General features: G+C 47.5%; 4 protein-coding genes and 1 long non-coding RNA gene across 5 annotated transcripts; 3 read left to right on the forward strand and 2 right to left on the reverse strand.

Annotated features, from left to right (window-relative positions):
- The first annotated feature begins 243 nt into the window (after positions 1 to 243).
- On the forward strand, positions 244 to 75,046 carry LOC141152851 (B2 bradykinin receptor-like). Its single transcript, XM_073637500.1, has 2 exons — positions 244 to 385; positions 72,741 to 75,046. Exon 2 carries the CDS (start codon positions 72,748 to 72,750, stop codon positions 73,846 to 73,848), a length of 1,101 nt encoding a protein of 366 aa, XP_073493601.1. The 5' UTR covers positions 244 to 385; positions 72,741 to 72,747; the 3' UTR covers positions 73,849 to 75,046.
- Positions 75,047 to 95,889: 20,843 nt separating this feature from the next.
- Positions 95,890 to 139,933, reverse strand: ATG2B (autophagy related 2B). Its single transcript, XM_073638520.1, has 43 exons — positions 139,654 to 139,933; positions 139,001 to 139,270; positions 136,936 to 137,098; positions 136,703 to 136,852; positions 136,327 to 136,429; positions 136,023 to 136,185; positions 135,275 to 135,454; positions 134,859 to 134,955; positions 131,409 to 131,591; positions 131,157 to 131,311; positions 130,874 to 130,976; positions 129,028 to 129,289; positions 128,739 to 128,889; positions 125,357 to 125,449; positions 123,965 to 124,153; positions 123,475 to 123,748; positions 123,281 to 123,392; positions 122,529 to 122,724; positions 122,294 to 122,436; positions 121,831 to 121,988; positions 120,979 to 121,151; positions 120,641 to 120,791; positions 120,311 to 120,510; positions 113,648 to 113,728; positions 113,432 to 113,538; positions 113,140 to 113,232; positions 112,939 to 113,009; positions 112,336 to 112,403; positions 111,838 to 112,008; positions 111,607 to 111,748; positions 111,095 to 111,297; positions 110,458 to 110,687; positions 110,197 to 110,305; positions 109,619 to 109,813; positions 108,418 to 108,519; positions 104,071 to 104,149; positions 101,139 to 101,328; positions 100,989 to 101,058; positions 100,299 to 100,381; positions 99,549 to 99,670; positions 98,021 to 98,175; positions 97,778 to 97,927; positions 95,890 to 96,563 (listed from the first exon to the last, which is right to left on the reverse strand). The coding sequence occupies exons 2-43, from the start codon at positions 139,160 to 139,162 to the stop codon at positions 96,333 to 96,335; spliced, it is 6,213 nt and encodes a 2,070-aa protein (XP_073494621.1). The 5' UTR covers positions 139,163 to 139,270; positions 139,654 to 139,933; the 3' UTR covers positions 95,890 to 96,332.
- Positions 139,934 to 140,021: 88 nt separating this feature from the next.
- GSKIP (GSK3B interacting protein) lies at positions 140,022 to 151,245 on the forward strand. Its single transcript, XM_073638521.1, has 3 exons — positions 140,022 to 140,171; positions 143,541 to 143,801; positions 149,840 to 151,245. Exons 2-3 carry the CDS (start codon positions 143,544 to 143,546, stop codon positions 149,999 to 150,001), a joined length of 420 nt encoding a protein of 139 aa, XP_073494622.1. The 5' UTR covers positions 140,022 to 140,171; positions 143,541 to 143,543; the 3' UTR covers positions 150,002 to 151,245.
- Positions 151,246 to 153,103: 1,858 nt separating this feature from the next.
- On the forward strand, positions 153,104 to 178,859 carry AK7 (adenylate kinase 7). The gene is made up of 18 exons (XM_073638522.1): positions 153,104 to 153,352; positions 156,090 to 156,275; positions 157,204 to 157,312; positions 158,252 to 158,346; positions 158,429 to 158,539; positions 158,724 to 158,807; positions 158,931 to 159,019; positions 160,247 to 160,337; positions 162,515 to 162,592; positions 162,799 to 162,948; positions 163,372 to 163,500; positions 164,869 to 164,980; positions 173,730 to 173,858; positions 173,945 to 174,013; positions 174,579 to 174,776; positions 175,393 to 175,613; positions 176,123 to 176,281; positions 178,772 to 178,859. The coding sequence occupies exons 1-18, from the start codon at positions 153,266 to 153,268 to the stop codon at positions 178,808 to 178,810; spliced, it is 2,136 nt and encodes a 711-aa protein (XP_073494623.1). The 5' UTR covers positions 153,104 to 153,265; the 3' UTR covers positions 178,811 to 178,859.
- Positions 178,860 to 192,510: 13,651 nt separating this feature from the next.
- LOC141152853 (uncharacterized) lies at positions 192,511 to 216,760 on the reverse strand. The gene is made up of 4 exons (XR_012247169.1): positions 216,677 to 216,760; positions 192,957 to 193,009; positions 192,791 to 192,854; positions 192,511 to 192,618 (listed from the first exon to the last, which is right to left on the reverse strand). It is a non-coding gene; the product is annotated as an uncharacterized lncRNA (long non-coding RNA).
- Between the last annotated feature and the right edge of the window lie 71,598 nt (positions 216,761 to 288,358).

A 288,358-nucleotide genomic window follows, 5' to 3' on the forward strand; every position in this document is an offset into this window, starting at 1 on the left:
ACAAAGGCTTGAAAACCAGAGCTGGGGGGCTACTGCTACCTCTGCCCCCCTATAGCCGCGCTCCTGTAGGAGCAGAATATTAACAGGAGGAAACTCATACAATGAGCTCATAATGGAGAACACGTGTGTACGGTATAATGCTAGAATATGTAATATCCGCAGAGGTATATACTGTATATACTGTATCTGGGAGTCCAGCTGTGTGACCCCTCCTCTCTCTTCCAGGCAGGGGTGTGATGATAACAAGTTCTCCATGTATAATTTCGTGCTCACTTCTCTTCGCTGACACAAACTCTCCAAACCCACAGAGGATTCAACAGCAAACAGAAGACCCCTGTGTCCGGGAGAGAAGACACCGGGGACCTCCCTACACTGCTGTCACAAAGTAAGCCATTTATTATACTATTACGTACTATTTACTTTACTATTAGTAACATTTCTGTTAAACATTTGCATTATTTTTTTTTTCCCAAAGTAGAAACTGAGAAACTTGTTGTGAAATAACTGAGCTCGATGTCTTAACGTTTTGGGCAGAAATCCATAAAAATGTATTAGGTAAAAATGCATCTTTGGAGGATCGTTTTTGCATTTAGGCTTTTTTTATGTATTTTTATTTCACTTTTACACATTTTTAGATCATTTTTTATTTATTTATTTACTGCTTCAATTGTAAACACATGAAAACAAGTTCGATTATTTACCACTCAGAGATAGAATTTGTTTCTTTTTTTTTGTGTTTTACGTTTGATACTTCCATTAACTTAATAACCATAAGGACATAAGGATGTAATATAATATTTACTCTATGGGGTTTTCCTGGACGTGAACCTCTGACGGAAGGGCAATACGTGCCGCCGTCCCCTTGTATGGCGGCATAAATAGCAAGTCTATAGGACTCAATGGAAAAAAAAAAAGACATTATACACAATTTTACTTTGTCTTTGTATGGAATAGTCTGGTCTCATCGGTGGAAAAAAGGTCATATTGGTCCGTTGTATACTTGTGTGCCTAAAGGACATCCTTTGGCAGATGGTGGTTGCGTGGAGCACTGTTTGGCGAATTCCTGGTGCAAATGTTGAGAAGTTCTCAAACTTTTGCTTTAGTTTAATCCACTTTTTTAATTTTTATCACACTAGTCCCATGATACCTCAATAACAGAAAAACCAATGAAGTGTTTACCATTAAAATTATATCTTTATTAAATGATATATTTAAAAAAAAATATTGAATGAACCACAATAAAACATTAAAAAGGTGCCTCCAATAAGGCAAATAGGAAATTCGAAATTGATTAATTACCGTATATAACAATGTAGTTATTCAAATTTACACACAAAAACCTTTTTGGAGGAAGAAACCAGTTTGAACTTTCCTCTAGTATTAATCAAAAGTATAAATCGATTGAATCATGTACTTATCTCATAAATCAGATGATTTTTGCTTGAAAGAAGAAATATTATTGTATTCATGTGCATGTTTATATTAGCATACATATGACCCTAAACAATCAAAAGTCAAATATTCCTCCTAGATACATATCGTGCAACTGGCTTTAATGGAGCATTATAAATTCTGATAAAGCCAAAAGTTACCCACTAAATTGTCAACTTAGAAACCTGCCAACTGGCTTTAATAAAGTGATATAAATATTGGCAGTGCTAAAAGTTACCTACTGGAACATCAGTCAGGCACTGCCTAAATACGTACCGTGCAACTAGCTCCACTGCAGCACTATAAATGTTGACTATGTCAAGGATTACCTGTTAGATCATCCACCAGGCTTCCTGTAGAAGAAGAAAGGCGAAACGCGCGTCGGGGTGAGTGGAGTCAGTTCAGAGCGCTGTCCGGTGGATGACCTATTGATTGTTTAGGGTCACATGTTTGCTAATATAAACATGCACATGAATACAATAATATTTCTTTTTTCAAGCAATAATTATCTGACTATCTGATTTATGAGATAAGTACATGATTCAATCGATTTATAGTTTTGATTAATACTAGAGGAAAATTCAAATTGGTTTCTTCCTCCAAAAAGGTTTTTGTGCATAAATTTGGATAACCATATTGTTATATAATTAATCAATTTGGAATTTTCTCTGAGTAAGTCTCCCCTTTGTCTGAGTGGAGGCACCTTTTTAATGTTTTTAATGTGGTTCATTCAATGTATTTTTTTTAAATATATCAATTAATAAAGATATCATATTAATTGTAAACACTTCATTGGTTTTTCTGTGATTGAATTATCATGGGACTAGTGTCATAAAAATGGATCAGAAGTGTTGCGCTCTCGGGGTTTAGAGAGATGCTACTTGGGTAGTATGATTACCACTTTTTTAATGCAGTGAAAAGTTATAAAGTTTAACCTTGAGACATATGGGTTGCAAATGTGCCACGCAGCAACTATAATGCACATTGATGGCTTTAGCTAGGCGTCCATATGTAGAATTTAGAGCAATGTGACTGTTCTTAAAGGGCCTTACCACCAAAATGAATATATTATTTGATATCCTTTAGTAACAAACAGAGGATAAATTATATCTTACTCATGGATTCTGTTGAAAAACTACAACTCCAGGCATGCAGGGAGACTATTGCATAAACTTGTGATACTGATAATGACGGCTGCTCCAGGCAAAACATTCACCATTATCTTATATTCATTAAGAAATGGTGCATATATGTCTCCGCATCTTTATTTAGGCTTGTGAAGAACTATATATGTCATTGTTATTGTGGAATACCCTTTAAGAATTTGATAGAGAGCCATTTGGTTTCTGCAGTAAGCAAATACGTCACTGTATTCTGCTCCAACTGCATAATACATAGCAGGAGACACGGAAATGACTTTGACACTACCAGAAGCAGTGACTTGTACCATCTGCGGCCATTACTGGTGACTCCAGGACTCCTCTGAATGCTGAAATATTCAATAGCAGAAGCCGCAAGAAACCTCAACTCCCGAAAACATTATTAGCCTGTTATACTGTTGCCAGTTTATGATGCCCTGGAAAGTGATAAATCACTGCACAATAAAAAGTTTTGCAACTTTTTAATATCCCTTGTGTCACTATTATCCAGATCTCTACTTGCTGTCAGTGAATAAAAATTAGTTAATTTACACCTAAAAGCTAAAAAAAAAACCAACCAAATCCCTGACTAGACCTCATACATCTCACAGCGGAGGGTTTGTTTCTCTTATATCTAATCCTATAATCCTCTGTGTGGTGAACACTGCAGCACCATCTGTCTTCGTTTTGTTACAATGTATCAGTCTGGAATCCATAAAAGATATAATTGTAGGAAAAAAACTCAGCTGGAAAAAGTATTAGGAAAAATAATGTCCCCCTATTCACTCCCAGCAAACAGGGGGAAAACGGCAATGAATGAAAGCACCGAGATTGTCAGAAAGTTGCAGAACATTTCATTGTATCAAACTTTTATTTATTAAACATTGTAAAGTCCTTTATAATCTGACTAGATGGTGGCCCGATTCTAACGCATCGGGTATTCTAGAATATGTATGCGGCCGACCGGGCACAATCAGCAGAACGTTGTTTAAATTTGGCGCCAAAATCGCTGATTGGTCGCGGCCGGCAACCGCGACTAATCAGCAAAACGGTGTTTAAATTTGGCGGCAATATCGGTGATTGGTCACGGGTGGCGGCTGCGACCAATCAGCGAACTGTGTTAGTGAGGACCGGAGAGCTTGTTTAAATTTGGCGATAAAATTGACCAATCAGCAGAGCGTTGTTTAAATTTGGCGGCAATCTCGCTGATTGGTCTCGGCCGGCCAGTGGCCGGGACCAATGAGCAGAGCGGTGTTTAAATTTGGCGCCAAAATCGCTGATTGGTAGTGGTCGCAGGCGGCCGCGACCAATCAGCAGAGCGTTGTTTAAGTTTGGCGCCAATCTCGCTGATTGGTCGCGGCTGACGGCCGCGACCAATCAGCACAGCGGTGTTTACATTTGGCGCCAATCTCGCTGATTGGTCGCAGTCGGCTGGCGGCCGCGACCAATCAGCAGAGCGGTGTTTAAATTTAGCGCCAATCTCGCTGATTGGTCGCGGTCGGCCACCGCAACCAATCAGCAGAGCGGCGTTTAAATGTGCCGCCCATCTCGCTGATTGGTCGTGGCCGGCCACCGCGACCAATGAGCAGAGCGGTGTTTAAATTTGCAGCCTACATCGCTGATTGGTCGCGGCCGGCGACCGCGACCAATCAGCAGAGCGGCGTTTAAATTTACCGCCGATATCGCTGATTGGTCGCGGTGGCCGGCCGCGACCAATCAGCAGAGCGGCGTTTAAATTTGCCGGCCATCTCGCTGACGCGACCAATCAGCGTCGTATTAGTGTGGGCCCGGAAGCGGCGGTACTTGTGCGGCTCCGTATTAGCGAGGACCGGGGAGCGGCGCTGCCTGTGCGGCTCCTTCTGCTGCGAGAAGCCGGGAGATGAGCGGCTGCTCACAGCAGAAGCATCCCGACCGGCGGCACCGCTCCCCGGTCCTCCGTTCACACTTGCTGTCGGGAGATCAGCGGGCCAAGCCGCTGATCTTCCCACGTTAGCCGCATGGAGGTCGGGGTAGTTGTGCTGCTAGCGCCGCTCATCTCCCCGCTGCATCGCCGCTGACCTCCGTCCGCCAGATGAGCCGCTAACGGCCACCATCTTTTTTCAGAAATCCCGCGGCGCTGATTGGCCGCTGCCGGACCAATGAGCGACGCGGGATTTCTAGGACAGACAGAAAGACAGACAGACAGACGGGATAAGACGATTATATATATAGATATAAAGTAATCATGATTTATTGTAAGGATGTGCCATCACTTTATGATCAGTGGGGTGGGGGTCTGACCTTGTGGACCCTCATCAGACTTGGCTAACTGCAGCACCTCTCCATTCATATGGGTAAAGATGGTCAGATGGTTGGGCTGTTCCTTCATTCTCTGGAATGTGGGGGTCCTCGGGGTCAGACCCCACCGATCATAAAGTGATTTCATATCCAAGTAATATGTCATAATTTTATAAGATAAGAAAACCTCATTAACCCCTTCACATCCCCCGCCCCAGGGTGGTTTGCACGTTAATGACCAGGCCAATTTTTACAATTCTGACCACTGTCACTTTATGAGGTAATTACTCTGGAACGCTTCAACGGATCCCCCTGATTCTGAGATATAACTTGCGTTTATTTGTAAAAAAAAAAAAATTTTGCAAAAATTTTGAAAATTTCACAATTTTCAAACTTTCAACTTCCATGCTCTTAAATCAGAGAGATATGTCACACATAATAGTTAAGAAATAACATTTCCCACATATCTACTGTACATCAGCACAATTTTGGAACCAAATTTTTTTTTGTTAGGAATTTGTAAGGGTTAAAAGTTGACCACCGATTTCTCATTTTTCCAACAAAATTTACAAAACCATTTTTTAGGGACCACATCACATTTGAAGCGACTTTGAGGGGCCTTTATGACAGAAAATACCCAAAAGTGACACCATTCTAAAAACTGCACCCCTCAAGGAGAGCAAAATCACATTCAAGAAGTTTATTAACCCTTCAGGTGCTTCACAGGAATTTTTGGAATGTGCAAGAAAAAAATGAACATTTAAATTTTTTCACAAAAATGTTATTTTAGACCCCAATTTTTTTATTTTCGCAGGGGTAACAGGAAAAAATGGACCCCAAAATTTGTTGTGCAATTCCTCCTGAGCACACAGATACCCCATATGTGGATGAAAACCATTGCTTGGGTGCACGACAGGGTTCGGAAGGGAAGGAGCGCCATTTGACTTTTTGAATGTAAAATTTGCTTGAATAATTAACGGATGCCATTTTGTGTTTGGAGAGCCACTGATGTGCCTAACCAGTGGAAACCCCCCACAAGTGACACCATTTTGGAAACTAGACCCCTTAGGAAACTTATCTAGATGTGTGGTGAGCAACCTGAACCCCCAGGTGCTTCACAGAAGTTTATAACATTGAGCCGTAAAAATAAAATTTTTACATTTTTCCCACAAAAATGTTTTTCAGCCCCTAATTTTGCATTTTCATAAGGGTAACAGGAGAAATTGCACCATACCATTTGTTGTGCAATTTCTCCTGAGTAAGCAGATACCCCATATGTGTGGGAAAACCACTGTTTGGGCGCACGGCAAGGTTCGGAAGGGAAGGACCGCCATTTGACTTTTTGAATGTAAAATTTGCTTAAATAATTAGCGGATGCCATGTTGTGCTTGGAGAGCCCCTGATGTGCCTAAACAATGGAAACCCCCCAAAAGTGACACCATTTTGGAAACTAGACCCCTCACTTATAGTGAACATTTTGAACCCAGAGGTACGACACAGAATTTGATAACATTAGGTCATCATATTGAATAAGTTGTCATTAGTCTTGAGCACAAGTGCTCACTACATGAGTTTGCATTGCGTACTCGGGTATGCACCATGCATCGCGGGTGCTCAAGTGACATGCTCAAATTCCTACCCCGCATGTTTTACGGTTGTTAGAAACCCAAAAAAAACATACAGGGATCGCTCGTGCATGGCAGGCAATCCCAGCGAGGTTTTTTGGCCGCGAAGCATATGGGGCAGAGACTCGAGCATGTCACTCAAGCACCCGATGCAAACTCAAGTAGCGAGCACTTGTGCTCAACACTAGTCGCCATATCGTCATCATTTTTTTTCTTTACCTTCTAAAAAATCCCAACTCTAGCACAACCCTAACCCTAGCACAACCCTAACCCTAGCACAACCCTAACCCTAGAGTTTATTTTTTACGCCGTTCCTCGTGCGGTATAAGTGATTAGACGACTTTATTCTTCGGGTCAGTGCGATTACAGTGATACCAGATTCATAGCGGGTTTTTATGATTGACAGCTGTCACACACTTAAATACGGTTTGTTTGTTTTTTGCAAAGACTAGTTTTTGCATCGCCATATTTTGAGAGCTATAATTTTTCCATATTTCAGCTGACAGTCATGTGACAGCTTGTTTTTTGCGGGACAAGTTGACGTCTTTATTGGTGCCATTTTCAGGCACGTAACATTTTTTGATCGCTTTCTATTCTGATTTTTGGGAGGCAGAATAAACAAAAACCCACAATTCAGGAATTGTTTTTTTTTTACATTTTTTTATGCCGTTCTGCGTGTGGTAAAATTGATAAGGTAGCTTTATTCTCTTGGGTCAGTACGTTTACACTGGTACCACATTTATATCATTTTTCTATGTTTTGGCGCTTTTACACAATAAAAGCTATTTAATAGAAAAAAGAATATTTTTTGCATCGCTTTATTCTGAGAGCTATAACTTTTTTATTTTTCGGCTGATGGAGCTGTATGGCAGCTTGTTTTTTGCGGGACAAGATGACGTTTTCAGCGGTACCATTTTTATTTATATTCGGTTTTTTTATAGCGTTTTATTCCATTTTTTGTTTGGCGGTATGATGATAAAGCATCGATTTTTGATTCGTTTTTTATTTATAGTTTTTACCGTGTTCACTAAAGGGGTTAACTAGTGAGACATTTTTATAGGTCAGGTCGTTCCAGACGTGGCGATACCAAATATGTGTACTTTTATCGTTTTTTTTGTTTTTTTCATAATAATATTTATTGATGGGTACATTATATTTTTTTCGGGGGGGATTATTTTTTTTATTTTTTTTTTAAATATTTTTACAATTTTTTTTTTTTTTTTCATTTTCTAACACTTTTTTTTACTTTTATACTTTGTCCCACTATGGGACTTTCACTTTTTATTACTCTGATCGCCTGTATAGCATAGGGATGGAGCACCATCCCTGTGCTATACAGGCTGTCAGCGCTGCAGATGCAGAAGATACTTTGTTCGTGCACTGCGCATGATCAAAGTATCTTCTGGCTGTCTGGTGACCCGGATGTTGTCATAATGACATCCGGGTTACCATGGCAACCACGGGACCCGGCCTTAGACAGCTCGGGACGCCGGGGAAGAGGTGAGTACCGGCGCTTACCTTTGATCGCAGCATTCCGGGGGTTAATGTGCAGGGAGCGGTGCGGGACCGCTCCCAGCACATTGTCACAGCTGACACCTGGTACTATCAGTTGACACCCGGTGGCGCTCGCGCCCGCACAGCCTGTGTGGGGGCGTAATCGCCAGGGCGTATTAATACATATCTGGCTTTTAAAGCCCAGGGCGCAGGTACGTATTAGTACGCCGTGGGCTTTAAAGGGGTTAATCTCCAAGGTCACTCTAAGGTGACATACAGGATGCTGTTTGTGTGGGGTGGGGGGTCTCACATCAGAGCGGTGGTCCCTTGTACTGCCGATTACATGGTGGAAACAATGATGTCTCAGTGATTGTCTTCATCTAAAGAAATAGCGGTGGCGTAAGGATGGAGGGATCGAGACGCGTCATACAAGCTTCATATTGTGATTCAGCTTCCTCCAGCCCACCGAGCGTCAGTGCAGAGGAAGAGGATAAATGGGGGGATACTGGGGAATTACATTAAAACCTGTGTTTAAATATTTGTGTGATCTGATTTGTGTGTGATGCTTCAGCACTAAATAATCTAAGGTGGTGAAGTGAAAAAAATATAGGAATAAATAAATGCATGGGATCAAATAACTAAAGATTGGCATGTGCATATGACTCGCCCCCTGGGCCACGTGGGGAACCCGGAATCAGGCCTCTGGTGGGATGCTAGGGGTGGTAGTCTCAGTGTAGCGGTGACCTGGTCCGTGGCTCAGGGTGGTCAAACCAGTGGCAGGCTTATTAGTACGATAATTGTCCGACTACGCCACCCGTGGATTGCGGCCAGTGGGGACCGCCGCTGCAGGGCAGACCGCTGAGGCTGGTATTATGTGTGCAGCTTAGAATGGGATGACTCCCCACAGGAGGAGTATAGCCTCAGGGCAGTTAGTGTGGATGATGGTAGTGATGGTGCACGAACGTCCCAGCACTGGTAGTGCTGGTGCGGCAAAGAAGCACAGAGACGTGTAGTGCAGTTCAGGGTCTTTACTGGTGTTATAAAGCAGACCCTCCCGGGAGTACTGGTTAGCGGTAGAGGCCTGGTCAGTCTGTGAGCAAGCAGGATCTCCCCTGGCCAGGCGGAGTTGTAGGCCTCCCCGTCTATCTGCACTCTTTCCTGGCTACCTTGCTGTAAGCGGTTACAAGTAGCCCACGTCCCTGAGTATACCGTGTGGTGCTCACCCGTATGGCTGGTGACTTGGGGCCTTCTGTTAGCCTCTTCTCCTGGATGGCGGCGCTGGTCCCTTCCTTGTGACTGAGCCTCCGGGCTTCTATGGCCAGAGGACCTGGAATCCCCTGCCGGCTGGTTTCTGCTGCTGGGTGTATATCAGTCCCCACAGCCTCGGACTCCGGTGTCCGGTTGTAGTGTCCTCAGCCAGGGCGAGCTCTGCTCAGCTCCAGCCCCTGGTCTTCAGCTACTGTTCCTACAGAGCTCCTGATGTATCTTTCCCTCTCCAGGCTCTGACTCCCTAATCCCGCCCCAGACCCAGTTTATAAGGGCAGATTCCTCCCCTCCCAGGTCTGGGCGGGCAGTGTTGCATGCTTAGGGCTCCTGACCAGAGAAACCTCCTACTTGCTCTCAGACATAATATTTCTATTACTGTGGCAACCAGACCCCTGGGGTGCCACACATATGTATTCACCCATTTTGCTATGAAGCCTCTAAAAATTTCTGGTGCAAGCAATTCCCTTCATAAGTCCCATGCTTAGTGACAGGACGTCCCCCTGTGTGCAATCTAATGTCACATGTCTCAGTATATACACTTTACCTTTACTGAAAGGCCATAGAGACTGCAACAACATTAACTAGAGGCACCACTAACCAAACACCACCATGAAGACCAAGGAGATCTCCAAACACCACCATGAAGACCAAGGAGATCTCCAAACAACACCATGAAGACCAAGTAGATCTCCAAACACCACCATGAAGACCAAGGAGATCTCCAAACAAGTCAGGGACAAAGTTCTTGAGAAGTACAAGTCAGGGTTGGGTTATTAAAAAATATCCCAATCAGCCCGGGCAAGGAGGACATTAATCAGAGAGGCAGCACAGAGACAATAGGTAACCCTGAAGGAGCTGCAGAGTTCCCAACCAGAGACTGGAGTATCTGTCTATACGACCACAATAAGCCATACCCTCCATACAGGTGGCCTCTATAGAAGAGCGGGCAGAAAAAAGCCTTTACTTACACAGAAAAATTGTAAGGCTCATTTTGAGTTTGCCAAAAGACACGTGGGAGACTCCCTAAATGTATGGAGAAAGGTTCTTTGGTCAGATGAGACCAAAATGTAACTTTTTGGCCACCAAGGTAAACGCTATGTCTGACGCCAAACCAGCAAAGCTCATCACCCCAAGAACACCATCCCCATAGTGAAATATGGTGGTGGCAGCATCATGCTGTGGGGATTTGTTTTTCATCAGCAGGGACAGAGAAAATGGTCCGAGTCGAGGGGAAGATGAATGGTGCGAAAAACAGGGATATTCTTGAGGAAAACCTGTTTGTCTGTCAGTGATTTGAGACTGGGACAGAGGTTCACCATCTAACAAGATAATGACCCAAAGCATACGGCTAAAGCAACACTCAAGGGGTGTAAGGGGAAATGTGGAAATGTTTTGGAGTGGACGAGTCAAAGCTCAGACCTTAATCCAATGGAGAATCTGTGGTCAGACTTGAAGATTGCTGTTCACCAGAGGGAACCATCTAACTTGAAGGAGCTGGAGCCGTTTTGCCTTGAGGAATGGGCAAAAATACCAGTGGCAACATGTGGAAAGCTCATAGACTTATCCAAAGCGATTTGCAGCTGTAATAGCCACAAAAGGAGGCTCTACAAAGTACTGACTTTAGGGGGGTGAATAGTTTTGCATACTGAAGTTTTCAGTTATTTTGTCCTCTTTGTTGTTTGCTTCAAAATAAGAAGAAAACCAAATGTTCAGTTGTCGGCATGTTCTTTACATGAACTGATGTAAACCCTCAGAAAAATAGTGAAGTTCCAGATTGTGAAGTAGCAAAACATGAAAAATGGTAAAGGGGGTGGGGGGCGAATACTTTCTCAAGCCACTGTAGATAGATAGAAAGAAGATGGATACATATGTTAACAGGCATGCGGATACAGCAGCGCAGACAATAAGGAGACAGTGGTACTGAAGTTAACAACTATTTACTTGATTAACATAACTACAGGGCACAATATCAGCGGATAGAGCAAATAGTGAAAATGAAACAAGTTATGTTACTAAAAGAATACAGAAATACAGATGAACAGGATATCGACACAATGCTGTTTGCACACTATCATTCTATTATTAAAGAGGTTTTCCCACAAAGTACATTTTAATCAATTAATTTTCCTGCCTGTTTTTAAGCAATGTTTTACCTCATAGAAAGAATTATTGTTTACTACCCGCTAGGCCGCAAGTCCCAGGTTGGTGACTTACTTGGCCATCTTCATTCCCTTAAGCACGGCCCTGGTCCCCACTTTGTACCATGCGTCCCTCCGCTGCGGCCTAGAAGTCTCTCTCTCTGCTTTGACTCACTCGGCTCAACTCTCCCAGCTTTAGCCTCTCTCTCTGGTCTTCACTAAGGTCTGGCCTCTCTCTGGCTTTAACGTGGGTCTCGTCTCTTGATTCCTTTACTCAGATCTGGTCTCTCAACTCCTTTACTTGGATCTGGTCTCTCTCTAGTCTTCATACAGGTCTGATCTCTCTTGGGTCTTCACTTGGGTCTGGTCTCTTGATTCCTTTACTCGGATCTGGTCTCTCGGCTCCTTTACTCCGATCTGGTCTCTCTCGGCTCTTCACTCAGGTCTTGTCTCTTGACGCCTTTACTCGGATCTGGTCTCTTGACTCCTTTACTCGGATCTGGTCTCTAAACTTCTTTACTCAGATCTAGTCTCTCTCAGGTCTTCACTTAGGTCTCGTCTCTCGACTCCTTTACTCAGATCTAGTCTCTCTCGGGTCTTTACTTGGGTCTCGTCTCTCGACTCCTTTACTCGGATCTGGTCCCTTTACTCCTTTACTTGCATCTGGTCTCTCCCGGGCATTCACTCAGGTCTAATCTCTTGATTCCTTTACTCGGGTCTGGTCTCTCGACTCCTTTACTCGGATCTGGTCTCTCGACTCCTTTACCCGGATCTGGTCTCTCGACTCCTTTACCCGGATTTGGTCTCTCGACTCCTTTACATGGATTTGGTCTCTCGACTCCTTTACCCGGATTTGGTCTCTCGACTCCTTTACCCGGATCTGGTCCCTTTACTCCTTTACTCAGATCTGTTCTCTCGACTACTTTACTCGGATCTGTTCTCTCTCGACTCCTTTACCTGGATCTTGTCTCTCGACTCCTTTACTCGGATCTTGTCTCTCGACTCCTTTACTCGGATCTGGTCTCTCGACTCCTTTACTCGGATCTGGTCTCTCGACTCCTTTACTCGGATCTGGTCTCTCGACTCCTTTACCCGGATTTGGTCTCTCGACTCCTTTACATGGATTTGGTCTCTCGACTCCTTTAACCGGATTTGGTCTCTCGACTCCTTTACCCGGATCTGGTCCCTTTACTCCTTTACTCAGATCTGGTCTCTCGACTACTTTACTCGGATCTGTTCTCTCTCGACTCCTTTACCTGGATCTTGTCTCTCGACTCCTTTACTCGGATCTTGTCTCTCGACTCCTTTACTGGGATCTGGTCTCTCGACTCCTTTACTCTGATCTGGTCTCTCGACTCCTTTACTCTGATCTGGTCTCTCGACTCCTTTACTCTGATCTGGTCTCTCGACTCCTTTACTCTGATCTGGTCTCTCGACTTCTTTACTCGGATCTGGTCTCTCTCGGTCCTTCACTGAGGCCTTCACTCAGGTCTGATCTCTTGATTCCTTTACTTGGGTCTGGTCTCTCAACACCTTTTCCCGGATCTGGTCTCTTAACTCCTTTACACGGGTCTCGTCTCTTGACTCCTTTTCCTGGATCTGGTCGCTTAATTCCTTTACCCGGATCTGGTCTCTTAACTCCTTTACTCAGATCTGGTCTCTCGACTCCTTTGCCCGGATCTGGTCTCTTAACACCTTTACTCGGGTCTGGTCTCTCAACACCTTTTCCCGGATCTGGTCTCTTAACTCCTTTACACGGGTCTGGTCTCTCGACTCCTTTTCCCGGATCTGGTCTCTCGACTCCTTTACTCAGATCTGGTCTCTCGACTCCTTTACTCAGATCTGGTCTCTCGACTCCTTTGCCCGTATCTGGTCCTTTTACTCCTTTACTCGGATCTGGTCTCTCTCGGGCCTTCACTCAGGTCTAATCTCTTGATTCCTTTACTTGGGTCTGGTCTCTCGACTCCTTTACCCATATCTGGTCCCTTTACTACTTTACTTGTATCTGGTCTCTCAACTCCTTTACCTGGATCTGGTCTCTTGACTCCTTTACTCGGATCTGGTCTCTTGACTACTTTACTCGGATCTGTTCTCTCTCGACTCCTTTACCTGGATCTTGTCTCTCGACTCCTTTACTCGGATCTTGTCTCTCGACTCCTTTACTGGGATCTGGTCTCTCGACTCCTTTACTCGGATCTGGTCTCTCGACTCCTTTACTCTGATCTGGTCTCTCGACTTCTTTACTCGGATCTGGTCTCTCTCGGTCCTTCACTGAGGCCTTCACTCAGGTCTGATCTCTTGATTCCTTTACTTGGGTCTGGTCTCTCAACACCTTTTCCCGGATCTGGTCTCTTAACTCCTTTACTCGGGTCTCGTCTCTTGACTCCTTTTCCTGGATCTGGTCGCTTAATTCCTTTACCCGGATCTGGTCTCTTAACTCCTTTACTCAGATCTGGTCTCTCGACTCCTTTTCCCGGATCTGGTCTCTTAACTCCTTTACACGGGTCTGGTCTCTCGACTCCTTTTCCCGGATCTGGTCTCTCGACTCCTTTACTCAGATCTGGTCTCTCGACTCCTTTACTCAGATCTGGTCTCTCGACTCCTTTGCCCGTATTTGGTCCTTTTACTCCTTTACTCGGATCTGGTCTCTCTCAGGCCTTCATTCAGGTCTGATCTCTTGATTCCTTTACTCGGGTCTGGTCTCTCGACTCCTTTACCCATATCTGGTCCCTTTACTACTTTACTTGTATCTGGTCTCTCAACTCCTTTACCTGGATCTGGTCTCTTGACTCCTTTACTCGGATCTGGTCTCTCGACCCCTTTACTCGGATCTGGTCTCTCGACCCCTTTACTCGGATCTGGTCTCTCGACCCCTTTACTCAGATCTGGTCTCTCGACCCCTTTACTCAGATCTGGTCTCTCGACTCCTTTACCTGGATCTGGTCTCTCGACTCCTTTACCCGGATCTGGTCCCTTTACTCCTTTACTCGGATCTGGTCTCTCGGGCCTTCACTGAGGCCTTCACTTAGGTCTGATCTCTTGATTCCTTTACTCGGGTCTGGTCTCTCAACACCTTTTCCCGGATCTGGTCTCTTAACTCCTTTACTCGGGTCTCGTCTCTTGACTCCTTTTCCTGGATCTAGTCGCTTAATTCCTTTACTCAGGTCTGGTCTCTTGGCTCCTTTACCCGGATCTGGTCTCTTAACTCCTTTACTCAGATCTGGTCTCTCGACTCTTTTTCCCGGATCTGGTCTCTTAACTCCTTTACTCGGGTTTGGTCTCTCAACACCTTTTCCCGGATGTGGTCACTTAACTCCTTTACACGGGTCTGGTCTCTCGACTCCTTTTCCCGGATCTGGTCTCTCGACTCCTTTACTCAGATCTGGTCTCTCGACTCCTTTACTCAGATCTGGTCTTTCGACTTCTTTACTCAGATCTGGTCTCTCTACTCCTTTGCCAGTATCTGGTCCCTTTTCTCGGATGTGGTCTCTCTCGGGCCTTCACTCAGGTCTGATCTCTTGATTCCTTTACTCGGGTCTGGTCTCTCCACTCCTTTACCGATATCTGGTCCCTTTACTTCTTTACTTGGATCTAGTCTCTCAACTCCTTTACTCGGATCTGGTCTCTTGACTCCTTTACTCAGATCTGGATTCTTCATTCCTTTACTCGGATCGGGTCTCTCGTAATGGCAGCTATAAGCCAGCTCGCTGCACCTCACATCCATCCTTCTACAGGTTCAGGCACCAACTCCTCCCGTTCACTGTCCTCCTGGGTGTTTTACACTCACAAACTGCACAATAGCTATCATCTGACCTGGTGTCTCCTCCAAGGGACATAGATAAATAGGCGATAGATAAGAGATAGATATGGGATAGATACAGTAAATAAATAGCCCCCACAGGCCCCCCAACTATTGTAAATCTTTAACAGCAAAGGGTCTTCTCTTATGAGCCAAAGGGACCTTTTGGGCCCCCTAGACTGAAGGGCCCGGGTACGATTGCAACCCCTGCATCTATTATAGTTACGCCCCTGCTCCTCGGATCTGTCCAGTACAAAATATCTGACATTGGCTCCATTCACCAGATACAACACTTGTTGCGGGACAGCCCCCTGTGCAAGAACAATATGAGGACCATTTACAGTCCAACAGACCATCAAGGTGCTCAATTCCTCCTATTTTGGAAGTGGTAGTGGCCCCTGTGGTTGCACCAATGATTTGTCTATCTCTGTGCTTCCCTGGCACAATGAAGGATGATGGGAGCTGTAGTCACCATTGCCTTCGTGCTACGTTGTATCACCATGGATGTTGCTTTCTTGCTCCTCCGTGTGGACGTCGCATCTTTCATTACATGATCGGTATAATTAATGGATGCATTAATGCCCTTGATTGATCATATAATGTACCACGGAATAACAATTACCACTTAGTGACAGATCTACTGGTGATTTCCTCCATTACTGGGATTTTTGACATCTGCGTTCCATCCTTACCGCTGGGGAGGCAGCGGTGCATTAGCCGGGAAGGTGTAATGTTCCCGGGCGTCTTCTGGACCGGTTATTAGGAAGTGAGGGTCTTGTAATTAGGATCATTAAACACATAAGAGCTTGGAGAATTGGGGACTCGGGTCCTTGGAGTCGTCTCCTGAGATGTTGGTTGATGTCTTGGATCTCTAATGGGCCCCAGTTGTCTACCATAGAGATGAGCGTTGGAATAATGTTTTTTTGCAGATGCTGTCAACTGACCTTAACCACTTAAGGAAATTGGCAATTTTAGGTTTTTTCCTCCCCTTCTCCAATGAGACATAACATTTTTAATTTTCCCGTCTCTATAGCCATATGAGGGCTTGGTTTTTGAAGGACACAGTTCACTGTACCATGTCCTGTGAAACTGCTAAAAAAAATCCAAAATGTAGTAAAAATTATGACCTACTATCAAGTCCAGCCACACCAGGGGGTGTATTAGCCAGCCAGCAGCATATAAGTGGTTAAACAGCAGTAAGTGGAGGTAGCTCAGATCGCTGCTGGTAGAGGTAGGTCCCAACAGTGTAACATGGCGGTGATCCGCCCTGTGCGGAGCGAGCTCAGCTCCTGATCCGCTGCATGACTGATATATATATATATATATGTCATGGAGTGTGAAGAGCTGAAAGGATAATTCAACCCTAATGGCATGAGTTGGGCTAGCATAAACGCTTGTGGTGTCCCTTGTGGTCATTCATTTGGGGCAAAGATTTGGGTTTGCTGCCCTGTTTCTGCCTCCAGCAGCTGCACAGACCTTCTCTTTCAGGAGGATCCAGCAGGTTTGCACTTTACATGGACGGCCCATTGATTTTAATAGGCATTGTGCAATACTTCATTCCTCCTGTGGTGGCGCTGCAGGGAAGATAAACAATTGGGCACCAGTCCCCTGGCTATTCCACAGGATGTGAGGGATGAAGAACACTCTCCCAATATGTGGTTGGGGCGTTTACAGATTTACCAGTCATGGTCACAATTTTTGGGACCATAATAAGCCATCTAAGGTCACTAAATCTTATTTGTGCCAGTTATGGTAGTTATATTTGGGTCTCTAGTCGTATTTTTTTTATTATTTCTTTTTTTTAAAGGGAATCGGTCAGGTTTAATCTGCAGGCAGCATGTTATAGAGGAGGAAGAGCTGAGCGGATTGATATATAGTTTATGGGGAAAGATTCAGTATAACCCATATTTTATTCATGAAAATCTGATCTCATTCTGGAGTCCAGTGGGCGGTCTTATCAGTGATTCCTGTGATTGGCACCGCCCACTGGACTAGCAAGAATTAAAATGACTTTACTACAAGTTATCATGAATTTTTACCCATAAAACCATATATTTATCCGTTCGGCTCCTCCTGCTCTATAATCTGATCCTATGACAGGTTCCCTTTAAATAAAGTTGCCCTTGTCAGGTGGATGTGGGACTGGCCATGTATCACATTGACAAGGGGACAATCAAGTCTTCTTTAGTCCTTTTTACTACCTTGGGTAATAAATCATTGGTAGTACATGCAACCCTCCCATTCCCCACCCCAGTAGGTGACATTATGTGGCTTTAAGAGTTTTCTTTAGTTTGTATAAAAGACCTTTTAATGCAAAGACAAAGTATTTTAAGGGGCTCTCCACTTTGGACAATGCTTACTTGTTCGAAGGAAACCTTAATAAGTCCCCCTGTTTTGACCCCCACAATCAGCTGTGATCTGTTGGTAAACCTGGCACTAAGTGTTACGTTTCCCTACAGCGCCACCACAGGAGGAAGGGAGCATTGCACAATCCATATATTGCAGGACAGGTCGGATCCTCCAGAGCGAGAGACGCTCTTTGTAGCCAATCTCCATTCTGGCCAAGAAATAAGAATCTTGAACCTATTTACCCAGAATTCCCTAATATGGTGCATGAAACTGGATTTTCAACACTGGATAACCCCTTTAAGTATTTAGACGGTGCCTGAGGGTCAGTCAACTTAAAGGGGGCATGCATGCCTTATTTTTGCTTATTGATTGAAGAAGTGGATGAAGTTAATGGGGGCTTTACCCATAATGCACCCACATCCCGAGTTTTGGGACCATAAAAGGCAAATGTTATCAGTAGATATTGGGTGGATGGGACCCTAAGGGCATGTTGCCCCTTTTTTCTTGCTTTAATACAATAAATTAAAGTTTTAATTATGGAACTTCATGAGTTAATAGAGGAGGGTTTCTCACTTAGGACCATTGCCTACTAGTAAAGTAGGGTCTTACTCTGGAGGAACATTATATGGGCACTGTGTAATACTTCATTTTTCCTCTGGGGGAGCTGTTGGGAAAATTGAATACTTGCAGTTCGGTTTCCTTGCAGATCATTTTTGATCGCCTAAATAAAGTACACCCCATGATCAGCTTAGGTTTATGGGAGCCTTAAAAAATCAAAAATAAATTGTCCGTAGAGGAAATTGATGTAGCAGAGCTGAGTTTGTCACCACTGTTGCATTTGATCCCCTGCAGGTCTATGGATAATTCACATAATGCAGTGTGTGAGATGACCAGCCCGGCTCTGCTACATCCGGACTTTTTGGGTGGTTGCATCACTCTTTCCTCCCTGCTGTAAATAACATTACATGCGCTACGTAAATATTAGACTTTCCCTCTCTGCTCATCATCCGCTCAGTAAATACATCCGCCGTGTTTGAAATTTGGAAGTAAGGACATAAATTTTGCGATCTCCGAAGCCAAATCTCTCGATTTCCTCCCGTGCAACGAGCCGGCAGATTGTCCATTTTTATAGCCATTGGAAGAGATTTGGACGTGTTGTCGTCTCGTGTAAACATGTCGTGCGGAAATGTCCCATGTGCAATGTACAGGAGCGCCCGGCGGTGATGTCATCGCCTGACCGGGTCAGATTGTCCAGCCAAGACACCATTACAGGGCTGACTGAATCCAGAAACAGCGCCACACCTGTCTTCTGGTCAAGTCTGGTATTGCAGCTCTGCTCCATTAAAGTGAATAAGGGCTGAGCTGCAGTTCCCTACAACAACCTGAGGACAATGGTGGCAATGGCAGAAGTGGCTATGGGCAATAATGGCCAGAGATTATATTAGGCTTATACATTTCTGACTGTTCATCAATGTCTGCAAGATCCCAGGAAAATTCTCCTGAGTGCCCCGAGTTCTTAATTCTCCATCCTCCTTGTTCCTGCCGTCCTACTAACTCCTGGCTAAAAAAGAGAGACGATGGTGGAAAGCTGAAGGAACGAGAAGAAGGAAGGATCTGCAGAGTCTGCTCTGGGCTCTGTCTATGTTACAGAGTCTAACATAGGAGGGTCTGACTTGGGGTCCATACTAGTTTAAAGGGTCTGGTTTGAGGTCCTTACTAGTTTAAAGGGTCTGGTTTGAGGTCCATACTAGTTTAAAGGGTCTGGTTTGGGGTCTATATTAGTTTACAAGGTCTGGTTTGGGGTCAATACTAGTTTAAAGGGTCTGGTTTGGGGTCTATACTAGTTTAAAGGGTCTGGTTTGAGGTCCATACTAGTTTAAAGGGTCTGGTTTGAGGTCCATACTAGCTTAAAGGGTCTGGTTTGAGGTCCATACTAGTTTAAAGGGTCTGGTTTGAGGTCCATACTAGTTTAAAGGGTCTGGTTTGGGGTCTATATTAGTTTACCAGGTCTGGTTTGGGGTCAATACTAGTTTAAAGGGTCTGGTTTGGGGTCTATACTAGTTTAAAGGGCCTGGTTTGAGGTCCATACTAGTTTAAAGGGTCTGGTTTGAGGTATATACTAGTTTAAAGGGTCTGGTTTGGGGTCTATACTAGTTTAAAGGGTCTGGTTTGAGGTCCATACTAGCTTAAAGGGTCTGGTTTGAGGTCCATACTAGTTTAAAGGGTCTGGTTTGAGGTCTATATTAATTTACAGTGTCTGGTTTGGGGGTTTAAATGAGTTTAAAGGGTCTGGATTGGGCTATATTCTAATATAAAGGGTCTGATTTGGGGTCTATACTAGTTTAAAGGGTCTGGTTTGGGGTATATTCTAATATAAAGGGTCTGACTTGGGGTCTATACTAGTTTAAAGGGTCTGGTTTGGGGTATATTCTAATTTAAAAGGTCTGGTCTCGGATTCAGTGCTCGAGAGAGAGGATTGTGCAAAGCTGAAGAAATGAGAAGTTAGAATCTGCAAAGTCTGACGTGGGCTCTTGCTTTATTTTAGGGGTCTTATGTGGGGTCTGTACTAATTTAAAAAGTTTTGCCTGGAGTCTGTCTTTTGTTTTAGAGAATCTGGTCTGGGGTCTATATTAGTTTAAACTAGTATGGATCCCAGACCAGACCATTTATACCGGCATAGACCCCAAACTGAACCCCCTAAAGACAAAGCCCAGACCAGACTTTGATACGCAATTCTTCTCATCTCTCCCGTCTCTCGGGCACTACACAGGAGAGAGATGTACGGACCCAGGTTTGGGGTTTGTATTGATTTAGCAGATCTGGTCTGGGGGTCTGTATTTGTTTTGGGGATCTATATTTAGGTAGTCTGTGGTGTATAAAACGACTGTCGATATTTCGAGGATCTGGTCAGAGGTCCACTACGCAATCATCCGTTTTTGCAGATCAGTTAGATGCCTTAAAAATCATAAAGTTACTGAATATAAACATTTCTAAAGTGTCTGGAAAATAAATCTTTTTAACATTTTCCAGAAGTGGAGAATTCCTTTAAGACTTTCGAGGTATTGCAGAATATCTGTGAGCAAAACCAGAACTCGTGGAAGAAAGCACAAACCAGTAACATCCAGGATAGAAGAGCAGATAGTCAGGTAGATCTCTGACCCGGCGGATTCAGGCCATTTTCCCACCCGTTGCCCATGGTGGTGCACCCTTCCTGCCCACCCTCGGCTGACGGTGCTCATTAGGTGGCTGTGTTGCTCTTTGCACGTAGCAGTCGTCATTCATTCCTCTGCGTTACCCTCCAAATCAGATAATACTATGAAAACTAATCCAGGAAATGTTTCATGATGCCGCATGAATCAGATGACTATGAATCCGCTGCAGACGAGAATTATTGCTTTTTTTGGCAACTGCAAAGAGAAAAACTAAAAAAACAACACAGAAATAATTGTATTTACCCAGAAATTGTTGTTTTTTAAAAGGGCATCAGGATGTATGTGCAACAAGTGAAGATGTAGCAGAGCTGGAACCTCCGTTCAATAACATAGCGACTGATAACATACGGTGAAGATGCAATGTCTGCAATATTACTGCTCTTATCTGAGTGAATGGGCAGAGACTGGCTGTCATAATGTCTTCTACAAATAGACATGAGGGATCATTTCTCTGCTGTCCATATGTAGCAGATGCTCAGAAGCAGCAGCAGCAGTATGGAGGACATTATGTATCAATACTGAACAGTGTAGCTGTGAATCCAGCTCTGGGGTAAGATAAACATTTACTGGAAAGCAAAACCAAAAGAAATGAGCCGGAGCACAAGTTGCTAAACAAGCAATATCTAAGAGCGTGTTCACAAAATACAAAATCTAAGATAGAAACAAAATGAGCATGTACCCGGCTGTAAGTAACTAAGTAAAAGCTATAGTGCATACAAATAACATAGAGCACTTAGTAAACACTGTTTTGGATTACAAAAAAACGTAAAACCCATCCCACCAGCGACAAGGTGTACCCAATTGGGACGGTCCTAACCTCTAGTATTAAAACCTTTCAATATGTCAAAATTTACCTCAATGTGAATAAGGACCGAGCAGGACCACAGCCCAATTGTGGACATCCTGCAATGGTGCTGGTTGGATGTGTTTTACATTTTTTTTAAAATAAAAACAATGTTTACTGAGTATCCTATATTATTTATATGCACAATTGCTCTTTACTTACTTATAGCAGGGTGTATGTTCATTTTGTTCTATCTTAGGTTTTATTTACTAGAAAGCAGTAGCATGGAGGACATTACACTGCAGCCCTGAGCAGTGTAGCTGTGAATACAGCTCTTCGGTGAGATAAACATTTACTAGAAATCAGAAGCATGGAGGATATTGCACATCAATACTGAACAGTGTAACTGTGAATCCAGCTCTTGGGTAAAATAAACATTTACTACAAAGCAGTAGCATAGAGGACATTATACAGCAGCACTGGGTGGTGTAGCTGTGAATCCAGCTCTATGGTTAGATAAGCAGGAAGTAGCAGCATGGGGGACATTACACATCAGTACTAACCAGTGTGTCTGTGAATCTAACTCTGGGGTAAGAAAAACGTTTACTGGAAAGGAAAAGCATGGGGGACATTATGCAGCAGAACTGAGGAATGTAGCTCTGATTACATTTCTGGAGTGAGATAAACATTTCCTAGAAAGAAGCAGCATGGATGATAATATACAGCAGCACTGAGAAGTGTAGCTGTGAATCCAATTCTGTATTGAGATAAATATTTACTAGAAATGTTCAAGCATTACACACGAATACTAAACATTGTAGCTGTAAACCCAGCTCTGGGTTGAGATAAACAGGAAGTAGCAGCTTATAGGATATTACACATCAATACTGAGCTGTGTATATATTCATTTTCTACTAAGCATGAATTTTTATAATTGATAAAATTTATATCTTATTCTTAAAACTCCGACCAATCCTCCTGTTTATATATCAGTACTGAGGAGTGTAGCTGTGAATCCAGCTCTGGGGCAAGATAAACATTTACTAGAAAGTAGTAGCATGGAGGACATTATTCAGCAGAACTGAGCACTGTAGCTCTGATTCCATTTCTGGGGTGAGATAGACATTTACTAGAAACCAGCACATGGAGAACACTACAGAGCAGTGTAGATGTTAATCCAGCCATGGGGTGAGATAAAACACTTACTAGAAAGGAGCAATACAGTCTGTGCTTCTCTTTCACTCTACTTCTCACTCTGTTCTCCTCCCCATAGACCTCAATAGCCAGCTGTAATCTGCTCCCTCAGTGAGCATCTGGCCGAAACAGGTTTTATCAGTGGAGAAGTAGCTAATAAATCAAGAAAAGACTGATTTCTCTTGATAAGATATACTATAAAGATTCTTATATTCACTTGTAGTATTGATTGATGCCAAGTTTGTCGAATTGACAATGACCATTTAGTAAATGACGCCAAAGTATTCATCCAACCCTAGAGGCAAAGCTCCAAACAGGTATGTCTCTGTACAGTGAGATTGGAGGAAGGGGTTCCATGCAGTGATTGGCTGCCAGGAAGAGCTGAGAGACTGAAGGGGGAGGAGCCTCTGAGTGACCAACAAATCAGGTCCCTGAGCGCTAATATGGCCGACAGTAGTAGCTGCCCCCTGCTTCTCTTCCCGAAACTGAAGGCAGGTGCAGAGACGAGTGCTCATTTTTGGCTTTAAAACAAACAAACAGAAATAATCCTTCATTCTTTTACTTGTCGCGTGTAATCCCTTCGGGGAATAGTTAAGTGACTTAAAAACGTTAAAGACTCCAAAATGTTTAGCGGGGAACATCTTAGAATAGTCTGTTTATCTCAGTCTGTAAATCTGGTGCGGCAGAGGAATCAGTCCTCATATCTGTGTAATAATTAGTGACATTTATATGTCGGTCTTCTTCCCATCTAGACTTCATTTTCATTGAAGTTTTTGTTTATTTTTATTTCGTTTGTAAATTTTCTTAACTAGATATAAACAGATGACTAATGGCAGCAAATATTGCCGTACAAGGCGATGGTCACACTGCACATAAAACACTGGTGACGCTCCATCGCTTAACATCATGTCATTTTTAGGTTAAAAAATATGTGACGCCTAATAGTCAGTCAAGCATTGTCTTATTTCAGGTGACATCCGAAAAGGGTGTCAAGGCTGTACACGATGAATAACACTTTTTCTGGCCATTATATATCGTGTATCCTGTATTTATCATCAGCTTTCCCCTCTGCCGGCTCTCGTTCTACTTTTCAGTTGTCTCTGAGCTAGTGGAGATGAACTGCTCTGATGTCTCCCAAACACAGCACACCCAGACATGAGGGGCTCCTGCTCTCCTGTCATTATGTAACACACAGACATGAGGGGCTCCTGCTTTCCTGTCATTATGTAGCACACCCAGACATGATGGACTCCTGCTCTCCTGTCATTATGTAGCACACCCAGACATGAGGGACTCCTGCTCTCCTGTCATTATGTAGCACACCCAGACATGATGGACTCCTGCTCTCCTGTCATTATGTAGCACACCCAGACATGAGGGACTCCTGCTCTCCTGTCATTATGTAGCACACAGACATGAGGGACTCCTGCTCTCCTGTCATTATGTAGCACACAGACATGAGGGACTCCTGCTCTCCTGTCATTTTGTAGCACACACTGACATGAGGGACTCCTGCTCTCCTGTCATTATGTAGCACACAGAGATATGAGGGACTCCTGCTCTCCTGTCATTATGTAGCACACACAGACATGAGGGGCTCCTGCTCTCCTATCATTATGTAGCACACAGACATGAGGGACTCCTGCTCTCCTGTCTGCATGTAACACACAGACATGAGGGACTCCTGCTCTCCTGTCATTATGTAGCACACACAGACATGAGGGACTCCTGCTCTCCTGTCATTATGTAGCACACACAGACACGAGGGACTCCTGCTCTCCTGTCTGTATAGCACACACAGACATGAGGGACTCCTGCTCTCCTGTCATTATGTAGCACACAGACATGAGGGGCTCCTGCTCTCCTGTCATTATGTAGAACACAGACAAGAGGGGCTCCTGCTCTCCTGTCATTATGTAGCACACACAGACATGAGGGACTCCTGCTCTCCTGTCATTATGTAGCACACAGACATGAGGGACTCCTGCTCTCCTGTCATTATGTAGCACACACAGACATGAGGGACTCCTGCTCTCCTGTCATTATGTAGCACACACAGACATGAGGGACTCCTGCTCTCCTGTCATTATGTAGCACACACAGACATGAGGGGCTCCTGCTCTCCTGTCATTATGTAGAACACAGAAAAGAGGGGCTCCTGCTCTCCTGTCATTATGTAGAACACAGACAAGAGGGGCTCCTGCTCTCCTGTCATTATGTAGCACACACAGACATGAGGGACTCCTGCTCTCCTGTCATTATGTAGCACACAGACATGAGGGACTCCTGCTCTCCTGTCATTATGTAGCACACACAGACATGAGGGACTCCTGCTCTCCTGTCATTATGTAGCACACACAGACTTGAGGGACTCCTGCTCTCCTGTCATTATGTAGCACACACAGACATGAGGGACTCCTGCTCTCCTGTCATTATGTAGAACACAGAAAAGAGGGGCTCCTGCTCTCCTGTCATTATGTAGCACACACAGACATGATGGACTCCTGCTCTCCTGTCATTATGTAGCACACAGACATGAGGGACTCCTGCTCTCCTGTCATTACGTAGCGCACAGACATGAGGGGCTCCTGCTCTCCTGTCATTATGTAGCACACAGACACGAGGGGGGGCTCCTGCTCTCCTGTCATTATGTAGCACACAGACACGAGGGACTCCTGCTCTCCTGTCATTATGTAGCACACAGACACGAGGGACTCCTGCTCTCCTGTCATTATGTAGCACACAGACACGAGGTACTCCTGCTCTCCTGTCATTATGTAGCACACACAGACATGAGGGACTCCTGCTCTCCTGTCATTATGTAGCACACCCAGACATGAGGGACTCCTGCTCTCCTGTCATTATGTAGCACACAGACACGAGGGACTCCTGCTCTCCTCTCATTATGTAGCACACAGAGATGAGGGGCTCATGCTCTCCTGTCATTATGTAGCACACACAGACATGAGGGACTCCTGCTCTCCTGTCATTATGTAGCACACACAGACATGAGGGACTCCTGCTCTCCTGTCATTATGTAGCACACAGACAGGAGGGACTCCTGCTCTCCTGTCATTATGTAGCACACACAGACATGAGGGACTCCTGCTCTCCTGTCATTATGTAGCACACAGACACGAGGGACTCCTGCTCTCCTGTCATTATGTAGCACACACAGACATGAGGGACTCCTGCTCTCCTGTCATAATGTAGCACACAGACACGAGGGACTCCTGCTCTCCTGTCATTATGTAGCACACAGACACGAGGGACTCCTGCTCTCCTGTCATTATGTAGCACACAGACACGAGGGACTCCTGCTCTCCTGTCATTATGTAGCACACACAGACATGAGGGACTCCTGCTCTCCTGTCATTATGTAGCACACACAGACATGAGGGACTCCTGCTCTCCTGTCATTATGTAGCACACACAGACATGAGGGACTCCTGCTCTCCTGTCATTATGTAGCACACACGTACATGAGGGGTTCCTGCTCTCCTGTCTGCATGTAACACACAGACATGAGGGACTCCTGCTCTCCTGTCATTATGTAGCACACACAGACGTGAGGGACTCCAGCTCTCCTGTCTGCTTGTAACACACAGACATGAGGGACTCCTGCTCTTCTGTCATTATGCAGCACACACAGACGTGAGGGACTCCTGCTCTCCTGTCATTATGTAACACACAAAGAAATGAGGGACTCCTGCTCTCCTGTCATTATGTATCACACAGACGTGAGGCACTCCTGCTCTTCTGTCATTATGTAGCACACACAGACATGAGGGACTCCTGCTCTTCTGTCATTATGTAGCACACACAGACATGAGGGATTCCTGCTCTCCTGTCATTATGTAGCACACATACATGAGGGACTCCTGCTCTCCTGTCATTATGTAGCACACAGACATGAGGGACTCCTGCTCTCCTGTCATTATGTAGCACACAGACATGAGGGGGTCCTGCTCTCCTGTCATTATGTAGCACACACAGACATGAGGAACTCCTGCTCTCCTGTCATTATGTAGCACACACAGACATGAGGGACTCCTGCTCTCCTGTCATTATGTAGCACACAGACATGAGGGACTCCTGCTCTCCTGTCATTATGTAGCACACACAGACATGATGGACTCCTGATCTCCTGTCATTATGTAGCACACAGACATGAGGGACTCCTGCTCTCCTGTCATTATCTAGCACACAGACATGAAGGACTCCTGCTCTCCTGTCATTATGTAGCACACAGACATGAAGGACTCCTGCTCTCCTGTCATTATATAGCACACACAGACATGAGGGACTCCTGCTCTCCTGTCATTATGTAGCACACACAGACATGATAGACTCCTGCTCTCCTGTCATTATGTAGCACACAGACATGAGGGACTCCTGCTCTCCTGTCATTATGTAGCACACACAGATTTGATGGACTTCTGCTCTCCTGTCATTATGTAGCACACACAGACATGAGGGACTCCTGCTCTCCTGTCATTATGTAGCACACACAGACATGAGGGACTCCTGCTTTCCTGTCATTATGTAGCACACACAGATTTGATGGACTTCTGCTCTCCTGTCATTATGTAGCACACACAGACATGAGGGACTTCTGCTCTCCTGTCATTATGTAGCACACACAGACATGAGGGACTCCTGCTCTCCTGTCATTATGTAGCACACACAGACATGAGGGACTCCTGCTCTCCTGTCATTATGTAGCACACAGATTTGATGGACTTCTGCTCTCCTGTCATTATGTAGCACACACAGACATGAGGGGCTCCTGCTCTCCTGTCATTATGTAGCACACAGACATGAAGGACTCCTGCTCTCCTGTCATTATATAGCACACAGAGACATGAGGGACTCCTGCTCTCCTGTCATTATGTAGCACACACAGACATGATAGACTCCTGCTCTCCTGTCATTATGTAGCACACAGACATGATAGACTCCTGCTCTCCTGTCATTATGTAGCACACAGACATGAGGGACTCCTGCTCTCCTGTCATTATGTAGCACACACAGATTTGATGGACTTCTGCTCTCCTGTCATTATGTAGCACACACAGACATGAGGGGCTCCTGCTCTCCTGTCATTATGTAGCACACAGACATGTTGGACTCCTGCTCTCCTGTCATTATGTAGCACACAGACATGAGAGACTCCTGCTCTCCTGTCATTATGTAGCACCCACAGACACGGGGGACTCCTGCTCTCCTGTCATTATGTAGCACCCAGACACGAGGGACTCCTGCTCTCCTGTCCTTATGTAGCACACACAGACACGGGGGACTCCTGCTCTCCTGTCATTATGTAGCACACAGACACGAGGGACTCCTGCTCTCCTGTCTTTATGCAGCACACAGAGATGAGGGACTCCTGCTCTCCTGTCTTTATGCAGCACACAGAGATGAGGGACTCCTGCTCTCCTGTCATTATGTAGCACACAGACATGAGAGACTCCTGCTCTCCTGTCATTATGTAGCACCCACAGACACGGGGGACTCCTGCTCTCCTGTCATTATGTAGCACACAGACATGAGGGACTCCTGCTCTCCTGTCCTTATGTAGCACACACAGACATGAGGGACTCCTGCTCTCCTGTCTTTATGCAGCACACAGAGATGAGGGGCTCCTGCTCTCCTGTCATTATGTAGCACCCACAGACACGAGGGACTCCTGCTCTCCTGTCATTATATAGCACACACAGACATGAGGGACTCCTCCTCTCCTGTCATTATGTAGCACACAGACATGAGGGACTCCTGCTCTCCTGTCATTATGTAGCACACACAGATTTGATGGACTTCTGCTCTCCTGTCATTATGTAGCACACTTACACGAGGGACTCCTGCTCTCCTGTCATTATGTAGCACACACAGACATGAGGGACTCCTGCTCTCCTGTCATTATGTAGCACACAGACACGAGGAACTCCTGCTCTCCTGTCATTATGTAGCACACAGACATGATGGACTCCTGCTCTCCTGTCATTATGTAGCACACAGAGATGAGGTACTCCTGCTCTCCTGTCATTATGTAGCACACAGACATAAGAGACTCCTGCTCTCCTGTCATTATGTAGCACACAGACATGAGGGACTCCTGCTCTCCTGTCATTATGTAGCACCCACAGACACGGGGGACTCCTGCTCTCCTGTCATTATGTAGCACACACAGACATGAGGGACTCCTGCTCTCCTGTCCTTATGTAGCACACACAGACATGAGTGACTCCTGATCTCCTGTCATTATGTAGCACACAGACATGAGGGACTCCTGCTCTCCTGTCATTATGTAGCATACAGACATGAAGGACTCCTGCTCTCCTGTCATTATGTAGCACACAGACATGAAGGACTCCTGCTCTCCTGTCATTATGTAGCACACACAGACATGAGGGACTCCTGCTCTCCTGTCATTATGTAGCACACACAGACATGATGGACTCCTGCTCTCCTGTCAGTATGTAGCACACAGACATGAGTGACTCCTGATCTCCTGTCATTATGTAGCACACAGACATGAGGGACTCCTGCTCTCCTGTCATTATGTAGCACACAGACATGAAGGACTCCTGCTCTCCTGTCATTATGTAGCACACAGACATGAAGGACTCCTGCTCTCCTGTCATTATGTAGCACACACAGACATGAGGGACTCCTGCTCTCCTGTCATTATGTAGCACACACAGACATGATGGACTCCTGCTCTCCTGTCAGTATGTAGCACACAGACATGATGGACTCCTGCTCTCCTGTCATTATGTAGCACACAGACATGAGGGACTCCTGCTCTCCTGTCATTATGTAGCACACACAGATTTTATGGACTTCTGCTCTCCTGTCATTATGTAGCACACTTACACGAGGGACTCCTGCTCTCCTGTCATTATGTAGCACACTCAGACATGAGGGAGTCCTGCTCTCCTGTCATTATGTAGCACACACAGACATGAGGGACTCCTGCTCTCCTGTCATTATGTAGCACACAGACATGATGGACTCCTGCTCTCCTGTCATTATGTAGCACACAGACATGAGGGACTCCTGCTCTCCTGTCATTATGTAGCACACAGACATGATGGACTCCTGCTCTCCTGTCATTATGTAGCACACAGAGATGAGGTACTCCTGCTCTCCTGTCATTATGCAGCACCCACAGACACGGGGGACTCCTGCTCTCCTGTCATTATGTAGCACACAGACACTAGGGACTCCTGCTCTCCTGTCCTTATGTAGCACACACAGACACGAGGGACTCCTGCTCTCCTGTCTTTATGCAGCACACAGAGATGAGGGACTCCTGCTCTCCTGTCTTTATGCAGAACACAGAGATGAGGGACTCCTGCTCTCCTGTCATTATGTAGCACCCACAGACACGGGGGACTCCTGCTCTCCTGTCTTTATGCAGCACACAGGGATGAGGGGCTCCTGCTCTCCTGTCATTATGTAGCACACACAGACATGAGGTACTCCTGCTCTCCTGTCATTATGTAGCACACACAGACATGAGGGACTCCTGCTCTCCTGTCATTATGTAGCACACAGACATGAGGGGCTCCTGCTCTCCTGTCATTATGTAGCACACAGACATGAGGGACTCCTGCTCTCCTGTCATTATATAGCACACACAGACATGAGGGACTCCTGCTCTCCTGTCATTATGTAGCACACACAGACATGATGGACTCCTGCTCTCCTGTCATTATGTAGCACACAGACATGAGGGACTCCTGCTCTCCTGTCATTATGTAGCACACACAGATTTGATGGACTTCTGCTCTCCTGTCATTATGTAGCACACAGACATGAGGGACTCCTGCTCTCCTGTCATTATGTAGCACACACAGACATGAGGGACTCCTGCTCTCCTGTCATTATGTAGCACACAGACACGAGGAACTCCTGCTCTCCTGTCATTATGTAGCACACAGACATGATGGACTCCTGCTCTCCTGTCATTATGTAGCACACAGACATGAGGTACTCCTGCTCTCCTGTCATTATGTAGCACACAGACATGAGGGACTCCTGCTCTCCTGTCATTACGTAGCGCACAGACATGAGGGGCTCCTGCTCTCCTGTCATTATGTAGCACACAGACACGAGGGGGGGCTCCTGCTCTCCTGTCATTATGTAGCACACAGACACGAGGGACTCCTGCTCTCCTGTCATTATGTAGCACACAGACACGAGGGACTCCTGCTCTCCTGTCATTATGTAGCACACAGACACGAGGTACTCCTGCTCTCCTGTCATTATGTAGCACACACAGACATGAGGGACTCCTGCTCTCCTGTCATTATGTAGCACACCCAGACATGAGGGACTCCTGCTCTCCTGTCATTATGTAGCACACAGACATGAGGGACTCCTGCTCTCCTCTCATTATGTAGCACACAGAGATGAGGGGCTCATGCTCTCCTGTCATTATGTAGCACACACAGACATGAGGGACTCCTGCTCTCCTGTCATTATGTAGCACACACAGACATGAGGGACTCCTGCTCTCCTGTCATTATGTAGCACACAGACAGGAGGGACTCCTGCTCTCCTGTCATTATGTAGCACACACAGACATGAGGGACTCCTGCTCTCCTGTCATAATGTAGCACACACAGACATGAGGGACTCCTGCTCTCCTGTCATTATGTAGCACACAGACACGAGGGACTCCTGCTCTCCTGTCATTATGTAGCACACACAGACATGAGGGACTCCTGCTCTCCTGTCATAATGTAGCACACAGACACGAGGGACTCCTGCTCTCCTGTCATTATGTAGCACACAGACACGAGGGACTCCTGCTCTCCTGTCATTATGTAGCACACAGACACGAGGGACTCCTGCTCTCCTGTCATTATGTAGCACACACAGACATGAGGGACTCCTGCTCTCCTGTCATTATGTAGCACACACAGACATGAGGGACTCCTGCTCTCCTGTCATTATGTAGCACACACAGACATGAGGGACTCCTGCTCTCCTGTCATTATGTAGCACACACGTACATGAGGGGTTCCTGCTCTCCTGTCTGCATGTAACACACAGACATGAGGGACTCCTGCTCTCCTGTCATTATGTAGCACACACAGACGTGAGGGACTCCAGCTCTCCTGTCTGCTTGTAACACACAGACATGAGGGACTCCTGCTCTTCTGTCATTATGCAGCACACACAGACGTGAGGGACTCCTGCTCTCCTGTCATTATGTAACACACAAAGAAATGAGGGACTCCTGCTCTCCTGTCATTATGTATCACACAGACGTGAGGCACTCCTGCTCTTCTGTCATTATGTAGCACACACAGACATGAGGGACTCCTGCTCTTCTGTCATTATGTAGCACACACAGACATGAGGGATTCCTGCTCTCCTGTCATTATGTAGCACTCATACATGAGGGACTCCTGCTCTCCTGTCATTATGTAGCACACAGACATGAGGGACTCCTGCTCTCCTGTCATTATGTAGCACACAGACATGAGGGGGTCCTGCTCTCCTGTCATTATGTAGCACACACAGACATGAGGAACTCCTGCTCTCCTGTCATAATGTAGCACACACAGACATGAGGGACTCCTGCTCTCCTGTCATTATGTAGCACACAGACACGAGGGACTCCTGCTCTCCTGTCATTATGTAGCACACACAGACATGAGGGACTCCTGCTCTCCTGTCATAATGTAGCACACAGACACGAGGGACTCCTGCTCTCCTGTCATTATGTAGCACACAGACACGAGGGACTCCTGCTCTCCTGTCATTATGTAGCACACAGACACGAGGGACTCCTGCTCTCCTGTCATTATGTAGCACACACAGACATGAGGGACTCCTGCTCTCCTGTCATTATGTAGCACACACAGACATGAGGGACTCCTGCTCTCCTGTCATTATGTAGCACACACAGACATGAGGGACTCCTGCTCTCCTGTCATTATGTAGCACACACGTACATGAGGGGTTCCTGCTCTCCTGTCTGCATGTAACACACAGACATGAGGGACTCCTGCTCTCCTGTCATTATGTAGCACACACAGACGTGAGGGACTCCAGCTCTCCTGTCTGCTTGTAACACACAGACATGAGGGACTCCTGCTCTTCTGTCATTATGCAGCACACACAGACGTGAGGGACTCCTGCTCTCCTGTCATTATGTAACACACAAAGAAATGAGGGACTCCTGCTCTCCTGTCATTATGTAGTACACAGACGTGAGGCACTCCTGCTCTTCTGTCATTATGTAGCACACACAGACATGAGGGACTCCTGCTCTTCTGTCATTATGTAGCACACACAGACATGAGGGATTCCTGCTCTCCTGTCATTATGTAGCACTCATACATGAGGGACTCCTGCTCTCCTGTCATTATGTAGCACACAGACATGAGGGACTCCTGCTCTCCTGTCATTATGTAGCACACAGACATGAGGGGGTCCTGCTCTCCTGTCATTATGTAGCACACACAGACATGAGGAACTCCTGCTCTCCTGTCATTATGTAGCACACACAGACATGAGGGACTCCTGCTCTCCTGTCATTATGTAGCACACAGACATGAGGGACTCCTGCTCTCCTGTCATTATGTAGCACACACAGACATGATGGACTCCTGATCTCCTGTCATTATGTAGCACACAGACATGAGGGACTCCTGCTCTCCTGTCATTATCTAGCACACAGACATGAAGGACTCCTGCTCTCCTGTCATTATGTAGCACACAGACATGAAGGACTCCTGCTCTCCTGTCATTATATAGCACACACAGACATGAGGGACTCCTGCTCTCCTGTCATTATGTAGCACACAAAGACATGATAGACTCCTGCTCTCCTGTCATTATGTAGCACACAGACATGAGGGACTCCTGCTCTCCTGTCATTATGTAGCACACACAGATTTGATGGACTTCTGCTCTCCTGTCATTATGTAGCACACACAGACATGAGGGACTCCTGCTCTCCTGTCATTATGTAGCACACACAGACATGAGGGACTCCTGCTTTCCTGTCATTATGTAGCACACACAGATTTGATGGACTTCTGCTCTCCTGTCATTATGTAGCACACACAGACATGAGGGACTCCTGCTTTCCTGTCATTATGTAGCACACACAGACATGAGGGACTTCTGCTCTCCTGTCATTATGTAGCACACACAGACATGAGGGACTCCTGCTCTCCTGTCATTATGTAGCACACACAGACATGAGGGACTCCTGCTCTCCTGTCATTATGTAGCACACAGATTTGATGGACTTCTGCTCTCCTGTCATTATGTAGCACACACAGACATGAGGGGCTCCTGCTCTCCTGTCATTATGTAGCACACAGACATGAAGGACTCCTGCTCTCCTGTCATTATATAGCACACACAGACATGAGGGACTCCTGCTCTCCTGTCATTATGTAGCACACACAGACATGATAGACTCCTGCTCTCCTGTCATTATGTAGCACACAGACATGATAGACTCCTGCTCTCCTGTCATTATGTAGCACACAGACATGAGGGACTCCTGCTCTCCTGTCATTATGTAGCACACACAGATTTGATGGACTTCTGCTCTCCTGTCATTATGTAGCACACACAGACATGAGGGGCTCCTGCTCTCCTGTCATTATGTAGCACACAGACATGTTGGACTCCTGCTCTCCTGTCATTATGTAGCACACAGACATGAGAGACTCCTGCTCTCCTGTCATTATGTAGCACACACAGACATGAGGGACTCCTGCTCTCCTGTCATTATGTAGCACACACAGACATGAGGGACTTCTGCTCTCCTGTCATTATGTAGCACACACAGACATGAGGGACTCCTGCTCTCCTGTCATTATGTAGCACACACAGACATGAGGGACTCCTGCTCTCCTGTCATTATGTAGCACACAGATTTGATGGACTTCTGCTCTCCTGTCATTATGTAGCACACACAGACATGAGGGGCTCCTGCTCTCCTGTCATTATGTAGCACACAGACATGAAGGACTCCTGCTCTCCTGTCATTATATAGCACACACAGACATGAGGGACTCCTGCTCTCCTGTCATTATGTAGCACACACAGACATGATAGACTCCTGCTCTCCTGTCATTATGTAGCACACAGACATGATAGACCCCTGCTCTCCTGTCATTATGTAGCACACAGACATGAGGGACTCCTGCTCTCCTGTCATTATGTAGCACACACAGATTTGATGGACTTCTGCTCTCCTGTCATTATGTAGCACACACAGACATGAGGGACTCCTGCTCTCCTGTCATTATGTAGCACACAGACATGTTGGACTCCTGCTCTCCTGTCATTATGTAGCACACAGACATGAGAGACTCCTGCTCTCCTGTCATTATGTAGCACACAGACACGGGGGACTCCTGCTCTCCTGTCTTTATGCAGCACACAGAGATGAGGGACTCCTGCTCTCCTGTCTTTATGCAGCACACAGAGATGAGGGACTCCTGCTCTCCTGTCATTATGTAGCACACAGACATGAGAGACTCCTGCTCTCCTGTCATTATGTAGCACCCACAGACACGGGGGACTCCTGCTCTCCTGTCATTATGTAGCACACAGACATGAGGGACTCCTGCTCTCCTGTCCTTATGTAGCACACACAGACACGAGGGACTCCTGCTCTCCTGTCTTTATGCAGCACACAGAGATGAGGGGCTCCTGCTCTCCTGTCATTATGTAGCACCCACAGACACGAGGGACTCCTGCTCTCCTGTCATTATATAGCACACACAGACATGAGGGACTCCTCCTCTCCTGTCATTATGTAGCACACAGACATGAGGGACTCCTGCTCTCCTGTCATTATGTAGCACACACAGATTTGATGGACTTCTGCTCTCCTGTCATTATGTAGCACACTTACACGAGGGACTCCTGCTCTCCTGTCATTATGTAGCACACACAGACATGAGGGACTCCTGCTCTCCTGTCATTATGTAGCACACAGACACGAGGAACTCCTGCTCTCCTGTCATTATGTAGCACACAGACATGATGGACTCCTGCTCTCCTGTCATTATGTAGCACACAGAGATGAGGTACTCCTGCTCTCCTGTCATTATGTAGCACACAGACATAAGAGACTCCTGCTCTCCTGTCATTATGTAGCACACAGACATGAGGGACTCCTGCTCTCCTGTCATTATGTAGCACCCACAGACACGGGGGACTCCTGCTCTCCTGTCATTATGTAGCACACACAGACATGAGGGACTCCTGCTCTCCTGTCCTTATGTAGCACACACAGACATGAGTGACTCCTGATCTCCTGTCATTATGTAGCACACAGACATGAGGGACTCCTGCTCTCCTGTCATTATGTAGCATACAGACATGAAGGACTCCTGCTCTCCTGTCATTATGTAGCACACACAGACATGAGGGACTCCTGCTCTCCTGTCATTATGTAGCACACACAGACATGATGGACTCCTGCTCTCCTGTCAGTATGTAGCACACAGACATGAGTGACTCCTGATCTCCTGTCATTATGTAGCACACAGACATGAGGGACTCCTGCTCTCCTGTCATTATGTAGCACACAGACATGAAGGACTCCTGCTCTCCTGTCATTATGTAGCACACAGACATGAAGGACTCCTGCTCTCCTGTCATTATGTAGCACACACAGACATGAGGGACTCCTGCTCTCCTGTCATTATGTAGCACACACAGACATGAGGGACTTCTGCTCTCCTGTCATTATGTAGCACACACAGACATGAGGGACTCCTGCTCTCCTGTCATTATGTAGCACACACAGACATGAGGGACTCCTGCTCTCCTGTCATTATGTAGCACACAGATTTGATGGACTTCTGCTCTCCTGTCATTATGTAGCACACACAGACATGAGGGGCTCCTGCTCTCCTGTCATTATGTAGCACACAGACATGAAGGACTCCTGCTCTCCTGTCATTATATAGCACACACAGACATGAGGGACTCCTGCTCTCCTGTCATTATGTAGCACACACAGACATGAGGGACTCCTGCTCTCCTGTCATTATGTAGCACACAGACATGAGGGACTCCTGCTCTCCTGTCATTATGTAGCACACACAGATTTGATGGACTTCTGCTCTCCTGTCATTATGTAGCACACACACACATGAGGGACTCCTGCTCTCCTGTCATTATGTAGCACACAGACATGTTGGACTCCTGCTCTCCTGTCATTATGTAGCACACAGACATGAGAGACTCCTGCTCTCCTGTCATTATGTAGCACCCACAGACACGGGGGACTCCTGCTCTCCTGTCTTTATGCAGCACACAGAGATGAGGGACTCCTGCTCTCCTGTCTTTATGCAGCACACAGAGATGAGGGACTCCTGCTCTCCTGTCATTATGTAGCACACAGACATGAGAGACTCCTGCTCTCCTGTCATTATGTAGCACCCACAGACACGGGGGACTCCTGCTCTCCTGTCATTATGTAGCACACAGACATGAGGGACTCCTGCTCTCCTGTCCTTATGTAGCACACACAGACACGAGGGACTCCTGCTCTCCTGTCTTTATGCAGCACACAGAGATGAGGGGCTCCTGCTCTCCTGTCATTATGTAGCACCCACAGACACGAGGGACTCCTGCTCTCCTGTCATTATATAGCACACACAGACATGAGGGACTCCTCCTCTCCTGTCATTATGTAGCACACAGACATGAGGGACTCCTGCTCTCCTGTCATTATGTAGCACACACAGATTTGATGGACTTCTGCTCTCCTGTCATTATGTAGCACACTTACACGAGGGACTCCTGCTCTCCTGTCATTATGTAGCACACACAGACATGAGGGACTCCTGCTCTCCTGTCATTATGTAGCACACAGACACGAGGAACTCCTGCTCTCCTGTCATTATGTAGCACACAGACATGATGGACTCCTGCTCTCCTGTCATTATGTAGCACACAGAGATGAGGTACTCCTGCTCTCCTGTCATTATGTAGCACACAGACATAAGAGACTCCTGCTCTCCTGTCATTATGTAGCACACAGACATGAGGGACTCCTGCTCTCCTGTCATTATGTAGCACCCACAGACACGGGGGACTCCTGCTCTCCTGTCATTATGTAGCACACACAGACATGAGGGACTCCTGCTCTCCTGTCCTTATGTAGCACACACACACATGAGTGACTCCTGATCTCCTGTCATTATGTAGCACACAGACATGAGGGACTCCTGCTCTCCTGTCATTATGTAGCATACAGACATGAAGGACTCCTGCTCTCCTGTCATTATGTAGCACACACAGACATGAGGGACTCCTGCTCTCCTGTCATTATGTAGCACACACAGACATGATGGACTCCTGCTCTCCTGTCAGTATGTAGCACACAGACATGAGTGACTCCTGATCTCCTGTCATTATGTAGCACACAGACATGAGGGACTCCTGCTCTCCTGTCATTATGTAGCACACAGACATGAAGGACTCCTGCTCTCCTGTCATTATGTAGCACACAGACATGAAGGACTCCTGCTCTCCTGTCATTATGTAGCACACACAGACATGAGGGACTCCTGCTCTCCTGTCATTATGTAGCACACACAGACATGATGGACTCCTGCTCTCCTGTCAGTATGTAGCACACAGACATGATGGACTCCTGCTCTCCTGTCATTATGTAGCACACACAGACATGATGGACTCCTGCTCTCCTGTCATTATGTAGCACACAGACATGAGGGACTCCTGCTCTCCTGTCATTATGTAGCACACACAGATTTTATGGACTTCTGCTCTCCTGTCATTATGTAGCACACAGACACGAGGGACTCCTGTTCTCCTGTCATTATGTAGCACACAGACACGAGGGACTCCTGCTCTCCTGTCTTTATGCAGCACACAGAGATGAGGGACTCCTGCTCTCCTGTCTTTATGCAGCACACAGAGATGAGGGACTCCTGCTCTCCTGTCATTATGTAGCACCCACAGACACGGGGGACTCCTGCTCTCCTGTCTTTATGCAGCACACAGGGATGAGGGGCTCCTGCTCTCCTGTCATTATGTAGCACACACAGACATGAGGTACTCCTGCTCTCCTGTCATTATGTAGCACACACAGACATGAGGGACTCCTGCTCTCCTGTCATTATGTAGCACACAGACATGAGGGGCTCCTGCTCTCCTGTCATTATGTAGCACACAGACATGAGAGACTCCTGCTCTCCTGTCATTATATAGCACACACAGACATGAGGGACTCCTGCTCTCCTGTCATTATGTAGCACACACAGACATGATGGACTCCTGCTCTCCTGTCATTATGTAGCACACAGACATGAGGGACTCCTGCTCTCCTGTCATTATGTAGCATGCACAGATTTGATGGACTTCTGCTCTCCTGTCATTATGTAGCACACAGACATGAGGGACTCCTGCTCTCCTGTCATTATGTAGCACACACAGACATGAGGGACTCCTGCTCTCCTGTCATTATGTAGCACACAGACACGAGGAACTCCTGCTCTCCTGTCATTATGTAGCACACAGACATGATGGACTCCTGCTCTCCTGTCATTATGTAGCACACAGACATGAGGTACTCCTGCTCTCCTGTCATTATGTAGCACACAGACATGAGAGACTCCTGCTCTCCTGTCATTATGTAGCACCCACAGACACGGGGGACTCCTGCTCTCCTGTCATTATGTAGCACACAGACACGAGGGACTCCTGCTCTCCTGTCTTTATGCAGCACACAGAGATGAGGGACTCCTGCTCTCCTGTCATTATGTAGCACACAGATATGAGAGACTCCTGCTCTCCTGTCATTATGTAGCACCCACAGACACGGGGTACTCCTGCTCTCCTGTCATTATGTAGCACACAGACATGAGGGACTCCTGCTCTCCTGTCCTTATGTAGCACACACAGACACGAGGGACTCCTGCTCTCCTGTCATTATGCAGCACACAGAGATGAGGGACTCCTGCTCTCCTGTCATTATGCAGCACACAGAGATGAGGGACTCCTGCTCTCCTGTCATTATGTAGCACACACAGACATGAGGGACTCCTGCTCTGCTGTCATTATGTAGCACACAGACATGAGGGACTCCTGCTCTCCTGTCATTATGTAGCACACACAGACATGATGGACTCCTGCTCTCCTGTCATTATGTAGCACACACAGACATGATGGACTCCTGCTCTCCTGTCATTATGTAGCACACACAGACATGATGGACTCCTGCTCTCCTGTCATTATGTAGCACACACAGACATGAGGGACTCATGCTTTCCTGTCATTATGTAGCACACAGACATGAGGGACTCCTGCTTTCCTGTCATTATGTAGCACACAGACATGAGGGACTCCTGCTCTCCTGTCATTATGTAGCACACAGACATGAGGGACTCCTGCTCTTCTGTCATTATGTATCACACAGACATGATGGACTCCTGCTCTCCTGTCATTATGTAGCACACACAGACATGAGGGACTCCTGCTCTCCTGTCATTATGTAGCACACAGACATGAGGGACTCCTGCTCTCCTGTCATTATGTAGCACACAGAGACATGAGGGATTCCTGCTCTCCTGTCATTATGTAGCACACAAACATGAGGGACTCCTGCTCTCCTGTCATTATGTAGCACACAGACATGAGGGACTCCTGCTCTCCTGTCATTATGTAGCACACAAACATGAGGGACTCCTGCTCTCCTGTCATTATGTAGCACACAGACATGAGGGACTCCTGCTCTCCTGTCATTATGTAGCACACACTGACATGAGGGACTCCTCTCCTGTCAGTATGTAGCACACATAGACATGAGGGACTCCTGCTTTCCTGTCATTATGTAGCACACACAGACATGATAGACTCCTGCTCTCCTGTCATTATGTAGCACACATAGACATGAGGGACTCCTGCTTTCCTGTCATTATGTAGCACACACAGACATGATAGACTCCTGCTCTCCTGTCATTATGTAGCACACATAGACATGAGGGACTCCTGCTTTCCTGTCATTATGTAGCACACACAGACATGAGGGACTCCTGCTCTCCTGTCATTATGTAGCACACCCAGACATGAGGGACTCCTGCTCTCCTGTCATTATGTAGCACACACAGACATGAGGGGCTCCTGCTCTCCTGTCATTATGTAGCACACAGAGATGAGGGACTCCTGCTCTCCTGTCATTATGTAGCACACACAGACATGAGGGGCTCCTGCTCTCCTGTCATTATGTAGCACACAGACATGAGGGACTCCTGCTCTCCTGTCATTATGTAGCACACAGACATGAGGGGCTCCTGCTCTCCTGTCATTATGTAGCACACACAGACATGAGGGACTACTGCTCTCCTGTCATTATGTAGCACACACAGACATGAGGGACTCCTGCTCTCCTGTCATTATGTAGCACACACAGACTTGAGGGACTCCTGCTCTCCTGTCATTATGTAGCACACACAGATATGAGGGACTCCTGCTCTCCTGTCATTATGTAGCACACAGACATGAGGGACTCCTGCTCTCTTGTCATTATGTAGCACACACAGACTTGAGGGATTCCTGCTCTCCTGTCATTATGTAGCACACAGACATGAGGGACTCCTGCTCTCTTGTCATTATGTAGCACACACAGACATGAGGGGATCCTGCTCTCCTGTCATTATGTAGCACACAGACATGAGGGACTCCTGCTCTCCTGTCATTATGTAGCACACAGACATGAGGGACTCCTGCTCTCCTGACATTATGTAGCACACAGACATGAGGGGGTCCTGCTCTCTTGTCATTATGTAGCACACAGACATGAGGGGGTCCTGCTCTCCTGTCATTATGAAGCACACACAGACATGAGGGACTGATGCTCTCCTGTCATTATGTATCACCCAGACATGATGGACTCCTGCTCTCCTGTCATTATGTAGCACACAGACATGATGGACTCCTGCTCTCCTGTCATTATGTAGCACACAGACATGATGGACTCCTGCTCTCCTGTCATTATGTAGCACACAGAGATGAGGGACTCCTGCTCTCCTGTCATTATGTAGCACACACAGGCATGAGGGACTCCTGCTCTTCTGTCATTATGTAGCACACAGACATGAGGGACTCCTGCTCTCCTGTCATTATGTAGCACACAAACGTGAGGGACTCCTGCTCTCCTGTCATTATGTAGCACACAAACGTGAGGGACTCCTGCTGTCCTGTCATTATGTAGCACCCACAGACACGGGGGACTCCTGCTCTCCTGTCATTATGTAGCACACAGACATGAGGGGCTCCTGCTCTCCTGTCATTATGTAGCACACACAGACATGAGGGGCTCCTGCTCTCCTGTCATTATATAGCACCCACAGACACGAGGGACTCCTGCTCTCCTGTCATTATATAGCACACACAGACATGAGGGACTCCTGCTCTCCTGTCATTATGTAGCACACACAGACATGATGGACTCCTGCTCTCCTGTCATTATGTAGCACACAGACATGAGGGGCTCCTGCTCTCCTGTCATTATGTAGCACCCACAGACACGAGGGACTCCTGCTCTCCTGTCATTATATAGCACACACAGACATGAGGGACTCCTGCTCTCCTGTCATTATGTAGCACACACAGACATGAGGGACTCCTGCTCTCCTGTCATTATGTAGCACACACAGATTTGATGGACTTCTGCTCTCCTGTCATTATGTAGCACACTTACACGAGGGACTCCTGCTCTCCTGTCATTATGTAGCACACACAGACATGAGGGACTCCTGCTCTCCTGTCATTATGTAGCACACAAAGATGAGGTACTCCTGCTCTCCTGTCATTATGTAGCACACAGACATGAGAGACTCCTGCTCTCCTGTCATTATGTAGCACCCACAGACACGGGGGACTCCTGCTCTCCTGTCATTATGTAGCACACAGACACGAGGGACTCCTGCTCTCCTGTCCTTATGTAGCACACACAGACATGAGGGACTCCTGCTCTCCTGTCTTTATGCAGCACACAGAGATGAGGGACTCTTGCTCTCCTGTCATTATGTAGCACACAGACATGAGATACTCCTGCTCTCCTGTCATTATGTAGCACCCACATACACGGGGGACTCCTGCTTTCCTGTCATTATGTAGCACACAGACATGAGGGACTCCTGCTCTCCTGTCCTTATGTAGCACACACAGACACGAGGGACTCCTGCTCTCCTGTCATTATGCAGCACACAGAGATGAGGGACTCCTGCTCTCCTGTCATTATGTAGCACACACAGACATGAGGGACTCCTGCTCTCCTGTCATTATGCAGCACACAGAGATGAGGGACTCCTGCTCTCCTGTCATTATGTAGCACACACAGACATGAGGGACTCCTGCTCTGCTGTCATTATGTAGCACACAGAGATGATGGACTCCTGCTCTCCTGTCATTATGTAGCACACACAGACATGAGGGGGTCCTGCTCTCCTCTCATTATATAGCACACAGAGATGAGGGACTCCTGCTCTCCTGTCATTATGTAGCACACATAGACATGAGGGACTCCTGCTCTCCTCTCATTATATAGCACACAGAGATGAGGGACTCCTGCTCTCCTGTCATTATGTAGCACACCCAGACATGAGGGACTCCTGCTCTCCTGTCATTATGTAGCACACCCAGACATGATGGACTCCTGCTCTCCTGTCATTATGTAGCACACACAGACATGATGGACTCCTGCTCTCCTGTCATTATGTAGCACACACAGACATGATGGACTCCTGCTCTCCTGTCATTATGTAGCACACACAGACATGAGGGACTCATGCTCTCCTGTCATTATGTAGCACACAGACATGAGGGACTCCTGCTTTCCTGTCATTATGTAGCACACAGACATGAGGGACTCCTGCTCTCCTGTCATTATGTAGCACACAGACATGATGGACTCCTGCTCTCCTGTCATTATGTAGCACACAGACATGAGGGACTCCTGCTCTTCTGTCATTATGTATTGTAGCACCCTGAGTATTCGGCTGCTACAGGGGTATTGCACCTCGACCCAGAGGTGTGGTATTCCACTCCCGGGTAAGGATGGAGTGTGGAACTGAGCTTAGTAGGCTGCATGCACTACATACATCCCATTTCCGGGGGACAGAACAACGGTACTCCCACCAGTATATGTGCAGGTACGACAGCGTCTGTCCCTGGCTGGAGTGGGAGGGGGGTGGAACATCCCAGTAGTGTAGGGGCAGATAGGGGGAGTAGTCTGGGTAAAGCTAGGAGCTCATTGGGTGCTGGTCACCTGGGCTCACACATAGAGGGAGTATATAAGGTGGGCACCATCTTAGAATAGGGTCTTTTGTCAGAGAGCCTGAGGAGAAGCAGAGCAGAGGAGTTCAGCCAGGAGGGCTGACAGGGAGCTGTGGCTCCGGCTGGGCCCAGCTCCAGAGCCAAGCCTGCAGTGGAGAGAGGAGAGGAAGAAGGAAGGCCCAGAGACGCAGAAAAGAGGGAACCCTAAGATCCCAGAAGCAGACCAAAAAGGGTGAAGGGTTGGCAGAAAAGGGCACCGGATCCCAAGCTGGCAGAGGCAGAAGTAACCCTTAACCAGGAACCGGAGGTCGTGGTCAAGTTTTGCCACGACCCTCACCATATCCACCAGGAAGGCACACCACGAGTAGGGCCAGGGAAGCCAGAGAAGGTTCAACCACTAAGAGGCCCGAGGGAGCCGGACAAAGGTGGATCCCTGGTGGGGATGGCCAGGAGAAAGAGAGTGAGAGGGAAGCTCAGGACCACGCTCCGGAACTGCCTGGGGGTTAGCCGAGTCCCGCACCTGGTGGACGCAGCACGGCTCGGGTGGTCACTCAAGGCCAGAGTGACTAAAGCAACATCAGTGAGTAAAAACCCTGAAACTGCATCTCCTGACTCTGCCTCTCCTTCCTGCATCATCACAACCCCCATCATCCACACCTGCTGCCCTGAGGCCATACCCCTCCCGTTGGGGGTTATACCATCACTGCTGCACATATACCACCGGCCTCAGCGGACTGCTCTGCAGCGGCGGCTTCAAAGCCGCACTCAACGGGTGGCGTAGTCGATCAAATTAACATCTACTGCCATAGACTGCCACTTAGTTTGACACCCTGGGCACGGACCGGGTCACCGCCACAAGGACTACTACCCCCATACAGATCCGGCTCCGGGTATCCCCTGAACATGGCCCAGGGGGCGCGTCAACTTTTGGCGTAGTCGTCAGGATAACGTGCCCGCAACCACCGGGTACTGCGTGCCTGAAGAAAAGTTCGCATTTACCTCAAAAAGAAGTCTCCCGCCGGTTCCGGATGGTCCCCGCCATCGGACGCCATCTCGGATCGGTTCCCGCCATTTGCCCGTCATCTGCAGTCTTTTCCCGCCATCTGCAGTGTTTCCCGCCTCTGGGAAGCGGTTCCCGCCATCTGAGAAGATTTCCCGCCTTGGCAGAGCGGACGCCATTATGGGCGTGCCAGAGGGTGGCAAGAGGCCACCTCCCATCGTGGGCCAGGACCAAGAATGGCGCCAAAAACGGAGACCGCCCCCACCAGTAGAGACTGTGATGCTTGAGATGTCCATCAGCGTGGGGGGTCTGCCCCTGGAACTGACAATCACCAAGTTGCCCCAGGACCGCCCTCAATGGGGGCGGAGACAGAACAAAAGAGAGAAGATGGGAGCAGCTTGGAGGAGTCTGGAGGAGTCGTACCCGGAGATGGAGGGGGAGGCAGGCAGCACCGACCCAGCGGTCAGGAGCCTGTTGCAAGCGACAACCCCACAAGGCCTGGTGGAGATCCTGGCGCAGCTCCCCAGAGATCGGGAGCATGCACGGACCGCACTGGAGGGCTTGGCTCAAAGGATGGCCCGAGTGCAGCGAGACGTACTGGCCACATGGAGCAGAGAGATGGCCCTGCAGGCAGGAACCCGCCAACGGAGCACGCCACCCGAGACGAGGAGTCAGACCGCCTCTGAGGATGGCGCAGGAGGAATCAAGGCCGGAGACGACGCCGAGGAAGGAGCTAAAGAAACGGAGGCAGGTAAAGGGGACGTTACTACCCCGAGCCGAGAAGCCGTGAGCCTGCCCTAGCTCCCCGTCGCAGAGCCCGAAATTTCCCCTGCCGTGCCCGTCGTTGCACCGTCACCGCTCCCGACTAGGCCTCAAACAGAAGCCGCGGCCACGCCCCCTGTGACGTCACGCGAGTCAACCCTGAGCGCGGCCAAGCGGGAGACGCCACCGGCCTGGTCGCAAGGCCGAGTACCCCCGGGCGCCGCAGTACCAACAGCGCCCTCTACCTCTGCCGAGCCACCGGCCTGGTCGCTGGGCCAAGTAACCCCGGGCGCCGCCGTCTTCACGGTGCCCTTCACCTTCAGGGTGCCCCAGGCCTGGTCGCAAGGCCTGGTGAACCCGGGCGCCGCTACCACCACCGCGCCCTCAACGTCCACAGCGCCACACCTGGGTGAAGACCTATTTGCCCAGCACACTTGCCCGGATGGGCAGCCCCCTGTGTGGCCACCGGAGTACCACCATCCCCGACTCCGGAAAGAAAGACCCCTGGATGAGCCCCTGATCCCGGCTCCGGCGCCCGCCAAGATCACCCCACTCTCGTTGGAGGAAGCGCAGTTTGCGTGGGACCCCACAGGAGAAGACCTCATCGGGTTCACCCAAGAGACCCGGGCGGCCGCAGCTGAGCGTGCGGAGTGCTGCCGGCAGCAGCTAGAGGTCTTTGACAGAGAAAGGAGAGAGAGGCGGGTCCGTGAGCAGCGGCTGCAAATAAAAAGTGCAGAGCAGAAAAGCCGGACCCGAAGGAACCCCCGTGCAGCCCACGGTCCCCGTGCCACCGGGACTGTAATTAAATTCCAGTTGCAGCACGGTTGGGGCTTCATCAGAGACCATCACACCCCCGGCGACGTCTTCGTGACAAGAAGAGATGTCGAGTCCCACCTACCGGAGGGACACAGAGGTCGTGACCTTTACCTGGGTGATGAGGTCACCTTTACCCGGCACCAGTGTGCCAAAGGACCCTATGCCCTTCATGTACATCGCCTGACTGAGGAGGAGCTGCGGTGTGAGGAAGGTCAAGAGGACCCGGACGGGTCTGAAGCCTACCCTCAGGAAGGAGCAGGAGGGCATCGTCACCATTAAGAGGTGAACTGAAACTGTAAAATAGTTACCCGTAAGGGTATATGCCATGCTGCTAGTTTAAATATGTTCCTTCTTCCCACTGACCGAGGACTGAGAGCGGTCATTCTTTCCTTAATCCCACTGGTCGAGGACTGAGAGCGGCCATACCTCCCCTTGTATATAGTTGCGCTTTCTAAGGCGCCCCCTACCGGTTTTATAGGAAACTGTTGTTTTTTTTTCTACAAGAGACTGTTGCACTTTACCCGGTCACAAGTTGCACCGTGGCCGGAGGAACAAGAATGTTTATAATGAAAAGTTTTTATATGAAGAGTTTATTGCTGCTGATGATATATATAATGTTTGATATGTTTATGATGTTTTGAAAAAAAAAATTGTATGTTTTTGGAATGTTTATTCTTTTACAGCCCGAGGACGTGCTGTGATTTACCAGGGGGGAATGTAGCACCCTGAGGATTCGGCTGCTACAGGGGTATTGCACCTCGACCCAGAGGTGTGGTATTCCACTCCCGGGTAAGGATGGAGTGTGGAACTGAGCTTAGTAGGCTGCATGCACTACATACATCCCATTTCCGGGGGACAGAACAACGGTACTCCCACCAGTATATGTGCAGGTACGACAGCGTCTGTCCCTGGCTGGAGTGGGAGGGGGGTGGAACATCCCAGTAGTGTAGGGGCAGATAGGGGGAGTAGTCTGGGTAAAGCTAGGAGCTCATTGGGTGCTGGTCACCTGGGCTCACACATAGAGGGAGTATATAAGGTGGGCACCATCTTAGAATAGGGTCTTTTGTCAGAGAGCCTGAGGAGAAGCAGAGCAGAGGAGTTCAGCCAGGAGGGCTGACAGGGAGCTGTGGCTCCGGCTGGGCCCAGCTCCAGAGCCAAGCCTGCAGTGGAGAGAGGAGAGGAAGAAGGAAGGCCCAGAGACGCAGAAAAGAGGGAACCCTAAGATCCCAGAAGCAGACCAAAAAGGGTGAAGGGTTGGCAGAAAAGGGCACCGGATCCCAAGCTGGCAGAGGCAGAAGTAACCCTTAACCAGGAACCGGAGGTCGTGGTCAAGTTTTGCCACGACCCTCACCATATCCACCAGGAAGGCACACCACGAGTAGGGCCAGGGAAGCCAGAGAAGGTTCAACCACTAAGAGGCCCGAGGGAGCCGGACAAAGGTGGATCCCTGGTGGGGACGGCCAGGAGAAAGAGAGTGAGAGGGAAGCTCAGGACCACGCTCCGGAACTGCCTGGGGGTTAGCCGAGTCCCGCACCTGGTGGACGCAGCACGGCTCGGGTGGTCACTCAAGGCCAGAGTGACTAAAGCAACATCAGTGAGTAAAAACCCTGAAACTGCATCTCCTGACTCTGCCTCTCCTTCCTGCATCATCACAACCCCCATCATCCACACCTGCTGCCCTGAGGCCATACCCCTCCCGTTGGGGGTTATACCATCACTGCTGCACATATACCACCGGCCTCAGCGGACTGCTCTGCAGCGGCGGCTTCAAAGCCGCACTCAATGGGTGGCGTAGTCGATCTACTGCCATAGACTGCCACTTAGTTTGACACCCTGGGCACGGACCGGGTCACCGCCACAAGGACTACTACACCCATACAGATCCGGCTCCGGGTATCCCCTGAACATGGCCCAGGGGGCGCGTCATGTATCACACAGAGACATGAGGGACTCCTGCTCTCCTGTCATTATGTAGCACACATACATGAGGGACTCCTGCTCTCCTGTCATTATGTAGCACACAGACATGAGGGGCTCCTGTTCTCCTGTCATTATGTAGCACACACAGACACGAGGGACTCCTGCTCTCCTGTCATTATGTAGCACACAGACATGAGGGATTCCTGCTCTCCTGTCATTATGTAGCACACACAGACATGAGGGACTCCTGCTCTCCTGTCATTATGTAGCACACACAGACATGAGGGACTCCTGCTCTCCTGTCATTATGTAGCACACAGACACGAGGGACTCCTGCTCTCCTGTCATTATGTAGCACACAGACATGAGGGACTCCTGCTCTCCTGTCATTATGTAGCACACAGACACGAGGGACTCCTGCTCTCCTGTCATTATGTAGCACACACTGACACGAGGGACTCTTGCTCTCCTGTCATTATGTAGCACACAGACATGAGGGACTCCTGCTCTCCTGTCATTATGCAGCACACAGACATGAGGGACTCCTGCTCTCCTGTCATTATGTAGCACACACAGACATGAGGGACTCCTGCTCTACTGTCATTATGTAGCACACAGACATGAGGGACTCCTGCTTTCCTGTCATTATGTAGCACACAGACATGAGGGACTCCTGCTTTCCTGTCATTATGTAGCACACAGACATGAGGGGCTCCTGCTCTCCTGTCATTATGTAGCACACACAGACATGAGGGACTCCTGCTTTCCTGTCATTATGTAGCACACAGACAGGAGGGACTCCTGCTCTCCTGTCATTATGCAGCACACACAGACATGAGGGACTCCTGCTCTCCTGTCATTATGTAGCACACACAGACATGAGGGTCTCCTGCTCTCCTGTCATTATGCAGCACACACAGACATGAGGGACTCCTGCTCTCCTGTCATTATGTAGCACACACAGATATGAGGGGCTCCTGCTCTCCTGTCATTATGTAGCACACACAGACATGAGGGGCTCCTGCTCTCCTGTCATTATGTAGCACACAAACGTGAGGGACCCCTGCTCTCCTATCATTATGCAGCACACACAGACATGAGGGGCTCCTGCTCTCCTGTCATTATGTAGCACACACAGACATGAGGGACTCCTGCTCTCCTGTCATTATGTAGCACACAGACATGAGGGACTCCTGCTCTCCTGTCATTATGCAGCACACAGAGATGAGGGACTCCTGCTCTCCTGTCATTATGTAGCACACCCAGACATGAGGGACTCCTGTTCTCCTGTCATTATGTAGCACACAGACATGAGGGACTCCTGCTCTCCTGTAATTATGTAGCACAAACAGACATAAGGGGCTCCTGCTCTCCTGTCATTATGTAGCAGACACAGAGATGAAGGACTCCTGCTCTTCTGTCATTATGTAGCACACAGACATGAGGGACTCCTGCTCTCCTGTCATTATGTAGCACACACAGAGATGATGGACTCCTGCTCTCCTGTCATTATGTAGCACACACAGAGATGATGGACTCCTGCTCTCCTGTCATTATGTAGCACACACAGATATTAGCGACTCCTGCTTTCCTGTCATTATGTAGGACACACAGACATGAGGGACTCCTGCTCTACTGTCATTATGTAGCACACACAGACACGAGGGACTCCTGCTCTCCTGTCATTATGTAGCACACAGACATGAGGGACTCCTGCTCTCCTGTCATTATGTAGCACACTGACACGAGGGACTCCTGCTCTCCTGTCATTATGTAACACACCCAGACATGAGGGGCTCCTGCTCTCCTGTCAATATGTAGCACACACTGACATGAGGGACTCCTGCTCTCCTGTCATTATGTAGCACACAGACATGAAGGGCTCCTGCTCTCCTGTCATTATGTAGCACACATAGACATGAGGGACTCCTGCTTTCCTGTCATTATGTAGCACACAGACATGAAGGGCTCCTGCTCTCCTGTCATTATGTAGCACACACTGACATGAGGGACTCCTCCTCTCCTGTCATTATGTAGCACACAGAGATGAGGGACTCCTGCTCTCCTGTCATTATGTAGCACACACAGACACGAGGGACTCCTGCTCTCCTGTCATTATGTAACACACAGACACGAGGGACTCCTGCTCTCCTGTCATTATGTAGCACACTGACACGAGGGACTCCTGCTCTCCTGTCATTATGTAACACACCCAGACATGAGGGGCTCCTGCTCTCCTGTCATTATGTAACACACCCAGACATGAGGGACTCCTGCTCTCCTGTCATTATGTAGCACACAGACACGAGGGACTCCTGCTCTCCTCTCATTATGTAGCACACAGAGATGAGGGGCTCCTGCTCTCCTGTCATTATGTAGCACACACAGACATGAAGGACTCCTGCTCTCCTGTCATTATGTAACACACCCAGACATGAGGGACTCCTGCTCTCCTGTCATTATGTAGCACACAGACATGAAGGACTCCTGCTCTCCTGTCATTATGTAGCACACACAGACATGAGGGACTCCTGCTCTCCTGTCATTATGTAGCACACAGAGATGAGGGACTCCTGCTCTTCTGTCATTATGTATCAACCAGACATGATGGACTCCTGCTCTCCTGTCATTATGTAGCACACAGACATGAGGGACTCCTGCTCTCCTGTCATTATGTAGCACACACAGACAAGAGGGGCTCCTGCTCTCCTGTCATTATGTAGCACACAGACAAGAGGGGCTCCTGCTCTCCTGTCATTATGTAGCACACAGACATGAGGGACTCCTGCTCTCCTGTCATTATGTAGCACACCCAGACATGAGGGTCTCCTGCTCTCCTGTCATTATGTAGCACACAGACATGAGGGACTCCTGCTCTCCTCTCATTATGTAGCACACACAGACATGAAGGACTCCTGCTCTCCTGTCATTATGTAGCACACAGACATGAGGGACTCCTGCTCTCCTGTCATTATGTAGCACACAGACATGAGGGACTCCTGCTCTCCTATCATTATGTAGCACACACAGACATGAAGGACTCCTGCTCTCCTGTCATTATGTAGCACACACAGACATGAGGGACTCCTGCTCTCCTGTCATTATGTAGCACACAGACATGAGGGGCTCCTGCTCTCCTATCATTATGTAGCACACACAGACATGAGGGACTCCTGCTTTCCTGTCATTATGTAGCACACAGACATGAAGGACTCCTGCTCTCCTGTCATTATGTAGCACACAGACATGAGGGACTCCTGCTCTCCTGTCATTATGTAGCACACAGACATGAGGGACTCCTGCTCTTCTGTCATTATGTATCACCCAGACATGATGGACTCCTGCTCTCCTGTCATTATGTAGCACACAGACATGAGGGACTCCTGCTCTCCTGTCATTATGTAGCACAGACAGACAAGAGGGGCTCCTGCTCTCCTGTCATTATGTAGCACACAGACAAGAGGGGCTCCTGCTCTCCTGTCATTATGTAGCACACACTGACATGAGGGACTCCTGCTCTGCTGTCGTTATGTAGCACACAGACATGAGGGACTCTTGCTCTCCTGTCATTATGTAGCACACAGACATGAGGGACTCCTGCTCTTCTGTCATTATGTAGCACACAGAGATGAGGGACTCCTGCTCTCCTGTCATTATGTAGCACACACAGCCACGAGGGACTCCTGCTCTCCTGTCATTATGTAGCACACACAGACACGAGGGACTCTTGCTCTCCTGTCATTATGTATCGTACAGAGATAAGGGACTCCTGCTCTCCTGTCATTATGTAGCACACAGAGATAAGGGACTCCTGCTCTCCTGTCATTATGTAGCACACACAGACATGAGGGACTCCTGCTCTCCTGTCATTATGTAGCACACACAGACATGAGGGACTCCTGCTCTCCTGTCATTATGTAGCACACACAGACATGAGGGACTCCTGCTCTCCTGTCATTATGTAGCACACACAGACACAAGGGACTCCTGCTCTCCTGTCATTATGTAGCACACACAGACATGAGGGACTCCTGCTCTCCTGTCATTATGTAGCACACACAGACATGAGGGACTCCTGCTCTCCTGTCATTATGTAGCACACAGACATGAGGGGCTCCTGCTCTCCTGTCATTATGTAGCACACACTGACATGAGGGACTCCTGCTCTCCTGTCATTATGTAGCACACAGACATGAGGGGCTCCTGCTCTCCTGTCAGTGTGTAGCACACATAGACATGAGGGACTCCTGCTCTCCTGTCATTATGTAGCACACAGACATGAGGGACTCCTGCTCTCCTGTCATTATGTAGCACACACAGACATGAAGGACTCCTGCTCTCCTGTCATTATGTAGCACACAGACATGAGGGACTCCTGCTTTCCTGTCATTATGTAGCACACACTGACATGAGGGACTCGTCCTCTCCTGTCAGTATGTAGCACACAGACATGAGGGGCTCCTGCTCTCCTGTCATTATGTAGCACACAGACATGAGGGGGTTCTGCTCTTCTGTCATTATGTAGCACACACAGACATGAGGGACTCCTGCTCTCCTGTCATTATGTAGCACACAGACACGAGGGACTCCTGCTCTCCTGACAGTATGTAGCACACAGACATGAGGGACTCCTGCTCTCCTGTCATTATGTAGCACACACAGACACGAGGGACTCCTGCTCTCCTGTCATTATGTAGCATACAGACATGAGGGACTCCTGCTCTCCTGTCATTATGTAGCACACACAGACATGAGGGACTCCTGCTCTCCTGTCATTATGTAGCACACACAGACACGAGGGACTCCTGCTCTCCTGACAGTATGTAGCACACAGACATGAGGAACTCCTGCTCTCCTGTCATTATGTAGCACACACAGACACGAGGGACTCCTGCTCTCCTGTCATTATGTAGCACACAGACATGAGGGACTCCTGCTCTCCTGTCATTATGTAGCACACTGACACGAGGGACTCCTGCTCTCCTGTCATTATGTAGCACACAGACATGAGGGACTCCTGCTCTCCTATCATTATGTAGCACACACAGACATGAGGGACTCCTGCTCTCCTGTCATTATGTAGCACACACAGACATGATGGACTCCTGCTCTCCTGTCATTATGTAGCACACACTGACATGAGGGACTCCTGCTCTCCTTTCATTATGTAGCACACAGAGATGAGGGACTCCTGCTCTCCTGTCATTATGTAGCACACTGACACGGGGGACTCCTGCTCTCCTGTCATTATGTAGCACACAGACATGAGGGACTCCTGCTCTCCTGTCATTATGTAACACACACTGACATGAGGGACTCCTGCTCTCCTGTCATTATGTAGCACACACAGACATGATGGACTCCTGCTCTCCTGTCATTATGTAGCACACACTGACATGAGGGACTCCTGCTCTCCTTTCATTATGTAGCACACAGAGATGAGGGACTCCTGCTCTCCTGTCATTATGTAGCACACAGAGATAAGGGACACCTGCTCTCCTGTCATTATGTAGCACACACAGACATGAGGGACTCCTGCTCTCCTGTCATTATGTAGCACACACAGATACGAGGGACTCCTGCTCTCCTGTCATTATGTAGCACACACAGCCACGAGGGACTCCTGCTCTCCTGTCATTATGTAGCACACACAGATACGAGGGACTCCTGCTCTCCTGTCATTATGTAGCACACACAGACATGAGGGACTCCTGCTCTCCTGTCATTATGTAGCACACACAGACACAAGGGACTCCTGCTCTCCTGTCATTATGTAGCACACACAGACATGAGGGACTCCTGCTCTCCTGTCATTATGTAGCACACACAGACACGAGGGACTCCTGCTTTCCTGTCATTATGTAGCACACAGACATGAGGGACTGCTGCTCTCCTGTCATTATGTAGCACACAGAGATGATGGACTCCTGCTATCCTGTCATTATGTAGCACACAGAGATGAGGGACTCCTGCTCTCCTGTCATTATGTAGCACACCCAGACTTGAGGGACTCCTGCTCTCCTGTCATTATGTAGCACACACAGACATGATGGACTCCTGCTCTCCTGTCATTATGTAGTACACACAGACAAGAGGGGCTCCTGCTCTCCTGTCATTATGTAGCACACAGACAAGAGGGGCTCCTGCTCTCCTGTCATTATGTAGCACACAGACATGAGGGACTCCTGCTCTCCTGTCATTATGTAGCACACAGGCATGAAGGACTCCTGCTCTCCTCTCATTATGTAGCACACACAGACAAGAGGGGCTCCTGCTCTCCTGTCATTATGTAGCACACAGACAAGAGGGACTCCTGCTCTCCTGTCATTATGTAGCACACAGACATGATGGACTCCTGCTCTCCTGTCATTATGTAGCACACAGACATGAGGGACTCCTGCTCTCCTGTCATTATGTAGCACACAGACATGAGGGACTCCTGCTCTCCTGTCATTATGTAGCACACAGACATGAGGGACTCCTGCTCTCCTGTCATTATGTATCACACAGAGATGATGGACTCCTGCTCTCCTGTCATTATGTAGCACACAGACATGATGGACTCCTGCTCTCCTGTCATTATGTAGCACACAGACACGAGGGGCTCCTGCTCTCCTGTCATTATGTAGCACACAGACACGAGGGGCTCCTGCTCTCCTGTCATTATGTAGCACACACAGACATGAGGGACTCCTGCTCTCCTGTCATTATGTAGCACACAGACATGAAGGGCTCCTGCTCTCCTGTCATTATGTAGCACACACAGACATGAAGGACTCCTGCTCTCCTGTCATTATGTAGCACACAGACATGAAGGACTCCTGCTCTCCTGACATTATGTAGCACACACAGACATGAGGGGCTCCTGCTCTCCTGTCAGTGTGTAGCACACAGACATGAGGGACTCCTGCTTTCCTGTCATTATGTAGCACACAGACACGAGGGGCTTCTGCTCTCCTGTCATTATGTAGCACACACAGACATGAGGGACTCCTGCTCTCCTGTCATTATGTAGCACACACTGACATGAGGGACTCCTGCTTTTCTGTCATTATGTAGCACACAGACATGAAGGGCTCCTGCTTTCCTGTCATTATGTAGCACACACAGACATGAGGGGCTCCTGCTCTCCTGTCATTATGTAGCACACAGACATGAGGGGCTCCTGCTCTCCTATCATTATGTAGCACACACAGACATGAAGGACTCCTGCTCTCCTGTCATTATGTAGCACACAGACATGAGGGACTCCTGCTCTCCTGTCATTATGTAGCACACAGACATGAGGGACTCCTGCTCTTCTGTCATTATGTATCACCCAGACATGATGGACTCCTGCTCTCCTGTCATTATGTAGCACACAGACATGAGGGACTCCTGCTCTCCTGTCATTATGTAGCACACACAGACAAGAGGGGCTCCTGCTCTCCTGTCATTATGTAGCACACAGACAAGAGGGGCTCCTGCTCTCCTGTCATTATGTAGCACACAGACATGAGGGACTCCTGCTCTCCTGTCATTATGTAGCACACCCAGACATGAGGGACTCCTGCTCTCCTGTCATTATGTAGCACACACAGACATGAGGGACTCCTGCTCTCCTGTCATTATGTAGCACACAGACATGAGGGACTCCTGCTCTCCTGTCATTATGTAGCACACAGACATGATGGACTCCTGCTCTCCTGTCATTATGTAGCACACAGACATGATGGACTCCTGCTCTCCTGTCATTATGTAGCACACAGAGATGAGGGACTCCTGCTCTCCTGTCATTATGTAGCACACACAGACATGAGGGGGTCCTGCTCTCCTGTCATTATGTAGCACACACAGACATGAGGGACTCCTGCTCTCCTGTCATTATGTAGCACACAGACACGAGGGACTCCTGCTCTCCTGTCATTATGTAGCACACACAGACAAGAGGGGCTCCTGCTCTCCTGTCATTATGTAGCACACAGACATGAGGGACTCCTGCTCTCCTGTCATTATGTAGCACACACAGACATGAGGGACTCCTGCTCTCCTGTCATTATGTAGCACACAGACATGATGGACTCCTGCTCTCCTGTCATTATGTAGCACACACAGACACGAGGGACTCCTGCTCTCCTGTCGTTATGTAGCACACAGACACGAGGGACTCTTGCTCTCCTGTCATTATGTAGCACACAGACATGAGGGACTCCTGCTCTTCTGTCATTATGTAGCACACAGAGATGAGGGACTCCTGCTCTCCTGTCATTATGTAGCACACACAGCCACGAGGGACTCCTGCTCTCCTGTCATTATGTAGCACACACAGACACGAGGGACTCTTGCTCTCCTGTCATTATGTAGCGTACAGAGATAAGGGACTCCTGCTCTCCTGTCATTATGTAGCACACAGAGATAAGGGACTCCTGCTCTCCTGTCATTATGTAGCACACACAGACATGAGGGTCTCCTGCTCTCCTGTCATTATCTAGCACACCCAGACATGAGGGACTCCTGCTCTCCTGTCATTATGTAGCACACACAGACATGAGGGGCTCCTGCTCTCCTGTCATTATGTAGCACACACAGACACGAGGGACTCCTGCTCTCCTGTCGTTATGTAGCACACAGACATGAGGAACTCTTGCTCTCCTGTCATTATGTAGCACACAGAGATGAGGGACTGCTGCTCTCCTGTCATTATGTAGCACACACAGCCACGAGGGACTCCTGCTCTCCTGTCATTATGTAGCACACACAGACACGAGGGACTCTTGCTCTCCTGTCATTATGTAGCACACAGAGATGAGGGATTCCTGCTCTCCTGTCATTATGTAGCACACAGAGATAAGGGACTCCTGCTCTCCTGTCATTATGTAGCACACCCAGACATGAGGGACTCCTGCTCTCCTGTCATTATGTAGCACACACAGACATGAGGGACTCCTGCTCTCCTGTCATTATCTAGCACACCCAGACATGAGGGACTCCTGCTCTCCTGTCATTATGTAGCACACACAGATACGAGGGACTCCTGCTCTCCTGTCATTATGTAGCACACACAGACATGAGGGACTCCTGCTCTCCTGTCATTATGTAGCACACACAGACATGAGGGACTCCTGCTCTCCTGTCATTATGTAGCACACAGACACGAGGAACTCCTGTTCTCCTGTCATTATGTAGCACACACAGACATGAGGGACTCCTGCTCTCCTGTCATTATGTAGCACACAGACATGAGGGGCTCCTGCTCTCCTGTCAGTGTGTAGCACACATAGACATGAGGGACTCCTGCTTTCCTGTCATTATGTAGCACACACTGACATGAGGGACTCCTCCTCTCCTGTCAGTATGTAGCACACAGACATGAGGGGCTCCTGCTATCCTGTCATTATGTAGCACACAGACATGAGGGACTCCTGCTCTCCTGTCATTATGTAGCACACAGACATGAGGGACTCCTGCTTTCCTGTCATTATGTAGCACACACTGACATGAGGGACTCCTCCTCTCCTGTCAGTATGTAGCACACAGACATGAGGGGCTCCTGCTCTCCTGTCATTATGTAGCACACAGACAAGAGGGACTCCTGCTCACCTGTCATTATGTAGCACACACAGACACGAGGGACTCCTGCTCTCCTGTCATTATGTAGCACACAGACATGAGGGACTCCTGCTCTCCTGTCATTATGTAGCACACTGACACGAGGGACTCCTGCTCTCCCGTCATTATGTAACACACCCAGACATGAGGGGCTCCTGCTCTCCTGTCATTATGTAGCACACACTGACATGAGGGACGCCTGCTCTCCTGTCATTATGTAGCACACAGACATGAAGGGCTCCTGCTCTCCTGTCATTATGTAGCACACATAGACATGAGGGACTCCTGCTTTCCTGTCATTATGTAGCACACAGACATGAAGGGCTCCTGCTCTCCTGTCATTATGTAGCACACACTGACATGAGGGACTCCTCCTCTCCTGTCATTATGTAGCACACAGAGATGAGGGACTCCTGCTCTCCTGTCATTATGTAGCACACACAGACACGAGGGACTCCTGCTCTCCTGTCATTATGTAGCACACTGACACGAGGGACTCCTGCTCTCCTGTCATTATGTAGCACACTGACATGAGGGGCTCCTGCTCTCCTGTCATTATGTAACACACCCAGACATGAGGGACTCCTGCTCTCCTGTCATTATGTAGCACACAGACACGAGGGACTCCTGCTCTCCTCTCATTATGTAGCACACAGAGATGAGGGGCTCCTGCTCTCCTGTCATTATGTAGCACACACAGACATGAAGAACTCCTGCTCTCCTGTCATTATGTAACACACCCAGACATGAGGGACTCCTACTCTCCTGTCATTATGTAGCACACAGACATGAGGGACTCCTGCTCTCCTGTCATTATGTAGCACACAGACATGAAGGACTCCTGCTCTCCTGTCATTATGTAGCACACAGAGATGAGGGACTCCTGCTCTTCTGTCATTATGTATCACCCAGACATGATGGACTCCTGCTCTCCTGTCATTATGTAGCACACAGACATGAGGGACTCCTGCTCTCCTGTCATTATGTAGCACACAGAGATGAGGGACTCCTGCTCTTCTGTCATTATGTATCACCCAGACATGATGGACTCCTGCTCTCCTGTCATTATGTAGCACACAGACAAGAGGGGCTCCTGCTCTCCTGTCATTATGTAGCACACAGACAAGAGGGGCTCCTGCTCTCCTGTCATTATGTAGCACACAGACATGAGGGACTCCTGCTCTCCTGTCATTATGTAGCACACCCAGACATGAGGGTCTCCTGCTCTCCTGTCATTATGTAGCACACAGACATGAGGGACTCCTGCTCTCCTCTCATTATGTAGCACACAGACATGAAGGGCTCCTGCTTTCCTGTCATTATGTAGCACACACAGACATGAGGGGCTCCTGCTCTCCTGTCATTATGTAGCACACAGACATGAGGGGCTCCTGCTCTCCTATCATTATGTAGCACACACAGACATGAAGGACTCCTGCTCTCCTGTCATTATGTAGCACACAGACATGAGGGACTCCTGCTCTCCTGTCATTATGTAGCACACAGACATGAGGGACTCCTGCTCTTCTGTCATTATGTATCACCCAGACATGATGGACTCCTGCTCTCCTGTCATTATGTAGCACACACAGACAAGAGGGACTCCTGCTCTCCTGTCATTATGTAGCACACACAGACAAGAGGGGCTCCTGCTCTCCTGTCATGATGTAGCACACACAGACATGAGGGACTCCTGCTCTCCTGTCATTATGTAGCACACACAGACAAGAGGGGCTCCTGCTCTCCTGTCATTATGTAGCACACAGACAAGAGGGGCTCCTGCTCTCCTGTCATTATGTAGCACACACAGACAAGAGGGACTCCTGCTCTCCTGTCATTATGTAGCACACACAGACAAGAGGGGCTCCTGCTCTCCTGTCATTATGTAGCACACACAGACATGATGGACTCCTGCTCTCCTGTCATTATGTAGCACACACAGACAAGAGGGGCTCCTGCTCTCCTGTCATTATGTAGCACACACAGACATGAGGGACTCCTGCTCTCCTGTCATTATGTAGCACACACAGACAAGAGGGGCTCCTGCTCTCCTGTCATTATGTAGCACACAGACAAGAGGGGCTCCTGCTCTCCTGTCATTATGTAGCACACAGACATGAGGGACTCCTGCTCTCCTGTCATTATGTAGCACACCCAGACATGAGGGTCTCCTGCTCTCCTGTCATTATGTAGCACACACAGACATGAGGGACTCCTGCTCTCCTGTCATTATGTAGCACACAGACATGAGGGACTCCTGCTCTCCTGTCATTATGTATCACACAGAGATGATGGACTCCTGCTCTCCTGTCATTATGTAGCACACAAACATGATGGACTCCTGCTCTCCTGTCATTATGTAGCACACAGACATGATGGACTCCTGCTCTCCTGTCATTATGTAGCACACAGAGATGAGGGACTCCTGCTATCCTGTCATTATGTAGCACACAGACACGAGGGACTCCTGCTCTCCTGTCATTATGTAGCACACACAGACATGAGGGACTCCTGCTCTCCTGTCATTATGTAGCACACACAGACAAGAGGGGCTCCTGCTCTCCTGTCATTATGTAGCACACAGACATGAGGGACTCCTGCTCTCCTGTCATTATGTAGCACACACAGACATGAGGGACTCCTGCTCTCCTGTCATTATGTAGCACACAGACATGAGGGACTCCTGCTCTCCTGTCATTATGTAGCACACAGACATGAGGGACTCCTGCTCTCCTGTCATTATGTAGCACACACAGACATGAGGGGCTCCTGCTCTCCTGTCATTATGTAGCACACACAGACACGAGGGACTCCTGCTCTCCTGTCGTTATGTAGCACACAGACATGAGGGACTCTTGCTCTCCTGTTATTATGTAGCACACAGACATGAGGGACTCCTGCTCTTCTGTCATTATGTAGCACACAGAGATGAGGGACTCCTGCTCTCCTGTCATTATGTAGCACACACAGACACGAGGGACTCTTGCTCTCCTGTCATTATGTAGCGTACAGAGATAAGGGACTCCTGCTCTCCTGTCATTATGTAGCACACAGAGATAAGGGACTCCTGCTCTCCTGTCATTATGTAGCACACACAGACATGAGGGACTCCTGCTCTCCTGTCATTATCTAGCACACCCAGACATGAGGGACTCCTGCTGTCCTGTCATTATGTAGCACACACAGACATGAGGGGCTCCTGCTCTCCTGTCATTATGTAGCACACACAGACACGAGGGACTCCTGCTCTCCTGTCGTTATGTAGCACACAGACATGAGGAACTCTTGCTCTCCTGTCATTATGTAGCACACAGAGATGAGGGACTCCTGCTCTCCTGTCATTATGTAGCACACACAGCCACGAGGGACTCCTGCTCTCCTGTCATTATGTAGCACACACAGACACGAGGGACTCTTGCTCTCCTGTCATTATGTAGCACACAGAGATGAGGGACTCCTGCTCTCCTGTCATTATGTAGCACACACAGACACGAGGGACTCCTGCTCTCCTGTCGTTATGTAGCACACAGACATGAGGAACTCTTGCTCTCCTGTCATTATGTAGCACACAGAGATGAGGGACTCCTGCTCTCCTGTCATTATGTAGCACACACAGCCACGAGGGACTCCTGCTCTCCTGTCATTATGTAGCACACACAGACACGAGGTACTCCTGCTCTCCTGTCATTATGTAGCACACAGAGATAAGGGACTCCTGCTCTCCTGTCATTATGTAGCACACACAGACATGAGGGACTCCTGCTCTCCTGTCATTATCTAGCACACCCAGACATGAGGGACTCCTGCTCTCCTGTCATTATCTAGCACACGCAGACATGAGGGACTCCTGCTCTCCTGTCATTATGTAGCACACACAGACATGAGGGACTCCTGCTCTCCTGTCATTATCTAGCACACCCAGACATGAGAGACTCCTGCTCTCCTGTCATTATGTAGCACACACAGACATGAGGGACTCCTGCTCTCCTGTCATTGTGTAGCACACAGACATGAGGGACTCCTGCTCTCCTGTCATTATGTAGCACACAGACACGAGGAACTCCTGTTCTCCTGTCATTATGTAGCACACAGACATGAAGGACTCCTGCTCTCCTGTCATTATGTAGCACACACAGACATGAGGGGCTCCTGCTCTCCTGTCATTATGTAGCACACAGACACGAGGGACTCCTGCTCTCCTCTCATTATGTAGCACACAGAGATGAGGGACTCCTGCTCTCCTCTCATTATGTAGCACACACAGACATGAAGTACTCCTGCTCTCCTGTCATTATGTAACACACAGACATGAAGGACTCCTGCTCTCCTGTCATTATGTAGCACACACAGACATGAGGGGCTCCTGCTGTCCTGTCATTATGTAGCACACAGACATGAAGGACTCCTGCTCTCCTGTCATTATGTAGCACACACAGACATGAGGGATTCCTGCTCTCCTGTCATTATGTAGCACACACAGACATGAGGGGGTCCTGCTCTCCTGTCATTATGTAGCACACAGACATGAGGGACTCCTGCTCTCCTGTCATTATGTAGCACACAGACATGAAGGACTCCTGCTCTCCTGTCATTATGTAGCACACACAGACATGATGGACTCCTGCTCTCCTGTCATTATGTAGCACACAGACACTAGGGGCTCCTGCTCTCCTGTCATTATGTAGCACACAGAGATGAGGGACTCCTGCTCTCCTGTCATTATGTAGCACACACAGACACGAGGGACTCCTGCTCTCCTGTCATTATGTAGCTCACACTGACACGAGGGACTCCTGCTCTCCTGTCATTATGTAGCACACACAGATATGAGGGACTTCTGCTCTCCTGTCATTATGTAGCACACACAGACATGAGGGACTCCTGCTCTCCTGTCATTATGTAGCACACAGAGATGAGGGACTCCTGCTCTCCTGTCATTATGTAGCACACTGACACGAGGGACTCCTGCTCTCCTGTCATTATGTAGCACACACAGACATGAGGGACTCCTGCTCTCCTGTCATTATGTAGCACACAGACATGAGGGATTCCTGCTCTCCTGTCATTATGTAGCACACACAGACATGAGGGACTCCTGCTCTCCTGTCATTATGTAGCACACACAGAAATGAGGGACTCCTGCTCTCCTGTCATTATGTAGCACACAGACATGAAGGACTCCTGCTCTCCTGTCATTATGTAGCACACACAGACATGAGGGACTTCTGCTCTCCTGTCATTATGTAGCACACACAGACATGAGGGACTCCTGCTCTCCTGTCATTATGTAGCACACACAGACATGAAGGACTCCTGCTCTCCTGTCATTATGTAGCACACAGACATGAAGGACTCCTGCTCTCCTGTCATTATGTAGCACACACTGACATGAGGGACTCCTCCTCTCCTGTCAGTATGTAGCACACACAGACATGAGGGACTCCTGCTCTCCTGTCATTATGCAGCACACAGACATGATGGACTCCTGCTCTCCTGTCATTATGTAGCACACACAGACATGAGGGACTCCTGCTCTCCTGTCATTATGTAGCGCACAGACATGATGGACTCCTGCTCTCCTGTCATTATGTAGCACACAGAGATGAGGGACTCCTGCTCTCCTGTCATTATGTAGCACACAGACATGAGGGACTCCTGCTCTCCTGTCATTATGTAGCACACACTGACATGAGGGACTCCTCCTCTCCTGTCAGTATGTAGCACACATAGACATGAGGGGGTTCTGCTATCCTGTCATTATGTAGCACACAGACATGAGGGACTCCTGCTCTCCTGTCATTATGTAGCACACACAGACATGAGGGACTCCTGCTCTCCTGTCATTATGTAGCGCACACAGACATGAGGGACTCCTGCTCTCCTGTCATTATGTAGCACACCCAGAAATGAGGGACTCCTGCTCTCCTGTCATTATGTAGCACACAGAGATGAGGGACTCCTGCTCTCCTGTCATTATGTAGCACACACAGACATGAAGGACTCCTCCTCTCCTGTCATTATGTAGTATACACAGACACGAGGGACTCCTGCTCTCCTGTCATTATGTAGCACACAAACGTGAGGGACTCCTGCTCTCCTGTCATTATGTAGCACACACTGACATGAGGGACTCCTGCTCTCCTGTCATTATGTAGCACACACAGACATGAAGGACTCCTCCTCTCCTGTCATTATGTAGGACACACAGACACGAGGGACTCCTGCTCTCCTGTCATTATGTAGCACACACAGACATGAGGGACTCCTGCTCTCCTGTCATTATGTAGCGCACACAGACATGAGGGACTCCTGCTCTCCTGTCATTATGTAGTATACACAGACACGAGGGACTCCTGCTCTCCTGTCATTATGTAGCACACAAACGTGAGGGACTCCTGCTCTCCTGTCATTATGTAGCACACACTGACATGAAGGACTCCTGCTCTCCTGTCATTATGTAGCACACAGACATGAGGGACTCCTGCTCTCCTGTCATTATGTAGCACACAGACATGAAGGACTCCTGCTCTCCTGTCATTATGTAGCACACACTGACATGAGGGACTCCTGCTCTCCTGTCATTATGTAGCACACACAGACATGAAGGACTCCTCCTCTCCTGTCATTATGTAGCACACACAGACATGAAGGACTCCTGCTCTCCTGTCATTATGTAGCACACAGACATGAGGGACTCCTGCTCTCCTGTCATTATGTAGCACACAGACATGAAGGACTCCTGCTCTCCTGTCATTATGTAGCACACACTGACATGAGGGGCTCCTGCTCTCCTGTCATTATGTAGCACACACTGACATGAGGGACTCCTGCTCTCCTGTCATTATGTAGCACACACAGACATGAAGGACTCCTCCTCTCCTGTCATTATGTAGGACACACAGACACGAGGGACTCCTGCTCTCCTGTCATTATGTAGCACACAAACGTGAGGGACTCCTGCTCTCCTGTCATTATGTAGCACACACTGACATGAGGGACTCCTGCTCTCCTGTCATTATGTAGCACACACAGACATGAGGGACTCCTCCTCTCCTGTCATTATGTAGCACACACAGACATGAAGGACTCCTGCTCTCCTGTCATTATGTAGCACACAGACATGAGGGACTCCTGCTCTCCTGTCATTATGTAGGACACAGACACGAGGGACTCCTGCTCTCCTGTCATTATGTATCACACATAGACATGAGGGACTCCTGTTCTCCTTTCTCTATGTAGCACATATAGAAGCATAGAGGTCATTATACAGTAGTACTGAGCAGTGCCGCTGTTAATCCAGCACTGGTGTGAGATAGAATACTTACTTGAAGCAGCATCACCATCTCTCTCTCTATCTCTTTTCCATAGATTTCAATAGGCAGCTGTAATCTGATCCCTCAGTAAGATGGCAGTCCATCTTATTTTGACAAGGAATTTTAGTAGTTTTTAAATTGAATGATAGTTTCAGGGTATAAGGGGAAGAAATGGCTTATAACTGGAGAAGAAAAAGCTATGGTGCATTGTAGGGGGTTTCAGAGCGGTGGTCTCCCTCTGTTTAATTTAGGACGTAGGGTGTAATAGGGCACATGGAACAACCCCTTTAAGTGGAGCTGGTCAGATCCTGAATAGTGTCAGAACGTTGCTCCCTTTCTCCCACAGCTTAGAACCGGATTCCTTGATCCCAGCTGGTGTCTGGATATTCTCATTTCTACCCCGTATATTAACATCAATATTTTCACATTTTTTTGTAAAAATTTTTTTTTTTCCTGCCCCCACATTTCTCCGAAGATTATCTAACCTGACGAGTGTCTGACTCACTGGAAAAATATATCTTCAGAGCGTGTGTTAGCCGGCCGGGACTCCATTTTTATCTACAGTATTCCTGACTCACCGGACGCACTTTCACGCTGGCGATCCCCATCCAAAAACTTATTGCATAAGTTTCCGCAGACTGTGCACGGATAACACTTGTCTAACAGGGGGTGATGGGGACACAGATTGCACAACGTTCCCCCTCCCCCTTGGCGGTCTGAGTATTCACACTTGTAATTGACTGGCCTCAGGTGGCGCTGCGACTGGTTGCCGGTGCAGAATCTGCCGCGGTGCCCAATAATGGGTCATTTACACTTTCAGTACTTAATGTGACAGCCCTGTTCCTCCCAAAAAAAGAGGAGACCTTGTGGATCTCTGGAAGAGGAGGCTTTTTCTCCTGGGCTGAGTGGTGCCAGCAGGGGGCAGGTTTCTGTTCCTGATGCCCTAGGATGTGAGCACTAGTAGCGGGCATGCGTGTAAAAGAAGGGATACGGGGGCAGGCACCACTACGTATTCAATGGGATATATTTTAAGGTTCAGGGCATAAAAAAAATGGGTCTGCCTTAAAGGGGTCCTCCGACTCCTCTTTTTCGCACCAGGCGATGATCCTCTCCACACGTTGTGCCAATCTGCTGTCGATGCAACACAATCAGCGCCTCTCATCTCCTGATAGGGGGAAAAAAGCAGTCGGAGGACCCCATTGAGTAAGAAATTTAAGGAGCGATCCGTTTGCATCTGATTAAATCTGCATTCAGTCTTGGTTTCTGCAATTCACATTGCGGAAAATTTCAAAGCAGATTTTTTGGATGCGCCGCGGAGGGAATTAAAGTGCCGCGGATCTGCGGCACACTCGAAGTCTATTCTGGCCGTGGATTATTTAGTAATTAACTGTTTTCCAATACGTAAATCCGGCATTAACTCCAGTGTGCCGCCTCCCAGTGTTCCCAGTTCTCCCAGTCCTGGAAGAGTTTCTACATCAGTAGATGACATGTTGTGCGCACGGTTGTTCGCAGCGTTTCCCCCCTCTCTGCTGCCTGTAAATCCCAGGGGGGGGGGCGGTCAGGACCTCTCCTTATACACAGAGTACAGGAAAGTCTCTCCATCGCCCGTTTCCTGGTATTTCCTCTCCTGGCAGCAGAACACTCACCGTCCTACCTCTCTCCCTGTACGAGCCCTTAAACCGCCCCCCTCCTGCTCAGCACAAGACATCTTCCAATAACTCAGGAATTCGCTGCTTTTTTTGCTTCCTGTTTGGGCCGTTAGCTTTCTGTTCCGGTTTTGGTGTGTGGGGGCGTTTTATAGGGGACATAATATAAATGTAATATCTGAGCTCATCGGGTTTGTCTACAACTGAATCCAGGAAATTAGATTTTCGGGCTTTTCCAAATTTTCGCAAGTTAAATTAGTTTGTCATTAAAAAAAAAAAAAAAGTTTTTGAAACTTTCCAATATAATTTGTCATTCGATTTGTCATCACTTCTAAGATCTCTGCTTGCTGTTGGTATAAGTAAGCCTATTCGAATCTGTCCTGATTGATGTATAATGAAAAGTTCTGCAACTTTCTAATGTACATTGCCTTCCAATTTCTAACTGTTTTTTAAGATCTCTGCTTGCTTCAAACAACACCCTAACCCTTCCCAGCAGATATTTCTAAAAAAAAAAATGACAGCAAGCAGAGATCTTAAAATACTGAAGAATTGAGACACAAACTGCCAGGTAACAAATCCTTTAAAGTAGCGAGTGTCTTATATTTTCATGACACAATCAAAAACTAACCTACATTATGTTTCGATTTCTACCCATAAGTAAGATCTCTGCTTGCTGTTAACTTTTGCTTGCTTCCCAAAGACTGTAAATCCCCCCTGACCATGTCCATCTTATAGGGGCGCTCGGCCGTCTTTGAGTTCTTTTTGTATATCAGGATTTTTTTAATCTTCCTTTTCATTGACAGCAAGCAGAGATCTTGTAAATAAAACCCCGCACATTTATGTGATTCTTTCTCAGAACATTTTTATTGAACTATTTATGGGTCGATAGTTTTGAGTTTCAATCTCTGAGCATTTCAGGAACTCTGCTTGCTGTCACTGAAAGGGAACTTTATAGTGTCAGATGGAGGGAATATCTGCAAACATCTTATACTTCTGCCAGGAGAAGGTTTCCAGTCTATGATACATAATAATCTGTATTAAGTCTGTGAATTAATTGAATGAATTCCCCAATTCACTGACAGCGAGCAGAGTTATGGCAGATAAAGTATAATAGAAAGTTGTAGAACTTCTCCTTTCTCAATGTCAGGAGAAAGCAAAGTAGATGGTTGGGTAATTTGCTCCAAGATCAGTGGCGTCAGGCCGTCGTGTAGATCTGCCATGTGTCAGCAATGCTTCCCCGGACTTCTCTGCCGCCCGCATTCTCCACCCTTTTGGCTGCACTTTTTTACTTCCATCCTCTGTACAAAAGTCAAGTGTGAGCCTAGAAAGTCACAAGTGCTGAATGACCCCCGATCGTGACGGCTGTGACCCCCCAGCAGAACATTCAGGAAGTTATTATCGGATTTATTAAATATTGTCGCTGAATTAGTATTTATTAGAAGAGTTGGCATCCATAGCTGGCACAGGGGGCATCCACGGCGGGTACAGGGGGCATCCATGGCGGGCACAGGGGCCATCCACAGCGGGCACAGGGGGCATCCACAGCTGGCACCCACAGTGGGCACAGAGATCATCCACAGCGGGCACAGAGGGCATCCACAGTGGGCACAAATGGCATCCACAGCTGGCACAGAGGGAATCCACAGCGGACACAGAGGGCATCCACAGCTGGCACAGAGGGCATCCACAGTGGGCACAGAGGTAATCTGCAGCGGACAAAGAGGGTATCCTCAGCGGGCACAGAGGGTATCTGCAGCAGGCACAGAGGGTATCCACAGCTGGCACAGAGGGCATCCACAGCGGACACAGAGGTAATCCGCAGCTGGCATAGGGGGCATCCACAGCTGGCACAGAGGGCATCCACAGCGGGCACAGACGGCATCCACAGGGGGCATCAACAGCTGGCACAGGGGGTATCCACAGCTAGCACAGACGGCATCTACAGCGGGCACAGACGGCATCCACAGCGGGCACAGACGGCATCCACAGCTGGCACAGAGGGCATCCACAGTGGGCACGGAGGGCATCCACAGCAGGCACGGAGGTCATCCACAGTGAGCACGGAGGGCATCGACAGCGGGCACGGAGGTCATCCACAGCGGGCACAGAGGGCATTCACAGCGGGCACAGGGGGCATCCACAGTGCGCACAGAGGGCATTCACAGCGGGCACAGGGGGCATCCCCAGGGAAAGGGAAGAATTACAGGAATGCGCTGCCGAGAAATCGTTACTACAAGACTACGGCAATGTCGTAATTGTGTTATATTGCTACAGCAGATTATTATGGTTGTTACATTGTCTGAAGCCGCCCCCAATGAGACCCCCATACTGGCCGCTGAAGGTCCGATCACTACATCCCCACCTATCCAGAGAGGGGGCTCTGAAATGTCCCATAGACGATCAGCAGAGCGGTTCTGTGCATACGCCGCATTTCAGAGACCCCTTTTTCTGGATTGTGGGGGTCTCAGCAAGTCATCCTCTAACTTGCACAGTTGGGAATTCCCCTTATGAAGAACAGGGGTCTGTATCCCTTAACTTATTTAGAGTCTTTTTTTAAGGGGTCCGGACTTCTACCAGTTTGTAATTAGGTGATAAGGGGGTCATGCATGATTTGTGAATGTCGCAAGTTGGGGAATAGGTGGGAAAGAATGGGAAATGTTTCATATTAAATCATAAAAAAAAAACTGATGGAAACTGTCAGCAAGCTGCTGTTGATGGATCCGTGTGACAACAGAATATTTGTACTGAATATATGTACATTCTCTGGTCCAGGATTCCATTTCTATGGCGTGCCGTGACAGCTGCAGGCTGGGAGTTGTAGTTCTACACCAGCTGGAGACTGTTGGAAAACATCGCGCCTCTCACCGCAGTTTATATTTTAGTGTAAACTGAAGACATGTTATGATCCTCGGTGCAGGTGCAGCGTGTAGGAGCCAAGATATACAGGATGTGTCGTCCTACTGGGAAACTAGGAGAGGCTCATAATATATAGCACATCTCCATGGCTCTTTCCGGTCTACCCATAGGACGGCCCCCCCACCGTATGGAATCTGCGTTCAGTGTGGGGGCTACGTTGTCATTCTGCATTTCATTATCTTCCATGAAAATCACATTGTTACATACGTTTCTATATATGTTTTCAGTTATTAAAATCTATTATAGGGAAACCATCAGCAAGCAGCTGCTGGTGGATCCCAATATGTTAGTTTTATTCTCTGGGTCTGTGCATCCAGGGACGGCTTCCACACCACGACCCCCCGCGATGCTGCTAACCACAGCACGTACCCAGCGATGTCTGTTCTGTTCAGAACCATTGTGGTCCGATTCTTGCAGATGGAGGATATGAAAGCAAATTGGAGCAAATTAAAAAGAAAACTTGTTCTGTCTTTTTCAGCTTTTCAATATGTCTCATGATGATTTAAAAGATCATAAATGGGTTTTCTGGAGGGATCGGTGAGGACCTGCACCAACTGGCAGAATGGGGCACTTTCACCCCTAGGATGGAGCAGCAGCGCACATGCTCGTCCATTCATTCCTCGGGGGCTGTCGAGTTCTGCGCTTCACTTTTCCCTGAATGAATGAAGAGGCAATCAGGCAACAATGTAAATAAAAGTGTCCCACAAGGGATAAAAATTCCCCGTTCTGCTGATCAGTGCAGGTCCCAGCAGTCGGGCCTCACCGATCAGTAATTTATCTTCACCAGGCAACCCCTTTAAGTCCTTGGACAACCCCTTTAAGTTCTTGGCGTACCCCCCCCCCCCTCCGATCAGTAAGTTATCCTCACCAGGCAGCCCCTATAAGTCCTTGGAAGACCCCTGGCAATCAGTAAGTTATCTTCACAGAGCAACCCCTTTAAGTAATCAAACCCAGAAAACCCCTTTAAGTCCTCAAACTGGGCAACCCCTTTAAGTCCTTGGTGGATCCCAACCATCAACAAGTTATCTTCACCTGGCAACCCCTTTAAGTCTTTAAGTCGGGCAACCCCTTTAAGATCTCAGCAGACCCACACTGATCAGTAAGTTATCTTCACTGGCCAACCCCTTTAAGACCTCGGCAGACCCCCACTGATCAGTAAGTTATCGTCACCGGCCAACCCCTTTAAGACCTTGGCTGACCCCTGCCGATCAGTAAGTTATCTTCACATGCCAACCCCTTTAAGACCTTGGCAGACCCCTGCTGATCAGTAAGTTATCTTCACCGGCCAACCCCTTTAAGACCTCGGCAGACCCCCACTGATCAGTAAGTTATCTTCACCGGCCAACCCCTTTAAGTCCTCAAGTCGGGCAACCCCTTTAGGACCTCGGCTGACCCCTCGATCAGTAAATTATCTTCACCGGCCAACCCCTTTAAGACCTTGGCGGACCCCTGCCAATCAGTAAGTTATCTTCACATGCCAACCCCTTTAAAACTTTTGCAGACCCCTGCCGATCAGTAAGTTATCTTCACATGCCAACCCCTTTAAGACCTCGGCTGACCCCCTCGATCACTAAGTTATCTTCACCGGCCAACCCCTTTAAGACCTTTGCGGACCCCTGCCGATCAGTAAGTTATCTTCACATGCCAACCCCTTTAAGACCTCGGCTGACCCCCTTGATCAGTAAGTTATCTTCACCGGCCAACCCCTTTAGACCTTGGCGGACCCCCGCCGATCAGTAAGTTATCTTCACTGGCCAACCCCATTAAGTCCTGTAATCTATACAAACACCGTCAGGTGTCCCCAGATAAGACCGGAGCAGACGGGCATTTCCGGTTCTTAATTTGCAGATGTTTATTTATTTTTTTGGTTCTTAAAACCCTTTTTCTGATGATTTCTCGGCATAGAATTATTATTTAGTGAGAATTTGACTTTTTTTCTGGGAACAGTGATGCATAATTCATGCTGGATCTCGGCGCATCGGAACACGCAGACGTCACCCCGGTGTCACATCCGCCGGCTTTACCGCTCTGCTGAATAATTTAGACTTTTATAAGAATCTGCAAATTAAAATTCCTGCCCAATATTGGAGTAAGACTCAATTACCGCAGGAAGGAGAAGAAAAAGCCTCTCTGGAGGAAGGTGGTGTCCGAGCTCTGCCACATGAGGCGAGCGACAGCTTTCTTTCTTTTCGGACATGACTAATTCATAGCCCCTTTTCAGTGCCAGGGTACAGGGTCACCATATGAAGCACCAGCCCCGTCCAAAATCATCTCATTCAATGAGCCAAACCCAAGTCTAAAGGGGTTTATTAAAATTGCAAAGTGCTTGTAAAAACGAGCAATTTTTTCAATTTACCTCCGATTAAAAATCCTCTGCATTATCAAAATTATTAGAGGGATTTTTTATTTTTTCGTTTACGGCTCATGGCCGGCTTTAGCATTTACCGCAGCTTTTCTATCAGATGTCGCCAGTTTTCTAGGCAAGGAGAGCAGCACTTACAAACTTGTTGATATACAGCTTGTAAGCGCTGGTCTGAAGCTGGCGGGATGGCTGGATCAGAGTCCCTGTGCTCCTCCGATGCTGCAGAGACAGCTACCGGCACCGCAGAGTGCACAGATAGCGGCGCAGTTGTGTCACCGGCTGAAACTTTCAACCATCACTCGCTCCTCCTATTGGGAGCCATGAAGCTGCGAGGCTTTTTTCAGAGAGTAAGAAGATGCAGGAAAACATTGTAACCTTCCTAAATTTCTTCTCCTTTATTTAACAGGATCAACATGGGGTTAAACATCAACAACGTGACGACCGCCGTGTCCGGCACCGAGGGAAAGTTTTTGGAGAACGTCACCGACGAGCTTGAAACCTGCTTCTTACCCGAAAATGCTGAATGGGTCTTCACCTACCAACCCATCTACATGTGGTTCATCTTCGTCCTGGGCTTTATCGAGAACTTATTGGTCATCTTGGTCTTCATCCTTCATAAGAGCCGCTGCACGGTGGCGGAGATCTACCTGGGTAACATGGCGGCTGCAGATTTGATTTTCGTCAGCGGCTTACCCTTCTGGGCAGTATCTCTCTCCAACAGGTTATACTGGCCCTTCGGGGGCTTCATGTGTGTGACCGTCAACTCGTTGATTCAACTCAACATGTATAGCAGCATCTACTTCCTGATGATGGTCAGTATCGACCGGTATCTGGCCCTGGTGAAGACCATGTCCGTCGGTCGGATGAGAAGACCGTGGTGCGCCAAAATAAATTGCATCATCATCTGGATTTTTGCAGTAGCAGTAAGCTTACCCAAGGTGGTGTTCCGAAAGGTGGTCTTCGTTCCGGCCTTCAATGTCACGTCCTGTATAATCGTCCCCCCTGCTGATAGCTGGCACATGGCCACCGACATCATTGCCAACCTTGTTGGCTTCTTGATCCCGCTCTGCGTCATCGCCTTTTGCACTTTCCAGATCATCGGGGTCCTCCGGAACAACGTCATGCAGCAATTCAAGGAGATTAACAATGAGAAGAAGGCCACATGGTTGGTGCTGACCGTACTCTTGATCTTCATCATCTGTTGGCTCCCCTTTCACATTTTCACCTTCATGGACATGTTAGATCTGCTCAAGGTCTTCGAAAATTGTGCTACGTCTGTCATCATCGAGATCGGAAATCAGATTTCGTCCTACATCGCTTACAGCAACAGTTGCATCAACCCCTTACTCTACGTCATGGTTGGCAATCATTTCCGGAAAAAGGCCAAGGAGGTCTACCGGCAACTTCTAAACAGGATAAAATCCCCGAAAAATGAGCCCATGCCCATGAACTACTCGGGGGCCACCGTACGGACCTCCATTTCTATGGGGCAGCAAAATCTAATCAAGCAGTGAAACGCGTTGGCTCCGTCTAGTAACTTCCAAACTTGTCTCGAAATAAGCTGCCCTTATTTATTTCTACGTCTTGTCTTCCGCACTGACTCACATTTGCCTTATGTTCCGGTTGGGGCTCCCGTATGGGGTAGGACATGGGTACGTCCCAATTAGGGGAAAGTGGATTTTATTGATGTCTTTATTAGATCGTCTGGGACGCTCTATTACATGGTGTAAGCGCGCGTCAGGTAGATCAGTGCGTGATATTTATGATGTTTTCTTTTAAAGGGGAAGGGTGAATAAATTAAAGGGATGGGATTTTGTATCTAATGTGTTTATAGACTGCAATCAATAATGTTTTATTAGAAATATCTGCATTAATACGGCCAGGGGCGACAGCGACTCTTTTGTCATAGTTTTTCAACAGAAGCGGCCGCTAAGGATTAAAGGGATTATCCATTGCCTCTTGTCTTTGCATCGGGGGATTAGAAGCTGTTGACGTTGCGTTGATGGCCACCTGTCTGGTATTGGCAAGTCTTGCTCACCTGTCCTAATGATCAGACTAGGATGTGCAAGGGACCGCCACTTTTTCTTTTTACTTTTTTTGGCCTTGTTTAATATTAAAAGTATCAGCAAATAAAGGGGTTGTCTGGCCACGTAGCCTTTAAGAAAAAAAACACTAAAAATGATAAAAAAAAAAGATTCTCACCTTACTGATCCCCTGCCAATCCCATCCCATCACTTCCCGGGTTCTCTCACCGATCTTTTTGCTTCCTGTTTTGCCTGGACGGACTTGTGACCACTGCAGCCAATCACTAGCTACAGTTTAGAAGTGATGGGCGCATGTCTGTCCAGACCGAGCAGGAAGGACTGAGGACCTGGAACACATCGGAACGGAGAAGTGGTGGGAGGAAGCTGAAAGGGGGCCAGAAAAGTGAGAGTTATTACATTTATAAGTTTTATGCAATTCTACAAAGTTTTTAATACACGTTTTAGTGGCCGGAAAACCCCTTTAATGTAGACTGAACCCTAAGGCGAAGTAAAAAGATCATCTAGAAGTTGTATTAATGCAGAATAATGTGAATGTTTTCTACAGGGTCTGATGTATATGTAATAAAGGACTGTGGGGTGTATATATGGGGTATATAGTCTGTCGTCTGCAGCCTGGTACATTCTCCGCACTTCACTTACTAACTCCTGATACCTCATTATAGATAATAAATGTGGAGTTTTACAAGATTCCTTGTGTGGGATTCCTGTTCTGTCCTATGGAGCATCATATGGCGGCACATTCAGGGTCTGGGTGCACTTATTATATGATAAAGAATGTGACTCTGGGAAAGCTGGGTGGCGTCAGGCGTCCAGAAGTCAATCACGCAGCGTTCCCATAAATCTGTGCCATAGACAAGGGGCACGAGTCCATACAAATGCCACATACTGCACATTAAATGGGCACTAAACCGGACATTCATATAGTGTAGTTGCATACAATCTGTTATTCTCTGTTATCAGGCACATTCTTTATGACTTGTTCCAACTTTAATAGAAATTAAAAGAACTTTGTGTGAATGGAGCGGAGGTGGATCATGTGCTCAGCGGCAGACCGGATATCTCCGGAGATCCTATTACAATGAATGGAGCGGCAGAGCACATGATCCACCTCCCCTCTGTTCACATGGTGGTCTTCTTCAGCCCCCCAATTTTCAAGGTCAATGGGTTTTCCATTAGTCGGACCCCCAGTGATTGGGAAGTTAGCCCCTTTCCCACAGATAGGGAATAACTTTTAATCCTGAGAATACCCCTTTAAATCCAAGTTGAGAAGTTTATTCAGATTCCAGGTTCCATCTAATTAAATTAACGAAGCTGTGGACTTTCTTATTCTGGACGTTCTACAAGATTTTGATGTGCCTCTCCCGGAGGAAATCTCTCCTCGCCAGGACTCGATTCCATTTCCATCATCTCGCTGTCACGTCTCTGATAAATATAGAGGTTCCTGCAGTAACAACGCTCTTCCCACGAAATTAGGCAAAATTTGCTTGACAAAAATAAAAATTACGTGACCACGATAACTCATACATTTTGCCTTTTAGGCTACATTCCCACAGCGAAACCCGCAGTAATTCCCACAGTGACACCCGCTGTAATACCCACAGTGACAACCGCTGTAATACCCACAGTGACACCCACAGTAATACACACAGTGACACCCGCAGTAATACACACAGTGACACCCACAGTAATACACACAGTGACACCCACAGTAATACCCACAGTGACACCCGCTGTAATACCCACAGTGACACCCGCTGTAATACCCACAGTGACACCCGCTGTAATACCCACAGTGACAAGCGCTGTAATACCCACAGTGACACCCACAGTAATACACACAGTGACACCCGCAGTAATACACACAGTGACACCCACAGTAATACACACAGTGACACCCACAGTTATTCCCACAGTGACACCCGCTGTAATTCCCACAGTGACAACCGCTGTAATACCCACAGTGACAACCGCAGTAATTCCCACAGTGACACCCACAGTAATACCGACAGTGACACCCACAGTAATACACACAGTGACACCCGCAGTAATACCCACAGTGACACCCGCAGCAATTCACACAGTGACACCCGCAGCAATTCACACAGTGACACCCGCAGTAATACACACAGTGACACCCACAGTAATACACACAGTGACACCCGCAGTAATACACACAGTGACACCCACAGTAATACACACAGTGACACCCACAGTAATACCCACAGTGACACCCGCAGTAATACACACAGTGACACCCGCAGTAATACACACAGTGACACCCGCAGTAATACACACAGTGACACCCACAGTAATACACACAGTGACACCCGCAGTAATACACATAGTGACACCCGCAGTAATACACACAGTGACACCCACAGTAATACACACAGTGACACCCGCAGTAATACACACAGTGACACCCACAGTGATACACACAGTGACACCCGCAGTAATACACACAGTGACACCCGCAGTAATACACACAGTGACACCCACAGTAATACACACAGTGACACCCGCAGTAATTCCCACAGTGACACCTGGAGGAGTATTTACAGCTGTGTATATCTTTGGGAAATAGGAGCAGGGAATGGCACATTGTGCTGCACTGTTAAACGCTGAGGATTTTCCGCATTAAATACATAGTTAGTGGGAAATCCACTTTTTTTTTGTTCTGGGAGAACTTTGCCTTAATGAGACTAAATTCAAAACCATTATTAGAAAATCCACATTTCATTATATTAGCGGCACTTACATTGCAGATGCCTCATATGTCGACTTTTAGGGTCTATCAATCCTGTAACTTCCTGACTAGGTGACCCCTTTTACAAGACGGTACTACAGAGCGCGGACCCCCTTCGGCGCCAGATTAGAAAACTCAAAATGCCAGAAGGAAAAATGCAATAACAAGAAAGAATGTTAGTTATGAGTGTAAAGTTTTTGCAGATTCGTACAGACTGACCGGATGCAAAATGCTTTGCAGATTAGTTCTATCTTAATACACTGTGTTCCAAATTATGATGCAAATAATATTTTCTCAGATTTTCCCAAATTACCTATATGAATTGCAGTCATTGTAATTTTCCAGTCAAATAACTATTCGAGTACAATTGAAAGGTTTTTGTACAAACTGCCTATGATAACAGTATATTTAAAAAAAATAAAAAACTCAAACTGCACTCAAAATGCATGTTCCAAATTATTATGCACAGCAGAGTTTTCAACCTTTTCATTTTAATTACGAACAAAAAAATGGTCATTTTTGAAATTATAAGCATTAGCAGGTTATTACAAACTGAAATCAAACAGTTTGTACAAAAACCTTTCAATTGTACTCTAATAGTTATTTGACTGGAAAATTACAATGACTGCAATTCATATAGGTAATTTGGGAAAATCTGAGAAAATATTATTTGCATAATAATTTGGAACACAGTGTAATGGTTATAGCTCCTGATACAAAGCTCCAAATCCCCTGCAGACGTATAGTAAAAAGTATGCAAATCAAAGCTCCATGACTCCAGGAGAGTGTTCCCTGTGCCGGCATATAGAATGAGAGAATGAGCCGCTCCAGCGGGCCCCGGAGATGAGCGAAGTCCTGTCACTCACTGAGCTCAGTGCAGCTCTGGGGCTCGCTCGCTGCAGGAGTCATTCTCCCTGACTCTTCTGCGTGAGCGGTCACATGGATTACAGCGGGGGACACTTAGGACAAGTGAGTATAAGGATTTTTTTAATTTATTCTTATTTTTACAGTTGGAGACAGCAGGAGCGGAATACAACTCTCAACATTGTCCCCTGCTGGTGCTGATCGCAGTGCCGGCAGGGGACAATGATGAGTTTTTCCTTCGGCACCCGGCTCTTGGGAACATCGCTAACTATACCGCCAATTCCCAGTTGCCGGTACGTGTCACACGGATGACACACGGATGTCATCCGTGTGGGGCGTTTTGTGGCCCGTGCAGCGGGTAAAAAACAGACATGTCAGTGTGTTTTGCCCACGGACATAAGGTCTGTGGAAACACACTGACATGTGCACAGACCCATTCATTTGATTTGGTCTACGTGTGTCAGTATCTCCGGTATGTGTGGAAACTGTCACCACATGTACTGGACACACTGACATGTGAAAGAGCCCTTACACAAATGTTTTATTAACACTATGAACAGATTAAAAATATACAGACTAAATATAGCACGAGACTTTACACCACCGCCATCCGGAGGATGTAGGAAATCTACCTACAACATGGAAGTATGTCTTTGGGAGAGGAGCTGCTCATACTCTGCTCCATTCATTGTCTATAGGACCATCTGAGATCACAGAGTGCATCGCTCCACTATTTCCAGACAGTCCTGTAGACCATGAATGCAGCAGAGGATAAGGGCGCACCTCCGCTCCATTTATAACTGTGATGGATCCAGAACACTTGTGCCCTGAGCTCTGCAGACCGTGTCATGGAGTTTATTACGTGATGTTTTCTAGTACATGGAAGTGTCAGAAATGTCCCGCTGTGTACGGCTGTCCTTGCCGGTCTCCTGTCTGAGACTTATAGGCTTTTCCCATCTTCACAGATGGTATACGTCCTGCTGATGGCTGTTATCTCACGGCAGCGTGGTAACACTGGAGCTTTCTATTAACTGGATCCTTAATTCAGCTCTGACCAAGAACCATGAGATTCCTCCTCTCAGACACATCTTAGAAATTGAAATCAGAGATTGAAAAGAGAACCTGCTCCTCTTCATGACTTGTCAGTGTGTGTACTGGTAGCCATATTAATGACCTGGCCATCCAATGTCTTGGACTAGTAGCTCAGTGGTCTGCTCTGTTGCCTTGCAGCACTGGGGGCTTTGGTTCAACTCTGACTGAGGCCAAAGAGATTTTACCTCTTAAATATACTATTGCAATCAGTGACCGACCACAAGTGGACCCTACTAATCATGTTCATGATCCATCCGTGGGTGCTAAGAGTCATATTGATAGGGAATAGGCTAGGGCAGCATGGTAGCTCAGTGGTTGACTCTGTTTCCTTGCAGTGCTGAGATCCTTGGTTCAAATCTGACCAAGGTTTGTGAGATTCTGCCTCTTGAGTTCACTTTAGGGATTGCAAAGGGAACATGTTCTTCCTTTTCATCATCTTCCTTTTCATCATCTTCCTTTTCATCATCTTCCTTTTCATCATCTTCCTTTTCATCATCTTCCTTTTCATCATCTTCCTTTTCATCATCTTCCTTTTCATCATCTTCCTTTTTTCATCATCTTCCCATCAGTGCTGGGAGTCATATTGATGACTTAGCCACATACTGTCTTTTGAGTAGCATGGTGGCTCAGTGAAAATCTCTGGTGCTTTGCAGCATTGGAGCCCTAGGTTCAAATCCCACCATGAATGACATCTGCAAGGGCTTGGTGTGTTCTCTGTGAGCTTGAGTGGTCTCCTGCAAAGACATACAGGTAGGGACCAGTGATGAAACTGCTGTGGCTTATGATGGTGTTGCCTGTGCAGTGTCCAGGTGGGGGGGGTGGCTCCTTGCCTGTCCACTTCATTGGACCAAGTATCCTGAGTAGTGTTTGTCCTCATTGGATGAATGTCCTGATGCAAGTATTAGTTTGGTGTAATGCAGCTTAGTTGTTAAGGACTGAACCAAAAAAAAAAAGGTTTTGGGACTAACAGCTCAGTTGCTAACTGAGCTGAATATATAGTAAATTAATTACAAGTCACTAATAACTGGCTTCTGCTTGTATCAGGACATTCATCCAATGAGGACAGACACTACTCAGGATACTTGCCCAATGAAGTGGACAGGCAAGCTGCCCTATAGCAGCAGTATCCCTCCTGGATGCAGCACAGGGTCTTAATACAGGTAACACCATCATTTTCATCACTGGCCCCTACCTGTATGTCTTTGGAGCAGGAGTGAAGACCACTCAAGCACAGGGAGAACATACAAACTCCTTGCAGATATCATCCATGGTGGGATTTGATCCCAGGACCCTAATAGCTGCAAAGCACCAGTGCTAACCACTGAGCCACTGTGCTGCTCAAGAGCTAATGTCTTAGTCATCAATATGACTCCCACACCCATGGGAAGGGCATGAAAAAGAGAATCAGGGTCCACTTGCAATCACTGATTCAAACTCCTGAGAGATGGAATCTCATTGTTCTTGGTCAGAGTTGAACCAAGTACCACTGCACTGAACAACAACAGTGCAAACTACTGAGCCACCACACTGCCTAAGGGTCACTGCTGGCTAAGTGATCAATATGAGTTTCAGAACCTATCGGCAGATCATATAAAAGAATAAAATGTACCCAAGTAGTTCACTTATTTTAAGGAGAATCTTATTGCCCCAAGTCTGAGTTGAACTCAAGACCCCAGAGATGCACAGCACCAGTGACAACCACTAAGCTATCGTGCTGCACGAGAGCTGTCTTCTGGCTATGTCATCAATATCAAAGATACTAGCAACAGTGCAATCCACTGAGTCACCTTGTAGAAAAACACCAGCCCCCACCATGCTTCACTACAGGCAGGGTGTTATAATAATAATAATAAGAATAATAATTTTTATTTTTATAGCGCCAACATATTCCGCAGCACTTTACAATTTTAGGGGGGACTTATACAATCAATACAGAATAAGTATATCTCATATCAAAACGAGTGAGGGTCCTGCTCGCAAGCTTACAGTCTATGAGGAAATGGGGGAGACACAAAAGGTAAAATGTACATATATTATATAATGCAGCCTTGATATACTAAATAGGATAAATAATACATGGACTGGTCGCCAGCCAGTATGTGTACAGTCCTGACCGAGGCTATTAAGTGCATGGATGGTATGAACCTGAAGTTGAAGAAGATTTTAATATGAGGGAAAACTAAGACGGACAAAGATAGTGTGTGGAGGCGATACGCCAGTCTAAAGAAATGGGTTTTTAGGGTCCACTTGAAACTGTGGGTATTGGGAATTAATCGAACTGTCCAGGGTAGTGCATTCCAAAGAATTGGCGCAGCACGCGAGAAATCTTGGAGATGGGAGTGGGAAGTTCGGATTATGGAGGATTTTAGTTTTAAGTCATTGGCAGAACGGAGGGCACGTGTAGGGTGGTAGACTGAGACAAGGGAGGAGATGTAGGGGGTACTGAAGCATGGAGCGCTTTGTGGGTAAGCATATTAAGTTTAAATTGAACTCTATATTGGATGGGCAACCAATGCAATGACTGGCACAAGGAAGAGTGTGTGGTTGGTGAGGAATATGATCCTGGCTGCTGCGTTAAGGACGGATTGGAGAGGGGAGAGTTTAGTAAGAGGGAGACCGATTAGTAGAGAGTTGCAGTAGTCCAGATGAGAATCAATAAGAGCTACAGTAAGAGTTTTTGCCGAGTCAAAGGTGAGAAAAGTCCTGATTCTTGAGATGTTTTTGAGGTGTAGATGACATGAACGAGCGAGTGATGTGATGTTAGGAGTGAAGGAAAGATCTGAATCAAAAATGACCCCAAGACAGCAGGCTTGTAGCTGGGGAGTAATGGTTGAGCCACAAACGGAAATGGCAATATCGGGCACAGGTAGGTTAGTGGAGGGAGGAAAGACGAGTAGTTCAGATTTTGACAGATTCAGTTTTAGGTAGAGGGAGGACATAATGTAAGACACAGCAGAAAGACAATCACTGGTCTTTTGTAGTAATGCAGGGGTGATGTCCGGAGCAGAGGTGTATAATTGGGTGTCATCAGCATAGAGATGGTACTGAAAACCGAATCTGCTGATTGTTTGTCTAATAGCAGCAGTGTATAAGGAGAAAAGAAGGGACTGATCCTTGAGGGACCCCGAAGGTAAGGGGAAGGAGAGAGGAGGAGGAGCCGGCAAAAGACACAGAGAAGGAGCGGTCAGAGAGATAGGAGGAGAACCAGGAGAGAACCGTGTCCTTGAGGCCAATAGTGCGGAGCATAGTGAGGAGGAGCTGGTGATCCACAGTGTCGAATGCTGCAGAGAGATCCAGGAGAATCAGCAGGGAGCAGTGACCAGTAGATTTAGCTGTTAGTAGATCATTAGAGACTTTACTGAGAGCAGTTTCAGTAGAATGTAAAGAGCGGAAACCAGATTGTAAAGGGTCAAGAAGAGAGTTGTCTGAGAGATAGCGGATTAGACAGGTATGGACCAGGCATTCCAGGAGTTTAGAGATAAAAGGAAGATTGGAAACAGGTCTGTAGTTGGCCGTAGTTCTGGTCAAGGGATGGTTTTTTAAGTAATGGTTGTATGCTGGCGTGTTTAAAAGAAGAGGGAAAGATACCAGATGAGAGGGAGAGGTTGAAAATTTTAGTTAGGTGAGTGGTGACAGCTGGAGAAAGGGACTGAAGGAGATGTGAGGGAATAGGGTCACTGGTGCAGGTGGTAGGGCGGGAAGATGCAAGGAGCCTGATCACTTCATCTTCCACGACTGGTTCGAAGTCAGAAAGTGAGCAAGATACAATGTGACAGGGGAGAGCATGCATAACGTTTGGGGATTGGGAGAAAGTTTCCTGTCGGATATGGTCAATTTTTTCTTTGAAATAATTTCCAGCGTCATCTTCTTTCTCGCTCCTCCAGATATCACTGATCCACAGACCTGAAGAACTCCAGCGTTCTTTAATTGCTCCACAGAACAAAATCCCAAACCTGCTGTGGATTATTATTCTTATGATTTTTAGTCAACTTGAGGCGACTTTTCTTGTGGTTTTGGGCAGTACATAAATGACGCGGACACTTGGAAAAGAAGATGATGCAGACTGCGGGGTTGTCAGTGCCGGATACTCCGCGCACAGGAGGAGAAGCAGAAAATAAAAAACAGACAACCCTGACGCCTGGAAAAAGGAGACATCGCAACAGATTCATTGGTACGGACGCTGGTGAGGTGAGAGGGGCGGTACAAGACCCCGTTTCTGACATTCGTTGGTGGTCTCAGGGACAGGCCCCCACCGCTCAGCAGATATCACATATCCAGTAGGTAGATGATGCTTTGCTAAGGCTGGAATACCCCTTTAAGTTCCTTCCAGATTCTAGATTCAGCTCTCAGCTAAGACCCGTCGCACAGGATACAAATCACATACTGCCTTATTAAAAGCGCCATACAGTACAGTGCCCAATTAATAGCGCTATACACTGTCCAAATAACCCCTCCCTACAGTGACATAAATACCAACGCTCCACTGTGCTGCCAACATTGCAAAATCAATATACCATCCTGTGTCAGAGGCCGGCGTCACGCACCCGGTCTTTATCATTAGTAGTTAATCAGTTTGTCTCTTTTGTAAAACAAATGTTATCGTTTTTCAGTTTCTCTGATCAGTTCGAGTAACAGACAGCACTGAGATGCAACTGGGATGCCATCAGTGAGCGGCCTGCATTTTACACAGACAAGTGAACAGCGCTACAGGCTGTAAGGAGCAGGTGATCAATGGAAAACATGGACAGAAGATGCACGAGAAAAAATCATGTGTGTGAAAGGGGCCTTAGTAATGGTGCCTAATACTGCCATACAGTACCTAATACTACCATACAGTGTCACTTCAATACAGTACCTAATACTGCCATGGAACCACCCCCATTCAGTTGCTAATGCCACCATACAGTACCTATCACTGTACCTAATACTGCCATATAGCGCCACAGCCATACAGTACCTAATACCACCATACAGTACCCGATACCACCATACAGTGCCACCCCACACAGTACCTAATACCACCATACAGTACCACCCCATACAGAACCTGATACCACCATACAGTGCCACCCCATACAGTACCTAATACCACCATACAGTACCACCCCATACAGAACCTGATACCACCATACAGTACCACCCCATACAGTACCCGATACCACCATACAGTGCCACCCCATACAGTACCTAATACCACCATACAGTGCCACCTCATACAGTACCTAATACCACCATACAGTACCATCCCATACAGTACCACCCCATAAAGTACCTAATACCACCATACAGTGCCACCCCATACAGTACCTAAATACCACCATACAGTACCACCCCATACAGTACCTAAATACCACCATACAGTACCACCCCATACAGTACCCAATACCACCATACAGTGCCACCCCATACAGTACCCAATACCGCGCCACCCCATACAGTACCTAATAGCGCCATACAGTACCACACCATACAGTACCACCCCATACAGTACCCAATACCACCATATAGTGCCACCCCATACAGTACCCAATACTACCATTCAGTGCCACCCCATACAGTACCCAATACTGCCATACAGTGCCACCTTATACAGTACCCAATACCGCCATACAGTGCCATCCCATACAGTACAAAATACCACCATACAGTACCACCACATACAGTACCTAATACCACTATACAGTGCCACTGTATACAGTACCCAATACCACCATACAGTGTCACCCCATACAGTACCTAATGCCACCATACAGTGCCACCCCATACAGTACCTAATACCACCCCACAGTGCCACAAAACTCCACGCATAGGCTTCATATGACATTAGTCTTCAATAATTAAAAAGATTCTGATCACACGCTGCACGTCGGGCCCTTCAGAGATCAGCGATAACTCACCTGGATGGGAATAACCTTTTAAAGAGACAAATGGCCTCAAAAGTGCTCAAATCAAGCTTTTGTGTTGATTAAATTTGTTTAAAAAAATACACTCATAATGCAGCAACGTTCACACCGGCCACTGTGGATATTTGTCCTCATGAAGAGTTTTCAGCAGTCTCCTTATCAGCAGAGGCAGGATTGCACTGACTGATAACACCTCTACATAAAGGGGATTTTCCGCACTGCTTGGGGTGTCGCTCCCATTTGTTAAAGCCTCATAAACGGCATGTAGTTTTTTTTAAAATTAAACACATGGTAAGGGAAGGCAGTCGCTGTCAGGAGTGGCGGGGGTAGGAGAGGGTGTGATAGACAAACCCTATAGGGATGAACAAATAATTATTAACAAATTATCCTGAGGGGTAAATAACCCTATTTAAGGAATTGTGAATTAAAACAGGACTTTTATTTACTTCTGTTAATATATAATAAGCCTAAATTGTTAAAAATACAAATTCGGTCCTATATTGAGGTATTTCAGTCTGTGATGGCGACCTACGGTATTTAGGGACACCTATCCTACCTGCCACTGACAAACAGCTAGATGAAGTGATCCCATTCATGGCTGTGGCCCATTAGTTGACATATTCAGTTGGAGAAGTATATTCCGTGATACAGTAGATACAGGGCCTCACAAGCCGTTAAAATAGCTCAATAGCTCATAGTCTGGCCAGCATGTTGTTTCACCCAGACAGGCGTCCTCAGGGGCAGAGGCTATAAGAAACTGTCACACACTAAACCTGACTTTTTAAAGCTTCTGCTATGACATCACTATTCTCATAGACCAATGCGAATGCTTAGTCTTAGGTGTCCAATGGATATTGTCCTCGCAAGGTATGCCCTCTATGGCTCCAGAGCCAATCAGGCATCTCGGCGCGCGTATGGGGACTTGGTCTACAAAGCACAGTACATTGGTGTGCTTAGTCCCAAAAGGAGTTATAATATTTAAGCTATTAAGTCTGCGGGTCACTACATATCAATATACATATATAGAGACTTAGTCCGTAAGTCACAGTACACATCATACGGGACTGAGTCCCCAAGAAAAGTTACTCAAAAAAAAGGGAGAAAATGCCTTCATCAATTGTTTCAGGCATATGATGGATTTAAATGCAAATTATGAATATTAGATAAGTATAAAGAATTTTTTTTAAACCAAACAAATTGGGAGAGAAAGCAAGAGGGGGGAGTGAAGGGAGAAAGAAAGAGAAGGGGCGAAGGGAGAAAGAAAGAGTAGGAGGCGAGAGAAAGAGGGGGAGGACGGGAGAAAGAGAAGGGGCATGGGAGAAAGGTGGGTCGGGAGAAAGAGGTGGGGATGGGAGGAGGGGGGCAGGAGAAGGAGGAGGGACGGGAGGAGGGGGGCAGGAGAAAGGGGGCAGGAGAAGGAGGAGGGACAGGAGAAAGAGGGGGGGACGGAAGGAGGGACGGGAGAAGGAGGGGGCAGGAGGAGGAGGGACGGGAGAAGGAGGGGGCAGGAGGAGGAGGGACGGGAGAAGGAGGGGGCAGGAGGAGGAGGGACGGGAGAAGGAGGGGGCAGGAGGAGGAGGGACGGGAGGAGGGGGCAGGAGGAGGAGGGACGGGAGAAGGAGGGGGCAGGAGGAGGAGGGACTGGAGAAGGAGGGGGGCAGGAGGAGGAGGGACGGGAGAAGGAGGGGGGCAGGAGAAGGAGGGACGGGAGGAGGGGGCCAGAAGGAGGAGGGGGGCAGGAGAAGGAGGGACGGGAGGAGGGGGCCAGAAGGAGGAGGGGGGCAGGAGAAGGAGGAGAGATGGGAGAAAGGGGGGACGCGAGGAGAGGGGCAGGAGGAGGAGGGACAGGAGAAAGAGGGGACGCGAGGAGGGGGCAGGAGGAGGAGAGACGGGAGAAAGATGGGGGGCGGGAGGAGGGGGGCAGGAGAAGGAGGAAGGACGGGAGGCGTGGGGCAGGAGAAGGAGGGACGAGAGGAGGGGGGGCAGAAGAAGGAGGAGGGGGGCAGGAAAAAGGAGGGACAGGAGAAAGGGGGGACGGGAGGAGGGGGGCAGGAGGAGGAGGGACGGGAGAAAGGAGGGGATAGGAGGAGGGGGGCAGGAGAAGGAGGAGGGAGGGGAGAAAGAGGGGGGATGGGAGGAGGGGGGCAGGAGAAGGAGGGAGGGGAGAAAGAGGAGGGAGGGGAGAAAGAGGGGGAGGGGAGAAAGAGGGGGGGTGGGAGGAGGGGGGGCAGGAGAAGGAAGAGGGGGGCAGGAGAAGGAGGAGGGGGGCAGGAGAAGGAGGAGGGACAGGAGGAGGGGGCAGGAGAAGGAGGAGGGGGGAAGGAGAAAGGAGGGACAGGAGAAAGGAGGGACAGGAGAAAGGAGGGACAGGAGAAAGGAGGGACAGGAGAAAGGAGGGACAGGAGAAAGGAGGGACAGGAGAAAGGAGGGACAGGAGAAAGGAGGGACAGGAGAAAGGAGGGACGGGAGAAAGGAGGGACGGGAGAAAGGAGGGACGGGAGAAAGGGGGGACGGGAGAAAGGGGGGACGGGAGAAAGGGGGGACGGGAGAAAGGGGGGACGGGAGGAGGGGGGCAGGAGGAGGGGGGCAGGAGGAGGGGGGCAGGAGGAGGGACGGGAGAAAAAGGAGGGGACGGGAGGAGGGGGGCATGAGAAGGAGGAGGGACGGGAGAAAGGGGCAGGAGAAGGAGGAGAGACGGGAGGAGGATGGACGGGGATAAGGAGGAGTGACGGGAAAGAGGAGGGACGGGAGAAAGAGGGGGACAAGAGAAAGGGGGGGTTACTTTACATACTGTAGCATCGGCGTCTCTGCCTCCTGCCTCACGCCGTCCTAAAAAGTCCCCGGCCAATGGCTGGAGGACTTCCCCTGTAAAAGGCACCTCCTCCAATATGGAGGTGCCCGTGCAAGGTTGTAGCTTTGTGTGTTATTGTAGCACCCCGAGGACTCGGCTGCTACAGGAGTATTGCACCTCGAACCAGAGGTGTGGTATTCCACTCCCGGGTAAGGATGGAGTGTGGAGCGGGGCTCAGTAAGCTGCATACACTACACTCACCCCATTTCCGGGGGACAGATCAACGGTACTCCCACCAGATAGATGTGCAGGTACGACAGCGTCTGTCCCTGGCTGGAGTGGGGAGGAGGGAGGTATATCCCAGTGGTGTAGGAGCAGACAGGGGAGGGACTCTGGGCATAGGTAGGAGCCCATTGGGTGCTGGTCACCTGGGCTCGGGTGTCAGAAGGGAGTATATAAGGTGGGCACCATCTTAGGACAGGGTCCAGTCCGGTTCAGTTCAGAGAGGAGCTCAGCCAGAGAGGGCTGACAGGGAGCTGTGGCTCAGTCTGGGCCCAGCTCCAGAGGCAAGCCTGAAGTGGAGGCCTGAAGCCGAGAGAGAGAGAAGTAAGAGGAAGAAGGAACATAAACACCAGGAAAGGCCCAGAGACGCAAGAGAGGAGGGAACCCTAAGATCCCACGAGATAACGGGTGAAGGGTTGGCAGAACAGGGTGCCGGATCCCAAACTGGTGGAGGCCAATTATCCTCAGCCAGGAACCGGAGGTCGTGGTCAAGTCTTGGCGCGACCCCTCACCATATCCACCAGGAAGGCATACCGTATAGGGTCAGGGAAACCGGGAAAGGTTTCGCCACCAGAAGGCCCGAGGGAGCTGGACAAAGGTGGGTCCCTGTTGGGGACGGCCAGAGAAAGGAAAGAGAGGGAAGCCCTGAACCACACTCCGGAATTGCCTGGGAGTTGACCGAGTCCCTCCCCTGGTGAACGCAGCACGGCTCGGGTGGTCACTCTTGGCCGAAGTGATCTGAACACCAACAGTGAGTAAAGCTTTGGGAACTGCACTGCAAGCCTCTGTGTTTCATCGCCGCACCTGCACCATCAGTACTGGGACACCCACACCATCACTCCCTTCATCATCTCCACAATAGCTGCCCTGAGGCAATACTCCTCCCGTGGGGAGTCATCCCACTCTCAGCTGCACAAATAACATCAGCCTCAGCGGTCTGCAGTGCAGCGGCGGTCCCCACTGACCGCAATCCACGGGTGGCGTAGTAGAACTCTATAACATCTTATTCTAAGTTCTGCCACTTGGTTTGACACCCTGGGCACGGACCGGGTCACCGCCACGAGGACTACTACCCCTATCAGATCCGGCTCCGGGTATTCCCCGCATGCGCAACGCTGCCCAACATGGCCCAGGGGGCGCGTCATTATACTCTGCTTCAGCCCTCAGGTCCCGCTGCTTGCCTGACTACCAGTCCAGCACGCCAGCCAGACTACAAGTCCAGCCCGCCAGCCAGACTACAAGTCCAGTCCGCCTGCTTGTCTACTCTCTCCAGCCCGACAGTCTGTCTACAGTCCAGTCCGCCAGTCTGTCTATGTGCTCTGTCCGCCTGCTTACCTGGAAGCATCTGCCCGTTACCTGCCGTGCCTGCCAGCCCGCTTACCTGGAAGCACCTGCCTGTTACCTGCCGTGCCTACCAGCCAGCCTACCTGGAGGCTCCTGCTTGTTACCTGCTGTCCCTGCCAATCCGTCTGCCCGGATCACCCGTCAGCCTGCCCGCTGTGCTCATCTGCTGTACCGGTCAGTCCCTGCCTTCTGACCCGTGGGAGTCACCTGCTCTCATACAAGGTCTGGCCCAGAGTAGCGCCTGGTCCCTCTGCTCGGTCCTTCCCTGGTCACGGAGTCGATTGAGCCGCCGTACGACCTTGGTCGGTTCGGGTTGATACCTAGTCTACGCCCCTCTGGTCCCTCCTTGCACCACAGCACAGAGGTTCCACCACCTGATCCGTAACACATACATATGGGTAAGTAAAAGACAATACATATTCTTCATATAGATAGCATAGTTAAATATAGGTCCTAGTAAGACTTTTCATAAATCCTTTTAAAGTCATAATGCAGACAAGAATGTTAAGCTAACTAATGTCCACATAATGGGGCTCTGAAGATATATTTCGCCATTAAGGATTTTATCCTCCTATTATCTCACAGAGTATATAGATTACAAAATGCTCTATAGCTGAATCCTTCATTCAGTCCAAAGGGGCTGCGGGAATTCAACTTATAAATCCATCCAGCTTCTTCCCGTAATAAGATTTTGTCTAGATTCCCCTTTCTTGGGCCCAAATTAATTTTCCCCCAATACCCCAAAATTCCTAATCTAAAGGTTTTGTGGCATGAACTTCTCTCATATGATCCATAATATAGTAATTACGATTATTCTGGGGATTTATGAAATATTTTTTCCGGTGTGAATATTTACAAAAGGAACAACTCCCACAAAGATTGGAGCCACCTTGATGTTTCTCCAGACAATTTCAATTTTTTTCTTATTTGGAATAAATAAATGTGGCAAGTAATCTCGTAGGCTCTTTCCACTCCGAAAAGTAACCTCCGGCCGTTCACCAACAATTCCCCCTCAACTCTTGGTCGGCTCTGAGGACAAACCAGTCTCTTTGTAAAATCTTGTATACCGTATTAGTGTGACCATCACATGTACTGCTACGTCTTATTGCTTCACTCTTCGGTGCGGTGGTTCTATTCTCGGTATGTAGAGAGCCCTCACCGTCAATAGGGATCGTTAAATCCAAAAAGTTTAATACTTTTTTGTTGTCTCTCGTGTCAAGAATAATTCTGATTTGATTATTATTTAGAATTGAGACAGAATCCAAGAAAATACCAATATCGCGAACGGCTGAAAATTAGATTATCATCGGGAAGAGGTCCATTATTGAGACTCCCTTGTGTGGCCATTCGGCTCCATATCGGGAGGCGGTTCGGTCCTCTAGAGCTGTTCTTCCTTTGGTAATTGGGGACTAAAAGACAACACCTAACTCTGATTCCTCCCTTATCTGATCTGCTCCTCTAGTATGTTCTCCCCAGAGGGGCAGATTAAGGTTCAGGACAGTCCTCGCTCTCAGATCTGGAGCCCCAGCTGATCCCCTTGGGAATCTACATGTGAGAATTGGCCACTTATGTTCAGTGGGAAAAGACAAGGACATGATTGCCAAGAGCCACAAATTTTTGCAACTGTCAGAAACAATTCTGGCAAATTGGAAGCTGCTGCAAAAAAAATTAATATCCCATGCAAGATAACTTAAAAATCGCATGCCTCTTGAATTAGATTCCTACTCTTTCTGAATTGAAGGCTTTCATTGGCGTAGAACTTATATATCCCCTTTTTGCCAAAATTGGAGACAGTCCATACCATAGACTCTTAACAGAGCCATGTCCACCTCTTATTGACCCGACACAATGAGCGAGAAGTCCAGTTTTTCCAAGAAGTGGGGACCACAGAAGTGCACAGCATATACTGTACACTGCCATGTATAGTGCTGGTCACCAGTATTGGCACCCCTTAATTTTTTTTCATAGACTGTACAGAAATAAAACGGAAATGTACCAAAGTTATATCCTCAGGATTTTTTAATTAGTGGTCCAAAGTAGTACAACAATAAAACATTGTTTTTCAACTTCCATGTTGCAATTTTAAAGTAAAAACAGAATAAACAGCATGAAAGGCACCCCTAATTAATACTTGGTTGCCCCCCTAATTAGTGATTGCCCACCCCTTGCACTTGATGACATCCTCCACACGTTTCTTGCAGCCATCTATAAGCGTCTTGCTCTTCTCAGCTGGAATTTTCTCCCACTCTTCCTTTGCAGTTTGTTCAAGCTCTTGAATGTTTGCCGGGTTCTTTTTCCCAATGGCAGATTTCAGCTCACCCCAAAGATTTTCAATGGGATTGAGGTCAGGACTCATTGCTGGTCATTTTATAACAGTCCATTTTTTCCTTTTTCAACCATTCCTGTGCACAGGGTGGGCCATTTATATGGATACACCTAAATTAAATGGGAATGGTTGGTGATATCAGCTTCCTGTTTGTGGCACATTAGTATATGGGAGGGAGAAAACTTTTCCAGATGGGTGGTGACCATGGCAGCCATTTTGAAGTCGGCCATTTTGGATCCAACTTTATTTTTTTCAATGAGAAGAGGGTCATGTGACACATCAAACTTATTGAGAATTTCATAAGAAAAACAATGGTGTGCTTGGTTTTAACGTAACTTTATTCTTTCATGAGTTTTTTACAAGTTTCTTATTGTTTACAGCCATTGACATGTCGCAGAGGTTAACACATGAGGAGCGGATACAAATTGTGTTAATGTCTGGTGAACGCAGTACCCGGGTCATTGCTGCAGATTTCGATGCAAGACACCCTACGAGACCACCCATCTCCCTTGCTACAGTTAGCAAACTGCTTGCCAAATTTCGTGAAACAGGTTCAGTGTTGGATTTGCCAAAATGTGGACGCAAGAAAACTGTCATTAATGAAGAAACATCAGTGGCTCTCCTAGCTTCATTCAGCAAGAGCCCACAGCGTAGCACTCGCCGCACGTCACTGGAGAGTGGCATCAGTCCAACATCCCTTCGGCGGATATTAGCTACTCACAAATGGCACCCTTACAAAATCCAGCTGCTGCAGCATCTCAACGAGGATGACCCAGACCGACGCACTGAATTTGCAAAACAAAAATTGGAACAGGACCCTCAGTTTACACAGAACATTATGTTCAGTGATGAGGCAAACTTTTTTGTGAATGGTGAAGTTAAAAAACAAAACCACCGCATTTGGTCTGACACTAACCCACAGTGGATAGATCCCTCCAAGACTGGTGGAACACAAAAATTGATGGTATGGTGTGGTATATGGGGTACAAAAATAGTGGGGCCATTCTTCATCAATGGAAACCTCAATGCCACTGGATATCTGAAATTGCTACATGATGATGTGTTTCCCTCTTTATGCACTGAAGATGGCACGTTCCCTGAGTTTTTCCAGCAAGATGGTGCACCACCACATTATGGGTGTCAGGTCCGAGCATTCCTACATGAACAGTTTCCTGGAAAGTGGATTGGTCATCATGGGCCAGTTGAATGGCCACCAAGGTCTCCCGATCTGACCCCCTTAGACTTTTATCTTTGGGGTCATCTGAAGGCAATTGTCTATGCTGTGAAGATACGAGATGTGCAGCATCTGAAATAACGGATACTGGAAGCCTGTGCTAGCATTTCTTCTGCGGTGTTGCTATCAGTGTGTCAAGAGTGGGAGAAGAGGGTTGCATTGACAATCCAACACAATGGGCAGCACTTTGAACACATTTTATAAGTGGTCATAAACTTGTAAAAAACTCATGAAAGAATAAAGTTATGTTAAAACCAAGCACACCATTGATTTTCTTATGAAATTCTCAATAAGTTTGATGTGTCACATGACCCTCTTCCCATTGAAAAAAATAAAGTTGGATCCAAAATGGTCAACTTTAAAATGGCCGCCATGGTCACCACCCATCTGGAAAAGTTTCCCCCCTCCCATATATTAACGTGCCACAAACAGGAAATTGATATCACCAACTATTCCCATTTAATTTAGGTGTATCCATATAAATGGCCCACCTGTACTTTTGGATGAGTGCTTTGAGTCATTGTCTTGCTAGAGGACCCATAATCTTCTAAGAAAACCAAGTTTTCTTACACTGGGTAGGACATTTCGCATTATAATCTCTTGATAATTCTCTGATTTCATGATTCCTGTGATACGGTCAAGGCTTCCAGTACCAGACGTAGCAAAGCAACCCCACAGCATTATGGATCCTCCACCATGCTTAACAGTTGGTAAGGTGTTCTTTTCTTTATAAGCTTCATTGTTCTGTCTGTAAACAAACTGTTGCTTTACATTGCAAAAAAAATCTCTAATTTTGTTTCATCTGTCCACAGAACATCTTTCCAGAAAGATTGTGGTTTGTCAAGGTACTCTTTGGCAAAGATCAGTAGTTCCATTTTATGACTTTGCTTCAGCAATGGTTTCTTCCTTGGTCTTCGCCCATAAATCTCTGCTTGGTTTAATGTGTGGCATATGGTACTTGTTGAAACCATGACCCCAGACTATTTCAGATTGGCCTTCAGGTCTTTGGATGTTTGATGTGGTGTTTTCTCCACCATTCGCACCAGCCATCGAAGGCATCTCTTGTCAGTTTTCCTCTTTCCTCTCCATCCAGGGAGGTTCTTGACAGCTCCATGCTTTGGCAAACTTCTTAATAACATTGCGCACTGTTGAAACTGGGATACCAAGGTCTTTGGAGATGGCTTGGAAGTTTTGTGTTTGCTAATAGCAGTTCTGAGGTCCTCAGACAGCTTGTTTGTCTTCACCATTGTGACAAAGAGACAGGGCCTACCATGTGGCTTTTTAAAACAGTGAAGTCATCATTCATTGGCTAATTCATGTCACATGGGCACCGACAATTAATCACAGGAGATTCTCTTTTGTGATTTACCACAGGCGAGTCAAAATGTGTTTCCATACTAAATTAATGTAAAGGGTGCCAATACCAGTGACACAGCAAGCTTTAGACTTTTCTATTTTTCCCTCCCATTGTTTTTTGTTTTAAATTATTGGTTTATCATTTGCTCTTTTGTATTTAACACGAGTCTCTATACAAAAAAACGGATTCGATTCATGAATTCAGGAGATATTCCACATTCTGTACTTAAACTTCACAGGTGCCAATAACGACGAGCAGGACTGTATTCTTAGAGGGATAATCTGGCTTGGGAATTTTTTTTTTCTGATTGGCCTTGATGGGTGACCAGTAGTGATGAGCGCAAGTGCTTGTTACTCGAGTTTGCCTAGGGTGCTTAGTTATCGCAGGTGCTCGAGTGACATTTTAAATTCCCCACGGACGCATGTTTTGTGGCTATTAGACAGTCACAAAAAATAAGGGGGAAGATAACCCGTGTTTGTCAAGCAATCGCCGTATGTTTTGTGACTTCTAACAACCACGAAACATGTGGCCGCGGGGACTCGAACAGGTCACTCGAGCACCCGCGATAACCGAGCAACGAGCATTAGAGCTCATCATGACCAGGTGACAGAGAAATCATCCCCATGAGAGCGTCAATGGCAGATGACAGCACCGTCCTGTCCCAGGACCTGACACACCGCTAAGCTTACAAGAATGAAGGCGGCTTAGTGCTGGTGGTTATGACGTAGAGAAGTAGAACTTATGCTCCTCCTGAGCGTTCAGCCATATTTCTATGCACGGTGACACTTATGGATGTCGTCATCTCAGATGGAGGCAGTGACATTTTTTTGTTTTTTTAAATATATATTAAAGTATTAAACATCCTCGCCAGCTCTTTGCAAAGTCTCACGGCTGTCAGATCGGCGTCACTGCTGCTTCGCTGACCGATATATCTAGGAAGCAAACGTGCGATTTCCTAGGGAGGCAGAACATCATGATTTGCAAAGATCCGGCGGTGATGTCGCTCTTACAAATCAGATCACTCGCACCCACATGAGGAGGAGGAAGATAAACCTGAGGAATCAGCAGCCCCAAATAGTTTATGCAACAACCACTAAGTAGCAAAAAGGGCGGCTGCAGAAAAAGGTGAAGTACAGACATGGTGGTGCATTAGGGGGGCTAGGACAGCTTCCCTTTAAGTCAGAAGGGGGCTGTCTTACAGCTCGGCTCCACAGCCGAGCTAGGAGGGGGCTGTCTTACAGCTCGGCTCCACAGCCGAGCTAGGAGGGGGCTGTCTTACAGCTCGGCTCCACAGCCGAGCTAGGAGGGGGCTGTCTTACAGCTCGGCTCCACAGCCGAGCTAGGAGGGGGCTGTCTTACAGCTCGGCTCCACAGCCGAGCTAGGAGGGGGCTGTCTTAGCAACTGAAATGAGCAGTCAGTAACTCTTCGTCAACCTCAGCTCTGCTCACAATGTTGCTCACACTGGATGTTCACAGGTGTTTGGCGCTAAAAATTGTCCATTTCCGCTGCATTAAAGGACTTTTCCGCCGCCTGCGCAGCAATGAGCGACTCCTCCGCTTGCGGCGCACACTCACCATAACACAAATGTTTTATTAACACTATGAACAGATTACAAATGTACAGACTAAATGTAACACGAGACTTCATACCTCCGCCGTCCGGAGGACTCGGGAGATCTACCTACAACATGGAACGGAATTATTATTCACTTTCAACCAATTGCAAAGCGGTGGGGGGATAAAAAGGAGCAAAGTGCGCTGAGGAACACTTCTAGAAAGCCGCTGCCAAAATAGAGATCATCTTCTGGAAGTGAGCGGAGGTGGGGAGCTGAAGCTGAGGAGCCGTGATGGCCGAGCTGCACCTGACACAGTACAACCAGTGTCCTGTGCACCCGGTGAGGATCCACACGTGGTCGGGGTACACCCGTTCCTGAGCTGTTTGTTAGTTATGAGTCACAGTATTCACCCGGCTCCTGGTGCGCAGTCCATGTTCACAGCCCAACCAGCGCCGGCTCTACCCTTCTTCTAATCTCCATTTCTGGGATTCTTCCTCCCGGACATCAGGTCTGATCTGATTCCTCATTCCACCCAGCACATTGGATGTGGCTTCTGTGGCCACGATTAGTGGCTTCACGACAGCAGGGGGTATCTGACGGAGGACCCCCCCCACTGCGCCGGTGACCCCTCTGTTCTCGTGCTCACGAGCTGCCGTCTCATAGATGGTTTGAGCGGTGTCTGTAATTCCCTGGAAAGGAGACATTAGGGGAAGATTTAAACACACGCGGCAGCAAGGACATAATAGGGTGGTCCGGCGCCATTCACTTCTGGATGACATGGAGTCCGCTCATACCTACCAGGACCCTGGCCTCAGTGCCATATACACTGCACGAGTCCTGGCAGGAATAATGGCAGTAGCGCCACTTACCTCCCAATGCAGAGGTGAGCGGAGCTGGACAACCCCTTTAATGGTAAGGTGGGAAAAGGAGATTTATAAAATCCCCAATAGATTATTATCTGCCTAAAGGAGTTGTCTGGGATTAGAAAAAAAAATCCTAATACTCAGCAATCCCTTTAAAGATTTTTTCCTGATTTAGACATTTATGAAATATCCTTGGGATAGGCAATACATGTCTTCTAGGTTGTGATCCCATCTCAGGGAGAATGGGGGTCCCCGGACATCTACCTGGTGAGGCAGCCGGCACAAATGAATGGAGAAGGAGTGTGGACATGTTTGACTCCGTTCACTTCTGTGAGAGTTAAAGGGGTTGTCCAATACTTTGGCATTGATGCCCTATCCATAGGATAGGGCATCAATGTATGATCGGCCGGGGTCCTGCACGCGGCACCCCCGCTGATCAGCTGTTATCGGTGCAGGTGGCAGAGGCCACCAGCCGGAAGTCCTTAATTGCAGTGCTTGACCGTCAAGTTGTAGTGGCTGCAGCGGGGTACTGCAACTTCTTTAAAGGGTTATCCCACCATCAGCACGTTATTGCCTATGCATAGGTTAGGTGATAACTTGCCGATCACAGGTGGTCTAACTGCTGGGACTCCCACCGATCCCAGGAATGGACTCAGCACTGTCTGGAGCGGCGGCCGGACGTCATCGCACCTCCGAACCATTATCTATGGGGCCACCGGGAACAGTCAGGTACAGAGCAGGTCTTCTCCCTGTGGTCCCACAGACCATGAATATCCGGCCACCTCTCCAGACAGTGAATTTTCTTATGTTATTTTTCTATTAATTTTTCAGCTTTTCAGATCTCAGCTTCAGTCACTGAATGGAAACCTTCATCGTTTACTTGCAGATGATGGAACTTGTGATGGGCACAACGGGTGCAGCACGATGCAGGATAGAAGTCCACGAGCCGACACTTCTGTGACCATCACAACATCGAACCATTCACTGAGGAGAAGCAGAGATCTTACCAAGTCCGTAAACATCTCAGTCTACGCCGTCACCTCTTTGACCACGGTGTAGGCTTTGGCGACTCCTTCTCTTAGGTCCACAGGTTGGTGCATGAGGCGATGGTGAGAAAACCGCTTGGCTCTTCTCAACTCCACAGGACTGGGCCCCGGTGACACCATGTCGTAGGCAGTCTCTGCGGCGGCCTGAGGAAGGAAGGGTGAGAATATGCACCAGCAGGACCAATACTACCCACTGATGGCGAGGTGGGACCCACACGTCACAGGAGGAGGGGATACCTGTATGGTCTGCACCACTCTGTTGGTCAGTTCCAGCGCAGCCATGGCGGTGGACGTCCCGAATGACGCAGCCCCTCTCTGGAAGCCTCGAACAATGCGGCCATCTTTATAGTACTGCTCTATGGGCAGCCACACCAAATCCTTAAGACCCTGAACTGAAAAGGAAAGAAGAGCGTGAGGAGGTCTGACAGACCACCGGGAGTAATTACAGGATTAGTTATGTGCAGATGTCCTAGATGGATCCTAATATAAAGAAGACAATGTGCAATGTCATCATTCCCTCCAAAGGCGGCCGGACATATAGGATAAACGTCTCAGGACCCACGGGTATCTGTAGGGCCAGCTGATACATATGGGAGGTCTCTCGCACCGAAAAGCAGAAGTCAGGGAGAAGAATGGCACGGATGTAAGACATGCAGCCCCCACATCCTTGCTGCCGGTTACACACAGTGTCAGCTACAAAGGAGAAGCTGTGGGTCAAAGTTTGCATTCCTGGTGGTCTAGAGTGAGGGGGTCCGTCAGTTAATGTCTGTAGCCCCGACGGTCTAAAAGCGAGAGTGCACGAGTGTCACGGTGTCTCTCTCAAGGTCTGTATCTTTAATAGTGTACGTCTATGTTTGTATCCCTGGTGGTCTACAGCCAGGTTGGGTGGGTGTGTTTCTACATCTGTATCCCCAGAGGTCTAGACCAGAGTTGGGTGGGTGTGTTTCTACATCTGTATCCCTGGTGGTCTAGAGCAAAGTTGGGTTGGAGGGTGTGTTTCTACATCTGTATCATTGGTGGTCTAGAGCAAAGTTGGGTTGAAGGGTGTGTTTCTACATCTGTATCCCTGGTGGTCTAGAGCAAGGTTGGGTTGGAGGGTGTGTTTCTACATCTGTATCATTGGTGGTCTAGAGCAAGGTTGGGTTGGAGGGTGTGTTTCTACATCTGTATCCCTGGTGGTCTAGAGCAAGGTTGGGTTGGAGGGTGTGTTTCTACATCTGTATCCTTGGTGGTCTAGAGCAAGGTTGGGTTGGAGGGTGTGTTTCTACATCTGCATCCTTGGTGGTCTAGAGCAAGGTTGGGTTGGAGGGTGTGTTTCTACATCTGTATCCTTGGTGGTCTAGAGCAAGGTTGGGTTGGAGGGTGTGTTTCTACATCTGTATCCCTGGTGGTCTAGAGCAAGGTTGGGTGTGTTTCTACATCTGTAACCCTGGTGGTCTAGAGCAAGGTTGGGTGTGTTTGTACATCTGTAACCCTGGTGGTCTAGAGCAAGGTTGGGTGTGTTTCTACATCGGTATCCCTGGTGGTCTAGAGGAGTGTTGGGTGGGTCGGTGTGTCTCAACATCTATTACCCTGGTGGTCTAAGAACAGAGAAGGTTATTAACATCCTCCTCTCTGCCATGGACCACCCACACACTCCCCTAGACCAGCAGGGCTGCTGATAATGACGCCCCATCGTTGCCTTAGACCCCCTGGTTTTGGGTTAGGGGGGTATAGCCCCTCTTCTACACACGGTTATGACAGAAGCCATGTATGTAGCCGTTACCCAGCTGCACCAGAGAGTGCATCGGCCCCACTCCTCCCAGGATGCCCGGTAGCTGGGTCTTCTTGATGTCCGTCAGCCATTCATTAATGGTGTAAGAGAACAGCTTGTCCACGCCCAATAACCTGGAGGAGAGAGAAGCGGGGTCTCACTGAGGATGAGGAGCAGGGGCCACGGACCTCATCCTAAACACATCTGCAGGAGACGTCAGGACCGGGACCAAGGACGGGCAGGAGACCCGTGGATGGTCCGGTGTCGTGGTCTCTATCAGGACCATGAATGTCGGACGTATGAATCCAGCGTCACAGAGAAGCCGACACTTCTCACGTCAGTTCAGTAATTACTTATATTCCCTGTGGTATACATTACTGGGTGGTATAAGCCCCTCGTCAGAGGAGCAGACACGGGGAATCAATGTCGGACCCCCTCCCTCCATTCCTGCCCTTCACCAGCAGTAATAATGTCTGGTTTTCTGGTGGTCAAGGATCACAGATGGGGGTCCACAGAGGAGAAAAGTCTCTCTCCCACCATAGAAAGCTGATGGGCTGAACAAGGATATGGTGGTGGTCCGGTCACTAATCTAGGGCAGAGAAACTCCGTACTGACACAGGGAAGGGTAACACTCACGTATCTATTAATTCTTACATTTCCAGGAGGAACAAACAGAGGAGCAATGTAATATAGTGTATAACCTGGGGAGGTTGTCAGCGTTCTCTCGTTGTCCCTGTATTGGGGGTGAGGATCACCTCTTACCCGTGCCGATAGCAGAGTCTCTTCAGCTTTAACTCTGAGTTGTTCAGCTGGGCCAGTCCGATCAGTATTCCAGTTAATGTCCCCTAGAAAACACAGACATAATGGTATCAATTCCAATATCATAGTCATCGTCATCATCGTCATATCAGCCAGGCTCAGTCCATATATCTGTCATGGCTTACAAAGGATCGGGTCTAGAACAGATCCTAAATGTGGTCACCCCAATTAAAAGGGGTCGCCTCTTCTTGTTACATGGATAAAATTGAAAAGTGTTTGAAAATATAAGCAATTTTTCAATTGACCCCTTATGAAAAATCCTCTTAAGAATAGAGGGATTTTTAAATTCAATATTTTTCTGATCAATGCCAAGGTTACCGGCCATCTCTGCAGTCTAATCAGCGGTGGCCGATTTCTAAGCGCTCTGAAATACAGGCTCCCTGCGCTTCTTCTATGATGCGTCAGCTTGCAGCACAGGATAAAACTCCGTTCGGACCATCGGTGGAAACATGCAGCGGATCAGAACCGTTATTCTTCAGGAGCGCACCGTTCCCCGGACAAGCAAAAGCCGGGTGGAAGAGGAGCAGCGCGCTCCTGAAGACAGGCGATAAGATGAACCCTTTAAGCGAAAAGTTGGGTTAAGGGGGCAGAATTGGATCTAATAATGCACACGGCTTACACAGCGAGGCGTACCTGGTCCATGGAGACATGCTTCCCATGATAGTCCAGTCTTATAGGAACCTCAGAGGTGAATCTGAACTCCCTGGAAAACCAAAAGAAATGTTAGATGTGCAGAAAGACGAGACCCGGATGTCAGATGGCCGACAGTCAGACGTCACACACCGGAAAAACACGGGCTGGTCATCGAACGAGGAGACGTCACTGATTGACTCATCGCCAAACCCGGTACAATTCACATCACCATTTCTGACCGGCTGATTCTGTCCAATAAATGAAATTACAGGGATTCGCTCTTGGAGGTTCAGATGCTTTGGCAAAGTGCAGGTGACGTCAGATCCTGGGGGTCTTTTAACTGCAAGAAAAAATGCATAAAGAGCAGAAAACCTATAATACTGCCCCCTATGTACAAGAATATAACTACTATAATACTGCTCCTATGTACAAGAATATAACTACTATAATGTGCCCCCTATGTACAAGAATATAACTACTATAATACTGCCCCCTATGTACAAGAATATAACTACTATAATACTGCTCCCTATGTACAAGAATATAACTACTATAATACTGCTCCTATGTACAAGAATATAACTACTATAATACTGCCTCCTATGTACAAGAATATAACTACTATAATACTGCTCCCTATGTACAAGAATATAACTACTATAATACTGCTCCTATGTACAAGAATATAACTACTATAATACTGCCCCTATGTACAAGAATATAACTACTATAATACTGCCCCTGTACTAGAATATAACTACTATAATACTGCTCCTATGTACAAGAATATAACTACTATAATACTGCCCCTATGTACAAGAATATAACTACTATAAGGGTATGTGCACACGATGCAGAAATGCTCAGGATTTTTTCCTGAGCGTTTCTGCATCTCTCTGGCAGGAAAAAACGCATGCGGATTGTACATGCGGTTTCCTGCCAGGGACATGCGGAAATGAAGCGGTCTTCACTTTCATTTCCGCATGCGGGTTGACAAGCGCTTCCCAAGCGATTTTAGCATCACTTGGAAAGTGCTTGACAACTTCACACTATATAAATCCATGCAACCGGCATGGATTTATATAGTGTGTGATGTCAAAAAATAAAAAATAAATCTATACGTTACCATCTGATGGCCCCCGGTGTCCTGCTTCATCGGTCCCGGCTGCCGGCAGTGAAGACTGTAGGACCTTCCGACTTCAGCGTCACGTGACCCGTCACATGACTCTGACGTCAGCGAAGGTCCTTCATTCAACCGCGAAGTGCCCGGGAAGCCGGCAGGACGCAGCGCGGGCCGTCAGAAGGTGAGAATATATATATTTTTTATTTTATTCTTTTTTTTTTAATGATACCTGGGTCTGGATGAGAGTCCTCTCATCCACACCCGGGTACCATCCGCACATTAGACCGCATGAAAAGCGCATCAACATATACAGTGATGCGGATTCCATGCGGTCTAATGCAAGTCAATGGCGGAAAAAGAGCAGCGTTTCCGCAAAATTAATTGACATGCTGCGGATTTTTGACCGCAGCGTTTACGCTGCGGAAAAATCCGCATCATGGGCACAGCACATGCGGATTTCCATTGGGGAACATTGCTGCCCTTCTACCATGCGTTTTTTATGCGTTTCCGCGGCGTTTACGCAACTGCGGAAACGCATGAAAAACGCATCGTGTGAACTCAGCCTAATACTGCTCCCTATGTACAAGAATATAAGTACTATAATACTGCCCCTATGTACAAGAATATAACTACTATAATACTGCCCCTATGTACAAGAATATAACTACTATAATACTGCTCCTATGTACAAGAATATAAGTACTATAATACTGCCCCTATGTACAAGAATATAACTACTATAATACTGCTCCTATGTACAAGAATATAACTACTATAATACTGCTCCTATGTACAAGAATATAACTACTATAATACTGCCCCTGTACTCGAATATAACTACTATAATACTGCCCCTATGTACAAGAATATAACTACTATAATACTGCTCCCTATGTACAAGAATATAAGTACTATAATACTGCCCCTATGTACAAGAATATAACTACTATAATACTGCCCCTATGTACAAGAATATAACTACTATAATACTGCTCCTATGTACAAGAATATAACTACTATAATACTGCTCCTATGTACAAGAATATAACTACTATAATACTGCCCCTGTACTCGAATATAACTACTATAATACTGCCCCCTATGTACAAGAATATAACTACTATAATACTGCTCCTATGTACAAGAATATAACTACAATAATACTGCCCCTGTACTCGAATATAACTACTATAATACTGCCCCCTATGTACAAGAATATAACTATTATAATACTGCCCCCTATGTACAAGAATATAACTACTATAATACTGCTCCTATGTACAAGAATATAACTACTATAACACTGCTCCTATGTACAAGAATATAACTACTATAATACTGCCCCCTATGTACAAGAATATAACTACTATAATACTGCTCCTATGTACAAGAATATAACTACTATAATACTGCCCCCTATGTACAAGAATATAACTACTATAATACTGCCCCCTATGTACAAGAATATATCTACTATAATACTGCTCCTATGTACTAGAATATAACTACTATAATACTGCTCCCTATGTACAAGAATATAACTACTATAATATTGCTCCTATGTACAAGAATATATCTACTATAATACTGCTCCTATGTACAAGAATATAACTACTATAATACTGCCCCTATATACAAGAATATAACTACTATAATACTGCTCCCTATGTACAAGAATATAACTACTATAATACTGCTCCTATGTACAAGAATATAACTACTATAATACTGCCCCTATGTACAAGAATATAACTACTATAATACTGCTCCTATGTACAAGAATATAACTACTATAATACTGCCCCTATGTACAAGAATATAACTACTATAATACTGCTCCTATGTACAAGAATATAACTACTATAATACTGCCCCTATATACAAGAATATAACTACTATAATACTGCTATGTACTAGAATATAACTACTATAATACTGCTCCTATGTATAGGAACTTACCTTCGGGATCTGGAGTCACCAATATTTCCACTTCTGCAGAAAGACTTGTGAAAAAATCTTTCAAGAAAAACAAGGCATCCTAAAAAAAAATAATAAAAAACGATAGGAGGAGGAGGGCAGAGAACCGCCAGCTGCTCTATACACGGTGTAACAGGTGTCGTTCTCTGACCATCTTGTCATAATCTTATTTGTGAATAATTATGTACGATTTCCTAGATAACAGCTCTCATCCTCCCAGGAGCGTCATCATTTACACACTAATAATACACAGGAAATGGCCAGAATCCGTCTATCCTGTGCACAAAGAACTGGGGGTCACTTCGGGGTGAATGTATGATAATGGGCAGAGAAAACTAACTGGAACTATTGGAGCATATATATAACTAACTGAATATGTAATTATAAAAGCAAAAGTTACAGTGGGTACGGAAAGTATTCAGACCCCTTTACATTTTTCACTCTTTGTTTCATTGCAGCCATTTGGTAAATTCTAAAAAGTTCATGTTTTTCTCATTAAAGTACACTCTGCACCCCATCTTGACTGAAAAAACCCCAGAAATGTAGAAAGTTTTGCAAATTTATTAAAAAAGAAAAACTGAAATATCACAAGGACATAAGTATTCAGACCCTTTGCTCAGACACTCATATTTAAGTCACATGCTGTCCATTTCCTTGTGATCCTCCTTGAGATGGTTCTACTCCTTCATTGGAGTCCAGCTGTGTTTAATTAAAGTGATAGGACTTGATTTGGAAAGGCACACACCTGTCTATAGAAGACCTCACAGCTCACAGTGCATGTCAGACCAAATGAGAATCATGAGCTCAAAGGAACTGCCCAAGGAGCTCAGAGACAGAATTGTGGCAAGGCACAGGTCTGGCCAAGGTTATAAAAGAATTTCTGCATTACTCAAGGTTCTTAAGAGCACAGTGGCCTCCATAATCCTTAAATGGAAGAAGTTTGGGACCACCAGAAGTCTTCCTAGACCTGGCCGTCCAGCCAAACTGAGCAATCGTGGGAAAAGAGCCTTGGTGAGAAAGGTAAAGAAGAACCCCAAGATCACTGTGGCTGAGCTCCAGAGATGCAGTAGGGAGATGGGAGAAAGTTCCATAAAGTCAACTATCACTGCATCCCTCCACCAGTCGGGCCTTTATGGCAGAGTGGCCTGATGGAAGCCTCTCCTCAGTGCAAGACATATGAAAGCCCGCATAGAGTTTGCTCAAAAACACATGAAGGACTCCCAGACTATGAGAAATAAGATTCTCTGGTATGATGAGACGAAGACAGAACTTTTTGGTGATAATTCTAAGCGGTATGCGTGGAGAAAACCAGACACTGCTCATCACCTACCCAATACAATCCCAACAGTGAAACATGGTGGTGGCAGCATCATGCTATGGGGGTGTATTTCAGCTGCAGGGACAGGATGACTGGTTGCAATTGAAGGAAACATGAATGCGGCCAAGTACAGAGAAATCCTGGATGAAAACCTCTTCCAGAGTGCTCTGGACCTCAGACTTGGCTGAAGGTTCACCTTCCAACAAGACAATGACCCTAAGCACACAGCTAAAATAACAAAAGAGTGGCTTCAGAACAACTCTGTGACTATTCTTGACTGGCCCAGCCAGAGCCCTGACCTAAACCCAATTGAGCATCTCTGGAGAGACCTGAAAATGTCTGTCCACCAACGTTCACCATCCAACATGATGGAACTGGAGAGGATCTGCAAGGAAGAATGGCAGAGGATCCCCAAATCCAGGTGTGAAAAACTTGTTGCATCATTCCCAAGAAGACTGAAGCTGTACTAGCTCAAAAGGTGCTTCTACTCAATACTGAGCAAAGGGTCTGAATACTTATGACCATGTGATATTTCAGTTTTTCTTTTTTAATAAATTTTCAAAAATTTCTACATCTGTTTTTTTTTTCAGTCAAGATGGGGAACAGAGTGTACTTTAATGAGAAAAAAATAATGAACTTTTTAGAATTTACCAAATGGCTGCAATGAAACAAAGAGTGAAAAATTTAAAGGGGTCTGAATACTTTCCGTACCCACTGTACTTATAACACAACTAGATGGTGTCCAAACTTTTGGTCTGTACTGTACATTACATTACTGATCCTGTACTGATCCTGAGTTACATCCTGTATTATACTCCAGAGCTGCACTCACTATTCTGCTGCTGCAGTCACTGTGTACATACAGTACAGACCAAAAGTTTGGACACACTTTCTCATTTAAAGATTTTTCTGTATTTTCATGACTATGAAAATTGTACATTCACACTGAAGGCATCAAAACTATAAATTAACACATGTGGAATTATATACTTAACAAAAAAGTGTGAAACAACTCAAAATATGTCTTATATTCTAGGTTCTTCAAAGTAGCCACCTTTTGCTTTGATGACTGCTTTGCACACTCTTGGCATTCTCTTGATGAGCTTCAAGAGGTAGTCACCGGAAATGGTCTTCCAACAATCTTGAAGGAGTTCCCAGAGATGCTTAGCACTTGTTGGCCCTTTTGCCTTCACTCTGCGGTCCAGCTCACCCCAAACCATCTCGATTGGGTTCAGGTCTGGTGACTGTGGAGGCCAGGTCATCTGGCGTAGCACCCCATCACTCTCCTTCTTGGTCAAATAGCCCTTACACAGCCTGGAGGTGTGTTTGGGGTCATTGTCCTGTTGAAAAATAAATGATGGTCCAACTAAACGCAAACCGGATGGAATAGCATGCCGCTGCAAGATGCTGTGGTAGCCATGCTTGTTCAGTATGCCTTCAATTTTGAATAAATCCCCAACAGTGTCACCAGCAAAGCCCCCCCACACCATCACACCTCCTCCTCCATGCTTCACGGTGGGAACCAGGCATGTAGAGTCCATCCGTTCACCTTTTCTGCGTCGCACAAAGACACGGCGGTTGGAACCAAAGATCTCAAATTTGGACTCATCAGACCAAAGCACAGATTTCCACTGGTCTAATGTCCATTCCTTGTGTTCTTTAGCCCAAACAAGTCTCTTCTGCTTGTTGCCTGTCCTTAGCAGTGGTTTCCTAGCAGCTATTTTACCATGAAGGCCTGCTGCACAAAGTCTCCTCTTAACAGTTGTTGAAGAGATGTGTCTGCTGCTAGAACTCTGTGTGGCATTGACCTGGTCTCTAATCTGAGCTGCTGTTAACCTGCGATTTCTGAGGCTGGTGACTCGGATAAACTTATCCTCAGAAGCAGAGGTGACTCTTGGTCTTCCTTTCCTGGGGCGGTCCTCATGTGAGCCAGTTTCTTTGTAGTGCTTGATGGTTTTTGCAACTGCACTTGGGGACACTTTCAAAGTTTGCCCAATTTTTCAGACTGACTGACCTTCATTTCTTAAAGTAATGATGGCCACTCGTTTTTCTTTACTTAGCAGCTTTTTTCTTGCCATAATACAAATTCTAACAGTCTATTCAGTAGGACTATCAGCTGTGTATCCACCAGACTTCTGCACAACACAACTGATGGTCCCAACCCCATTTATAAGGCAAGAAATCCCACTTATTAAACCTGACAGGGCACACCTGTGAAGTGAAAACCATTTCCGGTGACTACCTCTTGAAGCTCATCAAGAGAATGCCAAGAGTGTGCAAAGCAGTCATCAAAGCAAAAGGGGGCTACTTTGAAGAACCTACAATATAAGACATATTTTCAGTTGTTTCACACTTTTTTGTTAAGTATATAATTCCACATGTGTCAATTCATAGTTTTGATGCCTTCAGTGTGAATGTACAATTTTCATAGTCATGAAAATACAGAAAAATCCTTAAATGAGAAGGTGTGTCCAAACTTTTGGTCTGTACTGTACATTACATTACTGATCCTGAGTTACATCCTGTATTATACTCCAGAGCTGCACTCACTATTCTGCTGGTGCAGTCACTGTGTACATACATTACATTACTGATCCTGTACTGATCCTGAGTTACATCCTGTATTAAACTCCAGAGCTGCACTCACTATTCTGCTGGTGCAGTCACTGTGTACATACATTACATTACTGATCCTGTACTGATCCTGAGTTACATCCTGAATTATACTCCAGAGCTGTGCTCACTATTCTGCGGTGTCCAGTAAGTAGTGAGCAGATTGTGCAGTGATCTGTTACTTACAGGGAGAATGATAATGATTTGTTGACAATTCATTACTACATTTGCAGGAGGAATAACAGAGGAACATTACAATACAAGTTTCCAGAATTGTTACTTTGGGGCCTTTCTGAGACCTCAGACCCCCGGAGCGGTGACGGCTCCTTATTAATTGTTGCTGTTGCCCCCTGCTGGAGATATGAGCACACTGCACTCTCTCCTCATTGGTGCGTTACCTGGTCGATGTTGAGGCGCAGCGGCAGAAGCGTCACCCGAAGACAACATTCCTGTGGGGAGTGGGAGGACTCGGGCCGGACATGTAAGGCTTTCACTGTGAGCTGAGGAAGGAGGACACAGAATGTAAGAACAGATCAGATCCGCGCAGTGACGTCCGGCCGAGAATGTATCTCACTGTACCGAGACCGGAGAGAGTCCGTGCACAGCGAGACCGGAGAGAGTCCGTGCACAGCGAGACCGGAGAGAGTCCGTGCACAGCGAGACCGGAGAGAGTCCGTGCACAGCGAGACCGGAGAGAGTCCGTGCACAGCGAGACCGGAGAGAGTCCGTGCACAGCGAGACCGGAGAGAGTCCGTGCACAGCGAGACCGGAGAGAGTCCGTGCACAGCGAGACCGGAGAGAGTCCGTGCACAGCGAGACCGGAGAGAGTCCGTGCACAGCGAGACGGTGCAGAGGTGTTACATCGGGGGCGATCCTGGCCGTAACTGACAGACGGACGCCGGGGGGTTTGTCAAAAGTATATTGGGCACCGATGGGAGGCTGTGGGCATGGGCCAACTAGGAGCGGCCAGAGATTGCCAGTATGGTATTTATTAATATATGTGTATTATCAATGCAGAGTGTGGCGCACCACGGCTGCCATCCAGGCCCTGTGCGGGGAGTGCAGCTCTGCAGCCGCCATCAGTAGAGGGCATCGTACCCTGGTGATATGGGGACTTCCTAGAAGTGGAAATGTTCAGTACGGATTAGAAAAAGGATAGATATTAGGTCCCTCCATGGTCACGGGACCCCTCCATGCTCACGGGCCCCTCTCACAGCCGCCAGCCATACTTCATCTGGAGATAAACAAAGAAATCGCCGGCACATATGGCAGAGAGTCTGCACGATGTCACAGATAGAAGCGTCGTAGATGAAGGAAATGTCACCACTTCCCCGTAATGGTTCCCCCGGGGTCAGTACCGGACGCCCATTACCAGTCATGAGCGGCTTTATCTGCAGGGTGGATGTGCTCTGTCTGTACGTTATCGGCCATATGGACCTGATATACTGCACAGACCTCCGGCATCAGGACAGGAGGAGCAGAGTGACGAGTGCACCATTGCTCCGGTGCATTGTTTTCCCCTTCATCTTCGGGAACAGCGGGGGTCCCAGAAGAGGGACACGATGCCGACACACACCAGCGATAGGCCCTGCCTCTCACCATGTTGGAGTGTGCCTTCCTTGGCATCTCTTTGCTGCTGTACAGATGGAGGAACTTATTCATCTGAGACGAAGCCAGCCGATCGCGGATCTCCAGGTCCTGGACGATGAACACCTGGCGCGACACCGGCTGCTCGGGGAGTGTGCACTCCGCCGACTCGTCGGCCTGCGGGTAAACCTCGTGCTGGAACTTCACCTGGAGAAACAAGATGGATCATAAGACAAAGTCCTAAGGATCCGGTCACACGAGGCCTCTCGGCTGGACCGGAGCACAATAGATCTGTGCTGCCCTGCTCTAATCCACTCCTCCCTGGCAGCACCGTGACCTCACACGAGGGCTAGTTGATGCCAGAAGTGGCAAGCACGCAGGCCGTAGGAGTGACCGCTGGTCTGGATGCCGGACCGGGGAAGCGAGAACCATTACTGCTCAACTCTACTCTTAGATTAGGAGAAACCTGAGCAGTAGCGGAGTTTACATTAAAGCAGAACTCTTCAGCTGCTGCAGTACTACAACTCCCAGCATGCTAGAGAACGTAGGAGCTGCACACAGACGATGCCCCTGTGTCCACACTGCTGTACCTTAGTCAGCTGGATCTCCATCAGTAAATCCTGATTTCTCCCCCGGCCCCCGCGGACGACGCTGCTGCTCCTCCTGGTCGGAGTACTCGATGGTGAGCTGTGCGGACTCCTGAGCACAAAACAATCAACGCCTCCATTATGGCAATGTGCAGACACAGGGACTGATATCTAGGGGGCGCCATAGTTTCTACCTCCCAATATTTATATTGTCTTTATGGAGCCTAAAAAAAAAAAAAGTCTAACTGCACCCAAAGTACTTACATGTAGTGTTTGACAGGGGAACTACAAGATGCAGCATTCCCAAAGTCTTTTCCCCCGTACAGATGCCATACTAGGGAGACTTCTTTTACCACGTATCGGACCACCGGGACTGGAAAGTGGAGGGGGGCTTTACTGGTGTCAGACTTTCTCCCAGGAGAGCAGAAATAGTTCTCCTTAATCACGATGTCGTCATCGACGAGTTTCTTCACCGACGGCTCCTCGTCTTTATCCTAAAACATAAGGAACGATATGACATGGAAGCCGACGGAGCGGCATCCGGGTCACAGTGAAGGGGATCGGGGTGGGCGTCATCCAGCTGAAAAGGACTCTGGAAGGAGCATTGTGATAGGAGCCACCCTCTTGCTGTCAGCCAATCAGTAATGGCGAGAGTAACCCGAGTACTGATGGGTCTGTGATGCCAGCAGCATAGAGTCCTTTTCAGCTGAATGACAGGCGCAGCATACATCACTACATGGAGAAATCTAACAGGTGCTCTTGTTTATAGGGGTATTCCTGCCTCATGAAGTGAGCTGGGGGACCCCCACTTATCCTGTGAGTTGCTGTCCCGGCTATGTAGGGAACTCCAGCTCGGCCTCGGAGGGGCACACATACATTGTAATGAGTGCAGTTGACTCACCGAGACCAGCGTCTTGGGTGCGTACAGGATACAGAAGTCGTCGCTTTCCAGCGGAGCATCGAGAAGGGCGTCATGTATAAGATGTGGCGTCGCCGTCGTGAACGTGGGACTGGATTCTTCAGACACAGCACCGCTCTCGTCAGGAAACAAAAACAGGTCGGAGCAGGGAGCCTGGTGCAGATCGGACCGGCCATCAGAGACACCTGGGAGATGAACGCACGTCACTAGGTCAGAGCTCCCGATAACAGCAGACCCTCCTGTTCCCAAAGCATTGCAAATAAAGACACTTTGCAATAAAAGAAAATAATAATCTTCCGTTTTGTGTATACAGAACCACTGCAGAGCAATGGTGTCATGTGTTAACCCCTTAAAGGACGCATTAACCACACACACATGGCAGGAGAGCGGACAGACCCGTCTCTGGTTACACGGTAAAGCCACAGTACAGACACCGGATAACAGCCATTACCATCCCCTTAATATCACACTAGACGCCATATTTTCTGCATTACCGTTCAGCTGTGATCTTGCTGGCGCGGCATCTTGGTAAATATCGGTGTCTTCCATGGCGTCGCTCATTAGATCCCGCAGGATCTGCTGCTCTTCCTCGGCCAATGTTGGCCGCCGGGTGCCAGGTGCGGCAGATGCGTCAGTCTGCAACATAACTACAGGTTATCTCTGAGCCATCCCCACACATCACACTGTAGAATGGTCTCCTAAGTGGGTGGTCTTTTATTGCTGACCTTTCTGGCTTTCTTATGCGCTCCGGGGGAAGAGTGGGGTCTGGCGGGCGGGTGCAGATCTCCGTAGCTGGCGATGTACTGGATGAGGTTCATTAGCGCGGCGCAGGAGTCGGAGCAGGTACGGATATGGATCACGTCGCTGGAGCAGTACATCTCGAAGCGTGGTCTGTTCTGCCAGGACGAAGGACAAGGGGGTTAACGGTGAGCATAAAACACATTAATGTGGATGGAAAAGATTCTCCTTCTGTAGGAAAGCAAAGCATCGACGTCTGGTGTCGCCTCCGGAAAAAATCCAGCTGCAGCGGCCGGGATCGGAGTCACCTGTGATCATGGCTGTTTAACCCCTTAGGAACAGGGAAAGGGCTCTATATGTCACCCAACCAGTACCCAAAAGGCTGTGGATAGGTTTAAATGGCAGCCGGGGGTCTGACAAATGCCCCCCAGGTCACACACACAATGCCCTAAAGCGACAGCCACTGTATATGCAGAGAAGGTTACCTCCTCTCCAAACTTTACCGCCAGGATTGTCAGCTCCAGAAGCCCCATGTCCAGAACACGGACGTAATCTGGAAAACAAAATATTAGTGTCACCGACACGACCGAATACTCCTCCTCTGCTCGCTGTCAGTGAACAAAAAGTCTACACCATTCCCAGACGCCCCCTTCTTAAATGCTTAAGTGCCCCAAGATAAAAATAAAAAAAAAATACGCTCTCCTCCCGTACCGGCACCGTTCCAGCAGCGTTGGCGCTGTGTCTCCTGGCAGTTGTGATGGAACTGTGTAGCCTGCAACCAGTCACAAGCCGGCGATTGGCTGCAGCAGTTAGAGACTGTGACGACGTTACTGGAATGGTGCTGATCCGGGAGGGATTTTTTATTCTTTAATTTTTTTCTGGACACATTGGAAGGAGTCAGGGATTGTGTGCAATCCCATTACGGTAAAAGAAGGTCGTCACTGACAGCAAGAAAACATTAGGAAATGATACAAAATAAACATTAGTAACTGGAAGACCGGACGGACTATTTCATAATGAAGTCTTGGTGCTTAAATGATAGGATAAAGGTTGTCTACGTCACCTCTCTGTGCAATTATCACGCTCACCTCGGCTCAGGTTCACCGACACGGCGTTACACCTGTCCGATAAATGCAGGGCCGCCTCGTCCAGGATAATCCTAAAAATGAGAGGAGGGGAGAGGGGTCAACATACTGCAGAATGGGGGGTAAACCAACGGCAGAGAGCGGCCTGCACCACAGCTGCCTAATAGATTAATATCTTGGGGGGCTCAGAGAAGGGGATCTCACCGGAGACTGGAGGAGGATTTGTCCAGAGCGACGCTGCAGGAAATACTGAAGGTCTCCACCGTCAGCAGAGCTCTAATCGGCAAGTACAGAGGCCTGAGAAAGACAGCATGGATCAGAACACCGCGGGCTCCATCAACCTCTGAGAGATGCAGGTATATGTGATATATAAAACGCTCGCAGGGGTTGCTCGCAGGTGCCAGCTGTATAACACAGCCGCCGCCTGCGCTGTATGGAGAGCGCTCAGTTCCCAGCTCTATGGCGTTCAGTTGTGATGATTGATGAGGTTCATTACCTGTAATCCAAAGCACAGCTCCAGAGGTGAACATGGAAGGTGGTGATGGAGGTAGGGGGGCTATAGCCTAAAACGGGCTCATCCGAAATATTCAGGAACTGTAATATCTACAAAGCACATAGAAAAAGATCATTATGAGATCAGTCGGGGCTGGATCTGCTGATAATTCCGCCCCTTTAACTGCAGCCATATTAATCAGACAAGATAAAAGGTGACCTGCTCGTGCCACGTGTGCTCCGACTGAAGAACCCGGTGTTTCAGAGTCGCCCCCCGCAGTCCAACGGCAACAAGGAATTCCTGGAAATTGACAAAGAAGGATTTAAGATGCAATGAACATACTCTACGGCCCCAGGACACCATCCTTTTTTTTTTATTCACCGTAAAGTGATAAGACTTAGTACGTGATCAACAACAAGAGTTCACCGCTTCTACTTCGTACTTTTTTTTTGGGGGGGTAAATTTAAAATATAACCTTTAATACTTATTTCATAAAATACAATACAAAAGACACATCCCCCTGGTGAAAGACACACACACATATAATATAATATATAATATATATATTATAGGAGCTAAATGTCCCTATAGCTCACACTCAAGCTCACCCCTACCTGACGGCGGAGGTTGGCATTCTTTTTCCTACGCCCGTGGCGCCCCCGCTCCTCGGCAGCCGTCCCTTCTCGCCCTCAAGGCCCTAATACTAGAGGAAACTGAGAAACAAGTACCAATACACAATATTGCTGCCGTATAACCCTATTGATATCTGGTTCTGTGATGTAACCAAAAATAGAAGAAAGTACTGGTGCTGTAAATTATAGACTGATTTTAGGATATACCCTTCAGTATGGGGCAAAACATCTTACATAAAGTGCTGGTGCTTTAGGAATATACACCAGTGTCTACTGCCTCGACATTGAGATAATAATAAATGTATAGACACGACTTATTGTACTTTTCCCCAAAAAACAGCCAACAAAAATTTGCACTTACAGGTCAAATGGTGAATATCTTTCACCAGGGTGATGTGTCTTTTGTATTTCATTTTATGAAATAAGTATTAAAGGATATATTTTAAGTTTACCCCCCCCCCAAAAAAAAGTACGAAGTATAAATGGTGAATCCCAGGACACCATCCATTATTAATCTAAACATGGTAAAAAACTAACTCAGAACGTCAACATATATCTTCATGGCAGTCAGAGAGGTGTCATTCTGATAGAGCTCCAAATACCCAGCATGTAATAAAAATGTATCTACCTGCAGCCACCACTAGAGGGAGCTCACTGTATGCACACTGATATCCCAGTAAGCAGGAAGCTCCCTCTAGTGGTGGCTGTGATAGACAATGCCATCACTTAATTTAAGTCTCAGCGACCTTTCAAGTCAGGCTAAATTAATGGCCAATGCAACGACAAAAAGTGCAAAATTATGTTGTTTTCAGCCTCCGTCCACACAAAGCATTGGCCACTAGGTGTCTCCCTACTGTGTAACCCTGTTTAGTCAGGCTCTAGCAGAAGAGACCCTGAAATAGATTGCAGAAATAAGAAGCAGGCCTTAATCCCCCTCAGTTGCCCCACGCATCTGCAGAGAGCAGGGGCCAGCCTTTGTCCTCCTGCTATTCGGTTTCTCATACTGCATCCACATATAACAGATGTGTGGTCAGTTCAGGACAGACAAGCCATTGGACAATGCAGATTATGCAGCACTGGGGAGGAAGGGGTCCGATGTTTGTAACCAATTACGTCTCGGCCTGGGGTTCAGCTTTCGGATCTATGACTTCTCGCATTATTCCAGATCTTCAGCACTTGCTCTTTACTTTTGTACAGTAGAGTGTGTTGGTTCCATCTACTGGCCACTTTGCTGTACTGCTCTGGATGTTTAAACATCTTACTTAACCTACATACAGTACAGACCAAAAGTTTGGATACACCTTCTCATTTAATGTATTTTCATGACTATGAAAATTGTACATTCACACTGAAGGCATCAAAACTATGAATTAACACATGTGGAATTATATACTTAACAAAAAAGTGTGAAACAACTGAAAATATGTCTTATATTCTAGGTTCTTCAAAGTAGCCACCTTTTGCTTTGATGACTGCTTTGCACACTCTTGGCTTTCTCTTGATGAGCTTCAAGAGGTAGTCACCGGAAATGGTCTTCCAACAATCTTGAAGGGGTTCCCAGAGATGCTTAGCACTTGTTGGCCCTTTTGCCTTCACTCTGCGGTCCAGCTCACCCCAAACCATCTCGATTGGGTTCAGGTCTGGTGACTGTGGAGGCCAGGTCACCTGGCATAGCACCCCATCACTCTCCTTCTTGGTCAAATAGCCCTTACACAGCCTGGAGGTGTGTTTGAGGTCATTGTCCTGTTGAAAAATAAATGATGGTCCAACTAAACGCAAACCGGATGGAATAGCATGCCGCTGCAAGATGCTGTGGTAGCCATGCTGGTTCAGTATGCCTTCAATTTTGAATAAATCCCCAACAGTATCACCAGCAAAGCCCCCCCACACCATCACACCTCCTCCTCCATGCTTCACGGTGGGAACCAGGCATGTAGAGTCCATCCGTTCACCTTTTCTGCGTCGCACAAAGACACGGTGGTTGGAACCAAAGATCTCAAATTTGGACTCATCAGACCGAAGCACAGATTTCCACTGGTCTAATGTCCATTCCTTGTGTTCTTTAGCCCAAACAAGTCTCTTCTGCTTGTTGCCTGTCCTTAGCAGTGGTTTCCTAGCACAGATTTTACCATGAAGGCCTGCTGCACAAAGTCTCCTTTTAACAGTTGTTGAAGAGATGTGTCTGCTGCTAGAACTCTGTGTGGCATTGACCTGGTCTCTAATCTGAGCTGCTGTTAACTCGGATAAACTTATCCTCAGAAGCAGAGGTGACTCTTGGTCTTCCTTTCCTGGGGCGGTCCTCATGTGAGCCAGTTTCTTTGTAGCGCTTGATGGTTTTTGCAACTGAACTTGGGGACACTTTCAAAGTTTTCCCAATTTTTCAGACTGACTGACTGACCTTCGTTTCTTAAAGTAATGATGGCCCCTCGTCTTTCTTTACTTAGAATTTGTATTATGGCAAGAAAAAAGCAGCTAACAGTCTATTCAGTAGGACTATCAGCTGTGTATCCACCAGACTTCTGCACAACACAACTGATGGTCCCAACCCCATTTATAAAGCAAGAAATCCCACTTATTAAACCTGACAGGGCACACCTGTGAAGTGAAAACCATTTCCGGTCACTACCTCTTGAAGCTCATCAAGAGAATGCCAAGAGTGTGCAAAGGAGTCATCAAAGCAAAAGGTGGCTACTTTGAAGAACCTAGAATATAAGACATATTTTCAGTTGTTTCACACTTTTTTGTTAAGTATATAATTCCACATGTGTTAATTCATAGTTTTGATGCCTTCAGTGTGAATGTACAATTTTCAAAGTCATGAAAATACAGAAAAATCTTAAAATGAGAGGGTGTGTCCAAACTTTTGGTCTGTACTGTATACAGTGATGGCCGAAAAAGTGTTGACACCCTTGAATTTGTTCCAGAAAATGAAGTATTTCTCCCAGAAAATTATTGCAATTTACACATTTATTTCCTTCGTGGGTATTGGAACAACACAAAAAAAATGGAGAAAAAAAAAAAGACAAACTGGACATAATTTCACACTAAACCCCCATAATGGGCCGGATAAAATTGTTGGCACCCTCAACTTAATATTTGGTTACTCCCTTTGGAATAAATAACTCCAATCAGTCGCTTCCTATAACCACCAACAAGCTTCTTCCACCTCTCAGCTGGAATCTTGGACTCTTCTTACAATCTGCTCCGGGTCTCTCATATGTGAAGGCGTCTTCTCCCAACAGCAATTGTAAGATCTCTCCACAGGTGTTCAATGAGATTTAGATCCGGACTCATTGCTGCCACTTCAGGACTCTCCAGCGCTATGTTTCCATCCATTTCTGGGGGCTTCTTGAAGTATGTTTGACGTCATTGTCCTGCTAGAAGACCCATGACATAGGATGCAAACCCAGCTTTCTGCCACTGGGCACTACATCATGATCCGAAATCCTTTGGTAATCTTCAAATTTCATGATGTCTTGCACACAGTCAAGGCACGCAGTGCCGCAGGCAGCAAAACAACCCCAATACTTTGTACCTCCACCATATTTGACTGTAGGTACGGTGTTCTTTTCTTTGTAGGCCGCATTCCACTTTCAGTAAACAATAGAATGATGTGCTTTACCAAAAAGCTCTCTTGGTCTCATCTGTCCACAAGACGCTTTCCCAGAAGCATTTTGGCTTACTCACATACATTTTGGCAAACTGGATTCTAGCTTTTTTTAGGTTCCTGTGTCAGCAGTGGGGTCCCTCCTGGGTTTCCTACCATAGCGTTTCATTTCATTCAAATGTGGATGGATAGTTCGCGCGGACGCTGATGTACCCTGAGCCTGAAGAACAACTTGAATTTCTTTGGACTTTTGGGGCTGCTTATCCACCATCTGGACTATCCTGCATTGCAACTTTTCATCAATTTTTCTCCGCCGTCCACGTCCAGGAAGATTAGCTACAATGCTATGGTGTGACAGGTTTACCGCGACAGAGGGGCCAGAAGACCGCAGCATCTGATGTCACGTACTCCTGCACTGATCAAAAGCACTTCTCCTTCATATTAAATGGTGCAGGATTCTGATAGTGGTGCAGAGGTTAATCTGTTCAGCTTGGAGTCTCTGAAGCTTCCCAGCTTGGATGATCTCAGCTGTTCAGTGTTGGCCACTCCCCTCTCCTATATATAAACGCCTCTGGTCATCTGGATTGGCACTGTTAGTTTGTCATACTGCCTGGTGTGGAGAGATCAGTTGTTGGTAGAGGCATTTGGAGAGTTGATCTGTGACTGTTGCTTTGTGATTAGTCTGTGTGCAAATCCTCATCCCCTCCTATTTAGTTTCCCTTCCTTTTCTCCCCGGTGTTCCCCTCTGTTGTCTGTGACTGCATATTTGTATGAATGGCATTTTCATTTATTCCTGTACGTTCTTTCTTGTTAGTCTGGTTCGTGTATATACATACAATATTCCTCCCCACTTTCCTCGTTGAAGGGAGGGAACATACTGAGGTCAGATTCAGGAGTTCAGAAGGTACATAGCCCCAGCGTCTTCACCATCAGAAGTAATCTGGAGAGCAGGGATAGCTAGGACACCCCTAGCATTATGGACAGGAAAGGAACTCCTGGCGCTGGGATATCCGATAACAGAGTCGTGACACATGGGTTGTAAACGTCTTGATTATGTTGCACACTGTGGACAAAAGGAACATCAAGATCTCTGGAGGTGGACTTATAAACCATCTCAAAGTTACATTTTTCAATTTTAGTTCTCAAGTCCTCAGACAGTTCTCTTCTCCTCTTTCTGTTCTCCATGCTTAGTGTGGCGCACACACAGTAATACAATGCAAAGATTGAGTCAACTTCTCCCCTTTTTATCTGGTTTCAGGTGTGATTTTCATATTTTATATGCAATACCTCCTTACAGTATAATAAACAATTTAGACAAATTAGTCGTCTGTTATTTCATAGCAATATTTTATTACAATTTATTCAACACAGCAAAAAAAGGAAAAAATTATAATAATTTTTTCCTGTTTTGCTGTGTTGAATAAATTGTAATAAAATATTGCTATGAAATAACAGACGACTATATTGTCTAAATTGTTTATTATACTGTAAGGAGGTATTGCATATAAACTTTATCAATTTGGGTCACTCCTTATGATTTATTTATGGATCTATATATCCTTTATGCGGTTAGTGATTTTATATTGCCCACACCTGTTACTTGCCACAGGTGAGTGTGAACGAGCATCAGATGCTTGAAACAAGGTTGTTTTGCCACAATTTTGGAAGGTGGCCAACAATTCTGTCCGACCCAATTTTTTGGAGTTTTCTGTGAAATTTTGTCCAGTTTGCCTTTTTTTCTATGTTTTTTTTGTGTTGTTCCAATACACACGAAAGGAAATAAATATGTGTATAACAAAACATGTGTAATTGCAATAATTTTCTTGGCGAAATATTTCATTGTCTGGAACAATTTCAAGGTTTCCAACACTTTCGGCCATGACTGTATCTATGAGGTTCATCCATTTACTGCTCTTAAGTAAATCCACTTCTATTCCACCACTCATGTCCTACCGTCATCTGATTTTGACATTTTCTCTATGGATTTAAGTAAAGTTTGGATATATTCTGCAATGGTATGTGGAAGCTCCATATATTTTCTTGCGATGGTTTCTTGCGAGGATTACATTAGCACAATGCTTCGTAGATGTTTTTGTACTGAGACTTTTGGGCTGTGTTGATTTAAAGTCAAGTGATTGGAGAATGGAAGGAGCAGAGACGGCTCAACGTTCCTGCACGTGTCAGACAGGAGCGTGGCCCTTTAACTTGGCCATGCTTTTACTTTGATTCTAGGAGGAATGGCGGCTGAGACGATCAGGATGGATTGGTATTGGAGCTTAGCAAAATGCATCTCAGGACTCTGCTCTGGCGGCCACAACAGTGGTTAGCGCCTCCTCCGACCTGCCGGCATCCCTGATGCATCCCCTCGATTAGTAGGCTCAGCACGTCGTCATGCAAGTCTGCACCGGACCTAATGATCAGGAGAGGCGCTGGCCATACTGGCAGGTAGGGGGTGGTCCGCGGGGCTCCAGAGACCACCAATGTACGCACCGGACCAGGGTCCTGGAAATTTTGTGCTCAACTCCTTTGGTTCCACATAGGATTTCATTCACTGACAGCAATTAGGGATCTTGAAAAACTGAACTTGAAACGCTCAGGACCACAAGATATCAAACCGTGCAGCTTATAACTCAATCAATAGACCTTGGTGTTACTGTCAGATTTCTCGGACTGGATTTTCACGGCTACGGTCAGCATGCTCATGGTGTCCACTCCCACGCCGTTACTGGACGCACGATGACTCCCATCTTCTCCAGAGGGATAAATGGTCGGCTCCAACCAGTGCGGCTGGGGCAAGCTGGGCAGCCTGAGGTCCGCAGGGAGCACGACGCCATCTACAACACCTGTCCAAGAGATGGGTATAAGTATGGGGGGCCTGATACTGCGGTGGGGCACAGAGGGGCAGGTGCAAGGCACCGCTGCCCGCGGGTATGAGGGTGGCACATCCAATCACTACAATGGTGTCTGGCTTACCTTGATGGTAAAGGCTTAGGCTGCTGGCGTGGAGACATAAGAAGTGCTTGTCCTCCAGTCCTTCATATTTCGTCACCGTGAAGAGAGACCCGCTGGTGAACTCCAGCCACAGCTCTCCGTGCTTGTCCGCCATGACTCGCCCGTCTGATTGCTGCAGGGAATGGAAATCCGCTTATAATTAATAGCGATTCACACAAATCACCAAAAGTAAATTAATGAATGTGGAATCTAGGACTCGCCCCCAATCTGGGGACGGCGTCTGCTGCAGAGCTGTGGAGCCATAGAGAGAATATTCGTCGTTCTGTAAACTATATAAATGACAGAGCGACATATCGAACCTTGACGTCTGTGAATATGGACGCCAGGCCGTGGTTCACGTTCACCAGGACCGACAGGAAGCTCTGGGACTGTTTGCTCGGACACTCCAGCTTCCTCTTCCTCCGGCTGTGGTAGTTGGAGTCCAGGATGTAATCGTACTGCAGGGTCTCCTCCTCCGAACCGCTGTCGTCATCTGCGAAGAATCATCGCTCAAGTAAAAACGCAGCATTAAAGGGATTGTTCAGGATTCAGGCAATCAGTATCAGAGTGGAGAGGTCGGATACCCAACACCCCACAGATCAGCTGTGAATAGGGCCAGGGAGCTGAGCTGCTCCATTCACTTCAATGGACGCCGAGCTGCGGTGCCCAAGACAAAGTGAATGTGACCCAAGTTGCGGCACCTAAGAACGGCCACCCCAGTGTACGGATATGCCCGCATCCAGCCCATTACGCCGCCCGCCTTCAGCTCCACGCTCCGCCCGCCTCCATGCGCCGCCCGCCTCCAGCTCCATCCACCTCCACGCTGCGCCTGCCACCAGCTCCATGAACCGCCCGCCGCCACAGGACCCCATCTGATCAATAGGCCATAAATATCTACGTCCTGGCACAATCCCTTTGACTCATGGTGTTTCTTAAGATCAAAAACTAAACTGCAACATTTCCATCATATGTGATTTCACTCTTACAGCGCAAATGAAAGAAACCACATCCAGGTGCAACTTACTACCTGTGCGGCAGGTGAGGGAGAACCGGCTGCCACCATATAAGCATCAGATCAGCAGCCCCAGAGCAAGCACAGAGGGGTCTATGATCAGCTAATGGGGAGCAAAGGACCCCTATAAATACCCTCCGTCGACCTGAGAAATTCTCACCGTAATGTAGTGTGGACTTAAAGGCTCCGCTGGAGTCTTTGCTGAAAGTGTGAATGAGCTGGCTCGCCACCGACAGGCCGATGCCGTAGGATAGGTTCTCAAAGGTCTCTACCGGTGAAGGGGCGGTGGGCTCCCAGAGCAGCAAATCGTTACTGATCCTGAAAAAGAGACGCGATCAGCAACAGCGAGGACAACGCAGAAACACGACCGTAACTGCGATTTAACCAGACAGCAAGTTCTTTCCCATTATGTGCAATGCCGGATTAAAAGGAATTTCACTTAGAATGAATAATCCCATTTAACCCCTTAGACACTGATAGACCAGATTTATAAAGAGAAACCTCCTGATCTGTTGGTCATCAGCAGTCCAGTGGTTCACTAAGAAGCGGGAAAAAACAGTTTCTAAACTTTTAAACCAGACAGAACTTTTTGTGTGATGGATCCCACAAGCCCTCGGACGCACCTGTTGTAGAGCTTCTCGTAGAAGACCTTGTTGGGCAGCATCAGAAAGGCGCTAGGCAGCGTCAGCTCCAGCACATAGTGCGAGTTACTGATGGCCTTCTCCTGGAACTCCGTCATCTCTATGGCGTCTCCGGGCATCACCATCTGCAAAAGGATGGATCAGTCAGCACCAGGGACAGAAGATCTGATGGATCCAGGTGGGAGTCCTGAGAGTCCCCCTTTATGACTCCACATACTTCTTCATTTTCAAACATGACTCTCCGAGAGGAGAACGGGGACGGCTCTGGACGTCGGAAGTCGCACACGTCTTTAAGCGAGTGAGAAGTTCCTTCATCATCCTCCTGAAATCTTCCATCACCCTCATCATCCTCCCCAGCAGACACTCTCTCCAGGATGGAGTGCACGGCGATGGGATTGATTCTCAGCACGATCCTGAGGACGAACACAAAAGGTTCACAGGAAAGGAAATCGCTGTAAGATAGGAACCTGTAGAACTTTCTAATACTCCAAGCTCTCATTCCTCATCATTCTCAAGAGCAGGAAATATAAATTGCAGATAGGCTGCAAACCCAGACCCCGCTAATACTGATCACAGCCAACGGCTCCTGCCAGAGTACCAGTGCAGGAAAAGTGTACCCAGTAACTGTACCAGCAGAATAGTGAGTGCAGCTCTGGAGTATAATACAGGATGTAACTCAGGAACAGTAATGTAATGTATGTACACAATGACTGCACCAGCAGAATAGTGAGTGCAGCTCTGGAGTATAATACATTACTGATCCTGAGTTACATCCTGTATTATACCCCAGAGCTGCACTCACTATTCTGCTGGTACAATCACTGTGTACATACATTACTGATCCGGAGTTACATCCTGTATTTACACAGTGACTGCACCAGCAGAATTGTGAGTGCAGCTCTGGAGTATAATACAGGATAAGTAATGTAACATGTATTTTTCTGATTATAACACGTAATGAGGACGGACCTCGGCCAGTCAAAGTTGTCTGATGTGGTCATGTCTCCATCGACTTCATTGCTCTTCTTCACGACCCTTATGAACAGGGTCTGTGGGCCGTCGCTCTCCTCCTGGAAGGCCCCTGGAGAAGACACAGAGTAAAGATTGGATAGACTGATGTAAGGTGGACGCCACTCACTGGATTCTCTACTGCGGCCGCTCACCGGTTAACTCCTTGAATGTGAACTCCAGCTTTAATTGTTCTGGGGAGCAGCCGCCGAGGACCTCAGTCTTAAACTCCGCATCTGAGAAGTTTAAATGTAAGACTTCTTTTTGGAGGGATTTCTTGAACCAAGGACCTCGCTCCTGGTCAGATCTGAGGTCCGGTATCGGAAAGCGCACGGCGAGATGGAGCGATGGTGCAGAGACCAGCACGGAGGTCCTAGTGTTTGCTGGAGATCGGGAGTCATCCAGAAGGACCTCCGGAAAGTCTTTGTGCTGGAAGAATAAAAGAAAAATTGTACGAGGCGCCATATTGATAGAATATGGACCACAAGAACCATCAGCATTAGTTAACCCCCCCGGCGTGGTTTTTGCTATTTTTTCCCCTCCCCTTCTTCCAACAGCCAAAACTTTTTTTGTGTGTTCTTATGGCCCACTACCCGTGGCCTTCTACCCTGCATGGCTGCATATATACACATTGTACACACTCACCAGACTGATGTGCTTGTTATAGGACGTGAACAGATGAGACGTCATCATTTCTACGGTTCCCAACTTCTGCGCCTGCAGCATAGAATTCAATCTATCCACAATGGTGATATCCAGCTCACAGGAGGCGGCCGACAGGTGGACGAGCAGCTCCGACCGCTGCGGAAGGGAACTCAGCCGCCCAGAGCTGCCCTATAGAGAAGACAATGGCGTTACTGCAGACCGGGCCGTGTACTCATACAACCCAAACCTAAAGGACTCCGATACACCGAGGAGAAGGATCAGCGCCGAGGAAAAGGATCAACACCTGGGCTGTGGCTGGATAGTCTCATCTGTATTCTAAAAACACCTGTGAGGGATAGAATGAGAAGTGGAAGGAACTGCAGCAACTCAGACACGAAGTGGAGACCCTGTAATGTTACAGAGCGGGGGGCTGAGTGCTGAGGAGCAGAGGGCAGAATAGTCACCTTTGCTCTGCTGACCCCATAACTGAAAAGTCCAGACCTCCTCTGGTATAACATCAGCACAAACGCTTTGTCCCCATCAAGTGCTACATGGCCGAGCAGCTGCATGCAGCCTTACATTACCAAGCACAATGCGAGTGTCGGATGGAGTAGTGTAAAGCCGCCAGCACCGGACTCTGGAGGGGATGTGTTCTGTGCACCGACGGATCGCACTTCTATTATGGAAGAGTCTGGGTTTGACATTACCCCCTGACTGCATTGTGCCGCTGTATATATGGTGGAGGAGGATAATGGTATGGGCTGTTATCAGTGGTCGGCATTGGGCCCTTAGTTCCATTGAACATACACAAGATATTGTGGACAATTGTAGCTTCTAAATGTGGGAACAGTTTGGGGACGGGCCTTATCTTTTTCCCATGACTGAGACCAGTGCAATGCTCCGTATAGACATGGAGGAGGGAACATGAGCGGCCGCACAGAGCCCGGACCTCAGCCCCATCCAACACCTATAATGGAGGCTGTGAGACCGGTCTTCCCCCAACATTACGGTCTGACCTCACAAATGCTCTTCTGGATGAAGGGGCAAAAATACCCAAAGACACCTATAACATCTTGTAAAAATCCTTCCCAGAAGAGCGGGAGCCGTTATATCTGCACAGGGGCGACTTCATGTTAATGTCTATGGATGTAGATGGGGGGTCAGGAAGTCTCCGGTAGTGTAATGTGGGGGGCACATACTTTTCTCCATACACTCTATAATGAATGATACAATAAAGCACTGCTGCTCTGATAATGGCTGACACCCCGGTAGCTCAGGAGCACAGATGCCGCATGTAGAGGTTGTTTTTATCTGTGTGTTTTCCTGCGGTTTTGGACAACATCTGAGAATCCACTGAAAGCTTAGCAGGTCTTCAGGCAGCGTGACCCTCACCTGAGCCCCACGGTTCTCCGAATGCTTGTAGTGCAAGTGGACGCACGGTGACGACCGGCGGTCCGGATCTGAATCCGGGGTAAATTTCAGCAGCTGTAAAAAAATAAATAAATAAAATCAACATTGAGAGCCGACTGTAAGGGAATGATCGCAGCTATCCCTGCCGGATACTGTGGAAATGTGGAGCCGTGCGAGGGATCAGAATGAAAACTACTGCAATCCTAATAGATTCTGTGCTCTCTACATCTCCGCTTGCTGTCAGTGAATAGAAAAGCTGATCACTTACATTTAGAGGCAGAACGGCCCTCGTCATGTGCTGCCCGGCTGGAGTCATGTATCCGTGCCCCCCAGGTCTATGAGCCCATGATCGGGTGCAGGTCATCACTCACCTATTTACTATTCACTGAAAGCAAGCAGAGATCGGTATCATGGTGTCATTTAATCCCTTAATGATGGGGGCAATTTTCTTTTATTCTCTGTTTGTTCCGAGATCCATAACTCTTTAATATGTTCACTGGCTATATATTCTCTTTACCATATATTAAAGAAAAAGACAAAACACTATTCCGCCATGTTTTTTTGGGATTCGCTTTTATGACGTTCATTGTGCGGTAAAAAGGGACCCTGTAACGGGACTCTTCAGGTCACTACAATTACTGCAATACCAAACATGCATGCATTATATACAGTACAGACCAAAAGTTTGGACACACCTTCTCATTTTAAGATTTTTCTGTATTTTCATGACTGTGAAAATTGTACATTCACACTGAAGGCATCAAAGCTATGAATTATCACATGTGGAATTATATACTTAACAAAAAAGTGTGAAACAACTAAAAATATGTCTTATATTCTAGGTTCTTCAAAGTAGCCACCTTTTGCTTTGATGACTGCTTTGCACACTCTTGGCATTCTCTTGATGATCTACAAGAGGTAGTCACCGGAAATGGTCTTCCAACAATATTGAAGGAGTTCCCAGAGATGCTTAGCACTTGTTGGCCCTTTTGCCTTCACTCTGCGGTCCAGCTCACCCCAAACCATCTCGATTGGGTTCAGGTCTGGTGACTGTGGAGGCCAGGTCATCTGGCGTAGCACCCCATCACTCTCCTCCTTGGTCAAATAGCCCTTACACAGCCTGGAGGTGTGTTTGGGGTCATTGTCCTGTTGAAAAATAAATGATGGTCCAACTAAACGCAAACCGGATGGAATAGCATGCCGCTGCAAGATGCTGTGGTAGCCATGCTGGTTCAGTATGCCTTCAATTTTGAATAAATCCCCAACAGTATCACCAGCAAAGCACCCCCACACCATCACACCTCCTCCTCCATGCTTCACGGTGGGAACCAGGCATGTAGAGTCCATCCGTTCACCTTTTCTGCGTCGCACAAAGACACGGTGGTTGGAACCAAAGATCTCAAATTTGGACTCATCAGACCAAAGCACAGATTTCCACTGGTCTAATGTCCATTCCTTGTGTTCTTTAGCCCAAACAAGTCTCTTCTGCTTGTTGTCTGTCCTTAGCAGTGGTTTCCTAGCAGCTATTTTACCATGAAGACCTGCTGCACAAAGTCTCCTCTTAACAGTTGTTGAAGAGATGTGTCTGCTGCTAGAACTCTGTGTGGCATTGACCTGGTCTCTAATCTGAGCTGCTGTTAACCTGCGATTTCTGAGGCTGGTGACTCGGATAAACTTATCCTCAGAAGCAGAGGTGACTCTTGGTCTTCCTTTCCTGGGGCGGTCCTCATCTGAGCCAATTTCTCTGTAGCGCTTGATGGTTTTTGCAACTGCACTTGGGGACACTTTCAAAGTTTTCCCAATTTTTCGCACTGACTGACCTTCATTTCTTAAAGTAATGATGGCCACTCATTTTTCTTTACTTAGATTTTGTATTATGGCAAGAAAAAAGCAGCTAACAGTCTATTCAGTAGGACTATCAGCTGTGTATCCACCAGACTTCTGCACAACACAACTGATGGTCCCAACCCCATTTATAAGGCAAGAAATCCCACTTATTAAACATGACAGGGCACACCTGTGAAGTGAAAACCATTTCCGGTGACTACCTCTTGAAGCTCATCAAGAGAATGCCAAGAGTGTGCAAAGCAGTCATCAAAGCAAAAGGTGGCTACTTTGAAGAACCTAGAATATAAGACATATTTTCAGTTGTTTCACACTTTTTTGTTAAGTATATAATTCCACATGTGTTACTTCATAGTTTTGATGCCTTCAGTGTGAATGTACAATTTTCACAGTCATGAAAATACAGAAAAATCTTAAAATGAGAAGGTGTGCCCAAACTTTTGGTCTGTACTGTATATATATATATATATTTTCATAGCTCAGACTTAGTGATACCGAATATGATTAGAAGACCTTCAGTAGCCCCCGCCAGCTGACACAGCAAGCACTTCGCGACCCAGGATCGCTGTGTGAGGAGGCTGATGGGGCCGGCATGGACGTTCCCCACTAGGTTCATGCCACTTAAATGCCTCAGCCAGAGATGGACATTGGCAGATAAGCAGCAGAGATCAGAGCGAGCTCCGATCACTGACGTTAGCAGTCGGTGCTGGCTGTATGACCCTGCTGCTCCAGACGCCCCAACACCCCCAGGACATTATGAGGGCCCTAAATGCATCTGAACTGAATAGCAAGACATGATTGGAGTTGTAGTTTCCAGCAGTCGGACAGCTATATGTTGATTTCCCAAAAAGAGAAGAAGATGAAGGGAACCTGAGATGAGATTCATGCTGCCCGAAGCACGAGGAGAATGAATCTCAGTCTGGCTGGCTGTGATTTTGTAGCCATGTACGCATTTCTCTGAAACGCTGAGGCTGGGGTCCGTACATCTAGGGTCTAGGATGTCGATTCTACTCAACTCGTTCCTGTGCATACATATATGGGAGACAATTTTTTTTTCATGTAAATGGACACATTTTGGCTGAAAAATAATTTTTGTAATTGGGTTTTATCAAAAATGTTGCCCCATTTGCCTTCAATAGTCTCCATGTTGCACTGTTTAATGCTGGCTGTGGAATGAGTTATCCGAGAGTCCACCAGTGAGTTCATTCTGACAGTATATGTAACGCTTATCTCTTTCTTTTCCGCAGCTCCTCTCAGAAAATTTATGACCGCAGACCAGATCAAAGTTGAATGTGGAAGGAAATAAAAGCCTATAGAGACCAAACAGTGCAAAACTTTTAATGAAACCCAATTGCAAAAATTATTTTAGTCCCAAATCCAGGCATTCAAGTAAAAAAAAAAAACACCTTCTCCAAAACAAATGAATGCTTTTAGATTCTCAGTTACAGATGCATAATAGGAGTAGTAGTCCTCCCCGCAGGCGATGATGCTACACAAGTCTGATATAAGGAGCCTTTACCTCTGTGTACTGAGGAGGAGCCGACTGCGAATCGCTGGGGAAGAGACACTCCAGGAGCTCCGTCTGACCGACGCACACATCCGTGCCGTAACAGCGAGAGCCGGACCGCTGCCGCTGCTCGTGGGAGATCTTTATTTGTGTCCCAATGAACCTGGTAGGAAAATTAGCAAATTAAGAAAGTCGGATTTTATAGGCCGTGATAAAATCTTTTATATGATCTATGTGAGCCGCTGTCAGGCTGAATCCCATGGAGAATATGAGACCATCAGAGAGCCCGCTCCTCCCATACCTGAGGTGGTCGTGCGTGCACGCTCCTGCAAACACACTGCGTAAGGAGCTAAAGTCGTGTTGTGCGAAGGTCTGAGGATCCAGCGTCTCAATGCGGGTGAAGAAGCTCAGAGACAGGGGTGTCAGCGGATTGGGGCTGGACGTGCCCGCCGTCGGAGGCAGAGGGTCGATGTGAAGGACAGAGAAGGACAACGAGCCCAAAGCAAGTCTGAACACAAGCTCAGGCCGGGAGTCGTCCACCGAGACGGACCGATTGGGCAGCGCTGCAGAACAAAAATATATTATATGAAGAGCCCAGAAAACATATCCAAGACACTACAAGTCCCAGCAATCCCTGAGGAGGTCTCCTAGGTATCATAGGAGGCTGTGAACTCCTCCATTTCCTTCTGTTGGAAGTCCCTGCAGAGCGGAGTCTTATATCTCCAGCACATAGATACAGCGATCAGTGATCCAGATACAGTGATGCTGCTGCGATCACAGGACTGCATTACCTAGTAAGTTCCATTTATACACACATGATCAGCTGTTAAAGTGTTATTCCCCCCCCCCCAAAAAAAAACTAATTATTCTCTATAGAGACCTATTTTTTGGAGCGAGAGAGAAATCAGCAAATTATTCCCCATCCTATGGGGAGGGAATAACTTTATGACTTGGGAATGATCCTTTGACTTGTTAGATATTTAAGTTCTCTTTTTTTCATATTTGGAAGGGAACTGAATTGCTTGCCGTGAGGTGGTGGTCCATGTCCTGAGACCCCCAGCAATTATTCATTAGGCCTCTGAACAGAGCGCAGCTCAGGAGACAGAAGCGCACAAGTCCAGCCTGAGCACGCACAGCTTGCAGTATGGAGGCAATAGGAAGCATAGGCCTTCAGCTCTTAGTGTGCGTGTATGCAGGGGCTGTGCGCTTCAGCCTCCTGGGCGCCCATTGTTCGGGGGTCTTTTACAAATAGCAATAAGCACTCTTAGAGGATCACTGGAAAGCTGTGAAGATGACGGACATTTTTTTTTACTTAAATGCGTGTATTTTTGACAACATGGCTTCATTATTAATTTTGGATCATTTGGCTTCTACATCCTCTATATATCAAAGTACATAGACTTCAAAATCAGTCAGTCAACATCTTTAATGGCAAAGCATGCAACCTTTATCTCTATTCTCCTGAACGTTCACTTTTATAAAATCAGCTTAGAAGAAGAGAGATAAAGGTTACAGACTCGGCCGTCTCAAGTGCCAACTAATGCAGTCACTGGCAATTCTTTCTGCAGTCTGCCACGTACTGTGATACATAGAGGATGTAAAAGCCAAACGATCCAACATTTTTAATGAAACCCTATTGCAAAATACATGTGTTTAAAAGGGGAACTATACTTTCAAGCAATTTTTCAGAATAACCTGTCCGGTTTGAGCACAGGAGGAACACCACACCACTTTTCCCCCCTGCAGACTCCATCTCTAATTTGCAATTGACTGAACTAGTCTAGCTATGAATCCAGCTCTGGGGGAGGTAAAAGACTTGTTAGAAAGCTCAGCATGATCTTTCTGTGCCCCTTTTTGTCCGTTTTCTCACTCTGTCCCTCACTTCTCTTCTAAAGAGAATAATAAGAGGTGGAAGGAAAGTTCAAAAGGCAGAAAGGAGAGAAGAAGTGGCTCATAAGTGGAGAAAGAAGTGTTTATTTTTTTATAAGATATATTACAAAGTCTCTTATATTCACCTGGACTATTGATTTATGCCAAGTTTTTTTCAAAGTTCAGTTTGCTTTTAAAGAAAAAAAAAGAAAGAAAAACAAGATGCCCTCAAGGTGTCGGTAGCCTTTAAGAATACTTTAGTGTTTTCTGTAACTTACAGGTTCTTCTAAGGGAATTTTGGTGAACGCTGGGCTTAAATGACGCTCCTCGTACTGCGGGCTCTTCGGATCTACCATGGTCCTGGTAGTCACTCCAGGCTGCCTGCAAATAAAACAGAAAACAAATACTCTAATAGGTACAACTGCTAAATCCGCGGTCGGCATGTTTCCCTGGCACAAATATGATCAGTTTCTGCTTTCTTATGGTGTCCAATTTTGCAAAACTGAAAACTTGGTAATGCAAGGAATTGTCTGTATGGGAGAAAGATGGGACTGTACCTACCACAGTGCCCCCTAGTGGTGACCCAACAGGAGAATTGTTATAAGTGCTAGTCAACGACAGGTCTAAATCCACAGTGGGTGGATCTCCGAGGGGTGGGAGGGAGGAGAGACTGTGAGACATGTCCATATCTGCCATCGAGAAGAAAACTTCTTCATCTAAATGAGGGGGGGAGAAAGGAAAAAAAAAACATTTTACAAAAATTCGCACACAAAATATGCTTCAGATACACAGGAGGGGTGCTGGACTCCTTACCGTGGCTGGATGGGGTCTTTGCGGTGTCCGTTTCATAGAAGCTGTGATCCGCAGAAGCCCCCCCGGACAGGTCTTCCTTTCTCAGATAGCGTTTTAGCTCCATCTGAAGACGCATCTCATCTTCTTGTTGCATCGGGCGACTCTTCCGGTCTTTTCTGGACATGCCCAATCGGCCGGAGGTTTCTGAGAAGAGTAAAGTGGGACAAATAAGTGTGATATAACAGTCCCCTATAGTGGGGAGGAATCACTAATCGATCTCTATTTGTGGCTCATGTCAACAGGGAGGAAGTAAAGTGACTCTACAATATCCAGCAATCCCCGAGGACGTCTCCTTTGTATCAGATGATGTTAGTAGCTCTCACTACTCCATTTCCTCCTGTTATAACTCACACTGCAGAACAGTGCTGATGCTGCTGTAATCACAGGACTTTATTAGCTAGAAAATACCCACAAGACCAGCTAGATATTCACTCGCTAGATATTCATATTACTTCAGTCTGAGTATATCAATCTATTAATGGCCCACGTCAGCAGGGAGGAAGTAAAGTGAAACTATGATTTCCAGCAATCCCTGAGGACATCTCCTTGGTGTGATATAAGGATGTTACCTCATTAGACTCCTTCCTTTCCTCCTGTTATAAGACTCACCCAGCAGAACAGTGTTGATGCTGCTGTAATCACAGGCCTTCAATACCTAAAAAGTACCCACGAGACCAGCGTGTAACTTTTTAGATATTCAAACTACATTAGCCATCAATCTCTTTCTCTATACCCATCCATTTATGGCCCATGTTAGCAGGGAGGAAGTAAAGTGCTGCAGTAATATACGTGTGCTTTTTAATACTCTACCTTATATAGAAATGAATAGAAAACGCAACCTAGGAAGTTGATAAAGGCAAAATCCTGCTAACAGGTTCCGTTTAAGGCTATGTGCCCACGATGCAGAAATGCTCCAGATTTTTCCTGAGCGTTTCTGCATCTCCCTGGCAGAAAAAACGCATGCGGATTGTACATGCAGATTGTACATGCAGATTGTACATGCAGATTGTACATGCAGATTGTACATGCGTTTTCCTGCCAGGGACATGCGGATGTGAAGCGTTCTTCACATGCATTTCTGCATGCGGGTTATCAAGCGCTTTCCAAGCGATTTTAGCATCACTTGGAAAAGTGCTTGAAAGTTGGTCACACTATATAAATCCATGTAACCGGCATGGATTTACACTGTGTGACCAACATAATGTTAAAAAAAAAAAAAAGAATTAGAACGTAAAAAATAACCTAAGGCTGTGTGCCCACTATGCGTTTTTCAAGCGTTTTTGCTGCGGAATTTCCGCAGCGAAAATGTTTAGTAATACGCGCCCCATGGTCCCTAATGATAATCCGCATGTGCTGGGCACATGCTGCGGAAATTTCCACTGCGGATTATCATTGCGGAAAAATCCGCAGCATGTCCATTAATTTTGCGGACACGCATCGTAATCGCCGCCATTGACTTGCATTGAATTGCTTAATATCCGCATGACTACATGTGCACATGCGGATATCACACGTTTCAATGTGCGGATGGTACCCAGGTGTGGAGAAGAGGAGACTCTCCTCCGGAAACCATAGAACCTGTTAAAAAAAGAATTTAAAATAAAAATTATACTTACCTTCCGATGTCCCCCGGTCTCCTCAGCGATGCGTCCGGTCTGTTGTATGGGTTGCGGTGGGGTGAGGACCTGCCATGACGTCATTTAGTCATGTGACAGGTCACGCGACTGCCGATGTCGGTGGTCGCGTGACCTGTCACATGATTAAATGACGTCATGGCAGGTCCTTAAACACCACCGCGACCGATACAACAGACCGGACGCAGCGGAGAAAACACCGGGGGCCATCAGAAGGTAAGTATAATCTTTATTTATTACCATTTTTATTCTTTTTTTTTTTTAACTATTAACTTGGTCACACTATATAAATCCATGCCGGTTGCATGGATTTATATAGTGTGACCAAGTTGTCAAGCACTTTCCAACTGATGCTAAAATCGCTTGGAAAAGAGCTTGATAACCTGCATGCAGAAATGCATGCAAAAAACGCTTGACAATGCTTCTACCTGGCAGGAAAAACGCATGTAGAATCCGCATGCGTTTTTCCTGCCAGGGAGAAGCGGAAAAAATATACAGCATTTCTGCATCGTGGGCACTTAGCCTTATACCCACCTTTCCGGCGGCCTCGGTCTGCTCAATGCGGGCTCCATGGCGGGTACCGGTAATGTAAAAGCACCTTCCATGACGTCAGCTGTTATGTGACAGGTCACGCGACCGTTAACGTCAGCGGTCGCATGACCTGTCACATGACCGCTGATGTCATGGAAGGTCCTTTTACATTACTGCAAACACTGATTACACAAGAACCACAGGACAGGTTTCTTCACCTCAGGTATCATATTAATCAGTGCGGCAGCCCCAACCTGTAGTTTACTTAGTAAAATCCTGCTGACAGGTTCCCTTTAACAAACAGCACTGAACTCTCTGTGGAGCTTTGGACTAGATTTCCACCTTCTGTTACGGCACAGCCACAAAGTGCAACTGCTGCAAAGCAGCATCACAGTACATGCAATTTGGCTAAAGAAACTTTTTAAAAGCAAATATCTCCGCTTCTCTGGAAGTATGTACAACAGGGACCTGTAACCTCTGGGACTCCAGTTGTTGTAAAACTACAACTCCCAGCATGTCCTGACAGCCTTGAGTTGTAGCTATGAAATAGCTGGAGTGCTGCAGGTTGCTGACCCCTGATGTATTCAGTGATACTACATGCTAGCATGAAGGATTAGCGGCAGCTTGATCTGCTGCTCACTGGGGTGATACTCGCAGTTATCAGCCAAGATCATCTATATCTGAGAGTTGTCATCACATGCTCAATGGACACTCAAAATCATACAAAACTTCAGAAGATGCCCATTAATGACCTCAGATCTGCCCTCTGGCAGCGGTCACTAATGGGGGGCTCCAACAGGACCATAGGGTGGTCCTTGCTAGAGAGGGTTGGATCTGTTCGTCATGGTCTCTGCCCTCCAGGCTGCTGTAACTATAATCTGTGTATAAGGACGGACCGTCCATCCAGCACAGCCATGTCCTCAGATTGCTGCCTGTGGGTGACAGCCTCACTTTAAGGGGTTAAAAAAGACCGACAATAAAACAAGTGGTGCCGCATCATCTAACATTACGCCTCTTTGTACAGATTCACATAAACACTTATATTAATGCAGCATTTTAGTTGGAAACTCATTAACACAAGATAATAGCCCCCTAAGGCGAGCACAGATCAGCGCACGGAAAGATGAACAGATGCTTTTTGGAAGGGTCAATGAAAGGACAGGGCTGGAATAACAATGAGGATGCGAGACTCGCCCCACGGGCCTGCGAGTGCGTGCGCGGTACACGGACGAGACGCTTTCCTTACCCGGCCCTGCTATCGATGATAACATGTCCAGCAGGAGGTGAACTTGTCGGGGAGAAAGGAAGACGTGAAAAGAATCCACACGGCCGTCCACATCCAGCTGAAAAATAGAAGAGGAAATCAGTGACCGTACGGCACAGAAGACCAAAGACCGGAAGACTCTGGATCTTAAATGGTTGGAAGATTAGTGATGGTCCCAAACCCAAGACCCCTGGCGATCAGCTGATCCCAGGTCCCACGGAAGTTATTAGTACACAGAGCCAGACTCTTGCAGCCCCGTGCAGTTCCCATTGCTGCCATGTAAAGCCCATCGGTGTCCCTCCCTCTGGTATACACCTCAGATGCTGCGGACACTTTGAACAGTGGCATCTAAGGGGTTCACTTCGCCTTAGATTGTGTGGCAAGAAAACGTTACCGACCTTCGCTCCAGGAAGAACCTCGTTCTGTTTCAGGATTAGCCCCAGCTCAATCTTGCCGACCAGCGTGGCGATCTGCACCGGGTCAGAGGGGGCAACTTCTGTGACGCTCCTCGTGAACTGGGGGTGCGGTTCAAATACGGGTTTGGGGTTCCAGCTCGGTGACAGCTTTGGCTCAGTTTCCTGAAGAAGAGCGAGAAACATGATGCGTTTGTGACTGCGGACCCCCCAATATGCAGTACCTGTCATAGAGCGCCAGCCGATTGCACAACAGTCCCTTATCCCCATCAGGACTCCCAAGTCGTTTTCATATTAGGATGGAAAAAAAAAAAATACATCCAAGATCAACTATGAGATGTAAAAGCTGTCAGAAAACTACAACTAGGAGGACGGCCTGGAGGCTGGATGGGAGTTGTAGTTCTGCAACAGCTAAAGAGCCACAGGTTGGAGCAATTAACCAAGGATATGGGGTAAGACGCCTGTGCCACCCTATTATAAAGCCTCCCCGTTGCCTAGATTACCGGCCACCCTGGAGATGGCTGGTTTCCTAGGCAACGAGTGCACACTGCTCTTAAGATCTATGCTTTAAAGCTGGTGCTGGACCAGGGGAGGGCGAATATCTCACTGTTTGTTATTTTACACCTATGGGCCATAAGAAAAAAATATATAATGGACAACCCCTTTAAAACAAGGGCCAGATAATCCATCTTCCTGCATGATCAGATGCGAATACAGAAGACATGTCCGTTACCACATGCAATGCTGAAGACACGGGCGAAGATCTCGCCGACGCGGCAAACTCGTCCCAGAAGAAGGAGACGCCGCTCAGCTCCAGGACTTTGTGGGCGAAGGCGGAAGGTCTGTGGACGTTGATGCCGGACTGCTCGTCCACGGTCTCATCAGAGTACACGGTCCTGCGGGTAGAGAATCGGGGGGTGAGTGGCACCGCCTACCAACAGGGGGCGCCTCACCCCTCCCACCGCCTACCAACAGGGGGCGCCTCACCCCTCCCACCGCCTACCAACAGGGGGCGCCTCACCCCTCCCACCGCCTACCTGGTAATCCGCATTTCCAGGGCGCATCCGGTTTTGGAGCTTTCGGGGATGTTCTCTATCCTGAACACCGTGTCGATGAACGTGACGCGGACTCGCCGCAGGACTGTAAATGACATCAGAGAAAGCACAAGGCTCAAAAAAATAATGATGCAGGAGGGATGCGTGTCTGCAACTGTGGGGATAGTCTGCTACAATGTATCAGTGCAGGGAATAGAGAGCTGTTCAACCTGGGTGCAGTTGTTACAGAACTTCAGCTGTGGGAAGTGTTAGGTCTGCAGAGGTTTTCAGTCTCTGCATATAAACAGGAACGCTCCATTCCCTGACAGCAAGCAGAGGTGTGAAAACGGTAAGGACTGAAAGTAAAGCAAACACTTACCGGTTTCTATTGTTTCTGCAAACTTCTCCAGACCCTCGAAGGGCTGAGACGAGTCCTGGTCGTCGGTGAGCTTCTGGCTCAGACACTCGCGGGCCAGCTGCATGCTGCTGGTCATAAAGCTCGACCAGTACATGGGCTCCGAGGCCGAACCTGGTGGGAAAAGGAGAAGTGAGGAAACCGAAAGGGTCCGACCGGGAGCCGAGGACGGCCGCCATCTGGAGACTTCTACATACGCGGGCGCGGTCTTGGCCGGAACACCATCTCCAGCCCCTTCACCTCCAGGGCACAGTTATCTTGTAGCAAGGACCCCCAGGGCACCGACAGCGAGATGGTCTGTATGAAGCCCTCTGTCACCTCCAGGGGGGCGTCCGCCGACTCCATTATTTCATTAAGACTCTGAAAATGGCAGACACAACACTGAGTGCAGCTCTGGAGTATAATGCAGGATGTAACTCAAGATCAGTACAGGATCAGTAATGTTATGTATGTACACAGTGACTCCACCAGCAGAATAGTGAGTGCAGCTCTGGAGTATAATACAGGATGCAACTCAGGATCAGTAATGTAATGTATGTGCACAGTGATTGCACCAGCAGAATAGTGAGTGCAGCTCTGGAGTATAATACAGGATGTAACTCAGGATCAGTACAGGATCAGTAATGTAATGTATGTATACAGTGACTGCACCAGCAGAATAGTGAGTGCAGCTCTGGAGTATAATACAGGATGTAACTCAGGATCAGTAATGTAATGTATGTACACAGTGACTGCACCAGCAGAACAGTGAGTGCAGCTCCGCAGTATAATACAAGGATATCTGTAATTAGCGGCATTGATCTCTCATTTCCCGTCTTGCTGTACTTGCACAGATTACACTATGGCATCTCGGTATGGTGTCAGCCGATGCTCCTACTTTCAGCTCCGCTGTGAAGGGGTCATCTGTTTTATTTTCCTGACATTTCTTTACATTCCCTGATGTCTGCCCTGCGGCTGTGGAGCAGACCCCTGATTTGTCTTATCCTTAGACTAGACCATGGGGTGGGCTTCACCTTATGTCTCCCCTGCTGATCGGTTCCTTGCTCAGTTTCCTCAGTGATCTATATGGAGAGCAGTGGAGCAATCACTTCTTATATTCTGATCAGTAGCAGCGTGCAGGGGGTCGGCTCTCGCCAATCAGTCCTAGATGATTTCGTCCCCTCTGACTTTGTGATGAGACTTTTGGCCACAGAGCAGTAAGATGCCGCTCGTCCCATGTGACGCATCCTCGGAATCACCAGGGGCGACATCTGCAGCATAAGCTCAATCCTGACAGACCTGCTGGGAAATGAGCGCTGCAGGTTTACTGGACATCATGGCGAGGAGACCTGCAGTGGATACTCCATCACTGACAGAGTAGGACGCGGTCAGAACGAGATGTCGTCCTCGGAAGGTGAATCAGAGACGTTCCTGAGCACTGACCATGATCAGAGATCGCACCACCGATTGCAGGCTCCTGTGCAGCCACTTTCATGGATGCGATGAATGTAGCCGTAGATCCACTGTATCCAACTTCCAAGGAACCGATAAAGATAGCGCTGTTGTATGTGACCTGTCGATCCGTTCCATGACCCCCCCAATCTGGCCATCGGTGGGGGTCCCAGTGATTACCTATCCAGGTTGGAAAGCCCCTTTAAGCCCGATTCATAGACAACCTGCCACGTGGGCCGGCAGCACTGCAGAGACCCACGTCCTGCCCCCCACGTGCAGATATAGATCTGTACCCAGGTAATGGACTTTTCAGGACGTTGCAACCTCCTCCATTAGTCTTCCATTTGCTCCGAGAATAGATCCCCACATCATTCATTTTTAATACCGTCCGGCCGGACCGCAACTACTTATAGCGAGGACGATCATCCACGTGGTATCGTGCCAGTGACATTAACCCTCTGGGATCCACAGGGCTGCAACATCCATCAGACTGCAGAAAACTGACCTCATGCATGATGAGCACCAGTTTGTGGGGGTTTCAGAGCAGCGACTAGGTGTTGGGGGGTCACACAGGGTTAGATAAACATGGCCGACTACTTCCAAAACCAGCCCCGGCTATATAGGGTTCACTGAAGTGAATGGTTTGGAGCTGCAATACCAAATACAACCAATGGACAATTGTGGCGCTGTTCTGGAAGGTAACAAATAAGTCCCCCTGCCCATCCACCTCTACTCTGCACCAGTGCATGCTGGGAGCTGTCAAAGCAGAAAGGATATGACACCTTGCAGAACGTTTCATGTTGCATTTCCCCTCAGACGGGAGACACATACCCATTTGTCCAGGGGCACCTGTGCCAGTGTGCCGGTGCCTTGGTACAGGTCCAGGGTGAGCTGCTCCAGGCTGAGCTTCTCCTGCAGGAAGTGGCCCAGGTATCTCTGGAGAAGGTACCTGCAGGCCCTCTTCTTGATGGACTCTGAGAAGGGCCACGGCATGGTGACCGCAGGGGCGCAGGGCCCTGGCCGGGTTATAACGCCGGGCCGTCAGTCATCAGCGCAGGCAAACAGAGTCTGACTATTCCTGGTCACACAATCACATCCAATCTGCAACAGATCAGATACAATCAGTGACACAACCAAACACAATCAGGTAATAGCAGAGCTGTAATAACAGCGGCAGAAAAATCACAGCAATCCGTGACCCAACCACCCAATCACAGCAATCCGTGACCCAACCACCCAATCACAGCAATCCGTGACCCAACCACCCAATCACCACAATCCGTGACCCAACCACCCAATCACAGCAATCCGTGACCCAACCACCCAATCACAGCCCCAGCGACACTATGCCGGAGACCGGTGACACTACCTCATATCTATCTGCAAAACAGTTACATGCAATCCCAACCGAACATACAATCGCATGCAATCACTGACAATCAGCAGCAGCTCCAGTCACAGCTAGCACACAGTTGTGCACTTACGGATATCGGTCTGCAGATGACAAAGCGATGCGACCACACACGACCGGTGCCGCAGTCACTATGACACAGTGATACCCGGGGGCGCACCGGCGGCGCTGCACACACGTGCCCGTCCTGCCAGCCTCGCAGGTGACCGGGGTCAGTATCCTCCGAGCAGCCGGGCCCCGGGAGCACAGAAAGGTCCGGTGCTTCCCGGTTCTGCGCCTGGTGGTCGCTAGACATAAACAATGACGTCACGGCATGTGACAGGAAGTGACTTTTCTGACAGGAGGCGCCGTTTTATTCCAGGGCACCTGAAGTCACTGTACACCGACAGTGGTGGAGCCATTTTGTCTACGCTTTCTCCACTTTATTCTATAGAAAACGATCTACGAGAAAATGACCGCACATTGCAGTGTAGGGGACAATAATTTAGTCAGTGGTTTAGTGTTACCGGAAGTGACGTCAGATGACGTATTCACGTTGCCGGAAGTGTCGCGAACTGTAGGGAATCGTTCGCAGTTGACGGAATTGAGCAGGTAGGAGATACTTTGTTTTCTCTTATGAAAGCTCTTCTTAAGCTCCTTTATGCCTTGCTTTGTGGCTGTGATAATGGGGGTTTGGCCTTTATTGTTTATATCCCTACGCCGACCCTCTGTTCTTGTTACTCATAGCAACCAATCAGAGTGTCGCTTTTCATTTTCACATCTGTACTGAGGAAATGTAAGCTGCCCTCTGATTGGCTGCTGTCAGTACAGTGCTCGTAGATGAGCCGCAGTGTCGTCCTTCTCCGCCGGGGTTGGGCTCTGCTCACTGCCCGCTCTGCTACACAATGGTCGAGGAGAATTATTGTTAGAAGGATGCAGACTGGTAAATAAGGCATTCTCAGCCAATCAGCGGTGGAGGCGGGTCACCCCTGCAGTCAGTGATTGGCCGAGTGACCACTTCCTGTCTGTCATGGATGGAACCAGGAAGCAGTTGCCGGTGGAGATCAGGTCAGCGCCCTAACAGCAGCTAGGAGTGGATCGCTGAGGGCGAGCATGGAGTCTTCTATTTTACACCAGTGCGAGCCCTCTTGAGAACATTTCTAATCGGCTGGAAAACCCCTTTAAATAATTTCTCCTCATCTGGAAAACCCCTTTAAATCTCTTAAAGCTGCGGTTGGTTTTCATTTTTTTTCTTTAATTTTTTTTCCTTCCCTTCTTCCTAGAGACATACCATAACTTTTTTTTGTATTCTTCCGCCGACATCTACACAGTTGTAGTTTTGAATGGCGCCAAAAACGGGAAAACAAGTGCTGCGTCAGCGGAGATGACAGCTCGTACAGAGTGGCTCTCCGTACTGGACCCCGAGCGGAGGACCCTTCCTATGATGTCTGTAATGGAGCGTATGGACAGAGGGAGTCATCCTGAGACCCCCAAACACTTCAGCTCCAAGCAAGAAATTTGTAGAACTTTTTCTATTCTATTTTTTTTCAGCTTTTTTAAGACATCCCCTTTAAATGTGTTGTCCAGGACCTAGATATGGATGGCCAGACAGTGCTTTAGGTTATGTCATTAACCCCTTAGTGACGGAGCCAATTATGTCCTTAATGACCGGACTAAATTTTACAATTCTGACCATTGTCAGTTTATAAGGTAATAGCTCTAGAACGCTGTAACGGGCCGGATCCCCCTGATTCTGAGATTGTTTTTTCGTGACATATTGTACTTCATGACAGTGGTAAAATTCTTCGATATCACTTGCGTTTGTTTGTGAAAAAATGTAAAGTTTTGCAATTTTCAGACTTTGAATTCTTATGCCCTTAAATCAGAGAGATATGTCACACAAAATAGTTCATTAATAACATTTCCCACATGTCTACTTTACATCAGCACAATTTTTGCAACAACATTTTTTTTTGTTAGGACGTTCTAAGGGATTAAAGTTGACCAGCGATTTCTTATTTTTCCAACAAAATTTACAAAAACATTTTGTTTTAGGGACCACATCACATTTGAAGTGACTTTGAGGAGTCTATATGAGAGAAAATACCCAAAAGTGACACCATTCTAAAAACTGCACCCCTCAAGGTGCTCAAAACCACAGTCAAGAAGTTTATTAACCCTTCACGTGCTTCACAGGAACTGAAGCAACGTGGAAGGAAAAAAATGAACATTTAACTTTTTCACACAAATTTTACTTCAGACCCCAATTTTTTTATTTTCACAAGGGTTGCAAGAGAAAGTGTGCAATTTGTTGTGCAATTTCTCCTGAGCACGCCGATACCCCATATGTGGGGGAAAACCACCGTTTGGGCGCTCGGCAGGGCTCAGAAGGGAAGGAGCACTTTTTGAAAGCAAAATTGGCTGGAATAGAGAGCGGACGCCATGTCGCGTTTAGGGAGCCCCTGATGTGCCTAATCAGTGGAAACCCCCACAAGTGACACCATTTTGGAAACTAGACCCCTCAAGGAACTTATCTAGATGTGTGGTGAGCACCCTGTTTGGTCGCACGGCAGGGCTCGGAAGGGAAGGAGCACTGTTTGACTTTTTGAATGTAAAATTTGCTGGCCTAATTAGTGGACGCCATGTTGCGTTTGAAGAGCCCCTGATTTGCCTAAACAGTGGAAACCCCCCACAAGTGACCCCATTTTGGAAACTACACCCCTCAAGGATTCAAGGATTTTATCAAGGGGTATAGTGAACATTTTGAACCCAGAGGTATGACACGGAATTTGATAACATTAGGTCATCATATTGAATGTGTTGTCATTAGTGTTGAGCGCAAGTACTCGCTACTTGAGTTTGCATCGGGTATGCACAGAGTATCGCGACATGCTCGAGTCCCCGCCCCATATGTTTCGCGATTGTTAAACACCCAAAAAAAACATGCGGGGATCGCTCGTGTATGGGAGGCAATCCCCGTGTGTTTTTTTTGTTGTTGTATAACAGCCGCGAAATGTAAGGTGGGGACTCGAGCATATCACTCGAGCACCCGCGATAATCTGTGCATACCCAAGCACCCGATGCAAACTCAAGTAGCGAGCACTTACGCTCAACACTAGTCGTCATATCGTCATTTTTTTTTTCTTTACTTTTGAAAAAATCCTAACCCTAACCCTAACCCTAACCGTCACCCTAATTCTGACCCTAATCCTAACCCCAACCCTATCTGCAAAGAATGGAAAAAAAAATTTTATTTTATAATTTTTATCTAACTAAGGGGGTGACAAAGGGGGATTTGATTTATTTTTTTTTCTTTTGATCACTGTGATAAATCCTATCACAGTGATCAAAATGAACCAATAGGGCACCGGCCGGCAGATCTCAGCGGGTGCACTGCTCATGCGCCCGCCATTTTTTTTTTACCGGAACATAACTGAGGGCCGGGGGATGAATCAGGAGTTCCGGGGAAAGGTGGAGGTACTGGATGGGCTCGGGGGGGCTTCATTTCTCTCTCCTCTGACATGTATATCATGTCAGAGGAGAGAGAAACCATTGTAACCGCAGGCACACTTTTTTCCTTTCGTGATCACCGCTATTCACTGGATAGCAGCGATCATGTGATCGGGGACCAGAAAAACCGGCCCTGATCATGTTCTCCAGGGTCTCAGCTACCCCCAGTAGCTGAGACCCCAGAGAATTTCTGACGCTGGTGGGCGCTACAGCTTTATTTCTCAGCGACATGAAAGCGGCGCTGAGGCGTAAGTACCCTTAATTGACACCGTGAAAATGCGTTACGGCGGTCTTTAATGGGTTAATATTGGATGAGTGGAGATCAGCCAGAACACCACAGCGCCACACACTGCGCCGTGGCGGTTCTTGGGTACTGCCATGTTATGAACAACCTTTAAGTCTCGTGTCTATTAATCTGGGGGCAGCCATCGCTGGTTTTATTTCACTGTTTTCTCTTTTCTCTCCCTGCAGAGAATGGAGGTGGACTGTAACCCTCTGGAGCTGCCAATTAACGTAATCTACGACAGCGATTGTGACCTGCGAGACGTGGAAGGGACGGACGTGAAGGACATGAGGATGGAGGCCGAAGCCGTCGTAAATGACGTTTTGTTCGCCGTCGCCAATATGTTTGTGTCCAAGAACTTACCGTGCGCTGTGGACGTGGCCTACATCAACGTGGAGATAAAGGAGGGGGCCAGGTACTGCCTGGAGCTGACCGATGCCGGCCTTAGGGTGAGTCGGGGTACAGCTGAGAGCTGCTGCTGATACCTAATGGAGGGGCGAACGGCCGGCACACGCCACCGCAGAAGCATCCGTCACCTTCTTATGTGGATGTGAGAGGAGCAGGATTACCCCTTTATTTATTTGGCTTGATGTGCGCACTCAGGAGCTGAGCCCGCTCCATAAAGCGCAGGTGTTAACTGCATTATACAGCTGGCACCAGAGAGTAACAGCAGCGTTCAGAGCCAATCTCCGAACACGAAAGTTTACTTAATGGCAGTGGCATTTAACCAGTTCCCGACCGCCAACTGTAGATAAACGTCTGCACTTGCCGGGCTCTGTGCAGCGCCAACGTTTGTCTACGGCCGCGGGCCTCGCAGCGCTCAGGACCCCCAGGGCACTACAGCCGCTGCGATTTTGGTGCAGAGTGACAGCTCTAACAGGCGACTTCATCGGGACCTGATGGGCTCACATCCCCATGACGTTAACCTGTTCCTATCTTCTAGATGCCGCGATCCATAGCGATCGCGGAACTTAGACAATAAGGAGAGGGGGTCGTCCTCTCACCTCTCCGATGGCCCCATGATGTGATCTGGTGTTGTCATGGCAGCCAGAGGTCACATGATCCCCTCCGGGTCTGCCATGTACGGTGGTCTGTTAGGCTCAGCCAGTAGCGGAGTCTTACAGGCGATCTGACAGTTTATAACAGACAAGTCTCATGCAATGCAATATATGTGTATTGTATTGCATGTGACCAGTGATCAGAAAAATAAAACTTGAAGACCCATACAGGGACTAAGTAAAAAAAAAAAAAAAAAAAAAAGTTAAAAAATGTTTTAAAACTATAAAAAAAAATGAGAAAATATTAAACCAATAAATACATATATTTATATAAAAACAAAAAAAGTACATATATTTGTATTGCTGCGTCCGGAAAAACCTGATCTATAAAACTGTCACACTAGTTAACCCCTTCTGTGCATACCATAAAAAAAGAAATTAAAAAGGAGCAAAAAAATGATGCTTTTTCATCATACCGCCAAACAAAAAGAGGAATATAACACGATAATAAAATCAAATGGAAATAAAAATGGTATCTCTGAAAATGCCATCTTGTCGCGCAAAAAAACCAAAATCCGCCATACAGCTCCGTCAGCAGAAAAATAAAAAAAGTTATAGCTCTCACAATAAAGCGATGTAAAAATAATTATTTTTTCTATAAAATAGTTTTTGTCTAAAAGCAGCAAAAGATAAAAAAAACTATATAAATGTAGTATCGCTGTAAACGTACTGACCCAAAGAATAAACCGCCTTATCAATTAGCCCGTACGCGGAATAAAGAAAAACAAAAAAAAACAATTCCTGAATTGTTGGTTTTTGTTTATTCTGCCTCCCAAAAATTGGAATAGAAAGCGATCAAAAAATGTCCCGTGCCTGAAAATGGCACCAATAAAAACGTCCCGCAAAAAACGAGCCGTCACATGACTCTGTCAGCCGAAATATTGAAAACTTATAGCTTTCAAAATATGGCGATGCAAAAACTAGATTTTACAATAAAAAGTGTCTTTTGGTGTGTGACAGCTGTCAGTCATAAAAACCCGATATAAATCTGGTATCGCTGTAATCGCACCGACCAGAAGAATAAAGTCGTCTAATCACTTATACTGCACGAGGAACGGCGTAAAAAATAAATAAAACCAATTCTTCACCTGATACTGATTTGTTCATTCCGCCTCCCAAAGATCGCAGTAAGGCTCGGTTCACATTTATCCCGCGCTCTGCGCTGAGCGCTTGCATCGGGGTTTCCGTGTAACTCTCTGAAATACGTGATTCAGACGGAACCCCCAGTGGAAGTTTCTCTATAATGAGGCAGATGGAGGCACCGTGGACGCCGTCTGGCCTGTGATCCCGCGGTGTCCGTCTTTTTATTAGGAGTGCATAAAAGCTCGGTCTGCCACAGTTTTGTGAACCGCTGAAAAGAAGGACGATGCTGAACAGAGGCCAGACAGCGTCCAGAGGAACTCTGCTGCCTCAGTATAGTGAATGGATCCCTTGGGGGTTTCATCTGAATCACGTCACTCAGAGATTTAGATGGAAACCCTGATATAAGTGCTCAGCGTAGAGCACAGGATAAATGTGATCCAAAATGTTATGTAAAATGTTCCTAACAAAAGCTTCAACTCAATCCACAAAACAGCCCCCACTCAGGTCTGTCATCTTTTATTGGAAATATAGGGGCTTCCACGTTACTGGTAGCACAAAGGTTCTGGAAAAGTGCTATGGCTCCTCGCCCCTTGAAAGAAATCCAACAAATTGCCCCCTCCCTTCTGAGCTCCAATGTGCCTAAACCACATTAAGTGTCCACATGTTTGGCATTCCTGTAGCCATGAGAGCCTGCATAATTTACAGGTGCATGTCTCCAGAAGCACGAGCTGGGCACAATGTCCTGGTCACTACAACTTACTGGTCACTATAACGTATTAGTCACTAAAACTTACTGGTCACTTCAACGGCAGTTTGCAATTTTCACTCAGCAACATCCACTGCTGCTTGTTTATGGAAGAAACCCATAGAGTCAAAATCCTCATCACATCTGTAAATAAATTCCCAAAGGGGTATAATTTCCAAAATGGGGTCACTTGAGGGGGATTTTGTTCTTCTACCACTTAGGGCCTCTGTATATGGAGTCCGCAAACCAGTCTGTTGGAAAATCTGCGCTCCAGGAGGCAAATAGCGCTCCTACCCTCCCGAGTCTCGCAGTGTGGCTAAGCAGTACTCTACAGCCACATATGAGGTATTGCCACATTCAGCAGAAAATGTGGGACAAATTTTGGCTCCATTTTTACCCATTGCCCCAAGTGAAAATGTAAAATCTTGAGCTAAAATAATTTATTTGTGGTAAAAATGTAATTATTTTTTCTTCATCGCCCAATGGTATCAATTTCTGTGAGTCACATGTGGTGTCAATATGATCACTGCACACCTAATATGAATTCATTGAGAGGTGTAGATTGCAAAATGGGGTCACTTATTGGGTTTCTGCTGTCTTTCCATTTTTTCCTTCCACATTTCATTCTGTGAAGCACCTGAAGGGTTAATAAAGTTCTTGAATGTGGTTTTGAGCACCTTGAGGGGTGCAGTTTTTAGAATGGTGTCACTTTTGGGTATTTTCTGTCATAAAGACCCCTCAAAGTCACTTCAAATGTGATGTGGTCCCTAAAAAAATGGTTTTGTAAATTTTGTTGAAAAATGAGAAATCGCTGGTCAACTTTTAACCCTTATAGCTCCCTAATAAAAAAAAATTATGTTTCAAAAATTGTGCTGATGTGAAGTAGACATGTGGGAAATGTTATTTATTAACTATTTTTTGTGACATATCTCTCTGATTTAAGGGCGTAAAATTAAAAGTTAGAAAATTGCGAAATGTTAGTCAAATCTCCGATATTTTCAGAAATAAACGCAAGTGATATCGAAGAAATGTTACCACAATCATAAAGCACAATATGTCACGAAAAAACAGTCTCAGAATCAGGGGGATCCGTTGAAGCGTTCCAGAGTAATTACTTCATAAAGTGACAGTGGTCAGAATTGTAAAAATTGGCCTGGTCAGGTAGGCGAAAACAAGTCTTCAAACAACTGCAGGTTTATGTCCCCTATAGGGGGGAACCAATAACAAATGTAAAAGAAAAAATAAAAATCTATATACAGTACAGACCAAAAGTTTGGACACACCTTCTCATTTGAAGATTTTTCTGTATTTTCATGACTAGGAAAATTGTACATTCACACTGAAGGCATCAAAACTATGAATTAACACATGTGGAATTATATACTTAACAAAAAAGTGTGAAACAACTGAAAATATGTCTTATATTCTAGGTTCTTCAAAGTAGCCACCTTTTGCTTTGATGACTGCTTTGCACACTCTTGGCATTCTCTTGATGAGCTTCAAGAGGTAGTCACCGGAAATGGTTTTCACTTCACAGGTGTGCCCTGTCAGGTTTAATAAGTGGGTTTCTTGCCTTATAAATGGGGTTGGGACCATCAGTTGTGTTGTGCAGAAGTCAGATGGATACACAGCTGATAGTCCTACTGAATAGACTGTTAGAATTTGTATTATGGTAAGAAAAAAGCCGCTAAGTAAAGAAAAACGAGTGGCCATCATTACTTTAAGAAATGAAGGTCAGTCAGTGCGAAAAATTGGGCAAACTTTGAAAGTGTCCCCAAGTGCAGTTGCAAAAACCATCAAGCGCTACAAAGAAACTGGCTCACATGAGGACCACCCCAGGAAAGGAAGACCAAGAGTCACCTCTGCTTCTGAGGATAAGTTTATCTGAGTCACCAGTCTCAGAAATCGCAGGTTAACAGCAGCTCAGATTAGAGACCAGGTCAATGCCACACAGAGTTCTAGCAGCAGACACATCTCTACAACAACTGTTAAGAGGAGACTTTGTGCAGCAGGCCTTCATGGTAAAATAGCTGCTAGGAAACCACTGCTAAGGACAAGCAACAAGCAGAAGAGACTTGTTTGGGGTAAAGAACACAAGGAATGGACATAGTGGAAATTTGTGCTTTGGTCTGATGAGTCCAAATTTGAGATCTTTGGTTCCAACCACCGTGTCTTTGTGCGACGCAGAAAAGGTGAACGGATGGACTCTACATGCCTGGTTCCCACCGTGAAGCATGGAGGAGGAGGTGTGATGGTGTGATGGTGCTTTGCTGGTGACACTTGGGGATTTATTCAAAATTGAATGCATACTGAACCAGCATGGCTACCACAGCATCTTGCAGCGGCATGCTATTCCATCCGGTTTGTGTTTAGTTGGACCATCATTTATTTTTCAACAGGACAATGACCCCAAACACACCTCCAGGCTGTGTAAGGGCTATTTGACCAAGAAGGAGAGTGATGGGGTGCTACGCCAGATGACCTGGCCTCCACAGTCACCAGACCTGAACCCAATCGAGATGGTTTGGGGTGAGCTGGACCGCAGAGTGAAGGCAAAAGGGCCAACAAGTGCTAAGCATCTCTGGGAACTCCTTCAAGATTGTTGGAAGACCATTTGCGGTGACTACCTCTTGAAGCTCATCAAGAGAATGCCAAGAGTGTGCAAAGCAGTCATCAAAGCAAAAGGTGGCTACTTTGAAGAACCTAGAATATAAGACATATTTTCAGTTGTTTCACACTTTTTTGTTAAGTATATAATGCCACATGTGTTAATTCATAGTTTTGATGCCTTCAGTGTGAATGTACAATTTTCATAGTCATGAAAATACAGAAAAATCTTAAAATGAGAGGGTGTGTCCAAACTTTTGGTCTGTACTGTATATTTGTGTTTTTAAAAATTTTTGTATATGAAAAAGATATAAAAGTTCATATTATCGCCCTTTATCCCAAAACATAGATGGCGAAATCTAAAAATAAAAATTGTCATCTTTATCCCATACAGCGAACACTGAAACAGAATAAAAATGGAAACTTCAGAATCACAGTTTTTTGAGCACCTTTAAAAAAAAAAACACCTAAAAAATGGAAAAAAAAGATCAGAAAAAGTCGTATAAACCCCAAAACGGTCCAGATAGAAAAGACGGCTCGTACCGCAAAATAACCGCAATCCGCAGAATATGGCGACAGGAACCAAGTTTTTATTTTTTAATATTTTTTTTAAAGTAATTAAAAAAAAAAAGAAAAATATAAATGTGGGGCCTCCATCGCCGTCCTGACCCGTAGACCAAAGTTACCGGATCCATTTTAGCGTTTGGCGTATAAACAAAACTGAACACGATGGCAGAATTTCGGTACGTTACGCGGTAAAGGGAACGGTGTCTAATACAACATCGACGGTTGCGATGCCGTCAAAAAAATTTAAACTGATGGCTACAGATGAAGGGAAGGAAAAAAACAAAAGTGCAAAAATGAAAAATGGCTGCAGCTGGAAAGGGTTCAATCCGGAAATGTGTGATATTCTCGGCAGTGTATGGACGCTCGGCATTGTGCTGTTTATTTGCAGTTTCCATTCATTGCTCCTTCTCTGGCTTCGTCCCCGCAGGTGGTCGGCTTTGCATACGACTACGTGGATGAAGGCTGCCACAGTCAGTACCATGAGACCGTCTACTCCTTACTGGACTCTCTCAGTCCTGCGTACCGCGAAGCATTCGGGAACGCGCTGCTCCGGAGGCTGGAGGCGCTGCAGAACGACGGACAGTCCTGATCGGGGCAGATAACGTTACGGATATGGATTTTATTATTTTTTTAACCCCCCCAATCTCATAATTCCCTGCACACAGTATTTTATTAAAACTTGAATGGCTTGCCCTATAGACAGTCCATGATGCCAGTGGTCCCCCCCCCAATATAAGGGGAATAATGAGGAAATTCGTCCATGTCATTGCCTGCACCCAAGCCCTCAGCTGCTAGGACTAAGCAGACAGCAGAATGTCTCCCTTCACTGACTGCAAGCAGAGATCTTGAAAGCAGGAGATTAAACCATGTACATAGAAGATTGCAGGATAGAAGATAGTCCAAAAACTGTATTATTGGTTTAGTCTTGAGCCTTTCTCTCCCCTCCATGCCCGGCTTTAGTCAGGAGTGTAAAGGGTTAACTCTTAACTGTTCACAACCCTAGAAATACGGGAAACAAAAAAACAAAGATGGCGCTTACCCTGCGTGGCTGATAGTCTCTGCGTACCTGTAGTCGTAGGTAGAGGCCGAGTGGCTTGAGCTAAACTACAACTCCTAGAATCCTCTGATTCCTGGCAGCCATTGCGGCCTACACTCCAGTTTCAGCATGGGGCTGTCCATTTTGTGGGATTTTTAATATGGCGTAAGTATTAATTCACCAGCTGCAGATAAAATCCGGAGCGGAAATTGAACAGATTTGGGTTTCATGGTAAAATCTGCGATAAAATCAGCTCTAGTTCCCACACATAGGCACTACAGAACGCAGACTAACATTTAAAGGGGAGCTCCACTTTTAACCATCAATCTGTGCAATCTCGCCTCTCCAGAAAACAAGGGGGTCGTAACCCTCAATCCTTATGAAACCATTGTTTCCTTCCACTCTAGAAACAGCGCCTCTCCTCGTCCATTGGTTGCATCTGGTATCGCAAGTGAAAAGGGCCGGGTTGCAATACCAGATGCAGCCATAGACGCAGGTAGCGCTGTTTCTGGGAAAACCAAAGCAGATCTGTTTTTTTTTAATCTCACAGATTTCATTCCTCCCTTGAGTTTACCCCTTTTTACCGTCCGCGCTGAGGATTGCAGCATTTTCTTCTTAGCTCTCTAATATTTTTTTCCGCTATTTATAGTTGACAGTCATCGTCTCATCAGATTGTAATAACCATGTACTGTATGAATGTGTAAAGATATCTGGAGCGGTGACCGGCCGGTTCTGACTATTGTTTCTTATTGTCTTGGCCTAAAATAAGAAAGAAAATAAAATTTTATTTATGCAAAGATGTTGGGTCCGAGTTCTTGAATGGATATGAATGAACATGAGACGTGTAGTGGCCGGAAGCTTCTGGCTCCAGGCGCGGATGAGTTGCCCCTCGTTGGTCGTGCGCGACCAAGTGCTTGTGTGGTATTACATGGACTGGCTGCACCAAGCTGCTCTCCACAATGGGTCCTAAAGGGGATGTCTGGTCTGTACTATCCAGGCTTTCTATAGGGCACCTTGTCAAGATGAGACAACAATCTACAGAGTGAGGGAGAAGAACAGAAGAACATGACACTTTTACTGGAATTTGCAGCAGGAGGCCACAAAGCAAAGCACTCAGGTTGCCTTTTTTTTCTGAGAAATGTTCCTAGACGATGCTGTTGGAGAATCAATTTTTACAACCCCCTGAAGAAACTGATTGGCTATTATCACCATGGGACGCACCCCCTTAACTCCTTAATGTACGTCATGCGCTGCCTTCTACGTGACGGACGGTCTTGGCTAGAGGCAGCATGCCATCGATGTGCACAATCTCAAGCCGTGTGATCAGCAGTGGGAACCCAAGGGGGATTGACAACTGAGCCCCCGATGGATCACAGAAACCACCAAGGCTGTAGCTACTATGTCTGTAAGGGAAGAGTCAGACGGCCATATAACCCAGACGAGGATCGCAACGCAATGCTCGGACTGGCCGTCAGCTCTCCTGACCCGAGCGATCCTCGTCTGAGTTATGCGGCCGTCTGACTCTTCCCGAACACAGACAAAGATCGCTTTATGCCACTGCATCATGGAAGTGAAAGTGGTGGCATTACCAGTTGCAAAAAGTCGGAACTAGCGGTTGCGGTACCTTCAAATTTGCAATGCGACCACATTCACTTGCATTATTTTATGTCAAGGACAAAATTGCCCCCAGCCTAAACCTGGTGATGATCTGCAGCAGCCGGCAGGATTATGGGGGCAGCTTAGCGCAGGGCTGTGCGGTTTCCCTAGGGTGTCATTCACATGGCTGCGTGTTGTTCAGACCGCAGTGCCTGGCCTCGGGTCTCCTCTGAGGCTGTTCCTTCAGGGCAGTACCCCGATAATTGGCCTGAACTAAAAACAAAACATATGGTCACATCAATGGACCCTTGGCGAATTTTCACATAGTTTTTTTTTTTTTTTCTGGCAGAAAAGTTCAAGTAAAACTTAAGTCGATTCATCATTTGCGTCGTCTTTTTTGTCTTCTAGTATTTGTTGCAATTTTTTTTGCTAAAAATTGGTTTATTAATATTGTAAAAAATCAAAAATGCTCTTAAAGGGGTTATCTACTACCTAGACAAACCCCTTCTGAATAAAGCCGTCTCCCCGCTATCGGCTGCTGCGCTCTCACCTTTTGACGCACCTCGGACAGGCAGAAGTGAGCGTGCAGCGGCGGCCACTGATTGGCTGCACGAGGTCACGTGACACAACAATGCCCCACGAGCCCCGGCGCTGACATTGACGGATCAGAGAAGAGTATGGGGTGGTTTAATTTTACACCTTGCTTATAAAGAGGTTTTACAGATGGTGGACAGCCCCTTTAATTGTTGCCTGTTTTGTGCTTTTTTAGAGCAAAAAGTTGCACAATTCATTAAATGTTGCACTAACTGTTAATATTTGCGCCAAAAAATCAGGTGTACAAAAACAAAGCGGGAGGAAAGGGGAACTTAAAGGGTGTTAAAAAAAATAAAATCGGTTTCTTTCACTGACAGCGCTGAGTATTTGAAAGTGAAAGTTACTTTACGGCTGCCATGTCGTGAGGACTGAGGCGAGTCAGTGACGTCATAAGATCGCCTGCTGGGCCGCACACTGAGCGCAGCAGCTTCAGACCTCACATTTTATAGGATAGGTGTCCTCCGTACTGCCTGTTTCTGGAAAGGCCCCCATTACATTCTACATGTAGGTGTCCCCGGCAGCGCCCGTCTAGCGCGCGTTATCAGGCTGCCATGGCAACGCGCGAAGCGACGTCTACGCCCCGCCCCCTAGCGACCGCTGTGCGACCGTAGCCACCAGCAGAGCAACATGGCGGAAGACGGGGAAAGAATCGTGAGACCTAAAAGGATCTTCATCAATAACTTAGACTCTTACGCGGCGCGGAACATCGGGCAGGTAACGGCGGCTCCTAGATTGTGTTGTCTCATGGATGTGGTCGGGGGCGATGCTCTGCAGAAAACAGGGTCAGCTGCGGATCCTGGGCACAGCCGGGAGGTCGGGAGCGATGCTCTGCAGAACACAGGGTCAGTTGCGGATCCTGGGCACAGCCGGGTGGTGGGAGCGATGCTCTGCAGAAAACAGGGTCAGCAGCGGATCCTGGGCACAGCCGGATGGTGGGAGCGATGCTCTGCAGAAAACAGGGTCAGCTGCGGATCCTGGGCACAGCCGGGTGGTGAGAGCAATGCTCTGCAGAAAACAGGGTCAGCTGCCAATCCTGGGCACAACCAGGTGGTGGGAGTGATGCTCTGCAGAAAACTGGGTCAGCAGCGGATCCTGGGCATAGCCGGATGGTGGGAGCGATGCTCTGCAGAACACAGGGTCAGCTGCGGATCCTGGGCACAGCCGGGTGGTGAGAGCAATGCTCTGCAGAAAACAGGGTCAGCTGCGGATCCTGGGCACAGCCAGATGGTGAGAGCGATGCTCTGCAGAAAACAGGGTCAGCTGCCGATCCTGGGCACAACCAGGTGGTGGGAGCGATGCTCTGCAGAAAACAGGGTCAGCAGCGGATCCTGGGCACAGCCGGATGGTGAGAGCGATGCTCTGCAGAACACAGGGTCAGCTGCGGATCCTGGGCACAGCCGGGTGGTGGAAGCGATGCTCTGCAGAACACAGGGTCAGCTGCGGATTCTGGGCACAGCCTTGTGGTGGGGGCGATGCTCTGCAGGATACAGGGTCAGCTGCGGATCCTGGGCACAGCCGGATGGTGGGAGCGATGCTCTGCAGAACACAGGGTCAGCTGCGGATCCTGGGCACAGCCGGGTGGTGGGAGGGACACTCTGCAGAACACAGGGTCAGCTGCGGATCCTGGGCACAGCCGGGTGGTCTGGAGCGTTGCTCTGCAGAAAACTCTAATAGCGCTGCAATACCAGGTACAGCCTGTGGTCGGGGGTGGCGCTGTGCGAGCCCTAGCAAATGAAGTAGCACTCTACAACGCTAAGTATGCGGACATGAAATATGAATAGCATTACTGCCCTAGGAAATAGAAATAAGTGAGAAATCTTAGCGCATAAATTGGTCATGTGGACCTGGTAGCCACGATAAGGCGTTTCTCGTTACCAGGAACCTGCCAACATGAACTCACTAAGGCCTCATTCACATGGCAGTAATTCTGGTACGTGTGGTGACCGTTTCCACACGTACTGGAGACACTGACACACGCAGACCCATTCAAATCTATGAGTCTGTGCACATCAGTGTGTTTCCACAGACCGTGTGTCCGTGTGCTCCACACTCTGACATGTCCGTTTTTTTGCGGATTCACGGTCCACAAAAATGTCTCACGCTGAACACACACAGATGACATCCGTGTGTCATCAATGTGACATGTACCGGCGCCTGGGAATCAGCAGTACAGTTAGCGCTGTTCTCAAGTGCCAGGTGCTTAACGCCGCCCTCATCATGGTTCCCTGCCGATGCTGCGATCAGCATTAGCAGGGAAAATGACGAGGGTAGTAGAGTCTTCTCCCGCAGTGTCCCTGTGTAAAAATAAGAATAATAAAATCCATATACTCACCTGTCTTATGTGTCCCCCGCTGTAATCTTCTGACCACTGACGCCGGAGAGAATGAGCCGCACCGGAGCTGCGCTCAGTGAGTGACAGGACACCGCTCCTGAGCTCTGCGCAGCTTTGGGGCCGCTCCCTACAGCGGCTCATTCTCCTCGGCATCAGTGGTCTGAGCATTATAGCGGGGGGACGTCACCGGACAGGTGAGTATAAGGATTTTATTATTTTATTCTTATTTTTACACAGGGACACTGCAGGAGCAGACACTACTACCCTCATCATTGTCCCTGCTGGCAGGGAACCATGATGAGGGCAGTGTTCAGCACCGGTGCCTGGGAACAGCATGAACTGTACACTGATTCCCAGGCACCGGTAGGTGTGATCCTGATGCGGCACACACGGACACGGAAATCTCCAGTACCGGAAATGTACAGACGTGTGAAACCGGCCTGAGAGACAAAAGTCTGCCGGTTTGTGGGAAAGCAAGATCCTGCTGCAATTAAAACCGCCTGTGGCCTAGAGGCGGAGTGCTCAGCCAAAGCTTATAGATATAAGCAGAAAAAACTGACTGTCACATCCAAAACAAGAAATAGGTGTGAACAGGTGCTTACTAGGAGAAGCTACCTCCATATACAACAAATAAAGTAGCACTCTGCAACTTTAAGTATGCGAACATGAAATATATGAAATTCGAATAGCTCAAGAGGTTTTAATTACAGCAGGATCTTACCTTCCCACACACATGCAGACTTTAGTCTCTAAGAAAGGAAACACATTGTCCGTTTCCCTGTAACGAGAAACGCCTTTCCGTGGCTACCAAGGTCCACATGAATTGGCCAATTTATGAGCTAAGATTTCTCATTTACTTCTATTTTCTACAGCAGTAATACTATTCATATTTCATATATTTCATGTTCACATACTTAACGTTGCAGAGTGCTGCTTTGTCAGTTGTATATGGAGGTAGCGGCTCCTAGTAAGCACATGTTCACACCTATTTCTTGTTTTGGAAGTGCCGTCAGTTTTTTCTGTTTATACCCTCGCACACCCTGTGACATGGCAGCACATCAGTGACATTCTCTGTGTCCTTTTACGGAGCCTCTTCAGCCTCTTTCCTTCCTGTCGCAGTTTCTGTCATCTTGTGTGGCCGGAGCGTCGCTGGAGGAGGCAGAAGAAGGCGCCGAGGAGGAGGAGCAGTCAGTACAGGACGTGGCGGCGGCCGGCGGTGACTCCAGAGCGGGGCTGCTCCAGGTTGTGGGGTCTCTGTCCAAACCTTCAGAGAAGAAGCTGCATTTCCCGCTGGAGTCTTATGTGGTAACGAGTGTCCGTCTCTTCTCTCCACACAGCAGCGCTCCATGCACTTCGGAGGCCAGAGCGCAGCTCCGGAGCTGAGAACGGCCGCTGCACTGCATGGAGCTGATGGGCAGGGGGCCGGGGTCTACCTTACCCATGTGATTACCTCCGGAGATGATGGACGGGGGGAGCCGGGGGTCTTCCCCCACCCATGTGATCTGTGATCATCTCTGGAGCTGATTGGCGGTGGGCCGGGGGTCTGCCCCACCCATGTGATCTGTGATCATCTCTGGAGCTGATTGGCAGTGGGCCGGGGGTATGCCCCACCCATGTGATCTGTGATCATCTCTGGAGCTGATTGGCGGGGGGCCGGGGGTCTGCCCCACCCATGTGATCTGTGATCAGCTCCGGAGATGATGGACGGGGGTGGGGTCTGCCCCACCCATGTGATCAGCTCCGGAGATGATTGACGGGGGGCCGGAAGTATGCCCCACCCATGTGATCAGCTCCGGAGATGGACAGGGAGCCGGGGGTCTGCCCCACCCATGTGATCTGTGGTAATCTCTGGAGCTGATTGGCGGGGGGGGCGGGGGTCTGCCCCACCCATGTGATCTGTGATCAGCTCCGGAGATGATGGACGGGGGGGGCCGTGGGTCTGCCCCACCCATGTGATCTGTGATCATCTCTGGAGCTGATTGGCGGGGGGGCGGGGGTCTGCCCCACCCATGTGATCTGTGATCAGCTCCGGAGATGATGGACGGGGGGGGCCAGGGGTCTGCCCCACCCATGTGATCTGTGATCATCTCTGGAGCTGATTGGCGGGGGGCCGGGGGTCTGCACCACCCATGTGATCTGTGATCATCTCTGGAGCTGATTGGCGGTGGGCCGGGGGTCTGCCCCACTCATGTGATCTGTGATCAGCTCCCGCATCGCTTCTCCTTTCTTCCAGATCTCGAGCAGAGACGAGCTCTTACATCATCTCCTGGAAAGTGACGTCATCGTCTACAACATCACCGAGGACCCCGCACAGATCGAGGAGGCGTCCTGGGCCGTGTCCGGTGGGTGGATCTCTTCTACCATGGTAGATCCCAGCGAGGATCCTGTAATCTGTACATTATTTAAAGGGAAAGTCCATTAAAAGGAATGTTTCTCAGTGTAAATGTCCATGAGTAACTAATGAATGCATAGCAAGCACCGAGACTAGGCAGCACCTAAAGATGTCAGGCGGCCTCCCATCTCCAGGGGTGATCACACTGTGGAGACCGGCATTGTCACCTGCTCATTCTTAAAGGGGCTGGATAATAATAACCCAGACTGGTGGGGGTCCTACATTGTGGCCCTCATGGCTGCTGGATTTACAGTGTTCAGACTTTAGAACAGCACAGCTCCATACACCGTGTAGTGGCCGCTCCCGGTACTACAGCTCGGATCGTATTCACGTCAATAGGAGCAAAACTGTAGTACCTGAGAACGGCCACTACACAATTATGGCACTGTGCTATGCACTGTGAACATCCTGCGCTGGAGGAGCTGCGATCAGCTGATCGGTGCGGGTATTGTGCGTCCGGCCATCACCCGTCTGATATTGATGACCTATTGTAAGGATGGGACAACCCCTTTAATGTGTTAGTAAGCAAAAAACCCAATGGAGAAGATGTCTTAAAGGGGTATTCCCACTTTATAAAATGTTATATCCCTAGAATATGCTATCACTTGATGATTGTGATGATTGGACTTTCAGGACCCCCTCCCATCCTGCACATGAAGGGGCAGCAGGGCCGAATTAGTGTTGAATCTGGGGGGGGATCACGGAGGGGAGTCACTGGGGGGGGGGATCATTGGGGGACCCAACAATGAATGGCGGCAGCCTCATTCCTACCCAGAAAACGTCCAGCAATCCGGCATCCTCAGGACCGCGGTGGTGCCGGATTATCTGGCTGGGATGGCGCAGGGTGAAGGGTCTATGATCGCGCTCCGTCACGTCTTGTATTTTCCAGCTCTTTTCACAGAGATTGAACACTTTGAGAGCCAGAAGTTGTTCATATTAATATCGTCGGTGCTGACCTGGGCTCGGAGCAGACCCCTGGATCCGGTAGGTGGTCCGCAGTCAGTGCGTCGCAGCCGGTAACGTGGACCCCAGAGGTGACACGTTCACGTCTTCTCTCTTTTTAAAGGACGATCCTGAAATCCCTTTCACTGAAGATGATTATCGGAGAAGGAAATGTCACCTAAACTTTAAGGATCACTTAAGTGTTGAGAAGCTGGTGATTAAGATGGGGAAATCTGTGAGTGTTATGTGGGGGGGCACCGGGAAACGCGGCTGACAGACCCCACACTCCTTCCACTGACACAATGATACCCGATTCCTATTGTTACAGGAAGCCAGCAGTGCCACCTGGTGGTGATTGCAGTTACAATTTGCGGTGAATGTTATAACCTATTGATTGAAATTATATTTGTCTTGCACAGAACAAAAGCAAATTTTCCACTTATGTAATTGCCTCCGGGGTCCTGTATGGAGCAGAAGAAGGCATTCTTCATACAGTCTTTAAAGTAAGTCTCTGAGAAGATCCAGAGTCATTCATAGACCCCTCTGAAGAAGGGCGGAGTTGTATCTTGTGTGAGATATCTGTACAATCAGATTGTGATGACTTTCTCTTTGTTTCCTGGGGGCAGGAGGCCTGGATGGGGGAGACGCCCGCATTATCCATCTACGGGGATGGGCAGAATATCGTCCCAATGATACATATTGCGGATCTGGCCGGGTAAAGATCATCCATGGCTTCTTCAGGGCACAGCGCCACCTCTAGACATCGAGCCGTTTCTGGTACTGCAGCTCAATGTCATTGTGAAGGGGTTAAAGGGAATCTATCACCAGGTTTTTGCTTCTCCATCTGAGAGCAGCATAATGAAGGGGCAGAGACGCTGATTCCAGCGATGTGTCACTTACTGGGCTGCTTGCTGTAGTTTTGATATAATCTCTGTTTTTCTGCAGATCTAGCAGTGCTCTAAATGCTGAGCTGTGTATAAACCCGCCCCCACCACTGATTGGCTGCTTTATGTATACACTGTGCATATGCAGCCAATCAGTGTTGGGTGCGGAGTTGGACTACATGTCAGCAGGTTTACTAGTCCTCTAGTAAAAATCTCATGCTGATAAATCAGGGATTTTTATCAAAACTACAGCAAGCAGCCCAATAAGTGATGCATCACTGTAATCAGGGTCTATGCCCCTACATCATTCTGCTCTCAGATTAGGTGGCAAAAACTGTTGACAAATTCCCTTTAAAGCGACCCTCTACCCTGGCACTGAAGTGACTATACGTATAGCTGCTTGCCTCCCACTGCCTCCTCCACTGAGGCCGGCAGCGTTGTGGTCCTCCTGCATTGAAGATGGCACCATAGTGGAGCACAGTGGTCAGTCTGAACCCCAGCGCCCCTACCCTTCCTGTGCTGTGGAGGCATGGTTCAGACTATCCACTGCTCCTGGCCACTACAGGGGCCATCTTGGATGCCGGAGAAGGGTAACGCCAGTATCAGCGGAGGGCACCAGGTGGGGTGACTATGCATGACAAATGTTGGAGGGTCACGTTAAGCTGGTGATGAGGTGCAATACTAAACACAGCCATGTGGACCTGAGCGGCGCTGTTTTCACTACTTCACCGAGGCCCTTTTTTCCATTGATTCAATGAATCCCTATCAATCATATAACACTAAGGAGAGGCCATCAGCTTATATGCTAAGATTCCCATTATAGGGGTATCCAATAGCTCTGACTTCCCCATCAGAGAGTTAGAGCTGCTGCTGATGGGGCGTCCACCGGACACGTGGCAGGTATCAGGCATCTTATCCTAAGTAACAGGACAGGTGAGCAAGAGCTATATATGACAAGGGGCCGACAGAAGCCACATCAGCAGCACGTCGCACCTCGCAGGGGGAAGTGAGAGCCGCTGGGTGACACATGTAATAACGCCTGTATGTGCTGATCACAGCGTGGTGCAGAACATCGTGGACCAGAGGCCGAGGACTCATTACCTGGTGGCCGTGGATGATTCAGCGCACACGCTGGAGGATGTGGTCAAGGTATGGAAATATCATCTATAGAGAGGTCTATAGCCAGAGAATCCAGGATCCGAGCAGCGGCCTGTATATCACTGCGGAGTAAGAGGAGGATTCCCTGCTGTATACCCTGCCGTATGCCCTGCCGTATACCCTGCTGTATACCCTGCTGTATGCTCTGCTGTATGCCCTGCTGTATGCCCTGCTGTATGCCCTGCTTTATACCCTGCTGTATGCCCTGCTGTATACTCTGCCGTGCACCCTGCCGTATATATATCCTGCCGTGTACCCTGCCGTATACTCTGCTGTATATCCTGTATAACCTGATGTACACACATGGTCAAAATTGTTGGTACCCCTCGTTTAATGAAAGAAAAACCCACAATGGTCACAGAAATAACTTGAATCTGACAAAAGTAATAATAAATTAAAAATCTATGAAAATGAGCAAATGAAAGTCAGACATTGCTTTTCTGCTTCCACAGAATTTTTGAAGAAATTAAACTCATGAAATAGGCCTGGACAGAAATGATGGTACCCCTGAAAATAATGTGACAAAAGGGACATGTTAAATCAAGTTGTGTCCACTAATTAGCATCACAAGTGTCTACAATCTTGTAATCAGTCACTGTGCCTGTATATAGGGCTATAGATACTCACTGTGCTGTTTGGCGACATGGTGTGCACCACACTCAACATGGACCAGAGGAAGAAAGGAAAGAGTTGTCTCAGGAGATTAGAAAGAAAATTATAGACAAGTATGTTAAAGGTAAAGGTTATAAGACCATCTCCAAGCAGCTTGATGTTCCTGTGACTACAGTTGCACATATTATTCAGAAATTTAAGATCCATGGGACTGTAGCCAACCTCCCTGGACGTGGCCGCAGGAGGAAAATTGATGACAAATAAGAGAGACGGATAATACGAATGGTAACAAAAGAGCCCAGGAAAACTTCTAAAGAGATTAAAGGTGAACTTCAAGCTCAATGAACATCAGTGTCAGATCACACCATCCGTCGTTGTTTGATCCAAAGTGGACTTCATGGGAGACGATCAAGGAGAACACCATTGTTGAAAAAAATCATAAAAAAGCCAGACTGGAATTTGCCAAACTACATGTTGACAAGCCACAAAGCTTCTGGGAGAATGTCCTATGGACAGATGAGACGAAAATGGAAGTTTTTGGCAAGGCACATCAGCTCTATGTTCACAGATGGAAAAATGAAGCATATCAAGAAAAGAACACTGTCCCTACTGTGAAACATGGTGGAGGCTCTGTTATGTTCTGGGGCTGCTTTGCTGCATCTGGCAAAGGGTGTCTTGAATCTGTGCAGGGTACAATGAAATCTCAAGACTATCAAGGGATTCTAGAGAGAAATGTGCTGCCCAGTGTCAGAAAGCTTGGTCTCAGTCGCAGGTCATGGGTCTTGCAACAGGATAATGACCCAAAACACACAGCTAAACACACCCAAGAATGGCTAAGAGGAAAACATTGGACTATTCTGAAGTGGCTTCTATGAGCCGAGACCTAAATCCTATTGAGCATCTTTGGAAAGAGCTGAAACATGGAAAAGGCAACCTTCAACCACGAGACAACTGGAGCAATTTGCTCATGAGGAGTGGCCAAAATACCTGTCGAGAGGCGCAGAAGTCTCATTGACCGTTACAGGAATCGTTTGATTGCAGTGATTGCCTCAAAAGGTTCTTCAACAAAATATTAAGTTAAGAAGAACCATCATTTCTGTCCAGGCCGATTTCATGAGGTTAATTATTTTTTTAAATTCCGTGGAAGCAGAAAAGCAATGTCTGACTTTAATTTGTTCATTTTCATAGATTTTTAATTTATTATTACTTTTGTCAGATTCAAGTTATTTCTGTGACCATTGTGGGTTTTTCTTTCATTAAACGAGGGGTACCAACAATTTTGACCACGTTTGTATACCCTGCTCTATACATTGCTGTATACTCTGTATACACTGCTGTAGATCCTGCTGTAAACCCTGCCGTATGCCCTGCTGTATACCCTGCTGTATACCCTGATGTATACCCTGATATATACCCTAATAGGGACCTCAGACATGTAACAGAATCATGTAATTCCACCATCTAGTGCCGGCTTAAAGGGCCTGTCCACTATGTATAAATATTTAAAAGAAAAGGCCATTCAGAATAACTTTCCCTGTGAATGTCTGTTCTTGCAGTGTATCAGCACTCACCTGGGACCTGGAAAATCACAGAAAGTATCTAAGGAGGCGGCGTTCCTGAACAAAGAGCTGACGGTAATCAGCGTCCATGTCTCTTCTGTATGACGGACCCTCTATTTATGATGGACCTTCTATGTGACGGACGCTCTGTGTACGACTGACTCTTTGTGTACGACGGACCCTTTATACGACGGACCCTTTATATGACGGACCCCCTGTGTATGATGTCCTGATAAGCGCGGCCTGTCCAGGACCAGTCACATATCCTCATTGTGTTTCAGCAACTGGAGATCGACCATCTGCTGGTGAGCCTGCGGATGGAAGCCGTCTTCTTAAAGGAGAACTTCAACATTCACTGGGTGTCGCAGACCGGGATTGTGGAGAACATCGAATCCATCATCAAGGAATACAAGCAGAGCCGAGGATTACTGGTCAGTGGGGGGCTGAGTGACTGCCGCACCCCAAAACTACACCATCAGCATCTATCACCCATCCACAGATCTATCATCCATCCACGGGACAATCAATGTGATCACTGGGTTCCAAAAGACAGGACCCCACCTATCACAGGGAAGGTTGTCCCACATGTCCCTGCATGGATGGGGGAGTAGCGGCCTGTGCAGCCTTTACTGAACCCACTGTCTATAGGAGCGGCAGCTGTATCAGATGGGCGAGACAGGAAGATGACGAACTATAGTGTGAATTGTGACCAATATCAGGCGGATTCCGGCGTCTCCCCCTCACCATATAGAGATATAGATATTAGGTGTCCATTGGGAGCGGGTCTGGGGTCACCATGCTCAGGGCCGAGGGGGGAGCACTGATCACATTTCCATCTGCATTGTGTTTTTTAGCCGGTACGAATCTGTGTCCTCGGCCCCCCGGCAGCAGGAAAAACAACCGTCTCCAAGATGCTATGCAAGAAATACAAACTGCATCATATCCATATAAAAGACGTCATCACAGAAGCCATCGACAAGCTGGTAAAACATTGCTGCCTCTGTACCGGAGAGGGCGGCCGGGAGAGGCAGAGGGGCTGGTACCCAACTCCCCACACAGGAACGCACATCCCAGACCTCTCTGCCCTCCTCCTCTCACCTCTCTGTGCTCATCCTCCTCTCACCTCTCTGCCCTCCTCTCACCTCTCTGTCTTCCTCCTCTCACCCCTCTGTCCTCCTCCTCCTCTCACCCCTCTGTCCTCCTCCTCCTCTCACCCCTCTGTCCTCCTCCTCCTCTCACCCCTCTGTCCTCCTCCTCTCACCTCGCTGCCCTCCTCTCACCCTGCTGCCTTCCTCCTCTCACCCTTCTGCCCTCCTCCTCCTCTCACCGCTCTGTCCTCCTCCTCCTCCTCCTCTCACCTCGCTGCCCTCCTTTCACCTTACTGCCTTCCTCCTTTCACCCTTCTGCCCTCCTCCTTTCACCCTTCTGCCCTCCTCCTCTCACCCCTCTGTCCTCCTCCTCTCACCCCTCTGTCCTCCTCCTCCTCCTCTCAACCCTCTGTCCTCCTCCTCTCACCCCTCTGTCCTCCTCCTCCTCCTCTCACCCCTCTGTCCTCCTCCTCCTCTCACCCCTCTGTCCTCCTCCTCCTCCTCTCACCCCTCTGTCCTCTTCCTCCTCCTCCTCTCACCCCTCTGTCCTCTTCCTCCTCCTCCTCTCACCCCTCTGTCCTCCTCCTCCTCTCACCCCTCTGTCTTCCTCCTCCTCCTCTCACCCCTCTGTCCTCCTCCTCCTCTCACCCCTCTGTCTTCCTCCTCCTCCTCTCACCCCTCTGTCTTCCTCCTCCTCCTCCTCTCACCCCTCTGTCTTCCTCCTCCTCCTCTCACCCCTCTGTCTTCCTCCTCCTCCTCTCACCCCTCTGTCCTCCTCCTCCTCCTCCTCCTCTCACCCCTCTGTCCTCCTCCTCCTCTCACCCCTCTGTCCTCCTCCTCCTCTCACCCCACTGTCCTCCTCCTCCTCTCACCCCTCTGTCCTCCTCCTCCTCTCACCCCTTTGTCCTCCTTCTCTCACCCCTCTGTTCTCTTCCTCTCACCCCTCTGTACTTCTCCTCCTCTCACCCCTCTGCCCTCCTTCTCCTCTCACCCCTCTGCCCTCCTTCTCCTCTCACCCCTCTGTCCTCCTTCTCCTCCTCTTCTTACCTGTGTGGCCACCTCTATTACTCCTTCACTTCCATCTCTCACAATTCTGCTCCCCGGCCCTCCTGGCCCAGGCTGTACAGCTGCTGCAGAACTACAGCTCCCAGCATCTCCAGCTGCCTACGAATAGTTGTCGTCTCATTTTCCTTACGTTTCACTTCTGAACAATGCATTGATGTCTGTATCTACAATCACATTGTCACTGTCTGTGCTGTAAAGGAACGTATGCTGAAAACTCCTCCAGAAGAGGAGGAAGAGGAAGGAGAGGAAGGGCCAGAAGCCTGGCAGGAACTGCTGGATGGTGCGAGAGAGAGCATGGAGCAGAATGGCGGTATGTCCACATCTCTGCTCCTCCTGTGTACCACAGGTCACAGCAAAGAGTGTGAGCGCAGCTCCGGAGTATAATAGATTGTGAGCCCTCGCGGGCAGGGTCCTCTCTCCTCCTGTACCAGTCGCTGACTTGTTTCTGTTTAAACTATTGTACTTGTTGTCTGCAACGTATACCCCTTTTTCACATGTGAAGCGCCATGGAATTAATGGCGCTATAATAATAACAAATAATAATAATAATAATACAGGATGTAACTCAGGATCAGTAATGTAATGTATGTACACAGTGACTGCACCAGCAGAATAGTGAGTGCAGCTCTGGAGTATAATACAGGAGGTAACTCAGGATCAGTACAGGATCAGTAATGTAATGTATGTACACAGTGACTGCACCAGCGGAATAGTGAGTGCAGCTCTGGAGTATAATACAGGATGTAACTCAGGATCAGTACAGGATCAGTAATGTAATGTATGTACACAGTGACTGCACCAGCAGCATACTGGGTGCAGCTCTGATCAGCTGCTAGTCAGTGTGCTGATTACGGGTGTGGTGGCTGCAGATCCTGCTGTGAGCTCCTGATCTCTGAGAAACCAACACCTCTCCACCTGGGGACCTGCTTTCTCTCTTTCCCAGGGAGGGAGCGGGTTTCTGGGATGAGTGATGGAGCCAAGTCCCAGGCTTCTGCTTCCCGAACCAGGCCGGCGGGGGGCAGAAGAAACCAGCAACCGGCCTGCACATCAGAGGACTCGGGGGTGAGACGCTGCACCAGGAGTTGCAGCAATGTGGCTCCTACTCCCCCCGGGATTGTGGAGACCCCCAGAAGCCACAAGGCTTCCAGCATGGAGGAAAAGCCTGACAGCGGCGTGCAAGATGGCGCTCCTTCCGGAGGAAAGCTGAGTGCTCACGGAGGTGAGGCCGACCTCCCTGAGGGGGAATGGGCGCTGCAGGGACCCCGGGAGTCTGTGTCCTCCTATGTCTCCCGGGTCATGATCCGCCTCCGTGAGTATGAAGATGCCAGTAAGCTCATCAGGAGGCTCCGGGAGGAGCTGAGCTGCACAAGCGCCAAAGCTGCGGGGGCCTCCAAACCAAGGAAGGCAAAACTCCAAGTCGAGGTAAAAAGACTGAGCAGTGAAATTCAACGCCTGGAACTTAGGAAAGCCACCATCAGAGAGCAGAGTGGTCCTTTCAAAGAAAAACTTATAAATGAAGACCGCTAGAGAGAAATGGCTGATACCAGAGAGCAAAGGCAGATAGGGCTGCAGCCTGAGAGCCAGGTGGATGATGAGAGTGATGATGACCAGCAGCAAGCCCCACCTGGCAGCCTGCAAAGTCACCCGCAGGCCACGTGCAGCGAGCTCCCTGCAGGACAGGCGACAGTGACATCCGGTCGCAGTTCTGCCGGCTCTGGGGAGGACAGTGACAGCAGCGGCCAGGGAGGGGCGCTAATGGCTCCTGGAGTCCCCAGTGTGCCTCCAAAACTTCCATCTTGGTGACGATCTACCAGAAGAGGCACCTGGGGGCCACAAAAAGGCAAAGAAGACCAAGCCAAAGCTGCAGGAAGCGGTAAGATACGTATATGGCCCCCTCCCTGTACCCCCTGAGTCGGCGGCAGGCTCAGCTCGCTGTATAAGCCCCGTTGCCCAGCCCAGCCCGGGTTCTGCTGTGGATCCGGTGCAAAGGCGCGGGGAGATTACAGAGCGCGGTAGTGAGGCGCAGAGCTCCGTCTCTGCTTGTAGTAGCGGGGACGCAGCAGGAGGTGCATCAGCCGAGAGGCTGGACAGTGAGGGCGGCCCGGCGGCGGGTGTTCCGTCAGGCCACGATGCTGTGGTGCGCTCCTCAGTGGGAGGGGGGAGCAGCCCGGTGTCGGGGGCAGCTCCGGTAGCCTCGGCGCCTCTGAATGCTGTTGCCGCTGATCACTTAGTTGAGAAGCGGCGGCAGTGTGAGGGGGCAGTTGGGGCTGAGCGTTCCGGTCCTCCCACCAAAGTGCTATTTTGTGTTGGCGTCGCTGGTCCGGAAGATCCTGATGCTAAAGATCAGCGGCGCCTAACTGCAGCTAGAGATCAGCGGCACATTATACCAAATGCCAAACAGCGGAAATTACCGACCGATGATGTGGAGGGCACACATAAGACCGGGGGTGAGGTCGCCTCCAGTTCTATGGAGGTGACTGAACCCCTTGTGCCTGATGCGGAGGTCAAAAGGTCATCCACCATTGTTACTGGTCCAGCAGGAATGAATGTGGTGGTGGAGGTGAATGAGGATAATTCATTGTCTAGTGGTGTGGTTGCTGGTTTGGTGGAGGGTGAGATGGAGGTGGGTAATGGTGATACTGTTGGGGCTGATGTGGTCACTGGTCCGGTTGCCCCCCCGGCGGTGGCAACACCTGTCCAAAGTTATGCCAGTGTCACCTCCGGGGCAAATAGGGCATCCTCCTCGTCTCCGGGCTTTGGGGACGGCATGTTGCAACGGCGCCTTCTGGAGGCTCTAAAGAAGGGGGAGAGATCACTAATGGTAGAGGGTCGAGAGGTTGATCTATCCTTCTGGATAGAGAGGCATGGCCTCGGGGCCTTCCGAGAGCAAAAAGGGGGAGATACAGTGTGGTCCCTCCCAACAGCCGGGCCAGGCAGTGTGCGTAGGAATGTGGTCCGTCTTCGGTGAAGGGGCAGTGATGCATGTCCGCCAAGGTCTAAAGTTGTGGAGCTCCTGCTGAGGATGGGCTTCAAGGCGATTGACATCTACGCCTTGATACATCCCTATTCCACGCCTGAGTTTGATGTCAGCTTTGTTCGGCCGGAGGGGCTTGAGCTCTTCTGGGCGAATTATGAGTTGGCAAAAAATGAGCCCGGCTGGCGAGACTTTGCCGTTCAGGCAGTGTCTCGCCAAAACCAGATCAAGAAAGTGACCGTGATGACTTGTAACGAGTCGCTTTCTTGCTATGACATCATGACGTGGCTTGGTCGGTATGGAGAGGTGGTGGAGATGCCAAAGAAAAACCGCGACGAGTTTGGTATCTGGTCAGGGGCCTGGACGTTTATGGTAAAACTTAAGCGTTCAGGTGGTACGGTTGCCCACATTCCATCGTCTGCCTTCCTGGGTAGGGATCGTATCCTGGTCTTCTACCAGGGGCAACCGAAGCTCTGTCACAGGTGCGGCGACCCCACACACTTCAGTGCAAACTGCACCGTGCAGAAATGCGCGTTGTGTGGGGGTGTCGGCCATCTTGCCGCCTCTTGTGTGGAGATTAGGTGCCACCTGTGTGGTGAGTTAGGCCACCCATTCAGCCGTTGTCCTCGCTCCTTTGCTAATGCAGTCGAGACCCCGGTGGGAGTAAGCCGTGAGGCCGATTCTGCTGGAGAGGGGACTAGCAGGGGTGGGGGAGCTGAGGGACCAGGGAAGAAAAGCAATAAAAAGACGCCTGCCCAGCTGAGGCGTCTAGACAAGCGCAGACAGGAGAGGGAGCGGGGCGAGCCCCAGACTACCGGGGCAGCCCCTGTCCTGGATGCCAGTGTTGCTGCTGAGGCCCCGAGGGATGATGAGTTGGATGAGGAGGTCAGGAGGATCCACAGGGAGGAAACCGCCTCTGCCTCAGAATCCTCCCATTATGAAAGTATGGATGAGGATAATAAGCGGTGGCTAGAGAACAAGCGTAAGCTCGGCACCAAAAAGAAGAAAAAGAAGGGGGATAAAACATCTTCTCCCGCTCTGAACAAGGAAGGTAAAACCGACTCCACTCTGGTTGGTCTTTCTAACCGGTTCCAAGCCCTTGATAACATCTCTTCCTCTGAGGAGAAGGCCGAGGGTGAGGTTCCGGCTTCAGCGGAGCTTACAGGGGGTGCCGAGTCTCCTTCTCCTGGGGATGCAGGGTCCTTGGGGGGAGGGACTGGTCCAGAGTCCGGAGACGAGGACGAGAAAAGAAGGAAAAATGTGGGAATGGACACCTCTGTGTCATTAAAGAGGGGGAAGGATTCCTCGTCTGAGGCAGAGGGTAAGGGGAGTGGGAAGAAGAAAGCCATCTAACTCAATCACCAATGATGGCGGTACCCACTCCGTTGACGCTGGCTTCCATTAATGTCGCCAGCATTAAGTCAAATATGGCTAGATTTGCGGCCTTTGATTTTCTCAGCCGGGTTGAAGCTGACATTTTCTTTTTGCAAGAGACCAGGCTGCCAAATATGGCAGAGGTGTTTATAGCTAAGAGGGAGTGGAGACTCGGGCCCTCCTATTGGTCTCTTGCGGCCGAGCCGTATAGCGGAGTGGCGGTCCTTTTTACCGCACCGGTAGAATGCCGACGGGTTATTGAGTTAGAAATGGGGAGGTGCCTGATATTAGATGTCCTCATGAAGGGACAGGAGCTTCGGCTCATTAACATTTATGGTCCCCAATCTAAGTGGGACCGGAAGTGTCTCTTTACGAGGATCAAGCCCTACCTTTTTACGAGTCGGCAGGTCGTCTTTGGAGGGGACTTCAACACTGTCACGAGGCCCCGGGATAGAGGAGGTTCCAGAGACAAGCTGACTTATGATAGCGTCGCCCTTAATAGTATAGCTAGTGAGGCTCGCCTGGTGACTGTCCACATCCGGCACACCGCAGGCCACGAGGGGTTCACCTATCATAGAGGTAACTGTAGGTCCAGGATAGACAGGTTTTATTTAAAGGAGGAAGCCGTCTCTTCAGCAGTATCTGTTGTTGAGGTGGAGTTCTCCGATCACTGTATGATTTTGTTTTCCCTGAATGTTACAGAGACCCCCCGGATGGGAAGAGGCTTTTGGAGGCTCAATTCATCTCTCTTGGAAGAAGCGGAGATAAGACAGTCCTTTGAGGATTTTCTTCAGAGCCAGGTACCCTTACTGGATCTTTGTAGTAGTAAGTCAGAGTGGTGGGAGATGTTCAAGAAAAGGGTGGCGAGATTCTTCCGCCAGCTCTCGAGCCTCAGGAGCCTGGACAGGTATCGCCTGTATCAGGGCCTGAGGAGGAAACTCGAGCATCTTGTCTCAACTGGAGGTAGCCGCGAGGAGATCTCCAGAGTGAAATCTTTGCTAATGAGGTGTCAGTATGATAGACACGCATCTTTGGTTTTTGAGAGGGATTACGGGAAGTACCGCTCGCCCGACCCTTACAGAAACTGCAAGATGTCAGTGAATAGTAAAGTTGTTACAGGACTGGTTGACACTGCAGGGTCCCTGAAAAGATCCAGATCAGGGATCCTGGAGGTCGTCAGATCCTTCTACTCTCACCTCTTGGGGAAGAGGGATCTGGATTGGGATGAGATGTCGGCTTTTCTGGCTGAAGCCGTCCCCGAACCAGGGGTAGACCCCTCTCTTGGCGTTTTGACAGAGATGATCAGGGAAGAGGAAGTTAAGTTGGCGATTGAAGGGCTTGCCCTAAAGAAATCTCCCGGTCCGGATGGCTTAACATCTGAATTCTATAAGACCTTTAAGGACGCCTTGGTTCCCCTCTTGACTGAGGTATTCATTGAGTGTCTTTCCTCGGGCACTCTGCCAAAGTCAATGAGGAGGTCTGCCCTGATCATCTTGTCAAAGGGTAAGGACCCATCTTGCATTGAGAATTGTCGTCCCATAGCGCTTCTCAATGCAGACAGGAAGGTTTTGGCAAAGGTGCTGTTTAATCGGCTGGTGAAATTTGCACCCCAGCTCCTTTCGGGGGCCCAGCATTGCTCTGTTCCGGGCCGCAGTACAATTAGTGCTGTACTCTGTCCGAGAGGCGGTGGAGCAGGGTAGGGCTGGCCACTGGAAGGGGTACATGCTGTCATTGGACCAGGCAAAAGCATTTGATCGGGTTAATCATGAGTACCTCTGGTCTGTCCTTCTGAGGTATGGCTTGCCGGGGGGGTTCGTTGATTGGCTTAAGACCTTGTACGCTGGGGCAGAGAGTTTCTCGCTTGTGAACGGTTGGATTGGCAGCTCTTTTGAGGTTGGGTGTGGTGTTCGCCAGGGTTGTCCCTTGAGCCCGCTACTGTACGCGTTTTCGATTGACCCACTTCTTAGGAGGGTGGAGCGTGGACCGTTAGCTGGGATCGGGATGGACCGGGCAGCACCGGAAGCCACTCTGAGAGTGGTGGCGTATGCCGATGACGTCACCGTTTTTGTTTCCTCTGATGGGGAGGCAGAATGGCTGATGTCAGAGGTAAATCGCTACTCGGAGGCATCCGGGTCTAAGATCAACCGGGATAAGTGTGAGAGTCTCTGGCTGGGAGGAGGAGATCCTGGTTTTGATCTCCCGGACACCCTTCCAGAACCCAAAGTCTCTGCAAAAGTTCTTGGCATCGAATTTGGCCACGGGGATTACCCCAAACAAAATTCGGACAGCAGGCTAGAGATCGCCACTCAGAAGGTGAACCAATGGAAGGGTTGGTCTTTGACCCTAAGGGAAAGGGTAAACCTGATCAAAACTTACCTGCTCCCTTTGCTGATCTATCTGGGCAGTGTGTGCATCTTGCCAGAGCCTCTCTGGACTCGGGTCTACAGTTTGTTCTTTCAACTGTTATGGGGGAATAGACTGAACCTGGTCAAGAGGGAGGTTACTTACCGTACGAGGAGACTAGGAGGGTTGGGTATGGTCAACCCTGTGGTATTCCTTGTGAATACCTTCATTAAGATCAATATTGCAAACCTCTGGAAAGAGAGGGCTCCTCCGTGGGTATTCTCCTGTAAGGGATGGTTTCAGCCTTTCTTCCAGGAATGGGAGACAGGAGGGCAAGTGAAGGATCTCCGCACACCGCATGGACATCTCCCGGCTTACGCTGCCGTGGTTCTGAAGGTAATTCGCCGGTGGGGTCTGGGAATGTGGGAGGTCAGGACTCTGCCAAGGAAGCTCCTTGACAAAAGGGTTCTGTTGACCCATTTTCAGAGGCCTCTGGCGCTCAGGGATTGCCCAAGTCTGGATCTTGGGGTGGGTCTGCATCTTTTGAATTCTATAAGGATCCCCTCGAAGGTTTGGGACTTGGCTTGGCGCTGCTTCCATGGGAAACTGTGTGTGAGGGACAATCTGAAGTGTAGGAGCTCTGAGGACAGGAACTGTCCTCGGGAGCATTGTGGTACCATGCTTGAAAGCATGGACCACTTCCTGCTTCGTTGTCCCTTTAACAGAGGTGTACAACAGGGTGGGCGCCTCCATTGGCTGGCCCCGGCTGGCCGGTCTCTCTTATGCGGAATGGGCCTATGGAGCATTCGGGGACCTGGGTTGTCGGGACCGCTGCACCTTATTTCTAGTTAGCGCAGTGGTTAGGTATCACACGTGGAACGCACGGTGCTTAGTATCGACGCAGCGGAAAATCCTCCCAGTGGACGATGTGTTTAGGACCATACTCAGTGACCTGGTGAAGGTGCTTTCTCTGGAGTATGAGAGACTGGGTACACGGAGGGCCGCTCTCCTCTGGAGGGGCTTTTCTTTTAGTGTGCCCTAGTCTGGTCGTCTCCTCTCCTGGTGGTGGGCTGCTGCTGACACCATAGATTTTTGTTTTATTGATCAGTAGACAGTGATGTAGGGCTGCAGGCGCCTAACTTGGGCTTTGTCAGTTGTGGTTATTGTATTGTGTGTTATTGTATTGTTTGTTTCTGTATATATTGTATATATGGGTTTGGGTGTAGCTGTTAGGTTGGGTGGAGGGAAAAGGGGGGAGGTGGGTTCATCTTGTGGGACACTGGTTATTTGGGTGAAAAACTGGCACTGCCTGATGTGGACTATGGACGTTGGACTGAGGCATGAGGCGCAGGACCAGCTCTCAGGTCAGTGCCGGGGAGGGACTGGTGGGCTCGAGTGTGGGGTGTTTTGTTTTGTCTTGTATATATTTGTATAGTTAGTGTTTATTTTATTTATAAAAAAAAAAAAAAAAAAAAAAGAAAAGAATATATATATTAGTTTGTATATAATTTGTCGGTTATTGTTTATTATATTGTTATTTTTTTGTTTGGTAACCGGACCAGATGTCACAGTGTAAGTAGTTATTATTGTGTATATATGTATAATATGTATGTGAGGAGAGAGAGAGCGGCTGGACCAGTTCATTACATTGTTTATTTTCTGGTTATTAATTTAGTTATGTTTCTGTTATTATTATTGTTATGTTTTTCATTTTTATAATAAAAGATCTACAGGATGTAACTCAGGATCAGTAATGTAATGTATGTACACAGTGACTGCACCAGCAGAATAGTGAGTGCAGCTCTGGAGTATAATACAGGATGTAACTCAGGATCAGTAATGTAATGTATGTACACAGTGACTGCACCAGCAGAATAGTGAGTGCTGCTCTGGAGTATAATACAGGATGTAACTCAGGATCAGTACAGGATCAGTAATGTAATGTATGTACACAGTGACTGCACCAGCAGAATAGTGAGTGCAGCTCTGGGGTATGATACAGGATGTAACCCAGAATCCGTACAGGATCAGTAATGTATGTACACAGTGACTGCACCAGCAGAATAGTGAGTGCAGCTCTGGAGTATAATACAGGATGTAACTCAGGATCAGTAATGTAATGTATGTACACGGTGACTGCACCAGCAGAATAGAGAGTGCAGCTCTGGAGTATAATACAGGAGGTAACTCAGGATCAGTTCAGGATCAGTAATGTAATGTATGTACACGGTGACTGCACCAGCAGAATAGAGAGTGCAGCTCTGGAGTATAATACAGGATGTAACTCAGGATCAGTACAGGATAAGTAGTGTATGTACACAGCGAGTGCGCTATATTAATATTTCCATACGTCTCCCGTGCATTACAGGGCGCCTGGATGACAGCTACGTGATCCGCTTCATGAGGGAGAAGCTGAAGTCCATGCCGTGTCAGAACCAGGGTTTTGTCCTGGATGGATACCCGAAGACCTATGAACAAGCTAAGGAGCTGTTTAGATGTAGGTGTTCTCGTTCCCTGTAGCTGCGATCATCTCTATGTAAAGCGTTCTCATCCTCCTGTACATCCTCTTTGATTGTTTTTTAGCAGAAGAAGGTGAAGAAGAGGAGGAGAGCAGGAGTAAGGCCCCTCGCTTTGATAAGACCATCACTCCAGGTGGGTACAGAGGGACAGTTGTGCTGAGGTTTTACTTTAGACAATCCCCTTTATAAGGAGCTGGGAAAAGCGAGTAGCTGCAATCCATAGATGAACCTGGCAAGTTTGGAGACCACCCGACAGGCTGGATTTCCCCCTAGCTAATTATGGTGAACATTCAGATCAGTGGCGACGTTCACACCTGGCAGACCCTTATCTCTTTTTTTGCACGGCGGAGCAATCAGGAAAGTTACTGATGCCGTCTCATATGCTCATGTTGCCCCTCCGCCATTAGACTTCTGGAGAATAGTCCGGGTCTAAAGACGTCCGATTTCAACAAAATCATTCCACCCTCTAATATGTGTGTTGGGGTCCAGCTTCTGCCGTAGGTGAAAGAACGATAAGGCTGTTGGATTTCAATAGGCCCAATCCTTTTGTTCTCAGCGGAGATGAGCGGAGAGCAGAGTTGTCTGGCAGCGGCTTGTTTTCCTCTCCTCATCCAGAATACGTGCACTCTCGGCCAAGTGGAGCATGCGTGTGTTTGAGAAGATCAGGATCTAATGTTTGATTATTATTTTTTCTATAGATTTTGTTATTTCATTGGACGCATCTGATGAATTTCTTAAAAACCGGGTGATTAATCTCCCGGAGAGCACGGTGGCCGGCACCCATTACTCTCAGGATCGGTTTCTGCGCTCTCTCGCCACATTTCGGGACTTGAATACGGAAGACGAAACCGTTCTGAACTATTTCGATGAAGCTGAAATCCACCCTCTGCACATTGGTAGGTCCTGTGAATGTTACCAGCACGGTACATGGGCAGCACCCAGCTATGGTGGGCTGAGTCCGCTGTCCCTATGGGCAGGGTGGGCCTGTACAAAGCTCCTGTTACCTATAGAGAGGCCAGCAGGAGAGTCACGTCTCGTATCTCACTAAGTCCCCCATACACTTTAGCTGCAGAACCTGCTGATATCAGGGGGACTCTACTGTATATGGGGGTCCCCGGCTCTTTCGTGACATCACGATTTCAGATGCTGAGAGTCGGGGTGATAACTGCGGCCTGAACATTAGTTCAGCAGACAGCTTTCTACAGTGTGTGGAGGGCTTAAGCTTATGTTCACACTGAGTTTCCCGATGTGGATTTTACAGTCGATTCTGCTGCAAAATCAATATAAAAATGCTTAAAATACTATAATAAATGAGTGAGCTTCCTATTGATTTCATGTACTACAAAAAAATGCTGCAAACCGCTGTGAGTGAATCTCGCCTTACATCGCATGGAAGAAGAGAAGGGGACATGGTGATGTGCAGCAGCCCCCCGGAGGAGGGGCCCGACTGTGTGTGACTACGGGGTCTGCTATGTGTGCTCCACTGATACCACTCATTATTTTTTAACACAGATGTTTCTAAAGATGACGATCCCGAATATAAAGCCGTTATAAAGCAGATTACTAAGGAGGTTGGGGAACCGAGGAACTACGGACTGACCCCAGAGGAGATGGCAGAGCTGGAGAAGAAACAGGCGGAGGAAAGCCTTACCCGTGAGGCAGAAAGGGTGGCTGAAGTAAACAGGCTGGAGGCTGAGGAGGAAGCCGAGAAGATCGCCCGATGGGAGGAGTGGGTGAGTCGGGCCGTCAGAGTCATCTCAGGCGTATATCCTCAGAATATTCTATAGATGTCTGATAGGTGCAAGTCCGACCTCTGAAGAACGGGGCCCCGTCGTGTGCTGCTGTGAATGGAGAGGCGGCTGCACCAATCACTTCTATGGGAGCGCGGCCCCCTGGACATTCACAGAGTGGCCCCATCTACATTCACTGCACGGCCCCCCTCTACATTCAAGGCGCAGTCCCCCTCTACATTCACGGCGCGGCCCCCCCTCTACATTCACGGCGCGGCCCCCCCTCTACATTCACGGCGCGGCCCCCCCTCTACATTCACGGCGCGGCCCCCTTGTTGTCTCCAGCTGTCGACAGCAGCTGCGTGATCTCCTTTACCATTCGGCATCCCAGGTTCGGCTTATGATTAGCCGAGCCGGCAAACGTCATCTGTGCGGCACCGAAGTGTTCGGCTCATCTATACTTCTGGGTTATAACCCCACACTACAAGTCACATCCATCTCTAACATTACAGAACAGTCGCCTCGAAGAGGTAAAACGCCAAGAGCATGAAATGCTGGAAGCCCAGTCTGTTCCTTTAAGGAATTACTTAATGAAGAACATCATGCCGACGCTGATAGAGGGGCTGAACGAATGCTGCAAAGTCCGACCCGACGACCCTGTCGATTACCTGGTAAGATCTCACTCGGTCGCAGGATGTTCTGACTCCTCCAAAAACTGAAAAATAACCATGGACTTTATTGAACTATTGATTCATCCTCCATTAAAACTGTCAGGGAGCTGGACCCCTGGATCTCTCATTAAAAAGGTTTTCCCCATCTCCAATATCCTATCCCAGTATGTAGTAGGTGTAATAATAATAATAATATTAGCAAATACCCCCTTTTAGAAATGTAGTATAGTTCTTCTGATTCGCTATGTCACTTACCCCGTGTGCAGGCATTGCGTAGCTTTGGTATCCGTGGTTACGACCACTCATATGGTGACAGTTAGCTGTTAATTGTGATAACCATAGATACCTAAGGTCCTGCAATGCCTGCACATGAGGAAAGAGACAAAATGAATCCGAAGAACTATACTACATTTCTAATTGGAGATATTTGCTAATATTATTATTACACCTACTACACTGTGTTCCAAATTATTATGCAAATAATATTTTCTCTGATTTTCCCAAATTACCTATATGAATTGCAGTCATTGTAATTTTCCAGTCAAATAACTATTAGAGTACAATTGAAAGGTTTTGGTACAAACTGTCTATGATAACAGTATATTTAAAAAAAAATAAAACACTCAAACTGCACTCAAAATGCATGTTCCAAATTATTATGCACAGCAGAGTTTTCAACCTTTTCATTTTAATAAAGATAAAAAAAATGGTCATTTTTGAAATTATAAGCATTAGCAGGTTATTACAAACTGAAATCAAACAGTTTTCAACTCAAAACTTTATTCTAGGTGATGTCACATTTGCACATAGGACCCCTTGTTCGAAAGGAGCTTCTGAACTCTCTCGTCCATTGAATTTGTCAGGTTTTGGATGGTTTCTGCTTCAATTGTTTTGCATGAGGACAGAATACCCTCCCAGAGCTGTTGCTTAGATGTGAACTGCCTCCCGCCATCATAGACACTCCTTTTGATGATGCTCCAGAGGTTCTCAATGGGGTTGAGGTCAGGGGAGCATGGGGGCCACACCATAAGTTTGTCCCCTTTTATGCCCATACAGCCAGAGATGCAGATGTGTTATGTGCAGCATGAGACGGGGCATTATCATGCATGAAAATGATCTTGCTGCGGAATGCACGGTTCTTCTTCTTGAACCATGGAAGGAAGTGCTGTTTGAGAAACTCAACATACATTATGGAGTTCATCTTTACCCCTTCAGGGATCCTAAAAGGGCCAACAATCTCTCTCCCCATGATTCCAGCCCAAAACATTACTCCACCTCCTCCTTGTTGGCGCTGTAGCAGTGTTTGCATGGGGTGTCCATCAACCAGCCATCCTCCACTCCATCCATCTGGACCATCGAGATTATTTCATGCATGATAATGCCCCGTCTCATGCTGCACATAACACATCTGCATCTCTGGCTGCTATGGGCATAAAAGGGGACAAACTTATGGTGTGGCCCCCATGCTCCCCTGACCTCAACCCCATTGAGAACCTCTGGAGCATCATCAAAAGGAGTGTCTATGATGGCGGGAGGCAGTTCACATCTAAGCAACAGCTCTGGGAGGGTATTCTGTCCTCATGCAAAACAATTGAAGCAGAAACCATCCAAAACCTGACAAATTCAATGGACGAGAGAGTTCAGAAGCTCCTTTCGAACAAGGGGTCCTATGTGCAAATGTGACATCACCTAGAATAAAGTTTTGAGTTGAAAACTGTTTGATTTCAGTGTGTAATAACCTGCTAATGCTTAGAATTTCAAAAATTACCATTTTTTTGTTCTTTATTAAAATGAAAAGGTTGAAAACTCTGCTGTGCATAATAATTTGGAACATGCATTTTGAGTGCAGTTTGAGTGTTTTATTTTTTTAAAAATATCCTGTTATCATAGGCAGTTTGTACAAAAACCTTTCAATTGTACTCTAATAGTTATTTGACTGGAAAATTACAATGACTGCAATTCATATAGGTAATTTGGGAAAATCTGAGAAAATATTATTTGCATAATAATTTGGAACACAGTGTACATTGTGCAATAGGATCTTGGAGATGGGAATACCCCTTTAATAACTTCAATATCATAAGCCTGACAAGCCATAATTTACAAGTTTCCATGGTTTCTGCTGTTGCCCCTGTGCCTGGGGCGCAGTTTGCTTCATACTGACCTATCAGTGCTGCAGGTACCAGCGAGGCATCATTACCAATATATATAGTTTGCTGCCCCTAGTGGCCGGCTTGTGATGTAGCAATATCTGTATAAAGGGTTTCTACCAAGCAGCGATGCTCCAAGATCAGCAGCTTTCCCTGAGCACACACTTCCCTGCAGCAGAAATGCAGCGCTACTTGGCACCCGTTCAGATGCAGCAAGCAGACCCTGCGGCCCCCGTCTGACTGCCCCGTCCCTCAGGTCCTTCATATTGTTATGTATGGAGCACAGGGAAACTCTGACTCCTCTCACTGCTGAGCCCTGTGCACTCTTCTCTCCTTACAGGCAGAATATCTGTTCAAGCGAAACCCTCAGATAGAATGAAGACGTCTCTGTAGGTTTCCTGTCCAATAAAAAGCCGCACAACATGAAATCCAGTGTAAAGTGTTTCCTTACAGGATGGAAGAGGTGAGAAGAGTCCGATCTCCGGAGACCATCGGATCCAATAAATAGTCATAGGGTGACATAAGCCGATCATCAAGGTGGCACGCACCGGGTAGCGAGGGAGCGGGCAGTGAAGGGAGCGGGCAGTGAAGGGAGCGGGCAGCGAAGGGAGCGGGCAGCGAAGGGAGCGGGCAGCGAAGGGAGCAGGCAGCAAGGGAACCTGAACTGGTGACAGCGGGAAAATAGTCAAGCGTAAGGTATATTGCAGGTCTTGTGGCGGTTCCCAGTATACAGCAGGTCTTGTGGGGTGTTGCCCGGTATACGGCAGATGTTGTGGCGGTTCCCAGTATACAGCAGGTCTTGTGGGGTGTTCCCAGTATATGGCAGGTCTTGTGGGGTGTTCCCAGTATACGGCAGGTCTTGTGGGGTGTTGCCCGGTATACGGCAGGTGTTGTATACGGGAGGTCTTGGGGGTGTTCCCGGTATACAGCTGGTCTTGTGGGGTGTTGCCGGTATATGGCAGTTGTTGTATACGGGAGGTCTTGTGGGATGTTCCCGGTATACGGCAGGTCTTGTGGGGTGTTGCCCGGTATACGGCAGGTGTTGTATACGGGAGGTCTTGGGGGTGTTCCCGGTATACAGCTGGTCTTGTGGGGTGTTGCCGGTATATGGCAGGTGTTGTATACGGGAGGTCTTGTGGGGTGTTCCCGGTATATGGCAGGTCTTGTATGCGGCAGGTCTTGCAGGGTGTCACCGGTATACGGCAGGACATGTGGGGTGTTCCCGGTATACGGCAGACCTTGTGGCGTGTCCTCGGTATACGGCAGGTGTTGTATACGGCAGGTCTTGTGGGGTGTTCCCGGTATACGGCGGGTCTTGTGGGGTGTTCCCGGTATACGGCAGATCTTGTGGGCTGTTGCCCGGTATACGGCAGATCTTGTGGGGTGTTCCCAGTATACAGCAGGTCTTGTGGGGTGTTGCCGGTATACAGCAGGTCTTGTGGGGTGTTCCCGGTATACGGCAGATCTTGTGGGGTGTCCTCGGTATATTACAGGTGTTGTATACCGAAGGTCTTGTGGCGTGTCCTCGGTATACGTCAAGTCTTGTGGGGTGTTCTCGGTATACGGCAGGTCTTGTGGGGTGTTCCCGGTATGCGGCAGATCTTGTGGGGTGTTGCCGGTACACGGCGGGTCTTGTGGGGTGCTCCCAGTATACGGCATGTCTTGTGGGGTGTTCCCGGTATACAGCATGTCTTGTGGGGTGTTCCGGGTATACGGCAGGTCTTGTGGGGTGTTGCCGGTATACGGCAGGTCTTGTGAGGTGTTCCCAGTATACAGCATGTCTTGTAGGGTGTTCCCGGTATACGGCAGGTCTCGTGGGGTGTTCCCAGTATACGGCAGGTCTCGTGGGGTGTTCCCAGTATACGGCAGGTCTCGTGGGGTGTTCCCAGTATACGGCAGGTCTCGTGGGGTGTTTCCAGTATACTGCTGGTCTCGTGGGGTGTTTCCAGTATACTGCTGATCTTGTGGGGTGTTCCCGGTATACGGCGGGTCTTATGGGGTGTTCCCGGTATACAGCATGTCTTGTGGGGTGTTCCCAGTATACGGCAGGTCTCGTGGGGTGTTTCCAGTATACTGCTGGTCTCGTGGGGTGTTTCCAGTATACAGCATGTCTTGTGGGGTGTTCCGGGTATACGGCAGGTCTTGTGGGGTGTTGCCGGTATACGGCAGATCTTGTGGGGTGTTCCTGGTATACGGCAGGTCTTGTGAGGTGTTCCCAGTATACAGCAGGTCTTGTGAGGTGTTCCCAGTATACAGCATGTCTTGTAGGGTGTTCCCGGTATACGGCAGGTCTCGTGGGGTGTTCCCAGTATACGGCAGGTCTCGTGGGGTGTTCCCAGTATACGGCAGGTCTCGTGGGGTGTTCCCAGTATACGGCAGGTCTCGTGGGGTGTTTCCAGTATACTGCTGGTCTCGTGGGGTGTTTCCAGTATACTGCTGATCTTGTGGGGTGTTTCCAGTATACTGCTGATCTTGTGGGGTGTTCCCGGTATACGGCGGGTCTTATGGGGTGTTCCCGGTATACAGCATGTCTTGTGGGGTGTTCCCAGTATACGGCAGGTCTTGTGGGGTGTTCCCAGTATACGGCAGGTCTTGTGGGATGTTCCCGGTGTACGGCAGGTGTTGTATACAGCAGGTCTTGTGGGGTGTTCCCGGTATACGGCAGATCTTGTGGGGTGTTCCCGGTATACGGCAGGTCTTGTGGGGTGTTCCCGGTATACGGCAGGTCTTGTGGGGTGTTCCCGGTATACGGCAGGTCTTGTATACGACAGGTCTTGTGGGGTGTCACCTGTATACGGCAGGTCTTGTGGGGTGTTCCCCGATATATGGCAGGTCTTGTGGGGTGTTTACGGTATACAGTAGATCTTGTGGCATGTCCTCGGTATACGGCAGGTCTTGTGGGGTGTTTCCGGTATACGGCGGGTCTTGTGGGGTGTTCCCAGTATACGGCAGGTCTTGTGGGGTGTTCCCAATATACGGCAGGTCTTGTGGGGTGTTCCCGGTATACGGCAGGTGTTGTATACGACAGGTCTTGTGGGGAGTCACTTGTATACGGCAGGTCTTGTGGGGTGTTCCCAGTATACGACAGGTCTTGTGGGGTGTTCCAGGTATACGGCAGGTCTTGTGGGGTGTTCCAGGTATACGGCAGGTCTTGTGGGGTGTTCCCAGTATGTTCCCAGTATACAGCAGGTCTTGTGGGGTGTTCCCGGTATATGGCAGGTCTTTTGAGGTGTTCCCGGTATATGGCAGGTCTTGTATACAGCAGGTCTTGTGGGGTTTCCCTAGTATACGGCAGGTGTATACGGCAGGTCTTGTGGGGTGTTCCCGGTATACGGCAGGTCTTGTGGGGTGTTCCCGGTATACGGCAGGTCTTGTGGGGTTTCTCTAGTATATTGCAGTTCTTGTGGGGTGTTCCCCAGTATACGACAGGTGTTGTATACGGCAGGTCTTGTGGGGTGTCATCTGTATACGGCAGTTCTTGTAGGTTGTTCCCCGATATACGGCAGGACATGTGGGGTGTTCCCGGTATACAGCAGATCTTGTGGCCTGTCCTCGGTATACGGCAGGTCTTGTGGGGTGTTCCCGGTATACGGCAGATCTTGTGGGGTGTTCCCGGTATACGGCGGGTCTTGTGGGGTGTTCCCGGTATACGGCAGGTTTTGTGGGGTGTTCCCGGTATACGGCAGGTGTTGTATGCGACAGGTCTTGTGGGGTGTCACCTGTATACGGCAGTTCTTGTGGGGTGTTCCCAGTATACGGAAGGTCTTGTGGGGTGTTCCCAGTATACAGCAGTTCTTGTGGGGTGTTCCCAGTATACAGCATGTCTTGTGGGGTCTTCCCGGTATATGGCAGGTCTTTTGGGGTGTTACCGGTATACGGCAGGTCTTGTATAAGGCAGGTCTTGTGGGGTTTCCCTAGTATACGGCAGGTCTTGTGTGGTGTTCTCGGTATACGGCAGGTGTTGTGGGGTGTCCCCGGTATACGGCAGGTCTTGTGGGGTGTTGCCCGGTATACGGCTGGACATGTATGGTGTTCCCGGTATACGACGGGGTCTTATGGGGTTTTCCCGGTATACGGCAGGTCTTGTGGGGTGTTCCCGGTATACGGCGGGTTTTGTGGGGTGTTCCCGGTATACGGCAGGTCTTGTATATGGCAGATCTTGTGGGGTGTCCCTCGTATACGGCAGATCTTGTATAAGGCATGTCTTGTGGGGTGTCCCCGATATACGGCAGGTGTAGTATACGGCGGGTCTTTTGAGGTGTTCCCAGTTTACGGCAGGTCTTGTGGGGTGTTCCCAGTATACAGCTGGTCTTGTGGGGTGTTCCCAGTTTACGTCAGGTCTTGTGGGGTGTTCCCGGTATACGGCAGGTCTTGTGGGGTGTCACCTGTATACGGCAGTTCTTTTGGGGTGTTCCCCGATATACGGCAGGACATGTGGCGTGTCCTCGGTATAAGGCAGGTGTTGTGGGGTGTTCCCAGTATACGGCCGGTCTTGTGGGGTGTTCCCAGTATACAGCGGGTCTTGTAGGGTGTTCCCAGTATACGGCAGGTCTTGTGGGGTTTCCCTAGTATATGGCAGTTCTTGTGGGGTGTTCCACTGTATACAACGGGTCTTGTGGGATGTTCCCGGTATACAGCAGGTCTTGTGGGGTGTTCCCAGTATACAGCGGGTCTTGTGGGGTGTTCCTGGTATATGGCAGGTTTTGTGGGGTGTTCCCGGTATACGGCAGGTCTTGTGGGGTGTTCCCAATATACAGCAGGTCTTGTGGGGTGTTGCCAGTATACAGCATATCTTGTGGGGTGTTCCCAGTATACGGCAGGTCTTGTGGGGTGTTCCCAGTATACAGCAGGTCTTGTGTGGTGTTCCCGGTATACAGCAGGTCTTTTGGGGTGTTTCCGGTATACGGCAGGTCTTGTGGGGTTTCCCTAGTATATGGCAGGTCTTGTGGGGTGTCCCCGATATACGGCAGGTGTAGTATACGGCGGGTCTTTTGAGGTGTTCCCAGTTTACGGCAGGTCTTGTGGGGTGTCCCTAGTATATGGCAGTTCTTGTGGGATGTTCCCCAGTATACGACAGGTGTTGTATATGGCAGGTCTTGTGGGGTGTCCCTGGTATATGGCAGGTGTTGTATATGGCAGGTCTTGTGGGGTGTCCCCGGTATACGGCAGGTGTTGTATACGGCAGGTCTTGTGTGGTGTTCTTCGTATACGGCAGGTCTTGTGGGGTGTTCCCAGTATACGGCAGGTCTTGTGGGGTGTCACTTGTATACGGCAGGTCTTGTGTGGTGTTCCCGGTATACGGCAGGTCTTGTGGGGTGTTCCCAGTATACGGCAGGTCTTGTGGGGTGTTCTCGGTGTATGGCAGGTCTTGTGTGGTGTTCCCGGTATAAGGCAGGTCTTGTGGGGTGTTCCCGGTATACATCAAGTCTTGTGGGGTGTCCTCAGTATACGGCAGGTCTTGTGGGGTGTCCTCAGTATACGGCAGGTCTTGTGGGGTGTCCTCAGTATACGGCAGGTCTTGTGGGGTGTTCTCAGTATATGGCAGGTCTTGTGGGGTGTTCTCAGTATATGGCAGGTCTTGTGGGGTGTTCTCAGTATATGGCAGGTCTTGTGGGGTGATTCTGAGGAATACCATAGGTGGAGTGTCACCAGCGTCACCTCCTATGGCTGATAGATGCGGGGGGTGATCCAGCAGAGGAGCGTCTGTACCCCAGATATACTGCTGGTTCTGATATGTGACAGGCCACGTAGAGCATCGCACCTAGCTGTATATGGGGCCGTGTAGCCTTGGGCCGGTCAGTATCCTGCTGACCCGGGCACATGAGCATAACACCGGAACCATAGAGTACTGGAAGCAGGCGGCCGGTGTGATGAATGTGGAAGGCACCAGTATTCTGTATGGGAGCATGGACCACCTACCTAACACTGCAGACCTCATGGCACCCGGATCCCCTACAGCAGTGACGTCAGGACACTGGCCGGTCAGCCTTGGTGTGAGGAGCAGGATAACGAGGTGCCGGGCGGTCGCCCCGTACAACGTGCTGGTAACGTACTTCGCCAAGATAAGTGATGCCGGTGACGAGCGACTGCCGCGTCCTGACGCTCCGCGTGCTGATCGCCGGCGACAGGCGTCTGATCTGCTTTCTTCTTTCATTTGTACAGAACGTGTTTCTCACTCAGACAGCTCCGTACTCTGCGGCTTTTATCACTAGTGTGAAGCCTCCATAATTACCTCTGAGAGCTCCATGCCAAACGCGAAAGCAGCACGATGCCCACAAGATGGCGCTAAGTGACTGTGCAACCGCCGGGATCCTCCAGAGCGTCGCTGGTCCACCACCATCAAAGGGTCAGGAACAAGTTATAGGTGCGGAAAGTTTATAGAAGACGGAGGTCTGCCATCTTCATTAAAGGGACGGTTCTAATCACCTGCCTTTTACTGAGCGGGATCTCAGTGAGAAGTTGGGAGCCGCTGCAGGGAAACCATAGTAAGGTCAGCTCCTATAAAATCTAGTAAGCACAGGGCATCGCATACAGCATCGCAGAACATCGCACACAGCATCGCAGATCATCGCAGATCATCGCACACAGCATCGCAGATCATCGCATACAGCATCGCAGATCATCGCAGAACATCACACAGCATCGCAGATCATCGCACACAGCATCGCAGATCATCGCATACAGCATCGCAGATCATCGCACACAGCATTGCAGATCATTGCATACAGCATCGCAGATCATTGCAGAACATCGCATACAGCATCACAGATGATCACACACAGCATCACAGATCATCACATACAGCATCGCAGAACATCGCATACAGCATCGCAGAACATCGCATACAGCATCGCAGATCATCGCATACAGCATCGCAGATCATCGCATACAGCATCGCAGATCATCGCATACAGCATCGCAGATCATCGCATACAGCATCGCAGATCATCGCATACAGCATCGCAGATCATCGCACACAGCATCGCAGATCATCGCACACAGCATCGCAGATCATTGCTGGACTTTGATGAGGTTGCAACGTATTAAAATAGGGTTGTCCGATGCCTTTTTTATTAGGGTCTCGCCAACATAATCTCCGGATGTCTTAGTGCTGACTATAATCTGTGATGGAATCCAGAAGTAAATGCTCAATTTCCCTGCAGTGCCTCCACGGGCTAAATAAGGAACTGCATTGTATCTATTAAGATCAATGAGGTGTCGATGTAATGCACCAAGGCCCCGAGACCCTCAGAGTCACTCTGTTAGATGAGGGTCCTGGAAAACTGAGATGTATTATGGTTTCACCAATATACACTATATGGAGAAAAGTAAAGGGCCACACAACGTGATCACTGAACTCTGTTTTTCATTCAGTCCTCTTGCCCCTGGTGTATAATATCTGTCTTCTCGCCCCCCAGTATAAAATATCTGTCTCCTCGCCCCCCGGTGTATAACCTCTGCACCCCCACCATGACGTCTGCCTTTACTATGACAGAACGGCCGGTGGTGCGGAGCTCACTGATACCAGCGCGGTCCTGTAATAGGAGCCACCGGGGTAACAGGTCCGTCCATGACATTTCTTCCTCCTGAATCTTCCCCCATCACCTGTGAGTGACATTATTGAGGAGTGGAAGGAACCGCAGCAGCAACTTATCCAAAGTGGAGACCTCGTAATGTTACAGAGCGGGGAGCAGAGGACAGAAAAGTCACCACCGCTCTACTGACCCCATAACTGCAAAGTCCATGCCTCCTCTGGTATCAGCGCAAACACTGCGCCCCCGCCAGGAGCTTCATGGAAGAGCAGCTGCATGCAGCCGTACATCACCAGGCACAATGCCGAGAGTCGGATGGAGTGGTGTAAAGTCGTCACCACTGGACTGTGAAGGAGACGTGTTCTGTGCAGTGATGGATCGCACTTCTCTATCTTCTTTCTGATGGAGGAGTCTGGGTTTGGTGATTCCAGGGTGACGTTACCCCCTGACTGCAATGTGCCCCCTGTACAGATGGTGGAGGAGGATAATGCTATGGTCTCGATATCAGGGATTGGCCTCGGGTCCTTAGTTTCAGTGATGGAAATTCTTAATAATCGGCACAAGACATTGTGGACAATTGTAGTTTCCAGCTTTGTGGGAACAGTTTGGGGTTCACCCTTTTCTGTCCCCCATGACTGTGCCCAGTGCACAAGCTCCATACAGACATGGAGGAGAACATGACCGGCCGCATAGAGCCCGGACCCCCCCAACATCAAGGTCTGACCCCATAAATGCTCTTCTGGATGAAGGGGAAAAATTCCCACAGACGCCTCTAAAATCTCATAGAAAATCCTTCCCAGATGAGCAGGAGCCGTTATATCTGCAGAGGGGCGACTCCATGTTAATGTCTATGGATGTAGATGGGGGGTCAGGAAGTCTCTTGTAGTGTAATGTGGGGGGCACATACTTTTCTCCATACACTATCTCATCGTACACTCCTAAGTCTCTTCTCCTCTGCACTTTTTCCTCCTGATTTCTAGGATAAAGGAAGGTAAGTGACTCTGGAGGATTTCCCTTCATCCATTGTTTGTCCCCCGTTAGTGAATCCGCTCATCAGAGCCAATTATCTCCATATTGCGCGCCGCTCTCTCCGGTAATAAGGCGCCGTCCTCAGGCACTTACAACATATAAAATACCTTGATTTGGTGCATAAAGATCCGGCGTTATTAAAGCTGAATGGTATATTAGATCATGTATCCCTGACTAATATGAGTCTGATACCGGAATGGATTAAAGGGGGGGGGGGGGGGGAGTTCTAGAACTTTCTTCTAGTTTTAAAATTGATTTTCACAATCGGCTGGAGCTTTGGATTATTCCTAAATGAAGGCCCCGGGCAAGAGGAAAAAAAAAAGGATATTGTAATAAAGCTAAAAGAAAAAAAACGACTTTCCGTTGAAATCTTGTCTTCGCTGGCACACGGCGTCCTCATTGTGTGGTGCCCGGTGTCTTGTGTGCTCTGGAAATTTGGCACGGGCATTACCCCTTGTTTGCATTTTCTGTCTGCAGTGAAGCTGTTAATAATGAGATTGATGATAAAGTTGTTGAAAAGAGACAGTTGGAGAGGGCTCCTCTCCATGAGTGACAGAGGGCATGCCCCGTTCTCACAGCCAAGAACGCCGCCTCCAGCAGAGTGCCGACAGTGCCTGCTCTCCGTGCCAAGACTGTTAGGAGGAACGACAAGCCTTCACCATCTCTATTAATACCCAGCTTCTGGGTTCATGAATAATAATTCCCAGCCCTGTTCTCCGCACGTCCCGGACCACCATAGTCAACTTCTCCCCAATCCATGGGGCACCCAGAACCCCAATCACCACCCCCCCCCCATAGCCATAGAAAATCCTCCTAATCATCTTAGGGTTGGAATAAAAGATGTTCCCAGATGGACGGAGGCGTTCAGTAATCCAGCCACAGGTCTGGCTGATAATTGTATTCAGCCACAATGAAGGAATGGCACCGATCGCGGAGCATCCGCTTCTCGCGCTCCATATGTCACTGCTGTTTTACTCATTCTTTCCAACTGACTCTCTGGCCATGTGCTGTCTACATTCTCTGCAATCCGCACCCATACATATGGATAGTTTAAGACGAGCTCTTAAAGCGACACTTAATCAATTTAAAAAAAAAAAAATCGGCTCCGGCGCCTTGTCTAAATATTAACAGGTCGCCGCGATATACATTGGGGCAGGAAAATATGGCGCAGATGACGTGGAAGAGATCGTATAGATAACTAGAGATGGTGAAAACATAGATTATATACATGAGATCGATACGAGATATCAGACAGACATAGATAGCTAATAAAGGACGGCGGCGGCAGCGGCACTCCGGGCCGGGGAAAGGCGCAATACGCAGGAACGAAACGGTGCATCGTATTATGTGGACGAAATAAAGGATCTGTCTGCACATGAAGTATTGGAGCCATCCGGCTGCTTCATAGCTGGCAAGTTTGAGTTATTTTGGGCAATCTTTGGAAGACGTCAACCCGGTGGGAAGGAGATGGGCACTTTATTTCTCCATTTCATTGAATAGATAGAAAGAAAGGGGATAGATAGATAGATAATAGATGATAGATAGATAGATGATAGATATGGGATAGATAAATATATAGATGATAGATAGTAGATAGATAGATAATAGATAGATATAATAGATAGATAATATATAGATGATAGATAGATAGATAGATAGATAATATATAGATAATAGATAGATAATAGATAGATGATAGATAGATATGGGATAGATAGATAATAGATAGATAATAGATAGATAGATAGATGAATAATAGCTGTAGATTGATAGAATGTAAGAGTTAGATATATGAGATGGGGGAGACAGCTGCTGTAGATAGATATGTATAGAGATATGTAGGTTGGATTCCATATGGGACAGATGGATGGATAATCCTGTATATAGATATGAGATAAGAGACATAGATGCAGTAGATAGTTATGTATGAGATAGATGACATATTACAATAGATATATATAGATATGTGATAGGTGAGGCGGACGCCGTAGATATAGGAGACAGATCCATAGATGACAGATATGAGATTGTAATATAAGATTCCTCCATTTTCCAGGGTTTCGCTCTGAAATAAGATGTTCTTGAAGTTTATTTTCCTTATAACTTGGGAGATTTTCGCTAATTAGACAACAAATCTATCGCTTCTGCGGCCAATAATATATGAGGGAAAAATAAGCAGTTTTGTTTCCAGGTTTTCAATCTGGAGCTTCTGATAATCAGGAGACACAAATCGTCTGTGGTTCATGATGTTTTCAGGCAGAAGTCTTTCTCCAGATTTCCTCGCCTAATGTCGGGTTACGGTTGCACTTCGTGGACATTTGCTTTTCTCCCTGATTAGCACATTTGCTTTTCTCCCTGATTAGCACATATATACGGACTGACATATACGGCGTAGACCGGCCTTGTAGAGGAGATGGCGCTGATGACGGGAGAGTAATGCCCTTACTACACTGACGTGGGCAATGTTATATATTCTCCCCTGCACTGCCGTGTAAGAGGGCGAGGAGCATGTGCACATATTTGTAGCCACCACTAGAGGGAGCTCACTGAATTCTGATTGATACAGCCGTCTGTCTTCACTGTGCTCCCCCTACTGGCGGCAGCCAGAATAGAAAAGTGATGACAACCTTTTGAATGCAGCAGCCCCATCTGCTTGGCAAGTATCGAAAGCATGACCCTCTTCTCAACCTGATAATTTTCAACTTTAATTGTTTTTTTTTTGCCAATAAAAACCGGTGGGTGGGTGGAAGGATACAGTGGTCTATCAATGGGTGGTCACACACTCTGCTGCTCCAATCAGGGTCTATAGAGCTGTAATGGGTTGTCTCCATCAGTCCCATAGAAGTTGCATGGCACACGTGAGACCACCTCTCCAAGTAACTCCTCCCTGTAAGCATAGGCCCCCATCCTAGTGATTCTGGGGGTCCTGGTGGTGAGGCCCCCCAGCAATCAGAAAATTTCTTTCCTGTCACCACCCCTTCTACTAAATGGCTACATGAAAATTTGGGAGTTGTGTGTCAGAATTACAGAGATATACTATCAAATTTATTATATTGTATTGTAGCAAAATTATGTATCTTAAAAAAAAATAGTAATATAATTGCATTTCTGATTCAAATATTAAAAATAATTGATATAAATTAGCAATAAATATTATTAATAGTAATTATAGATGCATTAATTTTGTTAAAGTTTATTAACTAAATTGAATAATAATAAAATTAATATTTTTTTCATTTCTAATTCAAATATTAAATGAATTAAAAATAGTAATAATAGTAGTAGTAATAATTATTATTATTACTTATTGGTACTTTTTAATTATTTTTAATATTATTTAATAGGAAATACGATGATAATAATAATAACAATAAAGGTCTAGGATTCGTAATTTTTACAAAATAAATGCAATTTAAATTATTCTATTAAACTAAATATAATGAATATTTTTCTACATTTTTGCAGTGTGCAGATGCGCTTGATGCTGCGTACGACGGGTCTAATTTGTAATCCCTGGGAAGGATCTAATCTGAGTTTGTACCTATATTCGCTGCACGGTCAGACCAGTCTGGGATGAATAATGTATGGCGCGAGTGTTTTGGTTCCGGTAGACGTCCCCGGAGAGGAGTCTCCTCATCCTCCAGTGTATCATTAACTCGCTGTGTAGTACATGATACATTGCTCTACCCTAAATATCCTATATATAGCCTAGAAATCTACCAAGCCCCCTCCCGAACTTGTGCAGACCGAGGATCTCGGAGCCGCTCTGCGGGCGTGCAGCGAGGCCGGGCATTTTTCGGTAGCTGGATGTTATCTGGATGCCATTGTCACACTGTATCATATTCAAAGTAAAAAAGTTTTAGCCGCTCTGATAAAACGTAAGGGGCTGCCATATACCGCATGGAGGGAATACAATAGGCACTTTGGTCAATTACATCCTGGCTCCCAAAATCATTTATAAGGCATTCAATAAGTTAGCAAGAATATATGTCCACTACATAATATAGGTCTAAATATTCAGTTGCTATAGATAAAAAAAAAAGTTTTACTTGTAATACCATGCCTGTCCACAAGGAGTGCTGCTCTTTCAGCCTATACATGGTGATACTGTAAAGCTCCACCTAGTGGTCAAAATGGTTTACTGCATTCAATTACATTTTTGTATCATGCAGACTAAACCTGAGGCACTAGTAGCATCACTGTTATATATGTTAGTTTTCTATCGGGTAAAACTACATCTTGAACAATGCTATCAATAATTTTTCGATGTTTACAGTCCCTCTTTTCCCTGCTATAATAAGGCATATAACAAGTCAATATTTAAGGCAGACCAGATCTTAAAGCAATACCACACCTGCCCACAAGCAGTGCTATTCATTTAGCCTATGTATTGTGATACTGTAAAGCTCCCCCTGGTGGTACAGATGTTTAGTGCAGCCATTTACATTTTCTTTTACATTATACATTTGCAAAGTAAAACTGTAGTATATAAGCTAGATTTCCTACAGTGCCTCTGCAGGTAAAATGAAGAATTACATCTAGAAAATTTATATAAATGATGTTTTATTCTTTACAGTCCCTCTTTTCCCTGCTATAATAAGGCATATAACAAGTCAATAATATCTAATCAGACTAGATTTTAAGGCAATACCATGCCTGACCACAAGGAGTGCTGTTCATTCAGCCTATAGTGTAATACTGTAAAGCTCCATCTAGTGGTACGGATGTTCAGTGCAGTCATTTACGTTTTTTTCCCATATTATACAGATGCAAAGTAAATAACTGTAGTATGTAAGCTATATTTCCTACAGCGCCTCTGCAGGTAAAATGAAGAATTACATATTAATTTGAAATCACTGACTTCTAAATTTCTACATGAAACTCACTGATTTTAGTGAATCTTAGGCAGACCAGATCTTAGACAATACCTCACCTGTCCACACGGAGTGCTGTTCATTCAGCCTATACAGTGTGTTACTTTAAAGCTCCACCTAGTGGTACAAATGTTTAGTGCAGTCATTTCCATTTTCTAATCTGAGATATATATATATATATATATATATATATATATATATATATATATAAGCAAAGGAAATCATAGATACTAGAAACATTACTGTAATATATAAGCAGGTTTTCCTACAGCGCCTCTGCAGATGAAATAAAGAATTACATCTTAAGCATTAAAATCATTGACCTATCATGTCCCTGCTCTAATAAGGCATATAAAAGACAGAATATTTTAGGCAGACGAGATCTTGAAGGCTTGAGACCAAGAATATAAAAAATAAAAACTGGATATGGGTTGAGGTGGCTTTTTTGTTTTATTTTCCGCACTTTGGATTTGGTGAACAGGTGCTTGACAATGGGTTTTGTTTTAACTATTCAGTTCTGGTAGACTTAATAGCCTTGTGGCGAAATTGAGTCTATAAAGCTTATCTTGTATATATTTAGAGAAAAGTTCATTTAGGGATTAGGGAATGTGTCTTGTATATGCGCCATTAAGCATAGCACATCTGCCACTGAGCTGGGATTCATAAGACACGGAGGGAACTTACAAAGGAATCTTTTTTTATTCATTCAGACGCGTTAGACATAAAGGAATTTGCATACTGCAGGAACACATCTAGGAAAAAAAAATAATGTCGTCAAACCAAAGGTTAAAGTTTTGAAAAAAAAAAAAATTCTGTATTTTACCCTTTAAATCTTCCTAGGAATGTAAAAGTAGGTCAGACCCATAGGCGACGTATAGGTGGCCGGCTCCTAAGAAGTTACCTACAGACTTAGATCATTCTTACATTCACTTGACGCGTCTCGCGCTGCTCCGCCGCTCTCCGTATTTTCTGCAGGTAAACCGTGGCGCTAGAGACAAAAAAGAGAAAATTTTCTTTCTAACCTCACGCGATCCAATTACAAAGCGAGAACCAACAATAGAATATTCTCAGACGAGCTCAAAGTCTTTACCTTCTCTTTTTTTTCTACGTTCTCGGCTTACAGTAATTGTCAAAGAAACGGCCCTGTCGAGAAACATATATATGTACATGGAAGAAAAAAAGGTGCAGACAGTTCTGTAATGTTCCTGGAGTCATTGTGGACCATAGTAACAGAAGCAATAAATCTAGGGGAAGAAAACTTTGCAAACTGATTTTGTGAACTTGTTCCTTCTAATTTTGTGTGCTTTTTCTTGCTGACTGTGTACTTTTTTGTACTGACTTTGCATACTTTTTCCTATTGTATTTGTGTACCTTTTTCACACTGATTTTGTGCACTTTTTTGTACTAATTTAGGTACTTTTTTGTACTGATTTTGCGTACCTATATCCCTTCTTTCATTCAATATCATCCCCCGTCCCTCGGTTGAACTTGATAGACTTGTCTTTTTTCAACCATACTATGTAACTATAAGTGTATCCTCCATCAATTTGAACTCAAATGTTAGTACACCCCACCGATGTAAGATACTTTTATGCACAATGTCCTTTTTTTGATGCAACCAAGACGGATGAAGTCAGAGTGTCTGCATGTTTGCGTCAATCAGTTTCTGTTACTCCATACGCCAGTTACATCCACATTGGCACCGAGGTGGTAGCCACAGTGGTCCCATAAGGGTACCAGAGTCAGAAAACGTGCGTCAGGCCAAAAGCTTCCCGGGCTGCTGGTGTTATGGCATCAGAAGCTCCATGGATTTTCCAAAGTGTCACATTTGTAAGTGGATAAACCAAGGCAGAAACCGGGTGTTCTGGCAATTGCAAGGCAGGTACTGGCATCCTCCTATGGGACACAGGGACATTTTGGGTGGGTCCCCAAAGGATCCAACCTCGGCATTACCACAGATGGATGACTTCTAGCTTCCTTTACTCTCCCATTCAGATATTTCCATTGATAGGGAGATAATGGAAGACAACGGCGGCATGTGCCGGGCGCCAACAACCTACGTTTCCTTGGCTTTATAACAATAAAGGGCTGGGGCAGAAAACGAAACCTTTGCCCCAGGTGAAAGAAGACCGAGCGACATCTCTGATCAGACATAACCGGCCCCCCTTATCTCCACATAAATATCAGATCACCATGTCACCGTCAATCTCTACGTTAAGAGACTCCTCCAGTAAAAGTCTCCGAACCGATCGATAAAAACCTTGAGATTCAGATCTCAAAGAATCTTTTAATATCTTTGTGTCGGTCAATATTTCCAGTAAACTGCAGGTGTCACTGTTAGATTTAGAATAAAGGACGAGTGGTCTGCGATTGAGGGTTAATAGCTCCCGTGCGCTGCATTTACTGGCATATAAGCATGCGTTCACACCACCGGTCAGGGCACGGCTGATTTTGGTCCAGGCAGCCTGCAGATTGGTATGGAGGGCGAGGATGACAAATGCTTACAATGTGCCTCGGACTCAGCGGGCGACCCCACAGGCGTTCTCAGGAGCGAGCAAAAACTTACTGCACAAAGTATTCAGGTAGAGTCATTTTATGGAGAGAGGACAACAGATCCCAGAAGAAGGAGAAAAGGTTCCTCATTCCTAATTCTCAAATTCAATCTCATTTTACTTAGAAAACACAACCCGAGAAAATAGAGGAGGTTCTGGCAGATGAGAAATGCAGATCTATCTGGGAACAGCCCGCAATGGGGATGAATCTGAGACCCCCAGAAACATAAATATATACAACCGTCATAACACAGGCCGTCAGGAAGGAAAAATCTGATGTGTGAATGAAACAACATAAAAATAAAGTAAAAAGTAGCAAAAAAATGTAACAATGTAAAGTGTTGATTTATAATGTTTTTTTTTCATACCAGGCACCAATCAGTAAACCCCAAGTATATTATAGGAGTGCAGCTCTGGAGTATAATACATTATATTACTGATTCCGAGTTACATTCTGTATTATACTCCAGAGCTGCACTCACTATTCTGTAGTGTAATGTATGTACACAGTGACTGTACCAGCAGAATAGTGAGTGCAGCTCTGGAGTATAATACAGGATGTAACTCAGGATCAGTACAGGATCAATAATGTAATGTATGTACACAGTGACTCCACCAGCAGAATAGCGAGTGCAGCTCTGGAGTATAATACAGGATGTAACTCAGGATCAGTACAGGATCAGTTATGTAATGTATGTACACAGTGACTGCACCAGCAAAATAGTGAGTGCAGCTCTGGAGTATAATACAGGATGTAACTCAGGATCAGTACAGGATCAGTAATGTAATGTATGTACACAGTGACTGCACCAGCAAAATAGTGAGTGCAGCTCTGGAGTATAATACAGGATGTAACTCAGGGTCAGTGCAGGATCAGTAATGTAATGTATGTACACAGTGACTGCACCAGCAGAATAGTGAGTGCAGCTCTGGAGTATAATACAGGATGTAACTCAGGATCAGTACAGGATCAGTAATGTAATGTATGTACACAGTGACTGCACCAGCAGAATAGTGAGTGCAGCTCTGGAGTATAATACAAGATGTAACTCAGGATCAGTAATGTAATGTATGTACACAGTGACTGCACCAGCAGAATAGTGAGTGCAGCTCTGGAGTATAATATAGGATGTAACTCAGGATCAGTAATGTATGTACACAGTGACTGCACCAGCAGAATAGTGAGTGCAGCTCTGGAGTATAATACAGGATGTAACTCAGGATCAGTACAGGATCAGTAATGTAATGTATGTACACAGTGACTGCACCAGCAGAATAGTGAGTGCAGCTCTGGAGTATAATACAAGATGTAACTCAGGATCAGTAATGTAATGTATGTACACAGTGACTGCACCAGCAAAATAGTGAGTGCAGCTCTGGAGTATAATACAGGATGTAACTCAGGATCAGTACAGGATCAGTAATGTAATGTATGTACACAGTGACTGCACCAGCAAAATAGTGAGTGCAGCTCTGGAGTATAATACAGGATGTAACTCAGGATCAGTACAGGATCAGTAATGTAATGTATGTACACAGTGACTGCACCAGCAGAATAGTGAGTGCAGCTCTGGAGTATAATACAGGATGTAACTCAGGATCAGTACAGGATCAGTAATGTAATGTATGTACACAGTGACTGCACCAGCAGAATAGTGAGTGCAGCTCTGGAGTATAATACAAGATGTAACTCAGGATCAGTAATGTAATGTATGTACACAGTGACTGCACCAGCAGAATAGTGAGTGCAGCTCTGGAGTATAATATAGGATGTAACTCAGGATCAGTAATGTATGTACACAGTGACTCCACCAGCAGAATAGTGAGTGCAGCTCTGGGGTATAATACAGGATGTAACTCAGGATCAGTAATGTAATGTATGTACACAGTGACTGCACCAGCAGAATAGTGAGTGCAGCTCTGGAGTATAATACAGGATGTAACTCAGGATCAGTAATGTAATGTATGTACACAGTGACTGGGAGCAGAATAGTGAGTGCAGCTCTGAAGTATAATACAGGATGTAACTCAGGATCAGTACAGAGTCGGTAATGTATGTACACAGTGACTGGGAGCAGAATAGTGAGTGAGGGCTCCGCTGCCTACAGGAGAAAATGGCAGCAGAGCTGCAAGAATATGTCCTCTGGTTCCTTCCTCACTTTATCCCTGACAGAGGCGCGACGGGGAGACAGAGAGAAAGCTGCCGGCGACAACGATGCTGAGGGGGAACGAACAGAGAGGTGAGTGTTGTTTTGTTTTTTTAACCAATACATTGGGGAGAGGACACAGAGGTGGTGGGGGAGCGGACACTGAGGGGTGGTGGAGGAGAACAATGATGGGGTGGGGGAGCGGACACTGAGGGGTGGTGGAGGAGAACAATGATGGGGTGGTGGAGATGACACTGTGGGGTGGTAGGAGAAAACAATGATGTGGGTGGGGTACAGGGCACTAAGGTGCAGTAGGGGAGAACAATGATGAAGGTGGTAGAGAGAACACAGGTGTCATGGGGAGAACAATGATGGGGGTGGTAGAGAAGACAGTGCGGTGTGGTGGAGGAGAACAATGATGGGGGTGGTGGAGAGGACCCCGAGGTGTGGTGGAGGAGAACAATGATGGGGGTGGTGGAGAGGACCCCGAGGTGTGGTGGAGGAGAACAATGATGGGGGTGGTGGAGAGGACACTGAGGTGTGGTGGGGGAGCACAGTGATGGAGGTGGGGGAGCGGACACCGGTGAAGTAGGGGAGAATAATGATGAGGATGGTGGAGAGGACACCGGTGTGGTGGGGAGAACAATGATGGGGGGTGGAGAGGATAGTGAGGTGTGGTGGGGAGAACAATGATGGGGTGGTGGAGAGGACACAGGTGTGGTGAACAATAATGGGGGTGGGGGACAGAACACTGAGGTGCGATAGGAGAGAACAATGATGGGGGTGGGGAGTGGACACAGGTGTGATGGGGGAGAACAATGATGAGGGTGGTGGAGAGGACACTGAGGTGTGGGGAGAACAATGATGGGGTGGTGATAGGACACTGAGGTGTGGTGGGAGAGAACGATGATGGGGTGGGTGAGCTGACACTGAGGTGTAGTGGGGATAACAATGATGAGAGTGGTGGAGAGGACACCAAGGTGCAGTGGGGGAGAACAATGATGGGGTGAAGAGGACAATGATGGGGTGAGGGACAGGACACTGAGGTGTGGTGGGGGAGAACGATGATGGGGTTGGTGGAGAGGACACTGAGTTGTGGGGAGAACAATGACAGGGGTGTTGGAGAGGACACTAAGATGTGGTGGGGAGAACAATAATGGTGGTGGGGGAGAACAATGATTGGGTGAGGGACAGGACATTGAGGTGTGGTGGGGAGAACAATGTTGGGGTTGGTGGAGAGGACAATGAGGTGTGCTGGGGGAGAACCATTATGGGGTGGTGGAGAGGACACTGATGGAGTGGGGAGTGGACACAGGTGTGGTGGGGGAAAACCATTGTGGGATGGTGGAGAGGACAATGATGGGGTGGTGGAGAGGACCATGACGGGGTGGTGGTGAGGACAATGATGGGGTGGTGGCGAGGACAATGATGGCGGTGGGGGACAGGACACTGAGGTGTGGTGGGGGACAGGACACTGAGGTGTGGTGGGGGATAGGACACTGAGGTGTGGTGGGGGATAGGACACAGGTGTGGTGGGGGACAGGACACCGAGGAGTGATGGGGGAGAACAATGATGGGGGTGAGGGACAGGACACTGAGATGTGGTGGGAGAGAACAATGATGGGGTGCAGGAGAACAATGATGGGGTGGGGGAGAGGACACTGCGGTGTGGTGGGGAGAACAATGATGAGGGTAGTGGAGAGGACACTGAGGTGTTGGGAGAACATTGATGGGGTGGTGGAGATGACAGTGAAGTGTGGTGGGGGAGAACAATGATGGGGGTGGTAGAGAGGACACTGAGGTGTAGTGGGGGAGAACAATGATGGGGTAGTGGGGGAGAAAAATTATGGGGTAGTGGGGAGGACACTGAGGTGTGGTGGGGAGAACAATGATGGGGGTGGTAGAGAGGACATTGAGGTGTGGTGGGGGAGAACAATGATGGGGTAGTGGAGAGGACACTGAGGTGTGGTGAGGGAGAATAATGATGGGGATGGTGGAGTGGACACTGAGGTGTGGTGGGGGAGAACAATGATGGGGAGGTGGAGAGGACACTGTGGTGTGGTGGAGAACAATGAAAGGGGTGGTGAAGAAGACACTGAGGTGTGGTGGCGGAGAATAATAATGGGAGTGGTGGAGAGGACACTGAGGTGTGGGTACAGAACAATAATGGGGGTGGTGGAGAGGAAAATGATGGGGGTGGAGGAGAGGACACTGAATTGCGGTGTGGGGAGAACAATGATAGGGGTATTGGAGAGGACACTGAGGGGGAGAACAATGATGGGGTGGTGGAAAGGACAATGATGGGGTGGAGGAGAGGACAATAAGAGGGGTGGGGAGGTGACAATAATGGGATGTGAGGGAGAGGGCAATGATGAGATGTGAGGGAGACAATGAGGGGGTAGGGGATTGGGATAAAAGTAGGGGGGAATTATAATGTACATATGAATAGGGGGAGGGGGAGGAGGGCGTTAGATATGGATGCAAAATGAATTGGGTAGTGGAGGAGGGTGATAAATTCCTGACAGCGTCCTCCCCCATCTTACAATTCATTATGACACTGTCAGTGACTTTAAATTTATTGGGGAGTGGGAGAGGAGGGGGTAAGATGGATAGGACAGTTTATAATGAATTGAAAGGTGGGAGAAGATGCTGGGAGGTGGTGGAGTATGCCCAGTACCTGATAATGTGTTCTCCCACCCCCAAATGCATTATGATGCTATCAAGGACTTATAATGAATGGGGGGGGCACAGAACAGGGACTTAGCCTATGTGCACACGTTCAGGATTTGCAAAAGAAAATTCTGCTGCATGTCCTAATGTGTTGGCAGGAAGAACGCTGAGTAAAATACATTTTTGCCACGTTTTTGACATGCTTTTGTTGCAGATTTTCCCCCATTCATGAGTACGGGTGAAATACACTGCAAGAATTGACATTAAAATCTGCACAATCTGCTGTAAATCTGCAAGGAAAAAATAAGCAGCGTGTGCATGAGACTTCAGGGATCTCATTCACTTTGCTTTTACTGTAAAACCTTGTATATTTTCCGTGTGCACAGAGCCCTACAGTTAATTGGGGAGAGTCAGAGACTGAATAGTTTATATTTTTTGGGCTGCGGAGATTATAGATAATGGGGGGGGCACAAAATTAGGTTATCACCTTATATTTTGATTGGTGCATGGCTGATAGTATATTAATGATGGGGTACATATCTGTATTCAGGGGCGCAGTGCGAGGGAGACACATGTATGTATACAATGCATGTTTGTTATTTTCAGGGCTGCGGTGGTCATCATGACGAGTCGTGGCTGGGAGATATCGACATGAAGATCTGATCAAATGTAGAAGAAACAACAGAAAACGGCTCTAATCAGGCGAGACATCAGAGGTCACTGGATGTAAGTTTTATTCTGTATCTGCACTGTGTGACTTGGAGTGATAAGGTTACCTGTAAAATCCCTTAGGCCACATTCTCACATTTGTGTGATATGTCTGTGTGATGCTAGATTTTATTTTATAGCATAGTCCCTTAGTATATAGTGTACTCACTTATTATGTATAGCACAGTCCCTTAGTATATAGTGTACTCACTTACTATGTATAGCACAGTCCCTTAGTATATAGTGTACTCACTTATTATGTATAACACCATCTTTAGTTACATAGTCTCCTCTTTTATTATGTATAACACCGTCCCTTATTAAGTACCATCCTCTCTAGTTATATATGGTGCTGTCCTTTATTATATAGCTTCCTCTGCTGTTATGTACAGTGCTGTCCCTTTCATAGGGTATTCTTGTTATTTTCGTCTGTCACAGCACCCTCTTTTATTATCATAGAATCATAGAATGGTAGAGTTGGAAGGGACCTCCTGGGTCATCTGGTCCAACCCCCTGCTCAAAGCAGGATTCACTAGATCATCTCAGACAGATGTCTGTCCAGCCTCTGTTTGAAGACGTCCATTGAAGGGGAACTCACCACCTCTCGTGGCAGCCTGTTCCACTCATTAATCACCCTAACTGTCAAAAAGTTTTTTCTAATATCTAATCTGTGTCTCCTCCCATTTAGTTTCATCCCATTGCTTCTAGTCTTTCCTTGTGCAAATGAGAATAAAGATGATCCTTCTACAATGTGACAGCCCTTGACATATTTGTAGACAGCTATTAAGTCTCCTCTCAGTCTTCTTTTTTGCAAGCTAAACATTCCCAAATCCTGCAACCGTTCCTCATAGGACATGGTTTGCAGACCAGTCACCATTCTGGTCGCTTTTCTCTGAACTTGCTCCAGTTTGTCTATGTCTTTTTTAAAATGTGGTGCCCAAAACTGTACACAGTATTCCAGATGAGGTCTGACCAAAGAGGAGTAAAGACCGATCATGACTTCACGTGATCTAGACTGTATGCTTCTGTTAATACATCCCAGAATTGTATTTGCCTTTTTTGCTGCGGCATCACACTGTTGACTCATGTTCAGTCTATGATCTATTAGTATACCTAAGTCTTTTTCACATGTACTGTTGCTTAGCTCTATTCCTCCCATTCTGTATATGCTTTTTTCATTTTTATTGCCCAGATGTAGTACTTTGCATTTTTCCCTGTTAAAAACCATTCTGTTGGTTGCTGCCCACTGCTCCAGTTTATTTAGGTCTTTTTGAATCCTCTCTCTCTCTTCTCTAGTATTAGCTATCCCTCTTATCTTTGTATCATCAGCAAATTTAATCAGTTTACCCTCAATTCCTTCATCTAAATCATTGATAAAGATGTTGAACAATACAGGTCCCAGGACGGAGCCCTGTGGTACCCCACTTGAGACATTCATCCAGCTGGATGTGAAGCCATTTACAACCACCCTTTGAGTCCGATCACTAAGCCAGTTATGAATCCACCTAACAGTTGCCTGGTCCATTGCATACTTGGTCATTTTTTCAATAAGGATGGTGTGAGATACTTTGTCAAATGCTTTGCTGAAGTCAAGATATACTATATCTACAGCATTTCCCTGATCCACCCAGTCAGTGATTCTGTCATAGAAGGAAATTAAGTTAGTCTGACATGACTTGTTAGTTACAAACCCATGCTGACTCTGGTTAATCACTTCATTCTTATCCATGTACTTACATACATGTTGTTTAATAATTTGTTCAAAGATCTTTCCTGGTATAGAAGTCAGACTCACCGGCCTATAGTTCCCTGGGTCCACCTTCTTCCCCTTTTTGAAGATAGGAACAACATTTGCTCTTCTCCAGTCTTCTGGGACTTCTCCTGTTCTCCAAGAATTTTCAAAGATTATGGAGAGTGGTTCTAAAATTTCTTCTACTATCTCCTTCAGTACTCTGGGGTGTAATTCATCTGGACCTGGAGACTTGAACTCATTTATGTTAGCTAAATATTCCCTCACAATCTTTCTGTTTACAGATAACTTGGATTCCTCTATTCCTTTAAAATTACATAGTCATCTCTTGTTAGATATAAAATGACTGCTGATGGAGCAGTCGGTGACCAGGAGACCGGTCCAGCAGCTCCTCCATCAGGAAAGAAGCTTTCCCATGCTCCATCAGCCGTCATTGGATTATAAGTCTAACAAGAGAGGACGGTATGTAATAAAGACAGGGGGCTATTGTAGTGCCGGCGTCCCTGCCCTCTGCTAGGCAGGGACGCTGTTCCCCTCACTGCTCTGCTCCGTGCCCGGCGTCCCTCTCCCGCTCTGCTGGCAGCGCGCGCTCCTTCCCGGCCACTGTGCTTAGGGCGCGCGCGCGCGCCCTCCCTCCCTCTTAAAGGGGCCGCGCGCGCCGTCCTAAGGAGTCCCCGGCCAATGGCCGGAGGACTTTACCATATATAAGGCACCTCCTCCAAAATGGAGGTGCCCGAGCAATGTTGTTGCACTGTTCACTACTCTGCTGCAGCCCTCAGGTCCCGTTGCCAGTTACCTGCCAGTTACCTGCCAGTTACCTGCCAGATTCCTGCCTGATTATCTGCTACCTGCCTGCTAGTCTGAGGTCCGACGGTCTGCCTTGCTACTCCTGTCAGTCTGTCTAAGGACCAGCCTGCCCGCTCACCTGGGAGCGCACACCAGCCACCTGCCTGCTTGCCTGAGGTCCGACGGTCTGCCTTCCTACTCCCGTCAGTCTGTCTATGGACCAGCTTGCCCGCTCACCTGGGAGCGCTCACCTGCTACCTGCCTGCTAGTCTACCTGGAGGCTCCGCCGTCACATGCTGTGACCACCTGCCTGTCCAGTGACTCCTGCTCGCTCACCTGGGAGCGCTCATCTGCTGCCTGTCTGCTAGCCTACCTGGAGGCTCTGCCGTCACATGCTGTGACCACCCGCCTGTCCAGAGACTTCTGCCCGCTCTCCTGGGAGCGCTCATCTGCCGCCTGTCTGTTGGTCTTCCTGGAGGCTCCGCCGTCACATGCTGTGACCACCCGTTTATCCAGAGACTCTCGCCTGCTCACCTGGGAGCTCAAGTCTACCTTCAGCCGCCACAGGTCGTACCAACCCTTTACCCAGAGACTGCCCCGGTCACTTGCCGTGACCACCTGCCCGTTCACCCAGAGACTGCCCCAGTCACTTGCCGTGATCTCCTGCCCGTTCTTCCAGAGACTGTCCCGGTCACTTGCCGTGACCATCTGCCCGTTCACCCAGAGACTGCCCCAGTCACTTGTCGTGATCTCCTGCCCGTTCTTCCAGAGACTGTCCCGGTCACCTGCTGTGACTGCCTGCCTGGTCGCCACCCGCTCCCTTACAAGGACTGCCCCCTTGTATAGTAGCTCAGAGGTTCCGCCTCCCAGACCCGTTACAGTTTGCTCGGGCCATGGAACCCGGTGGCACCCAAGCTCCCTCGCTCTCGGACCTCTGTCATGAACTGTCCCGTCAGAGGTCCCAACAGGAGTCCATCCTGGGTCACCTGCGGAATGTCAATTCTCGCCTGGACACTCTGACTGCTCCACCAGCAACCACCGCCAGTGCCATGACTCGCAACCCGGCAGCTCCGCTGCCCACCAATACCATGGTATCCTACCCCGGACCCCGGCTTTCTGCACCTCCTCGCTTCGGAGGCGACCCCGCCCAGGCTCGGGGCTTCATTAATCAGTGCACCCTGCACTTTGAACTATTGTCCCACCAGTTTAACTCCGACCGGGCCAAAATTGCCTTCATCATGTCCCATCTCACCGGGGAGGCCCTGGCCTGGCTAAATCCTCTATGGGAGAGAGGAGACCCCCTGGTGTCCGACCTGCCTGCCTTCCTCACGGCTTTCCGGAAAGTCTTCGATGAACCCGGACGGAAGACCTCATCCGCATCGTCTCTGCTACGCCTCCGTCAGGGAAGTCTCACCGTGGGCCAATATGCCATACGGTTCCGTACCCTTGCCTCGGAGCTGGCCTGGGATAACGACACTCTGGTATCCGTCTTCTGGGAGGGTCTGTCCGGCCGTATTAAAGATGAACTTGCCGGTCGGGACGTTCCTACCACTCTCGATGACCTAATAACTCTTGCCACCCGGATTGACCTACGGTTCCAGGAGCGTGCCAAAGAGGTCACCCGTGAGAGGAGGTTTCCACGTCTAGCTCCTACTTTTCAGAAACCCGTCACTCCCTCCGTCTCTCCCCAGGTACACTCTCCTGAGCCTATGCAGGTCGACCAGACCAAGATGGTCAAAACCCGTCAGGACTTACGCCGTGCCGAGGGGAGCTGCTTCTACTGTGGCAGTAAGGAGCACCGGATCCGTGCCTGCCCAGAGAGGTCGGGAAACGCCTGTGTCTAGGTTCGCTCAGAGAGGTCGACCTAGACAAGAATAAATCCTCTCCATCTCTGCTGCTGTCAGTTTCAATCGTCTGCGGGGAGAACCGTTATTTCGAACTAGCCCAACTGGACTCTGGAGCAGCCGGGAATCTTATTTCACAGTCCCTGGTAGAGAAGTACCGCATCCCCACCAAACCTCTGGCTGTACCCTTGTCTGTTGCTGCCGTGGATGGGGGTCTCTTACCACGCCCCATCCAACTCATCACCGAATCCATTACTCTGCAAGTGGGAATGCTGCATTCTGAGAGTATCTCCTTTCATGTTCTGCCTGGACTCTCTCACGCCCTCCTGCTAGGTCTACCTTGGCTCCAGAGACATGCACCCGTGCTTGACTGGCAGACCGGAGAAGTCCTTCGCTGGGGACAGGACTGCCATAAGACCTGTCTGGTTCCCGTCCATCCCGTCCGTCCTTCTCCTACCCCAGCTAATCTACCTGGACTTCCGATTCCTTATTGGTCTTATGCTGATGTCTTTAATAAAAAGGAAGCAGAGACACTACCCCCTCATAGACCATACGACTGCCCTATCAACTTGTTACCCGGTACTACTCCTCCCCGTGGGCGTATTTATCCATTATCCGCTGCTGAGACCCGGTCGATGTCCGAATATATTGAGGAGAATCTGGCCAGGGGATTCATCCGGAAGTCTACCTCCCCAGCGGGAGCAGGCTTCTTCTTCGTAAAAAAGAAGGACGGCTCTCTCCGTCCCTGTATAGACTATAGAGGCCTTAACCAGATCACGGTAAAAAATAAGTACCCCCTTCCGCTCATTCCGGAGTTATTTGATCGTCTGAGAGGGGCTAGAATCTTCACCAAACTGGACCTCCGTGGGGCTTACAACCTGGTTCGTATCCGTCAGGGGGATGAATGGAAGACGGCATTCAACACCCGGGACGGCCACTATGAATATCTGGTAATGCCCTTTGGCCTCTGTAACGCTCCTGCCGTCTTTCAAGAGTTGGTCAATGACATCTTCCGGGACCTTCTCTACTCCTGCGTAGTGGTGTACCTGGACGACATCTTGGTCTTCTCTCCGGATCTCCAGACTCACCGGAGGGATGTTCGTCAGGTCCTGCTCAGGCTCAGGCAGAACCATCTCTACGCTAAATATGAGAAGTGCCTCTTTGAGCAGACCTCGCTTCCGTTTCTGGGCTACATTATCTCTCAGACCGGCCTACAAATGGATCCTGAGAAACTGTCTGCCATCGAGAAATGGCCCCGACCAGAGGGGTTGAAGGCTATTCAACGGTTCCTGGGCTTCGCCAACTATTACCGCCTCTTCATCCCGCACTTCTCTTCCCGGACTGCCCCAATTTCCGCGCTCACCCGTAAGGGTACTAATCCCAAAGAGTGGCCGCCCGAAGCAGAGGAGGCCTTTCTTTCCCTAAAACAGGCCTTCTCTTCCGCCCCGGTGCTGCATCGCCCGGACGGCAACAAGCAGTTCTTCCTGGAAGTTGACGCCTCCTCCTCTGGAGCCGGAGCGGTACTTACTCAAAAATCATCTTCCGGGAGAATGGTAACTTGTGGCTTCTTCTCCAAACTCTTCTCCTCTTCTGAGCGCAACTATTCCATAGGAGACCGAGAGTTATTGGCCATCAAGCTGGCGTTGGAGGAGTGGCGTTACCTACTCGAGGGGGCTCTTCATCCGGTAATAATTTACACTGACCACAAGAACTTGGCTTACCTCCAGCATGCCCAGAGACTTAACCCGCGCCAAGCCCGGTGGTCCTTGTTTTTTGCTCGCTTTGATTTTGTTCTTCATTTTCGCCCGGCTGACAAAAACGTCAAAGCAGACGCCTTGTCCCGATCCTTTCTGGTGTTCGATCTCGAGGAAGAACCTAAACATATCATCGATCCCGCCAGAGTAATGCAGGTGGCTCCCGTGAGTCTAAATCGTCTCCCTCCCGGTAAGACGTTTGTTTCAGTACCTGATCGGGAGAAGATCCTACACTGGGGCCATTCGTCTAAACTAGCTGGCCACGCCGGTCAGAAAAAGACCCTCCAGCTTATTGCCCGGCACTATTGGTGGCCTACCCTGCACAAGGACGTAATAGACTTTGTTTCTGCCTGTGTGTCCTGCGCCCGCAACAAAGTCCCGAGACATCTGCCAGCCGGACGCCTCCTTCCGCTTCCTGTACCTGCTGCCCCCTGGCAGCATATAGCAATGGACTTTATAACAGATCTTCCCGTCTCTGCCGGTTGTACGGTCATTTGGGTGGTCGCTGACCGCTTTTCCAAGATGGCTCACTTTATTCCCCTGCCAGGCCTTCCGTCTGCACCCGAGCTGGCTAAAGACTTTATCCGCCACATCTTCCGTCTTCATGGCCTGCCCCTCCACATCGTGTCGGATCGTGGGGTACAGTTCACCTCACGTTTCTGGAGAGCCACTTGTAAACTACTAGACGTCACCCTGGACTTCTCTTCCGCTTACCACCCACAGTCCAATGGTCAAGTGGAGCGGATCAATCAGAACCTGACCAGTTACCTCCGGCACTTCGTTAATGCCCACCATTCTGACTGGGTGGATCTCCTACCATGGGCCGAGTTCTCTTATAATAATCACGAGAGCGAATCCTCCTCCAAATCCCCGTTTTTTGTAGTCTTTGGTCAGCATCCTCGGATTCCTTTTCCTGTCTCCACCTCTGTGGACAACCCGGCTGCGGAATCTCTCGTTAGCAAATTTTCCTCCATATGGGAGAGTACCCGGTCCGCACTCCTTCTGTCATCCGAGCGTATGAAAAGACACGCTGACAAAAAACGCCTGGATCCTCCACAATTTCGTCCAGGAGATAAAGTCTGGCTCTCATCTAAATATGTTCGACTCAAGATACCTTCTTACAAGTTAGGGCCTCGGTTCATCGGTCCTCTGGAGGCCATCAGTCAGATCAACCCGGTGGCCTATAAATTGAAACTCCCGGCCAACTTACGGATCCCTAACTCCTTCCATGTATCTCTCCTCAAACCCGTGGTGCTTAACTCTTTTTCCAAGTCTACAGGTACGCCTCCTGCTCCGGTTTCTGCTGAGGACGAGTTTGAGGTAGAGAACATTCTTGCCACCAAAAGGGTAAGAGGAAAGACCTTTTTTCTGGTAGATTGGAAGGGGTTTGGTCCTGAGGAGAGAACGTGGGAGCCCCGGGAGAACATCCATGCCCCTCTCATCCTAGCTAAATTTCTATCTGGCCTAAAAAAGGGGGGGCCTAAAGGGGGGGGTACTGTAGTGCCGGCGTCCCTGCCCTCTGCTAGGCAGGGACGCTGTTCCCCTCACCGCTCTGCTCCGTGCCCGGCGTCCCTCTCCCGCTCTGCTGGCAGCGCGCGCTCCTTCCCGGCCACTGTGCTTAGGGCGCGCGCGCGCGCCCTCCCTCCCTCTTAAAGGGGCCGCGCGCGCCGTCCTAAGGAGTCCCCGGCCAATGGCCGGAGGACTTTACCATATATAAGGCACCTCCTCCAAAATGGAGGTGCCCGAGCAATGTTGTTGCACTGTTCACTACTCTGCTTCAGCCCTCAGGTCCCGTTGCCAGTTACCTGCCAGTTACCTGCCAGATTCCTGCCTGATTATCTGCTACCTGCCTGCTAGTCTGAGGTCCGACGGTCTGCCTTGCTACTCCTGTCAGTCTGTCTAAGGACCAGCCTGCCCGCTCACCTGGGAGCGCACACCAGCCACCTGCCTGCTTGCCTGAGGTCCGACGGTCTGCCTTCCTACTCCCGTCAGTCTGTCTATGGACCAGCTTGCCCGCTCACCTGGGAGCGCTCACCTGCTACCTGCCTGCTAGTCTACCTGGAGGCTCCGCCGTCACATGCTGTGACCACCTGCCTGTCCAGTGACTCCTGCTCGCTCACCTGGGAGCGCTCATCTGCTGCCTGTCTGCTAGCCTACCTGGAGGCTCTGCCGTCACGTGCTGTGACCACCCGCCTGTCCAGAGACTTCTGCCCGCTCTCCTGGGAGCGCTCATCTGCCGCCTGTCTGTTGGTCTTCCTGGAGGCTCCGCCGTCACATGCTGTGACCACCCGTTTATCCAGAGACTCTCGCCTGCTCACCTGGGAGCTCAAGTCTACCTTCAGCCGCCACAGGTCGTACCAACACTTTACCCAGAGACTGCCCCGGTCACTTGCCGTGACCACCTGCCCGTTCACCCAGAGACTGCCCCAGTCACTTGCCGTGATCTCCTGCCCGTTCTTCCAGAGACTGTCCCGGTCACTTGCCGTGACCATCTGCCCGTTCACCCAGAGACTGCCCCAGTCACTTGTCGTGATCTCCTGCCCGTTCTTCCAGAGACTGTCCCGGTCACCTGCTGTGACTGCCTGCCTGGTCGCCACCCGCTCCCTTACAAGGACCGCCCCCTTGTATAGTAGCTCAGAGGTTCCGCCTCCCAGACCCGTTACAGCTATAAATAATCCAATATGTAAGGGACGGTGCTGTACATAACAAGAGAGGGCACTGTGTAATAAGGGACGGCAATATACATAATAAAGGAGACTATGTAAGATATTTATATATATATATATATATATATATATATGTGTGTGGCTATATATACAGGTGCATCTCACAAAATTAGAATATCATCAAAAAGTTAAGTTATTTCAGTTCTTCAATACAAAAAGTGAAACTCATATATTATATAGAGTCATCACACACAGAGTGATCTATTTCACGTGTTTATTTCTGTTAATGTTGATGATTATGGCTTACAGCCAATGAAAACACAAAAGCCATTATCTCAGTAAACTAGAATAATTATCAAAAAATACCTGCAAAGGCTTCCTAAGCATTTAAAGAGGTCCCTTAGTCTGTTTCAGTAGGCTCCATAATCATGGGGGAAGACTGCTGACTTGACAGATGTCCAGAAGGCAGTCACTGACACACTCCACAAGGTCCCAGCGTCTGGAGGAAGAGTGGAGAGGCCACAATCCAAGCTGCTGGAGGTCTAGTGTGACATTTCCACAATCAGTGATGGTTTGGGGAGCCATGTCATCTGCTGGTGGAGGTCCACTGTGTTTTATCAAGACCAAAGTCAGCGCAGCCATCTACCAGGACATTGTAGAGCACTTCATGCTTCCCTCTGCCGACAAGCTTTTTGGAGATGGAAATGTCATTCTCCAGCAGGACTTGGCCCCTGTCCACACTGCCAAAAGTACCAATACCTGGTTTACACACAACAGTATCACTGTGCTTGATTGGCAGCAAACTCGCCTGACCTTAACCCCATAGAGAATCTATTATAGAGAATCTATGGGGTATTGTCAAGAGGAAGATGAGAGACACCAGACCCAACAATGCAGACGAGCTGAAGGCTGCTATCAAAGCAACCTGGGCTTCCATAACCCCTCAGCAGGGCCACAGGCTGATTGCCTCCATGCCACATTGCCGCATTGATGCAGTAATTGATGCACCAGGAGCCCGACCAAGTATTGAGGGCATTTACTGAACAGACATTTCCGATTTTAAATTAATTTTTCAAGCTGTTGTTATAAAGTATTCTAATTTACTGAGATAATGACTGTTGTGTTTTCATTGGCTGTAAGCCATAATCATCAACATTAACAGAAATAAACACTTGGAATAGATCCCTCTGTGTGTAATGACTCTATATAATATAGGAGTTTCACTTTTTGTATTAAAGAACTGAAATAAATTAACTTTTAGATGATATTCTAATTTAGTGAGAAGCGCCTGTATATCTGTAGCTTTGTCGCCATAAAAGGAAACAGGGGCCCAAGCTGTCAGTGTCCGCCCCTGTCTGGAGTATAATACAGGATGTAACTCAGGATCTGAAATGTAATGTATGTACACAGTGACTGCACCAGCAGAATAGTGAGTGCAGCTCTGGAGTATAATACAGGATGTAACTCAGGATCAGTACAGGATCAGTAATGTAATGTATGTACACAGTGGCTGCACCAGCAGAATAGTGAGTGCAGCTCTGGAGTATAATACAGTATGTAACTCAAGATCAGCACAGAATCAGTAATGTAATGTATGTACACAGTGACTGCACCAGCAGAATAGTGAGTGCAGCTCTGGAGTATAATACAGGATGTAACTCAGGATCAGTACAGGATCAGTAATGTAATGTATGTACACAGTGACTGCACCAGGAGAATAGTGAGTGCAGCTCTGGAGTATAATACAGGAGGTAAGTCAGGATCAGTACAAGATCAGTAATGTAATGTATGTACACAGTGACTGCACCAGCAGAATAGTGAGTGCAGCTCTGGGGTATAATTCATGATGTAAAACAGGATCAGTACAAGATCAGTAATGTAATGTATGTACACAGTGACTGCACCAGCAGAATAGTGAGTGCAGCTCTGGAGTATAATACAGGATGTAACTCAGGATCAGTAATGTAATGTATGTACACAGTGACTGCACCAGCAGAATAGTGAGTGCAGCTCTGGAGTATAATACAGGATGTAACTCAGGATCAGTAATGTAATGTATGTACACAGCGACTGCACCAGCAGAATAGTGAGTGCAGCTCTGGAGTATAATACAGGATGTAACTCAGGATCAGTAATGTAATGTATGTACACAGTGACTGCACCAGCAGAATAGTGAGTGCAGCTCTGGAGTATAATACAGGATGTAACTCAGGATCAGTAATGTAATGTATGTACACAGCGACTGCACCAGCAGAATAGTGAGTGCAGCTCTGGAGTATAATACAGGATGTAACTCAGGATCAGTAATGTAATGTATGTACACAGTGACTGCACCAGCAGAATAGTGAGTGCAGCTCTGGAGTATAATACAGGATGTAACTCAGGATCAGTAATGTAATGTATGTACACAGCGACTGCACCAGCAGAATAGTGAGTGCAGCTCTGGAGTATAATACAGGATGTAACTCAGGATCAGTAATGTAATGTATGTACACAGTGACTGCACCAGCAGAATAGTGAGTGCAGCTCTGGAGTATAATACAGGATGTAACTCAGGATCAGTAATGTAATGTATGTACACAGTGACTGCACCAGCAGAATAGTGAGTGCAGCTCTGGAGTATAATACAGGATGTAACTCAGGATCAGCACAGGATAAGTAATGGAGTTCAATGATTTTCATATCCTTAATATGGAAAAGCCAACCCTGCCTAATATCATTGTTTTCAGTGCTGTCTGTAAATGTTGTGGATGAGCTGTATAATTACCACTTTTATTTCACCACTGATTATAAGTCACTTAAAGGAAACCTCTCAGGCGATTTTTGCTGCTGAGACTGTGGGCAGCATGAACTGGAGCCTGGTTGCATGATTGCAGTCAGGTACCTTTTCTATGAAACACTCAGGTATTTTCAAAAAAGTATAGTTAGAGGAACCATAACCAAACACGAGACTAGTCTGACTCTTCCCAGCGCTGCTAGAGGCGACTGGTTTCTCCCTCGTGTGTACTGTACATAGGGAGAAACCGGTCAATCACCTACAGTGGCGCTGGGAATAGCTGGTCCGGTATCATAGACAGAACGAGTCCAGCGCTGCCCTCGGCCGGTTCTTCCCAATGGATCCTCTAACTATATTTTCCCTGAAACTCCGGTACGTTTCAGAGACAAATAGTCTGCGATGCATGCTGCCCATAAATCGCCTGACAGGTTCACTTTAATTTAACTGTATATATTTTTATTCCAATTAGTATTTACTGTAACGACTTCTTTTCTTTGCACCTCGGTTCTCTTTCCATTTTGCAAACCCATTAGCCACCATTTATTTAAGGCGAGGGAGCCGTGTGTAGCGCACTTAACAACGCGCTTTATAACATAATTACGTTTCGCAGGCACTGGCACTGGCGAGTCTAATAACTAGTGAAACAATGAGTTTTACTGCTTTTCCCAATCAAATCCATGAGCTCAGTGGAGGCCGAGCAGGTGTATGGAAAAATGCTGATTTGGACCATCAGATGCTGAACATAAGGGATTATTTACCGTTATCTGCAATTAGCTCAGATGCATAAACAGGCTTCCGTCTTAGCGGAGACCCGCAGAAAGATCAGACGCTCGCTCCTCTGCATATTTATGTATGTTTAGCGCTCGGCTACTAATAGGTGACCCAACCCATAAATGTATAATTACCCTATGGTTTACTTTATCTTGGCTTTACTGGTGCTGCTCCTTGTTAAATAGTTGCAGTCCTTTCAACAAATATAAATCAATGACACTTGGTAATCTTATCAAAGAAATTCTTCTTTCTCCACTTATGAGATATCTCTCCTCCTTCACTTTGAAATACTGCTACAATCTGCCCTGCTCAAGACAACATGGACTGACCGCTCACTGAGAGATCAGATTACAGCGGCCCATTGAAGTCTAGCATTGAGGAGTGTGTATGGGAGGTGGAGAAGAGTTACAAAGAGGAAGGCACAAATAGACTGTGCTCTTGCTTTCAAGAATTTTCCCCACCCCAGAGTTGAATTCACAGTTACATTGCACAGTACTGTGTTTAAAATTTCCTCCCTGCTGTTGCTGTTTTCTGTCATTTTATCCTAATTCAGAGCTGAATTCACAGCTAAACTGCTCAAAAATGCTGTATAATGTCCTCCATTCTCCCACAGTTTTCTGGCAAGTGTTTTAGTCTAACCCAGTGCTGAATTCACAGCTACACTGCTCAGTATTGCTGTGTTTTAATAAGTGTTTTATGTCACTCATAGCTCAATTTACAGCTAGACTGCTCATGACTGCTCTTGTTGCGGTTTTTAATAAGCGTTTTATGTCAGTCTATAGCTCAGTTCACAGTTACATTGCTCAGTACTGCTGTTGCTCCTGTTTTTTAATGTGTTGCATGTCACTCTAACTCAATTCACAGTTACACTGCTCAGTACTGCTGTTGCTGCTGTTTTTTTAATAAGTGTTTTATGTCCCTCCATAGTTAAATTCACAGTTACACTGCTCAGTACTGCTGTTGCTGCTGTTTTTTTAATAAGTGTTTTATGTCCCTCCATAGTTAAATTCACAGTTACACTGCTCAGTACTGCTGTTGCTGCTGTTTTTTTAATAAGTGTTTTATGTCCCTCCATAGTTAAATTCACAGTTACACTGCTCAGTACTGCTGTTGCTGCTGTTTTTTAATAAGTGTTTTATGTCCCTCCATAGTTAAATTCACAGTTACACTGCTCAGTACTGCTGTTGCTGCTGTTTTTTTAATAAGTGTTTTATGTCCCTCCATAGTTAAATTCACAGTTACACTGCTCATTAAAAAAACAGCAGCAACAGCAGTACTGAGCAGTGTAACTGTGAATTTAACTATGGAGGGACATAAAACACTTATTAAAAAAACAGCAGCAACAGCAGTACTAAGTGTTTTATGTCCCTCCATAGTTAAATTCACAGTTACACTGCTCAGTACTGCTGTTGCTGCTGTTTTTTTAATAAGTGTTTTATGTCCCTCCATAGTTAAATTCACAGTTACACTGCTCAGTACTGCTGTTGCTGCTGTTTTTTTAATAAGTGTTTTATGTCCCTCCATAGTTAAATTCACAGTTACACTGCTCAGTACTGCTGTTGCTGCTGTTTTTTTAATAAGTGTTTTATGTCCCTCCATAGTTAAATTCACAGTTACACTGCTCAGTACTGCTGTTGCTGCTGTTTTTTAATAAGTGTTTTATGTCCCTCCATAGTTAAATTCACAGTTACACTGCTCAGTACTGCTGTTGCTGCTGTTTTTTTAATAAGTGTTTTATGTCCCTCCATAGTTAAATTCACAGTTACACTGCTCATTAAAAAAACAGCAGCAACAGCAGTACTGAGCAGTGTAACTGTGAATTTAACTATGGAGGGACATAAAACACTTATTAAAAAAACAGCAGCAACAGCAGTACTAAGTGTTTTATGTCCCTCCATAGTTAAATTCACAGTTACACTGCTCAGTACTGCTGTTGCTGCTGTTTTTTAATAAGTGTTTTATGTCCCTCCATAGTTAAATTCACAGTTACACTGCTCAGTACTGCTGTTGCTGCTGTTTTTTAATAAGTGTTTTATGTCCCTCCATAGTTAAATTCACAGTTACACTGCTCAGTACTGCTGTTGCTGCTGTTTTTTTAATAAGTGTTTTATGTCCCTCCATAGTTAAATTCACAGTTACACTGCTCATTAAAAAAACAGCAGCAACAGCAGTACTGAGCAGTGTAACTGTGAATTTAACTATGGAGGGACATAAAACACTTATTAAAAAAACAGCAGCAACAGCAGTACTAAGTGTTTTATGTCCCTCCATAGTTAAATTCACAGTTACACTGCTCAGTACTGCTGTTGCTGCTGTTTTTTAATAAGTGTTTTATGTCCCTCCATAGTTAAATTCACAGTTACACTGCTCAGTACTGCTGTTGCTGCTGTTTTTTAATAAGTGTTTTATGTCCCTCCATAGTTAAATTCACAGTTACACTGCTCAGTACTGCTGTTGCTGCTGTTTTTTTAATAAGTGTTTTATGTCCCTCCATAGTTAAATTCACAGTTACACTGCTCATTAAAAAAACAGCAGCAACAGCAGTACTGAGCAGTGTAACTGTGAATTTAACTATGGAGGGACATAAAACACTTATTAAAAAAACAGCAGCAACAGCAGTACTAAGTGTTTTATGTCCCTCCATAGTTAAATTCACAGTTACACTGCTCAGTACTGCTGTTGCTGCTGTTTTTTAATAAGTGTTTTATGTCCCTCCATAGTTAAATTCACAGTTACACTGCTCAGTACTGCTGTTGCTGCTGTTTTTTAATAAGTGTTTTATGTCCCTCCATAGTTAAATTCACAGTTACACTGCTCAGTACTGCTGTTGCTGCTGTTTTTTTAATAAGTGTTTTATGTCCCTCCATAGTTAAATTCACAGTTACACTGCTCAGTACTGCTGTTGCTGCTGTTTTTAAGAAGTGTTTTATAACACTCCATAGCTCAGTTCACAGCTACACTGCTGTATAAGGTCCTCCATGCTGTTGCTTTTTCTATGAGCTTTATCTAACTGCAGATCTGGTTTCACATTTACACAGCTCAGTACTCTGTATGTGGACCCGCCATGCAGCTGCCGCTTCTGAACATGTGCTACACACAGACAGGAGAGCAGGAATCCCTTATGTCGGTGTGTGCTGTGTATGGGAGACAACATAGTGGCTAGTCTCCACCCAGTAGCTCAGAGAGAACTGAAAATTAGAGATAGTGTCTGTAGGGGGGAAAACTGGTGAAAAATAAAGGATACAAGTCATATAATGGAAAGAAATATTGTTATTTTGATGAACCTTATGAACATGTATTGGTTAGTTTAAAAATGTTTGCATCAACCATGTCACATATGAAGACAAAATTTTAATGAAATTACAAAAAATAAAGATCTACCAATTTCCCCAAAACATCACTCTTAGGCTATGTTCACACACGTTGGGTTTTTCAGCGTATTTTGCTGAAAATTTTTATGCAAATTTTCAGCTGCGTTTTGCAGTACCAGCGAAGTCTATGAGAAACCAAAATTCTCTGTTCACACATCTTGTTTTTTTTTTTTTTGCTGCGTATTTTCTACCTTGGTTGGGTTTTTGGAAAATAAATCATGTCACTTCTTTCAGCGTTTTTTCACCCATAGGAAGTAATGGGTGGTGAAAAAAAACGCTAAAAAAAAAAAAAACGCAGGTACATTTTTTCAGCGTTTTTGATGGTAAAATAGAATGGGGTTCTTTTTATTCACAGAACTTTATGTACAGGCATAAATAGTAGAGACAGAAGGACAGCGAAAAAAAAAAATGCTGAAAAAACGCATCAAAAAATGCAGCAAAACCTGTGTTTTTGACGCAGCTGATTTCCTGCCAGATATCAGTTTTGCTGCAGATTTCTGATGTAAAAAAAAAAAACACAACATGTAGGAACATAGCCTTACACCTAAACCGTGTCTGGCATTGCAGCTTTCAGTTGAATAGGACACAGCTGCAATACCATACTCAGCCATGAACAATGGTGGTGCTGTTTTGAAATAGAAAAAAAAAACAAAAAAAAAAAACGACACCTTTCCATATCAGCTGCCTTTTTGCATAGAATCACATTTGCTTATTCACTATCTTATTCTAGTAATGACATGCTAGATTTTTTTTTTCTCTCTCGTGCAAGATATTTTTAGCAGAATACAATATTCTCATTAAACACCAATCTTTACAGCTAGCGATTCCCCACCTGAATAGTATGGCTTCAAAGCTCGCCGCCTGGTAAATGACACTGATTAGCACACTGTGTTAACATTTATGATACTCTGCGGGTTTTCTTTTGATTCTTAATGCAAACAGCACATTTTCACAATTATAAACAATCTCTGGATTCCGGAATGATCTATCCTGATTCATTTATCTAATCTCTTACCTTCTTCTCTCTTTACTCTCAGCCCTGCGGTTTATCTCCTTATTCTCCAACACTGCCGTTGTTTGCACGTTCTACGGTATTAGAAAAAAAGATAAAAAAAAAAAAAGGTCTTCGCTTAATAATTAATAATTGAAAAATAGTTGGGTAAGACCGAAATGTAAATGTTTGTAAAGTGGTGAAACAATGTATCATTCATGAAATCTATTGGCATGAGAAACATGAGTGCAAATGGGTGAAATAGTTGCAACTGTGTACGGTTATACAAAAAGGGTTGTTTTATTTTAGAGTAGGAGCTGCGTACACTAAACGGTAAGAGGTTTTTAGTTAGCACTTTCTGCAGGGTCGCTTTTAGTTCATTGCACACGACCGCCACAAATGATTGTGAAGATGAACATAGCTTTAATGGCAAGTGCATGTATAGTAATAAAGGAGGGTGCTGTGAAAGAGCCTCTGGATTCTGGGCCCAGGGTGCGGAGCTGTGCCGGTAGCAGGGTGATAATATGAAGGGTGGTGAGCACAGACCTTGGAGCAGCCTGGGCTTCTTCTGATCATTTCTGTGCCTGAGCAAGAAAGTACTTTTGAAACTTTTTATAGGTATAGATATTCGGATTGTTATTAAACAGGTTTTGTCTACTTGCCTGCTGTCCTTCTTGACCTCTTCTTGCTCATGATCGCACTCCGCTCATCGACCTGTGCACCATCTAACCTTCGTAATGCGGCTTGATGACTTCTGCCAGCCATTGTTAACAGAGCCTACTCCAGGGGTCATGACTTGGGGAATCCCAGTCCACACCCCCCTTGCAGGTGTTAAGGGTATGGCACTCATTAACTGTTAGACTCTTCTTCTTAGTGGAGCCGTAGGCCAAATCTATTAGTGACAAAATGCGTCTTGTTAGCTGTCACATCAAATTTAAAAAAAAATCTTTGTGCTAAGGATGTACAGAGAAGTTATTGGGCACTATGTATACATCAGTATGCAGGGAGCTCCCCCTAGTGTTGACTGCGGACAGGATCTTATCATGTATCTCTGTATACAGGGAGCTCCACCTAGTGTTGACTGCAGACAGGATCTTATCATGTATCTCTGTATACCGGGAGCCCCCCCTAGTGTTGACTGCAGACAGGATCTTATCATGTATCTCTGTATACAGGGAGCTCCACCTAGTGGTGGGTGCAGACAGAATCTTGTGTATCTCTATATACAGGGAGCTCCCTCTAGTGGTGGCTGCAGACAGAATCTTATCCTGTATCTCTGTATACCGGGAGCCCCCCCTAGTGGTGGCTGCAAACAGAATCTTATCGCGTATCTCTGTATAAAGGGAGCTCCCCCTAGTGGTGGCTGCAGACAGAATCTGATATCTCTGTATACAGGGAGCTCCCCCTAGTGGTGGCTGCAGACAGGATCTTATCATGTATCTCTGTATACAGGGAGCTCCCCCTAGTGGTGACTGCAGACAGAATCTTATCATGTATCTCTGTATACAGGGAGCTCCCCCTAGTGGTGGCTGTAGACAGAATCTTATCCTGTATCTCTGTATACCGGGAGCCCCCCTTAGTGGTGGCTGCAAACAGAATCTTATCGTGTATCTCTGTATAAAGGGAGCTCCCCCTAGTGGTGGCTGCAGACAGAATCTGATATCTCTGTATATAGGGAGATCCCCCTAGTGGTGGCTGCAGACAGGATCTTATCATGTATCTCTGTATACAGGGAGCTCCCCCTAGTGGTGGCTGCAGACAGAATCTTATCATGTATCTCTGTATACAGGGAGATTCCCCCTAGTGGTGGCTGCAGACAGGATCTTATCATGTACCTCTGTATACAGGGAGCTCCTCCTAGTGGTGGCTGCAGACAGAATCTTATCATGCATCTCTGTATACAGGGAGCTACCTCTAGTAGTGAATGCAGACAGAATCTTATCATGTATCTCTGTATACAGTGAACTCCCCCTAGTGGTGGCTGCAGGCAGAATCTTATCATTTATCTCTGTATACAGTGAACTCCCCCTAGTGGTGGCTGCAGGCAGAATCTTATAATTTATCTCTGTATACAGTGAGCTCCTCCTAGTGGTAGCTGCAGGCAGAATCTTATCATTTATCTCTGTATACAGTGAGCTCCCCCTAGTGGTGGCTGCAGACAGAATCTTATATCTCTGTATACAGGGAGCTCCCCCTAGTGGTGGCTGCACACAGAATCATATCATGTATCTCTGTATACAGGGAGTTCCCGCTAGTGCTGGCTGCAGGCAGAATCTTATCACGTATCTCTGTATAAAGGGAGCTCCCCCTAGTGGTGGCTGCAGACAGAATCTGATACCTCTGCATACATGGCGCTCCCCATAGTGGTGGCTGCAGACAGAATCTTATCATGTGTCTCTGTATACAGGGAGCTCCCCCTAGTGGTGGCTGCAGACAGATTCTTAGCATGTATCTCTGTATACAGGGAGCTCCCCCTAGTGGTGACTGCAGACAAATTCTTATCATGTATCTCTGTATACAGGGAACTCCCCCTAGTGGTGGCTGCAGACAGATTCTTATCATGTATCTCTGTATACAGGGAGCTCCCCCTAGTGGTGGCTGCAGACAGATTCTTATCATGTATCTCCGTATACAGGGAGCTCCCCCTAGTGGTGACTGCAGACAAATTCTTATGTATCTCTGTATACAGGGAGCTCCCCCTAGTGGTGGCTGCAGACAGATTCTTATCATGTATCTCTGTATACAGGGAGCTCCCCCTAGTGGTGACTGCAGACAGGATCTTATCATGTATCTCTGTATACAGGGAGCTCCCTCTAGTGGTGGGTGCAGACAGAATCTTGTGTATCTCTGTATACAGGGAGCTCCCCCTAGTGGTGGCTGCAGACAGAATCTTATCATGTATCTCTGTATACAGGGAGCTCCCCCTAGTGGTGGCTGCAGACAGATTCTTATCATGTATCTCTGTATACAGGGAGCTCCCCTAGTGGTGGCTGCAGACAGAATCTTATCATGTATCTCTGTATACAGGGAGCTCCCCCTGGTGGTGGCTGCAGACAGAATCTTATCATGTATCTCTGTATACAGGGAGCTCCTCCTAGTGGTGGCTGCAGACAGGATCTTATCATGTATCTCTGTATTCAGTGAGCTCTCCCTAGTGGTGGCTGCAGACAGGATCTTATCATGTATCTCTGTATACAGGGAGCTCCCCGTAGTGGTGGTTGCAGACAGGATCTTATCATGTATCTCTGTATACAGGGAGCTCCCCCTAGTGGTGGGTGCAGACAGAATCTTGTGTATCTCTGTATACAGGGAGCTCCCTCTAGTGGTGGCTGCAGACAGAATCTTATCATGTATCTCTGTATACAGGGAGCTCCCCCTAGTGGTGGTTGCAGACAGATTCTTATCATGTATCTCTGTATACAGGGAGCTCCCCCTGAGGCAGTGCGGTGGCTCAGTGGTTAGCACTGCAGCTTTGCAGCACTGGGATCCTGGGCTCAAATCCCACCAAGGACAACATCTGCAAGGAGTTTGTTTGTGCTCCCCTTGTTTGCGTGGGTTTCCTCCGGGTTCTCCAGTTTCCTCCCACACTCCAAAGACATACTGAGAGGGAATGTAGATTGTGAGCTTCAATGGGGACAGTGCCCATAATGTCTGTAAATTGTCTGAATTGTAAAGCGCTGCGGAATATGTTGGCGCTATATAAATAAAAAGATTATTATTATTATTTATTTAGTGGTGGCTGCAGACAGACAGAATCATATAATGTATCTCTGTATAGAGGGTGGCTGCAGACATGATCTTATCATGTATCTATGTATAGAGGGAGCTCCTCCTGGTGGCTGCAGACAGAATCTTATCCTGTATCTCGATATACAGGGAGCTCCCCCTAGTGGTGGCTGCAGACAGACAGAATCATATAATGTATCTCTGTATACAGAGAGCTCCCCCTAGTGGTGGCTGCATGCAGGATCTTATCATGTATCTCTGTATACAGGGAGCTCCCCCTAGTGGTGGCTGCAGGCAGGAGCTTTACTATGTATCTCTGTATACAGGGAGCTCCCCCTTGTGATGACTGCAGCAATGTCATAACATGGAGGGAAAAAAAGGTAAGTGTCAGGCCACTGCCGATGATGAGCCATGCTTTAAGTATGCAGCTGTTTACAAACTACATACATCAGCTATCTTTTCATTGACATTTTAAACTTTTCTTGGTCATAACTGGTGACTCGGACGGTTGCCAGACAAATCGAGAAAGAAGGAATAGTAACTTGGAAAAAGTAAGTATCTGGGATAATTAGCAAGCAAAATACGTCGTTGGTTTCTTATATGCTAAAGAACCAGGAAATGTTAATTCATTGTGATGGTTGCACTTTAAGGCAGAATTACAATGTCCCGTGTACAATGACCTGCGGGCATATGCAAATCCTTGTTTTTTAAACTCTCATTCGAGGATTCACGACTGAGTCTCTGAGCGCGTTATTGAATATTCATAGGTAGGAAAAAATCACCGGCGTCTTTAAGGTTCAGGTGTGCGGAATCTCTTTCCCTCCTCTCAGATCACAAAGTGTTAAGGGAATTTAAGATGAAAGTGCGGAAGAAAGCTGAAGAGACACCATCCACAAAGACCATTTTAGTGTCAAGTTAAATGCTCGCAAATAACAGATGATGATCTTTTTCATTGGCCTAACATTTATCCAGTAATATCCACACGCTTTCTAAACTATTGAGACTTCCTCTTCAGGTGTTCATTTGAATAGAAATCGCTGAGCGAGTGTTTTTATAATTGATCCCCTGAGTACTTGTGTCTACTGCTGTACGACCATCATTTTCCCAATGCTGTTAAAAAAAAAACTAAAAAAAAAACCATTGCTGCATTGCAAAATTAGTTTTCTACATTTCTTTCTTTTTTTCTTTTTTTTTTTACTTAAGGTTAACTCTTGGGGTCCAAGTGATTCTTTGTGGTCAATACGAAAATCAATAAATTCTCCGTTGTGGGATGAACTATATAGAAATCTAGCGTTCTGATGCCATGTGAGACGGAGAGAGCACCATGAAAGGGGATGTCACGTCGACTGGTTGGGGCATGTTGGGAGTTGTAGTATTCTATATATAGAGTATAGTAAGTTTGTATCGTGTGCATTAATCGGACATGCTCAGAGCTGTAGTGTTGGATGAATGAAAGAATTTTATTCTTGTGTCCAGTGGTCGGGTTATGTTGGGGATTGTAGTGTTCTTTCTCTACAGTATAACAGGATTGTATTATGGAAATATTTGAGGTTGTAGTATTCTATATGATTATTAGAAATGCATCTGATCATGTCCAGGATCCACACTGAACATATAAGGTTGGGTAGTAGTAGATGTTTTTGTCCACCTCCCGGGAGTTAACATGTATGTACAGGCGGATCAACGTTGTGACCTTATGATGCACGGTGACCCCCTGCGGCCTGAACGCAGCCAGAAGGCTCGGAGATGCGGTGGAAAAAAAGAGAACTAGACGGCAAGAAGCGGGACAGCTGGAGAGTTGAGAATTAGGCTTTTTTTTAAGCAATACTCACCGTTTCGACCACCGTGTTGCTCGCCATCCAATCCTCTTTTTTGCGCTACATCTCAGGCCTCTTCACTATAGATCAGGATTTCTGGCTTAGGTCGTCATTGTGTTGCGATCTTACAATGCATAGAGACCTTTAGGGTCTGAAATCTTGGAAATGTGGTGCGTGACAACAGAAAAAAAGAGGAGCGGGCGTCCGGAGAGGGCTTTTTTTAAGCAATACTCACCTCTCCGGTTGCCCTACTGTTTGTCATCCGGTCCTCCTTTTTCCGCCTTCGGATGCCCTGCATCTCCAACCTCCTCACTATAGGCTAGACATTCCAGTTGCTTCCGGGACAGAGCTCACTGCGCGTCATAAGGTTGCGATGACGACATGATCTTATGCTGTGCAGTGAGCTCCAGCCTGGACGCAGATGGAAGTCCAAGCCACGATGGAAAGAAGAGGACCAGGCGGCGGCCGGAGAGGTCAGCAGTGAAGTGAGAATTATTATTTTTTCAACACTCGACGTTCGTAAATATGAGTTGTAGTAAGTCGCACATTCGTTAAGTCGGGGGATTGCCTGTATTTTATGTTAAATCCTACTCCGGCTTATTGTTACAGTCACAGTTGTAGAAAGGTCTCTGCACAATCACATAATTGATAATTTTTGTCATTCAGACAGGTGACATAAAATATTGAAAAAAAATATCTGAACATTTCGAAAAGCAAGCTCTTGTATTTTGCAGCAGAACATAATGTGATAGATTGCGCAGCTTATTTTAGAAACGTTAATGAGATAATTAAATCTGGGGATACAACGAGGGGTGAGCGAAAGGTGCGTTTCTGGTGTGGTATGACTGGCTGCGCTCTCGGGCATTGGCTCCGGATGACATGTTGATGAAGGCGGCGATGTCAGGTGACTTCAGTGATACACTGTCAGGAAGTCGTGGGGAAATGTGCTTCAGCATCAGATTCAGCCCACTGGGCCATGTCATCACATCTGCATTTGCTACAATTCGATTTTCTGAGACGATGGAGCAAGGATTATATCAAGACAGATCAGTCGGTATTTCTCACTTACAAGGTCTGCTCCAGTCTTACCTGAATCTATTGTTATTTTATTCAGTTTTTACCAACATAGGAATATATGAGAATAACAGCACGTCACTAGGACGGTTCTGGATGAAGGATGGGTCTGGTTTGGGTGACTGATTAAAACTGCTTAACAAAAACCCCCACAAATTCCTTGAATCATTTTAATTCTGCTTCATTCTAGATGCAGAATGATGAAGTAAAATGTCAGGTAGCATTATATAGGAGGCAGTAATCTGGAAACAGACTAAATATTATAACTTGCCCATCAAAGGAACTTTAAGATGCTGCTGGCAAAGCATCTACTTACACTTTTTGAGCCTATACTGGCCCTTACAGCTTGATTACTCAAAGCTTGATTTCACTTTTATGGATATTGAATATGAAAGGCCTCTCACTCATTACCTGAGTATCAGTTCCTGTTTTTGCTTAGCTTTTTCTGCTCTGGACTTTGCCTCTCATCTTGTCCTTTGGATTTGTCTACTTCTACTTGGTTCTTTCAGTTTGACTTCTGTCCTGGAGTACTAGTCCCTACTAGTCCATTTTTTATACCTCGCTGGAGTTCCGGCTCTTACACGACTGCTGCTTTATGACCCTTCTGTGCCTCATCTCTGAAGCATTTCGATGACAGACAGTAATTATTTTGAAGATCACGAGCTGTATATTTAACTAGTTATGACCAAATCTCCTTAGAGGTAGAGGATCCTGATAATGACCATGAGTAATCCTTAAGGTTCCCATATAAATTAGACTACAGTTGGCCAACTGTCCGATTTTGCTGGGATCTGTAATGTGTATGTGGGGGCTCCCAACTTTCCCCGACAGATGAGAGAATAGTCTAGCATGTTGGATTTCCATCAGCTGATCCTTCTGTGTTCTGGGATATAAGCCAGAGAGGTCTGGTTGTGGCTCTCATGGAGAGTCGAGCGTTCCTGTGTCGGGAGAGATAGAGGTCGGTGCAAACAGTTTACACTTCTTAGGTTCTTGCTCTTTACACTTAAGTCTCTAATATCAGCCCATTTCCAAGATGGGCAAACACAATAAGTAGGCAGACCACCTCCTGGAAGATAAGACATGTTGTATTATCAGAAACTTTATCCATACATTTTTCTTGGTGGCTTTAATTTCCAGATCGAGAAGACTTGGGTTGCTGCTGCTGCTGCCGTCCTCCAGATCTCAGAAAGGCCATTGTTGTGCCTGCTGTTTCATTGGGTCATAGCCATATGTTGTGATTGCCAGAGATGGTTATGGAAACTCAACCAATTACCAGAGTAAGGTTAATTCTGGGAAACATTCCTGTGTTTCACTTCTGATCAACTTTACAATATGTTTACCTTCTGCGTAATGAATTAATTTCTTGAAACATATTCTCTCCTATTAAGTTTTTGATGTAATAATTTACAAGTAATTTTCCCTTGTGGGGATATGTTCACTTTGTACTGGTGCAAAGTATACACAAACGACTGTAGTAGCATACATGTCGACTGGCCATAATGATGAAACCAAATATTATTAAAGGGTTCTTCTTCCCCATGCCATAGAAGAGAGAATGGAGCGAAGGGCACCTCCGCTCCATTCAAGATGGAGTTCTGGAAAGCCCAGTTCTCTGGTTTCAATGCACTGTTTTCTAGATGGCAGGGAGTTCCAGCGGTCAGACCCCCAGCAATCTGAAGGATAGGGGATAATTTACCACCATGGGAATAACCCTTTAAAACCAATACAGCCTAATATTGGGCAGATCTTCTCGTGTAGCAGATCCTTCAAGTTGAGATATGAAAATGCATTGGATTTATTTTTCCAGCGTATCCTCAAGATGATCGGTCTGATCGAGATCTGGGATGAACTTTGGACCCTTTGTCGTTTTACTCTATTCTTGATCAGTTTTTTCAGTAGGACAAGACATTATCCTCCTGAAAGAGGCCACTGCCATCAGGGAAAACCGCTGCCTGGATGGGGGATACTTGGTCAGTACAAAAATAGGTGGTAGATGACACATCCACGTGGTACCGGGACTCAAGTTTTCCAACAGAGAATATCTCCGACCATCATACAGCCCCCGATAGATTGTTTTTTTTTTTCCGGTGGGATTCCTGGTGCCATGTCTTCTTCATGTACATGCAATTCATCGGATTATGTATCCTTCTTCCATAGCTCCATGGTCCAGCTCTGATGCTCATGTGCCCATTGTTGGTGGTTTCGGCATGGACAATCTGACCGGTGAGTGGTTATGCATTTGCTCTTCAGTGGGATTAGACCATTTGGACTAGCCACACCAGTGAGCCTTGGGCACTGGTTTTCCAGATGCCCCTTTTTGTAGCACCTTTGTCAGACACCGCACACATTCTGCTAGATGCCCCGACCCAGTCGTCCAGACATCACAATTTAGCTTTTGTCAAAAGTTGCACAGATCCTTCCTCTTGCCCATTTTTCCTGCTTTCAACACATCAACTTCAAGAGCTGACTCTTCACTAATATATCCCATGACTATGGTCACCAGATAATCACTTCTCGCGTCAGTGGCTTCAATATTGTGTCTGATCGGTGTTACCGGCATTGTACAGTATAATCACTAATTATATAGTGTATATACGAAGCCGCGTATATCCATTATTAAGTGGCAGACCGGCCGTATTTTGCTTCTGTGAGCGCAGACAGCCATGTGAATCACTCTTATGGATGCTCTAAAATTCACTTAGTAGCTCATTAACGATTACGCTGACATCCCAAACATGAAGCCGGTTGTTAAACAATACCCCGTGTGAAACAGTTTACACATTTCTGGAAATTTACAGTGAAGCCATTTGCGAGAAACAAGCTTTTCTATTACACATTCATCTCACTGACTTGCCGGCTGATAATTGTCCGCGCAACATGGTGCAAATATCACTTGACCCCTTGTAAATAGCAAAACGGATTAAATGCAATATTAGGACGTAGTGGACTGTCTGTAGTGCAAGAAAATGAGGTTATTCGCTCTTTATGGTTGTAATTGGAAGCCTTACCACTGCCAATCAATAGTAAAACTTATCTTATTGGAGAGGATATAGCTGATTGGTTGTATGACACTCACCTGCAGGTTGATGCTGTGACTTACTGCTGAGGTAGAGGTTGAAAGAGCTGCGTCATTCAGGTTATTGTCTTTTAAGGCTCCAGATATGTTAGTAAGCTGCAAAGGAGGTTAAAGCAGGAGTACAATTATGTCTTTACTGCAATTTCTGGGGTCTCATATTGGAATTATTATTGGATGATACTAATTGTTTTGTCTCATCTGATGAGCTATACTCTCAAAGCCCCAGTCCTGGGCAGTTCTTGAGCAACACGGATGGGTGGCACTGATGTAGCAGGACAGCAGAGACAAAGTGTTGAACAGAAGATAGATTGGTGTAGCAGAGCTGGAACAGCGACAACTGATGTAGCAGAGCTGAAAAAGTGCTGACTGATGTAGCAGAGCTGGAACAGTGATGACTGATGTAGCAAAGCTGGAACATTGATCACAATGTAGCAGAGCTGGAACAGCGATGACTGATGTAGCTGAGCTGGAAAAGTGCTGACTGATGTAGCAGAACTGGAACAATGATGATTGATGTAGCAAAGCTGGAACAGTGATGACTGATGTAGCAGAGCTGGAACATTGATGATTGATGTAGCAGAGCTGGAATAGTGATGACTGATGTAGCATAGCTGGAACATCGATGACTGATGTAACAGAGCTGGAACAGTGACTACTGATGTAGCAGAGCTGGAACAGTGATGTCTGATGTAGCAGAGCTGGAATAGTGATGACTGATGTAGAAGAGCTGGAACAGTGACTACTGATGTAGCAGAGCTGGAACAGTGACTACTGATGTAGCAGAGCTGGAACAGCAACGACTGATGTCGCAGAGCTGGAACAGCAATGACTGATGTAGCAGAGGTGGAATAGCGATGACTGATGTAACAGAGTTGGAACAGTGACAACTTATGTAGCCGAGCTGGAACAGCGACGACTGATGTAGCAGAGCTGGAACAGTGACAACCGATGTAGCAGAGCTGGAATAGTGATGACTGAAGTAGCAGAGCCGGAACATCGATGACTGATGTAGCAGAGCTGAAATAGTGATGACTGATGTTGCAGGGCTGGAGCATCGATGACTGATGTAGCAGAGCTGGAACAGTGACTACTGATGTAGCAGAGCTGGAACAGTGACTACTGATATAGCGGGAGCTGGAACAGCGATGAGTGATGTAGCAGAGCGGTAGCAGTGACGACCAATGTAGCAGAGCTGGAATAGTGATGACTGATGTAGCAGAGCTGGAACATCGATAACTGTTTTAGCAGAGCTGGAATAGTGATGACTGATGTAGCAAAGCTGGAACGATGACTGATGTAGCAGAGCTGGAACAGCAACTACTGATGCAACAGAGCTGGAACAGCAACGACTGATGTAGCAGAGCTGGAATAGCGATGACTGATGTAGCAGACTGATGCAGCAGAGCTGAAACAGCGACAACTTATGTAGCAGAGTTGGAACAGCGACGACTAATGTAGCATAGCTGGAACAGTGACGATTAATGTAGCAGAGCTGGAATAGTGATGACTAATCTAGCAGAGCTGGAACATCGATGACTGATGTAGCAGTGCTGGAATGGTGATGACTAATGTATCAGAACTGGAACATCGATGACTGATGTAACAGAGCTGGAATAGTGATGACTGATGTAGTAGAGCTGGAACATCGATGACTGATGTAGCAGAGCTAGAACAGTGACTACTGATGTAGCAGAGCTGGAACAGCAATGACTGATGTAGCAGGGCTGGAATGGTGATGACTGATGTACCAGAACTGGAACATCGATGACTGATGTAGCAGAGCTGGAATAGTGATGACTGATGTAGCAGAGCTGGAACATCGATGACTAATGTAGCAGAGCTAGAACAGTGACCACTGATGTAGCAGAGCTGCAACAGCAATGACTGATGTAGCAGAGCTGGAATAGCGACAACTGATGTAGCAGAGCTGGAACAGCGATAACTTATGTAGCAGAGCTGGAACAGTGATGACTAATGTAGCAGAGCTGGATCAGTGTCGATTAATGTAGCAGAGGTGGAATAGTGATGACTAATGTAGCAGAGCTGGAACAGTGATGATTAATGTAGCAGAGGTGGAATAGTGATGACTAATGTAGCAGAGCTGAAACATCGATGACTGATGTAGCTGAGCTGGAATGGTGATGACTGATGTAGTAGAACTGGAACATCAATGACTGATGTAGCAGAGCTGGAACAGTGACTACTGATGTAGCAGAGCTGGAACAGCAATGACTGATGTAGCAGAGTTGGAACAGCGACAACTTATGTAGCAGAGCTGGAACAGCAACGACTGATGTAGGAGAGCTGGAACAGTGACGACTGATGTAGCAGAGCTGAAATAGTGATGACTGATGTAGCAGAGCTGGAACATTGATGACTGATGTAGCAGAGCTGGAATAGCGACTACTGATGTAGCAGAGGTGGAACAGTGACGACTGATGTTGCAGAGCTGGAACAGCAATGACTGATGTAGTAGAGCTGGAATAGTGACAACTGATGTAGCAGAGCTGGAATAGCGATGGCTGATGTAGCAGACTGATGTTTCAGAGCTGGAACAGCGACAACTTATGTAGCAGAGCTGGAACAGCGATGACCGTTGTAGCAGAGCTGGAACAGTGACAACCAATGTAACAGAGCTGGAATAGTGATGACTGATGTAGCAGAGGTGGAACAGCAATGACTGATGTAGCAGACTGATGTAGCAAAGCTGGAACAGTGACAACTTATGTAGCAGAGCTGGAACAGCGGTGACTGATGTAGCAGAGCTGTAACAGTGACAACTGATATAGCAGAACTGGAACAGTGATGACTGATGTTGCAGACCTGGAACAGTGACGACTGATGTAGCAGATCTGGGACAGCGACGGCTTATGTAGCAGAGGTGGAATAGCGGTGACTGATGTAGCAGGCCTGGAACAGTGATGACTGATGTAGCAGAGATCGAATAGTGATGACTGATGTGGCAGAGCTGGAATAGCGACAATTGATGTAGTAGAGTTGGAACAATGATGAGTGATGTAGTAGAGCTGGAACAGCAATGACTGATGTTGCAGAGCTGGAACAGTGACAACTGATGTAGTAGAGTTGGAACAATGATGAGTGATGCAGTAGAGCTGGAACAGCGATGATTTACAGAGCTGGAACAGTGATCACTGATGTAGCAGAGCTGGAACAGCAATGACTGATGCAGCAGAGCTGGAACAGCAATGACCAATGTAGCAGAACTGGAACAGCAAAGTCTGATAAAGCAGATCTAGAACAGTTGCGACCAGAATAGCATGGTTGTAGCACCAGTTGCCCATATAGCAGTTCTGAAGTAATGATGACTGTATTACTAGAGTTGCAGCAGCGTTGGTTGACATGGCAGTGCTGTAACAAAGAAAGCCATTATAGGAGAGTTGTCGATACATAGCAGTGCTACAATAATGAACATTAGAATAGTGGAGCTGTAACAGCAGTTGCTAATGTAGCAGAGCTGGAAGAATGGTGACTGAAATAGCAAAGTTGTAGCAGCAGAGTGCAACCAAGCTGCATTTGTAGAGGGGGTACAATGTAGTGGCAGGAATACCAGCTACCTGAATACTCAGGCGTCATCCTGCTGCCTGAGGTGAGTTTAAATGACCTGAGAGGATGATGTCATTAGTGCACATCAGGATGCTGTGGTAACCTGACGCACTAGAGAGGAGATAGGGTGCGATGCAGTGATTGGCACAGGAAGTGGGACAGGAATAACACTAATTAGTGTAGTTTTTTTTCAGTCTTCAATCTACACTGTGCATGGGAGCAGCAACCAGCTGATCGGTGGAGGCGCAGGGTATCGGACCCCCAGAGCTGAAACATTGTGGATAGGATAGGTCAGCAACATCTAAGTTCTGGAAAGCCCCTTTAATATATACACTGAAGCTGAATTCATCTGTTGATATAATGTTGTTTCATTGGCTTTATAAAATCTTTTTTTTTACGTATTGCTATTATATTGCAGTCAGGAAGCTGGGGGTTAACCTATATTATTCATGCAGATCCTATTCAGGCATATTCTTTCATTTTTCACACTGATTGAGCTGTCCAGTTGACTGGAAAGGGCTGACAGCCGTGAGGGTCCTGGTCAGAGAAGAGGAGGTCCCAGGCCAGCTGGTAAGGGAATGGTTTTGAGCCAGGTAATTATTGCTCAGTGCATAGGACTAAAGCCTCAGAGAAAATGCTATACTAATGAAACACAAATGGGACATCTGTGCTCAGGAGTTCATTTAAGCATTGAAAACACAACTTTGCCAAGAGTTAAAGCACTTGTGTAAGCAAACAGCCGCCTTTAAAGAAGGCCGCTCGCACAGCAGGTGTAGTGCCGGCGTCCCTGCCCTCTGCTAGGCAGGGACGCTGCTCCTCTCACCGCTCTGCTCCGTGCCCAGCATCCTCCCCCCGCTCTGCTGTCAGCGCGCGCTCCGTCCCGGCGTCCTCCTCCTGCTCTGCTCTCAGCGCGCGCTCCTTCCCGGCCCCTGTGCTTAGGGCGCGCGCGCTCCCCTCCTCTTAAAGGGGCCGCGCGCGCCGCCCTAAAGAGTCCCCGGCCAATGGCCGGAGGACTTCATCATATATAAGGCACCTCCTCCAAAATGGAGGTGCCCGAGCAATGTTGTTTGCACCTGTGTCTCACCTGTGCTTCAGCCCTCAGGTCCCGTTGCCAGTTATCTGCCAGTTACCTGCCAGTTACCTGCCTGATTCCTGCCAGTTACCTGCCTGATTCCTGCCTGAATACTTGTTACCTGTCTGCCAGTCTGAGGTCCGACGGTCTGCCTTACTACTCCTGTCAGTCTGTCTAAGGACCAGCCTGCCCGCTCACCTGGGAGCGCATATCAGCTACCTGCCTGCTTGCCTGAGGTCCGACGGTCTGCCTTACTACTCCGGTCAGTCTGTCTATGGACCAGCTTGCCCGCTCACCTGGGAGCGCTTCTCCGTTACCTGCCTGCTTGCCAGCCCGGAGGCTCCGTTGTCACGTGCTGTGACCACCAGCTATCTCAGAGACTCTTGCCCGCTCACCTGGGAGCGCATCTCCGTTACCTGCCTGCTTGCCAGCCCGGAGGTCCCGTTGTCACGTGCGGTGACCACCAGCTATTCCAGAGACTCTTGCCCGCTCACCTGGGAGCGCTTCTCCGTTACCTGCCTGCCTGCCAGCCCGGAGGCTCTGCCGTCACGTGCCGTGACCACCTGCTATTCCAGAGACTCTCGCTTGCTCACCTGGGAGCACCCATCTACCATCTGCCTGCTAGCCTACCCGGAGGCTCTGCCATCACAGGTCGTACCTACCCCTTACCCAGAGACTGCCCTGATCACTTGCCGTATCTCCCTGTCCGTTCATCCAGAGACTGCCACCCGCTCCCTTACAAGGGCCGCCCCCTTGTATAGTAGCTCAGAGGTTCCGCCTCCCGGACCCGTTACAGTTTGCTCGGGCCATGGAACCCGGTGGCACCCAAGCTCCCTCGCTCACGGACCTGTGTCATGAACTATCCCGTCAAAGGTCCCAACAGGAGTCCATCCTGGGTCACCTGCGGAATGTCAATACTCGCCTGGACACTCTGACTGCACCACCTGCAGCCACTGCCAGTACCATGACTCGCAACCCGGCAGCTCCGCTACCCACTAATACCATGGTAACCTATCCCGGACCCCGGCTGTCTGCACCTCCTCGCTTCGGAGGTGACTCCGCCCAGGCTCGGGGCTTCATAAACCAGTGCACCCTGCACTTTGAACTTTTGTTCCATCAGTTTAATTCCGACCGGGCCAAAATTGCCTTTATCATGTCCCATCTCACCGGGGAGGCCCTGGCCTGGCTAAATCCTCTATGGGAGAGAGGAGACCCCCTGGTGTCCAACTTGCCTGCTTTTCTCTCAGCTTTCCGGAAAGTCTTCGACGAACCCGGACGGAAGACCTCATCCGCATCCTCTCTGCTACGCCTCCGTCAGGAGGGTCTCACCGTGGGCCAATATGCCATACGGTTCCGCACCCTTGCCTCGGAGCTGGCCTGGGATAACGACGCTCTGGTATCCGTCTTCTGGGAGGGTCTGTCCGGTCGTATTAAAGATGAACTTGCTGGTCGGGACATTCCTACCTCTCTCGATGATCTAATAACCCTTGCCACCCGGATTGACCTACGGTTCCAGGAGCGTGCCAAAGAGGTCACCCGTGAGAGAAGGATTCCACGTTTAGCTCCTACTTTCCAGAGACCCGTCATTCCCTCCGTTTCTCCCCAGGTACACTCTCCTGAGCCTATGCAGGTCGACCAGACCAAGATGGTCAAAACCCGTCAGGACTCACGCCGTGCCGAGGGGAGCTGCTTCTACTGTGGCAGTAAGGAGCACCGGATCCGTGCCTGCCCGGAGAGGTCGGGAAACGCCTGTGTCTAGGTTCGCTCAGAGAGGTCCACCTAGACAAGAATAAATCCTCTCCATCCCTGCTGTTGTCTGTTTCGATCATCTACGGGGAGAACCGTTATTTCGAACTTGCCCAACTTGACTCTGGAGCAGCCGGGAACCTTATTTCACAGTCCCTGGTTGAGAAATACCGCATCCCCACCAAACCTCTGGCTGTACCCTTGTCTGTCGCTGCCGTGGATGGGGGCCTCTTACCTCGCCCCATTCAACTCATCACCGAATTCATTACCCTGCAGGTGGGAATGCTGCATTCTGAAAGTATCTCCTTTCATGTTCTGCCTGGACTCTCTCACGCCCTCTTGCTAGGTCTGCCCTGGCTCCAGAGACATGCACCCGTGCTAGACTGGCAAACCGGAGAGGTCCTTCGCTGGGGACAAGACTGTCATAAAACCTGCCTGGTTCCCGTCCATCCCGTCCGTCCCTCTCCTACCCCAGCTAATCTACCTGGACTTCCGATTCCTTATTGGTCTTATGCAGATGTCTTTAATAAAAAGGAGGCAGAGACATTACCACCACATAGACCATACGACTGTCCCATCGATCTGCTACCCGGTACTACTCCTCCCTGTGGGCGTATCTATCCTTTATCCGCTGCTGAGACCCGGTCAATGTCCGAATATATTGAGGAGAATCTGGCCAGAGGATTCATCCGGAAATCTACCTCCCCGGCGGGAGCAGGCTTCTTTTTCGTCAAAAAGAAGGACGGCTCTCTCCGTCCCTGTATAGACTATAGAGGCCTAAACCTGATCACGGTGAAGAATAAGTACCCCCTTCCGCTCATTCCAGAATTATTTGATCGTCTGAGGGGGGCTAGGATCTTCACCAAACTGGACCTTCGTGGGGCGTACAACCTGGTTCGTATTCGTCAGGGGGATGAATGGAAGACGGCATTCAACACCCGGGACGGCCACTATGAATACCTGGTAATGCCCTTTGGTCTCTGTAACGCTCCTGCCGTCTTTCAAGAGTTGGTCAATGACATCTTCCGGGACCTTCTCTACTCCTGCGTAGTGGTGTACCTGGACGACATCTTGGTCTTCTCTCCGGATCTCCAGACTCACCGGAGGGACGTTCGTCAGGTCCTGCTCAGGCTAAGGCAGAACCATCTCTACGCTAAATTTGAGAAGTGCCTCTTTGAGCAGACCTCGCTTCCGTTTCTGGGCTACATTATCTCTCAGACCGGCCTACAAATGGATCCTGAGAAACTGTCTGCCATCGAGAAATGGCCCCGACCGGAGGGGTTGAAGGCCATTCAGCGATTCCTGGGCTTCGCCAACTACTACCGCCTCTTCATACCACACTTCTCTTCCCGGACAGCCCCAATTTCTGCGCTCACCCGTAAAGGTACTAATCCCAAAGAGTGGCCACCCGAAGCAGAGGAGGCCTTTCTTTCCCTTAAACAGGCCTTCTCTTCCGCCCCGGTGCTGCATCGCCCAGATGGCAACAAGCAGTTCTTCCTGGAAGTTGACGCCTCCTCCTCTGGAGCCGGAGCGGTACTTACTCAAAAATCATCTTCCGGGAGGATGGTAACTTGTGGCTTCTTCTCAAAACTCTTCTCCTCCTCTGAGCGCAACTATTCCATAGGAGACCGAGAGTTATTGGCCATCAAACTGGCATTGGAGGAGTGGCGTTACCTGCTCGAGGGGGCTCTTCACCCGGTAATAATTTACACTGACCACAAGAACTTGGCTTACCTCCAGCATGCCCAGAGACTTAACCCGCGCCAAGCCCGGTGGTCCTTGTTTTTTGCTCGTTTTGATTTTGTCCTTCATTTTCGCCCGGCTGACAAAAACGTCAAGGCGGACGCCTTGTCTCGATCCTTTCTGGTGTCTGATCTCGAGGAGGATCCGAAACACATCATCGATCCCGCCAGAGTAATGCAGGTGGCTCCCGTGAGTCTAAATCGTCTTCCTCCTGGTAAGACGTTCGTACCAGTACCTGATCGGGAGAAGATCCTACACTGGGGTCATTCGTCTAAACTAGCTGGCCACGCCGGTCAGAAAAAGACCCTCCAGCTTATTACCCGGCACTACTGGTGGCCTAACCTGCACAAGGATGTAATTGACTTTGTTTCTGCCTGTGTGTCCTGCGCCCGCAACAAAGTTCCGAGACACCTGCCGGCCGGCCGCCTCCTACCTCTGCCAGTACCTGCTGCCCCCTGGCAGCATATAGCGATGGACTTCATAACTGATCTGCCCGTCTCTGCCGGTTGTACGGTCATTTGGGTGGTCGCTGACCGCTTTTCCAAGATGGCTCACTTCATTCCACTGCCAGGTCTTCCGTCTGCACCCGAGCTGGCTAAAGACTTTATTCGCCACATCTTCCGTCTTCATGGCCTGCCCCGTCACATCGTGTCGGATCGAGGAGTACAGTTCACTTCCCGTTTCTGGAGAGCCACTTGTAAATTGCTGGACGTCACCCTGGACTTCTCCTCCGCTTACCACCCACAGTCTAATGGTCAAGTGGAGCGGATCAATCAGAACCTGACCAGTTACCTTCGGCACTTCGTTAATGCCCACCATTCTGACTGGGTGGATCTCCTGCCATGGGCCGAATTCTCGTACAACAATCACGAGAGCGAGTCTTCCTCCAAATCCCCGTTTTTTGTAGTCTACGGTCAGCATCCTCGGATCCCGTTTCCCGTCTCCACCTCGGTGGACAATCCGGCTGCGGAATCTCTTGTTAACAAATTTTCCTCCATATGGGAGAGTACCCGGTCCGCACTCCTTCTGTCATCCGAGCGTATGAAAAGACACGCTGACAAAAAACGTCTGGACCCTCCTCAATTCCGCCCTGGGGATAAAGTCTGGCTCTCGTCCAAATATGTCCGGCTCAAGATCCCTTCCTATAAGTTAGGGCCTCGGTTCATCGGCCCACTGGAGGTCATCAGTCAGATCAACCCGGTGGCCTATAAATTGAAACTCCCGGCCAACTTACGGATCCCTAACTCCTTCCATGTATCTCTCCTCAAACCTGTGGTGCTTAACTCTTTTTCCAAGTCTACAGGTACGCCTCCTGCTCCGGTTTCTGCTGAGGACGAGTTTGAGGTAGAGAACATTCTTGCCACCAAAAGGGTAAGAGGAAAGACCTTTTTTCTGGTAGATTGGAAGGGGTTTGGTCCTGAGGAGAGAACGTGGGAGCCCCGGGAGAACATCCATGCCCCTCTCATCCTAGCTAAATTTCTGTCTGGCCTAAAAAAGGGGGGGCCTAAAGGGGGGGGTACTGTAGTGCCGGCGTCCCTGCCCTCTGCTAGGCAGGGACGCTGCTCCTCTCACCGCTCTGCTCCGTGCCCAGCATCCTCCCCCCGCTCTGCTGTCAGCGCGCGCTCCGTCCCGGCGTCCTCCTCCTGCTCTGCTCTCAGCGCGCGCTCCTTCCCGGCCCCTGTGCTTAGGGCGCGCGCGCGCGCGCTCCCCTCCTCTTAAAGGGGCCGCGCGCGCCGCCCTAAAGAGTCCCCGGCCAATGGCCGGAGGACTTCATCATATATAAGGCACCTCCTCCAAAATGGAGGTGCCCGAGCAATGTTGTTTGCACCTGTGTCTCACCTGTGATTCAGCCCTCAGGTCCCGTTGCCAGTTATCTGCCAGTTACCTGCCAGTTACCTGCCTGATTCCTGCCAGTTACCTGCCTGATTCCTGCCTGAATACTTGTTACCTGTCTGCCAGTCTGAGGTCCGACGGTCTGCCTTACTACTCCTGTCAGTCTGTCTAAGGACCAGCCTGCCCGCTCACCTGGGAGCGCATATCAGCTACCTGCCTGCTTGCCTGAGGTCCGACGGTCTGCCTTACTACTCCGGTCAGTCTGTCTATGGACCAGCTTGCCCGCTCACCTGGGAGCGCTTCTCCGTTACCTGCCTGCTTGCCAGTCCGGAGGCTCCGTTGTCACGTGCTGTGACCACCAGCTATTCCAGAGACTCTTGCCCGCTCACCTGGGAGCGCTTCTCCGTTACCTGCCTGCCTGCCAGCCCGGAGGCTCTGCCGTCACGTGCCGTGACCACCTGCTATTCCAGAGACTCTCGCTTGCTCACCTGGGAGCACCCATCTACCATCTGCCTGCTAGCCTACCCGGAGGCTCTGCCATCACAGGTCGTACCTACCCCTTACCCAGAGACTGCCCTGATCACTTGCCGTATCTCCCTGTCCGTTCATCCAGAGACTGCCACCCGCTCCCTTACAAGGGCCGCCCCCTTGTATAGTAGCTCAGAGGTTCCGCCTCCCGGACCCGTTACAGCAGGTAGGCTCCGTTCACATTACACAACAGATTTTTTTTCTCTCTTTGTGGCTTTTTGACTTTTATTGAATAACCCCACAAGATGCCATTTCTGCACGGTTTAGGATTTACTTGCAAAATATTGCAGGCCCTGAATGATTGGCTATTGTGCAGTGTGACTGGGCACCTACTGCGAGAGACACACGCCCATTAGGAACCAAAGCACAGCGCATACTACAAGTCTCAGCATGCCCAAACCATCCCCGACCACTGGTGCAAAGGAGTCCATGCTGCAAGCCAGTAGTCTCCTAGCTATGGCAAGCCAGCTGCTGAAATACTATAACTCTCAGCATTCCCACACCATCCCTGACCGCTTGTGTAGATCGATCCATATTGAAGGCCAGTGGTCTGCAATGTCGTTTCAAGTTGTTTGGAAACTACAACTCTCAGCATGCCCAAACCATTCCTGACCGCTGGTGTAAAGGAGGCCAGTAGTCTCCTAGTTATGGCAAGCCAGCTGCTGAAACACTACAACTCTCAGCATGCCCAAACCATCCCTGACCGCTTGTGTAGATCGATCCATATTGAAGGCCAGTGGTCTGCAATCTGTCGTGTTCAAGTTGTTTGGAAACTACTACTCTCAGCATGCCCAATCCGTTCCTGACCGCTGGTGTAAAGGAGCTCATTCTGCAGGGGAGTAGTCTCCTACCTAATAGCCTGCTGGCTGCTGAAAAACTACAACTCTCAGCATGCTAAAACCATCCCTGACCACTGGTGTAGACCGATCCATATTGCAGGCCAATGGTCTGCAATCTGTTGGTTTCAAGCTCTCAGGAGACTACAACTCCCAGCAAGCCTAAATCCTAATTGACCCCTGGTACAGAAGGATCTATACTACAGACCAGTGGTTTGCAAACTTTTTTCTCTCCAGCAGTTGTGGAATAGTCAGTAGTGAGCATCCTGGGAGTTGTAGTCCTTTACATAATTATAAAAATGTAAAGTGCTGCGAAATATGTTGGTGCTATAAAAATAAAAAATATTATTATCATTATTATTATTATATGATGATTCTACACTCCCTCTCTTATTTTACCATTTGAGAAAAAAAATCCTCCTAAGTAAATCTAAAAGAAAATAAACTTTACAAATCGTGTTCATTAAAACCTTATAAAGCTCCTATGCAGATGTGTGTGTCTCCATGGTAACAGACTACAAACAAACCCGATGTAGTCTGATCCTGCCATCATACTCCTTTTCCTATATCAGATGGAGGGGAGTAAGTATTACAGGATCAGACTACATGTTCTTTTTGGTTGTCTGTTACCATGGAGACACATAGTTCTGCTTATACAGAACAAAAAAAGGAATTTATTCTATAAGTTCAAAACAAGAACTGCAAAAATCAATCTGAAACTGCTCATTGCTGGCATCAATTTCATTTTTTTGGGGAGTTTTAAGGTAACCCAATTTGCACCAAATGTAGTGAGAGTCATGCATTGCTTTCACTCTAATGATCTTAAAGGGGTTATGCCAAGTTTGGAAATTACCCCTTATTCTATTCCCTGGGACCCCCACAGATACTGAGAAAGGGACTCTAAAGAGCCTCGTCTAAATGAAGCGGAGGTCGAGCATGGCCACTTCTGCTCCATTCATTCTTAATGGGGGTGCCGAAGACCAGTCAACTGGGGTAACTTCAAAATCCCTTTAAGACTAGTGTATAAAGGCCCGTCTTAATAGCTATGCCTCCATGTGTTTTACGCATCCAGATTTTTAAGGAATTTCTATTTGGAAGATGTTAACAACTCGATTCGACAGACTCGCAAATGGTGCGTCTAGCTTGTGAATTTGGAAGTTGAGATCCCTCTACGATGTTCATATAACCTGATATGTAAAAGATTAGAAAAACATGGCTGTTTTCCTCCTGTAATAGCGCCACTCTTGTCCTCAGGCAGGGTCTGGTATTGCAGTCTAATTTGATGTAATACCAGAGGCAGCCACAGATAAAAGTGGCGCAGTTTCTGAAAATAGATGAATCCTGTCCATCTATTTTATATCAGCAGGTGAAAATAATATACATCTCCAACAAATACAATTTTTTTTTCCCCTCCTGGCATATTTATGTTTATTTTCATCTCCGGCGCAGGGTCTGCCCTGTGACGGCCACCATATGTTCCTTTGTTTAGAAAGCGTCTAAGATCCGTGTCTTTCCTATAATGTGAAGAGGGATGAGGACACTCACTGAAGACGGTTTTGCGGTAATTGGACCAAACTCCCCGAGCAAAAGGTCTGTTTATGTCACCCGGCATCGGGCTGAGAGAATAATTAGTTGTTGAATTTACGCCAGACAAACTGTGATGTTTCATGATTAAGAATTCATTTTAATAAAAAAAAAAATAAAAATAAAATAAAATAATGCCTAAAGATCGTCTCCGGCGTAAGGTTCAGCATTTAAGTTATTTTTAAGACTCCAGAAAAAAAAAAACAACAATGATTAACTCGTCACAAGGCACTAAGGGAAATTACCTGTTAAGTGGAGCAGGATTTCTTTCCCTGGTTCTCTATGCACTTGATTGCTTGAAAGTAGGAAGAAATCGCAAGCGTCCTCGATGATCTTATTACCGAGGACTCGTCAGCTGATGAATTCTATTATTATTTCCCTTTTATTTATATAGCTCCGACATAAGGAGACATCGGCGGCTCTGCTCCTCATGTCACATGGGCCATTAGTGGAGTTTTCACATTAAGGCCTCCTTCACTTTCTTTTTTTTTTCAGCTTTTCAACCACTTGTAAAATAAAAAAAAAAATCCAGGAACATATCGTAAGTGTTAAGTTTTGAAGTCAGTTTTCCTAGCGGCCGCTTTGCTATCTGTGTCGCGTTTATCCGACGTTGGATAAATTTGCAGCATCTTTAAATATAACGCTTCCGTCTTAGAGATACAGTTAGGTCCATATATATTTGGACAGAGACAACATTTTTCTAATTTTGGTTCTAGACATTACCACAATGAAATTTAAACAAAACAATTCAGATGCAGTTGAAGTTCAGACTTTCAGCTTTCATTTGAGGGTATCCACATTAAAATTGGATGAAGGGTTTAGGAGTTTCAGCTCCTTAACATGTGCCACCCTGTTTTTAAAGGGACCAAAAGTAATTGGACTATTGACTCCAAGGCTATTTCATGGACAGGTGTGGGCAATCCCTTCGTTATGTCATTCTCAATTAAGCAGATAAAAGGCCTGGAGTTGATTTGAGGTGTGGTACTTGCATTTGGAAGGTTTTGGTGAGAAGTAAACATGCGGTCAAAGGAGCTATCCATACAGGTGAAACAAGCCATCCTTAAGCTGCAAAAACAGAAAAAAAAACATCCGAGAAATTGCTACAATATTAGGAGTGGCAAAATCTACAGTTTGGTACATCCTGAGAAAGAAAGAAAGCACTGGTGAACTCATCAATACAAAAAGACCTGGCCGCCCACGGAAGACAACAGTGGGGGATGATAGCAGAATAATCTCCATGGTGAAGAGAAACCCCTTCACAACAGCCAACCAAGTGAACAACACTCTCCAGGAGGTAGGCGTATCAATATCCAAATCTACCATAAAGAGAAGACTGCATGAAAGTAAATACAGAGGGTTCACTGCACGGTGCAAGCCACTCATAAGCATCAAGAATATCCATCGACCCTTTCCAGCCTATTAATATCAGCTCTCCGCTGTCTACTTAGCCTTGCTGATTATTAAAAATAGGGGGGACCCCGCGTCATTTTCTTTTGTGTCCCCACTTTATAATAACCAGTAAAAGCTACGCAGACAGCTGTGAGCTGCTATTAATAAGCTGAGAAGATCCATGGATGTTGGCTCCTTCCCAGAATGATAACACCAGCCCCCAGCTGTCTGCTTTCCCTCAGCTGATTATTAAAAATAAGGAGAATCCCACGCCATTTTTTTCTTTATTTATTAGCTAAATATATGTACAGTAAACTATACACGTACTGCACTAATTATATATGTCACTGACATCTTTCCATCTATCTGTTCTATCTATCTATTCTGACGGGTTATGTTGTGAATTTACTGTACTTGGCTGATGAAATGTCAGTTTTCTTATGAGATGGGTGTGTAAAAATCAGATGGCACACGCATGATCCTTGTGCTGTGCGATTTGTTTCTCGCACCCATTGACTAGCATTGTTTTTTTTTACCTGCAACGTTCATTATTTTGGAAGAATTGGACGTTGTGCTCTTCTTATTTTTGACTGGTCCTGTGGCACACCTGGCATTATAACCCAGCGCTGCTTGTATAATGGAGGATGACCTGGGCAGGGTGGTTGGTTTTAAAGGTTATAGGAAGTTTCGCCCCCAGCAGTTCGCCCCCAGGTACATTTCGGCCCCACACATTTCGCCCCTATCATTTCGCCCCCAGGAAGATTCGCCCCTGCACGTTCCGCCCCCGGACCGGGGCGAACTGGGGGCGATATGTGTGGGGGTGAAATGTGTGGGGGAAAAACATCCTGGGGGCCAAATGCTGGGGACGAAATGTGTGGGGGCAAAATGTACCCGGGGGCGAATTGCTGGGGGCAAACTGCTGGGGGCGAAACATCAAATTCCTGGTTTTGAAAGGAGGTGCAAGCACTGAGACCCACATAGATCAAAGATGGAGTAATTTCCAGCAAATATTTAATGCATTGACGTCACCTCCGTCAACTCCATATTCATCAAATGTTGGCACAAATTACACAAGTGCAGGTTTTTCTATTTTTTACCGTGGCAGTACAACTTCCCAATGTTAGATAAGTGCAGGAGACAAATGCGTCAAATTTGCTTTGCAGGTTTTTGCGCAATTTAAAACTTTTTATGCATGATGAAATGGCTGCAACAGTAAAGGAGTTCTCAGCCCAAATAACAAATATGCAAGAGAGGATCTATACCACGAAAACAAAAAACATGGCAAACTCACCCCCGGGCTGGATTCTCCACACCATTGCTGCTACTTCAACTGTCCATCCCAGGCCGGTAGCGATGATGTCACTAGTGTCCTGATCCTGCAACCAATTAGGTCGCTGGTTGTTGGTGACGTCACCGCTTCAGGCCTGACATAGCTGTGTGTGGAGTACAGGAGTGAGTATGCCTCATTTTATTATATTTAACGGCATGGGTCCTCTCTGAAACATTAATCATGTGGGCGGCGAACCCTTTTAAAGGGAATCTGTCACCAAGTTTTTGCTTCCCCATCTGAGAGCAGAATGATCTAGTGGCAGAGACCCTGATTCCAGTGATTTGTCACTTACTTTGGTGTAGTTTTGATAAAATCACAGTTTTCTCTGCTGCCAATCTAGCAGTTCTCTGAATGCTGAGCCCTATATAACCCCACCCACAACACTGATTGCCCAATTTCTGAGTACACTGTGCATAGGCAGAAAGCAGCCAATCAGTGGTGGGGACTGGGTTATACAGAGATCATGAAAAAGGAGGACTACTTGGCAGCAGGTTTACTAGTCCTCTAGTGATAATCACCTGCTGATAAAACTACAGCAAGCAGCCCAGTAAGTGACACATCACTGTAATCAGGGTCTCTGTCTCTACATTATATTGCTCTCAGATTAGCTGGAAAAAAACTGGTGACAGGTTCCTTTTAATGTATCTGTTCTATACAATTTTCAAGACAGCTATGATTTGTATAGATGTGTAACTTTTTAATGCAAATGCAATCCCAACGCTTCGAAAATTGCCGACCAAGCGTGCACAGAAACGTTGTAACCTAATATTTTTACCAGGACTCCGTGCTATTTTTGTAGAGGTGTAACAAGGCACCCAAAGAAGTCCACACACACTGTACCTTCCAATGCTTTTGGTTTCACATGGAGGCATATAGAGTTTTTATTTTCAGGCACAAGCTACTGTACATTGGGTGCTATATAAAAGAAGCATTGCTTCTATTGGAGAATATGGTGCGACATGGATGCACCATGTGGCAGCACATAGAGTGATGGTGTCTACTGTTTTGCACGGCCACAGGGCTCTGATAGTATTTAGGACTGATTTAGTGAATAATTGTAGTAGCATAAAAGTTCAAAAAAAAGTTTGTAAAACTTTTTGCAGAACTTTGTCAAGAAACAAAACTTGAGAAAACTGCACTTTGTGTTCACAGTCAAGGATAATCCCCTTAGTCCTAGAGATATATCAAAGTTTGTAAGGTTTTCTTGAAAAAAAATAATAAAAATGCGGCATTATACAGACTGCAACCATGTTTGAGTGGTAGCGGCAGAGAAGTGGGTCAGGGCTAATGACAGCGCGAGGCTCACAGCCCCTCCACAGGGTTTACAAATTATCAAACTTTTCCATTCTCTCTCTCTCTATATATTTTTTCCAGTCCGATGGTCCTTGAGCTAAAACGAAAAAAAAAAAAAAAAGAAGAATTGACAATTTTAATTTCTAATGCAGAACAATTTGTAGGTTTAAATGAAGATGCAGGACGGAGATGTGCACATGTATTTAACCAGGCGATTGCTTTCTCCATAATGACGAGAGAATGATAAAACAATTAAAACAACTTGAATACCAGATGATTACCAGTAAATGTAAAAAAAAAAGTCAGTAAAGAATTAATTTCCTTACCAGTTCGCATTACATTTAAACACCTTTTTAACCACTAAGGCAATTTTAAAACTAATAGGATTCATCTATAATTACATAGTTAAGTAAAATTTATGTAGAAAGAAATTAGGTATTTTCCCTCTGGGTAAAATGAGAGAGGGAACTAGAATCCCCGCTGATCCCAACAGGATGTGTTCACACGTTGCGGCCAAAGTTCAGTTAACGCAACATGACGGCGACTTATTAGCACAGCCTTAAAAAGCAGTGGCGTCCAGCCATCGTGGAGTTACAACCCCCAACATGATGAGAATTGCAGTTTTCCAATAGCTGAAGGGCCACAAGATAGAGACTAGAGCTTTGAAGGATTATTCCCAAAAAAAACAAGTTATCCCCTATCAAGCGCAGCGCAGAGCTCAGTAGCCCTATAGACAATGAATGGAGCAGAGACCGAGCACGCACACCTCCACTACATTTAGGTCTCAGGATCACTGCGAGACCCAACAGTCAGACCCCTAGTGATCAGCACGTTATCCCCTATCCAGCGCAGCGCAGAGCTCAGCAGCTCCATAGACAATGAATGGAGCAGTGACCGAGCATGCACAGCTCCACTACATTTTGGTCTCCGGATCACTGCGAGACCCAGCAGTCAGACTCCTAGCAATCAGCAAGTGATCCCCCATTCAGCGCAGAGCCCAGCAGCTCCATAGACAATGAATGGAGAAGAAGCGAGCATGTGCATGTCCACTACATTCAAGTCTTGGGATCACTGCAGGTCCCAGCAGTTGGACTGCCAGCGATCAGCAAGTTATCCCCTATCCAGTTCAGAGCTCCGCAGCTCCACAGACAATGAATGGAGCAGAGGCTGAGCATGCACATGTGCACTACATCCAGGTCTCAGAATCACTGCGGTTCCCAGCAGTCAGACTACTAGCGATTAGCAAGTTATCCCCTATCCAGCACAATGCAGAGCTCAGCAGCTCCATAGACAATGAATGAAGCAGAGATCGAGCATGCACACGTCGATTACATTCAGGTCTTAGAATCACTGTGGGTTCCAGCAGTCAGACCCATAGTGATCAGAAAGTTATCCCCTATCCAGCACAATGCAGAGCTCAGCAGGTCCATAGACAATGAATGAAGCAGAGGCTGAGCATGTGCACTTCTGCTCCATTCAGGTTGGGGCTTCAGAGCCCTGTTTTCAAGGTTCCAGAGCCCCGATCTTGGGATCACTGGGGGTTCCAGCAGTTGGATTCGTAGTGTTAAGCAAGTTATCCCCTATCCTGTGGATAAAGTATAATTAGATTTTTTGTTTAAAAAAAATGTTTAACACAAAGCACTAGAGAGCGGACAAATTGATTTGATGTAAATCAAATTGGTGTCAAATCTTAGGAAATTCGCTGGCTCAATTGACCTCAGCTGCGGATGCTCAGGCTTCCCCATAATGCCTTGCAGATATCACATCATATGGTATAGCACAGCCAATCAGGAGGGACTATCATAGTCTGTATAAAAGCCATGGCAGGGAATGCAGCAGATATTTTGTGGTGAATTTCGATAGTTAGAGGACGGACGGCACTACTCACAGCTCAGTAATAGAGGTAGGGAAAGAAACCTATCAAACACTGAATAAACATGGCGTGTGTGACAGGACAGCACCTACCATCCGTTTACACATAGCCATATATATTGAGGTCACTCGGACATCATTAAAGATGTGTTTGAGTTGAAGAGCTAAAGTCCTGGGAGAACTGAGTGTTACACGTCTTTTGCAATTGGAGTTGCCATACTTGCGATTTGCTGCAAATTCAATTTTGGGGATAAGTTTAACAAAGTTGGTGAATTTGAATTTCTAAGATTCAATTACCTCTACAAAGTCCCCGTTATTGCATTTAAACCGGGCTATGAGATTCTTAACAAAATATGGATTGTAACAATTCACTAGTAAAAACTTCAGATGTGATTGTGGAGCATGATACCAAGAGATGGCTGCTCCTCTGCAGCATTGCAGTTTACAGAAGTTTTATTTTAGAGGGAGCCTTTCAGTAACTTTAGGGTTTGGAAAGCTACATCTTCATGTTAGGTCCTCTTCCTCTCTGAAGAGACAATTTGCATATTTAGTTTAGCAGAGGCGCATGCATGTGACGCGCCCCCTGGGCCGTGGGGTACTCGGCAGCCGGGCCTCTTATGGATGCCGGTATGGGGAATATCACGGTGGCTGGCCCGGTCCGTGACCCAGGGCTGTCAGTAAAAAGGGGATATTTACAGGGAATTTGGAAAGTTCGTGACGCCACCTGTGGATTGCGGCCAAAGGGAGCTGCTGCTGCGGAGCAGCCCTCTGGAGCTGGTGTTACGGCAGCAGGGATGGTGTGGCTCTCCACAGGTAGAGCTAGCTCCAGGGCAGTGTAGGGGTAGATGGTGGATGCTGGGGAGAGAAGGCAGGACGGTCCCGGAGGAAAGACGGACACTCACACAGGGGTAAGCTTCAGTACCTTTACTGGTGATGTTGCAGGCACGGTCCAGGGTACTCCGGGCGAAGGGCGCACTTTTGGACTCTCCCCAGCGGGTATATGGCCTCCTGATCCGTGGCTTTACTCGCTAAGCTTCTGGCCTGCCTGGAACTAGGCCTAGCTTGGTACTGTCTCTCTCCTTGCACCTGCTGACCTGGTGGTAGGGCCTTCTTTTGGAGATCACTCTCCCTGGACGCTGGGGCCTCCGTGACTCCTAGCTCTGGTACTGTAGTCAGCGTTTGGTAAACTTGGGACTTGTAGTTCTCCAGGGGTTCCGGTGGTCCCTACTGGGTATAAAGGGATCCCGTAGGCGTGGACCCGGTGTCTGGTATATATCTCAGGGTGAGCCTGGTATGCTCCTCTGCCCCCTCGTTACTTCTTCCTTCTCCTCTTGCCTTTGGCCACACTCAGGGCCCTCACACGTGCTGTAGGGCTTGGCTCGCCTAAGCACAGCAGCGAGAGTGCTGCCTCATCGCTTGTCTCTGAGCGTCAGCACGCTCTCAGACTCTCTCTCAGTCTGACTACTCTCAACTAACTTCTGACTTCTGACTGAGCTGCCTGGCTCCACCCTCCCTATATATATCCCTAACGGGCTCCCTCTGCTGGTCTGAGGTGGTAGGGTGGAGGTGTGTGAATGTGTGAGGGCCTCTTGTGGAGAAGTCCATCCATGCGCCCTTCTGGGTTCTGTGGCACCAATGCGCAGCACGGCGCCACACATGGCTTATACGTCCCCCTCACTCTGACATGCCGGCTTTGGCTTGTCATTCTCCACAGGGAGAAACGTTACCTCTTAGACCTGAGTCCAGAGCCTCTCACTTAGCCAAAACAGATCTCATACTTTGCACTGATGAGGGGAAAAGCCCTGAAACACCGTGTCTGCAAATTGAGATTCTGATTTGGCTAATATCCTAAGTCATATTGCAAGGCTCGCTAAAGAGTTGATAATGACTTTTAGGATCGTTGCTTCCAATAGGAGGTGCAAGAGTTCAAGTCCTCTTCCTCTCTGAAGAGATGATTTGCATATTTAATTTCCCGGAGGAGCATTGCATGGCTTATAAGTCTCCTCCCTCTGGCATGCCAGGCTTGGCTTGTCACTCTCCACAAGGAGAAACGTTACCCCTTAGTCCCCATGTTTGGCATTAAAAGACAAGTTGCAGCAAACCTTACTGGCTCCGAAACGATGTTGCAGCACAGAGAAAATCCAGTTATGAAATCTTGTGCATGTGCCTTTCCTGACCAGTGCATGCGCAGTACATCATTGACGCCTTTGCCCACAGAAGAGAGTGTACAGAGCAAGATTTAATGTGCGATATTCATGACGTAGCACTGGAGATGACTTTTGGGGGGCTAGGTATGGGGTAAGAGGACAGATCGATGCTCTAAAAGTGCACTGGCCCATCCTCAATGCATTTTCATATAGTGGCAAAGTGAGTTTTTTGCAGGAAATGTATTACGTCTCACCTCCATGAAGCCTCTGATCTAAGTAAGCACATCTTAAAGCAACTCGGACAGATGGCATAGGTACAGCTGGGGAGATAAGATGGTGTAGAGAGGTGTTGAGGTAGAAACCAATGTAGCAGTGCTGGAACAGCGGATAAAGATGTAGAAGAGCTGGAACTGCAGAGGCTGGTGTACAGGAGCTGTGCAGCGATGAAAGATAGCAGAGTTGTAGTAGCAGAGGATGATGTAGCAGAGCGGAAACAGCAATGATAGGAATAGCAGAGTTGTGGAGCAGTGGCAGAAGTAGCAGAGGTGAGTTTGCAGTGATGGTGCCTGTGTAGCAGAGGTAGAACAGACAACTGATGTACTAGGGATTGAGTAGTAGTAGCAGGAACGCCAACTACCTGAATACTCAGGCGGTGTCCTGCCACAGGAGTGGTGGTTCAAATGACCTTTGCAGATGAAATTGCAGCAGCCGCCATAACCTGACAAGCCAAGGAGCAGGAAAAACAGTAGTCAGAGTAAAAGGACACAGAACTCGGCACTGGGGAGGTGAATAGCAAAAGGTATACTGGACAAAAAAAACATGACATGGATGCTTTTGGGTCCAATTTTTCCCACTTTGTTGTTTCTTGTATATTGCAAAAAGGTGAAGAAAATGTGTATAAAAGCAACATAAAAAACACTACAAAACATAATGTAAAAAAGTAAGAAGAGTCACAAAAACATAATGTAAAAAAGGAAAAAAAAGGAAAATGAAACACAAAGTAAAAAAAGTCAAATGACACAATATAAAACAATGAAAAAAGGCCAGAAATAATAATCTAAAAAAACAAAAGTCACAAAACATAATACAAAAAGTCAAAAAATCAAAATAACAAGATACAAAACAATGAAAAAAGGCCAGAAATAATCATCTAAAAAATAAGTCACAAAAATGTTTACTTTTTGTATTAAGTCAAATAACCTACTATAAATAAATAAAAAAGGCCAGAAATAATAATATAAAAAGTAAGATAAAAGTCATAAAGCATAATTTAAAATAGCTGAAAATAAAATTTATAATAGTAATAATAAAATGATAATAAATATTATAAATAATAATATCTAAATGTATATTTTTAATTCTAAATAAACAGTAAAAATGACTTCTTCAACCAGATCTCTCTTATGGAGTTTTTTTTTTTTTTAATTTCTTGCCCATTGCCCATTAGTTTCGCTCCAGGATTTGGGCCACACTTCAAATCATGTTGGGTGGTATATTGATCCGGTGACAATTAGAGGAGGTTCAAGTCGCAGAAGTTTATTTACTGATCCACAACTACCCACCATCGCCTATCGCTGCTTCCTTTGGAATCAAAAACTTGAACAGCTTGCCTGTACCTCTCCGCTCGGACATTAAATCAACATGGCTCTATTAGTGGCCCTAGGACGCCAGCTGAGCCATCTCTAAGCCTGTCACCGTGATGTCTTCATCAGTAACCAAAGCAGACGTGAGCTCCTGGCAGCTTCAGGAGGTGACAACAAATCCAATTAGCTCCTCTCCATGATGCCACAATACTAGTGAGAAACGGCCTGACAGGGAGGGTGATGCGAATACCCAGCACAGTAGGGCACATCCTTCTACTTAAAAAAAAAATAAATTAAAAAAAAACAACAAATAAATAAAAAAATAAAATAAAAAAAAAAATTACAGCTTTTAATTGCCAGTGCAACAATTCGGAACAAATGTTCAAACCCCACGATCGGTATCAAGACGGATCTGATTAAAAAAAACAAAACATGGAGGGTAGAGGTAGAAAGAAGGGGGAGGATAGCAATCCAAAATCCTACATTTATATACAAACAAAAGAAAGCATTCTAAATGATAGCGCGCGCTCTTTAATAAAGCGGCAATAATGATGGGTCTTTGGTGCCTGTAGGTGGTAAACGCAGCATGTTTCTTTTGGCAGCCAGCGAAGCCAAAACAGCCTTGAAACAGACTTTTTCACTTGGATCGAGGAACAAGAAAAGTTGCTGGATCCAAGCAGTCTACAGACATGATTCACATGATACAGATTATCACGAAAAAAAAAGAAAGAAAAAAATTAAACTCTCTCCATGTGTTTGTTGTTTTGTATTTGCATAATAAGAAGTAAGTGCCCCCCCCCTACAATAACTGCTAGATTTAAAGGCCTTTTTTTTCATCTAATTAAATGGGTAAAATTGCAAAGAGCAACTTTGCAATTTACCTTTAATTAAAAATCCTCTCCGTTCTCAGGGATTAATTTTATAGTTTACAGCTCGTTGCCTAAGTTACCGGCTACCTCTGCAGTCTATCAGAAGAGGCCAGTTTCATAGGTGAGAAGCGCAGCGATTGCAAGCTCGTTGCTGCTGATCGGTGAATCCAGGCGGCTTCAGTCCTCCGATAAAAGCATCCGAGAGCACATAGTCCGGGCCAGTGCCCGGTCATCCGAAATGTCAATCATCAAGGAAGCGGCGCACGCCTGAAGATCATAAAATAAGAAAACCCCTCTAAATATGTAAGGTCAGTAAAATAATATAAAATATATACTGTATATTTTTTATAAATAAATATAAAAAAAATAAATACATTTTATAAATAATAAAAAAATATAAAAGATACAACATAAAAAAAAGAATAAAAGTATCAGTCGACTTAGTACAAATGTTCCCATCTGACTATGGAAACATAGGAAGCAAGGTCACACAGTTTATGCGCTTGTAGCCGTGTTCTTTAGTGATGCAAATGACATAAACGTAAGAATTATATAAAACATAAAAAAAAAATCTATACTGATACTTTTTAGTGTATATCTGTCCTGAAAATAACTGGGTAAAAGTCGATGATGAAGAAGCACAACTGGATTATGATACCTAGGAGAGTCACGGCTTTAGTCTACTTTTTGTGTCCTGCAAAAAAAAGTAATAAAAAACAACAACAAAAAAAAACCCAAAACAACAAAAAAATAGCTTAATCTTTCCATTGGGTGGAGTGAAAGTTAGCATTGCCTACATAATGTAAGCGCACAGTGTGCCGCCGCCACCACTATGTGGCCCATTAGATTTATAGCGTCATAGCCAGTGGCATGTCCTGATTACAGAGGGTTTCTTGTAGCATAGTAAAATAAGAAAGCAAATGAAAAAAAATAAAAAATGGAAAACACAAGACGATCATGCAAGCTCTATGCAGACGGTCCCTGGTTGGCGTTACATTAGGGCTACCTAAAAGCAATGTTGGATTTTGAGAGCTCCTGCAATCATGTGAGGGCAGGGGTAGATCAAGAGTAGCAAGGGACCCCGGGCAGTTTAGAAGGCGTGCCCCCCCCCCCCACACACACACACCTGATGTATCACATGTCACATGATCCCCTGTGATAGATCATGTGATAGTTCACGTGAAATTAATTTGGCACAATATTAATTATAATAATTTTTTTTAGGCTGTGTGCCCACTATGCGTTTTTTAAGCGTTTCCGCAGCGGCAATTCCGCTGCAGAAACGCTTGGTGGAAGGTCTGCCATGTTCCCCAATGATAATCCGCATGTGCTGTGTATATGCTGCGGAAATTTCGGAAAAATCCGCAGCATTACCAATTATTTTGCAGAAGCGCGGCGTTTATGCCGCCATTGACTTGCATTAGAACACATGGAATCCGCATCACTGCATCTGTACATGCAGAATCCATGCGTTTAATGTGCGGATGGTACCCGGGTTTGGAGAAGAGGAGACTCTCCTCTGGACCCGGGTACCATAGTACCTGTAAAAAAAAGAATAAAATAAAAAATAAATATTATATTTACCTTCTGACGGCCCCCGGTGTCTTTATCCGATGCATCCTGGCTTGCCGGCAGCTCGCGATGGTCTGAAAAGGACCTGCCGTGACGTCATTTAGTCATGTGACGGGTCACGCGACCGCTGACATTGGCAGGCCATCAGAAAGTAAGTATATATTTATTTTTTACCATTCTTTTACGGTCACACTATATAAATCCATGCCGGTTGCATGGATTTATATAGTGTGACCAAGTTGACAAGCACTTTCCAAGTGATGCTAAAATTGCTTGGAAAGCGCTTCACATCCGCATGTCCCTGACAGGAAAAACGCATGTACAATCCGCATGTACAATCCGCATTCGTTTTTTCTGCCTTTCTGCCAGGAAGATGCAGAAACGCTCAAAAAAAATCTGGAGCATTTCTGCATTGTGGTCACATACAATTAATGTAAGGCTATGACTCAATATCGAGCACCCGTAGCCATCTATCTATACACAGCAGGAGGCCGCACGGTGCCATCTATACACAGCAGGAGGCCGCACGGTGCCATCTATACACAGTGGGAGGACGCACGGAGCCATCTATACACAGCAGGAGGCCGCACGTAGCCATCTATACACAGCGGGAGGCCGCACGTAGCCATCTATACAAAGCGGGAGGCCACACGTAGCCATCTATACACAGCGGGAGACCGCAATTAGCCATCTATACACAGCGGGAGGCCGCACGTAGCCATCTATTCACAGCGGGAGGCCGCACGTAGCCATCTATACACAGCAAGAGGCCGCACGTAGCCATCTATACACAGCAGGAGGCCGCACGTAGCCATCTATACACAGCAGGAAGCCTCACGGTGCCATCTATACACAGCGGTAGGCCGCACGTAGCCATCTATACACAGCAGGAGGCCGCACGTAGCCACCTACAGTATACAGAGCAGGAGGCTGCACGTAGCCATCTATATACAATGGGAGGCCGCACGTAGCCATCTATACACAGCAGGAGGCCGCACGTAGCCATCTATACACAGCGGGAGGCTGCACGGCGCCATCTATACACAGCAGGAGGCCGCACGTAGCCTTCTATATACAGCGGGAGGCCGCACGTAGCCATCTATACACAGCAGGAGGCCGCACGTAGCCATCTATACACAGTGGGAGGCCGCACAGCGCCCCCCCAGAGACAGCGGGAGGCCGCACGTAGCCATCTATATACAGCGGGAGGCCACACGTAGCCATCTATACAAAGCAGGAGACTGCACGGCGCCATCTATACACAGCGGGAGGCCGCACGTAGCCATCTATATACAGCGGGAGGCCGCACGTAGCCATCTATACACAGCGGGAGGCCGCACGTAGCCATCTACACACAGCAGGAGGCCACATGTAGCCATCTACACACAGCAGGAGGCCACACGTAGCCATCTATACACAGCGGGAGGCCGCACGTAGCCATCTATACACAGCGGGAGGCCGCACGTAGCCATCTATACACAGCGGGAGGCCGCACGTAGCCATCTATACACAGCGGGAGGCCGCACGTAGCCATCTATACACAGCGGGAGGCCGCACGGCGGCATCTACACACAGCAGGAGGCCATATGTAGCCATCTATACACAGCAGGAGGCCGCACGGCGCCATCTATATACAGCGGGAGGCCGCACGTAGCCATCTATACACAGCGGGAGGCCGCACGTAGCCATCTATACACAGCAGGAAGCTGCAAGTAGCCATCTATACACAGCGGGAGGCCGCACGTAGCCATCTATACACAGCGGGAGGCCGCACGTAGCCATCTATACACAGAGGGAGGCCGCACGTAGCCATCTATACACAGCGGGAGGCCGCACGTAGCCATCTATACACAGCGGGAGGCCGCACGGCGCCATCTACATACAGCGGGAGGCCGCACGGCGCCGTCTATACACAGCGGGAGGCCGCATGGCGCCATCTACATACAGCGGGAGGCCGCACGGCGCCGTCTATACACAGCGGGAGGCCGCATGATGTCCCCCCCAGAGACAGCGGGAGGCCGCACCTAGCCATCTATACACAGCAGGAGGCCACATGACGCCATCTATACACAGCAGGAGGCCGCACGGCGCCCCCCCCAGAGACAGCGGGAGGCCACACGCAGTCACGCACACACAAACATATACAGACATATACATACACGCATAAACAGATTTGAAACACAAAAATACATATAAACAGACATCACACAATGCTATCTGCCTGCACACACACACACACAAACACACACTCTCACACACACACACACACTCACTCTCACACACTCACTCACACACACTCTCACACACACACTCACCATCCCCCGGCTCGGTTCCAGTCCTCCAGCTCCTCTCTGGTGGTAAGTAGCAGTGCAGGCCGGGCGCGCACTGCGTGACGTCACAGCTAGGAGACACGGCCGCGCACAGGGCCGTGTCTCCTAGCAGTGATGCGGCCGGGCCAGCACAGGGAAGTTAACAGCTGCAGTGCTGGCCCGGGCAAAGAAGAAGTAGCGGCCGTGCGCCGCTGCTGGGGGAGTGGTCTGGGGGCCCCCCCGCCACTGTCTGTCGGTATGTGTCGCGGCACGGCACATATAATGAGGGCAATCTGGCCATAGACACCCCGGAGCTCTGCGCCCCCTGGAGGCCCAGGGCCCCGGGCAGTAGCTCAGATTGCCCTCATTATAATCCGCCTATGTGTGAAGGGTTGGGTTCACATCACATCTGTGTCCCCATTTGTCGGGAACACTTCTGCTTCCTCGCTCAGCGGCATCAAGAACCAATACGTTGTTGCCACAGAACTGAACCGGAGCAAAGATCAAGGAGATTAAGTATATAGTCTGTTCTATATATATATATATATATATATATATATATATATATATTTTATATATATATTTTATATATATATATACAAGTGTATCTCACTAAATTCGAATATCATCAAAAAGTTAATTTATTTCAGTTCTTCAATACAAAAAGTGAAACTCCTATATTATATAGAGTCATTACACACAGAGGGATCTATTTCAAGTGTTTATTTCTGTTAATGTTGATGATTATGGCTTACAGCCAATGAAAACACAAAAGTCATTATCTCAGTAAATTAGAATACTTTATAACAACAGCTTGAAAAATGTTTTTAAAATCTGAAATGTTCCCCTACTGAAATGTCTGTTCAGTAAATGCCCTCAGTACTTGGTTGGGGCTCCTGGTGCATCATTTACTGCATCAATGCGGCAATGTGGCATGGAGGCAATCAGCCTGTGGCCCTGCTGAGGGGTTATGGAAGCCCAGGTTGCTTTGATAGCGGCTTTCAGCTCGTCTCCATTGTTGGGTCTGGTGTCTCTCATCTTCCTCTTGACAATACCCCATAGATTCTCTATAATAGATTCTCTATGGGGTTAAGGTCAGGCGAGTTTGCTGCCAATCAAGCACAGTGATACTGTTGTGTGTAAACCAGGTATTGGTACTTTTGTCAGTGTGGACAGGGGCCAAGTCCTGCTGGAGAATGACATTTCCATCTCCAAAAAGCTTGTCGGCAGAGGGAAGCATGAAGTGCTCTAAAATCTCCTGGTAGACGGCTGCGCTGACTTTGGTCTTGATAAAACACAGTGGACCTACACCAGCAGATGACATGGCCCCCCAAACCATCACTGATTGTGGAGACTTCACACTAGACCTCCAGCAGCTTGGATTGTGGCCTCTCCACTCTTCCTCCAGACTCTGGGGCCTTCTGGAGTGTGTCAATGACTGCCTTCTGGACATCTGTCAAGTCAGCAGTCTTCCCCATGATTGTGGAGCCTACTGAAACAGACTAAGGGACCTTTTTAAATGCTTAGGAAGCCTTTGCAGGTGTTTTTTGTTAATTTTTTTTAATTTACTGAGATAATGACTGTTGTATTTTCATTGGCTGTAAGCCATAATCACCAACATTAACAGAAATAAACACGTGAAATAGATCACTCTGTAATGACTCTATATAATATAGGAGTTTCACTTTTTGAATTGAAGAACTGAATTAAATTAACTTTTTGATGGTATTCTAATTTAGTGAAATGCACCTGTATATTTAGGGGATACGGACTGGGGTATGAATATATTTAGGGGATATGGTCTGGGGTTTGACTATATTTAAGGTATATGGTCTGGGGTCTGAATATATTTAGGGGATATGGTCTGGGGTATGAATATATTTAGGGGATATGGTCTGGGGTCTGAATATATTTAGGGGATATGGTCTGGGGTCTGAATATATTTAGGGGATATGGTCTGGGGTCTGAATATATTTAGGGGATATGGTCTGGGGTATGAATATATTTAGGGGATATGGTCTGGGGTCTGAATATATTTAGGGGATATGGTCTGGGGTCTGAATATATTTAGGGGATATGGTCTGGGGTCTGAATATATTTAGGGGATATGGTCTGGGTATGAATATATTTAGGGGATATGGTCTGGGGTCTGACTATATTTAAGGTATATGGTCTGGGGTCTGAATATATTTAGGGGATATGGTCTGGGGTCTGAATATATTTAGGGGATATGGTCTGGGGTCTGAATATATTTAGGGGATATGGTCTGGGGTCTGAATATATTTAGGGGATATGGTCTGGGGTATGAATATATTTAGGGGATATGGTCTGGGGTCTGAATATATTTAGGGGATATGGTCTGGGGTCTGAATATATTTAGGGGATATGGTCTGGGGTCTGAATATATTTAGGGGATATGGTCTGGGTATGAATATATTTAGGGGATATGGTCTGGGGTCTGACTATATTTAAGGTATATGGTCTGGGGTCTGAATATATTTAGGGGATATGGTCTGGGGTCTGAATATATTTAGGGGATATGGTCTGGGGTCTGAATATATTTAGGGGATATGGTCTGGGGTATGAATATATTTAGGGGATATGGTCTGGGGTCTGACTATATTTAAGGTATATGGTCTGGGGTCTGATTATATTTAGGGGATATGGTCTGGGGTCTGAATATATTTAGGGAATATGGTCTGGGGTCTGAATATATTTAGGGAATATGGTCTGGGGTTTGAATATATTTAGGGAATATGGTCTGGGGCCTGAATATATTTAGGAAATATACTGGGGTCTGGAAATAAATAATATTAATTAAAGGGACCTGATTGTACTTGGCCATTCCCATTTTGCTAGGACCCACTGGTCAAGTTTTTACCATGTGACGGACACCTTTGGAGATCTCAACATTTTGTTAATTTTCTGTGCTAGTACACACCCTGGTGCAATAAACTCTGCTCCATCTGCACAGGCCATGATCGCACATCCCTACCAGTTTCAAAACAACATCCAGTGCATTCTGTAGGAGAAGGGGTTAACCTTTGCAGCTTGAGATTTCATTTATAAACCCCCCCCCCCCCCTGTACACCCCCCCAGGAAAGCAGATAGCAGCAAAACGCGTTTTGGGCGATTTTGATGTAGCGTGGATGAAGACAATATGCTGTGTAATCTAGAGGCATTTTCAGCATATTCTCCTGTCCCATTGCACTGAAGTGGGAGGTTGCTGTGAATCATACACCCATCACTCTAGTCAATGGATAATAGCCCGGCATTGTATAATTAAGCTGTCAGGAAGCCAGTGGCAGTATTGTCTGCGGCTGTGTCCTGGTGGTACATTGTGGGCACTAACAGCGACGCAGGAAGAAGGGCTGGGATTGAAGAGATAATGACTGGGATCATTTTCACTGGAGCAGGTTGTGTATGTGGCTGCATGAAGTTACCGGCCAACTCATTCCAGGCTAATTGGGCACACCATCTAGGCATGTGGCGGCTTTATCTTACATTCCCAAAATCTGATTTATACCAGTCTGGACCTACTGGACTTCCTTTGGCCAAGCCTCTCAATTATGCCACGCGCAATTATTTTCAGCAGAGATTGCAGTCTGTTTGATGTGCGGCTCAGAAAATACTGTGAGTCAATGTTACAGTAAGCGCCCGAGCCTGTACACAAAATAGAGTCTGCAAAATGCCTGACGGGGGTTTTATCCTTTTTTTTTTTTCCCCCGTTTGTTCGTTTTTCTTCCAAACGATACGGTTTGCAGAATAATTAATTAGGCAAATAAGGGGCAAAATCTGCATCGGTTATTAATTCTAATGAATATCTATAGCCGGAATCGCTTTCAATGAATGAATTAGGATATTATCGCAAAGATTTGGCACCGAGGAGACAGAACTACGGAAAACCAGATAGCGGTATTTTTTATTATTATTATGTCCTTCTTCCGGCTTATTATGATATAGACAAAACCTGCACATTATTCATTCAATAGTCATAACCAAGGATTAAAGGAGCTGTCCAGGACTACAACAATGATGACCTGTTAATGTCAGATTGGTAGAGGTCCCACACCCGACACCCCCACCAACGTCTTCTCGTAGCGGCCGGATTTAAATGCAACACCATGTAGTGGTCATTCTTGGGTACTGCAGCTGAACTCCTATTGAAGTGAATAGCAGCTGAGCTGCACTACCCAAAAATGGCCACTAGTCAGTGTACAGAGCTATGATGATCTGGCTACTCTCACTTTTCTTATAACCGCCGCAAGACCAACTAATCACTGGGGATGTCAGGTGTCAGACCCCCACAGATCTTATAATGATTGGCTTATAATGTGTCCGACTACTGGGATCCTAAGTGATCAGATGTAATCTAGTATAGAAGCTGCCATCAAATGCTAAAATTTTCCTGCAGTGCCCCCACAGGAGAAGAAAAGCATTACACAATCCACACTGAAATTTAAGGCAACCTGTGTAAGAAGAAGACATGTCAGGTCCTCCAGAACAAAAGTGACTCTTTGTAGCAAGGAATCCAGCGATTATGTGATCAGTCACATCACAACATCAAATGCTAAATTTTCCTACAGTGCCCCTACAGGGAAAGAAAAGCATTACACAATCCACCTTAAAACTAAAAACAACCTGTGCTGCCTTCATTCTATAACATTAGTTCTTGATTTTATACTTTTCTCAGATTGTTAAATATTCTGCTCAATCATTTCTTAGACGCATCTGTTTCCAAGTCACCATTACAACATCCCTATGGGATGGGAAATATGATATTTTTTAGGTCTCTGAATGGCCAATCTAGTGCCCTATGAGATGCTGCAAGTTACTACTATGCTACAACCCAGAGACACTGCTTATATAGGGAACATTCACACATAATGGAAATTGTCATGTCTGGAAAAATGTGCAAAAAGTGCATTAAATAAACAAGATTCAACAATATCTAGTTGCAGTGGTCGCAGTGATTTTGTGATCTCCCAACACAGAACTCGGTATAAAGGGACCTATGAGACCAGCTGTATATCACATTCAGCTGCTTTCTTTGTAAAAATTAGGGACAACTCGGGAGCGAACTTAAAGGAAACCTGTAGGGACGATTTTACTACAGAAACTAGTGGCACGGATATTTAAGTCCTAGTGCAACAATGCAAAAATAAGTTCCTGGCCTTATGGGAATCTGATGTGACCTCGCTGAAATGTCGAGCCTGGAGCCATTTGCAAATTAGCCTGGAGGTGCATTGGGGATGTGTCTATATATTCTGAGATCACCAACACGCCCACAGTGCACATTCAGGCTAATTTGCATGTAGCTTCACAGCTTGATTCCTCAGCGGTGGCAAATCAGATCACTGAAAGATCTACACCAGCATACTACCAGTTTCAGTAGTAAAACTGTCCTGATAGGTTCCCTTTAATAGTTTCCAGTAAGTACAGAAATCCGAGGACTAGAAGGAACCTGGGAACAAATATTCATCACTTTATTTTTTCATTTGCTTCTAGAGCACACATGTCAAACCTAGGCCCGCAGCCCAAATCTAGCCCGCAGGGTGATTATATTTGGCCCCTGGCGCCGGCACTGCCCCCTTACCCTGCCAGCATCACACTTTCAACTGTGTTGGCATCCTGTATGGAAGGCAACGTGAAGTCCATAATACTGTGTGGAGGACTATGTGAGGTCCATAATACTGTATAGAAGGCAACATGAAGTCCATAATACTGTATAGAAGGCAACGTGAGGTCCATAATACTGTATGGAAGGCAATGTGAGGTCCATAATACTGTATGGAAGGCAACGTGAGGTCCATAATACTGTATGGAAGGCAACGTGAGGTTCATAATACTGTATGGAAGGCAACGTGAGGTCCATAATACTGTATGGAAGGCAACATGAGGTCTATAATACTGTATGGAAGGCAACGTGAGGTCCATAATACTGTATGGAAGGCAACGTGAGGTCCATAATACTGTATGGAAGGCAACATGAGGTTCATAATACTGTATGGAGGAGTATGTGGGGCCATTATACTGCATGGAGGACTATGTGGGACCATTATATTGTATGGAGGATTATGTGGGGCCCATTATTCTGTATGGAGGACTGTGTGGGGCCCATTATGCTGTGTGAAGGACTATGTGGGCCCATTATCATAGGCGGATTATAATGAGGGCAATCTGGGCTACCACCCGGGGCCCCAAGCTCCAGGGGGCCCGGGGCTCCGGGGGGGCCATGGCCAAATTACCCTCATTATAATATGTGCGGCGCCGCGGCACATACTGGTTGTCAGACGCGGGGGGCCCCCGGACCGCTCCCCCAGCAGCGGCGCACGGCCGCTGCTTCTTCTTCAGCCGGGCCAGCACTGCACCTGTTAACTTCCCTGTGTGCTGGCCCGGCCGCGTCACTGCTAGGAGACACGGCCCTGTGCGCGGCCGTGTCTGTTAGTGTGATGTCACGCAGTGCGCGCCCGGCCTGCACTTCTGCACCGGAGAGGAGCTGGACGACGGGAGCTGGGGATGGTGAGTGTGCGTGTGTGAGAGTGATTGAGTGAGTGAGTGTGTGTGTGTGTGTGCAGATATCTTGTGTGATGTCTGTTTATATGTATTTTTGTGTTTCAAATGTGTTTATGAATGTATGTATATGTCTGTATATGTTTGTGTGTGTGTGCGTGACTGCGTGCGGCCTCCCGCTGTATATAGATGGCGCCGTGCGGGCTTCTGCTGTGTATAGATGGCTACGTGTGGCCTCCTGCTGTGTATAGATGGCGCCATGCGGCCCCCAGCTGTGTATAGATAGCACCGTGCTGCCCCCAGCTGTGTATAGATAGCACCGTGCTGCCCCCTGCTGTGTATAGATGGTGCCGTGTGGCCTCCTGCTGTGTATAGATGGCGCCGTGCGGCCCCCTGCTGTGTATAGATGGCTACGTGCGGCCTCCTGCTGTGTATAGATGGCACCATGCGGCCCCCTGCTGTGTATAGATGGCTACGTGCAGCTCCTGCTGTGTATAGATGGCGCCGTGCGGCCTCCTGCTGTGTATAGATGGTGCCGTGCGGCCCCCTGCTGTGTATAGATGGCTACGTGCGGCCTCCTGCTGTGTATAGATGGCGCCGTGCGGCCTCCTGCTGTGTATAGATGGTGCTGTGCGGCCCCCTGCTGTGTATAGATGGCTACGTGCGGCCCCCTGCTGTGTATAGATGGCTACATGCGGCCTCCTGCTGTGTATAGCTGGCACCATACCGCCTCCCGCTGTGTATAGATGGCTACCTGCGGCCTCCCGCTGTATATAGATGGCGCCGTGCGGTCTCCTGCTGTGTATAGATGGGGCCGTGCGGCCTCCCGCTGTGTATAGATGGCGCTGTGCGGCCTCCTGCTGTGTATAGATGGCGCAGTGCGGACTCCTGCTGTGTATAGATGGCGCAGTGCGGCCTCCTGGTGTGGCCAATGCTGTGTATAGATGGCTACGTGCAGCCTCCCGCTGTGTATAGATGGCACGGTGTGGCCCCCGGCTGTGTATAGATGTCGCCGTGCGGCCTCCTGCTGTGTATAGATTGCTACGTGCGGCTTCCTGCTGTGTATAGATGGCTACGTGCGGCCTCCTGCTGTGTATAGATAGCTACGTGCGACCTCCTGCTGTGCATAGATGGCGCCGTGCAGCCTCCTGCTGTGTATAGATGGCTACGTGCGGCCTCCTGCTGTGTATAGATGGCTACGTGCGGCCTCCTGCTGTGTATAGATGGCTACGTGCGGCCCCCTGCTGTGTATAGATGGCTACGTGTGGCCTCCTGCTGTGTATAGATGGCTACGTGCGGCCCCCTGCTGTGTATAGATGGCTACGTGCGGCCTCCCGCTGTGTATAGATGGCTATGTGCGGCCTCCTGCTGTGTATAGATGGCACCGTGCGGCCCCAGGCTGTGTATAGATGGCTATGTGCGGCCTCTTACTGTGTATAGATGGCTATGTGCGGCCTCCTGCTGTGTATAGATGGCTACGTGCGGCCTGCTCCTGTGTATAGATGGCTACGTGAGGCCTCCTGCTGTGTATAGATGGCTACGTGCGGCCTCCTGCTGTGTATAGATGGCTACGTGCGGCCTCCCACTGTGTATAGATGGCTACGTGCGGCCTCCTGATGTGTATAGATGGCTATGTGAGGCCTCCCGCTGTGTATAGATGGCTACGTGCGGCCTCCTGCTGTGTATAGATTGTTACGTGCGGCCTCCTGCTGTGTATAAATGGCTGCGTGTGCTCAATATTAACCCATACAATTAATGTAAGGCTTTGTGCCCACGATGCAGAAATGCTCCGGATTTTTTTTGAGTGTTTCTGCATCTCCCTGGCAGAAAAAACGCATGCAGATTGTACATGCTTTTTTCCTGCCAGAGACAAGCGGATGTGAAGCGTTCTTCACATGCATTTCCGCATGTGGGTTGACAAGCGATGACTTGGAAAAGTGCTTGACAACTTGGTTACACTATATAAATCCATACAACCGGCATGGATTTATATAGTGTGACCGTAAAAGAATGGTAAAAATTTAAAAATAAATATATACTTACCTTCTGATGGCCTGCCGACGTCAGCGGTCGCGTGACCCGTCACATGACTAAATGACGTCACCACAGGTCCTTTAGTCTAACGCGAGCTACCGGCAAGCCAGGAAGCATCGGACAAAGACACCGGGGTCCATCAGAAGGTAAGTATAATGTATATTTTTTATTTTATTCTTTTTTTACAGGTTCTATTGTACCCGGGTCCGGAGGAGAGTCTCCTGTCCTCCACACCCGGGTACCATCCGCACATTGGAACGCATGGATTCTGCATGTACAGATGCAATGATGAGGATTCCATGTGTTCCAATGCAAGTCAATGGTGGCGAAAACACAGCACTTCCGCAAAATAATTGGTTGTGCTGTGGATTTTTCCGCAATGATAATCCGCAGCGGAAATTTCCGCAGCATGTGCGGATTATCATTGGGAAACATGGGAGACCTTCTACCAAGCGTTTTTTAAGCGTTTCTGCAGCAGAATTGCCGCTGCGGAAACGCTTAAACGCATAGTGGGCACACAGCCTTAAAAAAAATTATTATAATTAATATATTAATATTGTGCCAAATTAATTTCACGTGAACTATCACATGATCTATCACAGGGGATCATGTGACATGTGATACATCAGCTGTGTGTGGGGGGGGGGCCCGCGCCTTCTAAACTGCCCGGGGCCCTTGCTACTCTTAATCCACCCCTGGCCATTATACTGTATGGAGGACTATGTGGGGTCCATTATTCTGTATGGAGCCCTATGTGGGGTCCATTATACTATATGGAGGACTATGTGGGGCCCATTATACTGTATGGAGGACTGTGGAGCGCATTATACTGTATGGAGGACCATGTGGAGCGCATTATACTGTATGGAGGACCATGTGGGGCCCATTATTCTGTATGGGGGACTATGTGGGGGCCATTATACTGTATGGAGGACTATGTGGGGCCCATTATTCTGTATGGGGGACTATGTGGGGCCATTATACTGTATGGAGGACTATGTGGGGCCCATTATTCTGTATGGGGGACTATGTGGGGCCATTATACTGTATGGAGGACTATGTGGGGCCCATTATTCTGTATGGGGGACTATGTGGGGGCCATTATACTGTATGGAGGTCTATGTGGGGGCCATTATACTGTATGGAGGTCTATGTGGGTCCATTACTCTGTATGGGGGACTATGTGGGGGCCATTATACTGTATGGAGGACTATGTGGAGTGCATTATACAGTATGGAGGACTATGTGGAGCGCAATATTCTGTATGGGGGACTATGTGGGGTCCATTATACTGCATGGAGGACTATGTAGGGCCATTATACTCTATGGAGGACTATGTGGGGCCCATTATTTTGTATGGAGGACTATATGGAGCCTATTCTACTGTGTGGAGTGCGGTGTAGGAATCACAGTTGGGGCATCATAATGTTTTGGGGTCACCATACTTTGCCAGGGGGGGGTAAGAGACATGGGGGTACAGTAGGGTCATCAAACCATGTGTTTGGAGGGTACTGTGGAGGAATTCACTGTGGTGATATCATACTGTGTTTGGGGGGCAAATTTGTTGTCATCATACTTTATGGGGGCAATGGTCAATCTAGGGATTTCAATAGGAGGAAAATTACTTTGTAAAGGCTGCAAATAAGTGCCTGTTAGTAAAAAAAAATAATTTAGTCTTGGATAATCCCTTTAAGTGTTCAGCTGGCTTCTTAGGTGTATGTCCACCTTTAATGTGCAACCCTTATAAGCTCCATGCACCTGGGCAAGCCCTGCATTCAGCCCTCCGTTATGGTAGTCCATCCTGGCTCATTTGGCTACTGAAATACAGATCAGTCAACAGCGCGATGGTTCGGGACCCTGCCGATGTATAGAAGGAGAGACATCATTTCCTGTTCATAAAGGTTTGAGAACACACAGAAAAAAAAAATGAACCACAAGAAGACAGATCAAAAGCGACACTTCAAAGCGAAGGGAATACAAGTAGGAAACAATCTAGAGCTACAGTCCCGCAATGCACCGAAACAAAGCAGACACCTCTCCATACATCCTTGTGACCGCATGTAGCGATCTTATACGTGCACCGGGTAGCGGTCTCTGGTGGTTACATGACCAGTTATAGTAGTATTCGTGCTCAAGCACTCTAAGGGGCTAATTAGTGCTTTTAATATGCAAATCAGATCCTGTGCAGATTAAATCTGAAAAAAAAAACAGTTGGTGAATATGTTATTTTAATTATTACGCCAATGAAATATGAATGCTGTTTAAGATGATGACAGAACTGGCCGGGTATATAAATAGTTAGCTGTCTTGGAAAGGGTTGCTAAGCAAATGCTGCAACATATAGGACATAAACTATGAAATGCTTTTAAATCCTATTATCCTCAGGCAAAAAAAAAGACTATAAGTGGGGCACGTTGTATGGCTCCCTAAAGAACACTTTGTGCCAGGAATCCAGCTGGAAAGGACATTTAGGAGGAGCATGGTAAGCAGCTCTCACCCAATCAGCATAGCAGGGATTGTTTTATGCAAAGCTGATTGGCTGAGCTGACAAGTGGGGTTCTCCTTTCAATGCTCCTCCCAAAACATCCTTTTCAGCAGAATGAGCGGCATTATGGACTGAAAAACAGATCTGGTCGAGTCATTTTGTCCAGAAACGTCAAGTCGTCTGAATCAGCCGATTTTGAAGAGACTGGCTGACTATTTAAAAAAAAATTGGGGAAGATAAGGAATGGACAGCTTAAAGTTAAAAACCCCAGATAAGCTGCTGGAGTTGTCTAGAGAAGATAGAGGTGTCTGACAGCAGAATTTTGACCCCACTCTGCCTAATAAATTTCTATAAGCATTTGGCCGGACCAGTGTTCAAGCGTTGGGGGAACTTGGTGATGACAGGTGACAGCTGTCTCATGTGTATTGGCACTTTAAAGGGAATCCCCCACTAGGTTTTTTGCTTTCTCTATCAGAGAGCAGCATGATGTAGGGGCAGAGACCCTGATTCCAGTGATGTGTCACTTATTGGGCTGCTTGCCTCAGTTTTGATATAATCGCCATTTTCTCTGCTGCAGATGTAGCAGTTCTCTAAATGCTGAGCTCTGTATAACCCCACCGACACCACTGACGGGCCACTTTGTGTGTACACTATGCATAGGCAGAAAGCAGCCAATCAGTGTTGTGGGCGGAGTTATACAGAGTTCATGAATATGGAGGAATGCACAGCAACAGATTTACTAGTCCTCCAGTGATAATCTCCTGCTTATAAAACAGTGATTTTTATCAAAAATGCAGCAAGCAACTCAGTAAGACACATGGCTGGAATCAGGGTCTCTGTCTCTGTATAATGCTGCTCTCAGATTAGGTGGCAAAAACCCAGTGACAGATTCCCTTTAAAACTATACATCAACTGTGACATGTGGCCTACAAGCTACTGTAAATTTGGGTAGAAGCCGGTACAAGTTGACCATGACTTATTGGAAAACTTTTAATATTTTATGGCACCTTTTCTGTGTTATATTGCTATACCATACACTGGGAGGACACACGGTTCACAAAAAAAAACAGACTTTAATGGGCACATTATCTATCCATGAGAAACACAGATGATGCCGGAATGAGACCTGAGCTTCAGATAAAGAGTATGTGCGTGGAAATGTGGAAGGGCATAGAAACTATAGGGGCGTCACGGAAAAGACCCTTATAAAGAGAGATCATTCCCAGTAGTGTCTACAAAAGTTACATTCATGATACATTTTAACAAGTGTTTTTTGTTTTTTTAATTTGGAGTTTGTGATCCAGAATTTTTCTTTTATTTTAGATAGGACATATGTATTCCCACCGGAGCGCTGAGGCTCTGCAATATATGCAGCCTTCCAACCATCCTGGAGGAAACGAACAGACGTTTCCTTCATACTCAATGTGCTGTGTTACCGTTCGCTTCCAATAAAACCAGGACATTTTAATGAATCATTTTTGCATTTTTTCCCCGTTATAGGAAAACTCCCCCTCTACCCCCCCGATGTCTAAATGATGTAATGTTCCAAACTGCAAAATAATATTATTATTTTCTCATTTTCCTACAAACATTCTACACTATGAATGCAAAATTTTGCACCTTTATTGGACGATACCAAGAATTAAAATTGCGACACCAAAAAGGAAAAGTTGTGGAATTATGGAAATCACAGGATGGATAGACAAGTCACTGATCTGCAAGTGATCAAAAAATGGAAACACAATTTTGAAAACATCTGGACTTATTCAGTCTGGAGTATAAGCACCACGTGCAGAAATCCCAGCACCTCCAGCCTCGGCTGCTGTCACTGAGGTTATTAATGGTCGTCTGAGGAAGGTTCTGCCGCTCAATGCACTTGGGCAAATCATCAAGATCCTCTGCTGGCAGCTCCTGTGTAATCACCGACCAATGACGTCCCAGATGTGGTCGATGGGAGGCTAGTCTGGAGACGCTGAAGCAATGGGAACAGGTTTAGGCCACGCAGGCTGCTCACAGTAGCATCAGCATCATTCCGCCTGGAGTTGTCATGAAGTAAAACAACCCCTGGGACACTTTGAAGAAATGGCCGAACAACTGGGTCCATGATTGATCCATTCTGTGCTGCAAGTAAAATTGGATGTCGCATACCGAGCCTAAGGTGTCATACATAGTGATGGGCGAGCACTAAAATGCTCGGGTGCTCGTTGCTCGGGTCGAGCACATTGGAATACTCGGGTGCTCGACCTGAGCAACAAGCCCAATGTAAGTCTATGGGAAACTCGAGCATTTTTCAGGCGGCTCCCCCCGGCGGTCTGCAGAGGGCCTAAAAATTGCCCAAATCGATGGGAACAGTGCTCAAATGACATGGGAACAGCATGGGGAAGACCACTGGAAGCATTTCTGACTCCCAGGTCACTGCTGTCAACAACGTTGTCAGAGGTATTACGCCACTTTTATGGACTCACAATAAAACATACAAAAGCGAAACCAAAATGGATTTTCCTGGAAAATATGTTAAGGAACTTCCTTTCCAGGGTAATGACTTGTATATAAAGCAAAATAAATAACCAAAAACAAAGATGCTCCTCCACACCTTGGGCTATGTTCACACATAGCGTTTTTGATGCGTTTTTTTCACTTTTGCATTGCTTTCAACCGTGACAAATGATTTCACCAGGAGATGTCATTTTAACATTTTACAACCTTATCTGGCCATGTGGTGTGTGAGATATCATCAGACACATCGTGTTTCATTTATGAAGGAGGGACTCTGAAAGTCACAAAGCCTATTTTTATAGGGCCATCAGGCGGCCCTTACTATTCTTAAAGGGCCAGCAGTCAGCTCTCACTATTCTTAGAGAGCCATCAGCCGGCTATGTTTTATTGTTCCCATTACTAAAGAGTGGATCTCCTATACTGTTATTGCGTATGCAGTGAGTGGCAGGGCTGCCCAAAATTTGGACGCACCCCAATACCCCTTTGAAGAGGCTTAGAGGAGCGCCTCCTGAAAACAATGTTCCCATTATTAGGAAGTGGGTCTCCCATTGTGTTTGCCTATGCAGTGAATGCAAGGGTTGCCAAAAATTTGGAGGCACTCCAATGCCCCTTGGAAGAGACGTGGAGGTCAGAGGGCCTCCTGAAAACAATGTTCCCATTATTAGGAAGTGGGTCTCCTATTGTGTTTGCCTATGTAGTGAATGCAAGGGCTGCCAAAAATTGGGAGGCACTCCAATGCCCCTTGGAAGAGACATGAAGGAGGGCCTCATAAAAAAATGTTCCCATTAGAAAGGAGCGGGTTTCCTATACTTGTAATGCCTATGCACTAAGTGTATGGGCTGACAAACATTTACCCCTGGGGGGTATACATGAACAAACTGTATAAAAAATTTTTTTACGGGCATCATAAACACCCTTTAAAAAAATTATGTTGGTGTAGCATCACGGACCACGGTCACCCTGGTGATATGGTGGTGGAGGATGAGGAGAAGGAGGAGGACAAGAGCAAATAGCCGAAATCAGGAAGCGTATACCCATGTGAGGGTGTGAAGAGGTGCATGGGAATACACCTCCCAAGAAAAGACACTGGATTTGAGTTTATGTTACGCTGCTATCATTTGGTGGTGATGAGAAGTCTGGCCCAATCCAGCCCTTGTTCATTTTTATAAGAGTCAGCCTGTCAGCATTTTCAGTTGACAGGCGGATGCGCTTATCAGTTATAATTCCACCAGCGGCACTAAAAACCCGCTCTGATAAAAAGCTGGCGGCAGGGCAGGCCAGGACCTCCAAGGCATAGAGAGCCAGTTCATTCCACGTATCCAGCTTGGATACCCAATAATTATAAGGCACAGAGGTATCACGGAGGATGTTGGTAAAGTCGGCAAAGTACTCCATCAGTATCTTCCCAAACTTTGCACTCCTTGTGCGAGTACCCCGCGCCTCAGGGCTTGTGCAATGGGAGATACTGAGAAAATTCTTCCAGAACTTTGACAGTGTTCCCCTGCCTCTGCTGGATTGAAGTTGTGTCTCTCTCACCTGTACTCCTTGGTTGTCCAACGAACTGTGACCTCTGCCGCCAGCGTTTTCAGATGGGAATTTTTTTAATAGTTCCGCAACAAGGGCCTTCTGGTACAGCCCCATTTTTGTAGACCTGTCCGCCTTAGGAATAAGAGATATAAAGTTCTCCTTGTAGCGTGGGTCTAGAAGTGTCACCAACCAGTAATGACTGTCACCCAAAATTTTGAGAACGCGAGGGTCATGGGAAAGTCAGCGTAACATAAACTCAGCCATGCGTGCCAGACTGCTAACAGGCAAGACTTCCGTGTCCTCACCAAGAGGATGACTGGCCATGCTCTCCTCCTCCTTCACCTCTCTGTCCTCTGGCCATCCACGCTGAACAGACGGTATGACAGCTGTGCAGGTAGTACCGTCTATAGCGCATGAAACTAGCTCCTGTTCTTCCTCCTTCTCCTCTTCCTCATTGTCACCCAATCCACGTAGGGATGATATGACGCTGGGCTGTATGTAATCACCCTTTATCGTTCCTTGCTCCATCTCATCGTGCTCAGCCTGCAATGCATCCTCTTTGATTGTGAGCAGAGAGCATTTCAGAAGACAGAGAAGCGGGATGGTGACGCTAATTATGGCATCATCGCCGCTCACCATCTTGGTGGAGTCCTCAAAGTTTTGGAGGATGGTACATATGTCTGACATCCATGTCCACTCCTGAGATCTTATGTGTGGAGTCTGAACTGAATACCAATGGCCTTGTTGATGCTGGTACTCAACAACTGCCCTCTTCTGCTCACAAATCCTTCCCAACATCTGCAGTGTAGAGTTCCAACGCGTGGGGACATCACACACCAGTCTGTGAGCCGGAAGCTGCAAACACTGCTGAAACATGGCAAGGGCGGCGGAAGCTGTAGGTGACTTTCTACAATGGGCACACAGACGGCGTACTTTAACAAACAGATCCAGCAGCTCCGGGTAGGATTTGAGAAACCGCTGAACCACAAGGTTAAGCACATGGGCCAGGCATGGTACGTGTGTGAGCTCGCCTCGCCTCAGAGCTGCCACTAGGTTCCGGCCATTGTCACACATGACCATGCCTGGCTGTAGATTTAGCGGTGTGAGCCACAGATCTGCCTGCTCTTTCAGAGCTGCCCACAACTCTTCAGCATTGTGCAGTTTGTCACCTAAGCATATTAGATTCAGCACAGCCTGTTGCCGCTTGGCTGAGGCAGTGCTGCAGTGCTTCCAGCTTGTGACTGATGTGGTTATTTCGCAGATGGAGGCTGAAGAGGAGGATGAGGCTGAAGAGGATGAGATGCAGGAGCTGTAGACTGGGGGGGCAACCCTGATTGACCTAGGGCTGGACGCTGTGCGGCCAGCCAATCACTGTAATGCCCACAACCAACATGGCTATGGCATTACAGTGAGTGGCAGGCAATCCCTGCATGTTGATTGGCGCTCTAAAGAGCGCCAAACATGCAAGGAGGGGACCCGAGCATCCGCCCGAGCATCTCGCAAGTACTCAGCGAGCTCCGAGCATCTCGAATACTGAGATGCTTGGGCGAGTACTGAGTACTTTCTGAGTATGCTCGCTCATCACTAGTCATACATTATCTACACAATGCATTAGAAGGCGTTTGCAAAACATTGGGCTACAAGACACATGTTCTGCTAAACGTGCCCTCATTGATTACTTCTGAAGGTGAAGATGCCGGGGCCCCGTACGTTGTCTGAGCTCCTCAATCCGCCCTCAGTCTGTTCCCTTCCCCCACCCAGGGAAGAGGGGAGTAGTAGTGAATGGCAGTACACCAACCAGACTAACAAGGTAATACAAACAGGGCTAAAGGAAAATACCAATCATACAAATATATGCACACAAAAAACAGAGATTAACACCGAGAAGTGGAGGATGGGGAACAAACCAAAATAGAAGAATAAGATTAACACACAAACTAAACAACAGTCTAAGCTTAAATCCACCAAACACCTTCTCAAACACTCTCCACCACACTCCTAGAACCATGCAGCATGAAGCTAGCTCTGGCAATAATAACCTGCCAAAGCCCAGTATATATAGGAGTGGGGAATGGCTAACACTGTACAGCTGAGAGCCTAAATGAAGGTAAGCTTCCAGGAGCTCACAACTGAGCAGATTAACCCCTGCACTGCTAAAATAAACTTACACCGTCATTTAATATGAAGGAGAAAGGCTTCTAGTCAGTGAAGGAGTGGGAGGAATCAGATGCTGCGGTCTTCTGGCTCCTCTCTGTCGCGGTAAACCCGTGACAATTAGTATTTGGTCAGTATTTTTCTCAGGAGTGGGAGCCAAAACCAGGTGAGGAACAATCAGAGAAAAGGTATAATAGAAACAAGTCACCAATTCTGCATTTATCACCCACTCCGGGTTTTGGCTCCCATTCCTGAGAAAAAATACTGACCGAATACTGACCAAATACTGATAGTGGGGCCGTTATGTTTTAGGACCAATTGTCTGCAAAAAAAAAAAAAACCCTAAAGAAATGTCTGTTTTTAATACAACTTATGTATCAAACTCATCCACTCATGGGTCCGTTAAAAAACAGACAGCCCACAAATGCAGTCAGTGCCCTCCATCTTTTACTGTCCAATCCATTGGAAAAATTTGGAGGTTAATTTTCTTTTTTAATATGAGAAAAGAGAAGATGATAGAAATGGATGCACAAACCAAACATGGATGAAAATCAGATCCAGAACACTGATGAAAAATAGTCGTCCGTTTTTTCTTGTATGCAAAAAATAAAACTGAATGTCTGAATGAGGCCATATTTGGAATTTACACGTCACCCCCCCAAAAAATGAATGTTTTTCATTGATATGCAGGTTCTAATTTTCCTCCGTTCTTTTCATATGAAAAAAAAACAACAAAAAAGCAAAACTAATAGAGGTTTCCCAAGCTTCAGTGAAAAGCGCACAACACACAGACGGCGTCAGCAGGCGTTTTTTTCTGGACGCACTTACTTGAATGGCCGGGATTGGACTGTGAACCGGACCTGAGTAGGACATGTCTCTGCGAATAACCCCATAGAGTCTATTGTGCTGTATATTAATCAGAAAGTCGCAGTCCACTTATGTAACGATTGCCGGGGCGCAACCAGAGTGGACATGCGACTCCCCTGTGATGTGATACCATTAGCCCTCGGCTGTCTGGTTTCCAGTGCACGTTCTCGTACCGGGGGAAATACTTTCTATATCTCCTGGGATAGATTCAGGCTTATGAATATTTCTGAGGGAAAAGAGGTCTTTGATACATCACTTTCCAGGATATCATTGAAGTGTTCAATTATTCCTAGACACATTAAAAGCCATCAAGAGGCGCTTCCAAGCCCGTAATTCCTATTTTTTGTAAATGACATAAAAATGTAATTACTGTTATTTTACTTACTGACACGCTGAAACTGTCTGTTATATACACCGAACTTATCAGGATTGGACACCTTTGAAGAAATGGAACATCATCAAGAAGAAGACACCAATGTGCAGAGTAAATGAAAGATGTAGTGACACAGTGATCAGGAGGAGCCGGGGGAGATCTACGGGGGGGTCTCTGCTACACGAGGGTCTACGTCTACATCCTCAATAGGAGAACACAATGCCAGAGTGACATAGTGTCATCTACACAAAAATGTAGTAACTACAACTCATTACATTACTGATCCTGTACTGATCCTGAGTTACCTCCTGTATTATACTCAAGAGCTGCACTCACTATTCTGCTGGTGCAGTCACTGTGTACATACATTACATTACTGATCCTGAGTTACATCCTGTATTACACTCCAGAGCTGCACTCACTATTCTGCTGATGCAGTCACTGTGTACATACATTACATTACTGATCCTGAGTTACATCCTGTATTATACTGCAGAGCTGCACTCACTATTCTGCTGGTGCAGTCACTGTGTTCATACATTACATTACTGATCCTGAGTTATATCCTGTATTATACTCCAGAGCTGCACTCACTATTCTGCTGGTGCAGTCACTGTGTACATACATTACATTACTGATCCTGTACTGATCCTGAGTTACATTCTGTATTATACTCCAGAGCTGCACTCACTATTCTGCTGGTGCAGTCACTGTGCACATACATTACATTACTGATCCTGAGTTACATCCTGTATTATACTCCAGAGCTGCACTCACTATTCTGCTGGTGGAGTCACTGTGTACATACATTACATTACTGATCCTGAGTTACATCCTGTATTATACTCCAGAGCTGCACTCACTATTCTGCTGGTGCAGTCACTGTGTACATACATTACATTACTGATCCTGAGTTACATCCTGTATTATACTCCAGAGCTGCACTCACTATTCTGCTGGTGCAGTCACTGTGTACATACATTACATTACTGATCCTGAGTTACATCCTGTATTATACTCCAGAGCTGCACTCACTATTCTGCTGGTGCAGTCACTGTGTACATACCTTACATTACTGATCCTGTACTGATCCTGAGTTACATCTTGTGTTATACTCCAGAGCTGCATTCACTATTCTGCTGGTGCAGTCACTGTGTACATACATTACATTACTGATCCTGTACTGATCCTGACTTATATCCCGTATTATACTCCAGAGCTGCACTCACTATTCTGCTGGTGCAGTCACTGTGTACATACATTACCTTACTGATCCTGTACTGATCCTGAGTTACATCCTGTCTTATACTCCAGAGCTGCACTCACTATTCTGCTGGTGCAGTCACTGTGTACATACATTACATTACTGATCCTGTACTGATCCTGAGTTACATCCTGTCTTATACTCCAGAGCTGCACTCACTATTCTGCTGGTGCAGTCACTGTGTACATACATTACATTACTGATCCTGTACTGATCCTGAGTTACATCCTGTATTATACTCCAGAGCTGCACTCACTATTCTGCTGGTGCAGTCACTGTGTGTAGCATCGGCGTCTCTGCCACCTGCCAGGCAGAGACGCCGTCCCCCTTACCGCCGCGCTCCTGGTCCGGCGTCTTCCGGCCTCCCTGCTGCTGCTGCTGCTGGTGCACGCAGCTTCCCGGGCACTGTGCTTAGGGTGTGCGCGCGCACTCTCTCCCTCTTAAAGGGGCCGCGCGCACAGTCCTAAATTTTCCCTATTTAAAGCACCTCCTCCAATATGGAGGTACCCGTGCAAGGTTGTTGCTCTGTGATTCTTTCTGTTGCTTCAGCCCTCAGGTCCCTCTGCAAGTCAGTCCTGTCCGCCAGTCTGTTCTTCAGTCCAGTCCGCCAGTCTGACTACTAACCAGCCCGACAGTCTGTCTACAGTCCAGTCTGCCAGTCTGTCTATGGGCTCTGCCCGCCTGCTTACCTGGAAGCACCTACCTGTTACCTGCCGTGCCCGCCTGCCTGCTTACTAGGAAACACCTGCCTGTTACCTGCCGTGCCTGCCAGCCTGCTTACCTGGAAGCACCTGCCTGTTACCTGCCGTGCCTGCCTGCTTACCAGGAAACACCTGCCTGTTACCTGCTGTGCCTGCCAGCCTGCTTACCTGGAAGCACCTGCCTGTTACCTGCCGTGCCCGCCTGCCTGCTTACCTGGAAGCACCTGCCTGTTACCTGCCGTGCCTGCCAGCTTACCTGGAAGCACCTGCCTGTTACCTGCTGTGCCCGCCAGCTTGCTTACCTGGAAGCACCTGTCTGTTACCTGCCGTGCCCGCCAGCCTGCTTACCTGGAAGCACCTGCCTGTTACCTGTTGTGCCCGCCAGCCTGCCTACCCGGAGCAACCGTCTGGCTATCAGCCGAATCAGCCTGCTTATCTACCCGGACCACCCGTCAGCCTTCCTGCCGTGCTCATCCGCTGTATCGGTCAGTTCCTGTCATCTGACCCGTGGGAGTCACCTGCTCTCATACAAGGTCGGTCAGAGAGTGGCACCTGGTTCCCCTGCTCAGTCCCTGCCTGGTTCACGGAGTTGATTGAGCCGCTGTGCGGCCTTGGTCAGGCCGAGTAGGTACTTAGTCACGCCCCTCTGGTCCCTCCTTGCACCGCAGCACAGAGGTTCCATCACCCGAATTCGTAACAGTTTGCACTGGCCATGGAACCCGGTGGCCCCCAGGATCCTTCGCTCTCTGACCTGTACCAGGAGGTCTCACGTCAGAGGTCCCAACAGGAGACTATCTTGTCCTATCTGCGGACTGTCAACTCCCGCCTGGACACGCTATCCACCCCGTCCGTGTCCATCTCCAGCCGAGCGGCACCCGCTCCAGCGGCTCCTCAACCCACTGGCGCTATGGCACCCGGCTCTGGACCCCAGCTCTCTGCGCCCCTACGTTTTGGTGGTGACCCCGTCTTATGTCGGGGCTTCCTGAACCAGTGCACGCTGCTGTTAGAACCCTCCTGTTTGTTTTTTCTATCTTGTGTTTTGCGGTCACGTGACCATCTGTCTTTATATTCCAGCTCCGCCCTTCTGGCTGTGCTGGACTTCAGTGTTTTACTGTTTCTCTAGCCTGGTGCTTCGGTGCCTTTCTCTGTCAAGTTCGCTTGGTCCTCTGGGACCACTAGTACATTTTGTCAGTTTGTCTTTTGGTGTTCTGCAACAACTTCTGTTTAGGAGGTGTCCCATTTTTGTCCCAGTCCTTAGTTCTTTTAGGGACCCCTCCCTTAATTCTATAGGTCTTCGTTCAGACTAGCCGAGGACTAAGGCGGGTCTGTTCAATCGGCCACAGGCAGCCCGCTACATCGTAGGAATTCAGCTTAGTCTTACTGTAGGGACAGCTTTCCCCTATCTTTCCTTAGTTCATGTTGCAGATCATAACAGTAAGTCCAGCCCAAAAAAAAACCGAAAAGGAAAGAAATTCGGGGATCAGTATGGTTTCCGTCCAGGATTTGGCTCAACACCTGCAGGGACTGTCTCTGGAGGTGGCCGAGCTTCAGCAACACGTGAGTAGCGGTTCTGGAGCGCATTTTGTCGAACCCAAGGTAGGACTGACGGATGTTTTTTATGGTAAACAGCAAGATTTTTTTTCCTTCAAAAATGCTTGTTTGTTATATTTTCGCTTGAGACCAAGATTCTCTGGGAATGAATCACAGCACATTGGTTTTATTATGTCACTCTTGCACAATGAACCACAGGGGTGGGCCTTTTCTCTCCAGCCTAATGATCCGTGTTTAAGGTCTGTTGAAGAATTTTTTTCTGCTATGGGGCTATTATATGACGATCCTGATCGAATCTCATCTGCTGAATCAGAACTTAGACGTTTGAATCAGGGGTCAGATGATGTTGAAAATTATTGCACACACTTCAGGAGATGGGCTTCAGAAGTTAAGTGGAATGATCCGGCGCTGTGATGTTTATTTCTTGCTGGTCTGAGTGAAAGGGTTAAGGATTTGCTAATTGCATTCCCTGCACCTGAGACTCTGCAGGAAGCTCTGCAGTTAGCTGTTCATATAGACAGGAGACTGAGGTGCAGGCTCAATAAGGTAAATACTCCTGTAATGTCAGTTCCTAGTCCCCAGAAAATCTGCTCTGATGGCGGGGAACCGATGGAGGTTGGGGCGATGTCACTCCGCTCTCAGGAAAAAGACCGGAGATTTGCCGAGGGATTGTGTCTTTATTGTGGTAAAGCTGACCATTTAATTAAGTATTGTGAGCTTTCGTTTAAGTAAAGAAAAAAAAAAGGATCAGTTACGCCCGTATAGCTTGTTTACGCTCTGCAGGAGTATTTCTTTCTGGGAGTACTACTCTGCAGGGAGATTTGATTGAATTTCAGATATTTGTGGATTGTGGTTCAACATCTAATGTGATTGATAAAGGGTTTTTGGAAAACGTTAAATTGAAATCCAAACCTTTGTCATCACCTATTTCTGTGGTTGCAATTGATAACACTCCTTTCAAATGTATTACTCACAAGACTGCTGCATTTTCCCTCACTATCAATGGAGTTCATCAAGAAATTTTGGACTTGGTTGTTTTGGATAATTTACCCTCTCCAGTTGTTCTAGGATTGCCTTGGTTAAGACGGCACAATCCTTTATTGGACTGGTCTACTAATGTGATTAAGTCTTGGAGTCTGAAGTGCTATGATAAATGTTGTAATGGTTGCATTGTGGCTGTAGAAAAAGGAGAATTACCGGTACCTATTCAAGATTTTTGGAGGGTTTCTTCAGAGGAGGAGTCGCAAGTTTTACCTCCTCATAGGGATTATGATGGCGCCATTGAGTTTGTTCCTGGAGCTACTCTTCCCATGAGTCGCTTGTTTAATCTGACTATCCCTGAAAGAAAGGCCTTGGAGGAGTACATAGAGACTAGCCTGGCTGCTGGTCACATTAGACCTTCTAAGTCGCCTGTGGCAGTTGGATTCTTCTTTGTTAAAAAAAAGGACGGGGGTTTACGTCCATGTCTGGATTTTCGTGAAATTAATAAGATTACCGTACGCAATTCCTACTCATTGCCATTAATTCCTGACTTGTTTAACCAGTTAGTGGGGGCCAAGTGGTTCTCTAAGATTGATATCCGGGGGGCATACAATTTGTTACGAGTGAAGGAGGGTGATGAATGGAAAACTGCTTTTAACACTCCGGTAGGTCATTTTGAGAATCTGGTGATGCCTTTTGGTCTTACCAATGCACCTGCATTTTTTCAGAACCTTATTAATGACATCCTGAGACCTTTGATTGGTAAGAATGTGGTTGTGTATTTGGATGACATTCTGATTTATTCACCAGATTTAGAGTCCCATTGGCAGAGTGTATGTGAAGTTTTGCAGTTATTGAGTGATAATTCACTCTTTGCTAAGCTGGAGAAATGTGAGTTCGCTGTGCAGAAAATTAGTTTTTTGGGCTACATTGTCTCCAGCGAGGGCTTTGAGATGGACCCTGTGAAGGTTCAGGCTGTGCAGGAATGGCCTAGGCCTATTGGTTTGAAATCTATACAGAGGTTTTTGGGTTTTGCCAATTATTACAGGAAATTCATTAAGAATTTTTCTGTAATTGTTAAGCCTCTGACCAATCTCACCAGGAAAGGTGCGAATACGGCCAGTGGACTACTGAGGCCATTGAAGCGTTTGAGTATCTCATAGAGAGGTTCAGTTCTGCCCCTATCCTTATGCAGCCTGATGAGACCAAGCCTTTTTGGGTCGAGGTCGATGCTTCATCGGTGGGGGTCGGAGCAGTTTTGTCTCAGGAGAACAGGGGTGAAGTACATCCTTGTGCCTTCTTTTCGAAAAAAAATTTGGAAACCGAACTGAATTATGATGTTGGAAATCGGGAGTTGCTGGCCATTAAACTCGCGTTTGAACATTGGCGTCATTTTTTGGAAGGCGCTAGATTTCCTATTCAGGTTTTCACAGATCATAAGAATTTGATCTATCTGGATGCTGCCAAGCGCTTGAATGCCCGTCAAGCTAGGTGGGCACTTTTTTTTTCTCGGTTTCATTTTTCTGTTACCTATATCCCTGGTACTAAGAATGTTAAAGCCGATGCTTTATCTCGCAGCTTCTCTCCTACGGTCGGTGCCGAGGAGGAGGAGAGCATTTTACAGAAAGGAATTGTGGTGGTGGCGTTGGACTCCGTTTTGGAGAATGGGATTCTGAAAGCTAAAGATGATGCTCCATCTAACACTCCCCATGGGAGGTTGTTTGTGCCTAGAGCCTTTAGGAGAGATATGTTTGTGGAGTGTCATGAGTCTCGGTTGGCAGGTCATCCACGAATTTCGGAGACTAAGAGACTTATCAGTTGCAGTTTTTGGTGGCCTGGATGGCAGAAGGAAGTCATCAAGTGGGTGTGATGTGCCCCCTGGGCCGTGGGGTACCCGGAGCCGGGCCTGTAGATGCTGGGGGTTGTAGTCACCGTGGCGGCGACCTTGTCCGTGACCCAGGGCGGTCAAACCAGGGTAGTTTGATAATAGTCCGACTACGCCACCTGTGGAATGCAGTTATTGGGAACCGCCGCTGCGGAGCAGTCCACTGAAGCTGATGGTGTATGCAGCAAGGTGATGTGACTCCCCACAGGAAGAATGGAGCTTCAGGGCAGCGTGTATGGATGATGGTGGTGATAGTGCAAGGTATCAGTAATGACAACACGGAGTCTTTGCAGTGCAGTCCCAGGGTCTTTACTGTTGGCAATTATATGGGCCCCAACGGGAGTACCGGCTAGTGATGAGGGCCTGATCAGTCTGGGAACAATCCTAGAGTCCTCCTGGCCAGGTGAAGTTGTAGGCCTGCCGTTCTGACTAAACTCTTTGGCTATCCCGCTTATAGTCGTGTTGTATCCCATGTCCCTGAGTGTAACGTGCTGTGCTCACCCGTATGGCTGGCGACTCGGACCTTGTGGATTCCTCGCTCCTCTGTGGCGGTACTGGTCCTTTCATGTGGCTGAGCCTCCGGGCTTCTGTTGGGCCAGGAGACCTACAATCTCCTGCCGTGCGGTTTCTGCTGCTGGGTATGCAATCCCCACAGCCTCGGACTCCGGTGTCCGGTTCTCTGTGTATACCGGCCAGGACGAGTTATCTCCAGCTCCAGTCCCTGGCTCCTTACTCCTTTGTGTCCTATCTCACTCCTGACACTAGACTGGACTTAGACTGACTAACCCCGCCTCTAGACCCAGTTATATAGGGCAGGATCCTCCCCTTTCTGGTCTGGAGCAGGAGGTGTTGCATGTAATGTGTCCCTGACCAGGAAACTCCTGTTTTGCTCCCAGACATGGTATTACTACCACTGTGGCGACCAGACCCTCTGGGGTGCCACATTCCCCCCTAGTAAATTTCAGTACTCCGGGACTGAACATATTTTGCAAAATAACAGGTAACAATAAACAAGGTACATTAGGAATATTTACAAACATTATAGTCTCTTTAGGTCACGGTATCATCCGTAACCAGCTGTCCATTTCACCCAATAAGGTGCACTTCTTGAGGGACCAGTCCCAAACCCTCCACGGAGGCCCTGGGGTGGCTACAGGGCATTGATGATCCGTATGTTGGACCACGTCTTCAGCCACCTCCACGGGTTTTTGTTCTGTGGTCTGGCACAAAGGGGCACTTTTTACAGGTGCAACTATTTACAGGCAAAGTTTTTGGTTATCCATTGTCCATAACCTAAAAGTCTTTGGACCCTTTCGGGTAACTGGAAAAACACAATTAGTACATACATATAAAACATTTCAGTTATATTTTACATTTCAAATTCTCCATCGAGCAGGGATCTGACCTCTGGTGATTCTGGTAGACCTACGTAACACACTGTCTGTCTGTGTTCTACCTTGGTCCCCTGTATATACCCCTGGTGTGGTGGGCTCAATGTTCACCTCACTACAGGTGTTTGGAGGTGTCTCTGGTCGGTTGGGCAGCTTCCTACGGATCCTTTGGCTTACCGTGGGTACGACAGGCTCGCTACTAGCAGAGGGTAGATTCTCCTGGTCTGCTGATGAGGAATCTTCTGCCTCCGGGGCCAATGGTTCTTCCAACTCTACTGGGACTTCCGTAGCTTCTTGAGGGGCTGGTTGTAGAAATGTAAGGACTGGCACCTCTATTGCATTATTTACTTGTGTCCACGACCGTGGAAATTCTCCGAGTACCGTGCTGACCATTTCTTCCACTTCCTCTGCGAGTTGAGGGATATCTTGGTCTTCTTTAGCGTGTTGCAGCTGCTCGGGACATTTCTTCAGGTGGTCTCTGGAAACTGTTGCTGTTGTCTCACCTCCGTCCTTACTTATGAGGCACACCTTGGTGTTATCATGGTTTGAGGGTAGAACGGTATACGGCTCTTCCTCCCACTGATCATCCAGCTTGTGGAGTCGCCTTTTCCTCTTTAGGACTCGCTCTCCAGGTGACAGGGGAATAGCAGGTGCATGTTGATTGTCAGTCTTCCCTTGCCTTTCTCTTGCTTGGGACAGACTTCTTTCAACACTTTCCTGTACCTTGCGGTATTGCTGCTGCCGTTCAGTATCCCAATCTGCATCTGGTGAGGCGTCCTCTGGCGTCTGAACTCCCATATCCAGGTCGATGGGCAGCTTGCCAGGTCTTGCTCTCATCAGGTAAGCAGGTGTGCAGTTGGTGGAATTCACTGGGATATGATTGTAGATGTCCACCAGGTCTGGCAACTTTTCTGGCCACAGACTGCGTTCCTCCAGGGGCAATGTCTTCAGTAGGTCTATCACCACCTGGTTCATCTTTTCACACATCCCGTTGGTCTGGGGGTGATAAGGCGTTGTCCTGATCTTCTTGCAGCCATACAGGTTGCAGAATTCCTGGAATACTTCTGCTTCGAAGGCCGGACCTTGATCAGTTAGCACACGTTCTGGGTAACCATGCGGGTGGCAGAAGTGCTGTTGGAAAGCTCTGGCTGCTATCTGAGCCATTTGGTCCTTGACTGGCACTACTACCAGGAACCGGGAGCAGTGGTCTATGATGGTGAGAGCGTAGACATAGCCTGACCTGCTGGGGGATAGCTTCACATGGTCCAGGGCTACCAGTTTGAGTGGCTGCTTGGTGATGATGGGCTGCAGGGGAGCCCTCTGGCTGTCACGGTCTTTTCTTCTCAGGTTGCATGGTCAGCATTCTCGACACCACCTCTCGACTGCTTTCCTCATGCCAACCCAATAGAACCGTTCACGTAGCAGGACTTCCAGCTTCTTCCATCCAAAATGTCCCGCTCCATCGTGGTACGCTTCCAGGACCATAGACGCATCTCGCCTTGGACTACCACCTGCCAGACCAGCTCATGTGTCCGGGAGTTGACAGTTCTTCGACACAGCTTCCCTTCATAGATGAACAGCTTGCTCTTTTCTTTCCACAGCTGTTTGGTCTCTTCTGGAGCATCTGAATCAGGGTATGAGTCAGCTTGTGTCAGCAACTCTTTGACTAGGCGAACAGCCGGGTCACTGTCTTGTGTTTCTGCCCATCCATGGTGGGGCAATGGATTGAACGTGGCTTCTCTGTTGGCAGAGCACCTGTTCTTCACACAATGGGAGCACTGCTTTATCCCATGGCAGTGGAACGCGGGGATTTCTATCTCTTCCAGCTCCTCTGGGTCTTCTCCCCCGTCTGGCAAGTTAGGCATTCTGGACAGCGCATCTGCGTTTGCATTCTTGTGCCCAGCCCAGTACTTGATGGTGAATTCGTAATTAGACAGTCGGGCCATCCATCTTTGTTCCAGGGCACCAAGTTTTGCAGTGTCCAGGTGTGTCAGCGGGTTATTATCCGTGTACACAGTGAATTTGGAAGAGGCTAAATAATGTTTGAAGCGCTCAGTCACAGCCCAGACGATGGCAAGGAACTCCAACTTGAAGGAGCTGTAGTTTTCTGGGTTTCTTTCTGTGGGCCGGAGCTTCCTGCTGGCATAGGCTATCACCCTTTCTCTGCCTTGCTGGATCAGGGACAGCACCGCTCCTAGTCCCACGTTGCTCGGGTCCGTGTGAAGGATGAAGGGTTGGCCATAATCAGGGTAGGCCAGGAACTCGTCTCCTGTGAGAGCCATCTTCAGCCTGGTGAAGGACTCATCTTCCAGCTTGTCCCATTTGAATGGTGGTTTCTGGTTCTTGGCCTTTCTGGACTGGCCTATCAGGAGGTCCTGCATAGGTGCCGCCATCTTGGTGAAGCCTGGTATAAACCTTCAGTAGTAGCCTACTAACCCGATGAACTGCCGCACTTCTTTTATGGTGGAAGGTCTCGGCCAGTCCTTGATTACGGTGATCTTATCGGGGTCTGGTGCTACACCGTCAGCGCTTACCACATGTCCTAAGTACTGTACTTTGGGCTTCAGCAGGTGGCACTTAGACGGCTTCACCTTCAGGCCAAAGCCAGCCAGGGCTTCAAACACTTCCGCCAGGTGCTTCAGATGATCCTCATATGTCTTGGAGTATACTATGACGTCATCCAGTTACAGCAGGACTGTCTCGAAGTTCTTATGCCCTAGACAGCACTCCATCAACCGCTGGAAGGTTCCTGGGGAGTTGCAGAGCCCGAATGGCATGCAGTTGAACTCGCTGAGGCCCATCGGGGTGGTGAATGCGGTCTTTTCCTTATCCGCCTCTGCTACAGGAACCTGCCAATACCCAGAGATCTAAAGTAGAGAAATAATTAGCAGATTTTAACGCAGCTAGTGACTCCTCTATCCTGGGTAGCGGGTATGCATCTTTATGTGTTATGCGGTTAATTTGCCTGTAGTCTACACACATTCTCATCGTGCCATCTTTTTTCCTTACGAGGACTGATGGAGCTGCCCAGGGGCTACAACTGTCTCTTATCACCCCAGCCTCCTTCATCTCTCGTAACATCCCTTTGGCATTTTGGTAGTGTGCTGGTGGTACAGGCCAGTACCTTTCTTTAATGGGTGGATGGTCTCCCGTGGGGATATGGTGTTGAACCCCTTTCACCTGCCCGAAGTCGAGTGGGTGTTTGCTGAAGACCCTTTCATACTCCTGGACCACCCGGTATACTCCATGTTTTTGATGTGGAGGGGTGGAGTCAGTGCCCACATGCAGCTTCTGACACCAGTCCTCCATCTGTCCCTTGGAGCCATAATCCTCCGCCTGTTTGGATGGAGGTAAGGGTTTCACTGTTTTTATAGAATTTTGATTGACGGTGAATAGCTTGGCTAGGGCGGCATACCGGGGCAAATGGACTTCTTTTTCCCCAATGCTCAGGATGCGGACTGGCACTCTCCCATGGCGGACATCAACCACCCCCCTGGCTGTCAAAATGGTGGGCCTACTGTCAGAGTAGACGGGCTCTACCAGGGCCTGGTAATCTCTATCCCTTAGACCGATGGCTTCCCGGCACCATATCAGCATTTCACTTCTTGGGGGCATGGCAATAGGGAAAGGGTCACATCCTAACACTGCCAATCTCACCACCAGACAGTTCTACCTGTTGTCTTTTCATCAGGGCTCTGATCTCTCTTTGTAGAACCCGCTGCTGGCTGGAACTGGCGGTCTCCGCAACCTGCTGTAACAAGACAATTATTTCTGCAAGACAATTTTCAATGACATTAGTGCCTAAAGTTATCATAGGATGACTTTCTCGGTGTTCAATGTCGACAATAATCAGTCCTTGTGCTGGCAGCTCAACTTTGCCAACCTTTATGGTCACTTCTTTGAACCCCACCTGAGGTACGGGTTGACCATTGCTGGCATAAATGTGTGACGCTCACAGCCCTCCCTGGGAGATGGGGAACTCGGAGCCGGGTCAGATGTTGGGGGGAGCAGTCGTGGCCTGGACCCGTTCCATGCCCAGGGCCGTTACATAAAAGTAATGGGCTTACAGGGTTGAGTGGTTGTCATCGACTACGCCACCTGTGGTACCTGGTGAAGGCCACCAGCGCTGCTGCAGTCCTCTGAGGCGGGATGTTGTGGCAGCCAACGTTGATACTACTCCCCACAGGCGGAGCAGGGCCTCAGGGCAGAGACGAGGATGGAGGGAGTCGTAGTGAAGGGGGTCTGGTGCTGTGCGGTGCGGTGCAGAAATAAAGAGTCCAGAGGCCATAGGGGTTGACTTCCAGAGTTTTTACTCACGGTAGAGTGTGCAGCTGCAAGGCTTCTCCCTGCTCCTCACAGAGTTCTGCGGTCACCAGAAACGGGGGTCCGACAACCTCCAAGTAATTCAAGTGCTTAATCAGGACGCCGCACCAGAGTGTTCCTAGACTTCAGACTGAATCCTCTCCTGTCTGCGTGTGTAGATAGGCCGGGTCTCCCTCTGGACTACGCTCAGAAAAAGGGTACGGGTGGCGACTCCGCTCCTTCCGTTACCCGGTGGGATCCTCTGTGCCTGCCGGGCTTCCCTGACTAGGAGGTAGAGTAGCAAAGTCAGGTTTCGGGGGCCGGTACCCCTCTTGCAGCCGGAATCCCTCTGACAAGGCCAGAATAGCGAGAACAGGTGGCGTATACCGCTCCGTCTGCACCCCCCTGGGATCCTTTTGCGATGGAGCTACACTCCTAAGCTCCAGGCCTTCTTGGGCAGGGACCTTGACCGGGATGAGACAGCCGTTAACTCAAACCCGCTCCTCTACTCAAGGCCAGAGTACGAGGACCGTGTCTCCATCATCTGCAGGTTCACACAGAAAGCCACGTTCAGTGATGAAGATCACAACCAAAGAACCTTGAGCCCAAGATGGCTGTTTATTAAATATGAATTATTAAGTGCAACCTAAATGTGCATCCTCCACCCTCACCCTCTACATGGTTCCCCCTATCTTTTGGTTCCCCAGTCTCCCATTATCCCGGGAGGGGCAGCACACTAGTGCCTATTAGCCCCCCTTAATGGTGGGAGAAATGTGGTGTTGGATGTAGAGGTGGGGTCCTGACCATTGCACCGATCTTACCTCGAAGGAGGGATACCACACCCCATTGAAGAGGTGCAGCATCCCTGTGGCGGTCGAACCCTCAGGGGCGCCACATTCCCCCCTGGTGAAACACAGCACGTCCGCGGGCTGCAAAGAGAGTAAAACCTGGTACAGTCCTTTTATATTTTTGATAACATTTTAACAATCTTCCCAATATGGGAGGTACTTCTTCTTGAACGTTACAAACTGCACATATTATAAAAGTATAAAAATAATGTAAAACTGTCAAGAGACATTATTTCGCATAGACAGACCGGTTAAAGTGCAAGGAAGAAGAGTCAGTTCAGAAGTGCGGGGGACCTGTCCCAAACCCCCAACGTAGGCCCTGGGGTGGCTGCAGGGCATGAAGATCCCGAGTTGGACCTCCAGGAGAGCCACTCCAGACAGGTTTTTCTTCCGAGGTCTGAGGTAGAAATAACCGCGGTTTTACATAAAACCAATAAGGAGCACCTAAAGAGATGCAAACAATATACAGTGAAAGAGTCTGCCTACTGCAAGTCCGCAGGGACAAATGTCTCTAGAAAGCGGGAGGAAAACATGATAAACATAAACATAACATTTTAACTTCAAAACAGGTTACAGCCGCCGGGGCCGCTTAATCCACGGGTCCCCACCGGGGAAAAGGCTCATTCCTCCCGACGGAGGCTGACCGGTCCTCCATTGCCGAGCACGAGGGGGCATCACTTCTGGACACCTTGTGAACATCCAGGGTGTACCACACCCCGCACCCCGTGGTGCCGGGTGTATGACACAAAGTCACCCGGGAAGAGATTCCGGCCAGGGTGTCCCTTTTTCAGCTGCGGCTCGACGTCCCGCCGGCTGACGAAGACGTCCTTCTCGTGCTGGGGACTCCTTATGAAGCCCCATCCCTCCTCCTGGTGGAAGCGGACAACTTGCCCCTCCTCACGGGGGCTTGGACGGGTTGCCTCCTCCTGGCGGGCCCTGGACTTTGCAGTCTAGGCGCGCACCTCAAGGCGCTCGCAGCGAACCTCCCTCTGTCGTTGCTCCCGATCGAGCTGGAGGATCTGCTGGTGACACAGCTCGCTCCTCCTACGCGCTTCAGCCCGGGTCTCCTGGGGGAAGCCCATCAGGCCCCCCCCCTGGTTGTGCCAGGCCCACTCTTCAGCCGCCGGCCAGGTGACTGTAGGTGCGGGCAGCGGTGACAGCAGGGGCTGCTGCAGGTCCTCAAGAAGTGCGGACCAGTCCGGGTTGGGGTCGGTGGATACCCCAGCAGACTCAGGTTCTTCCGAGTTGGGAGTCGGGAGGCAGTGCAGGTCCCCGCCGGTAGTGGAGGCTTCAAGCTCTGGGGCAAAGACCTGCTCCCAAGTGACCGCGCCTGGCAGCAGGTACTCAGTCATAAGATCCAGGAGGGGCACGGTGGGCTCAGCAGCCGGGACAGGGGTATCACACTCACCCGCTCCTGGGCTGCACGCGACCTCTGTTGCTGCCTCCCCCTGAGCTGCTGCTACTTTGCGGCGGGTCCAGATGCGCTGCAGCATTTCTTCCCGCCACGCAGCGGATGCCGCTTGTTGGGCCTCAGCCACTCTCCGAGCAAGGTCCGGGGTTTCTTGGCGGAGAAACTCTATATCTCCCGATGTTAGAGACACGCCACTTTCTTCACCGCCGGTCGAAGAACCTGGGCCGGGTTCGCAAGGACCCGTCTGACTCACTTCAGCAGCGTCCATGTCCGCTCCTGAGGATAGTAAGTCTTCAACCGCTATGGCCGCACCTTGTTGTTTTTCCAGTCCCTCCTCTTTTTGGGGCGGCTCTAGGGCGGTAAGCTGACAGGCACGCCTTCGAACATCCCATCCATTTTGACGGGCATTACCCCGCGGATAGTCTCTGATGGAACGGGCGGTCTGCTCTTTTGGCGCCATTGGGGGAGCCTGGCCCACGATAGGAGGTGCTAGGAGACTGTCCTTTCAGTGCGTTATGGCGTCAGTTCTTCTTGGGCGGGCGCCATTTTGAGTGGACACGACAGTCTAGGTGAAAGTCGCACAATACCCGGTAGCAATGGGCAATTTCCTGCCGTTGCTGCGGGCATTCGAATCCTGCTGACTACGCCAGGTTGTGACGCTCACAGCCCTCCCTGGGGGATGGGGAACTCGGAGCCGGGTCAGATGTTGGGGGGAGCAGTCGTGGCCTGGACCCGTTCCGTGCCCAGGGCCGTCACATAAAAGTAATGGGCTTACAGGGTTGAGTGGTTCTCATCGACTACGCCACCTGTGGTACCTGGTGAAGGCCACCAGTGCTGCTGCAGTCCTCTGAGGCGGGATGTTGTGGCAGCCAACGTTGATACTACTCCCCACAGGCGGAGCAGGGCCTCAGGGCAGAGATGAGGATGGAGGGAGTCGTAGTGAAGGGGGTGTTGGATGTATAGGTGGGGTCCTGACCATTGCACCGATCTTACCTCGAAGGAGGGATAGCACACCCTATTGAAGAGGTGCAGCATCCCTGTGGCGGTCGAACCCTCAGGGGCGCCACATATGCTCAAATGTTCATCTGGACGGCGGGTGATGTCAGAGTCAGTCCAGTACCATTTGAAAAGAATGTAGGGGATGGTGGTCACCTGGAGTCCAGAGGGGTTGAAGGCGATTCAGCGATTCAGCGATTCCTGGACTTCGCAAATTATTACCGCCTCTTCATCCCTCATTTCTCCTCCCGGACCGCTCCCATCTCTGCGCTCACCCGTAAGGGAGCAAATCCCAGGGAATGGACTTCCGAAGCGGAGGAGGCCTTTCTCTCCCTAAAACAAGCTTTCTCCTCCGCTCCCGTGCTGCACCGTCCGGATTGCAACAAGCAGTTCTTCCTGGAGGTTGACGCTTCCTCCTCCAGAGCCGGAGCGGTGCTCACCCAGAAATCCCCGTCCGGGAGAATGGTAACCTGCGGCTTCTTCTCCAAGCTCTTCTCCTCGTCCGAGCGCAACTACTCCATTGGAGATCGTGAGCTGCTTGCCATCAAATTGGCGCTGGAGGAATGGCGCTACCTGCTGGAGCGGACTCTGCACCCGGTGGTCATCTACACTGACCACAAAAACTTGGCCTATTTACAAAACGCCCAAAGACTCAATCCGCGTCAGGCCCGGTGGTCTCTGTTCTTTGCCCGATTCTGCTTTACGCTACATTACCGCCCTGGGGACAAGAACATTAAAGCCGGTGCTCTTTCTCGCTCATTCCTGTCTTCCCACCAAGAGAAGGAGCCTCTGCATATCATCGACCCCTCCAAAGTAATGACTGTGGCTCCGTTTGACCTGTCTCGTCTTCCACCCGGTAAGACCTTTGTAGCGGTTCCGGATCGTAAGAAGGTTCTTCTCTGGGGCCATTCATCCAAACTAGCAGGCCATGCTGGCCAGAGGAAGACCTTCCTGCTCATCGCCC

Source organism: Phyllobates terribilis, unplaced genomic scaffold (genome assembly GCF_046119375.1).
Source record: "Phyllobates terribilis strain yellow unplaced genomic scaffold, ASM4611937v1 Scaffold_7__3_contigs__length_470593459, whole genome shotgun sequence".
NCBI classification, from domain to species: Eukaryota; Metazoa; Chordata; class Amphibia; order Anura; family Dendrobatidae; genus Phyllobates; species Phyllobates terribilis.

Coding starts and splice junctions, on each gene's coding strand:
- LOC141152851 (XM_073637500.1), top strand. CDS start 72,748: ATGGGGTTAAACATCAACAACGTGACGACCGCCGTGTCCGGCACCGAG.
- ATG2B (XM_073638520.1), bottom strand. CDS start 139,162: ATGCCGTGGCCCTTCTCAGAGTCCATCAAGAAGAGGGCCTGCAGGTAC. Junction 99,671..100,298: donor AGACTCTGCTATCGGCACGG/GTAAGAGGTGAT, acceptor TCTCTCCTCCAG/GTTATTGGGCGTGGACAAGC. Junction 97,928..98,020: donor GAGTGGTGCAGACCATACAG/GTATCCCCTCCT, acceptor TTCCTTCCTCAG/GCCGCCGCAGAGACTGCCTA.
- GSKIP (XM_073638521.1), top strand. CDS start 143,544: ATGGAGGTGGACTGTAACCCTCTGGAGCTGCCAATTAACGTAATCTAC. Junction 143,802..149,839: donor TGACCGATGCCGGCCTTAGG/GTGAGTCGGGGT, acceptor TCGTCCCCGCAG/GTGGTCGGCTTTGCATACGA.
- AK7 (XM_073638522.1), top strand. CDS start 153,266: ATGGCGGAAGACGGGGAAAGAATCGTGAGACCTAAAAGGATCTTCATC. Junction 173,859..173,944: donor AGCTAAGGAGCTGTTTAGAT/GTAGGTGTTCTC, acceptor ATTGTTTTTTAG/CAGAAGAAGGTGAAGAAGAG. Junction 174,014..174,578: donor TGATAAGACCATCACTCCAG/GTGGGTACAGAG, acceptor TTTTTTCTATAG/ATTTTGTTATTTCATTGGAC.